The sequence below is a fragment of the Dendrobates tinctorius genome, unplaced genomic scaffold (genome assembly GCF_039654945.1).
Source record: "Dendrobates tinctorius isolate UK_male_01 unplaced genomic scaffold, ASM3965494v1 ptg000160l, whole genome shotgun sequence".
Classification (NCBI taxonomy): Eukaryota; Metazoa; Chordata; class Amphibia; order Anura; family Dendrobatidae; genus Dendrobates; species Dendrobates tinctorius.
This window is the reverse complement of record NW_027361827.1, coordinates 1903345-2191702: the sequence shown is the minus strand read 5'-3', so window position 1 is coordinate 2191702 and position 288358 is coordinate 1903345. Positions and strand designations below refer to the sequence as shown.

General features: G+C 44.1%; 1 protein-coding gene and 1 long non-coding RNA gene across 2 annotated transcripts; both read right to left on the bottom strand.

The window, feature by feature from the left end:
• Nucleotides 1-62345: 62345 nt before the first annotated feature.
• Nucleotides 62346-63784, bottom strand: LOC141052385 (uncharacterized). Its single transcript, XR_012220795.1, has 2 exons — nucleotides 63357-63784; nucleotides 62346-62573 (listed from the first exon to the last, which is right to left on the bottom strand). It is a non-coding gene; the product is annotated as an uncharacterized lncRNA (long non-coding RNA).
• Nucleotides 63785-123057: 59273 nt separating this feature from the next.
• Nucleotides 123058-279710, bottom strand: LOC141052411 (polycomb group RING finger protein 3). The gene is made up of 9 exons (XM_073549639.1): nucleotides 279340-279710; nucleotides 198761-198878; nucleotides 170972-171068; nucleotides 164321-164376; nucleotides 156655-156765; nucleotides 148333-148421; nucleotides 139901-140038; nucleotides 139025-139105; nucleotides 123058-125037 (listed from the first exon to the last, which is right to left on the bottom strand). The coding sequence occupies exons 2-9, from the start codon at nucleotides 198867-198869 to the stop codon at nucleotides 124990-124992; spliced, it is 729 nt and encodes a 242-aa protein (XP_073405740.1). The 5' UTR covers nucleotides 198870-198878; nucleotides 279340-279710; the 3' UTR covers nucleotides 123058-124989.
• Nucleotides 279711-288358: the final 8648 nt, after the last annotated feature.

The following is a 288358-nucleotide window of genomic DNA, read 5'->3' as shown; positions in this document are numbered from 1 at the left end:
TTTATATGCGTCTTTTTGATCGCGTGTTATTGCACTTTTTGTTCGGTGGTATGATAATAAATCATTATTTTTTACTTCGTTTTTTATTTTTATTTTTTAAGGGGTTCGCTAAAGGGGTTAACTAATGGGACAGTTTTATAGGGCGTGTCGCTACGGACGCGGCGATACCAAATATGTGTACTTATATTGTTTTTGTTTTTTTTTATTTTAAAAAAATGAATTTATTGGGGAATATTTTTTTTTTTACTAATTTATTTAGCGATTTTTTAAAAATTATTTTTACCCTTTTTTTTTACTTTATTACATAGTTCCAGGTGGGACATCACTGTCCTGTGACAGATCGCTGATCTGTCACATCACAGATCACTGTGACAGATCAGCAATCTGTCACAGACTTCCTCATGCCTGCGCTTTGCAGGCAGTGAGGAAGTCAGCTCCCTACAGGCCCCCGAAGGCCCCCGTCGCCATCTTGGATCCAGGGGCTGTAGGGAAAGAGTCCCCCGCAGCAGCGCTGCACATTGCGCTGCCATGGGGGCCTCAGGGAAGCACGGAGGGAGCCCCCTCCCTGCCGATGCTTCCCTTTAAATCCCGGTACACCGCGATCGTGTTTGATCGCGGTGTACAAGGGGTTAGCGTGTCGGGGGCGGCCCGTGACTGCCCCTGACACATTGTGCCGGGTGTCAGCTGTGATAATCAGCTGACACCCGGCCGCGATCAGCGGCGCTCACCACGTGGGCGCCGCTGATCGCATTAGACGTACTATCCCGTCCTTGGGGAATTAAGTCCCAGGGCACATGGACGTCTAATGGCAGAAAGGGGTTAAGGTGGCCACTTGCAAGTAGTTTTCCTATTTGATTCTCCTATGAAGAGTGGCATCATGGGCTCCTCAAAACAACTATTAGATGATCTGAAAACAAAGATTATTCAACACAGCTTTTCAGGGGAAGGATACAAAAAGTTGTCTCAGAGATTTAACCTGTCAGTTTCCACTGTGAGGAACATAGTAAGGAAATGGAAGAACACAGGTACAGTTCTTGTTAGCCCAGAAGTGACAGGCCAAGAAAAATATCAGAAAGGCAGAGAAGAAGAATGGTGAGAGCAGTCAAGGACAATCCACAGACCACCTCCAAAGACCTGCAGCATCATCTTGCTGCAGATGGTGTCACTGTGCATCGGTCAACAATACAGCACACTTTGCACAAGGAGAAGCTGTATGGGAGAGTGATGCGAAAGAAGCCGTTTCTGCAAGCACGCCACAAACAGAGTCGCCTGAGGTATGCAAAAGCACATTTGGACAAGCCAGTTACATTTTGGAAGAAGGTCCTGTGGACTGATGAAACAAAGATTGAGTTGTTTGGTCATACAAAAAGGCGTTATGCATGGAGGCTAAAAAACACAGCATTCCAAGAAAAACACTTGCTACCCACAGTAAAATTTGGTGGGGGTTCCATCATGCTTTGGGGGGCTGTGTGGTAAATGCCGGCACCGGGAATCTTGTTAAAGTTGAGGGTCGCATGGATTCAACTCAGTATTAGCAGATTCTTGACAATAATGTGCAAGAATCAGTGACGAAGTTGAAGTTACGCAGGGGATGGATATTTCAGCAAGACAATGATCCAAAACACCGCTCCAAATCTACTCAGGCATTCATGCAGAGGAACAATTACAATGTTCTGGAATGGCCATCCCAGTCCCCAGACCTGAATATCATTGAACATCTGTGGGATGTTTGAAGCGGGCTGTCCATGCTCGGCGACCATCAAACTTAACTGAACTGGAATTGTTTTGTAAACAGGAGTGGTCACAAATACCTTCATCCAGGATCCAGGAACTCATTAATAGCTACAGGAAGTGACTAGAGGCTGTTATTTTTGCAAAAGGAGGATCTACGAAATATTGATGTCACTTTTATGTTGAGGTGCCCATACTTTTGCACCGGTCAAATTTTGTTAAAATGCAGATTGCACATTTTCTGTTAGTACAATAAACCTCATTTGAATCCAGAAATATAACTGAGTCCATCAGTTATTAGATATATGAAACTGAAATAGCTGTTGCAAAAAACAAAATTGTTATAAAGAAAAAAGGTTAACATTAATAGGGGTGCCCAAACTTTTACATATGACTGTATATAGGCACATCAATTACATGAAGAATCGTTAACAATACGCCAAAATCTAAAGATATAAAGTGATTTGTGTGTTACATATAATCTAATGTTGGAATAATTAATGTTCCCTTATCACAGAATCATGGATCAAACATTTACCAATATGGCGCTGGTCGCTTCAGTGCGGCCATACACATGCATGGTGTTTCTTACTGGGAGCGATGATTTCACGGACATGCGCAGCAAAGTTTGTTAGACGCCGGCGGCGGTGATATATGAATGTAACATGCATTACCGATGGGGTGAGTCTGGATTGTGATTAGTTCTAAATGTGTCTTATTTTGAGTAATTATTAGTGATGAGCAAGCATACGCACTGAGGCTATGTGCCCACGTTAGCGTTTTTAAACGCTCAGGAAACTGATCCCCTTCCCAGAAAACGCACGTCTTTTTTCCGCACGTTTCTTGCACGTTTTTTGCACAAAATATGCGCGTTTTTGACGCGTTTCTGATGCGCGTTTTCTGGGAACGTTGGGGAAGGCTAAAAACGCTCAGCAACGCGGAAATTAATGAGCATGCTGCGTTTTTAGCCGCTAAGCGATTCCTGAGCGTTTAAAAACGCATGCATTGGCACAAAAAGCTAAAGACGCATGCAAATTAATGTGAAGCTTCTTTTAAGCATTTCTGCAGCGTCTGAGCAGGCACAAACGCTGCGAAAAAAAAGCGCAATGTGGGCACACAGCCTAATACTCGCAGTAATTCTGCAGCCATTTTGGTTGTGGTATTACAGTGATTGGCTGGCTGCACAGCGTCATCAGGTCTATAAGTGACCTGGCACCGCCCTGCTCGTCACACTCAGCTCCGAAATCAGCCAGTGTAGGGAGAGCTGCTGCCGAGATAGGGTCAGATTTGTGGGTTTATAAGTTAGTGTGGGTATACTATAATACAATACACAAACCCAGCAAAATCAACAGTCCTTTTAAGGACTAATTACAGGGTATATAGATTGCAGTGCTAGGTAGGCAGGGAGTGTATGTGGGTATATAGGCATTTGGACATTTTATTAATAGCAGATTCTGGTATAGGAAGGGTTAATACAACTATTTACTGCAAGCCTACTGCCGGTAATACCATACTCAGGGCAGATAGATGTCATCCTAAGCATACAATTATGGTGATCCTATATGGTGAAATGGTGAGAGCAAAGCGTATCTGTACTACTAATGAGCAGTGTGATGTAATACAGTGTATAATAAAACAGAGAGGCTATCAAGATTCACTGTTGTAAAATAAAATTGGACCCAATTACATATAAAATATGCATACCTCATATATTATAAAGTGACCATTTTTCAAAAAGGGTTATATAATATATAAAAAGAGCAAATACATAAAATTAATTATAATTATGACAAAATAAATCACAATCATAAAAAGTGCAGTGTGCGATGTGCAAAATATAGTTGTGTGGATCAGGGGTCTGCAATCCACTTAGTTACTGTCATGGACACATGACCCTGGATACACCGCCTCCAGCAGGGCGAATTTAAATAATAGAATGTGCAGCCGGATACACCGCCTCCAGCAGGCAAATTTCAGTAGTACACGTATGTCTGGATACACCGCCTCCAGCAGGGCGAATTTCAGAATAAAGGGGAAAACCAGGAAAACAATTACAATGGTGGCCCTGCGATAGGGAACGGGGACGGGCAGACCTCCTGCACTCCCCTGAGTCAGTGTCTCTACACTCCTAACGATCCCTAGGCCGGTTCCTGCATCGGGCGCCGATCAGGATACCTGAAATCCCTAGCTCGCCCTGAACCATTCCCTTACTAGTGAAGTGGACGGTGCAGAAACTAATCCCACCACTGCACTAAAACACACATTGAGGAAAGTGACAAACAGGGAAACACCACTTAGCTTTGCAATGTTGCTAATGCCCCAAGTAACAGAGTCTGACACCTGAGTGCATTTTTCCTCCAACCGGATCCAACACCTGAGTGCAGCTTTCCAGCAACAGAGTCCCGCATCCGAGTGCAGCTTTCCAGCAACAGAATCTAGCATCTGAGTGCAGCTTTCCAGCAACAGAGTCCAGCATCTGAGTGCAGCTCTCTTCCAGCAACAGAGTCCAGCATCTGAGTGCAGCTTTCACCAAAGCTGCCACTCCACCAAGCTTTGCAAGAACTCCTCGCAGACACCATAGCTGCCACTCAACCAAGCTTTGCAAGAACTCCTCGCTGACACCATAGCTGCCACTCCACCATGCTTTACAAGAACTCCTCACTGACACCATAGCTGGCACTCCTCCCAGCTTTGCCAGAACTCCTCGCTGACACCATAGCTGCCACTCCAGGATTCTGACTGCGCTGCCAGGAACTCTCTCTAGCTCCTTCCTTCACCAAGGATGGTTGGAAAGCACCAATATCACCAACAGTGAGTGAGAACACCTGACACACCTTTATAGTTAGGAGCCAGAGTCTCACACCTGTTAGAGATTCCCGTGCAATAATGCTCACCACCACCGGGAGCAAACTAGAACAAAAGACACCACTGTGTAATAACCCTAATGGCCACCGGGGACAAAACCAACTCTAAGCAACCAGCTCAAAGGAAAAAAAAAGGTTACTTATTCAAAACATGTCATATCCAGCCTGGATCATTACAGTACTCTCCCTCAATGAGGGGCCTCTGGACCCTCAAGACCGCACCTCATCAGGGAACACCTACAGAGGGGACGCCCAGATCCAGAGTTCACCTCTGCAACTACCTGTACTTCCGGTTAAAGACAAATGGGCACCGCTGGTATTGGCAATGTATGTTCTGGTGGTGTTGCACATCCCCAGAGCACCGTCCTGGGGAGAGAGTTGTGTATGGGCATGTTTGGAGGTAAAACAAGCAGACAAGACCCCGCACACACTTCCACTGGATGATATTTGGTGGACACCCATACAAGCTCGTTCACACACTGGTCCGGACCAGAACGTTTATTGCCACTCATTACTTTGTCAAATACTGTGAACTTTTACTGGAACTGACAACAGAGCGTCCCCCTGTGTCACCACACTCACACCCCCGCTATTCACCAAGGGAAACACCACCCTGCAACCCCTCCTACTAAAAGGCCTGCGCCTCTCTGGGTTGGCTGTTATGATTGAGTCACCGTAGGAGGCAAAAACAGAAATGCTAGCTAAGTCCAGAAAACCAGAGAAGTTGGCAGCTATCGGATTGCAGACCCCTGAACCTATCAACACAACTAGCAGTAGCCGTGGGGGGTTCCTACGATGCCCTAGACCCCTCGATCACAGCCGGAGAATTAAATAGGCCTAAAGAAAGAAAGGCGAAATCTAAACTGCCCCAGAGCAGACCCCAAAGCAATAGGCAGCCCCCAACATATAATGACGGTGAAGCAAGATGAAAACAGTAACAGAGACAGAAAGATAGACTGAGCAAAGACGGGGCCCCAGCTAACTAGATAGAAAAGGACAGGAAGGTTGCTGTCTGCAATCCGTGAAAAACCCTATGAAAATAAGAGCCAACAGACTGACAGTGAAAAAGGCCCTTAAGACGCTAGGCTTCAGAAAGCTATGTCAGTACTCAGGAATATTCTGAAGACAGAGCAACAGGCAAAAGGAGATTCAGCTCACCCCAGCAGGGAATGGCAGAATCCAGGAAAGCAAGGAAAACAAAAACAAAACAGAAATGCAACAGGCAAAGCAAAAATCTTAGCTTTAGAGGAGCAGGAATCAGACTGGTGTCCTAGAAGTCCACAGAGAAATCACCCGCAGGGCAGAAGGGCGTCGGCAGCCTTATATCCAGTCCGTGACTCCACTCAGCCAGTCATCCTCATTAGACTCAGGTGCCTGATAATCAGGCTCATTACCTTCCTTTACCAGAATAGGGAGTTCACCAGACCTCAGTGACGAAGGGGAAAATGAACTCACAACAGTTGGCTAATGGCGAGGGTTGAGAATTGCCCCTACTCCCTGGCAGCACCCCTGAAGCCACAACTGGAGGAGAAGGGGACGGGAACATGGAGGAAGTATACACTCCCTGGTCGCCTTCCTCCACACGACCAGGAGGGGGCGGCTTCTTCGGTGGTATGGAAGGTTTGGCGTGAGCCCCGCAGACTATAACACAAATCCGCCCACCACAGGGACGTACCCCTTCACCTCGAGGAATACTAGGCAGCACCATGGGGACACCCACTCCTCCCACCAGCCTGGGTGTGTCCGCGTGCATGAGCAAGTCCCGCTCACAAGCAGGGACTCTTGAGGCTTCTTTGCCAGACCCGCAATTTGATTTTCTGGTAGAGCCAGAGGGAAGGCCCCAGACCCTGATAACTGCCACTGGAACTGCTTCAACACACCATGCAGCTCCTCACTCACCTCAGTGAGGCCCAGCAAAAATTACTCACCGGCCTGAACTTGGCCAAAGGCCTACCAGAAAAAAAATGTAGGGTTGGTGATAATGTCATGGTCACGTGTGACTGGACACACCGCCTCCAGCAGGGCGAATTTATATGACACGCGTGACCCTGGATACACCGCCTCCAGCAGGGCGAATTTAAATAATAGAATGTGCAGTCGGATACACTGCCTCCAGCAGGCGAATTTCAGTAGTACACGTATGTCTGGATTCACCGCCTCCAGCAGGGCGAATTTCAGAATAAAGGGGAAAACCAGGAAAACAATTACAATGGTGGCCCTGCGATAGGGAACGGGGACGTGGAGACCTTCTGCACTCTCCTGAGTCAGTGTCTCTACACTCCTAACGATCCCTAGGCTGGTTCCGCACCTGGCGCCGATCAGGATACCTGAAATCCCTAGCTCGCCCTGAACCAATCCTGTTATGAATGGGTCGCCGAGGAGGAAAAATCCTAAACAAGCTAAGCCCCAGAAAAACCAGAGAGGTTGGTAACTATGCAGATTGCAGATCCCTGATCCTAACCACACAACTAGCAGCAGCTGTGGAGCGTACCTACGATGAACCTAGACGCCTCGTCACGGCTGGAGGACTAAATAAGCCTAAAGCAAGAAAAGGGGAAAACTAACTGCCCCAGAGCAGACCCCAAAGGAATAGACAGCCCCCACACATGTATTGACGGTGAAACAAGATGAAAACACAAACACAGCTGTTATGATTGAGTCACCGTAGGAGGCAAAAACAGAAATGCTAGCTAAGTCCAGAAAACCAGAGAGGTTGGCAGCTATCGGATTGCAGACCCCTGATCCTATCCACAACAACTAACAGTAGCCGTGGGGGGTTCCTACGATGCCCTAGACCCCTCGATCACAGCCGGAGAATTAAATAGGCCTAAAGAAAGAAAGGCGAAATCTAAACTGCCCCAGAGCAGACCCCAAAGCAATAGGCAGCCCCCAACATATAATGACGGTGAAGCAAGATGAAAACACTAACACAGACAGAAAGATAGACTGAGCAAAGACGGGGCCCAAGCTAACTAGATAGGAAAGGACAGGAAGGCTGCTGTCTGCAATCCGTGAAAAACCCTATGAAAATAAGAGCCAACAGACTGACAGTGAAAAAGGCCCTGAAGACGCTAGGCTTCAAAAAAGCTATGTCAGTACTCAGGAATATTCTGAATACAGAGCAACTGGCAAAAGGAGATTCAGCTCACCCCAGCAGGGAATGGCAGAATCCAGAAAAGCAAGGAAAACCAAAACAAAACACAAATGCTAACAGGCAAAGCAGAAAACAGCTTTAGAGGAGCAGGAATCAGACTGGTGTCCTAGAAGTCCACAGAGAAATCACCCGCAGGGCAGGAGGGTGTCGGCAGCCCTATATCCAGTCCGTGACTCCACTCAGCCAGTCATCCTCATTAGGCTCAGGTGCCTGATAATCAGGCTCATTACCTTCGTTTACCAAAATAGGGAGTTCACCAGACCTCAGTGATGAAGGGGAAAATGAACTCACAACAGTACCTCCCCCTTGAGGAGGGGTCACCGAACCCTCAACCACGCCACCAGGGCGATCAGGGTGAGCCCGATGAAAGGCACGCACCAATCTTTTGGCATGAATATCAGAGGCAGAGACCCAGGAATTATCCTCCTGACCATAACCCTTCCACTTAACCAAATACTGGAGTCTCCGTCTAGCCAGACGGGAATCCAGTATTTTCTCTACCTCATATTCCATGTTACCTTCAACCAATACAGGGTCTGGAGGTGCCACCCCAGGAACAACTGGTTCAACAAACCTCTTCAACAAGGACTTATGGAACACATTATGCATTTTAAATGTGACAGGAAGAGCCAAACGAAAAGAGACCGGATTAATAATCTCCAAAATCTTGTAAGGTCCAATAAATCTAGGCTTAAACTTAGGAGAAGCCACCTTCATAGCAATATTTTTTGATGATAACCACACCATATCACCAATCTTAAACTGGGGACCAATGGTCCTATGTCGATTGGAAAACCGCTGGGCCTTTTCCTGGGAGAGAGATAACTTATCCACCACTTGGTCCCAGATCTGGTGCATTCTCTCCACCACAGTTTCAACACCTGGGCAGGCAGAAAGCTCCACCTGCCCTGAAGAAAATCGAGGATGAAACCCAAAGTTACAAAAAAAAAGGTGACATCAAAGTGGCAGAACTAGCTCTATTATTTAAAGCAAATTCGGCCAAGGGCAAAAATGAAACCCAATCATCCTGATCAGCGGAAATAAAACATCTCAAATACGACTCCAAGGTCTGGTTTGTTCTCTCTGTCTGCCCATTGGTCTGAGGGTAAAAAGCAGAGGAGAAGGACAACTGAATTCCCAGCTTGGAACAGAAAGTCCTCCAAAATCTAGACACAAACTGAACTCCTCTGTCAGATACAATGTTCTCAGGAATCCCGTGTAAGCGAACCACCTGTTGCAAAAACAGGGGCACCAACTCAGAGGAAGATGGCAACTTAGGGAGTGGTACAAGATGAACCATCTTAGAGAACCTATCACAAATCACCGAAATAACAGTCATTCTTTGAGAGACCGGCATATCAGAGATGAAATCCATTGAAATATGGGTCCATGGCCTCCTGGGGACCGGCAAAGGCATCAACAACCCACTAGAGCGAGAACAAGATTTAGACCGGGAGCAAGTACCACAGGACTGCACAAAATTCCTGACATCATGAGACAAGGTAGGCCACCAAAAAGAGCGACTCACCAGATCTCTAGTACCAAAAATACCTGGATGACCAGCCAAAGCAGAGCAATGAACTTCAGACATCACTCTCTTCTTCCACTGGTCAGGAACATACAACTTTCCACTGACACAACGCTCAGGTTTGTCCTCCTGGAACTCTTGCAGAGCAAGTCTCAAATCGGGCGAGATGGCAGAAAGAACTACCCCTTCGCCTAAGATGGTAGCAGGCTTGGTCACCACAGGAGAATCAGCAAAGAAACTCCTAGAGAGAGCGTCTGCCTTGACATTCTTAGTTCCAGGAAGAAAAGAGACCACAAAATCAAAACGTGTAAAAAACAAGGCCCACCTAGCCTGTCTAGGGTTCAAGCGTTTAGCCGACTCTAGGTAAATCAAATTCTTGTGGTCAGTGAGGACCACAACTTGATGTTTAACTCCCTCCAACCAATGTCTCCACTCCTCAAATGCCCATTTCATGGCCAACAGTTCCCAATTCCCCACATCATAGTTACGTTCAGATGGAGAGAACTTTCGGGAAAAGAAAGCACAGGGATTCATTTTAGATGTTACAGGATCCTTTTGGGACAAAACAGCTCCTGCACCAATCTCAGAAGCATCCACCTCTACCTGGAACGGGAGTGAGATATCAGGTTGCCGCAAAATCGGGGCAGAGGTAAATCTTCGCTTCAGCTCCTGAAAGGAAGCAACAGCCTCCGGAGACCAATTCAACACATCCGCACCCTTCTTAGTCAGATCAGTCAATGGCTTGGCAATACTAGAAAATTTTGCTATAAATTTCCGATAAAAATTAGCAAAACCCAAAAACTTCTGGAGGGCCTTCAAAGAAGTGGGCTGAACCCAATCATAAATGGCCTGTACCTTGGCCGGGTCCATTTCAATAGTTGACGGAGACAAAATAAATCCCAAAAATGAAATCCTCTGTACTCCAAAAAGGCATTTCGATCCTTTGACATACAGAGAATTGTCCCTCAAGATCCGGAACACAGTCCGAATATGTTCCACATGAGAATCCCAATCCTTGGAGAAGATCAAAATATCATCCAGATAGATAATCAAAAATTTATCGACAAAGTCTCGGAAAATATCGTTCATGAAGCACTGGAAGACAGAAGGGGCATTAGTGAGCCCAAAAAGCATCACCAGGTACTCAAAATGTCCCTCCGGAGTATTTAACGCCGTCTTCCATTCATCCCCCTGCTTAATGCGGATAAGATTATACGCCCCCCTGACGTCAAGCTTGGTAAACCAGCAAGCACCTCTAACTCTAGAGAATAGATCCGAAATCAGGGGTAACGGATACTGATATTTAATAGTAATTTTATTGAGGGCACGATAATCAATACAAGACCTTAAAGAACAATCCTTTTTGGCCACAAAAAAAAATCGGCGCCTAAGGGTGAAGAGGATGGTCTAATATGACTCTTCTCCAACGCCTCCTGTTATGAATGAGTCACCGTAGGAGGCAAAAGCAGAAATACTAGCTAAGTCCAGAAAACCAGAGAAGTTGGCAACTATCAGATTGCAGACCCCTGAACCTATCAACACAACTAGCAGTAGCCGTGGGGGGTTCCTACGATGCCCTAGACCCCTCGATCATGGCCGGAGAAATAAATAGGCCTAAAGAAAGAAAGGGGAAATCTAAACTGCCCCAGAGCAGACCCCAAAGCAATAGGCAGCCTCCAACATATAATGACGGTGAAGCAAGATGAAAACACTAACACAGACAGAAAGATAGACTGAGCAAAGACGGGGCCCAAAACTACCTAGATAGGAAAGGACAGGAAGGCTGCTGTCTGCAATCTGCCAAAACACTATCAAAGACGTAAGCCAACAAGCTGATATGAAAAAGGCCCTGAAGCAGCTAGGCTTCAAAAACTAAATCAGCACTCAGGTATTTTCAGAAGACAGAGCTAAAGGAATTCAGCACACCCCAGCAGGGAATGGCAGAAATCCAGAAAAACAAAGCAAAACAAAGTCAAGCACCAATGCAAAAGGCCGAGCAGCAAACTTAGCTTTAGAGGAGCAGGAATTCAGACTGGTCTCCAAGGATCCCACAGACAAATCACCCGCAGGGCAGAAGGGCGTCGGCAGCCTTATATCCAGTCAGTAACTCCACTCAGCCAGTCATCATCATCAGCCTCAGGTGTTTGATAATCAGGCTCACTACCTTTCTTTACCAGAAGAGGGAGTTCCTCGGGCCTCAGTAATGAAGGGGAAAATGAACTCACAACAGCCTCCTTAATATAGGACCGCATAGCCTCGTGCTCGGGTACAGATAAATTGAAGAGCCGACCCTTGGGAAATTTACACCCCGGACTTAGTTCAATTGCACAGTCATAACTCCCATGAGGAGGCAAGGACGCAGACTCATTCTCACTAAATACATCATAAAAGTCCGCCAAATAGTCAGGAACATCATGCGACTGAGGAGAGGTGGAAAAAACCGGAGCCTCACTAAAGGCACACCGACAACCCCAACTCACCACAGACACAGATTTCCAATCCAAAACTGGATTATGAATTTGCAACCAGGGAAACCCCAGAACAACGGCATCATGCAGACCATGCAACACCAAAAATCTGCAATTTTCTTGATGGTCTGGGGCGACCCGCATGACCACCTGGGTCCAAAACTGAGGTTTATTTTTAGCCAAAGGAGTAGCATCAATCCCCCTCAAAGGGATAGGCGTCTGCAGAGGTGTCATCGGAAATCCACAACGTTTAGCAAAATCCTAGTCCATTAGGTTTAGCGCTGCTCCCGAATCCACAAAAGCCTTGGCGGAAAATGTGGACAGGGAGCAGATCAGAGTAATTGCCAGAAGAAACTTAGGTTGAACACCACCAACAGAAAACGTGTGTGCAAAGCGTTTCTCTCGTTTAGGACAAACAGAAATAATATGCGAGGCATCTCCACAGAAAAAACACAGCTTATTACGCCTTCTGAACTCCTGACGTTGCGCCTTAGACAAAACTCTATCACATTGCATAGGTTCAGACTTCTGTTCAACCGGTGGCAACACCTCTCGTGCAATCCTGCGTTCACATAAACGCCGATCAACCTGAATGACTAATGACATAGAATCGTCCAGACCAGAGGGAACAGGAAATCCCACCATAATATCTTTTAAGGCTTCTGACAAACCCTTCCGAAAGAAAGCAGCCAAGACATTATCATTCCATGTAGTAAGGACCGCCCACTTTCGGAACTTTTGACAGTACAACTCTGCAGAATCTCGACCCTGGTTCAATGCCAACAGGGTCTTTTCAGCCTGATCAATAGCATTAGGTTCGTCATACAACAACCCCAAAGCTTGAAAGAATGCGTTCACATTAGTCAGAATAGGATCATCTGGTTTCAAAGAAAACGCCCAATCCTGGGGATCGCCACGCAGCAAAGAGATGACAATTTTAACCTGCTGCGCGGAGCTCCCTGACGAATTAGGCTTCAAAGCAAAAAATAATTTACAATTATTTTTGAAACTCAAAAATTTAGATCGATCCCCAAAAAATACATCAGGTGTAGGGATCTTTGGTTCAACAGCATGCGAACGAGGAAGGTAGGCGGAAATTCCCCGCACTTCCGCAGCGAGCTGCTCCACACGATCAGACAATTGCTTTATCTCCATTGAGAGAGAAAAAAAATCCCCCTACGGCCTCAGAGATATAGAGGAAAGAATATACACACTCTTTTTTTTTTTTTTTTTTTTTTTTTAAACACAATTCTTTCCTGCTATTGAGTACCCTAGGATCTGCGGTATGGCGGGTGATTCTGTTATGATTGAGTCACCGTAGGAGGAAAAAACAGAAATGCTATCTAAGTCCAGAAAACCAGAGAGGTTGGCAGCTATCGGATTGCAGACCCCTGATCCTATCCACAACAACTAACAGTAGCCGTGGGGGGTTCCTACGATGCCCTAGACCCCTCGATCACAGCCGGAGAATTAAATAGGCCTAAAGAAAGAAAGGGGAAATCTAAACTGCCCCAGAGCAGACCCCAAAGCAATAGGCAGCCCCCAACATATAATGACGGTGAAGCAAGATGAAAACACTAACACAGACAGAAAGATAGACTGAGCAAAGATGGGGCCCAAGCTAACTAGATAGGAAAGGACAGGAAGGCTGCTGTCTGCAATCCGTGAAAAACCCTATGAAAATAAGAGCCAACAGACTGACAGTGAAAAAGGCCCTGAAGACGCTAGGCTTCAAAAAAGCTATGTCAGTACTCAGGAATATTCTGAAGACAGAGCAACCGGCAAAAGGAGATTCAGCTCACCCCAGCAGGGAATGGCAGAATCCAGAAAAGCAAGGAAAACAAAAACAAAACACAAATGCTAACAGGCAAAGCAGAAAACTTAGCTTTAGAGGAGCAGGAATCAGACTGGTGTCCTAGAAGTCCACAGAGAAATCACCCGCAGGGCAGGAGGGCGTCGGCAGCCCTATATCCAGTCCGTGACTCCACTCAGCCAGTCATCCTCATTAGGCTCAGGTGCCTGATAATCAGGCTCATTACCTTCCTTTACCAGAATAGGGAGTTCACCAGACCTCAGTGACGAAGGGGAAAATGAACTCACAACACACAGCCAGGAAAATAGGCTGAGCAAACGATGGGGCCCAAACTAACTAGAAAGGAGAGGAAAGGAAAGACACTGTCTGCAATCTGCCCAAAACCCTACAAAATAATGTCCAACACTTCTGATAACAAAATTAACCCTGAAGTCACTAGACTTCTCCCACTATATCAGCACTCTGAAATATTCTGAGACAGAGCAAAAAGAGGCCAATCTAATAAGGGACAAAAAGCAAATTGGCAAATACAGATAAATAAGAGTGGAAATTCAGCCCCGCCCCAGCCGGGGCTGGCTGACCACACAAAAAACTCAATAGAGCAACAAAATCAGGTGTGAACATTAGCAGAAAAACTTAGCTTGAGCTGACTGGAACAGAGCTGAGAACCAAGACCTGACAAGCAGAAGGAATCACCAGCACCAGAGTAGGGTGTCGGCTGTCTTAAATCCAATCTGAGATTCCTGAGGTCCAATCGTCATCCTCATTATCAGGTGGCAGATCTCTACTGATTAAATCAGCCTCACTACCTCCTGTTACCACCAGAGGGAGCCTGGAAGGAGAACTCACAACTGGTAGACCAGAAAATGAACTCACAACACAATCCCTTACTAGTGAAGTGGACAGTGCAGTAACTAATCCCACAACTGCTCTAAAACACACATTGAGGAAAGTGACAAACAGGGAAACACCACTTAGCTTTGCACTGTTGCTCATGCTCCAAGCAACAGAGTCCGACACCTGAGTGCATCTTTTTCTCCAACCGGATCCAACACCTGAGTGCAGCTTTCCAGCAACAGAGTCCACCATCCGAGTGCAGCTTTCCAGCAACAGAGTCCAGCATCTGAGTGCAGCTTTCCAGCAACAGAGTCCAGCATCTGAGTGCAGCTCTCTTCCAGCAACAGAGTCCAGCATCTGAGTGCAGCTTTCACCATAGCTGCCACTCCACCAAGCTTTGCAAGAACTCCTCGCTAACACCATAGCTGCCACTCCACCAAGCTTTGCAAGAACTCCTCACTGACACCATAGCTGCCACTCCACCATGCTTTACAAGAACTCCTCGCTGACACCATAGCTGCCACTCCAGGATTCTGACTGAGCTGCCAGGAATTCTCTCTAGCTCCTTCCTTCACCAAGGTTGGTTGGAAAACACCAATATCACCAACAGTGAGTGAGAACACCTGACACACCTTTAGGCTGTGTGCACACGCTGCGGAAAAGGTGCGGATTCATCCGCGCGGATTTTGTACAATCCGCAGGTGAAACCGCAGGTCAAAAGACCTGCGGTTTTACCTGCGGATTGCTCTGCGGTTTTGCCCTGCGGTTTTTCATCTCCTCAATGGAGGAGATGGCAAACCGCAGGAGAATTCGCAGAAAGAATTGACATGTCAATTCTTTCTGCGGATTGAAAACCGCAGATAATCCGCGCGGAAAATTCCGCACCGTCTGCACTGCGGTTTTTGATTCCCATAGGGAATCATTGTACTGTACACCGCAGCAGAAACTGCTGCGGGTCCGCAGCGGCCAAAACCGCTGCGGAACCGCAGCAAAATCCGCAGCGTGTGCACACAGCCTTATAGTTAGGAGCCAGAGTCTCACACCTGTTAGAGATTCCCGTGCAATAACACTCACCACCACCTGGGGCAAACTAGAACAAAAGACACCACTGTGTAATAACCCTAATGGCCACCGGGGGCAAAACCAACTCTAAGCAACCAGCTCAAAGGAAAAAAAAAGGTTAGGTATTCAAAACCTGTCATATCCAACCTGGATCATGACAGTTACCAACCTCTCTGGTTTTCTGTGGCTTAGCTTGCTCCTCGATGACCCAATCGTAACAACGGACGATTCCTTCCATCGTGCTCCAGAAAGAATGCCCTGATGGAGCAGCTTAGCCCACGCGTCAATAAACTTTGCTACCCAGGTGGAGACAAAGGCAGGGCACAATGTAGCGGTGGACACTTCAAAGGTTGATGTCGCCAAGGAATCTATTAGTCCACCATTGGTATCATTAAGGGATGCTAACTCTGGGAGATGAAGGGCTGTATTGAAGGAAAATCTCGAAAACGGAGGGTCTATAGATGGAGAAGTGGTCCAGTTCGCAGTGAACCCAGGAGAGAAGAGATATAGGATACCGAGATGCTTCTCTCTTTGGAAGCGGCTGGAATAAGGATTCCAAGAAAATAAGGCCCCCGGGGAGCAACCGCAATTGGAGCCCAGTGCCTGCCCGAAGAAAAAAAATTGCAACCATCCGGTGCCTGACACCAGCGTGTCTGACCTACCTGAAAGTGGACTGGCCACTTATACTGACACTGAGATCCACCCTGTGATACTTAGATCCACCATGTGGTACGTGGTAGATTTTCTGATTAGCTGTTAATAGACCACAGATGTTATTGACCATGAAACATGCGGCAGAATGTGCGCCTCTGACTCGCTTGAAAGCAGACTGTAACCGCTGCGGCAGCCAACCAGAAGTGATGAATACCAGGCACTTCTCACTGAGTGGTGAGTAGAAGGGAACCTGGGCAGAAGCTGCAAAAGACCCTGAAGTACGTGATAGAGGGCGCTTCTGACTTACCGACTCTGGGACAGAAGAGCAGGACCGATGCAGCAATCGACATCTGAACTACTGGAAAGACGGAAGGTATCAACTAAAATGTGTCTGGTAGATGACACATCTAAATTCTGGATAGCGGATAGAGTACTGCTGCAATCGAACGTGAGAAACGTAAAGGAGAGTGCGTCTGACTCACCTGAGTACAGTACAGTACAGAACACCAGTACCACTGCAGCCGTCCATCCAAGACGTCTGATCCACTGACAATATGGCAGTTTCAAAATACCTTACTGTACCTGGTAGGTGGTTCGTCTGAAACCTGGATAGCGGATAGAGTACTGCTGCAATCGGCTCTCAGTATCCTGCTACTAAATTGGCGAGGAGAGTACCCTGGAGAAGGGTATAGGAGAGAGCCAAATCTGTGTTGTAGTCTAGGTCTGATACCTGATGGCATTAGGCAGATTAACAGTCTCATGTGTAGTAACCCGCCCCACGAAGTCTGTCCTGACCAGTCATTTCTCCTGAAGGTAGAACAGTAGGCTTGGAATCAGAGAGAGACTAAGCTCTACTCCCTGTTGTGCACCTGGGTACAGACCCTTGGGCCTGTGATCTGTGGTCAGCTTTGTCCACTGAGCCACAGCAGACCTTGCAGGAAAATACAGACTTTACCCTGCTGGAAGTTGGTCCTAGCACTGCAGAAGTGAAGGGGAAGTTGCAGCTCCGCTCTCTGCTTAGTGCAGAGTAATGCTAATAACAGGAGAAGGGCTGCAGAGAGATGTAGGGGGTGCCTGTGAGCAGGAGATATATACGCGTATGATATGCCAGAGCTCTAGAATCTGTATGTTTAGAGTAATGGCCGAGCCTTGCTCTGCTGAAATCAAGGCACAGATATTCAGCGGTGTGATGTAACAGAATCTAAGTGGAAACGTGTAAGTGAAGAATCCTACAGAGCAAAAGAGTGTACGGCAGGTTTTATAATGACCCATCTCCCAGTGGAGGGCGCAGAGTGGGCAGTGGTGCAGATGACGGCAGCGTGGGGTGTACTGCAATACCCATTGCTGTTGACTGCACTGCTCCAGAGCACATAATACACCAATGACTGCGCTGCTCTAGACCATAAATTACACCAGTGACTGCACGGCTCTAGAGCATTTATTACACTGGTGACTGACTGCTCTAGAGCATTTATTACACTGGTCACTCCACTGCTCTTGAGCATTTATTACACCAGTCACTGCACGGCTCTAGAGCAGATATTACGCCAGCACCATTGTGAATTATGGTTTCGCCAATCATTGAGCCTGCAGGTACTGCTGCCCCTCTGAGCTTTATTTTGCTGTGCGTGGCTTGTGCAGTAAACAGGTGCCAGAAGGCTAGGGGACAGGAGGAGATACAGAGGGTCTGCAGCACAGCTACTCACAGTAGTCGTCATGTTGTCAGTTTCCAGGCTGCAGGACTTCTCAAAAGAAGAAGGTCCCGCAGGAAAAGGTACTATTTGGCCCCAGGAGGCAGAAAAATGGCAGCCGTCAGAGGATGCCTTGGCTCCGGAGGTTAAAAAGCGTGTGCTGCAAGGACGTATGCTGAAAAACCCCGCTCTGAACCCGGGCGGTGCAGCAGCTCCTTCTGCTAATATAACACGCTTTCTCCGCAGTGCGGGAAAGCAGGCTTCTGGACTGACACCGGCCAAGATGGCGACCGCAGGCTGCGTGGGGACCGGCCCTGGCGCACACATGAGAGAGGGGACGGAGAGGCCAGCGGAGACTGTGTCAGAACAACTGCAGGGAGCACAGAGGCCCGATCAAAACCTAATTGAGACGGCAGCAGGTACCAACCCTATCCCAAACGCCACTCAGAGGGATGATACAGCACCTCTGCAGGGGGTTACTGCCTCCCAGATAGCTCCGGGTGTAAAGGAGAACGGAGGAAGCCGGAGAGAGCATGGAGGGAAGGAAGATAAGGCAGCACAGCAGGGAGGGGAATCCCTATCAGGAGAGGACATTGAAACTGAAACCAGGAGTGCAGGAACTAATTACAGAGAGAGATCACCACAAGCTGAGTGGTATATACATAAGCCTGACACTTCTGGGCCCCCTTGTCCAGCGCCTTTGATCAATAACCAGCCATTAAATGCATATGCAAATTCTTGGACACCCCGTGAGGGAGATGAGGGGTGTGAGGCACATACACTCCCCATGTCTATCAACGTTATGCAGCCTGCTGTTAGTATCCCTTTATCTGTAAGAAGACATGCGCAAGCTCCCTCACAGAAATATATCCATACCCAACAAGTTCACTCTGGTACAGCAGATAGGGGTGGGCAACCTGAAGGAGTATGGGATGACTTCAAGGCCCGTATTGCCGCTATCCCTTCAAGGGAAGAATTTGAAAGTTTTATTAGTCGGCTGGAAGCCTCCTTTAAAGCTGAGACGGCAGCTATCAGAATTGAGGTCCGCCACCTTAATGACAGGGTTACTGAATCTGAATCTGTCACTGACAACATTTCAAGGCATATAGCCGCAGTGGAAAAGCATGTTGCAGACCAGGCGTCTCATGTTGAACTTGCACTAGATCTCATGGAGGATTTGGAGAATAGAGATCGCAGAAATAATTTAAGAATCAGGGGGTTACCAGAGTCAATTCGGTCAGGAGACCTAGATACGACATTAAGGGGCTTTTTGAACTCCATCCGTAATATGGAAGATGATACTCCTCTTGAGTTTGACCTAGCGCACAGATCCCTGGGCCCTCCACCGCCAGAGGGAGCGAGACCGCGGGATGTTACTTGTCGGATCCACCATTATAAAACAAAAGACGAAATCTTCTCAAAAGCCAGACTGTGTGAGCCTCTGTCATTCCTGGGACATCCCATACAAATATTGGCAGACCTTTCTCGACGCACACTCCTGAAACGAAGAGCCCTAAGACCTGTCCTCGATACCCTGCGAGCTCACGAACTCTCCTACTCCTGGGGGTAACCCTTTCGTCTGCAGGTGAAGAAGGAGGGCCGACTCTTTGTGCTGTCTCATCCCAGAGACATCCCTGACTTTCTTGGCCAACTGGGCATCTCGTCTTCGGGGATCGCCGTCTCGGACTGGCCAAACACCCCAGGAGGCCCTGAGGGAGGATTGCCACCACGGGACCCGAACCGACGGAGGAGACAAAGAAGGGGCCCCCCCGGAGATGTGACCCAGAGAGATATGCTAAGGGGTCGTCTGCATTAGAGGGGTCTCTTCCTGTTCTCACAAGGTTTTATATGTGGGATATTAATATTGAAATTGGTTAATACTGTTTCAGAAAATCTTTCCCTTCTTTTTGGAATATCTTGCTGGAATTAATCACAAAGTTGTGTTGTGTTTCTCACTATATATGCTAAGCGGTTATATATGCTGTGCTTACATCTAATGATATAGGATGGTACTAGTTACCAATATTCTAATTATAGAATCACAGTTGTTATATGTTAATAATTAGCAGGCCTCGGGGTCTGGGGTGGCTCTCTGTTGTTTAGAAAGGACACACTCCACTGGGGCATCCGCACGCTGAAGGCAGGTGTGGAAATTAACATAGCCCACCTAAACTTAGAACTGCTTGCGTTCTAATTATTTTGGTTGCATCGGTACAATACATATTTCTACTTTTGCAACCTCTTTCCTCTAATATCTTTGCTCTCTCTTTGACTTCCTCTCTTTATCTTACTAATCTCTTTTCTCTTTACCCTTCTTTCCCACCCCTACCTACCCCATCCGCACCACAGCACCATTGAAAGTATACAGCTTTACAAGAGTGACCTGAGAACCGTCTAATACTCAACTGTATAACAATGAGCTCATTAACAATTTGTACCATGAATGTAAAAGTGTTTAATTTACCCCAAAAGAGATCTCAGATCCTATATGGATTACATAAACATAAGGGCCCACATTGCCTTAATTCAGGAGACACATTTCAAAACGGGCTCAGTTCCTACTTTGGTGAATAGGTATAATCCAACATGGATTCACAGCACCAACCACGACTCTAGATCAAAAGGGGTATCTATAGGGATCCACAAGAACTTATCTCATGTAACCTTGGATTCCAAGGTCGACCCAGGTGGTAGATACATCTTTTTGAAAGTAAAAATTGGGGCCACAGTCTTAACAATTGTTAATTGGTATCTCCCAAATAGAAACCAGTCTGCCGTTTGCCGAACTCTCCTGCTTCAACTTGCCGATTTTGCAGAAGGAACGGTCATTATAGGTGGCGACTTTAACTTTGTCCTAGACCCCTCTGTGGATTCCTCCTCTGGAAAAGGTACTGTCTCATGTAAAAAATTGCGCTCGTTGGGAAGCTCCTCCACACTCTCCAGTTTGGGGACGTATGGCGAATATTGCATCCACAGGATAGAGACTACACGTATTTTTCTTCGGTTCATAACTCCTATAGTCGAATTGACTTTTTTTTAGTCAGTCATACGGCATTGGAATGGAGTCCCAGCACTAAAATTGGCGACATTTTCCTGTCAGACCATGCTCCCGTATTTCTTTCTTTAGAGGTACCGGATCTGGCACGCAAAACATGGTCATGGAGGCTTAATGACCATTTGTTAAGGGATACCTTCTGTCTCATGGAGTTAAAGAGGGATATTGATGATTTTGTGCATACCCACTCAGGCGACACTACACCACAACCAGTTAAATGGGAGGCGTTAAAATGTATATTAAGAGGCACCCTGATAAAGCATGGGTCTCGTATTAAAAAAGATAGGCAAGAACAAATACGGGATCTATATACCCAGATCCATAAATTAGAGACGACACATAAACAGACGCTGTCACAGGTGGTTAAAACGGACCTTGTACAGAAATGAATGGAGCTCAAAAAACTGCTGGACCAAAAATATGCACAACAATTAGAGAAATCTAAGAATTATTTTTATAAATTCGCCAACAAATGTGGACGCCCTCTGGCTCGCATGCTCCACCCCAGAACAAACTGTACCCATATCCCTAAAATTAGAACGGGGAAGGATCAGATGACTCATAAGCCCTCCGAGATACTTGAAGTATTTAGGAATTATTACCATAACTTGTACAATATTAGAGGCAAATTTGTAGACATGAAACCAGATGAATTGATTAAGAAAGTTAGGGATTATGTATGGTCCACTGCACTTCCTACTTTATCAGAAGATATGATTATGACCTTAGAGGCGGACTTCACTGAGGAGGAACTAGTGGAGGCTATTAAAACAACGCCACTTTCAAAGTGTCCGGGGCCAGATGGCTTTACGCCAGCCTTTTATAAAACCCTACGGGAGGAACTAACGCCTCACATGCTTTGCACGTTCAATTCTATAGAGGAAGGTGTGGACTTGACACCCCAGTCCCTAGAAGCTCACAGCATAATTCCCAAACCGGGAAAAGATCCAACCATGGCCCCCAATTATCGACCTATTTCCTTATTGAACATGGACGTGAAGATTTACTCAAAAGTTTTAGCGAACCGGTTGTCGCAGTTCCTTCCTTCTATCATCAATCTTGATCAAGTGGGCTTTGTTAAAAATAGATCAAACCCTTATTCGGAATAACACCAAAAAGGTACCCGAAAATTAAGAGATCCAGCAATATTACAAAGACACAACAAAGCACTGCTATCGCCACTCTAATCTATTTCATATAAATATACTAATTTATGCAAGATAGAAGTTTTATAACGTATATAAATATAATTATTAGAGAACAATGTCTGTAAAAAACTTCATTCATATGCCACATGTTCCCCAATGTAAGAGGATAAATATATCACTACCAAGGCGATACCCATTGTAATAAAAAAGCAATCACTATACCCATAGCAATATATAACGAAAAATCACGGCCATGAAGTTGAAAAGCGCTTGTAAAAATAGCCTGGGTAATTCCAATGTAAGTATTAGACATGGGACAATTGTGAAATTACCTTAAAGTAGGTGGAACATTGGTGGCGCAGTGTGGCGTGTCCTCCCTCACCCCTACGCGCGTTTCGCACGGGCTTCTTCCGGGGGCGTGTCCAGGCAGTGGGCAGTGAATGTTAAATACCCCATAGCACCAATCAGGATCATACACGTCACGAGGGTGTCTGACTCATCGCATGTTAATCCTTAGATCAGGCAGTGAATGCGCAGATCTGGGCAACTGGATGGAAAAATACTTCTTGTGATGCGCTCACATTGAATCGCAAGCCGAGGCTAAACGATACAATATAAGAGCGCTCACCAAAGTTAACAGTGCTACCAGTCTCCACACAGGCGCATAATCTAGAAATAACAGGTGGCCAATATTGTGCAAGTAATCCCTAAAATTAGAACGGGGAAGGATCAGATGACTCATAAGCCCTCCGAGATACTTGAAGTATTTAGGAATTATTACCATAACTTGTACAATATTAGAGGCAAATTTGTAGACATGAAACCAGATGAATTGATTAAGAAAGTTAGGGATTATGTATGGTCCACTGCACTTCCTACTTTATCAGAAGATATGATTATGACCTTAGAGGCGGACTTCACTGAGGAGGAACTAGTGGAGGCTATTAAAACAACGCCACTTTCAAAGTGTCCGGGGCCAGATGGCTTTACGCCAGCCTTTTATAAAACCCTACGGGAGGAACTAACGCCTCACATGCTTTGCACGTTCAATTCTATAGAGGAAGGTGTGGACTTGACACCCCAGTCCCTAGAAGCTCACAGCATAATTCCCAAACCGGGAAAAGATCCAACCATGGCCCCCAATTATCGACCTATTTCCTTATTGAACATGGACGTGAAGATTTACTCAAAAGTTTTAGCGAACCGGTTGTCGCAGTTCCTTCCTTCTATCATCAATCTTGATCAAGTGGGCTTTGTTAAAAATAGATCAAACCCTTATTCGGAATAACACCAAAAAGGTACCCGAAAATTAAGAGATCCAGCAATATTACAAAGACACAACAAAGCACTGCTATCGCCACTCTAATCTATTTCATATAAATATACTAATTTATGCAAGATAGAAGTTTTATAATGTATATAAATATAATTATTAGAGAACAATGTCTGTAAAAAACTTCATTCATATGCCACATGTTCCCCAATGTAAGAGGATAAATATATCACTACCAAGGCGATACCCATTGTAATAAAAAAGCAATCACTATACCCATAGCAATATATAACGAAAAATCACGGCCATGAAGTTGAAAAGCGCTTGTAAAAATAGCCTGGGTAATTCCAATGTAAGTATTAGACATGGGACAATTGTGAAATTACCTTAAAGTAGGTGGAACATTGGTGGCGCAGTGTGGCGTGTCCTCCCTCACCCCTACGCGCGTTTCGCACGGGCTTCTTCCGGGGGCGTGTCCAGGCAGTGGGCAGTGAATGTTAAATACCCCATAGCACCAATCAGGATCATACACGTCACGAGGGTGTCTGACTCATCGCATGTTAATCCTTAGATCAGGCAGTGAATGCGCAGATCTGGGCAACTGGATGGAAAAATACTTCTTGTGATGCGCTCACATTGAATCGCAAGCCGAGGCTAAACGATACAATATAAGAGCGCTCACCGAAGTTAACAGTGCTACCAGTCTCCACACAGGCGCATAATCTAGAAATAACAGGTGGCCAATATTGTGCAAGTAATCCCTAAAATTAGAACGGGGAAGGATCAGATGACTCATAAGCCCTCCGAGATACTTGAAGTATTTAGGAATTATTACCATAACTTGTACAATATTAGAGGCAAATTTGTAGACATGAAACCAGATGAATTGATTAAGAAAGTTAGGGATTATGTATGGTCCACTGCACTTCCTACTTTATCAGAAGATATGATTATGACCTTAGAGGCGGACTTCACTGAGGAGGAACTAGTGGAGGCTATTAAAACAACGCCACTTTCAAAGTGTCCGGGGCCAGATGGCTTTACGCCAGCCTTTTATAAAACCCTACGGGAGGAACTAACGCCTCACATGCTTTGCACGTTCAATTCTATAGAGGAAGGTGTGGACTTGACACCCCAGTCCCTAGAAGCTCACATTAGCATAATTCCCAAACCGGGAAAAGATCCAACCATGGCCCCCAATTATCGACCTATTTCCTTATTGAACATGGACGTGAAGATTTGCTCAAAAGTTTTAGCGAACCGGTTGTCGCAGTTCCTTCCTTCTATCATCAATCTTGATCAAGTGGGCTTTGTTAAAAATAGGCCAGAGACAATACAATCAAAACATTACTTCTGATGCATAAAGCCAAAAACAGGAAATTACCGGTCTGCCTGTTGTCAGTCGATGCCGAAAAGGCATTTGACAGAGTTCATTGGGGCTTTATGAGGGAGGCGCTGCAACAGATCGGAATGGGTCCGCGATTCAGGTCTAAAGTCTTTACTTTGTATTCAAACCATTCTGCAAGGGTCAGGGTCAATGGGTGTTATCAGACTCCTTCAGTATTGGTAACGGGACAAGGCAGGGGTGTCCACTATCCCCGCTCTTATATGTCATCGTAATGGAGCATCTAGCAGTGGCCATACGGAATAACAGTGATATACATGGTATTCAAATAGGCAAAACGCAACATAAAACGGATGACTTATTAATGTATGTGTCCAGACCCCACACTTCCTTTCCAAGTATTTTGAGGGAATTTGAGAAATTTAGTGCCTTAAGCAATTTTAAAGTCAATTATTCAAAGTCAGAGGCCATGAACATATCTCAGGAAAGGTACACCAGCTTAAAGCTAACTTCCCTTTTCGGTGGAAGGAGGATTTCATTAAATATCTAGGGATTTGTATCCCAACTGATTTGGCGAAGCTTAGCTCCTACAACCACTTTGCGCTACTTTCACAGGTAGAGGAGCAGTTGGCTTCCTATAAGTCATTAAAATTGTCATGGTGGGGGAGAATCAATGTAGTACGTATGGATATCCTTCCACGGTTCCTATACGTATTCCAAACAGCCCCTGTTCATCTTCCTGGGAGCTTCTTTACGAAACTTAACGCAGTTATAACTAGGTTTGTGTGGGGTGGACTGAGACCAAGAATAAAATTGAAGATTTTGATGGCACCAAGGAGAAATGGAGGTGCGGGTTTGCCTGATTTTAAGACCTACTTCCGGGCTACAGCGTTTGTCCGACTGCTTGATTGGCAGTTCAGATCAAATGTTAAAAAATGGGTGGGGGTCGAGCAGGAGGGCTTGGGGATACCTTTGCATCACCTTCCCTGGATTGATCTAATAACTACTGGAAAGCCGGGACCAGAAGCGGAGATCACTTTAGCTACCTTAAGGACTAGGCATACGTTCAGACGCACTTGCATACCTAAGGGCACTCTTAGCCCATTAGCGCCTCTTTTTTGTAATCCTGACTTTCCACCGGGCATGAACAGGCTGGCGTTCCTGGGCTGGACGAGTGTGGAGGGGATCCGATTGGGACAGATACTATCAGATGGGAATATCCCTACCCTTACCGAGCTTCGTCAGAGGGCACCTTTCTTACAGGTGAATTGGCTTGAGTTTGCACAACTTAGATCGTTTCTTTCATCGGCAACTTATCCATGCAGAGTTCGCTCTACTCCTTGCTCGCTTTAAAGGTTGTTCCTTGCTAGCTCGCCGCCGACACACGCAATATCCGTGCTCTATCAGAATATGATTTTAGAAACAAAAAAGGAAAAATTTTCTTACCAACTAGCTTGGGAGAGAGAGTTGGGTAGAGAATATACAGAGGAGGACTGGAAGGAGAGCTTCTTTTGTACTCACTTCATGTCATTCCCATGTGTAGCGCAGGAAAGAAATTATAAAGTCCTAACAAGGTGGTATTATTGTCCAAGCCAGCTTAGCAAAATTTCCTCTTCATATTCTGATAAGTGTTGGCACTGCGACGCAGAGACAGGAACCATGCTACATATCTGGTGGGATTGCGAGAAGATACGCGGTTTCTGGGATAAAGTTTTCAGAAATTATACGTTGATTACAGGTATAACTATTGTGGGGACCCCTGAAGTGGCGCTACTGTCTATGCTCCCAGGTTCTCCGAACCACATTAAAAAAGACATCTTAAGGTTTTGCGTAGCCGCGGCTCGTGCAATTATCCCGAGGCTCTGGAAAACGACAGAACAACCATCTATACGAGATTGGAATGAGGAACTATCTATGATCTTTCGTATGGAAGAGCTGGCAGCTGAATGCTTTAACACACAAGATAAATTCAATGTGACTTGGTGTGAATGGATTGTATTCCGTAATTCCCCTAACTTCCAGAGGTTGTTCATTTGAAGCCACACAGGTTAAAGGGTGGTGTGGGATTTCCCCTTGCCCCCCATCCCATCTCCACCCCCCATCCACTCTCTCTTTTCGTCCCCCCTTTCTCTTCCCCCTTCCCTTATTCCTCCAATTTTCTCTTCTTCTTTCGTCAATTCTAACTTTTCTTATACCAACCTTTTTTCTTCTTTTTCCTTCCTTTCTTATACAGTCATGGCCAAAAGTTTTGAGAATGACACAAATATTAATTTTTTACAAAGTCTACTGCTTCATTTTTTTCTAATGGCAATTTGCATATACTCCAGAATGTTATAAAGAGTGATCAGCTTAACAGCAATTACTTGCAAAGTCAATATTTGCCTAGAAAATGAACTTTATCCCCCAAAACACATTTCAACATCATTGCAGCCCTGCCATAAAAGGACCAGCTAACATCGTTTCAGTGATTGATCCATTAACACAGGTGTGGGTGTTGATGAGGACAGTGCTGGAGATCAATCTGTCATGATTAAGTAAGAATGACACCACTGGACACTTTAAAAGGAGGCTGGTGCTTGGCATCATTGTTTCTCTTCTGTTAACCATGGTTATCTCTAAAGAAACACGTGCTGTCATCATTGCACTGCACAAAAATGGCCTAACAGGGAAGAGTATCGCAGCTAGAAAGATTGCACCTCAGTCAACAATCTATCGCATCATCAAGAACTTCAAGGAGAGAGGTTCCCTTGTTGCCAAAAAGGCTCCAGGGCACCCAAGAAAGACCAGCAAGAGCCAGGACTGTCTCTTAAAAGTGTTTCAGCTGCGGGATCGGGCTACCAGCAGTGCAGAGCTTGCTTAGGAATGGCAGCAGGCAGGTGTGAGTGCATCTGCACGAACTGTGAGGCGAAGACTCTTGGAGCAAGGCCTGGTCTCAAGGAGGGCAGCAAAGAAGCCACTTCTCTCCAGGAAAAACATCATGGACAGACTGATATTCTGCAAGAGGTACAGGGAGTGGACTGCTGAGGACTGGGGTAAAGTCATTTTCTCTGATGAATCCCCTTTTCGATTGTTTGGGACATCTGGAAAACGGCTTATTCGGAGAAGACCAGGTGAGCGCTACCACCAGTCTTGTCTCATGCCAACTGTCAAGCATCCTGAAACCATTCATGTGTGGGGTTGCTTCTCAGCCAAGGGAATGGGCTCTCTCTCAGTCTTGCCTAAAAACACAGCCATGAATAAAGAATGGTACCAGAATGTCCTCCAAGAGCAACTTCTCCCAACCGTCCAAGAGCAGTTTGGCGATCAACAATGCCTTTTTCAACATGATGGAGCACCTTGCCATAAAGCAAAGGTGATAACTAAATGGCTCAGGGAACAAAACATAGAGATTTTGGGACAATGGCCTGGAAACTCCCCAGATCTTAATCCCATTGAGAACTTGTGGTCAATCATCAAGAGACGGGTGGACAAACAAAAACCTTCAAATTCAGACAAAATAAAAGCATTGATTTTTCAAGAATGGACTGCTATCAGTCAGGATTTGATCCAGAAGTTGATTGAGAGCATGCCATGGAGAATTGCTGAGGTCCTGAAGAAGAAGGGTCAACACTGCAAATATTGACTTGCTGCATTAACACATTCTAACTGTCAATATAACCTTTTGCTACTCATAATATGATTGCAATTATATTTCTGTATGTGATAAAAACATCTGACAAACACACATAAAAACCAGAAGCCAGCAGATCATGTGAAAATATAATATTTGTGTCATTCTCAAAACTTTTGGCCATGACTGTATATATTGTTTCTATACTATCAAATATAGGTAAGATAGGTATTTCTGGACCCGCTCGTCTAGATTACACGAGAAGTTCAATACTTATTCTATTCTATAAGCTTACTAATAGCAAATATACTAGATATGCTTATCCATTTATGTGGTTCACAAAAACAAATATATGGATACTAGTATTAATATTAATAGAAACACAGAAGGGTCATGTCAATATGAAAAAGAGGATCTTGAAGTGGTACGATGTAATGTAATGCGTCTTCTTTATACTTTTACTAGTTGTATATCATATTTCTTTAAATATGAACATTTAATGTTTGGCTTGTCTATACCCTTAAAGGTACTTATAGTGCTAACTGTACTTATTGTAAGTGATTATTGTACCTTCTGTAATTTAAAATACAAAACTCAATAAATAAGAGATTTAACAAAACTTGCTGTGGGACGTCCACGTCTCCTCAGACTGACAGGCTTTGGTGGATGAGTGGGTAAGGGACGAAGGCAGGACCGGGTCCGGATCACCTGACCACGGTTCTGTGTTAGGGGTTGGGGTCCTGCCGGCCAGACTTATGAGGATACGAGGTGGCAGTACACGCCATACAAAGAGTCTCTGCGTGGGCGTACAGTAGTGACTGTTCACACTGTATCCCTCCGTGTACCTGAAAAGAAACGACGCACACTGAGGTAGATATGGGTCTAGTGAAAGACCCGGGTCCACCTCCTACTGACACTAAGCTAAACTGCATATCCTAGTTCCGGGTGGTGGGGTGTACACTGCGGAGGAGGAGCTAACTTCTACATAGTGTCAGCCTCCTAGTGGAAGTAGCATACACCCCATGGTGCCTGTGTCCCCCAATGAAGCGATAGAGAAAGATGGTATAACCAATTAATAGGCCTAGATATCTGGCACTTCCAATCAACAAAATCCTACAAATAATGGAAGCATATGCCAAATGATTAGAAAAAAACATGAATATATTTTATTAAACATTTAAGATACAATACATTTAAAAATGATGGGGACACAGATAAAAAAAAAAACGCGGCAAGCACAGGGTATTGCACTAAAATTCAAGATTAGTATAATGGTTGAGCTCTATGTAGAGAAATAGTAGATCCCAAAAAAATAAAAATTAATGCTCAGGGTAATGCAATAGGGAATTAATCAGCAAGTTGCCATCATCAAAATAATTAAACGCATTGAAAACCCTGGACTAATCTAAAGCCAACCTGTTATTAAATCATGTAGTTCAAAAATTAGCACTAAACTGCTCCATTGAGCTAACTGGTACAAAGTGCAAGAAGAAAAAAACCTTTGTGCAAGGAGGAACAGGAGGAGCACTGCCAGAGCCCTGCAAAATGACCTCCAGCAGGCTACAAATGTGCATGTGTCTGCACAAACAGTTAGAAACCGACTCCATGAGGATGGTCTGAGTGCCCGACGTCCACAAATGGGGGTTATGCTCACAACCCAACATCATGCTGGACGATTGGCATTTGTCAGTGAACACAGTATTTGGCAAATTTGAAATGGACGCCCTATGCTCTTCACAGATAAGAGCACGTTCACACTGAGCACTTGTGATAGACATGACAAAGTCTGGAGACACCGCGGAGAATGTTCTGCTGTCTGCAAAATCCTCCAGCATGACTGGTTTGAAGGTGGGTCAGTAATGGTGTGAGGAGGCATTTCTTTGAAGGGCACCACAGCCCTCCATGCGCTAGCCAGAGATACCCTGGCTGCATTAGGTACCAGGATGAGATCCTCAGACCCATTTTTGAATCCACATGCAGGTGCACTGGGCTCTGGGTTCCTTCTGATGCATGACAATGCTAAACATCATGTGGCTGAAGTGTGTCAGCAGTTCCTGCATGATGAAGGCATTGATGCTATGGACTGGCCTGCCCTTTCCCCAGACCTGAATCCAATCAAGCACATCATGACTCGTTCCATCCACCAATGCCACTGTGCACCACAGACTGTCCAGGAGTTGTCTGTTGCTTTAATCCAGGTCTGGGAGGTGATCCCTCAGGAGAACATCCGCTGCCTCATCAGGACCATGCCCAGGCATTGAAAGGAGGTTGTACAGGCATGTGGAGGGCACACACACTACTGAGCTTCATTTCCTTATCTTGAGGCATTTCCACTGAAGTTGGATCAGCCTGTAATTTGATTTTCCACTTTGATTTTGAGCATCCTTCCAAATCCAGACCTCCAAGGAATATTAAGGAATATTAATTTTGATTTACATTGATAATTTTTGCTTTATCATTCTCAATGCATTCCACTATGTAATGAATAAAGATTTATAACTGGAATATTTCATTCAGTGACATCTAGGATGTGGTATTTTAGTGTTCGCTTTACTTTTTTGAGCAGTGTGTATATATTTTTATATATGTGTGTACACTCACTGGCCACTTTATTAGGTACACCTGTCCAACTGTGTGTTAAGACTTAATTTCTAATCAGCCAATCACATGGCGGCAACTCAGTGCATTTAGGCATGTAGACATGGTCAAGACAATCTCCTGCAGTTCAAACCGAGCATCAGTATGGGGAAGAAAGGTGATTTGAGTGCATTTGAACGTGGCATGATTGTTGGTGCCAGAAGGGCTGGTCTGAGAATTTCAGAAACTGCTGATCTACTGGGATTTTCACGCACAACCATCTCTAGGGTTTACAGAGAATGGTCCGAAAAAGAAAAAAAATCCAGTGAGCGGCAGTTCTGTGGCCGGAAATGCCATGTTGATGCCAGAGGTCAGAGGAGAATGGGCAGACTGGTTCGAGCTGATAGAAAGGCAACAGTGACTCAAATTGCCACCCGTTACAACCAAGGTAGGCAGAAGAGCATCTCTGAACGCACAGTGCGTCGAACTTTGAGGCAGATGGGCTACAGCAGCAGAAGACCACACTGGGTACCACTCCTCTCAGCTAAGAACAGGAAACTGAGGCTAAAATTTGCACAAGCTCATCGAAATTGGACAGTAGAAGATTGGAAAAACGTTGCCTGGTCTGATGAGTCTCGATTTCTGCTGCGACATTCGGATGGTAGGGTCAGAATTTGGCGTAAACAACATGAAAGCATGGATCCATCCTGCCTTGTATCAACGGTTCAGGCTGGTGGTGGTGGTGTCATGGTGTGGGGAATTTTTTCTGGGCACTCTTTGGGCCCCTTGGTACCAATTGAGCATCGTTGCAACGCCACAGCCTACCTGAGTATTGTTGCTGACCATGTCCATCCCTTTATGACCACAATGTACCCAACATCTGATGGCTACTTTCAGCAGGATAATGCGCCATGTCATAAAGCTCGAATCATCTCAGATTGGTTTCTTGAACATGACAATGAGTTTACTGTACTCAAATGGCCTCCTCAGTCACCAGATCTCAATCCAATAGAGCATCTTTGGGATGTGGTGGAACGGGAGATTCGCATCAGGGATGTGCAGCCGACAAATCTGCGCCAACTGTGTGATGCCATCATGTCAATATGGTCCAAAATCTATGAGGAATGCTTCCAGCACCTTGTTGAATCTCTGCCACGAAGAATTGAGGCAGTTCTGAAGGCAAAAGGGGGTCCAACCCCTTACTAGCATGGTGTACCTAATAAAGTGGCCAGTGAGTGTATATATATATATATATATATATATATATATATATATATATATATACTGCAGTGTCTCAAGGACCAATATAAACTTGCTTAGTAAGGAATAATAAAGTGCCAGGTGCTGAATGGTAGATTAGAACTAGAAACAAATAATTTTGAGCAGTTCAAAGTAAACAGATCGTGCAAACGGGACTGGAGGCTTAATGGGGTAGGCAATACATGACCTATGGTTGTTGCACGAAGCCCCAATGCGCGTTTCATATAAGCTTCTTCTTGGGGGGATTATTCGTGTGAAGGGGGATTGATTCTAGGGCATGTATGCGGCACTTCCATTGTCTTGAACCGGATGTGAAGTCTCCAGAGACCGGCGTCTCGTGTCACCAGTCCACCGCCCCCCTCCGACTCTGGAATCGCATACCGCTAGTAAGAGGCGGAAGTGAGTAACCTGGCTGTGTATTCAATGATGAACAGTGTATTGCATGAAAACGTTTGCTGCTCATCAGTGTGATGATTAAATATAAGTGCCAAAAGTGCTAATGATGAATGCTGTAAAGTGTATTGTGTGGACTTAAAAAGGGATAAATAAAGTGTATAAATAAACAGAATATACAGAAAAAAGAAAGGAATAGTGATTGTCTGTGGCTATGACAATAAAATAAAAAAATAATAAATAATGTAATTAAAAAATAATAAAAATGAATAATAAATCAATAAATAATGATAAAAGGTAAATAAATTAAGAAAAAATAAAAAAATTAATCTGAAAATAAAAAATAGAAATAAAATAGACCAGAACACATAATGAAAAGGAGTAGAAACATGAATTAATAACCCATAGGGATAGGTGACCCCAAACCGGGGACTGGAATGAAAGTCAAAATTAATATTGATAAAAATGAAAGGTGAAAACATAGCGTCCAAAAAGCTTTAATAAATACAAGTGTCAATAAATAAACTAAGTATATTACTCAAAAAATATACATGAATAAATATAAAGTGCTGTGCATTAATTTTCATTAATCTTTCTTTCAGCAATATGATGCATTCATGACTTGACACGAATTCCACAACAAGCGACATCCTCCATAATCCGAGCCATCCACACCAGGTAGGTATATATGGATATGTATAGAATATTACTAAACTGAAAAAGATGTAGAGATAATTAGGACAAGTAAATAAAAACAAGGACAAACGAACTACCTACAATAAATACATTAAAACAATTACAAATATAAAAATTAATTTATAATGATCGGCGCATATCCTTCTAATCCTCAAGAATTGGCCCGTTGGTATGGGGTCATGTATAAGGCTCTGACATACCATTTATCCGCATATCTATATGGCTCGTCGCCTGTTCCTTCTATAAGGATGGGCCGCCACAAGAGCTCTCAGCCTTTGGAGAATAATTCTTCTTTGTTCCATGGCACTGTATGGTATAGCGGCCCTCTCTTGTGCCTGGATTTGCCCTAGCAGAATGTTAGTGCCTATAGAAAATAAATATTAAAATTATTACTTATGGAGGAAGATACGGAATATACACAGAGAAATCAGGGTGTCAATTTTTTAAATTTGAGATATTTTGGGAATGATTACAGTTTAAGGAGTAGGTTTCTAAATTATAGTACCCAATCCCAGTATGCTGCAACTAAAGCTAAAGAATTATTGGCTTGTATTAGATCTTTAATCATCTGCAAATGTATTTTTTATTTGTATTTATTTTACTCATGTATATAGCATCAATGATTCCACAGCGCTTTAAAGACCTCATCATCATCATCACTGTCCCCATTGGAGCTCACAATCTAAATTCCCTATCAGTATGTCTTTGGAGTTTGGAAGAAAATGGAGAACTCGCAGGAAACCCATGCAAACACGGGGAGAACATTCAAACTCTTTGCAGATGTTGTCCTTGGTGGGATTTGAACTCTTATTAGTGATGAGTGAAGGTGTTCGAATAAGGTGTTATCTGAGCATGCTCTGGTGCTAACCGAGAATCTTCGGCGTGCTCTAAAAATATGTTTAAGTCTCCGCGGCTGCATGTCTCGCAGCTGTTCGACAGCCACAACACATGCAGGGGCTAACAAACAGACATTCCCGGCAAGTGTTCCGGGTGTCCAACAGCCGTGAGACCTGCAGGCGCGGGGACTCGAACATATTATTTGAGCACGCTGTTAACACGCGAGCATGCTCAGATAACACCTTATCTGAGGGCGTTCACTTATCTCTAACCCTTATCTATCTATATTAATGGGTCATTTCTAGTCACTTTTTAGGAGATAATGATGGAAAATGTGGATGAATAGTTAAACCTAGCTCTATGGACATGCAGCTGAATGTATTTGTTTCTTTTTTTTTGTAAAATTATAGCTGTAAATAAGAGAGGGAGGCCGTAAGAAACTGCATTGGCCATTTTGGGGCAATAAAAATTGGTCATACTTGTTTGTTTTTTTTAGTTTCATAAATGTCATGGAAGAGCCCAACGACCATTGGTTGCCTCCTTATGTCAGACATCTATGACCAAATACATGTTACCTGGTAGCTATATATCATGGCTTTACCTGCCTTTAAAATACTTTTAAAGAAGACATTTGCCACCATTATGCCTTGTTTTACCGGATAGAAATGCCGCTCTTCTCCTGAATCCAGTGTTCTTTTTGTTTCTTCCTGCTCCTCCCTGTTCCTGAAATTTGACCCCCTCTTCTTAATCTAGTCTTGTTAGCCAACTGGGCATGATTCTCAAGAACACGCCCACAGACAAGAGTTGGGGATCACGCCTACTTGGCTAAAAATGACTGGATTTAAATACAGAGACAAGTGGGCATATCTCAGAAGCCAAGAGACGCAGGAGCAAAATAAAGAGAGAGCAAGATTAAGGAGACAGGTGCCATTTACACTAGGTAAAGGAAACCAAGTATGACATATAAAGGGACAGGTCCTATTCAGTATTCATGCTATATGCTGTAAGTAGTGACAGTGATAGATTATGTTACTAGCCGTATGGTCTGACCTGACATGATGACTTTCTGTCCTGCTGGAAAACCTCAACTCAATAAATGAGGATGTGTCCTATATAATCTCAACTCAATAAATGAGGAGAAATGTTCTTCTAGAAAATCTCAACTCAATAAATGAGGAGAAAAAGAGAAATAAATACCAAAAAGCGTAAAAGATATGAGAAACCGCAACAAGAGATGCTGTCTCTCCAACCGCCTTCACTCCATCAACAGTTTGTTTCCACGACGACGATTACAAGGTCCCTTCTCGAACATTCTAAAGGGGAGGGACTTCCAGCAGCCAATAGGATTCAGGTATTAGTAAACATTCTAGATAGATTAGTCATTTGCTAAAACGGCCACCTGATAACTTGACTTATTTAAAATGTAAATGGTCAAGTATCAAAAAAATAAAAGCGATAAATATGCTACAGCTGCCATTAGTTCTATGCATGAATAAAGCCGCCATAAGTGTTTTTAATCTATGATATTTTACAATCTGCCAATCTAACACCTTTTTGGGGGAATATAGAGGCCGCCTTTATGGCTCCTACAGGGCCATTTGGAAAATTTGGGTCTTGTTGGTCTTTCTCCTCTCTATAGAGGGGCGGCATTTTAACAAACAAGGCTTTGGGTACTTTTTAAAAAGTTACATTTTTATACAAATGTTTTCCCGTCCATTCCTGAAACTTTCTACAAATTCTACACCATTGTAGAGGAACGTGTGACATTTTGTGTTAAAAAGTTGCCAAAACTTTAAAGACGAAAACAAAGAACATTTTTGATTATGTGTAAAATCCATGAACTGTGTGCCCCATTTTGAAGAATATGATGCAAAATCATCAATAAATACCACAGGGCAAAAAAAATTAAAAGTGACTTAAAAATATTGCAAATGATGAATAGCGCCCCTTATGTTTCATTGATTTGGAAGCTTTAACATAGGATGGATCTTTTTTTTTTTTTAAATCCAGTTAATTTCTGATTAACTTTACCCCTCCCCAAACTTCAAAGTTTATTACTTCACTTATCATGTGTGGGTGCAAAGCTTCCCAGGCAAACCCAATCCTATAGATATGTATAAAAAAGGAATAGCAGCACTCCAATTCCAAAACAATGATGGTGTTTATTCTCCCAACATGGCAAAGTTTTGGTTCATGTGTGAACCTTTCTCAAGCAAAGTATAAGTGTATATCATCAGATATATAGGCACATCAATTACATGAAGAATCGTTAACAATACGCCAAAATCTAAAGATATAAAGTGATTTGTGTGTTACATATAATCTAATGTTGGAATAATTAATGTTCCCTTACCACAGTGCGGCCATACACATGCATGGTGTTTCTTACTGGGAGCGATGATTTCACGGACATGCGCAGCAAAGTTTGTTAGACGCCGGCGGCGGTGATATATGAATGTAACATGCATTACCGATGGGGTGAGTCTGGATTGTGATTAATTCTACATGTGTCTTATTTTGAGTAATTATTAGTGATGAGCAAGCATACGCACTGAGGCTATGTGCCCACGTTAGCGTTTTTAAACGCTCAAGAAACTGATCCCCTTCCCAGAAAACGCGTGTCTTTTTTCCGCGCATTTCTTGCGCGTTTTTTGCACAAGAGACGTGCGTTTTTGACGGATTTTTTGACGCGCGTTTTCTGAGAACGTTGGGGAAGGCTAAAAACGCTCAGCAATGTAGAAATTAATGAGCATGCTGCGTTTTCAGCCGCTAAGCGATTCCTGAGCGTTTAAAAACGCATGCATTGGCACAAAAAGCCAAAGACACATGCAAATTAATTTTAAGCTTCTTTTAAGCGTTTCTGCAGCGTCTGAGCCGGCATAAGCGCTGCGTAAACGCTTAAAAAAAGCAACGTGGGCACACAGCCTAATACTCGCAGTAATTCCGCAGCCATTTTGGTTGTGGTATTACAGTGATTGGCTGGATGCACAGCGTCATCAGGTCTATAAGTGACCTGGCGCCGTCCTGCTCGTCACACTCAGCTCCGGAATCAGCTAGTGTAGGGAGAGCTGCTGCCGAGATAGGGTCAGATTTGTGGGTTTATAAGTTAGTGTGGGTATACAATAATACAATACACAAACCCAGCAAAATCAACAGTCCTTTTAAGGACTAATTACAGGGTATATAGATTGCAGTACTAGGTAGGCAGGAAGTGTATGTGGGTATATAGGCATTTGGACATTTTATTAATAGCAGATTCTGGTATCGGAAGGGTTAATACAACTATTTACTGCAAACCTACTGCCGGGAATACCATACTCAGGGCAGATAGATGTCATCCCAAGCATACAATTATGGTGATCCTATATGGTGAAATGGTGAGAGCAAAGCGTATCTGTACTACTAATGAGCAGTGTGATGTAATACAGTGTATAATAAAACAGAGGCTATCAAGATTCACTGTTAAAAAATGCAAAGTCCAGAATAGAAATATCAACATTAGAAAGTTCTTAAAGTACCATATGGTTCAAAACAGAAAATCAAAACATGTGGACTAGAACAATGACCATTGTCCAGAACACACAGCAAGAACCATTAAAACAATTGGTTTCGTGTAAAAATAATTTTTTATTAATCAATATTAAAAAATGAACCAATTAGTGAGAAAGTCATGTACAAGGTGCCTCAATATAATAAGGGGAATATAGCCACCACAATAGAGTAAATTAATGGACACATCCAGTATAAATTTTTTTCAAAGTAATAAAATTGCAATAGAAGTGTGTATAACATATAAATTGATGGTATAAATTTTACTGGATATCTATAGGGACCTTTCACAATTAAAGCAAGATTAAATAGTGGGAACAAGTATAAATACCTTTACAAATGAATTTTCCCATGAACACACCTGCTAAACAGATCTAAATTGATGGTACAAACTATCCTGGATCTCTATAAGAACCCCTAGCAAGTATAGCATTGATCCTATTGAAAATCAGTGCAAGTGCCTGCTAACCAATTTTGCCATAGAATTACCTGCCAAGCAGGTCTATGTAAAGAGACCACAAAGTATAATTACCTATATGAAATAACAGGTCCATGTGGGTCCAGAAAGAGTGCTGAGTGCTAGTGGCGTTTCCCCCACCCCAACGCACGTTTCGTTACTTCTTCCTCAGGGGGCGTGTATGAAAGTCCAGAATAGACATGGAGTTGCTAGGTCTGATCTATTGTTGAACAAGGGAACTACAAAACTTAAAAGAAATGGCAAAGCTGATTGCATCTCCAAACTCAGTGCAAATAAAAGAAAGAAATCTTCTATTGGGATAATGGTCAGTAAACAATTAGTTTTGTTACAGCTTACAGTAAACTGTTCAACGAAATTAAACATATAGTGTCTAACTATTTACCTGTTCTAAACCAAGATGAAACGTTTGCATCCATTTTAAAATCTGGATGCAACTTTATAGCCAAGAAAGGTAGATCTCTGGGTGAGTTTTTTATCCCCAAGCTTATTGGATGAAAATGCTAAAAAAATACAAAAAAACCTGGCTGTCGGTAACAGGATTTTTGAAATGTAGATTAAATTAGTGTTCGGTAGGTCAATATGTGTTTAACACACAAAATTTGGAAATGGACAGAATTCTGATGTTTATTCTATTGTGGTATGTGCGCACGTTGCAGATTAGTCTGCGGAATTTTCTGCACAAAATCCGCATCTCTTGGCAGAAAACGCAGCTGAAAATGCTTGCGGATTTCATGCAGAAGTGATGCATGACTTAAAATACGGACGAGTAATTTTACGTATAAAAAAATCGCCTAGCACTCGTCCCAATATTACTCTATGGAGCAGCTCGCATCACCCGTTTTTTTCTCGCACGTTTTATACGAGAGAAATCACAGCATGCTGCGATTGTTCGCGTATCTCGGCCGAGACTCGCCAATGCAAGTCTATGGTTGCGATAAACAAATGGATTACACACGGACCATGCGTTTGACTTGCGAGAAATACGCAGGCATTGACCAGGTGACAGGAAATTGCCTCAGTCATTATTAAGGAAGCTTTGGCATGCTAATTAGCCTGGGAAGTTCTAGAACAAGCCACCATCACGCCTCCACGGAGTACAGCAAGATGGCCAGGCCAATTAATGTCGACCTTCTGATCGTTCTGGTGCAGGAGAGGCCAGAACTTTGGGATTTACGTGATGCGCATTATGCTGACCGTGCTCGCAAAGATGCCTCAAAGAAAAGAAAGTACACCTGAGGTTCAGCATGAAATGAGTAAGTACTATCCTAAACATAAAAACAAATGCTTTGTTTAAAATAAAGAGAAAACTTTGCCTAACATCATCATATGTGATGTTATGCTTGGTATCATGCCTGTTTGCCAGTTTACACTTGTCATGTAGCATGCCACATTAGACTGTAACCTACATTTTCATTTGCTTACACTGTGATGCTAATGTCAAACATTTGTTGGGTTACTTTGCAGTGTGTGATGTCACTAGACGGTGGTGGAGCTGCCGTGACCAGTCAGATCGTCAGAATCGGGCCAGTAGTGGGGTAGAGGGCAACAAACAGCGCAAATATATTTACTACGACCGCTTAAATATTCTCGCTCCAGTTCTGGATCTCCGTTCGTAAGTGCATGATTCAACACACCACACATTTTCCACGTGGCCTTAAGGTATGATAGTAATTTTTTAAAAAAAATTTGCTAAAATACAGAACCAAATCTATCATAACTGAGCGGGAGACAGGCTCGGACTCGGAGGTCCATGTCGACCCGGTTGGTGAAGGGGAAGAAGAGGCTGGACCATCTTCCCAACAAGTCACCAACTACCACCACGGCCTTCTGCATGGCAGGAGGCTACTGAAGAAGAGGTGGACCGTGGGCAGAGTAGCAGCCCAACACTCCTGCTTGATACCTCACCACAGCCTGCAGTAGTCTCACGGCGTGTCTGCTGCAGGAAGAAGCTTGCCACCACTGTGACCAAACGGCAAGTAGATACTGGGATATCGAACTACCTGTCCCACACTGCAAATGATGATGGGGAAGAGGCCTACGTATGCCCGGGGTCTGGCTCGCTATCTCTGCACAGTCCCCTGAGAAGTGAGGCTGCGGGCCAGAGGTGCTCTCCAAATAGTCATTGATGCATGCACCCCACCCAATAACCCCAGTCCAATCTTGGCTTACCTAGAAAGATGGCAACTTTCACGCCAAAACCGTCTCCAAATGCCAGGACTAATAGAGGATAACCCTAGATCTGAAAGTGATCCCCCACCCACACGTAGTCCGTCACCCCTAATAACTGAAGGCCTAATCCCACTCCGGCAACAACGTGGCCATTTTATGGCTCCTACTGCACCTCACCATTATGGCCACTAGACCATACCCAGTGTAGGAGAGTGGGCACAACATGGGTTTGGTTGACATGGGCATTCTGGGGGGAATCCACAAATGGGCCCTGGCAATACCCTTGATTATGTCCCTCCATACCAAAGTGTTCAGTACCACCATGGCCCACACCAAGTACCTTTCATACTCCATCATACAGCCTCAGCCACCACTCAGCCTCATGGTCAATTAGGCCAACAAAGTAGCCAAATCACTCAGGCTGCTGGTCTGCCATCGCCTTCACCTACATACATTAATTTATGATATTTCTTTATTTTTATTTTTGTGATTATTTCTTATTTTATGTTTTATTATTAATATTTTTTATGTCCAACTTGTTTTTGGGCTGAGAATACTAGCCAAAAATGCTAAATGACGTAAATATGGTTTGTTTGTTAAACTCCATTTTGTAAGTAAACTGATTTCATTCAGTGTGTTTGTTTGTTTTTACTATGTAGATCATGTTTTTAGGTTAATTTAGTATACTTAAAGGGAATCTGTCACCCTTTTTTCGTCTATGAGCGGCCGGCACCGACATCAAGGGCTTATCTACAGAGTCAAATTCTACATATGAGCTCTGACTCAGTAAGAGACAGCCAGAACGTATAAACTGCAATTGGTAAATCATTTTATGATAGGAGTAACGCACTGGATAGTGTATATGGCCTGAGAACAGTACTGCAAGCTGACCTACTGGACAGTTAGTGGTAGGCCCAAATAGTCAGATGGTGTGGAAAGGCCCCCTGGGAGCAACCGCAATCGGAGCCCAGTGCCTGCCCGAAGAAAAAAAATTGCAACCATCTGGTGCCTGACACCAGCGTGTCTGACCTACCTGAAAGTGGACTGGCCACTTATACTGCCGCTGAGATGCACCCTGTGATACTTAGATCCACCATGTGGTACGTGGCAGATTATCTGATTAGCTGCTAATAGACCACAGATGTTATTGACCATGAAACATGCGGCAGAAGGTGCGCCTCTGACTCACTTGAAAGCAGACTGTAACCGCTGCGGCAGCCAACCAGAAGTGATGAATACCGGGCACTTCTCACTGAGTGGTGAGTAGAAGGGAACCTGGGCAGAAGCTGCAAAAGACCCTGAAGTACGTGATAGAGGGCGCTTCTGACTTACCGACTCTGGGACAGAAGAGCAGGACCGATGCAGCAATCGACGTCTGAACTACTGGAAAGACGGAAGGTATCAACTAAAATGTGTCTGGTAGATGACACATCTAAATTCTGGATAGCGGATAGAGTACTGCTGCAATCGAACGTGAGAAACGTAAAGGAGAGTGCGTCTGACTCACCTGAGTACAGTACAGTACAGAACACCAGTACCACTGCAGCCGTCCATCCAAGACGTCTGATCCACTGACAATATGGCAGTTTCAAAATACCTTACTGTACCTGGTAGGTGGTGCGCCTGAAACCTGGATAGCGGAGAGAGTACTGCTGCAATCGGCTCTCAGTATCCTGCTACTAAATTGGTGAGGAGAGTACCCTGGAGAAGGGTATAGGAGAGAGCCAAATCTGTGTTCTGGTCTAGGTCTGGATGCCTGATGGCATTAGGCAGATTAACAGTCTCATCTGTAGTAAGCCGCCCCACGAAGTCTGTCCTGACCAGTCATTTCTCCTGAAGGTAGAACAGTAGGCTTGGAATCAGAGAGAGACTAAACTCTACTCCCTGTTGTGCACCTGGGTACAGACCCTTGGGCCTGTGATCTATGGTCACCTTTGTCCACTGAGCCACAGCAGAGCTTGCAGGAAAATACAGACTTTACCCAGCTGGAAGTTGGTCCTAGCACTGCAGAAGTGAAGGGGAAGTTGCAGCTCCGCTCTCTGCTTAGCGCAGAGTAATGCTAACAACAGGAGAGGGGCTGCAGAGAGATGTAGGGGGTGCCTGTGAGCAGGAGATATATACGCGTATGATATGCCAGAGCTCTAGAATCTGTATGTTTAGAGTAATGGCCGAGCCTTGCTCTGCTGAGATCACGGCACAGATATTCAGCGGTGTGATGTAACGGAATCTGAGTGGAAACGTGTAAGTGAAGAATCCTACAGAGCAAAAGAGTGTACGGCAGGTTTTATAACGACCCATCTCCCAGTGGAGGGCGCAGAGTGGGCATTGGTGCAGATGACGGCAGCGTGGGGTGTACTGCAATACCCATTGCTGTTGACTGCACTGCTCCAGAGCACATAATACACCAATGACTGCGCTGCTCTAGACCATAAATTACACCAGTGACCGCACGGCTCTAGAGCATTTATTACACTGGTCACTGACTGCTCTAGAGTATTTATTACACTGGTCACTGCACGGCTCTAGAGCATTTATTACACCAGTCACTGCACTGCTCTAGAGCAGGTATTACACCAGTCACTGCACGGCTCTAGAGCATTTATTACATCGGTCACTGCTCTAGAGCATGTATTACACCGGTCACTGACTGCACTAGAGCATTTATTACATCGGTCACTGCACTGCTCTAGAGCATTTATTACACCGGTCACTGCACTGCTCTAGAGCATTTATTACACCGGTCACTAACTGCACTAGAGCATTTATTACACCGGTCACTGCACGGCTCTAGATCATTTATTACACCGGTCACTGCACGGCACTAGAGCATTTATTACACCAGTCACTGAACGGCTCTAGAGCATTTATTACACCAGTCACTGCACTGCTCTAGTGCATTTATTACACCGGTCACTGCACGGCTCTAGAGCATTTATTACACCGGTCACTGCACTGCTCTATAGTATTTATTACACTGATCACTGCATAATAATAATAATAATAAATTTTATTTTTATAGCGCCGACATATTCCGCAGCACTTTACATTTCAGAGGGGATTTGTACAGACAATAGACATTACAGCATAACAATAATCACATACAGTAGATTATAAGAAATACCAAGAGGAATGAGGGCCCTGCTCGCAAGCTTACAGTCTATGAGGAAAGAGGTAGACACGAAAGGTGGGTGGTAACAGTTGCCCTGATTGTATGGACCAGCCATAATGTTAAGTGTGTAACAGTACAGACACAAAGGGCTAATGGATGCATAAAGCATGTGGGAACATGATGCTGGGAACCTGGTTATGGTAAAACTTTTGGCTCTGCCACACAGGGACTGCACTGCTCTAGAGCATTTATTACATCGGTCACTGACTGCTCTAGAGCATTTATTACACCAGTCACTGCACTGCTCTAGAGCATTTATTACACCAGTGACTGCACGGCTCTAGAGCATTTATTACACCCGTCACTGCACTGCTCTAGAGCATTTATTACACCGATCACTGCACGGCTCTAGAGCATTTATTACACCGGTCACTGCACTGTTTTAGAGCATTTATTACACCGGTCACTGCACTGCTCTAGAGCATTTATTACACCGGTCACTGCGTGGCTCTTGAGCATTTTTTACACCGGTCACTGCACTGCTCTAGAGCATTTATTACACCGATCACTGCGCGGCTTTAGAGCATTTATTACACCGGTCACTGCACGGCTCTAGAGTATTTATTACACCGGTCACTGCACGGCTCTAGAGCATATATTACGCCGGTCACTGCACGGCTCTAGAGCATTTATTACACCGGTCACTGCACTGCTCTAGAGCATTTATTACACCGGTCACTGCACGGCTCTAGAGCATTTATTACACCGGTCACTGCGCTGCTCTAGAGCATTTATTACACCGGTCACTGTGCGGCTCTAGAGCATTTATTACACCGGTCACTGCGCGGTTCTAGAGCATTTATTACACCGGTCACTGCGCGGTTCTAGAGCATTTATTACACCGGTCACTGCGCGGCTCTAGAGCATTTATTACACCGGTCACTGCGCGGCTTTAGAGCATTTATTACACCGGTCACTGCACGGCTCTAGAGCATTTATTACACCGGTCACTGCACGGCTCTAGAGCATTTATTACACCGGTCACTGCACGGCTCTAGAGCATTTATTACACCGGTCACTGCACGGCTCTAGAGCATTTATTACACCGGTCACTGCGCGGCTCTAGAGCATTTATTACACCGGTCACTGCGCGGCTCTAGAGCATTTATTACACCGGTCACTGTGCAGCTCTAGAGCATTTATTACACCGATCACTGCGCGGCTTTAGAGAATTTATTACACCGGTCACTGCACGGCTCTAGAGCATTTATTACACCGGTCACTGCACGGCTCTAGAGCATTTATTACACCGGTCACTGCACGGCTCTAGAGCATTTATTACACCAGTCACTGCACTGCTCTAGAGCAGGTATTACACCAGTCACTGCACGGCTCTAGAGCATTTATTACATCGGTCACTGCTCTAGAGCATGTATTACACCGGTCACTGACTGCACTAGAGCATTTATTACATCGGTCACTGCACTGCTCTAGAGCATTTATTACACTGGTCACTAACTGCACTAGAGCATTTATTACACCGGTCACTGCACGGCTCTAGATCATTTATTACACCGGTCACTGCACGGCACTAGAGCATTTATTACACCAGTCACTGAACGGCTCTAGAGCATTTATTACACCAGTCACTGCACTGCTCTAGTGCATTTATTACACCGGTCACTGCACGGCTCTAGAGCATTTATTACACCCGTCACTGCACTGCTCTAGAGCATTTATTACACCGATCACTGCACGGCTCTAGAGCATTTATTACACCGGTCACTGCACTGTTTTATAGCATTTATTACACCGGTCACTGCACTGCTCTAGAGCATTTATTACGCCGGTCACTGCGCGGCTCTAGAGCATTTTTTACACCGGTCACTGCACTGCTCTAGAGCATTTATTACGCCGGTCACTGCACGGCTCTAGAGCATTTATTACACCGGTCACTGCGCGGCTCTGGAGCATTTATTACACCGGTCACTGCGCGGCTCTAGAGCATTTATTACACCGGTCACTTCGCGGCTCTAGAGCATTTATTACACCGGTCACTGCGCGGCTCTAGAGCATTTATTACACCGGTCACTGCGCGGCTCTAGAGCATTTATTACACCGGTCACTGCGCGGCTCTAGAGCATTTATTACACCGATCACTGCGCGGCTCTAGAGCATTTATTACACCGGTCACTGCGCGGCTCTAGAGCGTTTATTACACCGGTCACTGCGCGGCTCTAGAGCATTTATTACACCGGTCACTGCGCGGCTCTAGAGCATTTATTACACAGGTCACTGACTGCTCTAGAGCAATTATTACACCGGTCACTGCACGGCTCTAGAGCATTTATTACACCGGTCACTGCACGGCTCTAGAGCATTTATTACACCGGTCACTGCACGGCACTAGAGCATTTATTACACCAGTCACTGAACGGCTCTAGAGCATTTATTACACCAGTCACTGCACTGCTCTAGTGCATTTATTACACCGGACACTGCACGGCTCTAGAGCATTTATTACACCGTTCACTGCACTGCTCTATAGTATTTATTACACTGGTCACTGCATAATAATAATAATAATAAATTTTATTTTTATAGCGCCGACATATTCCGCAGCACTTTACATTTCAGAGGGGATTTGTACAGACAATAGACATTACAGCATAACAATAATCACATACAGTAGATTATAACAAATACCAAGAGGAATGAGGGCCCTGCTCGCAAGCTTACAGTCTATGAGGAAAGAGGTAGACACGAAAGGTGGGTGGTAACAGTTGCCCTGATTGTATGGACCAGCCATAATGTTAAGTGTGTAACAGTACAGACACAAAGGGCTAATGGATGCATAAAGCATGTGGGAACATGATGCTGGGAACCTGGTTATGGTAAAACTTTTGGCTCTGCCACACAGGGACTGCACTGCTCTAGAGCATTTATTACATCGGTCACTGACTGCTCTAGAGCATTTATTACACCAGTCACTGCACTGCTCTAGAGCATTTATTACACCAGTGACTGCACGGCTCTAGAGCATTTATTACACCCGTCACTGCACTGCTCTAGAGCATTTATTACACCGATCACTGCACGGCTCTAGAGCATTTATTACACCGGTCACTGCACTGTTTTAGAGCATTTATTACACCGGTCACTGCACTGCTCTAGAGCATTTACACCGGTCACTGCGCGGCTCTTGAGCATTTTTTACACCGGTCACTGCACTGCTCTAGAGCATTTATTACACCGATCACTGCGCGGCTTTAGAGCATTTATTACACCGGTCACTGCACGGCTCTAGAGTATTTATTACACCGGTCACTGCACGGCTCTAGAGCATATATTACGCCGGTCACTGCACTGCTCTAGAGCATTTATTACGCCGGTCACTGCACTGCTCTAGAGCATTTATTACACCGGTCACTGCACGGCTCTAGAGCATTTATTACACCGGTCACTGCGCGGCTCTAGAGCATTTATTACACCGGTCACTGCGCTGCTCTAGAGCATTTATTACACCGGTCACTGTGCGGCTCTAGAGCATTTATTACACCGGTCACTGCGCGGTTCTAGAGCATTTATTACACCGGTCACTGCGCGGCTCTAGAGCATTTATTACACCGGTCACTGCGCGGCTTTAGAGCATTTATTACACCGGTCACTGCACGGCTCTAGAGCATTTATTACACCGGTCACTGCACGGCTCTAGAGCATTTATTACACCGGTCACTGCACGGCTCTAGAGCATTTATTACACCGGTCACTGCGCGGCTCTAGAGCATTTCTAACACCGGTCACTGCGCGGCTCTAGAGCATTTATTACACCGGTCACTGCGCGGCTCTAGAGCATTTATTACACCGGTCACTGTGCAGCTCTAGAGCATTTATTACACCGATCACTGCGCGGCTTTAGAGAATTTATTACACCGGTCACTGCACGGCTCTAGAGCATTTATTACACCGGTCACTGCACGGCTCTAGAGCATTTATTACACCGGTCACTGCACGGCTCTAGAGCATTTATTACACTAGTCACTGACTGCTCTAGAGTATTTATTACACTGGTCACTGCACGGCTCTAGAGCATTTATTACACCAGTCACTGCACTGCTCTAGAGCAGGTATTACACCAGTCACTGCACGGCTCTAGAGCATTTATTACATCGGTCACTGCTCTAGAGCATGTATTACACCGGTCACTGACTGCACTAGAGCATTTATTACATCGGTCACTGCACTGCTCTAGAGCATTTATTACACTGGTCACTAACTGCACTAGAGCATTTATTACACCGGTCACTGCACGGCTCTAGATCATTTATTACACCGGTCACTGCACGGCACTAGAGCATTTATTACACCAGTCACTGAACGGCTCTAGAGCATTTATTACACCAGTCACTGCACTGCTCTAGTGCATTTATTACACCGGTCACTGCACGGCTCTAGAGCATTTATTACATCGGTCACTGACTGCTCTAGAGCATTTATTACACCAGTCACTGCACTGCTCTAGAGCATTTATTACACCAGTGACTGCACGTCTCTAGAGCATTTATTACACCCGTCACTGCACTGCTCTAGAGCATTTATTACACCGATCACTGCACGGCTCTAGAGCATTTATTACACCGGTCACTGCACTGTTTTATAGCATTTATTACACCGGTCACTGCACTGCTCTAGAGCATTTATTACGCCGGTCACTGCACGGCTCTAGAACATTTATTACACCGGTCACTGCGCGGCTCTAGAGCATTTATTACACCGGTCACTGCGCGGCTCTAGAGCATTTATTACACCGGTCACTGCGCGGCTATAGAGCATTTATTACACCGGTCACTGCGCGGCTCTAATGCATTTATTACACCGGTCACTGCGCGGCTCTAGAGCATTTATTACATCGGTCACTGACTGCTCTAGAGCAATTATTACACCGGTCACTGCACGGCTCTAGAGCATTTATTACACCGGTCACTGCACGGCTCTAGAGCATTTATTACACCGGTCACTGCACGGCACTAGAGCATTTATTACACCAGTCACTGAACGGCTCTAGAGCATTTATTACACCAGTCACTGCACTGCTCTAGTGCATTTATTACACCGGTCACTGCACGGCTCTAGAGCATTTATTACACCGTTCACTGCACTGCTCTATAGTATTTATTACACTGGTCACTGCATAATAATAATAATAATAATAAATTTTATTTTTATAGCGCCGACATATTCCGCAGCACTTTACATTTCAGAGGGGATTTGTACAGACAATAGACATTACAGCATAACAATAATCACATACAGTAGATTATAAGAAATACCAAGAGGAATGAGGGCCCTGCTCGCAAGCTTACAGTCTATGAGGAAAGAGGTAGACACGAAAGGTGGGTGGTAACAGTTGCCCTGATTGTATGGACCAGCCATAATGTTAAGTGTGTAACAGTACAGACACAAAGGGCTAATGGATGCATAAAGCATGTGGGAACATGATGCTGGGAACCTGGTTATGGTAAAACTTTTGGCTCTGCCACACAGGGACTGCACTGCTCTAGAGCATTTATTACATCGGTCACTGACTGCTCTAGAGCATTTATTACACCAGTCACTGCACTGCTCTAGAGCATTTATTACACCAGTGACTGCACGGCTCTAGAGCATTTATTACACCCGTCACTGCACTGCTCTAGAGCATTTATTACACCGATCACTGCACGGCTCTAGAGCATTTATTACACCGGTCACTGCACTGTTTTAGAGCATTTATTACACCGGTCACTGCACTGCTCTAGAGCATTTATTACACCGGTCACTGCGCGGCTCTTGAGCATTTTTTACACCGGTCACTGCACTGCTCTAGAGCATTTATTACACCGATCACTGCGCGGCTTTAGAGCATTTATTACACCGGTCACTGCACGGCTCTAGAGTATTTATTACACCGGTCACTGCACGGCTCTAGAGCATATATTACGCCGGTCACTGCACTGCTCTAGAGCATTTATTACGCCGGTCACTGCACTGCTCTAGAGCATTTATTACACCGGTCACTGTGCGGCTCTAGAGCATTTATTACACCGGTCACTGCGCGGTTCTAGAGCATTTATTACACCGGTCACTGCGCGGCTCTAGAGCATTTATTACACCGGTCACTGCGCGGCTTTAGAGCATTTATTACACCGGTCACTGCACGGCTCTAGAGCATTTATTACACCGGTCACTGCACGGCTCTAGAGCATTTATTACACCGGTCACTGCACGGCTCTAGAGCATTTATTACACCGGTCACTGCGCGGCTCTAGAGCATTTCTAACACCGGTCACTGCGCGGCTCTAGAGCATTTATTACACCGGTCACTGCGCGGCTCTAGAGCATTTATTACACCGGTCACTGTGCAGCTCTAGAGCATTTATTACACCGATCACTGCGCGGCTTTAGAGAATTTATTACACCGGTCACTGCACGGCTCTAGAGCATTTATTACACTGGTCACTGACTGCTCTAGAGTATTTATTACACTGGTCACTGCACGGCTCTAGAGCATTTATTACACCAGTCACTGCACTGCTCTAGAGCAGGTATTACACCAGTCACTGCACGGCTCTAGAGCATGTATTACACCGGTCACTGACTGCACTAGAGCATTTATTACATCGGTCACTGCACTGCTCTAGAGCATTTATTACACTGGTCACTAACTGCACTAGAGCATTTATTACACCGGTCACTGCACGGCTCTAGATCATTTATTACACCGGTCACTGCACGGCACTAGAGCATTTATTACATCGGTCACTGAACGGCTCTAGAGCATTTATTACACCAGTCACTGCACTGCTCTAGTGCATTTATTACACCGGTCACTGCACGGCTCTAGAGCATTTATTACATCGGTCACTGACTGCTCTAGAGCATTTATTACACCAGTCACTGCACTGCTCTAGAGCATTTATTACACCAGTGACTGCACGGCTCTAGAGCATTTATTACACCCGTCACTGCACTGCTCTAGAGCATTTATTACACCGATCACTGCACGGCTCTAGAGCATTTATTACACCGGTCACTGCACTGTTTTATAGCATTTATTACACCGGTCACTGCACTGCTCTAGAGCATTTATTACACCGGTCACTGCGCGGCTCTAGAGCATTTTTTACACCGGTCACTGCACTGCTCTAGAGCATTTATTACGCCGGTCACTGCACGGCTCTAGAGCATTTATTACACCGGTCACTGCGCGGCTCTAGAGCATTTATTACACCGGTCACTGCGCGGCTCTAGAGCATTTATTACACCGGTCACTGCGCGGCTCTAGAGCATTTATTACACCGGTCACTGCGCGGCTCTAGAGCATTTATTACACCGGTCACTGCGCGGCTCTAGAGCATTTATTACACCGGTCACTGCGCGGCTCTAGAGCATTTATTACACCGGTCACTGCGCGGCTATAGAGCATTTATTACACCGGTCAATGCGCGGCTCTAGAGCATTTATTACACCGGTCACTGCGCGGCTCTAGAGCATTTATTACACCGGTCACTGCGCGGCTCTAGAGCATTTATTACGCAGGTCACTGCGCGGCTCTAGAGCATTTATTACACAGGTCACTGCACGGCTCTAGAGCATTTATTACACCGGTCACTGACTGCTCTAGAGCATTTATTACACCGGTCACTGTGCGGCTCTAGAGCATTTATTACGCCGTCACTGCGCGGCTCTAGAGCATTTATTACACCGGTCACTGCACTGCTCTAGAGCATTTATTACACCGGTCACTGACTGCTCTAGAGCAATTATTACACCGGTCACTGCACGGCTCTAGAGCATTTATTACACCGGTCACTGCACGGCTCTAGAGCATTTATTACACCGGTCACTGCGCGGCTCTAGAGCATTTATTACACCGGTCACTGCGCTGCTCTAGAGCATTTATTACACCGGTCACTGACTGCTCTAGAGCATTTATTACACCGGTCACTGACTGCTCTAGAGCATTTATTACACCGGTCACTGCACGGCTCTAGAGCATTTATTACACCGGTCACTGCACGGCTCTAGAGCATTTATTACACCGGTCACTGCGCGGCTCTAGAGCATTTATTACACCGGTCACTGCGCTGCTCTAGAGCATTTATTACACCGGTCACTGACTGCTCTAGAGCATTTATTACACCGGTCACTGACTGCTCTAGAGCATTTATTACACCGGTCACTGCACTGCTCTAGAGCATTTATTACACCGGTCACTGACTGCTCTAGAGCATTTATTACATCGGTCACTGACTGCTCTAGAGCATTTAATACACCGTTCACTGACTGCTCTAGAGCATTTATTACACCGGTCACTGCACGGTTCTAGAGCATTTATTACACCGGTCACTGCGCGGCTCTAGAGCAGATATTACGCCGGTCACTGCGCGGCTCTAGAGCATTTATTACACCGGTCACTGCACTGCTCTAGAGCATTTATTACACCGGTCACTGACTGCTCTAGAGCATTTATTACACCGGTCACTGCGCGGCTCGAGCATTTATTACTCCGGTCACTGCACTGCTCTAGAGCATTTATTACACGGTCACTGACTGCTCTAGAGCATTTATTACACCGGTCACTGCACGGCTCTAGAGCATTTATTACACCGGTCACTGCACGGCTCTAGAGCATTTATTACACCGGTCACTGCACGGCTCTAGAGCATTTATTACACCGGTCACTGCACGGCTCTAGAGCATTTATTACACCGGTCACTGCACGGCTCTAGAGCATTTATTACACAGGTCACTGCACGGCTCTAGAGCATTTATTACACCGGTCACTGACTGCTCTAGAGCATTTATTACACCGGTCACTGCGCGGCTCGAGCATTTATTACTCCGGTCACTGCACTGCTCTAGAGCATTTATTACACGGTCACTGACTGCTCTAGAGCATTTATTACACCGGTCACTGCACGGCTCTAGAGCATTTATTACACCGGTCACTGCACGGCTCTAGAGCATTTATTACACCGGTCACTGCACGGCTCTAGAGCATTTATTACACCGGTCACTGCACGGCTCTAGAGCATTTATTACACCGGTCACTGCACGGCTCTAGAGCATTTATTACACAGGTCACTGCACGGCTCTAGAGCATTTATTACACAGGTCACTGCACGGCTCTAGAGCATTTATTACACAGGTCACTGCACGGCTCTAGAGCATTTATTACACAGGTCACTGCACGGCTCTAGAGCATTTATTACACAGGTCACTGCACGGCTCTAGAGCATTTATTACACCGGTCACTGCACGGCTCTAGAGCATTTATTACACAGGTCACTGCACGGCTCTAGAGCATTTATTACACAGGTCACTGCACCGCTCTAGAGCATTTATTACACCGGTCACTGACTGCTCTAGAGCATTTATTACACCGGTCACTGTGCGGCTCTAGAGCATTTATTACGCCGTCACTGCGCGGCTCTAGAGCATTTATTACACCGGTCACTGCACTGCTCTAGAGCATTTATTACACCGGTCACTGACTGCTCTAGAGCAATTATTACACCGGTCACTGCACGGCTCTAGAGCATTTATTACACCGGTCACTGCACGGCTCTAGAGCATTTATTACACCGGTCACTGCGCGGCTCTAGAGCATTTATTACACCGGTCACTGCACTGCTCTAGAGCATTTATTACACCGGTCACTGACTGCTCTAGAGCATTTATTACACCGGTCACTGCGCGGCTCGAGCATTTATTACACCGGTCACTGCACTGCTCTAGAGCATTTATTACACCGGTCACTGACTGCTCTAGAGCATTTATTACACCGGTCACTGACTGCTCTAGAGCATTTATTACACCGGTCACTGCACGGCTCTAGAGCATTTATTACACCGGTCACTGCGCGGCTCTAGAGCAGATATTACGCCGGTCACTGCGCGGCTCTAGAGCATTTATTACGCCGGTCACTGCACTGCTCTAGAGCATTTATTACGCCGGTCACTGACTGCTCTAGAGCATTTATTACACCGGTCACTGCGCGGCTCGAGCATTTATTACACCGGTCACTGCACTGCTCTAGAGCATTTATTACACCGGTCACTGACTGCTCTAGAGCATTTATTACACCGGTCACTGACTGCTCTAGAGCATTTATTACACCGGTCACTGCACGGCTCTAGAGCATTTATTACACCGGTCACTGCACGGCTCTAGAGCATTTATTACACCGGTCACTGACTGCTCTAGAGCATTTATTACACCGGTCACTGCACGGCTCTAGAGCATTTATTACACCGGTCACTGCACTGCTCTAGAGCATTTATTACACCGGTCACTGACTGCTCTAGAGCATTTATTACACTGGTCACTGACTGCTCTAGAGCATTTATTACACTGGTCACTGACTGCTCTATAGAGCATTTATTACATCGGTCACTGACTGCTCTAGAGCATTTATTACACCGGTCACTGCACGGCTCTAGAGCATTTATTACACCGGTCACTGCACGGCTCTAGAGCATTTATTACACCGGTCACTGCACGGCTCTAGAGCATTTATTACACCGGTCACTGACTGCTCTAGAGCATTTATTACACCGGTCACTGCACGGCTCTAGAGCATTTATTACACCGGTCACTGCGCGGCTCTAGAGCATTTATTACGCCGGTCACTGCACTGCTCTAGAGCATTTATTACACCGGTCACTGACTGCTCTAGAGCATTTATTACACTGGTCACTGACTGCTCTAGAGCATTTATTACACCGGTCACTGCACGGCTCTAGAGCATTTATTACACCGGTCACTGCGCGGCTCTAGAGCATTTATTACGCCGGTCACTGCACTGCTCTAGAGCATTTATTACGCCGGTCACTGACTGCTCTAGAGCATTTATTACACCGGTCACTGACTGCTCTAGAGCATTTATTACACCGGTCACTGACTGCTCTAGAGCATTTATTACACCGGTCACTGCACGGCTCTAGAGCATTTATTACACCGGTCACTGCGCGGCTCTAGAGCATTTATTACACCGGTCACTGCGCGGCTCTAGAGCATTTATTACACCGGTCACTGCGCGGCTCTAGAGCATTTATTACACCGGTCACTGCGCGGCTCTAGAGCATTTATTACACCGGTCACTGCGCGGCTCTAGAGCATTTATTACGCCGGTCACTGCACTGCTCTAGAGCATTTATTACACTGGTCACTGACTGCTCTAGAGCATTTATTACACTGGTCACTGACTGCTCTAGAGCATTTATTACACTGGTCACTGACTGCTCTAGAGCATTTATTACACCGGTCACTGCACGGCTCTAGAGCATTTATTACACCGGTCACTGCACGGCTCTAGAGCATTTATTACACCGGTCACTGCGCGGCTCTAGAGCAGATATTACGCCAGCACCACTGGGAATGATGGATCACCAATCATTGAGCCTGCAGGTACTGCTGCCCCTCTGAGCCTTATTTTGCTGTGCGTGGCTTGTGCAGTAAACAGGTGCCAGAAGGCTAGGGGACAGGAGATACAGAGGGTCTGCAGCACAGCTCCTCACAGTAGTCGTCATGGTGTCAGTTTCCAGGCTGCAGGACTTCTCAGAAGAGGAAGGTCCCGCAGGAAAAGGTACTATTCGGCCCCAGGAGGCAGAAAAATGGCAGCCGTCAGAGGACGCCTTGGCTCCGGAGGTTAAAAAGCGTGTGCTGCAAGGACGTATGCTGAAAAACCCCGCTCTCCGCTAGGAGGCTGACAGGCTGGAAGGGGGCGGAGCCTAGCGCCGGGTGCAGGAGGCTAAAGATGGTGCCCGGGTCAGGGGAAGAGAGAGATTAAGCCAAGGGGCGGAGCTATATCGGGGCGGGGCCATAACAGACCGGGGCGGGGCTACCCAGGGCAGAGGTGGAGCTACCCAGGGAGGGAGGAGCTAAGTGACCGGAGAGAAAAAGCCCGCTTGAAGTGCAGGAAGAAGGGGGCGGAGCTATATCAGGCCAGGGGCGGGGCTACCCAGGGTGGAGGTGGAGCTACCCAGGGAGGGAGGAGCTAAGTGACCGGAGGGAAAAAGCCCGCTCAAAGTGCAGAAAGAAGGGGGCGGAGCTATATCAGGCTAGGGGCGGGGTTACCCAGGGCGGAGGTGGAGCTACCCAGGGAGGGAGGAGCTAAGTGACCGGAGGGAAAAAGCCCGCTTGAAGTGCAGGAAGAAGGGGCGGAGCCAGCCATGAAACTAGGCCCGGGAGAATCCGGGAGCTAGAGTAAATGTAACCGCTGGAGCATGGGGGAGAGGTGCGTAAGGCCTAAAAATGCAGCAGAATGTAGGTCCAGTGCCCCCGATCCAATGGACATAAAGGAGAAAGGCCCGCAATGATCCTAGGACTAATGCAGCGAAGCTGTAAAGTAAGAAGGAGATTTTTTCCCTCCATCTCTCTCCCCTGGTTCTTCCCTCTTCTTCCCTATATTCTTCCTTCGGGTCTTCTCCATGTCGCTTCTCGCACCTAGGGGAGAGGACAGAAATTTACCTCCCCATCCAGGAACGATCGGACGCCATTAAACACTTGCTGTGGGACGTCCACGTCTCCTCAGACTGACAGGCTTTGGTGGATGAGTGGATAGGGGACGGAGGCAGGACCGGGTCCGGATCACCTGACCACGCTTCTGTGTTAGGGGTTGGGGTCCTGCCGGCCAGACTTATGAGGATACGAGGTGGCAGTACACGCCATACAAAGAGTCTCTGCGTGGGCGTACAGTAGTGACTGTTCACACTGTATCCCTCCGTGTACCTGAAAAGAAACGACGCACACTGAGGTAGCTATGGGTCTAGGGAAAGACCCGGGTCCACCGCCTACTGACACCAAGCTAAACTGCATATCCTAGTTCCGGGCGGTGGGGTGTACACTGCGGAGGAGGAGCTAACTTCTACATAGTGTCAGCCTCCTAGTGGCAGCAGCATGCACCCCATGGTGCCTGTGTCCCCCAATGAAGCGATAGAGAAAGATGGTATAACCAATTAATAGGCCTAGATATCTGGCACTTCCAATCAACAAAATCCTACAAATAATGGAAGCATATGCCAAATGATTAGAAAAAAACTTGAATATATTTTATTAAACATTTAAGATACAATACATTTAAAAATGATGGGGACACAGATAAAAAAAACGCTGCAGGCACAGGGTATTGCACTAAAATTCAAGATTAGTATAATGGTTGAACTCTATGTAGAGAAATAGTAGATAACAATAAAATTAAAATTAATGCTCAGGGTAATGCAACAGGGAATTAATCAGCAAGTTGCCATCATCAAAATAATTAAACCCATTGAAAACCCGAGAGGGACGGCTCAGAACAGACTGGAGTAGGAGCACGAGACTGTAGAAGGTAGGACCAGAGTAAGATTGCAGGGCCGGACCACGGACAGCAGGACAGAGCAGGAACACAGGAGTCAGGACTGGAGTAGGACTGCGGGACTGGAGCATAGACAGCATGACAGAGCAGGAACACAGGAGGCAGGACTGGAGTAGGACTGCGGGACTGGAGCATAGACAGCAGGACAGAGCAGGAACACAGGAGGCAGGACTGGAGTAGGACTGCGGGACTGGAGCATAGACAGCATGACAGAGCAGGAACACAGGAGGCAGGACTGGAGTAGGACTGCGGGACTGAAGCATACAGAGCAGGAACACAGGAGGCAGGACTGGAGTAGGACTGTGGGACTGGAGCATACACAGCAGAACAGAGCAGGAACACAGGAGGCAGGACTGGAGTAGGACTGCGGGACTGAAGCATACAGAGCAGGAACACAGGAGGCAGGACTGGAGTAGGACTGCGGGACTGGAGCATAGACATGAGGACGGAGCAGGAACACGGGAGGCAGGACTGGAGTAGGACTGCGGGACTGGAGCATACACAGCAGGACAGAGCTGGAACACAGGAGGCAGGACTGGAGTAGGACTGCGGGACTGGAGCATAGACAGCAGGACAGAGCAGGAACACAGGAGGCAAGACAGGAGTAGGACTGCGGGACTGGAGCATAGACAGCAGGACTGAGCAGGAACACAGGAGGCAGGACTGCAGGACTGGAGCATAGACAGCAAGACGGAGCAGGAAGACAGGAGGCAGGTCTGGAGTAGGACTGCGGGACTGGAGCATAGACAGCAGGACTGAGCAGGAACACGGGAGGCAGGACAGGAGTAGGACTGCGGGACTGGAGCATAGACAGCAGGAACACAGGAGGCAGGACAGGAGTAGGACTGCGGGACTGGAGCATACACAGCAGGACGGAGCAGGAACACAGGAGACAGGACTGCAGTAGGACTGCGGGCCTGGGACATGGACAGCTGGAACCACGGAATACAGGACTGCGAGACTGCAGCAGGAACCACGGAATACCGGACTGCGGGAGACCAGTGAGTACACGAGGAAGCAGGGCCCAGTGTGCTAGCAAACACGACGATCAGGCGCCTCCCTCAAAGGGGAACGGCCTGATATACCCCTGTCTGGTCTGCCATTGGTCCAACAGTGCTTTCAGATCAGGGCATTGCTGGAGCAAAAGTGACAGGAGGGAGGCGCGGCCGCGGCCTACAGCACATGCGCATTGCATGCGGAGACGCCGTCGGCCGTGGACCTGTCAGAAGGGACCGCCGCGGCTGTCGGGCGGGGGGCTCTGGCGTAGTAGCAGAGGCTTGGTGAGTATACAGTGGCGGCATGACACCAACCTGTTATAAAATCATGTAGTTCAAAAATTAAAACAAAACTGCTCCATTGAGCTAACTGGTACAAACTGCAAGAAGAAAAAAGTGCCAAAGTGCATACAGTGGATCCACACCAATAAGAAAAAGAATAATGCAGCAGATGCAACTGTTAGGAATAAACTAATCCATTTTCTCAAATTAAAGTGCAAAATTCAATAACAAAGGTAAGAAAAGTTGCAACGTACTGGAGATAATAATCAAAATGTATAGGCACTAAAGCTAAATAAAGCCACAGAAAATTACAAATCCTACTGTTCCAAACGGAGTTTGCAAGTAATGCTGCGTTTTGGTTAAATGTCACAATATGGAAAAAAAAATATATATATATATATAAACACTGCTGAAAAAAAATAAAGGGAACACTTAAACAACAGAATATAACTCCAAGTAAATCAAACTTCTGTGAAATCAAACTTCACTTAGGAAGCAACACTGATTAACAATCAATTTCACATGCTGTTGTGCAAATGGAACAGACAACAGATGGAAATTATTGGCAATTATCAAGACACGCTCAATAAAGGAGTGGTTCTGCAGGTGGGGACCACAGACCACATCTCAGTACCAATGCTTTCTGGCTGATGTTTTGGTCGCTTTTGAATGTTGAATGTGCTTTCACACTCGTGGTATCCTGAGACGGACTCTACAACCCACACAAGTAGCTCGGGTAGTGCAACTCATCCAGGATAGCACATCAATGCGAGCTGTGGCAAGAAGGTTTGCTGTGTCTGTCAGCGTAGTGTCCAGAGGCTGGAGGCGCTACCAGGAGACAGGCCAGTACACCAGGAGACGTGGAGGGGGCCGTAGGAGGGAAACAACCCAGCAGCAGGACCGCTACCTCAGCCTTTGTGCAAGGAGGAACAGGTGGAGCCCTGCAAAATGACCTCCATAAGGCCACAAATATGCATGTGTCTGCACAAATGGTTAGAAACCGATTCCATGAGGATGGTCTGAGTGCCCAACGTCCACAAATGGGGGTTGTGCTCACAGCCCAACATCGTGCTGGATGATTGGCGTTTGTCAGAGAACACAGTGTTTGATAGATTTGAAATTGACGCCCTGTTCTCTTCACAGATAAGAGCAGGTTCACACTGAACACTTGTGATAGACATGACAAAGTCCAGAGACACTGCGGAGAATGTTCTGCTGCCTGCAACTTCCTCCAGCATGACTGGTTTGGCAGTGGGTCAGTAATGGTGTGAGGAGGCATATCTTTGAAGGGCACCACAGCCCTCCATGCCCTAGCCAGAGGTACCCTGGCTGCATTAGGTACCAGGATAAGATTCTCAGACCCATTTTGAAACCACATGCAGGTGCACTGGGCTCTGGGTTCCTTCTGATGCATGACAATGCTAACCATCATGTGGATGAAGTGTGTCAGCAGTTCCTGCATGATGAAGGCAATGATGCTATGGACTGGCCTGCCCTTTCCCCAGACCTGAATCCAATCGAGCACATCATGACTCGTTCCATCCACTAACGCCGCTGTGCACCACAGACTGTCCAGGAGTTGTTGCTTTAATCCAGGTCTGGGAGGAGATCCCTCAGGAGAACATCCGCTGCCTCATCAGGACCATGCCCAGGCATTGAAAGGAGGTCGTACAGGCATGTGGAGGCCACACACACTACTGAGCTTCATTTATTTGTCTTGAGGCATTTCCACTGAAGTTGGATCAGCCTGTAATTTGATTTTCCACTTTGATTTTGAGTATCATTCCAAATCCAGACCTCCAAGGAATATTAATTTTGATTTACATTGATCATTTTTATGTTTTATCATTCTCAATGCATTCCACTATGTAATGAATAAAGATTTATAACTGGAATATTTCATTCAGTGACATCTAGGATGTGGTATTTGAGTGTTCCCCTTACTTTTTTGAGCAGTGTATATACACTGCTCAAAAAAATAAAGGGAACACTCAAATAACACATCCTAAATCTAAATGAATGAAATATTCTCATTTGTTCTGTACAAAGTTGAATGTGCTGTCAACATAATCACACAAAAATCATCAATGGAAATCAAATTTTTGAACCAATGGAGGCCTGGATTTGGAGAGACCCACAAAATGAAACTAGAAACAAGTCAAAATAAAAATCAAAACAAGACAAAATTAAAGTGGAAAGAAGTCAAAATGATACTCAGTATTGTGCGTGGCCTCCACGTGCCTGTATGAACTCCCTACAATGCCTGGGCATGCTCCTGATGAGGTTGCGGATGTTCTCCTGAGGAGTCTCCTCCCAAACCTGGACTAAAGCATCCGTCAGTTCCTGGACAGTCTGTGGTGCAACGTGACGTTGATGGATGGAGCGAGACATGCTGTCCCAGATGTGCTCAATCGGATTCAGGTCTGGGGAATGGGCAGACCAGGCCCTAGCTTCAATGCCTTCATCTTGCAGGAACTGCTGACACTCTCCAGCCACATGAGGTTTGGCATTGTCCTGCATTAGGAGGAACCCAGGGCCAATCACACAAGCATATGGTCTCACAAGGGGTCTGAGGATCACATCTCGGTACCTAATGGCAGTCAGGCTACCTCTGGCGAGCATATGGAGGGTTGTGTGGCCCTCCAAAGAAATGCCACCCCACACCATTACTGACCCACTGCCAAACCGGTCATGCTGAATGATGTTGCAGGCAGCAGATCGCTCTCCACGGCGTCTCCAGACTCTGTCACGTCTGTCACATGTGCTAAGTGTGAACCTGCTGCCTGCAACATCCTTCAGCATGACAGGTTTGGCAGTGGGTCAGTAATGGTGTAGGGTGGCATTTCTTTGGAGGGCCACACAGCCCTCCATGTGCTCGCCAGAGGTAGCCTGAGAGGCTCTATAAATACCCCCATATGCTGCTGCACAAGAGTTAATGCTGCCCCATAAGATGCTCCATAAATACCCCCATAATATGCTGCTGCACAAGGGTTAATGCTGCCCCATAAGATGCTCCATAAATACCCCCCATATGCTGCTGCACAAGGGTTAATGTTGCCCCATAAGATGCTCCATAAATACCCCATGCTGCTGCACAAGGGTTAATACTGCTCCAAAAGATGCTCCATAAATAGCCCCCATAATATGCGCTGCACAAGGGTTAATGCAGCCCCATAAGATGCCCCATAAATACCCCCCATAATATGCTGCTGCACAAGGGTTAATGCTGCCCCATAAGATGCTCCATAAATACCCACCATATGCTGCTGCACAAGGGTTAATGCCCCGTAAGATGCTCCATAAATACCCCCCATATGCTGCTGCACAATGGTTAATGCTGCCCCATAAGATGCTCCATAAGTACCCCCCATATGCTGCTGCACAAGGTTTAATGCTGCCCCATAAGATGCTCCATAAATACCCCTTATTTGCTGCTGCCGCTGCTGCTACAATTAAACAAAAAATTACATACTCACCTCTCCGTCGCTGGGGTCCAGGTGCCAGTGTCATGAGCCCCTGGCACCAGCGATATTTACCGATCCCTGTTCCATCGCCATCCACCGCTGAGTCTCCCGGGTCTCTGCAGTGGCGTTCAGCAGAGGGCTCGTACTGACTACGTCATCGCGCCCTCTGACCTGAATGTCACAGCAGGACCCGGAGACACAGCGGTGTATAGCGATGGAACGGGGACAGGTGAATATTGCTCTTCCCCCTCATACTCACCCCCCTCCTGGTGCACGGTCTTCTCTGCAGCCCGTGCTTCTCCATCAGTTGTCTGCTTCCTGCGGTCACATGGTACCGCTCATTAAACTCATAAATATGCGCAAATTTATGAGTTTAATGAGCGGTACCACGTGATCGCTGAACGCAGAAAGCAGATGACCGAGGGAGAAGCAGGGGCTGCAGAGACGTGCCAGGAGGGGTGAGTATGGTCTCTGACACCCCCGCTCCCCCTTCTCCGCCCATCTCCGGTATATGACTCGCGTATAAGCCGAGAGGGGGAACTTTCAGCCCAAAAAATGGGCTGAAAATCTCGGCTTATACACGAGTATATACGGTAATATTGAGTTAAGAGGTTACTTATGTTAAAAAAGGAAAATGTATTAATCTGCTTTTTACATTACATTTTGTATCTGTCTGGAGTTTGTGTCAGACTGTATCACAATATGTTATCTGTTGTAATAAAAAATATTTGATTAAAAAATAAATAAATAAATCTGAAAATAAAAAATAGAAATAAAATAGACCAATACACATAATGAAAAGGAGTAGAAACGTGAATTAATAACCCACAGGGATAGGTGACCCCAAACCGGGGACTGGAATGAAAGTCAAAATTAATATTGATAAAAATGAAAGGTGAAAATATAGCGTCCAAAAAGCTTTAATAAATACAAGTGTCAATAAATAAACTAAATATATAAATATACATGAATAACTATAAAGTGCTGTGCATTAATTTTCATTAATCTTCTTTCTTTCAGCAATATGACGCATTCATGACTTGACACGAATTCCACAACAAGCGACATCCTCCATAATCCGAGCCATCCACACCAGGTAGGTATATATGGATATGTATAGAATATTACTAAACTGAAAAAGATGTAGAGATAATTAGGACAAGTAAATAAAAACAAGGACAAACGAACTACCTACAATAAATACATTAAAACAATTCCAAATATAAAAATTAATTTAAAATTATTATCGTAGCATATCCTTCTAATCCTCAAGAATTGGCCCGTTGGTATGCCAATTGCCTAGGGTTTGACGATGAGGCATGCAACAATGAGTTAACGGCTGTATCTCTCCGATATACGTTAGTTTCAATACGAGCATTAGCTCCTTGTGTGACGGGGGCGGTGGACTGGTGACGTGAGACACCGGTCTGTGGAGACGTCACATCCGGTTGAAGACAACGGAAGCGCCGCATACATGCTGCTGCCACCACCTCAGAAATCGGCTTGAGAAAGGTCCGTGCTGTTAGGACCGAAACGTGGCCATCATGGGCTTAATAAATTAGCTCTCCTCTTCACAAGAAATGCTGTGCTGTCCCTGATCTTTGGTGTGCTGTATCCAAGGTTTGGTATTTGCCTTTAGGAGCGTCTTTTTGCACCCAGACTCTCTATTTCTTTGTCTCTTGTGCTGCTCTAAGTTTATTCTTACTAGATGATAGATAGCGCTGTGCTTTGTTGGCATAATACTTCATATAAATAGATAGACATGTGTCAGTAGCACATAACTGAGGCAGGGAATAGTGGATCTACTTGCTTTCTAGCTATGAGGTTAAGCATTCCCTCTCTCTGATCAGAATATTAGGTGCTTGGAGTCACATAGACGTGTACAGGGTCATGTGTATATAAGGCTCTGACATACCAATTATCCGCATATCTATATGGCTCGTCGCCTGTTCCTTCTATAAGGATGGGCCGCCACAAGAGCTCTCAGCCTTTGGAGAATAATTCTTCTTTGTTCCATGGCACTGTATGGTATAGCGGCCCTCTCTTGTGCCTGGATTTGCCCTAGCAGAATGTTAATGCCTATAGAAAATAAATATTAAAATTATTACTTATGGAGGAAGATACGGAATATACACAGAGAAATCAGGGTGTCAATTTTTTACATTTGAGATATTTTGGGAATGATTACAGTTTAAGGAGTAGGTTTCTAAGTTATAGTACCCAATCCCAGTCTGCTGCAACTAAAGCTAAAGAATTATTGGCTTGTATTAGATCTTTAATCATCTGCAAATATATATAGCATGAATGATTCCACAGCGCTTTAAAGACCTCATCATCATCATCACTGTCCCCATTGGAGCTCACAATCTAAATTCCCTATCAGTGTCTTTGGAGTTTGGAAAAAATGGAGAACTCGGAGGAAACCCATGCAAACACGGGGAGAACATACAAACTCTTTGCAGATGTTGTCCTTGGTGGGATTTGAACTCTAATTAGTGATGAGTGAACGTGATCGAATAAGGTGTTATCTGTGCATGCTCTGGTGCTAACCGAGTGTCTTCGGCGTGCTCTAAAAATAAGTTCAAGTCTCCGCGGCTGCATTTCTCGCAGCTGTTCGACAGCCACAACACATGCAGGGGCTAACAAACAGACATTCCCGGCAAGTGTTCCGGGTGTCCAACAGCCATGAGAGCTGCAAGCGCAGGGACTCGAACATATTATTTGAGCACGCCGAACACACTCTGTTAGCACGCGAGCATGCTCAGATAACGCCTTATCTGAGCGCGTTCACTTATCTCTAACCCTTATCCATCTATATTAATGGGTCATTTCTAGTCACTTTTTAGGAGATAATGATGGAAAATGTGGATGAATAGTTAAACCTAGCTCTATGGACATGCAGCTGAATGTATTTGTTTCTTTTTTTTGTAAAATTATAGCTGCAAATAAGAGAGGGAGGCCGTAAGAAACTGCATTGGCCATTTTGGGGTACTAAAAATTGGTCATACTTGTTTGTTTTTTTAGTTTCATAAATGTCATGGAAGAGCCCAACGACCATTGGTTGCCTCCTTATGTCAGACATCTATGACCAAATACATGTTACCTGGTAGCTATATATCATGGCTTTACCTGCCTTTAAAATACTTTTAAAGAAGACATTTGCCACCATCATGCCTTGTTTTACCGGATAGAAATGCCGCTCTTCTCCTGAATCCAGCGTTCTTTTTGTTTCTTCCTGCTACTCCCTGTTCCCGAAATATGACCCCCTCTTCTTAATCTAGTCTTGTTAGCCAACTGGGCATGATTCTCAAGAACACGCCCACAGACAAGAGTTGGGGATCACGCCTACTTGGCTAAAAATGACTGGATTTATATACAGAGACAAGTGGGCATATCTCAGAAGTCAAGAGACGCAGGAGCAAAATAAAGAGAGAGCAAGATTAAGGAGACAGGTGCCATTTACACTAGGTAAAGGAAACCAAATGAAGTATGACATATAAAGGGACAGGTCCTATTCAGTATTCATGCTATATGCTGTTAGTAGTGACAGTGATAGATTATGTTACTAGCCGTATGGTCTGACCTGACATGATGACTTTCTGTCCTGCTGGAAAACCTCAACTCAATAAATGAGGATAAGTGTCCTAAATAATCTCAACTCAATAAATGAGGAGAAATGATCTTCTAGAAAATCTCAACTCAATAAATGAGGAGAAAAAGAGAAATAAATACCAAAAAGCGTAAAAGATATGAGAAACCGCAACAAGAGATGCTGTCTCTCCAACCGCCTTCACTCCATCAACAGTTTGTTTCCACGACGACGATTACAAGGTCCCCTACTCGAACATTCTAAAGGGGAGGGACTTCCAGCAGCCAATAGGATTCAGGTATTAGTAAACATTCTAGATAGATTAGTCATTTGCTAAAACGGCCACCTGATAACTTGACTTATTTAAAATGTAAATGGTCAAGTATCAAAAAAAATAAAAGCGATAAATATGCTACAGCTGCCATTAGTTCTATGCATGAATAAAGCCGCCATAAGTGTTTTTAATCTATGATATTTTACAATCTGCCAATCTAACACCTTTTTGGGGGAATATAGAGGCCGCCTTTATGGCTCCTACAGGGCCATTTGGAAAATTTGGGTCTTGTTGGTCTTTCTCCTCTGTATAGAGGGGCGGCATTTTAACAAACAAGGCTTTGGGTACTTTTTAAAAAGTTACATTTTTATACAAATGTTTTCCCGTCCAATCCTGAAACTTTGTACAAATTCTACACCATTGTAGAGGAACGTGTGACATTTTGTGCTAAAAAGTTGCCAAAACTTTAAAGACGAAAACAAAGAACATTTTTGATTATGTGTAAAATCCATGAACCGTGTGCCCCATTTTGAAGAATATGATGCAAAATCATCAATAAATACCACAGGACAAAAAAATAAAAAGTGACTTAAAAATATTGCAAATGATGAATAGCGCCCCTTATGTTTCATTGATTTGGAAGCTTTAACATAGGATGGATCTTTTTGTTTTTTTAAATCCAGTTAATTTCTGATTAACTTTACCCCTCCCCAAACTTCAAAGTTTATTACTTCACTTTTCATGTGTGGGTGCAAAGCTTCCCAGGCAAACCCAATCCTATAGATATGTATAAAAAAGGAATAGCAGCACTCCAATTCCAAAACAATGATGGTGTTTATTTGCCCAACATGGCAAAGTTTTGGTTCATGTGTGAACCTTTCTCAAGCAAAGTATACGTGTATATCATCAGATATATAGGCACATCAATTACATGAAGAATCGTTAACAATACGCCAAAATCTAAAGATATAAAGTGATTTGTGTGTTACATATAATCTAATGTTGGAATAATTAATGTTCCCTTACCACAGAATAATGGATCAAACATTTACCAATATGGCGCTGGTCGCTTCAGTGCGGCCATACACATGCATGGTGTTTCTTACTGGGAGCGATGATTTCACGGACATGCGCAGCAAAGTTTGTTAGACGCCGGCGGCGGTGATATATGAATGTAACATGCATTACCGATGGGGTGAGTCTGGATTGTGATTAATTCTACATGTGTCTTATTTTGAGTAATTATTAGTGATGGTTGAGCATACTCACTAATACTCGCTGTAATTCCGCAGCCATCTTGGTTGTGGCATTACAGTGATTGGCTGGCCGCACAGTGTCATCAGGTCTATAAGTGACCTGCTGCCATGCCCGTCACATTCAGCTCCGGAAACAGTTGGTATAGGGAGAGCTGCTGCCGAGATAGGGTCAGATTTGGTGGTTTATAAGTTAGTGTGGGTAAACCATAATAGAATACACAAATCCAGGTAAATCAACCATCCTTCTAAGGACTAATTACAGGGTATATAGATTGCAGTGCTAGGTAGTCAGAGAGTGTATGCAGGTATATAGATATTTGGACATTTTATTAATAGCAGATTCTGGTACAGGAAGGGTTAATACAACGATTTACCGCAAGCCTACTGCCAGTAATACCATACTCAGGGCAGATAGCTGCCTGTTGTGAACTCTCTTAATCCGACTTTTGAGGCAAGGCTCTCTCTAGTGGATTCTGCTGGTAGTGGAGCTGGTCAACAAGATGTAAACCCAACAGCTGCAGAAGATAATTGGAGTAGTGGGGGTAGTGAGTGGGACTACATAAGCGAGCAGACTTCTCTCAGTGGCTGCCGATGATACTCCTTTCTTTGCTTATTGAGGATGTCTGTTTCCTGCCTGATCCTGCATTTTTCAGCTAAGTGTCGTTTGCTAAACCCTTTGCATCTGATTTTGCCTTGCTGTCAGGGGTCAGCTTGCTCCCCCAGGGGCTGCTGGCTCCTGCCCTGTATTTTTGTATCTTGTGTTTGTTTGCTCAGTCCCCTGCTGTAGTAGCCTGTTGCTAGCCGCCAGTTCACACCTGAGTGCTGATATAGTGGGGGCGAGGTTTGTGCAAACCTCAGTATTTTTTGTACATCAGTCGTGTTGGAATTGTTAGGGTTTTTGCATGATTGCAGACAGTGCCTTTTCTGTCCTGTCCTATCTAGTCAGTGTGGGCCCCATCATTTGCTCAGTCTATTTTCTGTCTGTGTTTGTGCTTCATCTTGTCTCACCAACAATATATGTTTGTGGGCTATCTATTCCTTTGGGGATCTGCTCTGGGGCAGTTTAGATTTCACCTTTCTGTCTTTAGGCTTAGTTAGTCCTCCGGCTGTGACGAAGCATCTAGGGCAACGTAGGAACGCTCCACGGCTACTGCTAGTTGTGTTGTTAAGATCAGGGGTCTGCAATCCGCTGAGCGACCAACCTCTCTGGTGTTCTGGTGGCATAGCCTAATGCCCTCTCCTCCTCAGTGACCCATTCATAACAGCTGCCATCCACAGCATACAATTATGGCGATCCCATATGGTGAAATGGTGAGAGCAAAGCGTATCTGTACTAATAATGAGCTAGTGTGATTTAATACAGTATAAAATAAAACAGGCTATCAAGATTCAATGTTAAAAATGCAAAATTCAGAATAGATGGAGTCAGTAGCGTAGCTACTAGGGGGCAGAAGGGGCCATTGCCTTGGGCCCCCGTAAGATGCAGGGATCCATTGGGAGACAGGGCCACTTATGTCATGAGGCCATGTCTGAGGTGCAGGGAGAGAGCAGCACAATGCCGGCTCCCCTGTCTGACAGACTGCACAGTGGCTGGTTGCAGAGCCAGAGTCTCAGTCCCTGCAGTGTGCTGCTATCTCACGGGAGCTCCTTCCTGGTGGCAGCAGCTGCAGTTACTTTCTCTCTGTGCAAACTCTGATTGGCTCTGGCACGCTGGGTCCTAGTGCCCCCTCACATTAAACTGTACACTTCCGGGTCCTGCCTCATTGTGCTGCAAACTTCATCAGTAAGTGGGGATGGAATTGATTAGATTCATTTACGTTGGGCATGTCATGATCACTGTGGGTTGAATGAGGGTTTGGGGGTATTGTCGGGGGCTAGGGCACTCGGGTGAATGTGAGAGGATGGGGTATTATGGGGGTTGAAGTGGGGGACAGGGCACTGGGGGGTTAATGTGAGAGGATGGGGGTATAATGGGGATTGGAAACAGGGCACTGGGGGTGAATGTGAGAGGATGGGGTATTATGGGGGTTGAAGTGGGGGACAGGGCACTGGGGGGTTAATGTGAGGATGGGGGTATTATGGGGAGAGTAAACAGGGCACTGGGGGTGAATGTGAGGGGATGGGGTATTATGGGGAGAGGAAACAGGGCACTGGGGGTGAATGTGAGAGGATGGGGTATTATGGGGCTGAAGTGGGGGACAGGGCACTGGGGGGTTAATGTGAGAGGATGGGGGTATTGTGGGGACTAGGGCACTGGAGGGGTTAATGTGAGAGAATGGGGTATTGTGGGTGCTAGAGCACTGGTGGTGAATGTGTGAAGATAGGGGAGAGGAGACATGGTGCTGTAGTGTGAATGTGAGTGGATGGGAGTATTGTGGGTGTTGGAGTGGTGGAGATGAGATAGGGCACTGGGGAGTGAATGTGAGAGGATAGAGGGTATTGTGGGGGAGGGGAACAGGGCACTGGGGCTGATTATTATACTGTTTTGATATGAAATTATATGCACTCCCATCACATGTCATAGTTGCTATCTTGGGGGGCTGGAGATAGGGGGCTTTTTATACTTGCGAGTCTTTTATTAGTATGATAAGTATAACAATATAGGTTAATAGCAATAATATGTTAATAAAGGGTTAATATCTAAGTATTAGTATAACCATGATAAGTATAAGGCCGGGGTCAGACTTGCGAGTATGATGCGAGAAACTCGTGCAAATCTCTCGCATCAACACCCGGCACTGCCGCCGGCACTCTTGTGTGGCTGCATAGAAACACATGCTGCCACACACTCCGGTCCCGAGTGCGAGCGGCAGTGATGGGTATTGAGGTGCGAGACTCGTGCGAGTTTCTCACAAGTGTGACCCCAGCATTAGCATAAGGGTGCAGGCAGAAGGCCGTATAACTCATGCGAGGATTGCTTCGCAATCCTCGGACTGGCCGCTGCCGCTCCTGACATGAGTGTGACAGTGTGATGGATTACTATGCAGCTGTTACACTCAGGTGTGGAGAGCCAACTGTCAGTCCGAGGATTGCGATACGATCCTCACACGAGAAATAAGTTGTCTGTCTGCCCCCTGACAAGTATAACAATACATTAACCACGAACTGCATTCTATTTAATAATTTCATAATTAATTTATTATTATAAAGATATTAAAGGCACGGGATAAATGTCTGCAGTCACTCTGAGACTACAGACGGCCAAATCATGATATGGTGCACCTGCTGTCATGAGATCCCAGAAGAAGCATTATTATTTATACGGGTACCAGTAGGGTAGTTACTGGATGGCAGACAGTGCTGAGGTGGCTGTCAGTCAGTGCCGTGGTGCTTACAGCCGCCACTTTCTATACACAGAGCGGTGACTGAAACCGTGCCAGCACAACCACTATGACTGGAAGAGCAAGGCTGCCGGGAGTTATAAAGTTAATTTCCTCCCTGCAGAGGAGCTCTCAGTGCAGGCACCACACATTGTCAACACTATTAACAATTTTACTGTGTATTGGAAGAGCATTCTATATAAAGGGGAACTCTGGGGGACATTATACTGTATGTACGGGAGCTGTGGGATCATCATATGGTGTATAGGGGAACTGTGGGCCCTTCATACTGTATATAGGGGAGTTGTACATGGGAAACTTAGGAGACATAATTAAATGTTAAGTGGGCACTTAAACATTATTGTTATAGGGGCACTCAGTATTGTGACCATCAAAGTTGCACATGGAGTATTATTACTTTCTAGGGACAAAATGTGGAGGGCACATGCACATGAAATTAATATTTTCTTGGAGGCAATTATACCATCTAGAGATCACAAAGGAGGCATTATTACGATGTAAGGGGCACAGTTGTGGCATTACATTATGGGGCAGTAAAAGGAGCTCTGTATTTGTACCACACAGCAGGTGCAGTAATAGGGAATCATATGGCAGTAGCGGCTCAGTATTGGGGTATCGGCAGGATGAGGAGTTTGTGCAGATTGGGAATACATTTGCACATGGAAACACAAGAAGCAATGGGATGAAACTGAAAGGGAGAAGATACAGATTAGATATTGGGAAAAACTTTTTGACAGTGAGGGTGATCAATGGGTGGAGCAGGCTGCCACAAGGGTTGGTGAGTTCTCCTTCAATGGAGGTCTTCAAATAGACGCTGAACAGACATCTGTCTGAGATGGTTTAGTGAATCCAGCATTGAGCATGGGGCTGGACACGAGGATTATGATTCTACATATGAACGATGCTGGAAATGTGAGAAGTCAGATGTGTCTTTGTTGTAATCTCTGCAGATGAGTCCTGGCTGGAGAAGTATGTAGACATGTCTGTCTGGGTCACACGGACAATAGACGGGAAAAGTGAATGACTCCACCTGAAAGAACGTCAGCTCAAAGTCACCATCTATAACTGTACTGTAATCTCTTATATGTTCTGTATGACTGGTATCTACCATTATGTGTCACCATATGGCAGTAATATCAGTGCCGGTCTTTGTATAGAGATTTATTTTCAATAACAGTGTGGTCATCTCCTGAGGTTCACCTATACCACCATAGCTATAATCATGATTACCTGGATAGGGGTCTCGAGACACAGAAAGGGCCCTTGTGCAAGAACAATATATGGGCCCTTTGCAGCCCAAGAGCTCCTTCTTTGGAGGAAGATATGGGCCTCCTTACCTCTTGCGCCCATGTTTTGCCCCCCCCTCGAGCTGAACCCCTAGCTACGCCTCTGTGTTATATAAATTTTACAGGTTAGCATCCTTTGAGTGCTGCCTTGCCAAAGCCTGCAGAGTATTATTCAAAATGGCTGCTGATAAAGTAAAATATATCAGACCTGTTTGAAAAACACTGCAAATGGTACAACGGTTTATCATTTGAAGAAGGCAGATGAACAGGTTTAGTCATATGTTCCTCCATCAATTGCCATTTTGAGAACAAGAGTGCTGAATGAGAACCTGTAATGCTTACAAATCAGTAAGTGTCACAAAATAATGTCCCAACACACATTTTGTCAAAATATACATAAAGTGGATAACCCCTTTAAAGAGAACTTGTCACCAGGTCTAAAGTGACACGTTTGATCTAATTTTAATCCAGCTGCTTCTTTGAGTATTCATTTTTTTTTTCTTTTTTAAATCTGCCATACATTGCCAGACATATGCCCAAATGGGCATCAATAGTAGAATTATGCAGAGCATATCATCCCTTTGATAGAGATGATAAAAATTTGCACACTAGTCGCACTACGAAAAGGCCCATATTGCTAGAACCATATGGAGGATTTAAATACAATGCTGAATGGAATACTCAGAGCAGCTGGAATAATATATTTGCAAAAATTGGCCATATTTGACCTGGTGACAAGTCCTCTTTAAGTCAGCTGATTTAATATAATACAGTTGTGGCACCCCAGAGTCTGGGTGCCACGGTGACATTGTCTCCCTCTTAGGGGTGATGTCATTCCTGGAGGCAGGGCGGGTCTCCATGCTAGGTAAAACACAGCATGCATCGTAATTCCTGCTCCAAGCCAGAGGGGGGGAGCTCTAGACCTGACTTCAGGGTAGCTGTTCTCTCTGGATAAGAGGAGTCATTTAAGTCTGTTTGGCAGTTGGTCGGTGGAGAGGGAAGGGACAGGAGCGGAGTCAAGGGTTCTGGGGAATTGAAGCTGCGTGGAGCTGACCCCGGAGCGGAGCGCTGACAAAAAAGGACGCCAGAGTCCTTGGCTGTGCAAGTGCTGTACGCCCCGACAGCCGAATCTGGAGGGCAGGGGACTTCAAGCTCCCTGGCCACACAGAACACACGCAGACCAAGAGCCCAGGGTTGACAGTGAAAAGGCAGTGCCTGTGATTGGCAGACAGAGTGAGCCTTACAGGTTAAAACCAGCATGCAGGAGAGGGCCGCAGCTTAGCTACAGGCAGCAGGGACCCGAAAAGAGAGCGCATCAGGAAGGATCCCAACCCCACCTGGCAGGGTGGACCCCCTGAATGCCTCCAGGCTAGCCAGACTCCTGTCATCTGTAACTGATTCCCCGGATTGCATTTCATCTACCAAGAAGTTAAAGGTAAAGAAAACTGCACTTTTCTGTGTCCCTTACTTATTCTCTGCACCGCAACGTTCACCACCACATGAACAGCCAAAAATATTTGCCATGGGGCGCCGCTCTACCAATGAGGAGCTGTACCATCTTTTCTGCGTTGCCATCAGCCCCAGTGGATCTGAACCGCAGCGTCGGCCACCCATTGCCGAACACCATGGGTGGCGTTACGACTCAATACCATATAGCTATCCCCCATTTTATGACGCGGCCAGGGCCACGGAAACGGATCTCAGCCCCGAGACCTCCCCCAAAGAACTGTTCTGCCCGATTCCGAGTACCCCCCGGCCCTGGGGGGGGTGTCACAGTGGGTATGGAAAGTATTCAGACCCCTTTAAATTTTTCATTCTTTGTTTCAAAAACAAGGCCATTTGGTAAATTTAAAAAAGTTCATTTTTTTCTCATTAATGTACACTCTGCACCCCATCTTGACTGAAAAAAACAGAAATGTAGAAATTTTTGCAAATTTATTAAAAAAGAGAAACTGAAATATCACATGGTCATAACTATTCAGACCCATTGCTCTGTACTGAGTCGAAGGACCCTTTTGAACTAGTACAGCCATGAGTAGTGTTGAGCATTCCGATACCGCAAGTATCGGGTATCGGCCGATACTTGCTGTATCGGAATTCCGATACCGACTTCCGATATTTTTTCAATATCGGAATTCGGCATCGGAATCGGAAGTTCAGTTGATTGACAGCCTGACGTCATCATGATGCGCGGTGTGTGCGCATCATGATGCGCCGTCATTTCGGGCCTTCCGGGGGTCTCTGCCGGCCTGCCGGGGGGCTGTGCCGGCCTGCCGGGGGGCTGTGTGGACTGCCCGGGGTCTGTACCGGCCTGCCGGGGGGCTGTGCCAGTCTGCCGGTGGTCTGTGCACCCTGTGGGGGTCTGTACCGGCCTGCCGGGGGGCTGTGCCGGCCTGCCGGTGGTCTGTGCACCCTGTGGGGGTCTGTACCGGCCTGCCGGGGGGCTGTGCCGGCCTGCCGGTGGTCTGTGCACCCTGTGGGGGTCTGTACCGGCCTGCCGGGGGGCTGTGCCGGCCTGCCGGGGGGCTGTGCTGATGTCCGGGGGTCTGTGCAAGCATCGTCCGATGGGACTACAAGTCCCATCTGGCGATGCCTGCTACCATGACAGTGATTGACACATTAGCCAATGATGGGACAGTAGTAGTCCCATCATCCGGCTAATGTGTTAAATGTTAAAAAAAAAAAATACTACATACATACTACATGCTACATACATACTACATGCTACATACATACTACATATATACTACATACATACTACATACATGCTACATACATGCTGCATGCTACATACATACTACATACATACTACATGCATGCTACATACATACTACATGCATGCTACATACATACTACATGCATGCTACATACATACTACATGCATGCTACATACATACTACATGCATGCTACATACATACTACATGCTACATACATACCACATACATACTACATACTACATATATACTACATGCATGCTACATACATACTACATGCTACATACATACCACATACATGCTACATACATACTACATATATACTACATACATACTACATACATACTACATACATACTACATGCATACTACATGCATGCTACATACATACTACATGCATGCTACATACATACTACATGCTACATACATACCACATACATACTACATACATACTACATACTACATATATACTACATGCATGCTACATACATACTACATGCTACATACATACTACATGCTACATACATACCACATACATACTACATATATACTACATACATACTACATACATACTACATGCATGCTACATACATACTACATGCTACATACATACCACATACATACTACATACATACTACATACATACTACATGCTACATACATACTACATATATACTACATGCATGCTACATACATACTACATGCTACATACATTCCCACACAGCAATGGCATAAAGTGAGACTAGGGACTTTTTTTTTAAGTGGCGGAGGAATACAGTGCGGAAGGATACCTACCTTCCGTCATTGGATTCCTGCAGCCCGTAGAGAACGGCAGCATCATCTGATGCTGCAGTTCTCTACCCAAGATCGTCGTGGGACACACTCGTGGACTGCTTCGGATCGTGGGTGAGTATTTTTGTGGTTTGTTATGTTAATATTTATTCCGGAAAAGACAATGGCTTCGGGGAACAATGTGACAAGTATTGGTAAGTATGTTACTCTATGTTATATGTACTGTATGTCTATGTATGTATTGTATGAATGTATTGTATGTATGTAGTATATATGTGGTATGTATGTAGCATGTAGTATGTATGTAGTATGTATGTAGCATGCATGTAGCATGCAGTATGTATGTAGCATGCATGTAGTATATATGTAGTATGTATGTAGCATGCATGTAGTATATATGTATGAATGTATGTAGCATGTAGTATGTATGTAGTATGTATGTGGTATGTATGTAGCATGTAGTATGTATGTAGTATGCATGTAGTATGTATGTAGTATGTATGTAGTATATATGTAGTATGTAGCATGTAGTATGTATGTAGCATGCATGTAGTATATATGTAGTATATATGTAGCATGTAGCATGTATGTAGTATGTATGTGGTATGTATGTAGCATGTAGTATGTATGTAGCATGCATGTAGTATATATGTAGTATGTATGTAGCATGTAGTATGTATGTAGTATGTATGTAGTATATATGTAGTATGTATGTAGCATGTAGTATGTATGTAGCATGCATGTAGTATATATGTAGTATATATGTAGCATGTAGCATGTATGTAGTATGTATGTGGTATGTATGTAGCATGTAGTATGTATGTAGCATGCATGTAGTATATACGTAGTATGTATGTAGCATGTAGTATGTATGTAGCATGCATGTAGTATATATGTAGTATGTATGTAGCATGTAGTATGTATGTAGCATGCATGTAGTATATATGTAGTATGTATGTAGCATGTAGTATGTATGTAGCATGCATGTAGTATATATGTAGTATGTAGCATGTAGTATGTATGTAGCATGCATGTAGTATATATGTAGTATGTAGCATGTAGTATGTATGTAGCATGCATGTAGCATGTACTATGTATGTAGCATGCATGTAGTATATGTGTGTTATGTATGTAGCATGTAGCATGCATGTAGCATGCATGTAGTATGTATGTAGTATGTATGTAGTATATATGTGGTATGTATGTAGCATGTAGTATGTATGTAGCATGTAGTATGTATGTAGCATGCAGTATGTATGTAGCATGCATGTAGTATATATGTAGTATGTATGTAGTATATATGTAGTATGTATGTTGCATGTAGTATTTATGTAGTATGAATGTAGCATGTATGTAGCATGTATGTAGTATGTAGTATGAATGTAGCATGTATGTAGTATGCATGTTGTATGTATGTAGCATGTAATTTTTTTTTTTTTTTTTTTTACATTCAACACATTAGCCGGATGATGGGACTACTACTGTCCCATCATTGGCTAATGTGTCAATCACTGTCATGGTAGCAGGCATCGCCCGATGGGACTTGTAGTCTCATCGGACGATGCCTGCACAGACCACCGGCAGGCCGGCACAGCCCACCGGCAGGCCGGCACAGCCCCCCGGCAGGCCGGCACAGCCCCTCGGAGCCTGCACAGACCACCGGCAGGCCGGCACAGCCCCCCGGAGCCTGCACAGCCCCCCGGCAGGCCGGCACAGCCCCCCGGCAGGCCGGCACAGCCCACCGGAGCCTGCACAGACCACCGGCAGGCCGGCACAGCCCCCCGGCAGGCCGGCACAGACCACCGGAGCCTGCACAGACCCCCTGGCAGGCCGGCACAGCCCCCCGAAAGGCCCGTACAGACCCCAGAGAGGCTGTACAAGGGCAGGAAAGGGTTTTTCTTATTCCGATACCGGAAGTCCCATAGACTTGAATGGGACTTCCGGTATCGGAATCGGCGATACCGATACTTTTTTTAAAGATCGGCCGATACCATCCGATACGATACTTTGAAGTATCGGACGGTATCGCTCAACTCTAGCCATGAGTCTTCTTGGGAATGATGGAACATGTTTTTCACACCTTTATTTGGGGATCCTCTGCCATTCTTCCTTGCAGATCCTCTCCAGTTCCATCAGGTTGGATGGTGAACGTTGGTGGACAGCCATTTTCAGGTCTCTCCAGAGATGCTCAATTGGGTTTAGGTCAGGGCTCTGGCTCGGCCAGTCAAGAATGGTCACAGAGTTGTTCTGAAGCCATTCCTTTGTTATTTTAGCTGTGCTTAGGGTCATTGTCTTGTTGGAAGGTGAACCTTCAGCCAACTCTGAGGTCCAGAGCACTCTGGAAGAAGTTTTCTTCCAGGATATCTCTGAACTTGGCCGCATTCATGTTTCCTTCAATTGCAACCAGTCGTCCTGTCCCTGCAGCTGAAACACACTCCATAGCATGATGCTGCCACCACCATGTTTCACTGTTGGGATTGTATTAGGCAGGTGATAAGCAGTGCCTGGTTTTCTCCACACATACCGCTTAGAATTATCACTGAAAAGTTCTATCTTCGTCTCATCAGACCAGAGAATTTCATTTCTCATAGTCTAGGAGTCCTTCATGTGTTTTTTAGCAAACTATATGCGAGCTTTCATATATCTGGCACTGAGGAGAGGCTTCCGTAGGGCCACTCTGCCATAAAAGCCCAACTGGTGGAGGGCTGCAGTGATAGTTGACTTTGTGCAACTTTCTCCATTCTCCCAACTGCATCTGTGGAGCTCAGCCACAGTGATCTTAGGGTTCTTCTTTACCTCTCTCACCAAGGCTCTTCTCCCACAATTGCTCAGTTTGGCTGGACAGTCAGGACTAGGAAGACTTCTGGTGGTCCCAAACTTCTTCCATTTAAGGATTATGGAGGCCACTGTGCTCCTAGGAACCTTGAGTACTGCAGAAATTCTTTTGTAACCTTGGCCAGATCTGTGCCTTGCCACAATTCTGTCTCTGAGCTCCATGGCCAGTTCCTCTGACCTCATGATTCTCATTTAGTCTGACATGCACTGTGAGCTGTGAAGTCTTATATAGACAAGTGAGTGCCTTTCCAAATCAAGTCCTATCAGTTTAATTAAACACAGCTGGACTCCAATGAAGGAGTAGAACCATCTCAAGGAGGATCACAAGGAAATGGACAGCATGTGACTTAAATATGAGTGTCTGAGCAAAGGGTCTGAATACTTATGACCATGTGATATTTCTGTTTTTCTTTTTTAATAAATTTTCAAAAATTTCTACATTTCTGCTTTTTTCAGTCAAGATGGGGTGCAGAGTGTACATTAATGAGAAAAAAATGAACTTTTTTGAATTTACCAAATGAATGCAATGAAACAAAGAGTGAAAAATTTAAAGGGGTCTGAATACTTTCCGTTCCCATTGTATTTGTTCAAAACGTCTCAGACAATTATTGCTGTTATAATGAATCAGAATTCTATGAAATTATCTTACTTAACAATTCTTTACTGTCTCTGAGAATCAGTATGAGTTACAAATTGTCCAGATTTAAATTTCAAATGGTCAAAGCTTACTCCTCCCACCTTTGGGCTTTACGTTCTTTGTTATGAAATATGGTAAAAAATGATACCAAATAGAACATCGCTTTTCATGTATTTGCAGTCACCTATATGTTTCTCAAAACAGATCCAAAAAGAACATGAAAATAGCAGTTACCACTCAACAGTAATGTGTAATAATTGGATGCCATGCTTGAAACCTAAAGAATCCATATCAAATGTATCACACATAAAATAAAGGTGATGTAAACAGTGAAAGGCCTTTCATAGAATTTTCATTTTTGACTTGGTATTCCTTCATTACAGTAATAAAATCTTTTTTCCTTTTTTTTTTTCAAAGTATTGCCAAGGGTATCCAGTGAATGTCCTGACTAAATGCGTTGAATGATATGAAAAAGATTAGGAAGTGTTATATCAAATGTTCAAGAATGGATAATTATTGTGAAACACTGGCTGAGTCATGAGAGAATTAAAGATAATGAATGACTTTGTAACCAGTCCCCTAAGAATTTGCAATATAGACAGCATGTGTTTAATTGTCCAAAATGCAGTATAATTGATTACACTTCTGTTCTCATATTTTAGCTTTCAGATGCATCCCAAGAGGTGAAGTTATTTTATTACCTTAGAAGATTTAAACATTACTTTCCCACAAAGTGCAATTGTAAAATGCCAATAAGCCAATTCCCTTCTAGAGACAGAAAGAACTAGAAATACCAAGTTATGACTACACTGAATCATATAATTTCTTGGACGCTAAATGTCAACAGAGTAAAAAATGAGCAAAAGGGAGTCCATTGCAAAACATATTATGTGATAAGCCTTAAGTTTCATAGCGTAACTTTAATGAAGAAAATGAGAACTGTCAGAAACCTATAGTATTAGTTCTGTGCATATACAGTCAGGGCCTGAAATATTTGGACAGTGACACAAGTTTTGACATTTTAGCTGTTTACGAAAACTTATACAATACACAGTTATATAATCAATATGGGATTAACCCCTTCATGACCCAGCCTATTTTGACCTTAATGACCTGGCCATTTTTTGCAATTCTGACCAGTGGCCCTTTATGAGGTAATAACTCTGGAACGCTTCAACGCATCCTAGCGATTCTGAGGTTGTTTTTTCGTGACATATTGGGCTTCATGTTAGTGGTAAATTTAGGTCGATAATTTTTGTGTTTATTTGTGAAAAAATCAGAAATTTGGCGAAAATTTTGAAAATTTCGCAATTTTCAAATTTTGAATTTTTATTCTGTTAAACTAGAGAGTTATGTGACACAAAATAGTCTACTTTACATCAGCACAATTTTGGAATCAAAATATTTTTTTGTTAGGAAGTTATAAGGGTTAAAAGTTGATCAGTGATTTCTCATTTTTACAACAAAATTTACAAAACCATTTTTTTTAGGGACCACCTCACATTTGAAGTCACTTTGAGGGGTCTATATGGCAGAAAATACCCAAAAGTGACACCATTCTAAAAACTGAACCCCTCAAGCTACTCAAAACCACATTCAAGAAGATTATTAACCCTTTAAGTGCTTCACAGGAACTAAAGCAATGTGGAAGGAAAAAATGGACATTTTAATTTTTCCAACACAAATTTTCTTTCAGCATCAATTTTTTCATTTTCACATGGGCAACAGGATAAAATGGATCCTAAAATTTGTTGGGCAATTTCCCCTGAGTACACCGATACCTCATATGTGGTCATAAACCACTGTTTGGGCGCATGGCAGGGCTCAGAAGCGAAGTAGCGCCATTTGACTTCTTGAATGGAAAATATGCTGGAATATTTAGCGCTTGCCATGTCACGTTTGGAGAGTCGCTGTGTGCCTAAACACTGGAGCTCCCCCACAAGTGACCCCATTTTGGAAACTAGACCCCCCAAGGAACTTATCTAGATGCATAGTGATCACTTTGAACCCCCAGGTGCTTCTCAAATTGATCCGTAAAAAAAAAAAAAAGTACTTTTTTTCACAAAAATTATCTTTTAGCTTCAGTTTTTTCATTTTCACATGGGCAACAGGATAAAATGGATCCTAAAATTTGTTGGGCAATTTCTCCTAAGTACACCGATACCTCATATGTGGTCATAAACCACTGTTTGGGTGCACGGCATGGCCCGGAAGGGAAGGAGCGCCATTTGACTTTTTGAATGGAAAATTAGCTCCTATCGTTATCGGACACCATGTCGCGTTTGGAGAGCCCCTGTGTGCCTAAACATTGGAGCTCCCCCACAAGTGACACCATTTTGGAAACTAGACCCCTTAAGGAACTTATCTAGATGTGTAGTGAGCACCTTGATTCCCCAAGTGCTTCACAAAAGTTTATAACATAGAGCAATGAAAATAAAAAATCATTTTTTTCCCTCAAAAATGATTTTTTAGCACGCTATTTATTTTCACAAGGGTAACAGGAGAAATTGGACCACAAAAGTTGTTGTCCAGATTGTCCTGAGTATGCTGGTGCCCCATATGTGGGGGGGGCACTGTTTGGCTGCACGGCAGGGCGCAGAAGGGAATGAGCGCCGTTTGACTTTTTGAAATGAAAATTAGCTCCAATCGTTAGCGGACACCATGTCGTGTTTGGAGAGCCCCTGTGTGCCTAAACTTTGGAGCTCCCTCACAAATGACCCCATTTTGCAAATTAGACCCCCTAAGGAACTTATCTAGAAGCATAGTGAGCACTTTGAACCCCCAGGTGATTCACAGAAGTTTATAATGCAGAGCAGTGAAAATAAAAAATCTTTTTTTTCCTAAAAAAAATTTTTTTAGTCGGCAATTTTTTATTTTCACAAGGGTACTAGGATAAATTGGACCCCAAAAGTTGTTGTCCAGTTTGTCCTGAGTACGCTGGTACCCCATATGTGGGGGGGAACCACTGTTTGGGCACACGTTGGGGCTCAGCAGGGAAGTAATGACATTTTGAAATGCTGACTTTGATGGAATGGTCTGCGGGCGTCATATTACATTTGCTGAGCCCCTGTGTGCCTAAACAGTAGAAACCCCCAAGTGACCCCATTTTGGAAACTAGACCCCCCAAGGAACTTATCTAGATGTGTGGTGAGCACCTTGAACCCCCAAGTGCTTCACAGAAGTTTATAACGCAGAGCCGTGAAAATAAAAAATCATTTTTTTCCCTCAAAAAAATTATTTTTAGCACGCAATTTTTTTTTTCACAAGGGTAACAGGATAAATTGGACCCCAAAAGTTGTCCAGTTTGTCCTGAGTACGCTGATACCCCATATGTGGGGGATGACCACTGTATGGGCACACGTCAGGGCTCGGAAGGGAAGTAGTGACGTTTTGATATGCAGACTTTGATGGAATGGCCTGCGGGCATCATGTTACATTTGCAGAGCCCTTGATGTACCTAAACTGTGGAAACCCCCCACAAGTGACCCCATTTTGGAAACTAGACCCCATAAGGAACTTGCCTAGATGTGTGGTGAGCACCTTGAACCCCGAAGTGCTTCACAGAAGATTGTAACGCAGAGCCATGAAAATAAAATATCTTTTTTTTCCTCAAAATATGAATTTTTAGCTCGCAATTTTTTATTTTCACAAGGGTAACAGGAGAAATTGGACCCCAAAAGTTGTTGTCCAGTTTGTCCTGAGTACGCTGATACCCCAAATGTGGGGAGGGACCACTGTTTGGGCACACATCAGGGCTCGGAAGGGAAGTAGTGACGTTTTGAAATACCGACTTGATCGAATGGTCTGCGGGCATCATGTTACGTTTGCAGAGCCTCTGATGTGCCTAAACAGTGGAAACCCCCTTCAAGTGACCCCATTTTGGAAACTAGACCACCCAAGGAACTTATCTAGATGTGTGGTGAGCAGCACTTTGAACCCCCAAGTGCTTCACAGAAGTTTATAACGCAGAACCGTGAAAATAAAAAATCTTTTTTTTCCTCAAAAAATGATTTTTTAGCCCGCAATTTTTTATTTTCACAATGGTAACAGGAGAAATTGGACCCCAAAAGTTGTTGTCCAGTTTGTCCTGAGTACGCTGGTACCCAATATGTGGGGAGAGACCATTGTCTGGGCACACGTCAGGGCTCGGAATGGAAGTAGTGACGTTTTGAAATGCAGACTTTGATGGAATAGTCTGCGGTCGTCATTACGTTTGCAGAGCCCCTGATGTGCCTAAACAGTGGAAACCCCCCACAAGTTACCGCATTTTGGAAACTAGACCTTCCAAGGAACTTATGTAGATGTATGGTGAGCACCTTCAACCCCCAAGTGCTTCACAGAAGTTTATAATGCAGAGACGTGAAAATGAAAAAAACATTTTTTTTCCACAAAAATAATTTTTTAGCCCCCAATTTTTTTATTTTCCCAAGGGTAACAGGAGAAATTAGTCCCCAAAAGTTGTTGTGCAATTTTTCCTCAGTACGCTGATACCCCATATGTGGGGGTAAACCACTGTTTGGGCACACGTCGGGGCTTGGAAGGGAGGGAGCACTGTTTGACTTTTTGAACGCAAAATTGGCTGGAATCAATGGTTGCACCATATCGCGTTTGGAGACCCCCTGATGTGCCTAAACAGTGGAAACCCCTCAATTCTAACTCCAACCCTAACCCCAACACATCCCTAACCCTAATCCCAACCCTATCCATAACCCTAACCCCAACACTAACCATAACACTAACCCTAATTCTAACCCTAATTCCAACCCTAACCCTTATTCTAACCCTAATTCCAACCCTAACCCTAATTCCAACCCTAACCCTCCTTCCAACCCTAACCCTCTTTCCAACCCTAACCCTAATGGAAAAATAAAAATATTTTCTTTATTTTATTAGTTATGCCTACCTATGGGGGTGATAATCGGGGGGTTCATTTACTTTTTATTTCATTTTGATCACTGTGAGAGTGATCAAAATGAAATAATGGAATCTGCAGCCGGCAGATTCGGGTGGGCGCATTGCGCATGCGCCCGACATTTTCCAAGATGGCGGCGCCCATGAACTGGACCCGCCGGACAGCGGGAGCGATGGGGGGACTTAGAAGGTGCCGGGGGGCGGTGAGAGTGGGTCAGGGGGTTATCGGAAGCTGGCAGGGAGCAGAGGGAATGGGAGGGGGGGCAGATGATGACAGCGGCGGCAGATCGCCGCTGTCATTCAGTGGTGGGGGGGATCGCCGGTGGGGGGGGTTTGAATCGGTGTCTCCAGCCATGTCCGATGCTACTGCAGCATCGGCCATGGCTGGATTGTAATATTTCATCAATTTTCATTGATGAAATATTACTATCACTCTGATTGGCTGTTTCACTTTTAACAGCCAATCAGAGCGATCGTAGCCACGTGGGGGCGAAGCGACGCCCCCTGTGGTGAATTACAAAGCCCCCTGTGTCTGCGGGTCAGGTGACCTTTCATTGACCCCGGTCACCGGACCCGCAGGGGGGCTTTGAATTCATGACACAGGGTATGCGTCATAGGTCGGATTGGCACCGACTTTCATGACGCATACGCTGTGTCACAGGTCGGGAACCGGTTAAAGTGCAGACAGGTTTAATTTGAGGGTAGTCACATCTTAATTGGAGCAGTCCAGTCAAGATACGGTTTGACCCGAAACAAATTCCAAGAAAGCGTTTTATGATTTTTTTTATTACTATTATGTGTGGGAAACAACATATTAAAAGTTTTCCAAAAATTGATCACCACAAAGGTCCTAACTATGACGTCATAAGACGATGACAGCCACCGCACTAAAAATAACGAATATTTCCCTATTTAAAAGCTGTAGCTTTAGGTTACTATGTATTTTCATATAACAATTTTTATACAAAGTTTTATACTAACTACATGGACAGGCGAGGTCATGACCTCATTAATGACGTCATGACATACTGTATATGTACATTTCTAGAAATTATAGAATTAATACACAGTGCATTTTAAGACCTACTTCATCACTGAATAAGCATCATCAGACACTGCTTCCTCACTCATATTGTCACAATGCCCTTCTTGACATGGTCCGCATACCCGTGAACAGGTAAGTCCTTGTCTTTTGCAAGTGCACCGAAGTGTACTACAACCACGAGAACAATTGCAGTGAATTATTTTCAGAAGTGTTTCTGGCGCGGGTGAAGTATCCATCATCACTGGAACTAGACTGTTGTTCTGCAATTCCCATCCCCATTCAGTAGTGTCCATGGCCTCGCCATTGTCCATCCAAAGCATCACTTGGAGGTAACTCCGAAGGGCATGATACTTTGTTGCAGAGGAGGTTGGTGACAGTCATTCAGGTGTAACAAAGATTTTGGCTGAACCAACTTTTTTGCAGAGAGTAGAATACCTCATTGCAGACAGATTGTCTCCAGGTTTGCCCCCGAACAATGCCACCATCGCTTTACACCCAGCTTCTTCAATCTCAGCTGTTTTTGTTAGGTGTGGAAAAGATTTTAGCACAGCTATTTAAGACCGAGTCTCCCTTCAAAACCTTGTGTAGACCGAGTTTTTTTCCGATTCCAAAAACCGCGGAAGTGGTATCGCAACCCGTGAATGCATGAAGAAACAGAAGACTGCTGCAGACATGGCTTCCCAGTAACTTCTTCATAACCTTAATGTCGTATACTGTTGCAGGACTCCCTTTATCAGAGTAGAAATAAAGCTTGTTGCCATCGCTGGTTGATGCGTGATGAATTAACAACACCAAAAGGTCTGTATCTTTGCCAATGAGACTAGTACTTTTGTTGGATGACATTGACACTGCTGCCTTAACAATCTCCACATCTGCATCCCCCTCTGATTGTATTACGTGGCAACTTCTGTCATTCATGCGCTGTGAAACGAGATTGATAAGAGACTGTTTGTTCTCCACATTCGAAAGGAAGTCCTCCTTTTTCCCGACAAATTTCGTTCCTTCAGCAATGTTCACTTTGTTACTTGTTCGTTTTTTGCGCCGTCGCTGATGGGTAATGTCCTTAGTGTTTGGTCCTCCAATGTAACCATCAAATACTATTGTAGCCTTACCATAGTGCTTTAGTGTGAAAGATGCATAATCTTCAGTGATTGAACAATATGTCTTTCCTTCTGACCACTTCAGTCGATGGAGAAGAGAACCTCGGTCAAGAACATAATGTTCCACTTCTGGTACATCCTTGAGTACTGCGTCATCTGAACTCTGTTCTTTTATAGGAGCCATAATTGTGCTTTGTTTGGTTTGTGTAAGAGATGTTTTGCCTCAAAGAGGGATGGTGGGTATGGTGAAAGTTCATAAGCCATCACCTCATCAAGGGAAAGATCAGCAGTTTGAGACACCACAAGAAACCTTTGGAACAAAAGACCGGGGTCTATTGTTTTGTCATTAGCAACGTCAGTAGCCTCACTGGATGCCAGGGTCTTGGCTTTCACTGACCGCTTGTACTTAACTGAAAACAGTGATTGACCCTCCATTGTTGACACTATTTCTCTGCCAATGGTGAACAGGTATGGACATTCACATCCTTATTTGCATTGACACCGGTGATAATGTTGCGAAGAGACACTTCATCAGAGAAAGGTGAAAAGGTCTCGAGTTTATCTGCAATTTTCTCCAGGTCTTCACGATCTCTTCTTGTCCTTGACGTTCTTGCCTCCTTGTGTTGTTCACTGGTGACAAAGCTCTGGTGAGTGAAACACTGCATTGCATCACTGTAGGAAGAGGACACTGGCACAGACAGAGTCCACAAGGCCCTCTGATGTTCGGACATTCCACTTCCTCTGGTGAGTCCTCCTGCAGTTTTTAGGGAGCGCATCAGAGCTTGCTCGATGACTAGGTCACAACCCAGGCCTGCCCAGTACTGATCAATCTGCCTTACAACATGCAAGTCATTCATAAATCTATGGAAGACTGATGGCATATCATCTTCCAGAGTGGTTATAGACTGGAGGTAAAGGTAGGTGGCCTTCACATAGTTCCCATGCCCAGCAGCTGCAAGAATGGGCAAACATTCGGCTACAGCATGAAGGTGCATCAGCCAGGATCCTGCACGATCGGCCTCGATAAGCTCCCTTGCAATTCCAACCATCTGTTTGTAATTCAGCCATAGTTTACTGGTGCAAGAGTGAACGGATAATCCGTTTCTTTTGGTGGACAAGAGGTGGACAATTTCACTAAGGCAGGTAGAAGTGATGACCGAATTCAAGTCACTCCCCTGTAAGTGTCCGAGCATACAACTGCTCAAGTTCTTGCAGCAGGTCTGCAAAACCGGGATGGTCGCAAAGTACTTTGTCTGCAACTTGCTGAGTAAGACACTGATCAAGGAGGAGATGGCCACGAACTGCACGCTGAACTGCCTTTCCAGTCATGATGTGTTGCACAGCATTGTCACCGTAAATTGTTCCCAAGATCTCTTTGATTCCACTCCCATCCATCAACGTTCCTATGTCACCCATAGGATTCATCAATGTGTGGAAGCTCCCGAGCATCAGGACATCTTGATCCGGGCTGTCTTCAGGCACCTCGTGTTTGATTGATCTCTGATGCTTTCCAGTAGAGTGGCTGATCGAATGTAACAACTGCAGCGGATCGGTGTTTATCAGCAAGGTTGCACAGATACTCAAGAGTAGAGAAGATGCATGACTTGTCTCTGGAATACATGTCAATGATGGGCAGGAAGATTACCAAAGATGACCCCGGATGATCACAGTCTTTATGTAGCATGTGCATCATTCCATTCCAGCTCGGTGCAGGCTGTTTGAAGCGTAAAGACATCTCCCACAATACATCAACACGATGGTCAATGGCGTCGAGAAATGGCAAGGGCTTGAATTTTCTGTTTCAGCTAGTGTGTTTTGCGAAACGGTATTCCCTTACATCAACTCTGCTTTGTTCAACTATCTCCAAGTCCGCAGTCTTCCGTCTGAGAACAGTGCGACTGACCTTCCTTCCTGGAGTCACAGTAGCTACCATCCCCATGCCGTGGAAAGTCCCCTTCCCATCTAATGTGATGATATTATGATCGCCGTTGTCCGCAGCGAACAGCAGTGCCGTATCCAGTCTGTCTATGGTACCACCGAGTACATCCTGGCCAACAGAAGCGGCAGCGTTTTCCTCGAATCGCTGAACTTCCGAATATGATGAACAATATCCCATGGCTGAGAGACTGTCTACAAGAAATCGAGCCCTGAAATGATGATGGAGCTGGACTGCTAACCCAAGCTGCAATGGAGCTACTACAGCCCTGGGACGTACAGCCTGAACAACTGATTGTCCAATGCTTGCGACCTTCCTGTGAATGTCCTTTCCAACGAAGAGGGTTTCAAGCAAGCAAAGCAAACTCAGGGGGAGATAATCTAAAGGGGGTTTTACACATAGCGATATCGCTAGCAATATCGCTATAACGTCACTGATTTTGTGACGTTATAGCGATATTGCTAGTGATATCGCTGTGTGTGATACTTACCTCCGACCGGCTCCCCCGCTGTCCATCGCTGATTGCGCGAGATTGTCCGGCTCCATTTCTCGTCGGGCACTTCCTGCTGGGGCTTCCTGCTGTGACGACAAGCGACACGTGGAGGCGGGCGGGAGGACGTCAGGATCGCTGTGTGTGAAAGGTGAGTATCGTGCGCTGCGTCGCTGCTGCATCGCTGTGAGATCTTCCTGTGTGGAAGCTCACTAGCGATCATTTAGCGATGCACCAGCGATCCTGACCGGGTCGGATCGCTGGTCGGATCGCTGGTGCATCGCTAAATGTAAAGGGGCCTTAAGGCAGACTGACATTCAAGCAATGGAGTCTTCGGATATTCATCGGTTGAAGATGGGATCTTAGACTTGATATCGCTCTTGATTAGTTTGGCCGCAGTCTCTATGATGGCTCTCTTCTGGGCTTCTTCATCCATTTCCTTACTACAGAAATAGTCCCTCAGGATTATTCTGGTCTTTTAACGGAACATTACAATGTTAGGCAACCCTTCACACTCTGCTATGAATAGCGAATCACTATACCTCTCCTCCAGCCTATACCTCAGCCATTTATTACTATAGGCAGCACTGTCTCCTTCTACAAGATACTCCGTCATTTTCTTTGCAAGATCTGTGACAGTCAGTTGCTCTTCATCATTGTCCTCGAGAAATGCACACATTCTCAAGAACGCTTGCTCTTGGTCCATGTTCATCGGCCGCCCTACCTTCCGCGGTTTCTTTGTAGTAGATCCACCACCATGATGCATAGGAATTCCGCAATTTGTCCGAAAGTTAATGTCACATGAACGATGATACAGACAGTCTGCAGCATGTAAGTCCTTCCCAAAGTACGCGATTCTCCCTTCAATCGGGATTGCCTAGTCATCATTACGCTGTTTGCAATGTGACAAGATGGACCTTACAAATCCATCCGTTTTAACAAAGCTATAGTCATCGAAATCACTACTAGATCTTGTCTTCACCACTTCATGTCCACAGAACAAACACTGCGTCGTGCTACCATAGGATCCAGTAGACACCCGTGTACCTCTCTTGGCAGGTGAACGATGAACGGAAGTAGCTTTCTTATGCAAGTCTATTTGCTTCTTGTTTATGTAGTTCATACGACATCTCTTGTACACCACTGCTCCAGCAGCTACCACAGTGCTAACGCCCCTCAATACTGGCTTTATTGATCCCTTCAGCTCCTTTCGCACCAATCACCACTCTTTCTCCGTCATCTTCTACTTCATGGCTGCATAAGGGGCAAGTTTCTTGACTTTCCATCATTCTCAGCTCTGTAAAAGAAGATAAATCGCTAAATAATAAATATAATAATAGTAGTAATTGTAAAAGAAATATGATAGACACTGAAAGGCGAGTCGCATTTAACATTTTACAGCTTTGGCGCCCATATTCTTTGAAGTCACCTTTGTGGTAACCCTATCTTGGTAAACTTTCAGTATGCTTTTCCCTACATGTAATACTACCAATAAAAACAATAAAACGCTTTCTTGGAATTTGTTCAGGGTAAAGGATTTTTTTTTCGTATTTTGACTGGACTATAGGGGTTTAGGAATGTAGTTGACACTTTTTAAAGAGACCAAAAGAAATTGGGCAATTATTGCAAAACCTATTCAATGGGCTGCATAGGCTATCACCTTGTTAATACATTATCAATTAAGCAAGTAAAAAAATTGGAGCTGATTCCAGGTGTGGCATTTGCATTTGGAAGCTGTTGCTGTGAACCTACAACATGTGGTCAAAGGAGCTCTCAATAGAAGAGAAACAGACCATAATTAGCATGAAAAAAAAAGAAATCCAATAGAAAAATAGTTAGGAGTGGTCAAATCAACAATTTTGGTCCATTCTGCAAAAAAAAAAAAAGAGTGCTCTAATTGGCTTGGGAGCTGAAGTTAGCAGTGGTGGATGATCACAGAATCCATCCCATGATGAATAAAAACCCTTCGCAACAGCCACCTAAGTGAAGAATACTTCCCATGAAGTAGGTGTTTAAGTATCTAAATTTACCATAAAGATAAGACATCATGAGCGCAAATACAGAGGGTATGGGTATGGAACAGGCTTGGAATGGCTCATGATCCAAAGCACACCACATCCTCTGTAAAACACGGTGGAGGCAGTGTGATGGCATTGGCATGCATGGCGTCCAATGGTACTGGGTCACTAGTGTATATTGATGATATGACTGCAGACAGAAGCAGTCAGATGAATTCTGAAGTGTACAGGGAGATAATTTCTGCTCAGATTAAGCCAAATACAGCAGGTTGATTGGACAGCGCTTCACAGTAGACAATAACCCAAAACAAACTAATAGCAATTCAGGAGATTTTTATTCAAAGAATTAGAATATTCTGAAATGGCTAAGGGTATGTTTCCACGTACCATAATGTCTGCGCTCTGGACAGAGCGGAAACCCCACTCCGCCCAAAGCGCCGCCCCCTTCTGTATGCGCGGTGATTCCGGATGTGCTCATTGAACACATCCGGAATTGCCGCAGCGTATCCATAGTGTAGGCTGTTTACCTTGCAGAGACTAGTCATTGCTTGCGTTGAGAAACGTGATGGTGTCTCCGCGGCTTGTGTTTTGCATATTTTACATATTTCCCATAAGGGATGGGGGCTTTGCTCTAGAATCACTGCATTGAGAAACATGTGATGGTGTCTCCGCAGTGTTGGATGTTGATCTCCATGAGTTCATTCATTCTCATTTTTCACAGTCTTCTACTAGGCATTGCTCCTACTGGCCAGTTTCCTACTCCACACTGATGAGGAGCAATACCCCGAAACAGCTGTCTGTGGATGGATACAATGTTTTGGCATAGGTGGTTTCCTTCATTGGAGACTGCCCTTCCCGTGGTTGTTCGTTCCCGGGGAAGGACCTGGCTGGTCATTGCTTGCGTTGAGAAACATTTTATGGTGTCTCCGCGGCTTGTGTTTTGCTTATTTTACATATTTCCCATAAGGGATGGAGGCTTTGCTCTAGAATCACTGCGTTGAGAAACATGTGATGGGGTCTCCGCAGTGTTGGATGTTGATCTCCATGAGTTCATTCATCCTCATTTTCCAATACCTTGCAGAGACTGAACGTTTCCGCAAGGTAAACAGACATGCTGCAGTCTAAAAAGACGCGCCGCATGTCCGGTTTAGCGGGTGTGTCACCCGCGTATTCGGATGCATAGTGGAGACGGGATTTCATAAAATCCCCTCCACTATGCAGGACTCCACTGTGGCAGGACGCAGTGTTCAATCCGCAGCAAATACTGAATGTTTCTGCTATGTGGAAACATGCCCTAAGTCAGCCCTCAGGTCTCAACTCCATCGACCATGCATTTCACATGCTTAACCCCTTCCTGATGTGGCTATTTTCCATTTTTCCTCCCCTTCTTCCCAGCAATAACTTTTTTTTATTTTTCCATCAGTTTGGCCAAGTGAGAACTTGGTTATTGTGGGATGAGTTGTTCATTTGACAGACATCATTTGTTTTACCATATAATGTAGTGGAAAACGGGAAAAAAAATCAAAGTGAGGTGAAATTGCAAAAAAAGTGCAATTCAACAATTGTTTTTCAGAGGGTTTTTTTACCATGCTTACTACATGCTAAAAATTACTTACCATTATGATTCTCCAGGTCACTATGAGTTCATAGATGACAAACATATATAGGTAATTTTTTTAATTAAGTGGTGAAAAATAAATAAAAAAATAAAAGTGGCCATTTTTCGAGACCCATAGCGTCTCCATTTTTCGTGATCTAGAAACGAGTGAGGGCTTATTTTTTGCATGACATGCTGAGTTCATACCATTTTGCTGTAGATAAAATCTATGGATCACCCGTTATTGCATTTTAATGCAATGTTGCTGAGACCAAAAAATATAATTCTAGTTTTTTGATTTTTTTTTCTCGTTACGCCATTTACGGATCAGTTTAATGCTCTTTATACATTGATAAATCAGGGCAACTCTGAACGCGGCAATACCAAATATGTGTATTTTTATTTTTTGTAATTCTTTTATTTTGAATGGGAGGAATGGGGGGTGCTTTAAACTTTAATTTTTTTAATTTTTTAAATATTTTTAAAAACTTTTTTTTTACTTTTTTACTAGCTTCAATAGTCTCCATGTAGCTAAAACTTTCACTTGCTATGAGTGCCGGCCACAGGGTGGCACTCATAGCTATCCAGCAATGACAACCACAGGGATCTACTGCAAACCCCAGGTTGTTATGCTAACCTATCTGAGACCCGCGGTCTTGTGACACTGGTGCCCGATGGGTTTGTGACACACTTCCAGCGCGATCATGTTAAATGCCACTGTCAGAGATTGACAGTGGCATTTAACAAAGTAACAGCCGTGGGTGGATTGCGATTCAACATGCGGCTGTTAGAGGTACATGTCAGCTGATGAAATCAGCTGAAAAGTGCCGGAAAAGTTGCGGGCTCAGCTCTGGAGCCTCCAGCAAACAGGGGAGAAGACCTTGGACATACCTATACATCCAAGGTCATGAAAGGGTTAATATATTTTATATTTTGAAAAATCAGACTTTTATGAACATAGTGATACTAAATATTTGTATTTAACTTTTTTATTGTTTTATTTTTTATGACGCAAAAGGGGTGATTTAAACTTTTGTATTTTTGCATTCTTTCATACTTTTAAAAACTCTATTTCACAATAAAACATTTTTTTCACTTCTTACTCTATTTATTACTACTTTTAGGGGACTTGAAACTGCGATCATCCAACCACTTGTACTATACATAGCAGTGCACCACTACGGCTATGCATTGTAAAAATCACAATATTCTATGAACGCAAGCTAAACGTTGGCTTTCACAAAAAATGCAACCAAGTATGTGACAAACCTGAGTTTGTTCAAAAGATGAGATAACAGCAGCAGGGCAAGATTGACAGGATTATCTTTCAATGAGACTGGTTATACAATGTCTGTTTAGCCCCATCAATCCCTATATAAGGGAAGAATGTAATGTGCCACGTGGCATGGTGGACCATAACAGGCTCCTGCCCACCAAGGTAGGAGCACAAAAGTGCACTCAACAACCAATGCCCTACAGAATTCTAAAAGTATTGTCTAGTACAGGAGGTTCAACAAGAACCATACAGTAAAGCCCATAGTGTATAAGCCCATAGAGTATAACTATGGAATAGCATCATTATTAGAGATCTTCCAATTAAATGATCATGCTCAACATAAATAATATATAAGTAATATAAATGGAAACAAAAATTTTGTGAATTACAAAATCAAACTAAGACAAACTAAGTCAAGCTAAGATAAATGGTCCAAAATGTGCGTTATGAAGTCCTGGAATTAATTGTCAGATTACCTGACTTTTCAAAAACATTTGTAAGGTCCACATTCTGGAGTATACAGACATGGGCATCTGGCCGAGAATAGTTTTGTATGTTAGTGATCAAGTCCTGAATCATCAGATTACCTGATTTTTCAAAAAGATTTCGGGGGTTCACATTCAGGTTTGAGCATGTGGACAATAATTTGTCTGAATAATAGTTTGCAATGTGATTGATCAAATCCTGGAATTGTCATATTTGTGGGTTTGACGACACAACATTTCTTCATAATTATGCCAGACATATCATTTTAGTAAGCCCAGGGACATAAGCTATTGTTCATATGAGTCTGAAAGTTGACTATTGTTGTAGATTGAATTGATGTTTGTTGAGTTGTAGAATTGCTGCTGTTGTCATATTGTATCAGTCCTTGCACTTTATCTGCTATCCTTGGAACACAAAGGCACAGAATAATTGAACAATTGATGTTTGTTAATATATTGATTACCTATTGAATTTGTCCATGCAGCTTGTTGCTCTGCAGATATTGAAGGACAAACTAGCAGGTTATTTGACCGCTCGAACAATGAGAGATGACACCCTCCCATCTTACCCCAATCCTGTGGAAAAATGTCTGAATAAGAGCTGTGAACTATAAAAGAAGGATTTGATTCTGTTTCCACACACGCTATAGGATGCCAGCTTAAGGGACCATGGCTGCAACTGTAGGAATACAGATTGGCTCCATTGACCATCACTGAACCCTTAAAAACATTTCATAATTCCAGGTTTGGACAATCAGGTCACCTGGCCTCATACAGCATTGTACTCAGTCCGCTTCCTAAGCTTGCTGCTACCTCCTCTCAATGGGTTCCCACCAAAAGCAGGGTGCTACTGGTTGGGGTAGTATGCCCTGGATGCCCTGAAGTCACAGCTGCTCTAATTCAGTCAAGCCAGTGGAGGGGTGAGACTGTCATTTGCAGCATCTTATGTACTTGCTGGAACTGTACTATATGTGATTGTCAGTTGGTGGTTCAATAATGTATTGCCACACTGTGTTACCCTCACCCTTACTCTGTCCATGGGAAACGAGTACAGGCATTTAGTGGGGTGGGCCCTGGTTCATGCGGTCTTTCTAAAGACAGGCAGGCCAGCGAAAGAGAGCACACACTGACCCTCATGTCTTCACAGTGGGGTTCACATTTTTGATACTACAGATGTGGGAATGTGGAAGAGAATTTGTCTGAATAATATTTTAGTAAGTGATGATTGAGGCCTGGAATGAATTGTGAAATGGGGTAAAATGTGTTTTACTGATGAAATAACATAGAAATTATTTGAAACAAATGACCCTACCACACAATTTGGTGAAATTCATAGCAATTTAACCCCTTTCTGACATGAGGCATAATAGTATGCCGATGTTGGACTCCCTTCCTTTGATGTGGGCTCCAGCACTGAGCCCACATCTTTTCTGGTACATGTCATTTGTTTTGAACAGCTGACAAGTGCCTCTAACAGCCGTGGGAGGAATCGCGATCCACCCGCGGCTGTTAACTATTTAAATGCCACTGTAAAACTCTGCCAAAAGTTAAAATAAATTTGTAAAAATATTAAAAAATAAAAAAATATAAACATTCAAATCACGCCCCTTTCACCCCATTCAAAGTAAAATAATTAAAAAAACAAACATACACATATTTGGTATCACCGCATTCAGAATCGCCTAAACTATCAATATAAAAAATAATTAACCCGATCGCTAAACGGCATAATGAGAAAAAAAGTCATAACGCCAGAATTACATTTTTTGGGTAGCCTCAACACAGGCGATCACAAGATCGTATCTGCACAACAATTGTATCATTAAAAACTTCAGCTCGGCATTAACAAAATAAGCCATCAGCCAACCTGAGATCACAAAAATTGGAGACTCTACAGGTATTGAAAAATTGATGTGTTTTTTTTAACAAACTTTGAAATTTTTTTTCACCACTTAGATAAAATAGAACCTAGATATGTTTAGTGAATGTCTATGAACTCGTAATGACCTGGAGAATCATAATGGTAGGTAAGTTTTAGCATTTAGTGAATATGGTAAAAAAAAAAAAAACAACTGTGGAATTGCACTTTTTTTTGCAATTTCACCACACTTGGAATTTTTTTCCCATTTTCCAGTGCATGATATGTTAAAACCAATGGTGTCTTTCAAAAGTACAACTCGACCCTACCTTTTTAAATTAGAAAGGTGCATGTGCATGTGTACCCTAATGTGCTCTCACACATTTTGTATAATTTGACAACGTATTTGGCTTGCTTGGAGGGGATATATTGAGGAAATGAAAGACAGCCCTTGAAACTCATGAGGGACTTGTCAAATGCAACATTTCGGTCAGGGGTATAGGAATTTAAAAATTAATGCTTTAGGAGAGAAATTAGGGGTCTAAATTTACTAAAGCAATCATACTTGGGGTCATTTTGGGGGGAGCTTGGGTATTGTCACTAAAATTAAAAAATCTCATTAGGGTTTCATAATGGGCTTGGGTCATAATAACAACTGCAAATACAAGGGTGCTGTGGACAGATTTTGTTGCTGTAGGAACAGAGAGTATTTTTTCTACTAAACCCATATTGAGGGTAATACCCTAAAAAAAATTATTTCAGGGACATTTGAGGAGATTCATGAATGGGAATGAAAGGATGTGTGTTTTGGGGAAATGTATTGTCTGGCATATAAATTTGTTTGGTGGGAAATCAGTTGTAGGACTTTTGGGGTAACAAAAATTTGGAATAATTCAAAGGGAGTAACATTTGTGACACCTAATTTTATTCCAGCGGTTGCTAGAAGCAGGAACATTTGAGAGGAAAATACATTGTTGGGACACCACAGTGGAGTGTGGACTGCGGAACGTGGCCCTTCGCTGGACCTTTCAACAGTGATGAGTGATTCTGCTACCATCATGGTGTGGGATCCCGTGGAGGAAGAGAAGTTGTCACTGGCTGAAAACATTACTGCTTTAGAGCATATTCCGTCTCACTTCCAGAACTGCTGGAGCAAAGCAGGGTGTACGCTTGCTCCAAGGTGAACATTCTGAGCGCCATTAGTTTATTTTATATGAATTCCTAACAAAAAAAAACAAACAAACCTAACCTAAAACTAGTAAACCTAAACCTAACATAACAGTCAAAACAATTTTATTTTATTTTTTACATACACTTTTTTTTACTTTTGAAAAAACCCTAAGCCTAACCCAAACCTTAAATCCTAAGCCTTAGTCTACCTAGAGACAAATAAAGAATGACATTTTAATTATAAATGAAAAAATAGAAATAAAATTTAATCTGACTAGGTAAATGACACATGGGAAGATGATCAGGGGGTGAAGAGCAAATTGGGAAAGAATTTATTGAAACCGATCTAGAAATTTGATTCATTTTTATCTAACAGGCAGCACTTGAGCATAGTGTATCTCTTTTCTCTCCCAGAACAACTACAAGAGGGAAAAGAGAGAAGCATAGCCCAAGTCATGCCATATTTACCAAATATTGGGAGTTTAATCACTGTGTTAGGGTCTACTGTGGGGGTCTAGGGACACTTTTTCTCTCTCATCTGACATATTAAATCATATCAGAGGAGAGAGAAATGGTTTTTAAATGGGACTTTAATTTATTGTGATGTGATTTTAATGTGATCTCATTTTTCATTGAATAATGGCAATCACGTGATTGGAGACAATAAAAACCATACTTGATCATGTTCTCCAGGGTCTCAGCTACCTCCACTATTACATTATTTATCAGCGCTGTTAAAATGGGATGCTGAGAAATAAGGCCTCTTAACAGCCTCTGTTAATAGGTGTATCAGTGGTCATTAAGGGGTGGGTTACAAAGTATGACGTGTTTCCCTAACCCCTTTCAAGTACGTCCCGGATACTGTATCTTGTCTTATGTTATATTTGACTATTGTACATCTTAATGCTGCTTTGATATACAGTATGAATATAATGTCTAGTGTAATGTTGTGTTTGTGCCGTGTTTACTGTGATCGAAATGCTGGAAACTACGTGGATGTGCTGTGTCCTGAAGTTGATAAATTTGTTCAGCTGAGAGTTGCCCTGGACCGTGCTTCTCTCCATTGGGATGCAGGGTCCGTTTCAAGCCAGCGCAGCAAAGAAGACGCTGACAGTACCGTGAGTACTGATTGTACCATGCAAGAGAAGGTGTACCGTTTTCCTGTAGAGGGAGGCCAGGGTATGAAATGCCTGAGATACTCTGCCACGACTACTGCCCTGGCAGGGGGGTTAGGGAAATATGTCATACTTTGTAATGCCTTACAATTTATGGGTTGAAATAAGCTCTACATGCAGAGTTATCTTCCAGGCAACATCCCCCAGAGCCTGGAAGAGGTCATTTGCATAAAGTAATAAAAGATTATTTATCAACAAGACATTTGATATGAGACACACAAGTAGGACTTTTTTCAGCAGTCTATAACCTGTATGCCCATATTAATAGTTTAGATAGGTCAAATGTGGTGACAGTTTCCCACAAAGTGGCCCACCATATCATGGCAGTGGGCTTTGTACAGTCTGATGAGAATATTAACTAAGCGATAACCCAGTTTTATATATTTTATTTTTAAATAAGTGTAAGGGAATGGAAAATGTTATTGGTCTATCTTTTATCTCTTTCTCATATTTTACAGGAACTGCTACACGTTCATGTGTATTACCATTATCTGTGTGTCACATAGGTACTGCTACACTATTCTGTGTATTACCTTAAGGGATAAAAGTGTAATGTATATTTATGTTAATGCTATGTATAACTACTGTTATAGTTGTAGGGAAAGGGTAGTACCCCAGTTAGGCCACTAGATGGGGTGGAGCGCATACTCAGTCTGTAAATAGTTAAAGAAGGAGGAGTTAATGGCTGTTAAGCTGAGGAACAGCTGAGATATGAATCAGTTGGGCAGGAGTACCCTGACAGGGCAGTCAGCCCTGTAACGTTAAAGACACGGGCTCAGCTGTTCAGGGACTGATGGCAACAGATGACAACACTGCAGACCACAGCAGTGCAGATCACAGCAGCGCAGAACATAGCAGTGCAGATGACTACACTACAGATGTTAGTGAGACAGTTGGGAGCGGTACGGCAGTACAGATCGCTAATTATGAGGCAGCTTGCTACGTGGGCAGATGCTTTTTTGTCTGTGGCAAAACTCCCAAAAATGGTGAAGCAGGATAGAGGATGCTATGATGCTGAACAGGATGAGATATGCTGAAGAAAGACAGTGAGAGCATAGGGAAAGTGACAGAATTGTGCACTGTGGAATCTGAGGTAACCACTGTAAAGAAAATGGATGCGCTGTGTACAAAAATGAGTAAAGCTGCTATTGTTAAAGTTGAACGGGACTGTGACTCTGTTTGTTCCATGTCGTCTGAGGAGAATGTGCAGCACACTACAGAAAGCCCTGAGAAGAATGGAGCTGCAGGTATGCTGACAGGAAGCTGCCATGTCTATGTGAGGGAAGGCCAGGACACCATTGCCCCGGAGTCCTCGGCCACGACTACTGTCCTCGCCGACCCTTACATAACCATGAAAAACATGTTATCTTACCTAAAAGGCAATTTATGAATTGTTAAGAAATAGCAACAAAACCCTTACATGTACAAATATACAGTATCTTGAAACGATTCTGGCTCATTACAGAAAAGTGTAAACATTATATAATCGTCTGGTGAACTGCTACAACGCACTTTTAGGTGGTAAAAAAAAAGATCAGCAGAATTCCAAATTTAGCTTTTGTTGTAAAAAGCGAGGAAATTATGTAAAATGTTCCTCAAGTACAAGTTTTTTATGCTTAGTTATTTGCATTATTTATAAAACAATTTCACTTATTTCAAACAAAAAATAAATTTTAACTTTTATCGTTACTAAACCCGTTCATAGTGACCTGTCTAAAGTTAAGCAAATAATCTTTTTTTGTGCAATTCCTTTCAATCAAGACTATTACTAGGTCTGTTAAGCCATAAACCTAATACATATTTACTGATGTCACATACAATTTTTCACCATTGTGTTTACCATCAAGTGTTATTAATATTCTTGACAAATGCAATTAAGTATGTTCCTCGAAAAGACTAGAATAAATAGCATCTGCATCAGTTTGATATTTTCGTACACAAACTGTCATGTTTTCTCTCGACAGAATTACTGACATGCTTTTGGCGCTAATACTTATATAAATAATGAGTTTAGTTAGATTTAGGATGACATTTATAATTGTATGAACATTGAAATCCCATATGTATAGCAATACCAGAGCTGAATTCCAAGCGGCCTGAAGCTTGGAAAACAATGATACCCAATCTGTTTTTTTGTTTATGACAGTGTTAGTTCGTTGAACCTTCCAATTGCCTATTGTTTAGAAAAAAAAAACTTCTAAATTCATATTATTAATGTTAATCAAAGCATAAAAAGTGCACGGTTTTCAGATAAAGGATTTCTTTCCCAAAAGTACTGAGAAGATTAAAAAAAAATCTATTTCCTTAAGAAATTCAACATTTTTAAAAGAATTCAATTTAGTCACCCAAAGGAAAAATAAAAAAAATAATTCCACCATTGACTTACATTTGCATCAGTAAGCAAGCAGATCAATTCTGGACATCAATTTTATTTTTCTGTTCTTTGAATAGAATAGCGAACATCTGAACATGACAATTGTTGATTTATAAAAAAATATATATATATTTAAAAAAAAATGGTCTGGTTTACCACACAGTGTAGATGGTATAGAATAAAGATTTTATTCATTGCATCCCACAGAAAGTAAATAAATAATAATAATAATAAATAAAAAAAAGCACAAAATGTTGAGTGGAATGGTTACAAAATGTCGCTCTGGTCGAGGATTATCTTTTTCAGTTTTGTTCTTAAGGGGTTAAAAAAAAAACACCAGAAGACATCTCCAATAAATAACTCCATGGGGAAACAAGATTTAGATTTACCGTATATTATTTTTTTTATTAGTGACAGGCGCAATGACACACTCATTTCGCAAAGTTGTTCTAAATGAAAAAACAACCAAAGTCCAGTCATAAAAACTATTACACACCTAGACATATTGCTAATTTGTCAGTTTACCTATTAATATTATTACTATAGTGAAAAAAAAATATTTGTCTGACAAGTTTCAAACATAGGCATGAATAAGAATTTTCGCAGTAAAGGACTATACTATATATTTGTGATGTAATGTTACATTTTCCGGGTAGGTTTTAACTTCCTCGCAGAATTATTCCAGCATTTTTCTTATTGACAAGTTTTAATTAAAAGCATAAAGCTTTTTTCCCCCTTAATTTCTATTCCTATAATACACTGTGCTGAATAGAGAAATGTTCAGAGATTTCCTGTCAGTGGACCCTACTGGAACATCAGAAGGAAGTAATTGAATTAAGGAAATATGAATAAGCTCTTTGTTGCTAATGTTTTCCAGAGAGGCCGGTTCCACTGTATGATCTCAATGTAGGAAGTAAGAAATCCTACTCTTATCTTATGTCAAACACTATGTATTTATGAGGAAAATATCATCTTGTATTGCTGAGGCGAATCTAGGTTTCCCATAACCAAAGGCAAAAAATCATTTTGGTGCCCCGTCCTATACACAGTACTGTAGTAATTCTGTCAGCCCCTGCATCAAACACAAACAGAGCACACCGAATGACAACTGTGCAGAAATATCCTGCAGTAAAACACATAACAGTAGTCAGCAAGTGCTGATGAAAAGATAATAAATACAGGGTATTTAGTCAATACTTTTTTTTGCAAAAAAATGTATATCAAGCTGCTTCACCACGTCAAGGTAACCCTATTGAAGCATCATTGAGTGAAGCAATAAGAGAAGCTCGTCATCATGTAATTGTAGATATGAAAATATACTAGTGGTAATCTGGAGACTGCTTGACTCTACAAGAAGTGCCAAATTCTACAAAGAGCAAATCACCCACTGCTAACATTTGTAATGCTATTGTGATTAATTTTATAATTAATGTTCCTAACAAAAATACAGATGTAGTAACCTTTAGCTTGTCAGACAACACAATATTCTATTAACATAGCCCTGTATCCTGGTATCTGAGAAGTTATGGATTGCTACATGTGAACAGGATTAGTACCAATAACAGTATATGAATTCAGCACCAGAACCACGATGAGTACATGAATATAGAACCGACAGTGCAGAAATACAGCATTGCAACCACCAGCAGTATAGTAATACAGCATCACAATCACCATTAGTACATGAATACATCACCAGAAGTATCATGATTACAGGATTGCAATCACCAGAAGCACCATCAGTACATGAATACGTTGCCAAGCTTATGACAGTAATCAATAGCAATGTCAGGTCAGCCAAATATAAAATTGTACAACATGAACCTACAACTCCCATTATGTCCATAACAATGGTAAGGAGATACTGGGAGTTGATAACATCTATCATAAGAATGTGTACCATAAAAGAACGACAGTACTGATGAGACAGTCACAAAAAAGCATTTATACTCAGGTACCTGATAGGTCACATCTTCTGTGATTGGAATAATTCTCTTTCTTCTCCATCTTTTCCAGATGCACTAAAGACTTTTCATGTCCATAACTTAACTTCCATCTTCTCTGGTCTTCTATGGCACATCCTTAGACGGTGCACTTAAAAATAAGTGTCTTTTATAATGCTCCTGTCCTGTGCCCCTGATTAATGATTGCAATTCACGCTACTCACTGCATAAAATGACCCTCACACTCTCCCTCTTATGGTACATTGCATCACACAGTCTTGTCTTCTTCTATAAAATATTACCTACTGTAGACAAGCAGCTGGCAGAATGCTGGATAGGAGGCATTGAGAGGGTGAATAGGTCCAATTTATAGGTCCAGATTTGCTAGGAAAGATGAGATGGGCGGAACTAGTCATTCCCACAATCTAATCCAAGAGGTGCAGCTGGTTTTAAAGGGCAGCTGAGCTGTTCATTCCTTGTATGGGTGTAGAGGTACAAACACCTCTGGTATTTGGGTCTATTTATGCAAGGTGGAGGACCTGTGTAAGTTGCTTAGACTCTGCAAGAGGCTGCGTGTTGGACTTTAAATATTGAGCAGCTGATCAGCTCTGTTTCTCATACTGCTGTATGGACTCTTTGTTTTATTACTTTCTGCTGGAAGTTTATGGCGTTAATAAACTCCTGTTTGGAGAAGAAACAGCATGCCTGTGTGAACACTGCCAACTACCAACAAGCTAAATCCCTACACTACACACTATCAGTCCCTTTTAACTATAACCGCCACACTATCTAGTCATACTTGCTATTACCACACTGTCTGCTCGCATTAGCTATAAACATCACATGGCAATTATCTAAAACCACCACACTGTTTACTCTTATTAGCTACAACTGCCACAATGTCTGCTCTGACAACAATAACCTCCACACTTTATGCCCTGTTTAGCCATGATGGCCACAATGTCCACCCTAATTAGCTATAACAGCTCTATTTTAATTGTACCACACCATGCTGCCTCCTTTCTACACTGGATTCCCTCTTCAAACTCTCCCCTTACTCTGTGTCCTCCCTATACTACCCAGTTCCTATACTGTGCCCCTCCTCACATTCCCTCCTCTGCATATTGTGCCCTACTATGCTATACATGTGTCTGACTTATGCCCTATTGCAAGCTTCATCTATGTGCAATTCTAATACTAGTCATTCACCATTTCCATGGCTGAGAGTGGTTGTTTCATCAATATTTTGTACTTGTGTTACCTCTTTTAGTAAGAGGGTCTGTGCTTTTTCCTTTGTGAACTTGGTTGGTAAATACAATTTCCTTTTTTGCTATCCCTCCATACTGTCCTCTCACACTGGTCCCAACACTGTCACCTTAACCCCCCCCACCAAACTGCACCCTTACACTGTTTAACTCTTCGGCTCCATTGAAGCGGTCACGTAATCACTGTTTTCTTCCAGCAGTGCATTTACTTAGTAGTAAATGCAAATAGTAATATCAGCAGCATAATCAGATAAATTTACGTTCTCCAAAATGGCTGCCAATTTAAAAAGGAGCTTAGAGAATGGACAATTCACAGTTCCAGAAGGAGGCGGCTGGCTAGCACCCCCTGCTGGCTGTGCCTCTGGCAAATGCCACTTGCCTTCCCCCAATTTCACCCTTCCATATAGCAAAAATCCTGATTACACTTTTCTAATAGAAATACAAATGCAGAAAAAATAAGATGTTTGCTTAAAGGGAACCTGTCAGCAGGATTGTGCAGCACAGTAACCTACAGACAGCGTCAGGTCGGTGCTGTTATACTGATTAAAATGATATCTTGGTTGATTAAATCCGTCTTGTGGTTGTGTAATCTCTATTTTCAGTTTTTAGTTAATGATATGCTTGTCTGTTATGATTGGGTCACTGAGGAGGAAAGCAAGACCAAGCTAAGCCACAGAAAACCAGAGAGGTTGGTAACTAAGCGGATTGCAGACCCCTGATCCTATCCACACAACTAGCAGTAGCTGTGGAGCGTACCTACGATGATCCTAGATGCCTCGACACAGCCGGAGAACTAAATAAGCCTAAAGCAAGAAAGGGGAAATCTAAACTGTCCCAGAGTAGTCCCCAAAGGAATAGATAGCCCCCAAACATATTGTTGGTGAAACAAGATGAAAACACAAACGCAGGTAGGAAAATAGACTGAGCAAACGATGGGGCCCACACTAACTAGACAGGACAGGAAAGGAAAGACTCTGCAATCATGCAAAAAAACCCTGAAAAAAATGCCCAACACGTTGTGAGAATCATGTGGGAATAGTGGATGAGGGCAGGTATATCTCGCCCAGATTCCTTTCCTATGTTGCCTAGTCTGGTCAGTATCGCACCTGCTTGCTAATGAATAATGGGAGGTGGATATAAAAGGATGCCAGGTGGTTGTGTGAGTGTCTCAGCCTGGGAACACAGAGAGCCTGTCTGTGTGAGAGACACACGTGAGTGAAAGCAGTGCCCACTGCAACTGTGGTTTGGCTGGATGGGAGAAGCCCGCCAGTTGGTAGTTAGGTTGTCCATTGTTTAGTTAGTGCCAGACAGGCAAGGATTTGTTTTATGTTTTATTTCCTTTTTGCATTGCTTTCACCGTTAATAAACCTGACCCAGGGTCAGTTACACCCGAATCCCAGCTCTGCGCCTGAGTTTCATGCTGAACGCACGTGACCTTTGACCCCAGCAAAGCCGATCCCGGAGTGTTTTATCACATTGTGGTGGAGAATGCGGGCATCACGTTGCAAGCATGAGCATGGAGGACGTGGTGAAAGCGCTGGTACAGTCCACCTCCGTCCAGCAAGAAGCTAATCGGGTGATGATGGCCCAGCTGAAGGAGTTGGTGGACATGACAGCTACCGATCGTTCGCTTCTCCAGCAGGTGGCGCAGCGCCTGGCAAGCTTACCTGAGGTTAACCTGGAAACAGAGTCGAGAGTGATTCACGTGAGTCGGTACTGGCAGAAGATGACGACCGAAGATGACGTCGAGGCATACCTGACCACGTTTGAATGGACGGCGGTGCGAGAAAAATGGCCGAAGGCACGATGGGCCGGCCTGATTGCCCCGTTTCTTTCCGGTGAGGCCCAAAAGGCGTATTATGACTTGGAACCTGAAGCTGCGCAGGACTTTGACAAATTGAAAGCCGAGATCTTGGCCCGGCTGGGAGTGACGACCGCTGTCCGTGCACAGAGAGTGCATCAATGGACTTATCAGCCGGATAAACCACCGCGGTCACAGATGTTCGACCTGATCCACGTGACGAAGAAGTGGCTACAACCCGAGGTGTTGACAGCGCCAGAGATAATCCAGAGAGTCGTCATGGACAAGTACCTGAGAGCTCTACCGCCAGCCCTGAGGAAGTGGGTAAGCCATGGAAATCCTACGACGGCAGATCAACTGGTGGATCTGGTTGAACGTTACTCCGTGGCGGAAGGACTCCGAGACGACGCTACCCCACCTCGTTCTTCATCATCTCCACGTGGAACCGGTAAGACTGTTCCAAGGAGTAGGGGAGATGGAAAAATCCCTAAGACAGTGGGGGAGGAAAACGGGACTGCCCGCACTGCGAGGCCAAGAGTAACGAACTATGGTCTAAGCAAGGGGCCCTGTTATGAGTTCATTTTTCCCTTCACCATTGAGGTCTGATGAACTCCCTCCTCTGGTGAAGGAAGGTAGTGAGACTGATTACCAAACACCTGGGCAGCTAGATGATAACTGGTTGGCTGGAATTGAGGACTGGATATAAGGCTGCCGACACCCTTCTTCTTGCCTGGTGATTTTCCTGCTGGATTCTTGGTGACCAGTCTGATTCCTGCGTCTCAAAGCTAAGTTTTTTCTGCTCTGCTTTGTACTCTTCAGTTTTGTTTTTGTTTGCCTTGTTTTTTGGGAGTTCTGCCATCCCCGGCCGGGGGTGAGCTGAATTCCATTTTTGTCTCTGATCTGTTGATCTTTTGCTCTGTCTTCAGAATATACCTGAGTGCTGATATAGTCTTTTGAAGCCTAGCGACTTCAGGGCCTGTTTTTCCTATCAGTCGGTTGGCTCATTTTGATAGGGTTTTTGCAGATGGCAGACCGCAGCTTTCCTATCCTGTCCTATGTAGTTAGCTTGGGCCCCATCATTTGCTCAACCTATCTTTCTATCTGTGTTAGTGTTTTCATCTTGCTTCACCGTCATTATATGTTGGGGGCTGCCTATTGCTTTGGGATCTGCTCTGGGGCAGTTTAGTTTTTCCCCTTTCTGTCTTTAGGCTATGTAGCTCTCCGGCTGTGATCGAGGGGTCTAGGGCACCGTAGGAACCCCCTACGGCTACTGCTAGTTGTGGATAGGTTCAGGGGTCTGCAATCCGTTAGCTGCCAACCTCTCTGGTTTTTCTGGACTTAGCTGGTATTTTGTTTTTTCCTCCTTCGGTGACTCATCATAACAGGGCCCGTTAGGTGTTTCCGCTGCCAAGAGATGGGACATATTGCTGCGAACTGTCCGGTCACTACTGAACCCAATGCAGTGCGACGTCACAGACTCTAAAAACCGCATGTCTATGGTTGCACGGGTAGTGAGTGTGAATGCCGGTCAAAAGGATGTGGAAAAACAATTGTGTGATTTAACTGTTGATGGCAAAAATGTGGTGGCATTGTTAGACTCGGGAAGTGTGGTGACTCTGGTGAAGGCCAGTCTGGTGTCAGCCCCGACTGGACCATCAGACAAATTTTCTGTAACGTGTGTGCATGGAGACACCTGTTCGTACCTCAACATGGTCATATGCATTACTACTTCCTATGGGTCTGTGCAACATAAAGTGGGACTCGTCCCGGCGTTATTGCATGATGTTATCCTGGACCGGGATTTTCCCCACTTCTGGCAATTGTGGGAGAATCAGTTGATGCCCTCGGGTAATAGTGTACATGATTCTTCTCCCAGGGCGCGTGTGGGTCCCGAACCCCTGGAAGAGGTCTCCCCGGAAGACTCGGGGAAGAGTCTGCGGGAAATGACCTGCAGTTCCCGTTTTCAGTCATGGCGGGTGATACAGAGGAGACCGTGGAAGAGGAGGAGGCCGACAGCCGTCCACCTCCCCGTTTGCCGGATTTAGAAGTTCAGAAAGATGACTTCCAAAGTGAGCAAATAAAGGATCCTACCCTTTCTCAGGCTAGGACAAATGTAAAAGTGATAAATGGGGTACCCGTAGAACCTGGCTCTAGGCTGGCATATCCTTACATGGTTCTGGAGAATGATTTACTCTATCAGATAGAGAAAAAGGGGGAAGATACGGTGCAACTATTAGTCGTGCCAAAACCCTACCAGCGGCAGGTGCTGGACCTGGCCCACGGACATGTGATGGGAGGTCACCTGGGAGTCCAGAAAACCACCGAAAGGATATTACACTGTTTTGTTTGGCCAGGCATGCATCACGATATTCGTGTATATTGTGAGTCTTGTCCTGACTGCCAAGCCTCTGCACCTAAGCCCCGGTTCTGTAGCCCTTTGGTACCCCACCTATTATTGAAGTCCCATTTGAGAGGATTGGGATGGATTTAGTTGGGCCCCTTCAACGGTCTGCACGTGGACACCAACATATCCTGGTCATCTTGGATTATGCCACTGGTGCATGTGTTTAGTCGGGTCGGTATACCAAAATAGATACTGACCGACCAGGGGACCCACTCTATGTCCAGGGTAATGAAGGAGCTCTGCCGATTGTTACAAATCGAACCATTACGCACATCCGTGTATCACCCTCAAACAGACAGGTTGGTCGAACGGTTCAATAAAACTCTGAAACAGATGCTGAGAAAGGTGATAGACAAGGATGGGAAGAACTGGGACTATTTACTTCCGTATTTGCTTTTTGCCATCAGAGAAGTACCCCAGTCTTCCACAGGATTCTCGCCTTTCGAGTTATTGTACGCCCGACGTCCTCGCGGACTGTTAGACGTTGCAAAAGAAACCTGGGAGGGTCAGGTCACTCCGTTTAAAACAGTGATAGATCACGTCACACAAATGCAGGACCGTATTGCGGCTGTTATGCCTATCGTCAAAGAACACATGATACAGGCTCAAGGAGCCCAAAAAAGAATCTATGATAGGGGCGCCAAGATCCGTACGTTTGCACCCGGAGATAGGGTGTTGATCCTGGTCCCCACGGTGGACAGTAAATTCCTGGCAAAGTGGCAGGGCCCCTTTGAGATTAAGGAAAGAGTTGGTGAAGTAAATTACAAAGTATACCAGGCAGGTAAATGGAAACCTGAACAGATTTATCATGTAAATCTGATAAAACCCTGGAAAGATCGGTCTGCCTTGTCAGCGGAGCTGGCCCGTCCCGTCTGCTCGCGTACCGTACCGGAGGTACGGGTTGCAGAGACTCTCTCGGAGCAGCAAAAGACTGAGGTCAGGCAGTTTCTACTTCACAACCAAAAGTTTTTCTCAGAAAAACCCGGGCAGACTACGCTAATGAAACATGACATCGTAACGGAACCTGGTGTCACAGTTCACATAAAGCCCTACCGAATCCCGAAAGCGCGGCATGAAGCCGTTTCCCGAGAAGTGAAGGCAATATTAGAGTTAGGTGTCATTGAGGAATCGCACAGTGCTTGGTCCAGCCCGATTGTGCTAATTCCTAAACCGGACGGCACCATCCGGTTCTGCAATGACTTCAGGAAACTGAATGCGGTCTCAAAATTTGATGCCTACCCTATGCCCCGGGTCGACAAGTTAATAGATCGGTTAGGAAAAGCCCGGTATATTACGACCCTAGACCTAACAAAGGGGTATTGGCAGATCCCTCTGGCGGAGGCTGCCAGAGAAAAGACGGCATTTGCTACCCCAGAAGGTCTATTTCAGTATGTGTATATGCCGTTTGGACTGCACGGAGCACCGGCGACCTTCCAGAGACTGATGGATCGAGTCCTGAGGCCACATAGGCAGTACGCTTCGGCCTATTTGGACGACATTGTCATTTACAGCTTGGACTGGGAGACTCATCTCCAGAAAGTACAAGCTGTGATTGACGACCTGTGGGAGGCAGGTCTAACCGCGAACCCCAAGAAATGTCACATCGGGCTAGAAGCCCGGTGTTTGGGGTATGTAATTGGGAGGGGTGTTGTTAAACCCCAGGTTGATAAGATTCAGGCGGTTCAGGACTGGCCACAACCTGTCAACAAGAAGCAGGTGCAAGCCTTCCTGGTGATTACCGGCTTTTATCGCCGGTCCATACCCAATTTTGCAGCCATCGCTACCCCCCTGAAGGATCTTACAAAAGGGAAAGACTCCGTCATGATTAAATGGAGTTTAGCGGCTGAAGAAGCCTTCCATAGCCTAAAACGGGCACTTTGCTCTCAACCAGTACTAGTGACTCCGGACTTCCGCAGCGAGTTTGTGGTACAAACGGATGCCTCCGATACCGGTATCGGGGCCGTACTGTCACAAGTGAGGGATGGAGTGGAACACCCAGTCCTCTATCTCAGCAGGAAGCTGAATAAACACGAGCAAAGGTATGCAGTCGTAGAAAAAGAGTGCCTTGCCATTAAGTGGGCTCTAGAGGCCCTCAAATATTACCTGGTGGGCCGAAAGTTCAGGCTGATCACTGACCATGCCCCTCTCAAGTGGATGCACTTGAACAAGGAACGGAATAGCCGGGTGACCCGGTGGTTCCTTGCCCTGCAGGCCTACACGTTTACGGTGGAGCACCGCCCAGGGGTACAGATGGGAAATGCAGATGCCCTGTCCCGAGTGCACTGTTTGGCGGGTGTCATTGCTCGACCGGAGTGGTCTGAGCAGAGGGAAGGGATATGTGAGAATCATGTGGGAATAGTGGATGAGGGCAGGTATATCTCGCCCAGATTCCTTTCCTATGTGGCCTAGTCTGGTCAGTATCGCACCTGCTTGCTAATGAATAATGGGAGGTGGATATAAAAGGATGCCAGGTGGTTGTGTGTCTCAGCCTGGGAACACAGAGAGCCTGTCTGTGTGAGAGACACACGTGAGTGAAAGCAGTGCCCACTGCAACTGGTTTGGCTGGACGGGAGAAGCCCGCCAGTTGGTAGTTAGGTTGTCCATTGTTTAGTTAGTGCCAGACAGGCAAGGATTTGTTTTATGTTTTATTTCCTTTTTGCATTGCTTTCACCGTTAATAAACCTGACCCAGGGTCAGTTACACCCGAATCCCAGCTCTGCGCCTGAGTTTCATGCTGAACGCACGTGACCTTTGACCCCAGCAAAGCCGATCCTGGAGTGTTTTATCACAACGTCTAATAGGAAACTACTGAAGTCACTAGACTTTGCCCACTATATCAGCACTCTGGTATATTCTGAAAGCAGAGCAAAAAGAGGCCAATCTAATAAGGGACAAAAATAAACTGGCACAAACAGTAACATAAGGATGGAAATTCAGCACAGCCCCAGCTGGGGCTGGCTAACCACACAAAACTGAAATGGATAAGACCAAATCAAATGTGAACAATAACTAAAGAACACTTAGCTTGAGCATGCAGGGACTGAGCTGCAAACTAAGACCTCAGGAGGCAGGAAATATCGCCAGCAGGGATAGAGGGAGTCGGCTGTCTTAAATCCAGTCAAACTCCAGATCTCCAGTCATCCTTCTCATTATCAGGTGGCAGGCCTCTGTTAATTAGATCAGCTCCATTACCTCCAGTAACCACCAGAGGGAGCCCGGGAAGAGAACTCGCGACCCCTCTATCAATATAACCAGCTCCACTACCTTCACCAGTAACCAGAGGTAGGCCAGAAAGCGAATTCACAACAGTACCCCAACTTGAGGAGGGGTCACCGAACCCTCATCCACGCCACCAGGACGATCAGGATGGGCCCAGTGAAAAGCACGAACCAATCTATCGGCATGAATGTCAGAAGCGGAGACCCAAGAATTATCCTCCTGGCCATAACCCTTCCATTTGACCAAGTACTGGAGTCTCCGTTTAGCCAAATGAGAATCCAATATTTTCTCTACCTCAATTCCACATTGCCTTTAACCAATACAGGGTCAGGAGGTGCCACCATAGGAACTACTGACTCCACAAACCTCTTCAACAGAGATTTATGAAACACATTATGGATCTTAAACGTAACTGGAAGAGCCAATCGAAAAGAAACAGGATTAAGAATCTCCAAAATCTTATAAGGTCCAATGAATCTTGGCTTGAACTTTGGAGACGCAACCTTCATAGGAATATTCTTTGACAACAACCAAACCATATCACCCACTTTAAACCGGGGACCAATGGTCCTATGCCGGTTGGAAAACCGTTGGGCTTTTTCCAGAGAGGGACAACTTATCCACCACTTGGTCCCAAATCTGCTGCATTCTAACTACCACAGAATCCACACTTGGGCAGGTCGAAGATTCCACTTGCCCTGAAGAAAATCGAGGATGAAACCCAAAGTTACAAAAAAAAGGGCGACATCAAAGTGGCAGAACTAGCTCTATTTAGTGCGAATTCGGCCAAGGGCAAAAATGAGACCCAGTCATCCTGTTCAGCAGATATAAAACATCTCAAATAGGACTCCAAAGTCTGGTTTGTTCTCTCAGTCTGCCCATTGGTCTGAGGATGAAACGCAGAGGAAAAAGATAACTGAATTCCCAGTTTGGAACAAAAAGTTCTCCAAAATCTGGAAACAAACTGGACTCCTCTGTCTGACACAATGTTCTCAGGAATCCAATGCAACCGAACCACCTGTTGTAAAAACAAGGGCACCAACTCTGAAGAAGATGGCAACTTTGGGAGTGGTACAAGATGGATCATCTTAGAAAATCTATCACAAATCACCCAGATAAGTCATTCTCTGAGAGACAGGAAGATCAGAAATAAAATCCATTGAGATATAGGTCCATGGCCTCTTGGGCACCGGCAGGGGCATCAATAACCCGCTAGAACGAGAACAGGGTTTAGACCGAGAACAAGTCCCACAAAATTCCTGACATCACGAGATAAGGCAGGCCACCAAAAAGACCGACTCACCAAATCTCTGGTACCAAAAATACCTGGATGACCAGCCAACGTGGAGCAATGAATTTCACACATTACTCTCTTCCTCCACTGGTCAGGAACATACAATTTTCCCATAGGGCAACGTTCAGGTTTGTCCTCCTGAAATTCCTCCAGGGCACGTCTGAAATCAGGTGAGATGGCGGAAAGAACTACCCCCTCATTTAGAATGGTAGTAGACTCGGTCACAATAAGAGAATCCGCAAAGAAACTCCTAGAAAGGGCATCCGCCTTAACATTCTTAGTGCCCGGAAGAAAAGAGACCACAAAATTAAAACGCGTGAAAAACAAGGCCCACCTAGCCTGTCTAGGATTCAAGCGTTTGGCTGATTCAATATAAATCAAATTCTTGTGGTCTGTGAGAACCACAACTTGATGTCTAGCTCCCTCCAACCAATGTCTCCACTCTTTAAATGCCAATTTCATGGCCAACAATTCCCGATTCCTCACGTCATAGTTACGTTCAGATGGGGAGAATTTTCGAGAAAAGAAGGCACAGGGATTCATTTTAGAAGTCACCCGATCTTTTTGGGACAAAACGGCTCCTGCACCAATCTCAGAAGCATCTACCTTCACCTGAAATGGAAGTGAGAGATCAGGTTGCCGTGGAACCGGAGCAGAAGTGAATCTCCGCTTAAGCTCCTGAAATGACGAGACTGCCTCTGGAAACCAATTCACCACATTAGCGCCCTTTTTGGTCAGATCATTCAGTGGTTTGACAATACCAGAAAAATTACATATAAATTTATGATAGAAATTAGCAAAACCCAAAAACTTTTGGAGAGCCTTCAAAGAAGAGGGCTGAACCCAATCATAAATGGCCTGTACCTTGGCCAGGTCCATTTCAATAGGCAACGAATACAAAATAAATCCCAAAAATGAAATCCTCTGTACACCAAAGAGGCATTTCGATCCCTTAACATGCAGGGAATTTTCCCTCAAAATCTGGAACACAGTCCGGACATGTTCCACATGAGAACCCCAATCACTGGAAAAGATCAAAATATCATCCAGATAAATGATCAAAAACGTATCCACAAAGTCCCGGAAAATATCGTTCATAAAAGATTGGAAGACAGAAGGGGCATTAGTGAGCCCAAAAGGCATCACCACGTACTCAAAATGCCCCTGCGGAGTATTAAACGCCGTCTTCCATTCATCCCCGTGCTTGATGTGAATAAGATTATACGCCCCCCTGAGATCAAGCTTGGTAAACCAGCAGGCACTTTTAACTCTGGAAAATAAATCAGAAATCAGGGATAATGGGTACTGATATTTAACAGTGATATTGTTAAGGGAACGATAGTCAATACAAGGCCTTAATGAACCATCTTTCTTGGCCATAAAAAAACAGCACCTAAGGGTGAAGAGGATGGTCTAATATGACCCTTCTCCAATGACTCCTTGATATAAGATCGCATAGCATCATGTTCGGGTACCGATAAGTTGAAAAGCCGACCCTTGGGAAATTTACACCCGGGCATTAACTCAATTACACAGTCATAACTCCTATGAGGAGGCAAAGACGCAGACTTACTCTCACTAAATACATCAGAAAAATCAGCCAAATAATCAGGAATATCAGGTGGAGAAAACAGGTGTGTCACTAAGAACACACTGACAACCCCAACTCACCACAGACACAGATTTCCAATCCAAAACAGGATTATGAGTTTGCAACCAGGGAAAACTCAAACAATAGTATCATGCAAATTGTGCAGCACCAAAAATTTACAAATCTTCTTGGTGGTCCGGGGCGACCCGCATTATCACCTGGGTCCAAAACTGGGGTTTATTCTCCACCAAAGGAGTAGCATCAATATCCCCCAAAGGGATAGGAGTCCACAGGGGTATCATAGGAAAACCTCAATGTTTAGCAAAGTCTAAATCCATCAGATTCAAAGCTGCTCCTGAATCTACAAAAGCCTTAGCGGAAAATGTAGACAAGGAGCAGATCAGAGTAATTGCCAAAAGGAACTTAGGTTGTACACTGCCCACAGCAAATGTGTGCGCAAAATGTTTTTCTCGTTTAGGGAAGACAGAAATAGTATGAGAGGCGTCTCCACAGAAAAAACACAGCTTATTACGCCTTCTAAACTCCTGACATTGTGCCCTAGACAAAACCCTATCACATTGCATGGGTTCAGACGTTTGTTCAAAAGGCTGCAACGCCTCTCGTGTAGTTTTACGTTCACGTAAACGCCGATCAACTTGAATGGCTAATGACATAGAATCATCAAGACCAGAGGGAACAGGAAATCCCACCATAACATCTTTTACGGTTTCTGCCAAACCCTTCCGAAAGAGCGCTGCTAAGACACAGTCATTCCATGTAGTAAGGACCGCCCACTTTTGGAATTTTTGACAGTATAACTCTGCAGAATCCTGACCCTGGTTCAATGCCAGTAGGGTTTTCTCAGTTTGATCAATAGCATTAGGTTCATCATACAACAACCCCAAGGCTTGAAAAAAATGCATTCACATTAGTCAGGATAGGATCTCCAGGTGTCAGAGAAAAAGCCCAATCTTGGGGATCGCCGCGCAGCAAGGAGATGACAATTTTAACCTGCTGCACAGAGCTCCCCGATGAGTTAGGCTTCAAGGCAAAAAATAGTTTACAATTAATCTTAAAATTCAAAAATTTAGACCGATCCCCAGAAAACACATCAGGTGTAGGGATTTTTGATTCAACAGCAGATGATTGGGCGAGATAGGCAGAAATTCCCCGCACTTCAGCAGCGAGCTGCTCAACACGATCAGACAATTGCTTAATCTCCGTTTAAAAAAAAAATCCTTCTACGGCCCCAGAGAAAAAGAGTAAAATATAAACAGTGGTTTCCCCCCACATATGGGACATCAGCGTACTCAGGGCAAATTGCAAAACAACTTTGGGGGTCTAATTTCTCCTGTTAGCCTTGGGAAAATAAAAAATTGGGGGCTAAAAAATCATTTTTGTGGAAAAAAATGATTTATTTTCACGGCTCTGATTTAAAAATTCCAGCCAATTCTGCATTGAAAAAGTCAAACAGGGCTCCTTCCCTTCTGAGCTCTGCCGTGCGCCCAAACAGTTGTTTACCCCCATATATTGGGTATTGGCATACTAAGGACAAATTGCAGAACAACTTTTGTGGTCTATTTTCTCCTGTTACCCTTGCTAAAATAAAAAATTGGGGGCGAAAAGATCATTTTTGTGGAAAACACATGAATTTTTTATTTTCATGATTCTACATTATAAACTTCTGTGAAGCACTTGGGGGTTGAAAGTGCTCACCATACATATAGATAAGTTCCTTAAGGGGTCTAGCTTCCAAAATGGTGTCACTTGTGGGGGTTTACACTGTTTAGGCACATCAGGGGCTCTCCAAACGCAACATGGCGTCTGATCTCAATTCCAGTCAATTCTGCATTGAAAAAGTCAAAAGGGGCTTCTTCCCTTACGAGCTCTGCCATGCACCAAAACAGTGGTTTACCCCCACAAATGTGGTATCAGCGTATTCAGGAGAAATTGCACAATAAATTTTGTGGCTCATTTTCTCTTTTAACACTTGTGAAAATAAAAAATTGGTTCTTAAGTAAATTGTTTGTAAAAAAGTTAATTAATTTTTTCCTTCTACATTGCTTCAGTTCCTGTGAAGCACGTAAAAGGGTTAACATCTTGAATGTTGTTTTGAGCACAATAAGGGGTCCAGTTTTTAGGATGGTGTCACTTTTGGGTATTTTCTGTCATAAACACCCCTCAAAGTGACTTTAAATGTGATGTGGTCCCTGAAAAAAATTGGTTTTGTAAATTTTGTTGTAAAAATGAGAAATCGCTGTTCAACTTTTAACCCTTATAACTTCCTAACAAAAAAATTTTGCTTCCAAAAATGTCATGAAAAAAACAATCTCAGAATCAGCGGGATCCGTTAAAAGCATTCCAGAGTTATAGCCTCATAAAGTGACAGTGGTCAGAATTGTAAAAATTGGCCTGGTCATTAAGTAGCAAATTGGCTTTCACTAAGGAGTTAATAACCAGCAGAGGGAAAGCCGACGGCTGAGGGCAGATGTTAATATTCTGGGAAGGAGCCAATAGCCATAAAGGTTACCAGGATATTAATAAAAGCTCACAGTTGTTTGCTTTTGGCCTTTACTGGCTAGTTTACAGGGGAACCCCAGAAAAAATTGACATGGGGTTCCACTGTAAAATCGAACCAACAAAGGCTTGGCAGACAGCTGCGGGCCAATATTAATAGCCTGGGAAGGGGCCACCAGTTCACCAGCTCCAGTGCTGTTACTTACGGCACCTCTGTGTGAGAATTTTCTCACGCAGTGGTGCCGCAAGTGAGAGCACCGGAGCTGATCAGCTGATAAACTCCGGAGAACTCTCGCGGCAACTCAGTGATATACTGCAGGAGCGATTACCTCCTGTCAGTGTATCACCGGTGGCCGGGGAGAGTAGTCACATCTCCCGATGTGAATGTTCTACACGTGAGATCGTGGTGGGACACTCATTATTATATTAAATGGACTACGGTGGAAAGGACTACTATCCCATCATCGACTTATGATGTCACTGTTATGTGTGACAGCAGACATAGCCGGATGGGAGTAGTATTCCCATCAGACGACGCCTGGGTACACAGCCACCCGCAGACAGATGCACACAGACACCCACACACACCCGCAGACAGATGCAGACACCCACACACAGACAAGCACAAATTCTCCACTCACACACACTTCCTCCTTCTGACATTTCCTTTCTGCAGCATTTTAGGTATGGAAATCTGCAGCAAATCCGCAAACCTTTTTACACCTGTGGTTTGGCTGTGGATTTGACTGAATCAATGTTAGTCAATGGGTGCAGAAACACTGCAGATCCACAAAAAGATTTGACATGCTGCGGAAAATTAAATGCTGCGAATCAAGAATTTTCCGCAGAATGTGCACACCAATTCTGGATTTCCACCAACATGGCTTGAGCAGTCCTTTATGGATTTGGTGCAGAAAAAATGCTGCAGTTCTGCAATGCGTGCGCATAGCCTTAAGGGCATATGAATTTGAAGTTTAAAAATGGGAAGTGCTCCTAAATTTGAGAATAGTCAAAAAACACACCAGCGCTTACTTCACAGTAGATGGGGTTAAGTTCTGAGCTGCTGAGGTCAAGTGAGGGTAGGTGTCAACCCAGACTGTGATAAAATGACAAAAAAGTAGATATGACCCATGCTCAAGGACACCCCAAAGTGCTAAAACAATCACCCCTTTTTCTAGCTTCGGCCATTGTTCCTAAATTTGTCAGATTTTAAATATTTTCATAAACAAAGCATTTTAGGTTCACGTAAATTTACCAGTAACTTAGTACAATGGGTCAAGAAAAATATGCTTCTTAACCAAGACTCTTCCATCAAAACTGGTATACATAACATCACAATTGTTGAGTCAAACCAAAATGTAGTGTTCGTGTTTGGTCTGTGAAAATAAGCAATTTTTTTTTTAAATTTCTTGCAAATTTCATTCAAAAGCTGCTTATGCCTTAAACTCAACTACAAAAGAAAAAAAGGGAAAATACATTTCTTTAGCCTTTTTATAGTTTTTGTATTAGCTTTTATTACAAGCATATAATATTAATTGGCAAAACACAGAATACAAGCTTCACTGTAGGAAATCAAAACATTAAGCAATATAGCCTTATCAAAAGGCATTATGGACAAAACCTCTATATTTGATACATCTTTTTGCACAGTAACACAACCTAAAAAAAAGTAAACTTTTAGGAAAAAAAAGCAAAACATTTGCATCAAATTAACCTTTTTTAAGTTTATTTAAGTACATGAAATTCTTCAGGCTTTTAAATGTTTTTGAAAGCAATAGTATTTTTCTTCTTAATACACTTCTAATACTGGAATCAAATCAGTGATGTCTTCAGTGTAGTGTCAATGACACCAAAACATACATAGTGGACAGAAATTGAAACTCACAATGAGTAGACTTAGGCCGGAGTCACACACAACATATAAAAAAAATCGTTTTTTCACGGACGAGAATCGCACAAATGTTTCATGGACAGTGGTCCGTATGTCCTCCGTGTGCAATGCGAGGATGTGATTTCCTTGCATCTAAGTGTCCGTGTGACATCCGTATGGCGAGATTTTCTCCCCGGCGTGTAAAATGGACATATAATGGATCCCAATAACAGGTTAAAATAGAAAAGAAAGAATAATATATATATATATATATATATATATATATATATATATATATAGCCTTGCAAAAGTATTCAGCCCCCTGGAGCTTTTCAACCTTTTCCCACATATCATGCTTCAAACATAAAGATACCAAATGTAAATTTTTGGTGAAGAATCAACAACAAGTGGGACACAATTGTGAAGTTGAACGAAATTTATTGGGTTATTTTAAATTTTTGTGGAAATTCAAAAACTGAAAAGTGGGGTGTGCAATATTATTCGGCCCCTTTAACTTAATACTTTGTTGCACCACCTTTTGCTATGATTACAGCTGCAAGTCGCTTGGGGTATGTCTCTATCAGTTTAGTATCTTTGAGAAATGGCTTTCTTCTTGCCACTCTTCCATAAAGGCCAGATATGTGCAGTGTACGACTGATTGTTGTCCTATGGACAGACTGTCCCACCTCAGCTGTAGAGCTCTGCAGTACATCCAGAGTGATCATGGGCCTCTTGGCTGCATCTCTGATCAGTCTTCTCCTTGTTTGAGATGAAAGTTTAGAGGGACAGTCGGGTCTTGGTAGATTTGCAGTGGTATGATACTCCTTCCATTTCAATATGATCGCTTGCACAGTGCTCCTTGGGACGTTTAAAGTTTTGGAAATCATTTTGTATCCAAATCTGGCTTTAAACTTCTCCACAACAGTATCACGGACCTGCCTGTTGTGTTCCTTGGTCTTCATGATGCTCTCTGTGCTCCAAACAGAACCCTGAGACTATCACAGAGCAGGTGCATTTATACGGAGACTTGATTATACACCGGTGGATTATATTTATCATCATTAGTCATTTAGGACAACATTGGATCATTCATAGATCCACAATGAACTTCTGGAGTGAGTTTGCTGCACTGAAAGTAAAGGGGCCGAATAATATTGCACGCCCCACTTTTCAGTTTTTGAATTTCCACAAAAATTTAAAATAGCCAATACATTTCGTCCAACTTCACAATTGTGTCCCACTTGTTGTTGATTATTCACCAAAAATTTACATTTGGTATCTTTATGTTTGAAGCATGATATGCGGGAAAAGGTAGGAAAGTTCCAGGGGGCCGAATACTTTCGCAAGGCACTGCGTATATATATATATATATATATATCTCTCTATCTATCTCTATTATATATATCTAATATATAAAGCTCAATGTGGGTGTGTATGCATGTGTGTGTGTGTGTGTGTGTGTGTGTGTGTGTGTGTGTGTATGTCCGGGATTCATCCGCACCGTCGCAGCTACAGCCACAGCCACAAAATTTGGCGCAGTCACACGTCTAGACCCCGAGAGCGTCATAGGCTATGTTGTGAGGCGAAATTTTAAACGCGCGCGTTCCAATTCACCAAACAATTTTGCCCCTATCTACATAATGGGGAAAAAGTGTGTGTGTATCATGCCCTGCCCCTCATTATGTCATAATGGTTGCCATGGCGATGCTGATGTCATCATAGGTTGCAAGCCCCGCCCCTCATTATGTCATAATAGTTGCCATGGCGACGCTAATGTCAATAGGTTGCAATGGCGAAGATGCTGTCACAATTGGTTGTCATGGTGACGATGTCTTAATAGGTTGCAATGGTGACGGTTATGTCATAACGGTTGCCATGGTGATGATGATGTCATAATGGGTATATGGGCACTGGACTATGGGATGGAGGATATGTATGATGGGGCATGGGACTATGAGATGAAGGATGTGTGATGGGTATATGGGCACTCGACTACGGGATGGCGAATATGTATGATGGGTATATGGGCATGGGACTATGGGATGGAGAATATGTATGATGGGCATAGGACTATGGGATGGAGGATGTGTGATGGGTATATGGGCACTCGACTATGGGATGGAGGATATGTATGATGGGCATATGGGATGGTGGATATGTATGATGGGTATATGGGCATGGGACTATGGGATGGAGGATAATTATAATTTGCTATAACTAACCAGTTAGTTACCATGCCCGGGCAGCGCCGGGCTCTTCCGCTGGTGTGTGTATATATATATATATATATATATATATATATATATATATATATATATATATATATATATATATATATAAAAGAGAGAGACACACACACACATATACACATATATATATATATATATATATATATATATATATATATATATATATATATATATATATATACACACACATCATTGAGACACCCACATATATATATATATATATATATATATTATATATAGATTTCATAGACAGATAGATGGCACAATAGCCGATATTTCAATTGACGGCTTCTGTAAAAACCGTTACAGAACCCGACATGAAATGACTCATGGTTTACATACAGGAAACAATTTCATTTAATTTAGATATATATATATGTCTTTGACTAATAATTAGATTAGTGTATGTGTGTAAAATTTGGGACATGTAGGTGCTAAATTAACGGGTATATTCCTGGAAAAAAAATTGCATGGGCTCCCGCGCAATTTTTTCCACCAGTGAGGGAAAGCTAGTGACTAAGGGCAGATATTAATAGCCTGGTGGGGCAATAACCATGGTCCCTCCCTAGGCTATTAATATCTGCCCTCAATCACTGGCTCTCCCTCTCTGGAGGAGAAAATTGCGCGGGAGCCCATGCAATTTTTTTCAACAAATGTACCCGTTAATTTAACACCTACATGTCCCAAATATTACACACATGCACTAATCTAATTATTATTAGTCAAATACATATATAAATCCAAATGAAATTAAATTGTTTATGTCGGGTTCTGCAATGATTTTACAGAAGCCGGCAATTGAATTTTAACTGATTCCACTATATACATCTCTGTACATCTATACACACACACACACACACCTATACTGTGTGTATACATGTATTCTATCTATTCTTTATTAACCTGTCAGTGTGATTTTACAGTATAGGGACCTAAATTGCTGGCTTTTCTAAAGGACACCGCTGCGTATTTCTCGCAAGTCACACAAATGGTCTGTGTGTAATCTGTTTTTTCTCGCACCCATAGACTTGCATTGGCGAGTCTCGGCCGAGAAACACTAACAATCGCAGAATTTTTTCTCGCATAGCACTCATCCGTATTTCTCGCTAGTGTGACTCCGGCCTTAGGTAGAAATACAACCCCTCAGATACTATACGTACAAATGAGAAGAAAATCAACAATACAGCCATTGAAAAAACCTCAAGTACGGCATTACATTTGAGGGCCATGTACAATACCTGAAACCTGAAAAGTGTACCTGATCTATTTTTCGCCTTCAGGGAGACAGGAACATGTCTCTACTTAACAGTCAGACATTATTCATGCACAGATAGATGGCAAAGCAAACTGTGAACTAATCACCCATCCTAGAGTATAAAAACTGAGGTGTATTACAAAGCCTATTCTCACTCATGTGAATTAATTCCATAAATATGATGTAGGGGAATAAACCTTAGAATTACACAAAAAGGTGTAATGCAATGGAAAGGAAACATGGGGTGTAATATTTTTAATAGCACCATACTAAGTTTAACATGACATTATAGTAGTCTTAATACAAAAAAAGGATATCAAATTATTTAATACTATTTAACTGTGATAGTTTAGCCCTATGCTAAATGACTAGACTACAACAAAAATCTTAAAAAAGCCCAAAACAACATATTTTAAAGCAAATCTGATGTGTCTGTTTTAGTAAATATATGAAATAACTTCTGGAGCATATATTTTCCCAAAACTCTGTGGAACAACATTAGATTGTGCTACTTTGCCTGGAATTGTATAAATTAATTGATAAAAAGGGAGTTACCATTCCTCTTGTCCATGAGGTGCGTACCTGCAAGGTCTGTCACTATCCAGTTTGTAATGACAGTGCCAGACTCTGTAGGGATATACACTACTGAAGAGAAGAGCGGCAACATCCAGTACTTCACTTATGTATACGTTTACCGGACGAATAACAGCAGCGACACTCCACCGTTATTTCAAGACAAGAGTATTTACTGGAACAGATAAATCAGGAGAGTCTCTCTTAGAATATATTTTCATGAGGGACAATGAAAACTGAAGAAAATTTCTTTACTATTGCTTAAAGGGGTTGTCCATGACTAAGCTATTGATGGCCTATCCATTAGTATGACATCAGTTGGGCTCTGACTACTGACACCCCCCACTGATCAGCTGACAGTCTCCAGCAGCAGTCTAATGAAAGCAATGTGGTGGGTGGAATGTCGCTGCCTTGTGCTACAGTTTGTCTCTCATTCAAATGAATGGAAAAACAGCAGTACTCTGCTTACATCAGACAGATGCTGGAGAAGAAATCAGCTGATCAGTGGGGTGCCAATTGTTGAGGCCTCACCAATCTCACAATGACCTATCCGAAGTATAGGTCATCAGTAGATTAGTCCCTGAAAACCCTTTTAAAAAAGCCTGTCACCCTCAAAATGTATTTAAAATGGTCTATACAGTGTTAAAGACAACTTAGCGCCTACAAAAATCATACTGGCACTGTACCTGTTACTGGCACAGAGCCTGAGAAAATAATTTATGTGCAAATAAGGGGGCGATGATGCACCCTTTGCCAAGGCCAAGAGTTGGTGCACTATTACTGCACCTTATATACATATTAGGGGCTTTCCCCCATCTCTCATTGTCAGTGCTTGCTTCCCTGAGCGAGCTCTGCCTGGACGTTACCGGGTGTGTGCGCATGCGCACTGCATGTACCCAGCCGGGCGTTTTCCCCTACCCGTCTTCTGTCTGCATGTGCCACTCACTGTACTAATACATCTGGAAGTGTATCGAGCGGCTTTATAGAACTCTCTGAACCTGCTCGCCAAAAATCTGGCTGTATTAGTGTGGCAAATGGCATCAACAGAAAGACGACGGAGAGGAGAATGCGCCTGACCACTATGTGCATACATGGCCTGGTACAGTCAATATTCATGTGCACATGCTGGCAACATCCAGTCACTCAGGGAGGCGAGTACTGTCCATCAGAAGCAGGGAAAGGGCCCCAAAATTCAAATGAGAAGGCATAAGGGTGCAATGTTGCTCCCTCATTTGCATATGAATTAAAAAAAAGTTATTTTCTCAGGCACAACCAATACAGTGATAGTATGATTTTAATATAGACCAAATCCCTTACAACACTGTATAGCCAATTTACAGTGTATTTTGGGGGGTGTCAGACACCCTTTATATCAAAAGAGGAAAGGGAAAGAAATCCTACTTCATAGCGCTGAAGACAAACATTTACTTAAAACTAGGCATTTTGCAAGTCTATTGCACATTTGCATTCCTGATGCTTTGACTCACTGCTATGGTTTGATGAGTAAAAAAAAAATGAAGCTTGTTAAACATTTCACAATTTTATATGCCCGTAAATAAAGCTGGCCACTTAAACCTTTTCAATGGTAAAATAATATAGAAAGCTTAAAATAGAATAAATAATTTTATAAACTTACTTTTTTTCAACCCCACCAATCCTTATTAAATTTTCTCATATATTCTGTCAGAATTTACTATTTTCCATATGAACTATATTAAACAAAAACGTATGTATACCTGGCTACCTTTCGTCTCACTGTTGCAGGGTACAGTTAAGACATATAAATATTATTTTTGCAGACACAGTGCAGTGAAAAGAAGTTGTTAAACCCCTTTCACTGATAAACAATTCCCCACCTTCAAAAAAAAAAAAAAGTTCCGGTACAATAGGCCAAGTGTGGCTTGTGAGAACAGCACAGATGTATCAAACTAAATCTGACAAAAAAGTGCTTCTTCGCCCATTCTTAGATGTAACTTTTACTTAGAAGTTCTAGGAGCAACAGTACAATGCACCTCACAGAGGCTTTCAGTAATCCAATATATCTCCTTCATGTGTCCCCATCTGCAGAATGTCGGCTCGATCAGTGCAAAACTAGCCTATTTCATTTTTTGCTTTCGACTTATTAAAAAAAGGGACCAGACAATGGCGGATGGAGAGGGGGTAGTAGACTTTGTGGCATGGCGTTCGACAAAAAAAAAAAAGCATGGAATTTTACGGCTGAGGTCGTTAGGTTAACACATACACATAGCTATACAGTGTTGAGTTTGATCACTTTAGTTGGGAACACTAAGCAGACAGTGCCGCCAATGGGGAGCTACCGGCCCATACAGCTAAGGTCATTCATTTCAGCAACAGAGGGATCTTTGTAGCACCATATCAGATTCAAGTGATCCAATAGATAGTAGCAAATATTGTGGATTGTGTCTTGAATATATGCATTCAGTTTTCATGTAATACATTCTTTTACAGTTACATGGTTCACTTCCAAAGGGGAACCATGAAACACCAGCAGGCACATGTCAGCCAGTGTCCTTGTGTTATTCACTGACTAGATGTACTGTACCATGTCAATATATTATAAAGTTAGCACCAAGGTCTCAAATCGGAACCGATCATCGTGATATCGAATGATGCTGTCCGAGACCAAAACAGGCCTGTACTAACGTGATGAGCGGTAACGGGTGTACAACCATGTGGCGCAAGAAGAGGGATCTTCTAATAATATTGCAGCAAAAGGCCAAAAGTGCACTGTGGCAACAAATCACAAATATAAGCACCAGTCAGTATGCATAATCCAATCACTAATCTCTGCAAGAAATTCTGGAGACGGCACAGTCACAACCCCGGATTGGTTTGACAAATATGTTGGCTCAAATGTCTGCACTGGGCTACCAGCCTAAACATTTTTTTTAAAGTATCTACAAAGTAAACTTAATAAGAGGGTTTTAATTGCAAATGATTTATAAAATCTTTTCACAATTAAAAAGCAACCTAAGGTAATTTGGTGTCAATCTTTTTATCTGTTACATATATATATATATATAGATATATATATTTATTAATATATACGACGATCAATACATCTCAAAAACAAACCTGGATGTAGTCTGCAGCAAAGACATGAATTATCTATGAAAAGTGTTCAATTATTTGTAAACGCCATGCTGGTAGTGTCTTGAGTTGTGAAAAATTATCTCTTTTTGTACAAAAAGTATAAATATTTTTTCCTGTCCAGAATTCTGGTATTGTGTTGCGCAAGAGAAACATGTTGAAGTGAAGAGGTTCTCCTGTGGTTCCGCTACAATCTTCTGGCTTGAATCCGCTGGTACAGGTCACATGTCACGAGTCATGTAGTGCACTGTGGTGGTGCCCATGATAGTCTCTGCAAAAACTGGACAATTAAGTTCTTTCACAGCAAGTCCATTTTCGGTCTGTAATGTAGCAGTAGAGGTGATTTCTGAAATAGCAAAATTTTGAGGTTGTAAATGTCAGAACAGGCATAACCCAACTTAGCTAAAAAATAAATAAATAAGTAAATAAGAAGGATATACTTGGAAGTATTGGGAATTTATAGTATAATTGTGTGTCTCATTTAAAAGCATTCAAGTACAGGTGGTTCCCAACTTCCGAAAGTCAAACGTAGAAAAAAAACAAAACCCTAATATACAGTACTACACCTCAGCGATGACCTCTATAACCGCAGTCCGGTGCTCTTCTTTCCACCATAGCATCTCCAAGACTTCCGGATATGTCCAGGCCCCAGAGGTCATTGTGCATCATAAGGTTGTGGTGCGGACGTTGCGACCTTTTCACACACAGTAAACTCAGGCCTGGACATGGCCATAAATCCTGACCTACAGCGAAGAGACCTGAGATGCGACGGCCGATGACGAAAAGATGATGACCGGACGGTGAGCAATGAGGCAACAGGTGAGGGGAGAATTAGTTAAAAACAAACAAAAAAAACATCTCCAGCAGGTCTTTCTGATGCTGTGTGCCACATCTCTAAGACTTCCAGGCATGCCAAGCCTCAGAGGTAACTGCATTTGATAAGTTTGAAATGTTGAGGTAGCAACTTTAAAATGTGCAGTAACCTCTGAGAACTGGACGCGGCAGTAAGTCCTGGCCCAAAAGAGGACTAGAGTTCAGGCGGAAAACAGCGAAGTGGCTGAAGGGGTCAGGAGAGTATTATTTTTTTTCTACCTACTATTCCAAGTTACATACCATATATTTTGGATTATAAGACGCACTTTTTTCCCCAAAAATTTTTTGGGGAAAATGGGAGTGCATCTCATAATGCGGATATACCTTACCAGCCGCAGTAGAGCAGAGTCGCTGCTGGAGGAGGCAAGAGTGGAGCAGTGCTGCAGGCTGGAATGAGGGGGTGTTCCGATATGCGCCTCTGTGGGTGTTCAGTGATGCGGGGGGGGGGCTCTGTCGACATTTTGTGAAAGCCCAGGGACCTCGCACTTACAGCCCACAGTGCGGTGGACTCCTGGAAAATGGCTGCAGGAGCATGCACAGATGGAGATCTCGGCACCAAGATCTCGGGAGATGAGATCTCAGCGCTGAGATCTCCATCTGCGCATGCCCCGGCAGCCGTTTTCCCGGAGTCCACAGCACAGCAAACCATTTAAGTGCGAGGGCTTTGGGCTTCCACAAAATGACGGCAGAGCCCCCACACCACCGAACACCCGCAGCGGCGCACATCGGAACACCCCCTCACATCCCTGCCTGCGGCCTGCAGCAACGCTCCACTCTTGCCTCCTCCAGCAGCGACCCTGGGACCCCGCTTCACCGCAGCCACCATCCCCGGTAAGCAATAAGACGCATGGAATGTAAGAAGCACCACCATTTTATTAAAACAAGTTTTTTTTTTTTCATTTTTCTCCTCAAAATTTGGGGTGTGTCTTATAATTTGCAAAATACGGTACATATCCGGTTTACAAACAAAGCTACAGAATGTATCTAGTTCGTATTGAAAAACACCTACACCAATTTTTCACTTTGCATAGTGCAGATCAAGTGGCTGAAAACATGCTTGTTCTATTTTGCAGTCTATTCACCAGTTTATGCTAGATATTGAGGCACGTCCATCCATCTGTTCAGGTAACTAGTCCTATAGCACCATTACCTTGAAAAACAGAATTTAACTAAGAAACAGCCAATATTAAGATTTAGCACTATGGTCTGCATTTAGGTCAGGGGTTGGGAATCTTTTTTTCTGCCAAGGGCCATTTAGATAGTTATACCATGCTTTGGGGGCCATACAATATTGAGCTCTGACTCTGCCCATCCTGCCAATAACATTGGTATCAGGACGCAATCATTCATTGCAGATGCCAAGGCATTCATTAGTGAGTAAGAAGAAATTAAAGGGCTGCAGTCCCCTGGAATCTGCCCAGAGGCCAGATACATGGTGATCAAGGGATAAATCTGCCTGTGGGCCTGAGGATCCACACCCCTGATTTAGGTCAATGAAAGATATTGCATATAGGCTCCCCCCAAAAAACAAACAAAAAAAACCACAACAGCAGTGTTTGATGGTTAACAGGGTGCACAACATCACGAGTTTGGTCACACTTCTTGATACAGATAGGAAACAAACTAGGGTTAGCTTAAAAGAAACCAGTCATGTGAAAAAAAAGCTATTTACCTGCAGATATGGGGTCAATCTACAGGTTATTAGTCAGAAGGAAATTACCTTTATTCCTCCAGGCAGCAGTCAGATGTTAGTCATGTGGGAGGCGCCAATACGGGTTCAGTCATCACTGTGTGTACAGAGAGCGGTGGCTGTAACCGCATACCCGGCAGTGACCGACAGGCGACTCAGTAGTCAGTGGCGGGTCGAGGTTGGCCGTCCACAGGCACCATTCTATATAAACAGAGTGATGAATGAACCTATGCTGCAGATTAACCCCATATTTGCAGGTTAACTTTTTTTTTTCCACGTTGCATGCAGATGTTGACCACATTTCTGCCAAGATAAATATTTTTTAAACATTTTCAAATTGTTTATTCAGTTTCAGAAAACGGACAGAATACATTACACATGTCAAAAGATTTGTTAAGTGAGGCCAAACAAAGCGACAAAGCACTCAGTTAAACTCTGTGCCCCTTCATTTGGGTTCCTCTTAGCCCGGCTGACATTTAAAGAGAGTGTACACTGCCATAGAAAATATAACACTTTGTTTGGTTCTCCGAAGAAAGCCAAAAACAGATGATGAAAGTGCAAAAGTGCTCAGTTAGGTGCTATGCTTCATCTCAGCAATCGGATGGGGACAAGGCCCGAACATTCTCCTCAATCAATACTTCTGACATGTAACTACAACAAGGGTACAAGCTCAAGGCTCAAATAGTCCAAATGGAGATCATAGAAAAACTTTCAAGCAGTCTATGGTCTGAGTGTGGTGCACAAAGTGACCGGCATACACCACACCAAACCGGCTCCCAGATCAAACTGCTTCAAAGAGTCCGTAACTAGGACAGTCTCCAGCACCAGAGGGGAAAAAAGGGGAAAACACATATATAAAAATTGCTATCCATTGGCTTATGCGTTTCAGGCTAAGAGTCCTTACTCATAGTTATGTACTCATCCAAATGGATGGCTTTTCTCCTTTTTTTAAACTACGTACATATTCTGAACATTCTTTTTAATCCTATGCTAGTATTAAGAAATATGTTTTCACCTTTCTTTCTGTGGTGCTGGAGACTGCCCTTCTATGGACTCTTTAAAATTGCAACAGGAGCGCCCACTGTATCCCTGATAATTTCTAATACTTATCCAGCCACTGATAGGAATCTTTTCTAATCAAGCTTATGTTGTAGATCATTCTAATGACCTAAACCAGAAAACAAGTCTTGTCGTATGCTGGAGTCATGCCTTTTCATCCGGGCAATGTAAACTCCGCATGTCCTTGAATCACGTCTTACAGTCAAATCCTCCCTGCTACCAATAGGACATAACAAGAACATGAAATCTTCAGGATTTGGCATAATAGATGCTTTTAATATCCTGGGATCACAATTTCTATCTCCTTGAACTGGTCACCATTACATATTTACGAACCAAGGCTAAAATCTGCTCTCAACTTCCTGCTTGTAGGGCCCCCTCATAGCCTAATGATAATTTTTTTTTTAATATAAAATTTTATAGGACCTTTATCAGCAACCTTACCATTTTCACACTGGTCACTGGGGTTTTTTTAGACTTATACTTCCTGTCCTTTTAGGAAGCGTTTTCAGCAAAACTTCTTATCGTCCGAGGCAGGATGGGTTAACACAGAATCCATCAATCACAAAAGATTAGGTCTTAGCTGACCCTGCTCCCCTCCCATCACACAGACAATAGATGCTTCAATAGAAACAATATAGTGGTCAAACTCTGCTCACCTTGGCTATGTACATGTATTGTATCTGGCTGTAACAGGAAGATAGAGTCTAAAAAGCCACCATGGCCAGTGTGAAAATTCAAAGATTTAATTTTTTTTTTTTTATATTCAGGCATAAATCTGGCAGACACAACTTCTACAGATACACGAAAACCTGATTTAACCCCTTTCTGACATCGGGCGTAATAGCACGCCGATATCTGACTTCCCCCTCCCCCACCGCCGGAGCCAGCACCTTTGCGGGCACATGACAGCTAATCTATACAGCTGACATATGCCCACAACAAATGCGGGAGGAATAGTGATCCACCCGTGGCTGTTAACTAGTTAAATGCATCAATCTCTGACAGCGGCATTTAACTTGCGCTTACTGGAAGCGCGTTGTTAATGATGCCCATTGCCGGTCACCGATGGGTCGGCATGATGACCAGAGGTCTGAAGAAGATCTCTATGGTTGCCATTGCCGAATTGCTATGAGCACCGCCCTGCGCATGTCGCTTCTCTCCCTTTGATGTGGGCTCCAGCGGTGAGCCCACTTCTTTCCCAGCACTTGTCAGCTGTTTTGAACAGCTGACATGTGCTCGGAACAGCCGTGGGTGGAATCGCGATCCACCCGCGGCTATTAACCCAATAAATGCCGCTGTCAAACTCTGACAGAGGCTTTTAACGTGCGCTTCTGTCCATTGGGCCGGAATTCCCCTCATTGGTGTGACCTCCTTGATCGCGGGACACCGTTGGCATAGTCTCTGGTCAGCATGCATAGCAAGTGAGGCATTCTGCTACATATAGGCGATCTGATCATTGCCTGTATGTAACAGTCGACTGGGTTATGGCAGCGTTTAGTTTCCCATGGAGACTATTGAAGCATGCCAAAAGTAAAAAGAATGCTTGCAAAAATATAAAAAAATAGTATAAAAATTTTAATCACCCCCCCTTTCAAAATAAAACAGTAAAAAAAAAAAATCAAACATACACCTATTTGGTATCGCCTCGTTCAGAATCGCCCGATCTATCAATAAAAAAAAGGATTAACCTGATCCCTAAAAGGTGTAGCGAGAAACAAAGTAAAACACCAAAATTATGTTTTTTGGTCGCCACGACATTGCATTAAAATGCAATAACAGGCGATCAAAAGAATGTATCTGCACCAATATATCATCACTAGAAATGTCAGCTTGGCACGCAAAAAATAAGCCCTCACCCAACCCAAGATCACGAAAAATTGAGATGCTATGGGTCTCGGAAAATGGCACAAATTTTTTTTTAAACAAACTTTGGATTTTTTTTTCAACCCTTAGGCTACGTTTCCACGTTAAGGAAATGCTGCGGAGAGGACACAGCTCCGCTAAAAAAGACCTGCCCTCTTTTGTATGCGCGGTGATTCCGTATGTGTTTATTGAACACATGCAGAATCACCGCTTCCTATACATAGACAGTGTTATTTATCTTGCGGAGATGGAGAACTGCCTTATCAATTTTACCACGAACGGTATAAATGTCATCCCCAGAATAAATTCATGAATTGCTGTTTTTTGCTCATTCTGTCTCCCAAAAATCGGAATAGAAAGCAATCAAAAAATGCCATGTGCCCCAAAATGGTACCAATAAAATATAAATGTTTGTGATACAGCAAAATCCCTTTCTCTGAGACGCTCATTGGGGGACACAGGACTGTGGTGTATGCTACTGCCGCCAGGAGGCTGACACTAAGGGAGTTAAAAAAAAAAAAAAAATATGTTAGCTCCTCCTCCGCAGCATACACCCTCACCTCGATTGCAGGCGAAACCATTTCGGTGCAAAAGCAGTAGGAGATCACAAAAAGACAAAATCAACCTCAATGCAGGTAACATGTCTAGAAAAAACCCCACCTGGTATCATAAATACCTATTAACCAAAAAGAGCCAATTGGCTAACAGGGTGGGTGCTGTGTCCCCCAATGAGCGTCTCGGAGAAAAGGATTTAACGGTGAGAATCACAAAAATCCATGTTTCTCCTTCGCCTCATTGGGGGACACAGGACTGTGGGACGTCCTAAAGCAGTCCCTGGGTGGGAAGTCGACTCACCGGTCCAAGCTACATGCACCTCCTGTCTAAAGGTGCGCCACCGCTGCTTGGAGAATCCTACCCAGGCTTGCATCTGCTGAAGCCTGGACATTGTAATGTTTGGAGAATGTGTGCAGGCTGGCCCAGGTTGCCGCCTTGCATACCTGCTCTGCTGATGACTGGTGCCAAAGAGCCCAAGAGGGGCCCACTGCTCGAGTTGAGTGCGCTCTGATCCCTTCTGGAACAGCTGCGCCTCTGATGCGGTAGGATTCCTGAATCGTCAGACGAATCCACCTGGCTATGGTCGATCTTGAGGCAGCAAGTACCTTCCTGCAACACTCGGGGAGCACGAACAGCGTGTCTGTCTGACGAAAGGATGCTGTCCGTGACACGTACCTCCTGAGAGCTCTCACCAGATCCAACGTATAAAGAGCCTTTTCCACATGGAGTACCAGTGCCGGGCAAAAGGAGGGCAAGATAATGTCCTCACTAATGTGAAATGAGGAAAGGACCTTCGGCAGAAAAGGGGGAGCTGGCCTGAGAACCAACTTATCCTTGTGAAATATCAGGATCGGAGCTCAGCAAGATAGAGCTGCCAGCTCCGAGACCCACCTGATTGATGTTATCGCCACGAGGAACACCACCTTCCAGGAAAGGTATGTCAAAGAGACATCCTGTAGTGGTTCGAATGGAGCTTCCTGGCGAACACCTAGGACCAGGTTAAGGTCCCAGGCGTCCAGAGGGGACCTATAGGGGGGTACCAAGTATGAGACCCCCTGTATGAAGGTCTTTACCTGCAGACTGGTAGCAATCCTGCGCTGGAAAAGGACGGATAAGGCCGATATCTGTCTCCTGAGGGAACTTGGAGCTAAACCTGAGTCAAAGCCAGACTGGAGAAAAGCCAAGATGCTGGGAATAGAGAAACTCAGTGGAGAACAACCGTGGTCCTGACACCATGTGAAGAAAACCTTCCAGGTGTGGTGGCAAATACGTGCCGAGGCGGGCTACCGGGTGCTAACCATTCTAGCAACCACACTGTGTCTGAACCCAGCCTGGGTCAGAATCCAGGATTCAACGGCCAAGTCGTCAAACACAGGGCCCCCGAGTTCGGGTGGTAGATCAAGCCCTGGGAAAGTAGGTCTGGGCGCCCTGGCAGTCGCCAGGGAACGTCGCCGAGTAGCTGCACCAGGTCAGCGTACCACACCCGACAAGGCCATTCTGGGGCCAGCAGAATCACTGAATCCCCTTCTGCCTTGATCTTCTTGATGACCCTCGGAAGTAGTGGCAGCGGGGGAAATAGGTATGGGAGGCGAAACTGGTTCCATGCCAGAACCAACGCATCCATGGCAATTGCCTGTGGTTCCCAGGACCAAGCGACAAATGCAGGCACCTTGGCGTTCACCCTGGAGGCCATCAGGTCCACATCTGGCATTCCCCAACGTTGGCACATTTGCCGGAAGACATCGGGATGTAGTGACCATTCCCTGGACGCAAGACCCTGCTGGCTGAGGAAGTCTGCCGCCCAGTTCTCTATGCCCAGGATGTGGACTGCTGATAACACCGAGTGGTTCCTCGCGGTCCAGTGAAGGACGTGCCCCACCTCGTGCATGGCTGCCCTGCTGCGGGTGCCCCCCTGATGATTTATGTAAGCCACGGCCGTGGCATTGTCTGATTGAATCCAGACGGGGCGGCCTGCTAGAAGATTATGAAAATGTTGCAGAGCCAGCCGAATCGCTCGTATCTCTAACAAGTTGATCGTGAGGCGTGCCTCCTGCGGCGACCACCGTCTCTGGGTCGTGTGATGGCGAAAAACCATTCCTCAGCCGAGGAGACTGGCGACGGTTGTGACCACCAACCAATGGTCGGGAGGAAAAGGTTTCCCCTGAAGAAAGGAGGAACTGACTGTCCACCACTAAGTGCCTGTCTGACCTGTACGGACAAACGGCACCGGTGGTCGAGTGTAAATGGGTTCTTGAGCCCACGATGCCAAGAGGGCGTGCTGCAGTGGGCAAAGATGGAATTGCTTCCATTGCTGCCACCATCTTCCCCAAGACCCTCATGCAAAAACGAATGGTATGAGGGACTAGTTGGCGAAGTACCTGGACTCCCTGCCGAAGAGCTAGGGCCTTGTCCCGAGGGAGAATTACCAACCCTCGGGAGGTGACGATCATCCCTAAAAAGGAAATCCTTTGAGCTGGAACAGGGGATGATTTCTTCAGGTTGACCAAGAGTATCTAGCATGATGTTGGCGCTGTCCTCGCATGCTCGATATGAAGGGCCTTTGATCAAGAGGTTGTCTATATAAGGCAAGACGACTATGCCCTGGGAGTGCAGGATGGCCATGACGACCGCCATGACTATTGTGAACACTCTGGGGGCGGTAGCTAGCCCGAAGGGGATGGCTGCGAGCTGAAAGTGTAGGCCGTTGATAGCGAAGCATAAAAATTTCAGATGTGGAGGGAAAATGGGGATGTGCAAGTACGTGTCTTGGATGTCGATAGAGGCCAAATATTCTCCTTGTCCTATGGCAGCTATGACCGAGCGGAGCGGAGAGACTCCATCCGGAAATGCCTGACTGACAAATCTGTTCAGAAGCTTTAGGTCCAGAATGAGCCTGACAGTCCCGTCCTTTTTGGGGACCGTGAACAGGTTGGAATAGAAACCCTGAAATCTTACGTTTTCCGGTACGGGAATAACACCGTTTTGGCGGAGCAATTCGATTACCTTGAACAAGGCCTGTGCACAGGTATCCATCTTGGGATGATGAGAAAGAAAAAAAATCGCCTTGAGGAGTACTTGACAAAGTCTAACTTGTACCCCGAGGACACCAGTTCCCTTATGTGTCGTGTACGACGGAGAGCTAGACATGGCGAAACCGGAGTAGGCTACCGTCTACTCTGCTGGTGTCGCCAGGAACTTGCCTCGAGTCATTTGGCTGAAGATCTTTGGGACCTAGGTCCCCTTGATCTGGGCTGTTGGGATCGCATTCTCCCCAATGGGTTGGCTCTATGAGACTTGACGATCTCTGTCCTGGTTGGGTACGACCTAAAACGGCAGGGTTGGTTGCTGCAGCCCACCCGGGGTTGCGAAAGGACCGAAACCGTGTCTGAAGCTGGTGATAAAAAAGCTGTTTAACCCTTTGCTGAGGGAGAAAACTGCTCTTGCCCCCTGTGGAGTCAGAGATAAGCTGGTCCAACTTCTCACCGAATAGGTGGCCGCTCTGATAAGATAAAGAAGCTAAGGACTTTTTGGAGGTTGAATCTGCACGCCAAGTCCTCAACCACAAAGCCCTCCTAATAGAAATTGCATTTGCGGCAGCGAGTGCTGCGCAGCAAGCCGCATCCAAAGATGCATTAATCAAATAGTCTGTGGCCAACGCAATCTGATTAGCAATCCCTGCTACCTCTGCAAGCAGGTCCATACCCTGCAAGGCTCTGCTTAATGATTCAGACCAAGAAACCATGGCCTTGGCTACCCAAGTGCTGCGAACGAGGGAGAGAGTGCTGAACCTGAGGCCTCAAATACTGAGCGAGCCAGGCTCTCTATAAGATGGTCAGTGGGATCCTTGATAGAGGAACCATTAGGTATGGACAACAGGGTCTTAGAGGCCAAGAGTGACACGGGTGGATCTACCGTCGGGGATTCCACCCACTTTTTACGAAGATCAAGGGCAAACAGGTATCTTGCCTCGAGCGCTTTCTGGCCTGAGAAACGCTTGTCTGGCCATTCCCTTTGTCGTTGTACTATGTCGTCAAACTCTGGGTGAGTGACAAATACTCTATGAGGCCGCTTGACCCACTTAAATGACACCTTGTGCCCTGAGGCCAGGGTGGATTCATTGTCAATCCCCAGGGTCTGGTTGACGGCCTCGATAAGGCTGTCCATTGTTTCCTGGTAACCAGTAGTAACTAAGTCAAGGGGCTCGTCTGAGTCGTAATCTGAGCTTTGCTCGTTATCGACTGCTGGCGAGGGCGAGCGAGAGGCAGAGCTCACGAAAACCGAGGCACCGGACGGACCGGGAGACGCTGTGTGGATTCATTTCCCCTGCATCTGCCTAGTGTGAGAGCGGCCCCTACAGGCCGGAGGCTCCTGTGAGGTGGAGGACCCCTCTAAGACAGGCGAGCCGCTATCCCTGCACCTATCTGGGGCTCGAAGGGACTTGATTGCTCTCGTAAGCGATGCCATGGACTGCGACAGAGACAGAGCCCATTCAGGGGGACTAGGTACACTGGGCTCGGTCGCAGGGGAGGGCTCCTGGGCACGTTCGGAATCGCAGGCTTCACAGATTTGCCTACTTTGTGCAGGTGGGAAGGTGGACCGACAGGAGGTGCACGCAGTATACAGAAACGTGTGCGTCTTAGCCTTCCTGGACTTGGTGGCCCTGCTAGGTGATATGCCTGTAGGGGGGGTGCCAAAAAACATTTAGCCTCTGGTCAAAACAGAGGGTGGCCTTCCTCCTTCTGGGGTAGCACTTACCCACAGTCCTGTGTCCCCAGTCCTGGATCCCCTTAGGTGTCCAGCCTACCGAACAGCTGCTCCCTTTCTCAAAAAGTGAATGGCGTGTGGGCGGGCCCGCCGGAAGAAGAGGCACCGCCGGTGACGTCATGTGGGTGGAGCGTCTGCCCGCAGCCTAGCGCCTGAAGCCAGGGACTAAATTTTCGGCGCCCGCCCGAGGCTCCGGAGGCGGGTCCGCCGGAAGTAGACGCATCGTGAGGGCGGGACTTCCGCTCGCGGCCTTGTGCCGGCAGAAGCAGGGGACTAAATTTTCGGCGCCCGCCCAGACACGGGACCGCCAGAAGCAGGGGCCTGGTCAGGAAATGGCTCTGCTAACCACTACACCTGTGGGGACACATGCTGGTGCCCGTACTCGTGCTGCAGCCCGGGGATGCCAGAAAAAATGGGGCCACCAACTATGCCGACCCTGGGGGTCAACAGGAGCCCTCCCAGCCCACCTTCTTCCGCGCCTCACCCCTGGAGCTCCAGCTGATCCTCAGGTTAGGGGGGGAGGGGGGGGCTGTATTGAAAAACCAAGGACGGTGCAGGCACCCTAACTCCATCCTCCCTCCAAGGGACGAGGAGAGGGACCGTCCGCCTCCTTCCACCACCGCAGTGTTTGCATTGGTGGTGCAGTGGGGGCCGCATGGACTGTACCTGTGCCTCTGTACAGCCTAGGGTTTCAATACCTTAGGGTGGTCAGGCCGAGTCCGGCATCATGTCCCACGTTGCAGGAGAGGATACGTGGACGCAACACTCGCACATGCTTGCCCGTTGTTGGTTTGGGGAGATCGGACCCTTTCAATACGGTCCGTCGCCCCTGTCTCATCTCCATGGAAAAACAGAAAAAAAATGAAAAGTCTGGGAAAAGACCAGACATGTGTGCCTCCTAGGACACTCAGCATTAACTGGTTTCGCCTGCAATCGAGGCGAGGGTGTATACTGTGGAGGAGGAGTCACTTAGTGTCACCCTCTTGGCGGCAGTAGCATACACCACAGTCCTGTGTCCCCCAATGAGGCGAAGGAGAAAACATCAACTCGTCCCACAAAAAACAAGACCTGAAATGACTCTGTGGGCCAAAATATGGAAAAATTATAGCTCTCAAAACGTGGTGATGCAAAAACTATTTTTGCAATAAAAAGCGTCTTTTAGCGTGTGACAGCTGCCAAACATAAAAACCCGCTATAAGGCCTCTTTCACATGACCTGATATTTCCGGTACCAGATATGTGAGTGTCCATGTGTGTAATACGTGTGGCAACCGTGTGCCGCATCAGTACCGCAAGGACGGGCACCAGGGAAGAAAATTTGCAGTAAGCACTGTTCTCCGATGCTTGGTGCTGAACACGGCGCTAGCAGGGAAGAATGATGAGATTTACAGTGATAAAAGAGACTGATGGAACTATTACTCCCATCAGTCTACCCCTGCTGCTGCTAATAACAATGACAACAGGAGCGGCTGATGGGGGTATTTATCAGCCGCCGTCTGCGCTATAAATAATTAAATGGATACAAAATGGCGTGAGATCCCCTGTATTTTCTATAACAAGCCAGGCAAAACTCACAGCTGGGGGCTGCAATCCTCAGCTGTAAGCAAGGTTGGTTATCCGGAATAGAGGGGTTCCCATGCTGTTTTTTTAAAAACCGGCGTGGGGTCCCCCCTATTTTTTGACAACCAGCCTTGCTAAAGCTCACAGCTGGGGGCTGGTATTCTCAGGCTGGTAAAGGGACATTGATATAGGCCCCCACCGCCTAAAAATAGCAGCCCGCAGCTGCCCAGAAAAGGCACACCTATTAGAAACAAACAGTAGTTTTCTCCCACATATGGGGTTATCAGTGTACTCAGGACAAATTGGACAACAACTTTTGTGGTCCAATTTCTCATGTTACCCTTGGGAAAATTAAAAATTGGGGACTAAAAGATAATTTCTGTGGGAAAAAAATATGATTTTTTATTTTCACGGCCGGGCGTTATAAACTTTAGTGAAACACCTGGGGGTTCAAAGTGCTCACCACACATCTAGATAAGTTCCTTGGGGGGGTCTAGTTTCCAAAATTGGGTCACTTGTGGGGGGTTTCCACTGTTTAGGTACATCAGGGGCTCTCCAAATGTGACATGGTGTCCGATCTTAATTAATTCCAGCCAATTTTGCATTGAAGAAGTAAAACGGCGCTCCTTCCCTTCTGAGCTCTGCCATGCGCAAAAACAGTGGTTTACCCCCACATATGGAGTATCAGCATACTCAGGACAAATTGTGTAACAACTCTTGGGGTCCAATTTCTCCTGTTACCCTTGGGAAAATAAAAATTTGGGTGCGAAAAGATCATTTTTGTGAAAAAAAATATGATTTTTTATTTTTACGGCTCTACGTTATAAACTTATGTGAAGCACTTGGAGGTTCAAAATGCTCACCACACATACAGATAAGTTTGTTAGGGGGTCTACTTTCCAAAATGGTGTCACTTGTGGGGGGTTTCTACTGTTTAGGCACATCAGGGGCTCTCCAAACGCGACATGGTCCGATCTTAATTCCAGCCAATTTTGCATTGAAAAGTCAAACGGCGCTCCTTTCCTTCCAAGCTCTGCCATGCGCCAAAACAGTGGTTTACCTGCATATATGGGGTATCAGCGTACTCACGACAAATTGCACAACAAATTTTGGGGTCCAATTTCTCCTGTTACCCTTGGTAAAATAAAAAAAAAATTGGATCTGAAGTAAATATTTTGTGAAAAGTTAAATGTTCATTTTTTTTTTTAAACATTCCAAAAATTAATGTGAAGCACCTGAAGGGTTAATAAACTTTTTGAATGTAGTTTTGACTACCTTGAGGGGTACAGTTTTTAGAATGGGGTCATTTTGGGTATTTTCTATCATATAGACCTCTCAAAGTGACTTCAAATGTGACGTGGTCCCTAAAAAAAAAATGGTGTTTTAAAAAATGAGAAATCGCTGTTTAAATTTTAACCCTTATAACTTCCTAACAAAAAATTTTGGTTCCAAAATAGCACTGATGTAAAGTAAACATGTGGGAAATGTTATTTATTACGTATTTTGTGTGACATATCGCTGTGACTTAAGGGCATGAAAATTCAAAGTTGGAAAATTGCAACATTTTCTAAATTTTCGCCAAATTTCCGCTTTTTTCACAAATAAACGCAAGTCATATCAAAAACATTTTACCACTATCATGAAGTACAATATGTCATGAGAAAACAATGTCAGAATCACCGGGATCCGTGGAAGCGTTCCAGAGTTATTATCTCATAAATGAATAAGTGGTCAGAATTGTAAAAATTGGCCCGGTCGTTAATATGCAAACCACCCTTGGGGTGAAGTTGTTAACTTTCATAAAATGTTGATCTGTTAATGAGGGTATTCAATATTCCCACCCACCATATGTCTTCTTGGTTAAAACTTTACATGAATGTAAATCTATAAAAAATAATCAAAGTTAAAGCCAAAAGGTAGAAATGGGAACATTTCCTACATAATTAATAAGAGGTACAAAATATTACCTTAAACCTCCATCTTGTGACAACAACAAATTTAAGTGTGTGATCTTTGCCCAGGATTTCTTCATTGCATAATATATCCAACTGAAATACAGGATTAAAAATATCTTACATGAAACGACAGGTGAACCATCTGCAAACATTTGACCTGATTCTAAATATTTAATCAAGAAAAAAATGTAAAAGAACACAAATGTCATTTTTGGAAGTCTTCTCCACCAACTAAAAATATAGTTTAGCTAGTGACCGACCAAAATAAGCAAATAAAAGTGCTGATTAAAATCAACGGATTCCACATCAAGATCTGTTCAGTTCTACGACGCCAATAAATCCTCATAAGACAAAAGGAGGGAGGCGGTCCCGTCTTTTTACATAAGATTTAGGATTTGTAGCCAATGAAAAGGGAGGATAGAATATGAGCTATTTAACCACAATTTGTCCTTAGGATAAGTCATCAGTATATAATCAGTGGGGTGTGACATCCGGCACCCCTGCCGACCAGCTGTTCCTGGCACCAGCAGTGCAGAGTTCTGTCAACTGCAAAGTGGCCTTGGCCAGGTACTGCACATCCACCTCCTAATAATTTGAATAAATGGTAGATTTGCAGTACTCACTATTGCGTTGACTGAGCTGTGCCATGGAGCTCCACAGCTCAGCACATCCGGCTGCTGCTGGCATCTGGAATAGCTGATCGGCGGAGTGCCAGGTGTCGCACCTTTACTAATCAAATACTGATGACGTATACTAAGAAAAGTCCCTTAAAACCCCTTTAACAAATTGCTTTTTTTTTTGTTTGTGCTTTTTAACGAACACTCCTGTTCAATTACAAACAAAATGGTATCTTCTTACGAAAGTAAAAGGTTCACTGCTAGGTCTTACCTCGTTAAAAGATGATAGATTGAGTTTCTTGGCAATGAACTTCTTAAGATGTAAAACTGTTGCTTGGGCTGAGCACCGTATCCATTTTCGCTTGAGTCCGCGCAATTTGCTGCTATTGCATTCTAAGCATATACTGACCTATGGAAAGGGAGAGCGAAAGCACAGAAGACACACAACTTAATAATTTACACTGCCATCCCAGACTTAATGCAGTGTCACTTAAGAAAGGGGAGAAGTAAACCAAACCTGACAGTCGCACACCTACTGTTCTGCTTCCTAACAGATGAAAATAACCCTTCAAGCATCTGTAAGCGTGAGAACAGTGGTTACTTAGTACATTACGCTGAAGCTCAGGACTTGTCCAGGCCTAAATTGGGAGTCAACGTCTTAGATTCAGTGACAGCGCAACACTTTCCTTTGTATATTTTACCAATTTCAAGCTACAACACAGAAACACTGCGTAAGCAAAAAAAACTGGCCAAACCATGCACATTCGCCTTTTGTGCCAAAATCAATGTCTTTAATGAAATCCATCTTTACATCCCTCAAAGCATCAGCTATATATAGAAAGCTGCTGACTGAAAGCGGTCAGCATGAACAAATACATAGGTCACACAAATGTCATCCTGCATTGTGTCTCCCAAGAGCTCATTATACACATGCCCCATCTTTCAATCCTTTTAGCCAGCATTAGATTAGTTATGTCAGTCTGCATTGAATACATGGGTCAAAAGATAAGGAAGAGAAGCTGGACGGATCCTTAGATCAGCTTAACAATTAGAAAAAAAAAAAACATTATTGCCATTTTGGGGTTAGAACAAAGATATCTTTTTTTTCTACCATTTATACATGGATAGATTATTTGCAATTTCTCAGTTGTCCATAAAAAGCCATTATAGCTGATCCGCAGAAGGAAAAAATATGGCCTACAATTGCCAAACGTTGAACTGGATTGACTCACAAAGACTTCTAGCTGTAACCACCCATTTGCGAGAGTACAATAACACTGTTACCAAGGTTTTGTCCCTCGCACAATTTTCAGTGTTCCTGATAGATTTTTTCATGCCGATTTCAGAAATGACTTCAGATTTTTCCTATCACGTAAGGTTTTTGAGAAATGATATGAAACATTATAATATTCTGTTATAATGCTAAAAACTCATATGAACTTTTTCTGAAACCGTATATTCTGAATTTTCCACTGAAATAACAAATCGCTGAGCTACACATATGCAAGCACTTATTATGCGAATTCAGCTAAGGCGCAGTGAATCATTCGGCTGACTATGTACGGAGCATACCACATATCTCCTGGGCAGGGGAGGAATCAAAAGACAATACTGACATACTTAGAGCATAGCTGAATGGATCACGACCTTCAATGCCGTTCGCTGTCCCAATGATATGGAGAGAGCAGAGAGATCATGTAACAGATTGCTACTTCTGCCTTACAAATGTAACAGGATATTCAGCAAAGAACAAAAAAAAAAAATCAATAGAATATCCTAATCTTTCTTCAGCCATAAGACCAGTGCCACACGATGAAAGTCTTCGTGTTCCAAAGCCGCCCAAAGTATGGACAACGAAGATGAACTAACAATGTCAGTGGAAAATGAAACTGCTGCAGACCCAGACTTTGAACCTTCTACATTTAATCCACATGTGTTCAGTCAAGCTGAGCTGAGTGACTTAGTCAGAGATTTGAAATTGTCAAAGAGGCAGGCAGAATTATTGGGAGCAAGGCTACAAGAATGGAATCTCTTATTACCAGGAACAAGAGTTTCTGTTTTTCGCAGTCATCAAGAAGACCTTAATTTTTCAACCATGTCAACAGTTTATCTTTTTGCAATGACGCCTTGGGGTTGTTTGGTGCTCTTGGATGCGAACATGACCCGAAGGAATGGTGACTGTTCATTGAGTCATCAGTTTTAAGTCTGAAGGCTACACAACGGAAATATTTATCCTTCTCGATGATCCAGAAAATAGAACTACACTTACCGGTAGTTGGGTTTCTAAGACCCTCCACGACAGCACACAGGAGGTTGCCTCCCCATCCTAATTAGGGACAGGAAACAAGCGGTTAAATAGCCTTCCCCTTCCTCTAATCTCCAGTGTTTTCCAAGGACCACATAGAGTGAATGCTTGAAATATTATTTTTTCATATAAGTCACATGAACAAAATTTGTTAGGGGGGAAATTACACGTGCTGTCGTGGAATAATGGTTTAGGGAGGGTCCATGGCTTGCAGGACTTTCCTGCCAAATGCTAGATCTCGTACTGACATAAGATCTAATCTATAATGCCTAGTGAAGGTATGGACTGAAAACCAGGTCGCAGCCTTGCAGATCTGCTCAATGGATGCATCAGCCTTTTTTACCCAGGAGACGGAGACAACTCTAGTGGAGTGGGCTTTCAGGGATACCGGAGGAGGTAGATCCTGATTTTTATAAGCGGCTGTGATTGCTTTCTTGATCCAGTTAGCTAAGGAGCTTTTGGACGCTTTCTTCCATTTGTTCGGTCCGCCATACTGAACAAAAAGATTTTGATCTTTCCTACAGAGTTTTGTCTCTTCCAAATAGACCAGGACTGCTCGCCGGACATCCAGAGAATGGAATCTCACTTCCCTCTCATCATTCGGGTTATCGCAGAAGGAGGGCAGTATTATTTCCTGGGACCTGTGGAAATCGAAAGACATTTTTGGCACAAAGGAAGGGTCTAGCCGGAAAATTATTCTATCGTCCAGAATTCTTAGATAGGGCTCTTTGATGGACAGAGCCTGAATTTGGCCCACTCTTCTTGCCATTGTAAGGGCTACAAGTAGTGCTGTTTTCCAGGATAGTTTATCTATCTGGGTCTGGTCGATAGGTTCAAATGGAGGGTTCGTTAGACCCTTTATTACCATATTCAAATCCCATGCTGGGACCATGCTGGATTTTTTTGGACGGATTCTGGAAGCTGCTGACATAAATCTCTTGATCCATCGATGCTCTGCTAGGTTTTGGTCGAAGTAAGAACTCAGGGATGATACTTGGACCCTCAAGGTACTTGGTTTTAGATCCTTGGATAAGCCGTCTTGTAGGAAATCTAGGATCTCTGCCAAGTCTGGGTGGAAGGGATCTATGGGAGTGGATCCATACCATGCTGAGAAAGTCTTCCATATTTTGGAATATATGGCGTTTGTGATTGGTTTCCTACTTTTTTGTAAGGTGGATATCACCGCATCTGAGAGGCCTCTGGCTTTCAGGATTGTGGTTTCAGAAGCCAGGCTGCCAAGCTTAAGCTGTGGGGAGCCAGGTGAAGGATGGGACCTTGATGTAGAAGGTCAAGGTCCAAGGGTAGGATCAGGGGACCCTCTGAGTTCATTAGTTTTAGGGCTCCGAACCAGCTCCTTTTCAGCCATGTCCTGACCTTTTGCAGAGTTTTCGGTATTAGGGGAATTGGTGGAAAGGCGTATGCCAGTGCGAAGTTCCACAGGTGAGCAAAGGCGTCCACCCTTGAGTGTTTCTCGTTTGGACCTATGGAGAAGTAATGCTTTGTTTTGGCGTTCTCCCGGTTCGCAAATAGATCTACCTCTGGGAGACCCCATTTTTTGGTTATGGTATGGAATACTGTGACATTGAGGCTACATCCTCCTGGATCTAAGTCTGTCCTGCTTAGGAAGTCTGCCTCGATGTTGTCGGATCCTTTCAGGTGGAGAGCTGAAAGGGACTGGAGATGATGTTCTCCCCAGCCGAATATCTGTGCTGAAACGTTTTGCAGACTTCCGTATTTTGTGCTGACCTGATGACGTAGATGGGCCACGGTGGTTATATTGTCGGAGTAGATCCGGACATGGGTTCCCTGGACTGATATTTCCGCTGCCTTTAGGGCTTCTTCTACTGCTCTCAGTTCTCTGTAATTGGAAGATTGTTTTCCCATGTCTTTGGGCCAGAGTCCCTGGAAGACTCCCTGAGGCGATATTGCTCCCCAACCGCGTTTGCTGGCATCTGTTGTGATTGACATCATGGGATATTGTAGCCAGGGTGTTCCTTTTGCTAGGTTTCCCTGGTTGAGCCACCAGTTGAGAGATAGCTTTACGTGCTGGGGTAGGGAGATTCTCGTATTGAGGGTCTCCAGGTCTTTGTTCCAGCGGGATAGGATATATCTGTGGAGTATCCTTGAGTGGGCCTGGGCCCAGGGGACCGCTTGGATGCAAAAAGTCATTGACCCTAATGTTGACATGGCAAACCTTATGGTCACTGTTTTCTGACTTTTGATCTCACGCCCACCTGCTTGGTGGATGGAAGAAAGAATATTTGGTTCTGGGAATCTAGGAGGATCCCTAGAAAGACCTTCCAGGTGGAGGGATTCAGGTCTGATTTTTCCCAGTTTATTATCCAGCCTAGGGATGCCAGGGTCTGCAGGACTGATTGCAGGTGTTGTTTTAGAGTGGTGTTGGAGGGAGCCATGACCAGGAGGTCGTCCAGGTAAGGGACGACACATATGTCCTTCCCTCTGAAGAATGCTACCACTTCTGCCATTATTTTTGTAGATGTTCGGGGTGCCGAAGATATGCCGAAGGGCAGGACTCTGACCTGGAAGTGGTGCACTTCTTCATCTAGAGTGACTGCGAACCTTAGATATTGCCAATGAGATGGATGGAAGGGTATGTGGTAATAGGCCTCTTGGAGATCTATAGTGGCCATGGCAAAGTCTTCTCTGATCAATGGTATTGTGGTCTTTATCGATTCCATCTTGAAGTGTTAGTACCAGACATGTTGGTTCAGCTTCTTTAGGTTGATGATGACCCGGTATTTCCCACTTGGCTTTTTTTACTAAGAACAGCCGGGAGTAGTGGCCCTGACCCTGCTCCAATTCTGGAACTGGTGAGATCACCGCCGATGACAGCATCTTTTGGAGTTCTGAATGCAGAACTTTTTGAAGTCTTGCCGAAGGAAGATGTGTTACTTCCAGGTTTTGAGGAGGGCTTGAGGAGAATTCTATTTTTACTCCCCATCTGACAGAGTCCAGGATTCTTTGATCGGTGGTTATCTTCTGCCAACTCGGGAAGTAGTCTTAATAGTAGTATTCTGCCCCCTACATGCTTGGCATCATTTCTTATCTCTGTCTGAGCGGGAGTCGTGAAAAATATTGCTGCCTCTTCCGCCTTTTGGGTAGCTCCATCGCCCTGTTTTCCCTTTACCCCTGTATTGAGGGATTTGAGCTTGGGGTGGGTGATAAGGCTTTTTCTTGGGCGGTTTCGACTCGGGAAGATTTTTCTTCTTGTCGGTCACCTTCTCTAATAGTTTGTCCAATGCCGGACCAAATACGTATTCTCCCTTGAATGGAAGAGCATAATTTAGATTTTGATAGGATAGCTCCACATTTTCAGCTGTAAGGCCCGTCGGGTGGTGTTGGAAAGCACAGATGTTCTTGCTGCAATACGGACCGATTCTGCCGAGGAGTCCGCTAAAAAGGCTGCTGCCTTCTGTAGAAGCGGTAGAGAAGTTAGAAGATCTTCCCTCGGAGTTCCTCTTTTTATATGGTCTTCTAACTACTGGAGAAGGGTTCTTAGTTACACAGGCCAATGCCGCGTTTATTTTTAAGGAAGCTGCTGAGGCTTCCCAGGACTTCCTCAGTAGACTATCCATCTTTCGGTCAAGCGGGTCCTTGAGCTGCAAGGAGTTCTCAAAGGGTAGCGTAGTTTTTTTAGCTACTCTGGCTACCTGGATATCTACTTTTGGAATCTCAGTCCAAGGTTTCGCGGCTTCTTCGTTCAGGGGAAACCGATCCTTCATTTTGCCTGGGATACTTAGCGTCTTTTCCGGGAGTTCCCATTCTTACAAGATTAGACTCTGGATATTATCATGGATAGGAAAAACCATTTTCTTCCTGGACTTCAGGCCACCAAATAGACCACCCCGCTCAGTGCAGGATGATCTATCTTCTTCTACTCCCATTGTGTTCCTGACACTGCTGAGAGTAGTTCCTCCATATCGTCTGAGGAAAAGAACCATTTCTTATCATCCTCTGTCTGGGTTGGGGTTAATTCACCCTCTTCCCTCCAATCCGCTGAAAACCGATGACTCGGGTTCGGAATCTGAGATGTCCTCAGGGGCATATTTCCTCTACCTTGAGGTTGAGGGCCCCCCCCCCCCCGAATGACTGGGAGAAGGTAGCCAGGGACGACTGGATTTCCTGTCGCATCATCCCTCTTACTTCCTCTATCCAGGATGGTTGTTCCTCCCGGACGATTTTTGCCGTGCATTGCTGGCACAAGGTCTTTTTATAATCGGAGGGTTTTTTTCCTACAGATGGCGCATCTGCAACCGCAGAGTGACATCAAGTGACCTACAAGAGGAATGGCAAATGGCAGCTGGGGTGAAGTGCACGGCAAGAACAGTTCGTTACAGGTTCCTAGAGGCAGGGCTGAAGCTTGCCAAAGACCATAAGGATTGGACCATAGAGAACTGGAGTAAGGTAATCTTCTCTGTGAGTCTAATTTTCATCTTTACCCAACACCTGGTGGTCTAATGGTTAGATGGACACCTGGAGAGTTAGGCCGGTTTCACATTAGCGCTTTTTAAGCGCACGCACGGCCGGGGGTAGCTCCGCCCCCGAGCCGGCTCTCTGCCCGGCGTGCCCGCCCCTTGCTTGTAGCGCCGCCTACTAGCGGACAGCGGCGCCTGCGATCGGCGCACCCTATCTTTAGCATAGGGTGCGCAGATCGTGCGCAGGCCGTGCGCTAGTTGCGCTTTGACCTGCGCTGCGCACTTTTGACGGTGCGCCGTGCGCGCCAAAATCAAACTTTTCGGATTTTGGCGCGCACGGCGCACCGTCAAAAGTGCGCAGCGCAGGTCAAAGCGCAACTAGCGCACGGCCTGCGCACGATCTGCGCACCCTATGCTAAAGATAGGGTGCGCCGATCGCAGGCGCCGCTGTCCGCTAGTAGGCGGCGCTACAAGCAAGGGGCGGGCACGCCGGGCAGAGAGCCGGCTCGGGGGCGGAGCTACCCCGGCCGTGCGTGCGCTTAAAAAGTGCTAATGTGAAACCGGCCTTACAAGGTACACCCACTGTGAAATTTGTTGGCGGATCGGTGATGATCTGGGGACGCTTCAGCAAGGCTGGAATTGGACAGCTTAATCTTTGCGAAGGACTTATGAATAAAGCCGCATACAAGGTTATCCTGGAAAAATATTTGATTTCTTCTGCTCAGGCAATGTTCGCCAACTCTGAAGACTGGTCATTCCAGCAGGACAATGCGCCATGCCACACAGCTAGGTCAATCAATGTGTGGATGAAGGACCACCACATCAAATCCCTGTCATGGCCAGCCTAATCTCCAGACCTGATCCACATTGAAAACCTCTGGAATGTAATGAAGAGGAAGATGGATAGTCACAAGCCATCAAAGAAGAACGGTTTAAATTTTTGTACCAGGAATGGCATAAGGTCACCCAAAAGCAGTGTGAAAGAATGGTGGAAAGCATGCCAAGACACATGAAAGAGTTGATTTCTGAACTCTTCCTGAGTTAAAATATTGTTAATATATTGTTGTTTATAAATGATTATGAACTTGCTTTCTTAGCATTATTTGAGGTCTGGAACCACTACATTTTTTTGTTCTTTTGACCATTTTTCATTTTCTGAAAATAATTACAAAATTTAGTGCTTGGAAAATCGAAGACATGTTGTCAGTAGTTTATAGAATAAAACAGCAATTTACATTTTACTCAAAAATATACCTATAAAGAGAAAAATCAGACAAACTGAAAATTTTGCAGTGGTCTCTTAATTTTTTCCAGAGCTGCATACATACACACAGTGAAGGAAATAAGTATTTCATCTCTTGCTGATTTTGTGAGTTTGTCCACTGACAAAGACATGAACAGTCTATAATTTTATGGGTAGGTTAATTTTAACGTTGACAGATAGAATATCAAAAATAAAATCTAAAATCCAGAAAATCACATTGTATAAATTATATAACATTGGTTGAGTGCAGTCCGATTTTAATCGGATTGCACTCGTCTGTTTTACTCGCAGATGAGTAGGGTAAAAATGTGAATGAGATTTCTGAAATCTGCTTATTTGTTCCTTGCAGATTTGAACCTTCAGGGAGTTTTCTCAAATCTGCAGCATGCCAATTCTTTCAGCGCTTTTTGCAGCATTTTTCACCATTGCAAAAGAATAAGAAAAATGCAAGTAAACACACATGAAAAAAATGCATATTTTAAGCAGCTTTTTTCTTGCCAACACTCAGATTTGCAGCAAATTTGTCTCCACCAAAAACCAATGTGTGCACAGAGTTTAACAAATTGTGAAAATCATGTACAAACTGCAACCACTGCGTTTTCACCTTTATCCCCAAGGGACCAGGCATCCCGAATGTGTTCGGACAAACAGATTTGAAGTGAAATCGCTAAGAACATGAAACATAATGCGGTGTATACCTGTTCATCACTTCTATGGTAGTCATGGTCTTCTTCTTGTTTTTCTTCTGTTGCATCTTTAGTTGTGTTTTCTTCAGGTTTTGCCTCACCTAGAATATAAGAGAGAGTAACACAGAAGGGTAACTAAACTGAACATTATTGTAAAATTGTGATGCAGGAAAAAAAAAAAACTCTTCTATACATGTTATAGCGGATTAATCCCTTGAAGACTACAATTGAGGTTTTTTTGTACTTTTGTTTTTTCTTTCTGAGAGCTATAACTTTTTATTTTTCCATCGACAAAACCAAATGATATAAGGCCTTGTTTTTTTTTTCGTGGGACAAGTTGTAGTTTTGAATGACACCAATCATTTTCCACAAAATAAGGGGAGGAAAAAACTCCAAGTTTGATGAACTGGTGAAAAAGAAATTTCATTATTCCACTGCATTTTGCGATTTGTCTTTTCACCATTCACTAGGGGTGAACAAATATGGTAATAACAAATTATATATGCCGTATATATATATATATATATATATATATATATATATATATTTATTTTTTTTTTTAATTATTATTTCAGTGGTTTAAAAAAAATATGCCACTAAATAAGAGAAATATACTCCAGTGCTTCATTGGCAAATTTTATATGCCAAGGTGCATGGCAGCTGAAAGATGTGCAAAATTTATTAAGAGGCAAAATTTTCCAATTTACTTTTGTTATAATTAAAGAAAGGGAAAAAAACTTTAAGGGTTCTACTTCTGTAATTCTTGCTTTGGGGTGTTCTAATCACCCCATCTGTCTATGCAGTGGTCTGTCTGGTGGCGAGAGAAATTATATGATCACTATGAGAGTTGTACCTACACAAAGAAACTTGGAAATAAAATCGTAAGGCAACTGACTACACTAAATGCGCCACAGAGTGCAAAGCAAGTGAACAATAATGTATTCTAAAACATCAGCTTCTTTCTCGGCTGAATCAAGAACCTTCAACCCCGTAACAACTGCCAATACGCCTGTTCACTGTGGTCATTAAGGGGCCTTAATCATCAGCACCTCTTTTACCTCTATTTCACAACATTGACGATTATGTGTATGACAACCCCAATGGACACAAAATCCAGCTGTACATGATGGATAGCACCATACAGAATCGTCCACGACGGGTTTTGGAAGCGATAGGGGTAGATTATCCCCGTAAAATACTGCCGTCAATCACAACAGAGACATCCAAGTGGTTAAAATATAGTTAAAAGACTTCCTTTGACACCATGCCGGTGCTGATTGTTGCCATGGTACAGGGGCCTGTTAGATCCTCCTATAAGCAAAGTCAAACAGGCTCTGTCAGTGAGACACTGACAGGTCTTAGGCACTGTTTCAACACTAAAACGCAGCCTTTGTCTTAAGACAAAAAACAAAACGTACACAATTTGTAATCGTTGTGTTTAGTACGACTGTGAACAGGACAAAAGAAAAATATATATACATAACTATTTGATAACTAAATTGCTGTTTTTGTTCATTCTGCGTCTGAAAAATCTTAATAAGAACCGATAAGAAAGTTAAGTATCCCAAAATAATACCAAAAAAATCTGCAATTTGTTGCGCAAAAAATAAGTCCTTATACAGCTCTGTTGCAGCTTTCAGAATCGGACGACAGCAAAACTATTTTTTACGAAATAGCATTTTTAGTGTACGATTGTAGCAATCCATTAACACAGGCACGATATAAATCTGGTATTGCTGTAATTGCAGCAACCCAAAGAATAAAGCAGTCTAATCACTAATACTGCACAGTGGACTGCACAAAAATACAAATAAGAACTATTCTTGCACTGCGGTCAATTTGTTCATTCTACCTCCCAAAAATTAGAATAAGGTTCAGCTCACATTTATCCTGCGCTGTCTGCTGAGCTCTTACGTCAGGGTTTCTGTGTAAATCCCAAAAATCACAATTCAGACAAAACCCTGATGGAACTACTCACTATTATAAGGCAGATGGAGTCACTCTGGACTCTGTCTGGTCTCTGTTCTAGTGGTTACATTATTTTAGGTTTTTTTAGCACACAAGTGTGGTCAATCAAAATAATTAAGGGGTGTAGTCTCCAAAATGGGGTCACTTGTGGGGGGGGGGGGTTCTGCTGTTTAATCCCCTTAAAGGTCCTGCAAATGAGACAGGGTGCATGCAATATAACTAATTCAAGAAGATTTGTGTTCCAAATAACGTCATGTAAATTCGGAGCCCTACTGTCAGGGCTGTGGAGTCAGAGTCCATTTTGGTTTAGTCAGAGTTGGAGTCTGTATAAAATGGGCCGACTCCTATAAATATATATTAAATTGGTAACCTGTAATCAGGCCAGCACTCACAACAAAAACAATCAATAGATGGGTGCAACAATGCAAAAAAGTAAAGGTTCAGTGCAAGAATAATTAGAAATCATACAAAGAAAAAAGCACCAAAAGAACCAAGATAATAAAATATATAATACTTTATTGAAAAAGAAAATACTAAAAAACATGTGAACAAATGTAATAAGAGAAGTGACAGTGGAAAACCAAGGGGTGGAACCACAATAAGAGTCAAGTAAACATGCAGGCTAGTAATAGAAGCAATATATACCGCTCTAAAGTGCAAATGCTAGTGCAATATACATAAAACCAACAATGTGGTCCATATAGATAAATACATACAGCAAAAGGTCCAAGAAGGCTGTATACCAAGACAAGGACGTAAAGTGAAGAGCGAAAAATAATTCAAAAAGTGTATAAAAGACCAGAAATGTTACCTGATACTCTGTGGTGACACCCGCCTCTACGCGCGTTTCGGCGCCATGCCTTCTTCCAATATATTTTATCTTTGGTTCTTTTGGTGCTTTTTTTTCTTTGTATAATATAATAATTTGGGTACAGTAGTACAATGCAGGATGTGCTGTAAAAGTTTTCATAAGGATTTGGGAAACTTATGAAATGTCCTATAAATGTCTGTTCTGGTCATGATCTAAAGCAGTGTTTCTCAACTCCAGGCCTCAAGACCCACCAACAGGTCAAGTTTTCAGAATTTCCTTAGGCTATCTGCCCACGTAGCGTTTTACACCGGACACTCAAAACCGGACTCCTTCCCAGAAAACGCGCGTTTTTTCCCTGCGCGATTTTACCGCAATTTTCACGTGCGAAATTCAAGCACTTTCCAAGCGATTTGAAGCATCGCTTGAAAAGTGATTGACAGGTTGGTCACACTCGTTAAACATAGTGTTTGACAAGCATGACCAGCTTTTTACTATTGAGGCTGCCTATGCGGCATCAGTAGTAAAAGATAGAATGTTAAAAATGATTAAAAAAAATAAAAAATTCGGGGTATATTTACCTTCCGATGTCCCGCGCAGTCTCAGCGACGCTCCCGTTCCCAGCGATGCCTTGCGAGACCTGAGATGACGTTGGTCTCGCGCTGCTATAGTGATCTCACGAGGCCGCTAGAGTAACGCGAGACTACGTCATCACAGGTCCTTGCCGCAAGACATTACTGGGAACGCTGAGGCCCGGGAAGGCTGCGCGTGACACCGGAGGGTAAATATACCCCGATTTTTTATTTTTTATTCTTTTTTTTTTTACAGGGGTATGGTACCCAGGGCCTGAAGGACAGTCTCCTCTCCTCCACACCGTGGGTACCAACCGCACATGACACGCTTAACTTTGCGCATGGTGGGCATAGCCACATGCGGGAAGTAAGCGGTTCTCATGCATTCCTATGGGTGCGGAATCGCGGCAATTCTTTGCGATTCTGCAAAAAGAATGAGCATGCTGCGTTTTTTTCCGCGATGTGATTCCACTGCGGAAAAAAGCGCAGCATTAGTACAGCATGTGCGGAATGCCATAGGAATGCATGGGGTGCGTTCTGTACGAGTTTTTTAAATGTTTTCGCAGCGTTTTGCGCCAAAAATCGCAGCAAAAACGCTTAAAAATCGCATCGTGGGCACATAGCCTTAGTATTGCACAGGTGATAATTTCATCACCTGCTCAAGGATTAACAGCATCACCTGTGCAATACTATGGAAATCCTGAAAACATGACCTGTTGGTGAGTCTTGAGGACTGGAGTTGAGAAACACTGATCTAAAGGGTCTCGGCATCTTCTCTACACTTTATGCACATGCTCAGTAGTGAGCCAGTGCTGTGGAGTCTGAGTCAGAGTAGGGAGTCAGGGAAATTGAATAGTCAGAGGTTTGGCTTACCGACTGCACAGCCTTGCCTGCCTTATGCCCAAACAGAGGTTTCTGACCACATGTGCAGTATCAAAAAGCTCAGAATTAACTGGGTAACAAATTTTGGGGTCCATTTTCCCGTTCTAATCCTTATAAAAGTGAAGCATGGGGGCTAGAGCAACATTTTATAGAGGAAAAATTAAAATTTTTATTTTTTCATTCCACTCAGCATTAACCCCTTTAACATGGAGGGCAGTTTGCACGTTAATGACCTGGCCAATTTTTACAATTCTGACCACTGTGCTTTTATGAGTTAATAACTCTGTAACGCTTCAATCGATCCCAGTGATTCTGAGATTTTTTTTTGTGACATATTGTACTTCATGATAGTGGTAAAATTTCTTTGATATGATTTCCATTTATTTGTGAAAAAAAATGGAAATTTGGTGAAAATTTTGCAATTTTCCAATTTTGAATTTTCATGCCCTAAAATCACAGAGATGTGTCACACAAAATAGTTAATAAGTAACATTTCCCACAGGTCTACTTTACATCAGCACAATTTTGAAACCAAAATTTTTTTGTTAGGAGGTTATAAGGGTTAAAAGTTGACCAACGATTTCTCATTTTTACACCACCATTTTTTCCCTGAGGGGTCTATATGATAAAGGATACCCAAAAGTGACACCATTCTAAAAACTGTAGCCCTCAAGGTGCTCAAAACCATATTCAAGAAGTTTATTAACCCTTTAGGTGCTTCATAAGAATGTGGAAAAAAATTCACATTTAACTTTTTTCACAAAAAATTTACTTCAGATCCAATTTTTTTTTTTTATTTTGACAAGGGTTACAAGAAAAAATGGACCACAAAGTTTGTTGTGTAATTTCTCCTGAGCATGAGATTACAGCAGAGCTTGGAAGGGAAGGCACGCCATTTGAATTTTTGAATGCAATAATTGGTGGACGCCATATCTCGTTTTGAGAGCCTCTGATGTGCCTAAACAGTGAAAATGGAACTGATCTAGATGTGTTGTAAGCACGTTTATAATGCTGAGCCGTAAAAATAAAAAAATCAAAGCTTTCCCCCAAATATATTTTTGGCACAAAATATTGCATTTTCTTTATGGTAACAGGAGAAATTGCACAATAGAATTTGTTGTGCAATTTCTCTTGAGTACGCCGATACACCATATGTAGAGGAATACTACTTTTGAGGCACAGTGCAAGGCTCAGAAGGGAAGAGGCACCATATTGGAGTTCAGATTATGCTGGAATGGTTTCAGGGTGCCATATCACATTGGTAGAGCCTCTGAGGTGCCATAACAACAGAAACCCCCTATATGTGAATTCATTTTACAAACTACACTCCCCAATGAATTCATCTAGGGGTGCAGTGAGCATATTGACACCACATGTGCCTCACAGAGTTTTATACCACTGAGCGGTGAAGAAAGAATAAATTACCATATTGTTCAGACTATAAGACACACATTTTTCCTCCCAAAATGTGGACTGCGTCTTATAGTCCCGATGTACCGGCTCTGGCTTTGGTGGGGAGGTGGGGGAGCGGTTTTGGTGGAGCAGCGGGTCACAGTGGCAGGAGTTGGCAGCTCCGGCTAACTCCTGTTCCCGTTGCTAAAAAGAAATGAATATTCACTGCATTCCACCCCCATGGGTGTGGAGGGCAATGAATATTCATTTCTTTTTGGCATTCTGGTAATGATTAACCCCATCCTTATTCTGCTATGATTGGCCCCATCCCATTCCTTGTACGATTGGTCCCATTCTTATTCTGTTATGATAGGCCCCATCCCAGTCCTGGTATGACTGGTCCCATCCTTATTCTGGTAGGACAGGCCTCATCCTGGTCCTGGTGTGATTGGCCCCATCAGAAAAGAGTTAAAGAAAAACATTACACTTAACTTCCTCCGCCTCCCTCGCAGTGTCCTGCACTGTTGCCAGCAGCTGATTAATGCTTGTAAGCAGCGCATGGCAGGGACGTCATGCGCTGCGCTCACAAGCAGAGCACAGCAGCCAGAATATTCACTGGGACTGTTCATTGCAGAGAGCATTCATTGCTCATCAGTAGCACACAGTGTCAACCGGAGCCTTCCTGCTGCACTGCTGCTGCCGGTGGTCACGAGTGCCGATACATAAGAGAATTAAATATTCAGACTATATATGCATACCAGGATAGGGATGAGGGGCCATGTGTATCAGGATGGGGATGAGGGGACCATAATTACAAGGATAGGGGATATGGAGTACTGAACTAACCACATTTTTTGCTTCAGTTTTTTTTTTTCCTAATTTCCTCCTTTAAAACCTAGGTGCATCTTATGGTCCGAAAAATTACGGTACATTTTACCACTAAAATGTTGTTTTAGCCCCAAGTCTTTAATTTTTCCAAGGGCTAATAGGAATTTTTTTTTTTTTTACAACAAACTGAGGTCCATTTTTTCCTGAGTGTGCCAATACCCTACATTGTAATATTTTTAAAGCACAGTGCAAAGCTCAGAAGGCAAGGCAAAAACATTAAAAAATAACATTTTCCTCATCTCTGATTTACATCAGCACCATTTGTAAAATGTTGTTTTATTTTGTGATAATTTAAAAGGTTTAAAAATGTAGGAGTATTTTTTCATTTTTTCAAAGAAATTTACAGAACTTTCTTTTTCAGGGACCTATTAAGTTTTGAGGCGACTTTGGGGTTCTTATATATTGGAAACCCCTAAAAGTGATATCATTTTAAAAACAGAGCCTCTCAATACATCCAAAACTACATTCAGGTACCGTAGTTTATTAACCATTCAGGTGCTTTTCAGGAATTGTTGCAAAACAGGAATGAAGGAGTTTATTTTTACCATTTAAATGTTAACTTCTGAGAAGGCCGCTGTAGCTGGAAGACTAAAGGTACTGTCACACTTAGCGATGTACCAGCGATCCCGACCAGCGATATGACGCAGTCAGGATCGCTGGTACATCGCTAAGTGGTCGCTAGTGAGCTGCCACACAGGCAGATCTCACCAGCGATATCGCTGGGGTCGGGGATCGCTACTTACCTGTCACACTTACCTGTCACACACGATCCTGCGTCCTCCCGCCCACGTTCGTCTCTCCACAGGAAGCGCCGCAGGAAGCTGACGACGAGAAACAGTCCTGGACGTTCTCGCGCGATCAGCGATAACCAGTGGGGGAGCGGGTTGTAGGTAAGTATCACACACAGCGATGTCGCTAGCAATATCGCTATAACGTCACAAGTTATAGTGATATTGCTAGCGATATCGCTTAGTGTGACAGGCCCTTAAGGCCGTTATTTGGCCATGAATTGCCATGGCAAACATCAGGCCCACATAATCAAGATCTTAGGGTACCCAATGGGGTTAAAGAGAGAGCCCCTAAACTCTGTTAATCATCTGGATGCCTTAGCCATTATTGACAACAATATTTAAGGTGTTAAACGACTATAGTCGACACCAACACTGATCGTGGCTGATGCGGCAAGTTGTCCGCTAATAAAGTACAGCCGGCAGCTGCTGGATTCTCACCTGTGGAGGGAGTCTAGTCTCTCATATCGCAGGTCAGTAAAAAGACGTAAGGGGTTAAGGATATAAGAATTGAAAGATAACAATATTGAAAATTTTGAAACATTTTCATCAAAATGCCGACATTTTCACAAATAAACACAACGACCTAACTTTACCAATAACAAAGTACAATATGTCACGAAAAAAAAATGTCAGAATCACTGGAATATGTTGAAGCGTTCCAGGCATTACTGCACATAAAGTGACACTAGTCAGATTTAAAAAATTGTCCTATAAGTGTTAGAGAAAAAGAAAAAAGTTCCAGGATCCTGGAATGAGTGAAATAACTTTTGGGGTTTGTAGAAAATTTTTTAATTTCCACGCCACCCAAATAAAATAGAGTTGCTCCAAGTTGTGATACCAGGTACAGCCACTAATAAAAGTAAGGTGTAAACAATTATTGGAGCATCTTGGCTCTTTCAATCTGTGGATTGTTCCATACTGATCTGCATGAATGCCCACCCTAAGAATAGGCCCCTATTTGCCGTCCTGAAGAACAGCATTATTACATGAGATGGAAAACATTGATAATACCATTAATAAAAGAGAATCCTACCATTTCGTACAGTTTCTACATGCTGCTTAGCTGCGCAAGGTTCCGCTTTGATGTCACCAGGCACTTCCATTCCAAGTTTGTGATAGAACTCTCTCTGTTTACGGATTTCAGCTACAAGGAAAAGATAGGTCCAAAATAAAATAATTACAGTTGAAATTCACGGAGAGAAAAAACGGTGACGAAAAGAGCTACGTAGCACAAGACAACAAGCAGCAGAGTCATAGAATCATAGAGTCGGTGATACATCGCTGGAAAGAGTCTGCGTCCCTACATTAGGCTGCTCACAGTTTGAATCGCAAAAACCTGCTGACAGTTCCCTTTAAGTGTTGAAATAAATATGTCAGTATAAGATGGTGAATGCAAAACTAGATTTTACATAAATAATTAAATTATAGTAAGGATTTTAAAAGTTGTTCATAATCTTTAGTAGAAAATTGCCTGAAATTAATTTTGACTTTCAAAATGTCTCAATTTTGCAGATAATCATGATGGATATTGATGGCCCATGAAGAAGTCTGCAGTCAGGTTGGGTTATTTTAGCTGGTTATTGATAGAAGCTAGATGTGTAAGGCTATAGCTCTATGTTCACACGTAGCGTTTTTGTTGCATTATTTTCTGCAGCAAAACCTGCCTTCTTGGCAGTAAAGAAGCTGAAAACTTTGCTTTTTTTTCCTGCGTTTTTTTCTTATTCAAAATTTTTATTGTTTAATAATACACAACAAAAACAAACATATCAACTGGTTCAAACGAACACACCATATGGAATAGTAACTACTGAAAAAGAGAATGGTGTAGTAACATGAAAACAAACAACTCCATAAAGTATCAACAGTAGTTTGCAAAAGACAACTGACAACCTGTTAAACTAAATAACAAGAAGGAGAAAAGAGAAGAAATGTTTATAGGGACCATGAGGACAAATCACTAAGGCAGATGGAGTATGAACTATGATACAGGCATATTAAATATCGTAAAAGGATAAGGTAGCAATTATCTTAGCATATTTTGGTACATCGTTGAGGGTAAGAAAGATTCCCAATGAAACCATTTTGCAGCCACTTTGTTAGCTGCCTCTTGTGTATGGGCTATCAAGGATTCCATCCGGTGAACTCTAGCCACCTCCCCAAACCATTCCTCTAGTGAAGGCAGGTCTACGGACTTCCAGTGTTATGGAATTACCACCTTAGTGGCCTGAAGAATGTGCTTCAATAACGATTTCTTAAAGGCATTCTTAGGCATGGGAAACAAATTGTAGGATTGTTTCCGGGCTTTTAGGGAGTGACACTCCCATCATTTCTTTAATCGCTTCAAGAACACCCTCCCAGAAGGCAGCCAAGACCGGGCACGCCCACCATATATGCGACATCGAACCCACATGGGTCTCACATCGCCAGCACAAGTTGGATACTCCTGGTAACCATTTATGCAAGACCGTAGGAACACGATACCATCTAGATACTTTTATAACTAGTTTCCTGAGCTTTAGTGGCTATATTAGATTTATGAGAGAGATGGAAACATTTATACCATTGTGCTCTTGTAAAGGTTTGATGGCGCTCACTTTCTCAATTTTTAGCTGGGCTGAGGGGGAGTGGTAGATGGCTAAGATTTTTTACATAAATACAAGACCCAAACCAATGCGGCTCAGGATTTGAGAGAAGAAGACCATGATATCCTATCAAAAGCCTTTTCGGCATCAAGCGATAGGATCAAAGTGTTATCTCGTGCCTCTGCTCCAGAAACAAAACCCACCTGGCCTGGGTGTATTAAGTGAGGGAGGTGGGATTTAAGTCTATTGGCCAAAAGCTTGGTATATAATTTGAAATCTACATTTAATAAAGACATAGGTATATAGCTACTACATGAGTTGGGGTCTTTCCCTGGTTTGGGGAAGACTACAACAAGTGCTGTTGTGGAATGGGTAGGAAAGAAAGTAGACTCTGATATGGAATTAAACGATTGTAATATTAACGGGAGACAATTGTTAAAAAAAAATACAATATAGAATTCAGTTGTGAAACCATCAGGCCCTGGACTTTTATTGCTAGGGAGATCTCGAACAGAGGCTTCTAGTTCTTGATGTGAAAAAGGATTTCCCGGGAATTTTACTCTGTCATCCTCCAATTTTTTGGAGAGGTCCTTGCTATGACTAAGGACCCTGTGTGGTCTGAAACGGCGTAAGCAAGATGTTTTGATGAAATTACAATAAAGGATAAAGGTTTTTTTTAATATCATGGCCTAATTTTCAAAATATGACATTTTGCTGGTGACTGGATTTACTCCTTTTTTGTAGATGTTAAAACTGCTGTTTAAACTCCTCCACCACCTGAGAGGTCAGGGCTGCAATGTCACTTTAGTTGAGATTGTCTGGAGAAGAGCCTTGAGATATGCTATGGGTGCAGGTCTGTCATCATCACCATATTTGTATTTGAGGGGTATTGGCCTTTCAGGCTTGCACAAGGCTGATGTCCCACCCACTGTAGCCATATTCACAGAGGGCTGAGAGTGTTGCTGAACTGGTAAAATGTCCACAGCATTTAAAGGAATAGCGTCCATATTGTTTAAAGTATTCAGGACCACCTCAGATCTTTCCGAGCCCATGGACCATCTTGATGGGGAAGCAAGTCCAATTTCATCTAGGATCTGCATCCACTGCTGCACTCCCCTTTCTCCTGAAGTGAGCAAGATTAATCGCTCAGTGGATATATAAGGGGAAGCTGTGGGGATGGGAGGATGAGGAGACTCCTGGTGTAGGGTGTTTTGGGCATAGCTAGATGTTTCACCCAGCATAGAAGTGGGGGTCCGCAACGACTGTATGCTGCTGATATTGCTGGCCCAGAGTTATATGATTAAGGGAATCAATCCTCTGCTTACCCCACATCCCAGTTTGCTCCATGTGCTCCTCATTGTGTGATGGAGCGTCCTCATCAAGCGTGTCAGAGTCAGTCAGTAGCTCTGACTCATCAGCATCTCCTGCCTGCTGTGTGTGATACCCATTGTAATGGTACCATGTCCATCTGGGCTATGCTCAGCGGTGACTTCCAGGACCTCCCTTCCGCTTACAGGATCTCGCCGGGAACCCTTCTCTCTCCTTCCAGTTACCTGGTGGTCTGAAGACTTGTCCCCGGGCTCCGATGCCAAAACTGCACCCTGCATGAGAGGACCTCCTGTGTGCCTCTATTCCAGGAGGGATGGTGGAGACGGAGCCTGGTCTGGTCTCTGTGCCCTGCTGAGGAAAGGCTCAATATCACCCTGGGGGGATGCAGAACGGGTGGACCCGGTCTTGTCTTTTTAGCCCCTGATTTGCCAATGCTGAGTTATTTGAACTGATTGCTAGGTGGATAGTGGTTAGGAGCAGCAGAAAGCAAGTTTTCACCAGCCACGCCCGCTTCTTGTGCGTTTTTGTCATGATACATGTGTATTTTGTGTATGCTGACAAAGTGTAGTGAGAAAAAAAAAATATTCTAATTCATCCATTACTTTCGGTGAAAAACACTGAAAAAAGGCTGAAAGTAGTGACATTCTCTATTCTGCAAAAACCAAGCAAAGCACAAAATAAAGCTGTTTGCATGAGACTTTTGATTTCTCAGACTTTGCAGGTACTGTAAAACGCAGCTTAAGATTTACAATAAAAAAAAAGCATTTAAAAAACGCAGCAAAAACGCCACGTGTTAACATACCCAAAGATTGTGTTTATCTTTGCAATAACTGCTGGACACCAAATGATTACAGGGAACCTGTCACCAGGTATTTCCCATATAACCTATGGCTACCACCTTTCAATCCCATGCGACTGCATTTTAAAATGCTGTATACAGTTGTGGCCAAAGTATTGACACCTCTGCAATTCTGTCAGATAATACTCAGTTTCTTCCTGAAAATGATTGCAAACACAAATTCTTTGGTATTATTATCTTCATTTAATTTGTCTTAAATGAAAAAACACAAAAAGAATTGTCCTAAAGCCAAATTGGATATAATTCCACACCAAACATAAAAAAGAGGGTGGACAAAAGTATTGGCACTGTTCGAAAAATCATGTGATGCCTCTCTAATTTGTGTAATTAACAGCACCTGTAACTTACCTGTGGCACCTAACAGGTGTTGGCAATAACTAAATCACACTTGCAGCCAGTTGACATGGATTAAAGTTGACTCAACCTCTGTCCTGTGTCCTTGTGTGTACCACATTGAGCATGGAGAAAAGAAAGAAGACCAAAGAACTGTCTGAGGACTTGAGAAACCAAATTGTGAGGAAGCATGAGCAATCTCAAGACTACAAGTCCATCTCCAAAGACCTGAATGTTCCTGTGTCTATTGTGCGCAGTGTCATCAAGAAGTTTAAAGCCCATGGCACTGTGGCTAACCTCCCTAGATGTGGACGGAAAGAAAAATTGACAAGAGATTTCAACACAAGATTGTGCGGATGTTGGATAAAGAACCTCGACTAACATCCAAACAAGTTCAAGCTGCCCTGCAGTCTGAGGGTACAACAGTGTCAACCCGTACTATCCGTCGGCGTCTGAATGAAAAGGGACTGTATGGTAGGAGACCCAGGAAGACCCCACTTCTTACCCTGAGACATAAAAAAGCCAGGCTGGAGTTTGCCAAAACTTACCTGAAAAAGCCTAAAACGTTTTGGAAGAATGTTCTCTGGTCAGATGAGACAAAAGTAGAGCTTTTTGGGCAAAGGCATCAACATAGAGTTTACAGGAGAAAAAAAAGGCATTCAAAGAAAAAAACACGGTCCCTACAGTCAAACATGGCGGAGGTTCCCTGATGTTTTGGGGTTGCTTTGCTGCCTCTGGCACTGGACTGCTTGACCGTGTGCATGGCATTATGAAGTCTGAAGATTACCAACAAATTTTGCAGCATAATGTAGGGCCCAGTGTGAGAAAGCTGGGTCTCCCTCAGAGGTCATGGGTCTTCCAGCAGGACAATGACCCAAAGCACACTTCAAAAAGCACTAGAAAATGGTTTGAGAGAAAGCACTGGAGACTTCTAAGGTGACCAGCAATGAGTCCAGACCTGAATCCCGTAGAACACCTGTGGAGAGATCTAAAAATGGCAGTTTGGAGAAGGCACCCTTCAAATATCAGGGACCTGGAGCTGTTTGCCAAAGAAGAATGGTCTAAAATTCCAGCAGAGCATTGTAAGAAACTCATTGATGGTTACCAGAAGCGGATGGTCGCAGTTATTTTGGCTAAAGGTTGTGCAACCAAGTATTAGGCTGAGGGTGCCAATACTTTTGTCTGGCCCATTTTTGGAGTTTTGTGTGAAATGATCAATGTTTTGCTTTTGGCTTCATTCTCTTTTGTGTTTTTTCATTTAAGACAAATTAAATGAAGATAATAATACCAAAGAATTTGTGATTGCAATAATTTTCAGGAAGAAACTGAGTATTATCTGACAGAATTGCAGGGGTGTCAATACTTTTGGCCACAACGGTAACTCCAATTTGCACTGTAGAGGAAAAAAAAAAAAAAAAAAAGATCTTTTATTACACTCACCTACAGAACAGTCTGGTCCGATGGGTGTCGCTGGTCTTGGGCCGGTGCCTTTTCTCTTCATGAGATGCCGTCCTCTTTCTCTGCTTTGTGTGGCTAACGCGTCCTACATCATCCACACTCCTGCACAGGTGCACTTCTCTCTGCCCTGCCGAGGGCAAAGCTAAGTACTGTTTCACACATGCGCGGAGTAAAGCGAAAGAGCGCCAGCACAATTCGGTAATTTGCTATGCCCTCTGCAGGGCAGAGAGAAGTGCACCTGTGCAGGAGCGCGAGGGGGAACACTGTGTGGATGACATAGGATACGTCATCCACACGAAGCAAAGAACAAGGATGACATTGCAAGATGAGACATCCATCGGACTGGACTGCCCTGTAGGTGAGTATAATAAAAGGTGTTTTTTTGTTTACTTACAGGGTGAATTGGAGTCATATATACAACATTTTAGAATGCAGTCACATGGTGCGGAAAGGTGGTGGCCGTAGGTTATATGGGAAAAACCTGATGACTGATTCCTTTTAAAGAGTACCTATCAACAATCTGGGGGTTCCCTTTTTATTTGGAGTGGGCAACCCCAGACTGATCATTTTACTAAATATGTGCACTTCTTACAATATTTTATAAAAGCATCTAATGCCCCCAAAATGGTCCAAGAAATGTCAGGCCAAACTTCCAGGTTGTGAAATTTTTACATGCAAAAAGGCATCCCACAACTATCATGGACCTTTTCACAGTGAAGGAGCGAGATCTCACTCTCTGGACTCTTCTAGCACTGCGGCGTAATTTACCAAGTTGTTACAAAATGGTAACCGCAGTAATGATGTTACGTAACAGCTTAATGAAGCCTATGGCAGCGTTGGTTAATGCAAAGATCATGATCTCACAAGATCTTACCCTTTCACTGCTAGAGTGGCAGCAGAGGGCTGTGGAATCCTGAATTCTGGAGGTCGGGGTTGTCATGCTAGAAAGTCGGGCAGTTTCGGGGGGCATTAGTCTTACTTTTTAGTATTTATTACAACAACTTATATATACACTAAAATCATCAGCTTAGGGCTGCCCAATATTTTATTAGGGTATGTTTCCACGGTCAGTACTGGCAGCGCTTTGGACGCAGCAAATGTCCGCTCCGTTAAAAGCGCTGCCGGCTTTTGTACGAGTGGTGATTCTGCATGTGTTTATTGAACCATGCGGAATCACCGCGTCCTATACATTGGACGGTGATATTTATCTTCCGGAGACTAAAGGCCCCGTTACACATAATGTCCCAGCTATCCCACCAACGATCTGACATGATGGGATCGCTGGGACATCGTTAGGCTGATTCCTGGATACCCGATGTTTACCTTGGAAACCAGCATGTACGCCGGTTTCCAAGGTAAACAGCGGGTATCCAGGAGTCGCGCTGCTCCTGGATACCCGACGTTTACATTAGAAACCAGCATCCAGCGTCGCTGAAGGCTGGCCTCTCGCTGCCACACGCAGCGATGCATGCTGGCCAGCGGGGGACCAGTGATCGAAAAATGGCCCAGGCCGATCGAGTACGATCAGCGATAACCGGCAGGGGGGCCAGTCGCTGATCCCCGTCACACACAGCAATCTCGCTAGCGAGATCGCTGTGTTTGACGGGGCCTTTAGAGTCTCAGCAATAGACATGCTGCAGTCTAGAAAGACAAGCTGCATGTCCGGTTACACAGGGAAGTTGGAGGCGTTCCTGCACGCATAGTGGACATGGGATTTCATAAAATCCCCTCCACTATGCTGTAACATCTGGCCGCTGCGGTTATATGCAGCGTCCAATCTGCAGCCTTTACTGACCGTGGAAACATACCCTTAAAGAGCATAGTTTTACTTTTATAGACACTAAACTTTTAAATCTGCCACTTCTTCCCCAAGCTTTGAAATGTCATCGTTATATTGTAATAGAATACTACTACAGAAAGTAGAGGACATCTGCAAATATGGAAACAAACAGAGAGAAGTGAAACCATCCCTTGCAGACTCGTAAACTGAATGCTACAATTTTATACTTCTACTATTGTACAAACCATTTCAACACAATGACTCACAAAAAAACAAATGAAATGCAGATATCTAGTGCATTATTATAGGCTTTTCAACATTTACTTAACCCCATGTCATCTGCAAAGATATTGCCTACCTTCTTGGAGTCCTGGCACCAGTTTGTAAACGATATCTTGCATTGTTCGATCATGACTGTAAAAAAAAAAAAAAAAAAAGTATTCTATAAATAACAGCAAAAACAATAGTGTTTGGGTATCTAGATGAACATGTTATTCAGTAGATTTTTTTTTTTTACTAATACAATCATTAGCAGCCCCTAGCCTTGTTTTCATTAACACATGACTGGCACATAGTACTACATGAATACATGAAGTCAGGGTGCTCAACTAAGACATTGCTTTTCTGAGTGCCATGGTGGGGCTGCTTACTGACAATGATAGCAGGCCTAAAATTTTGTGCTTTCTTTCTCCTGGCTGGAAACAAGTCTGACTCACTGAGCTCAAAAGAAGACTAAAAAAAGAATGAAAGTTGGTGCAATTTGATTAGTTTAGATTCAGGAGCCAACCCAATACCTTTAGAGTTCCTCTGACACTTGCTAGCTGGAAGTTGCAGACAATCAGGAAATCCTCCAGGTATGGAATTATTAGTGTCCTTCTCCCAAAGATGTGCTGTCATTTCCACTACAATTTTCATGAAAACCCTTGGGGCCATGAACAGGTCAAAGGGCTAGGCTCAGAACTGAAAATGCCTGACCTGCTTGCTTATGGATAGGACCACCCTTCATAATTTCAGGTCTTTTTCATGAATTAGAACATGTTGGTTTTCATTTTTCAGGTCTATCGGGAACAAAGTTTTAGAGCAAATTTTTTTTACTCCATTTTGAAAGGTCAATACATCAGGAATTTGTTCAGATTGTTCAAACTGATGATGGTCCTGAAGGTGACATCTATGTTCTCTATCAAGGGGGGTGTGGAATAGAATCCCTTTTTTTCCCTCCTCGACTGGTACTTCAATGAGAACTTGTTTCTGAACCAGATCTGTAACTTCTGCTTCCAGGGCTAACTCTTTCTTACAAGACCTCTTTTGTCTTCCCATTTATCTTGATCAGGTTTTTCTTGGCAGTACCTTCTCCTCCAAAAGGACTTTTTATTCTCCAGGATGGACAAAATGTGAAATCCCTTCTTTCAAATCACCAGCGTTGACAAGAATGTCATCCAGAACCTGACTAAACAAATGTTCTCCATCACACAGGGTGGAGCACATTTGGTTTTAGACTGGACATCCTAAGGCTAGCATGTGAACCATAGCGCCATATGAGCAGCATTAGAAAGGCAAGTTGATCTGGCTGCCAACCTCACCAAGTGTGCCGAGGTATATGTAAGAAAGGCTACTGCTCTTCTCCTTGAATTAGTGGTAAAAAAAGGCATGTTGTCCTTGGTTTTTCTCTGCGGTGTTGCTAGATTTGTCTCTTGTGCATGCTGATAAAGTTTAGTGTTGAAAAAAAGGTCCTATTCTATAGAATCAGGTTTTGGCACAAAAAACACAGCAAAACAGGATACCTGTGTTTTTGATGCATTTTCTCCACCCATCCATTTCAATGGGTGAAAAACGCTGTAAAAAAATGCTGAAAGAAGCTCCATTGTGTAAAAAACCATGCAAAGCACAAAATCGTGATGACAAAAAAACAAGCTGTATCAGATTTCTGAAATCTCAGACTTTGCTGGTACTGTAAAATGCAGCTGAAAATTTGCATAAAAAAGCTGCAAAAATGCCTAGCGTGAACTTAGCCTTCGGTATCATCAGCCTTCATAACTAAAGGATCTCTTAGGACAGTTTTCCTCAACTCCAGTCCTCAAGGCCCACCAACAGGTCATGTTTTCAGGATTTCCTTTGTATTGCACAAGTGAAGCAATTATCACCTAAGCAATACTAAGGAAATCCTGAAAACATGATCTGTTGGTGGGCCTTGAGGACTGGAGTTGGGGAACCCTGTTTTAGGATACCCATGTCTTCAAAGGGTAGATTTGCTGGATGATTTGGGCACTGTAACATCTACAGTTGTGGCCAAAAGTATTGACACCCCTGCAATTTTGTCAGATAATACTCAGTTTCTTCCTGAAAATGATTGCAAACACAAATTATTTGGTATTATTATCTTCATTTAATTTGTCTTAAATTAAAAAACACAAAACACCCCCCAATCCTGGTATGCATGTTCCCCTCACCCCCCAATCCTGGTATGCATGTTCCCCTCACCCCCCAATCCTGGTATGCATGGTCCCCTCACCCCCCAATCCTGGTATGCATGGTCCCCTCACTCCCCAATGCTGGTATGCATGGTCCCCTCAACTCCCAATCCTGGTATGCATGGTCCCCTCACCCCCCTTTCCGTGTAGCCGCGACAAATCAGCGTCGCGGCCCTCTGTCCGTGACCAATCAGCAACGCGGCCCTGTACAAAAATATTAAAAAATAAAAAAAAGTTATTCTCACCTTCCGACGGCCTCCTGTCTTCTTTCCACGCGCCCGGCCTCGCGTTCCCAGTAATGCTTTGCGGCTTAGACCGCTGATAACGTCGGTCTTCTTTCTCGCTCTCGCGACTTCATCAGCGGTCTAAGCCGCAAAGCATTACTGGGAACGCGAGGCCGGGCGCGTGGAAAGAAGACAGCAGGCCGTCGGAAGGTGAGAATAACTTTTTTTTATTTTAACTCTCTTTTTTACAGATTAAGGCCTGCGCCTGCCGCTGATTGGTCACGGCCGCCATGCGCAGCTTACAGTTACAAACAGCTGCGCCTGTTGCTGATTGGTTGCGGCCTGACGGCCGCGACCGGTCAACGGCCCGCGATTTCGGTTACAGACAGACACGATAAGGCGTATATATATATATATATATATATATATATATATATATATATATGTATATATATATATATATATGAGGAATTGAGGACTTTATTAATATATAGGGCCACAACAGGTGACAATAATGACCTCATACATGATTATTATTTTTTTTGGCTACAATTTGGGACATTCCAACTATATTGAGGGGACATTAATAATGGCCCCCTTGTGGCCGCATGCATTATAATTACCGTAATTTCTGTGGCCACAATTTGGGACAACTGTATGGAGGTATTAAAGGTGCACATTTACTGTGTGTAAACAGTATAATGCATGTTACTAGGTATGGGTGCCACTGGGGAGGGAGCATTACTGCTGTATTTGAGCAGAAAAAGAAAAATTTTCCTTTGTGCCCCGCTATAGTATTGTCTATGAATGGAGGCCACTAAAGGTGACTAATACATTAATACTATATGCAACAGAGGAGAATATTTCTAACATGTGCCACCCTGTTTTTAAAGGGAAAGACAAACTGATTGGTCGTCGTTTCATACTACAGATGGACAATGACCCAAAACAAAGCCAAAGCAACCCAGGGGTTTATTAAAGCAAAGAAGTGGAATATTCTTGTATGGCCAAGTCAGTCACCTGATCTCAACCCAGTTGAGCATGCATTTCACTTGTTGAAGACTAAACTTCAGACAGAAAAGCCCACAAACAAACAGCAACTGAAAACCACCGCAGTGAATGCCTGGCAGAGCATCAAAAAGGAGGAAACACAGCGTCTGGTGATGTCCATGAGTTCAAGACTTCAGGCAGTCATTGCCAACAAAGGGATTTCAACCAAGTACTAGAAATTAACATTTTATTTAATCTGTCCAATTACTTTTGGTCCCTTTAAAAACAGGGTGGCAACATGTTAAGGAGCTGAAAACTCCTAAACCCTTCATCCAATTTTAATGTGGATACCCTCAAATGAAAGCTGAAAGTCTGAACTTCCACTGCATCTGAATTGTATTGTTTAAAATTCATTGTAGTAATGTCTAGAACCAAAATTAGAAAAATGTTGTCTCTGTCCAAATATATATGGACCTAACTGTATCTGTGACTTTCCTTCTACAGATAGGAATCTTGGCTGGAGGAAGTCATCACGGTCAACAACAGATTAAGAGGAAAAGTATAAATAAATTAGTTGAAATGGAGAGGCCACTGGCGATCAATGGATTTACCTGTATACTATGCACCATATACGATCTTCAGATCTCATCTGTATATTGTCACATGTGATCACTAGATTTACCGGTACACTGTGCACTATATATGATCTACAGAGCTCCTGTGCAGAATGTCACTGGTGATAACTAGATTTACCTGTGCACTTTATACGATCTACAGAGCTCATATTTATAAGGTCACTGGTGATCACTGGATTTAACTGTACACTGACACTATATACAGAGTTCCTGTGTATATCATCACCGGTGATCACAAGATTTACCTGTACACTGTGCACTATGTACGATCTACAGAGCTCCTGTGTATAATGTCACCGATGATCATTAGATTTACCTGTACACTATACATAATCTACAGCGCTCCTGTGTATAATGTCACCAATGATCATTAGATTTACCTGTACACTATACATAATCTACAGCGCTCCTGTGTATAATGTCACCGGTGATCACTGGATTTACCTGCACACTACTGTGCACTATATACGATTTACAGAGCTCCTGTGTATAATGTCACCGATGATCACTAGATTTACCTGTACACTGTATATGTTCTACAGAGCTCCTGTGTATGTCACCGGTGATCACTAAATTTACCTGTACACTATGCACCATATATGATCTACAGAGCTCCTGTGTAGAACGTTACCTGTGATCACTAGATTTACCTGTACACTTTATACTATCTACAGAGCTCCTATGTATAAGGTCACTGGTGCTCACTGAAGTTACGATCAACAAGATTTACTTGTACACTATGGGCTATTTACAGTGGGTACGGAAAGTATTCAGACCCCTATAAATTTTTCACTCTTTGTTTCATTGCAGCCATTTGGTAAATTCAAAAAAGTGCATTTCTCATTAATGTACATACACTCTACACCCCATCTTGACTGAAAAAAACAAATGTAGAAATTTTTGCAAATTTACTAAAAAAAGAAAAACTGAAATATCACGTGGTCATAAGTATTCAGACCCTTTGCTCACTATTGAGTAGAAGCACCCTTTTGAGCTAGTACAACCATGAGTCTTCTTGGGAATGATGCAACCAGTTTTTCACACCTGGATTTTGGGATCCTCTGCCATTCTTCCTTACAGATCCTCTCCAGGTTGAATGGTGAACGTTGGTGGACAGCCATCTTCAGGTCTCTCCAGAGATGCTCAATTGTATTTAGGTTAGGGTTCTGGCTGTGCCAGTCACAAATAGTAACAGAGCTAGTAGCGCAATAATCTTACAAGGAAGGGAGTGCTATGCCAGGTTTAAATAAGGTGTTCAATTGGGGTGGAGCCAATCAGGAACTCAGGGTGGAGACATTCAGACACAACACAGGTATAAGTATCTGGGTTAGCACAGAACTGTCCAGTGAGTTGAATAGCTCAGAGGGAAGAGCTGCTGCCGGGTGCACAATAGCTCTTGGGTTCTAGTTCTGACAGCACCATATATGATTCACAGAGCTCCTGTGTATAATGTCACCGGTGATCATTAGATTTACCTGTACACTATGCAATATATACAATCTACAGCACTCCTGTGTATAATGTCACTGGTAATGTTAGTGTTAATACTGTGGTACTTTGTTGCAGACTTACAGCTTTATCTTCATTACAGTGCAGAGGGGAAAAAGCTATCAGAGTTATTGTGGAAGGGAGGATGCTAGAATAATACTCATCAATACAGAGAAGACCATGTGTTTTATGGTACGGTTACTGACAGTATATGACTTATTCCTTCAAAACATGTTTCAAAAGTACCAGGGGGCACGCATTACGGGTGGAGAAAAAGTGATTCCGGCAGTTAAATTGGAAAGAGTTCTTTACAGATAGAGAGGTCATAATGTGGAATGCCCTACCACAAAAGGTAGTAAAGGCAGAAAATACAACCACTTTGGGCTTGATGCCCTGCTTGCAACAAATGGCATTGTAGGATATACACAATCAAGCAATAGAGAATGAATAACTGGTGAAGAAAAGTTGAACTTGATGGGACGGTGTCTGTTTTCAACCTTTATAACTATGCCAATGGTATGTATGGCAAAATTATAATAGCTAGATTCGACTGTATTCTGACCACTTGTTCTCTCTGACAGTAAATAATACGGAGAAGATTCTTTATTTCTATTAGAGATTAAATATTTGAAAGGTTAACCTTTCCCTGTCCTGTGACATTATTACATAATAGCAGTGATGCACTTAAGGTTGTCCACGGCTTTTTCATTGATGACCCATCCTTAGGATATGTTATCAATGTCTGATTGGTCGGGGCCCGACACTTGGCATCCCCACCGATCATCTGTTCTCGGCAGTGGTGGCTGCTGGCTGGAGCTGCTCGATCTTCAGGTACTGGCCATGGCAAGGTACTGGAAATCTGCTTCCTATTGATTCGAATACCAGGTGGATATGCAGTACCATGCCACGGCCACTGCCACAAGACTGAGCAGCTCCATAAGCGAGCCGTTCTGGCCGGCGGCAACTGCCATAGGTACTGAGCACAGCTGATCAGCGGAGATGCCAGGTGTCGGCCCTATCCTCTAGGAGGAGAATGATAACAGGCATTACCATACCATACAGCTGTAATGTGGGCCCCTACAATTAATTCTACTGGTGAGCGCTAGGCACCCCAGTTGGATATTTTGTTACAAGCTATAGGAGGTAATTAACATGTAATCAAGAACAGACAAGCTAGAAGATGATCTACAGAACGCTCACTTACCCTATATACTGTAGAGGGTGGCTTTGATGGATGACAATTCTACATGTTGGACATGTGTTATTTTCTTCCAAATATTTCACCAAGCAACTTCTACAAACTGTGAAAGATAAATTAAAGAAACCTATAAATTTCTTTCAGAAGTCTTTTAAACAAGTCACATGAAATGCCAATTGCTGCCTTCTTTTTAGCATACTTCATTAAAGCCTTGATGCATTTTTTTCCAGTGTGTTTCTCAATTCCACTTTTCTGACTGCAAAAGCCTAATTAACAAGCTATTCTAATTAGAATTGCTCCTTTTCTTGCTCCACCATCTGTACATTTTACCAAAGGAACTGTAACATTGCAGGTTCTCACATTTCCAATCCAACGGAGACATCTGCTGGTCACATATAACATAGATTATAAAAACGAGCCTGCATTGTGTAGCTCGCACATCACATACATCTGACGAGACAATCAAGCCTGCGCAATACAAAAAAAAAATACAAATTAGGCTTCCTTATATTCCATATATTTCCATCCTGATTAATAAGATTGCTTGGTCTCAAAAAAAAAAAAAAAAAAGTCTGCAGTCACTCCTTATGACTGCAGAGTGCCAAATCGTGACTGTGCTCAATGCACATTGTCATGATTACTTGGCATTCCGTGTGTGGGCGGTCACATGACTGCATGCTTGCGCTTTACCGCCAACCCACATGTGGCATATCGCACACTGCCATGATTTGGCAGTCTACACTCACAGACTTTTCTTCTGAGAACAGACAACCCCTTTAATGTACACTATGTTAAAATTACACTTGCACATATAGTATCCATATCTGCAATCAAAGGTGAATGTATATATCTGGAAACAAATCCAGGAGCTGGTTGCCAAGACTAAGTTTGGCGTGTGAAAGCTTCTGAAAATTAGGTTTATTGGGAAACACTTTTCTAAAATGGTTATTTAATATTTTTATTTTGAATACATTTCAGGCTACTTTCATAGTAGCGTTTTTTAGCGCTGCGCTTCGTCCGCAATACAAACGCATGCAAAAAAACGCATCATGCTTTTTGCATGCACTTGCGTTTTTTAGGCGCATGCGTTTTAACCAGTTTCTAGCCATTTTAACTGTTAAAACGCATGCAATTTTAAGCGCAGGCATGTGCATGTCCATGCGCACGCCTGCATTCCCATAGACTGTAATGCATTTTGTCGCATTCCGTGCGCATGCGTTTTCTTTTTACGCAGCTGGACGGACCCAAAAATGCAACAGGTTGTGTCGGGCACGCCTAGGCGCACACTACAGAAAGACGCATGCGCACGAAAACGCATACGAACGCGTGCAAACGCTAGACCATGCGTCCGTCATGTTAAACATAGGGGCGCATGGCAGCGCACGATGTGCTGCGCTAAAAAACGCTAATGTGAAACCAGCCGAAGCCAAATTCCACCACTCCCTTACTATATTTAAAATAACCATGTGTTTCTAATGTAGCCACTACTCTTAAAGTCTTTTGTTCTGGTGATGGCTGCCTGTTTCAGATAGGTGTCGAGTCAGTTGTAAATACACAGGGAGCACTGCCTCTCCTGCTAAGGGACGGCCATAGCAGCATTACTGGTGTTGGTCCGTCCCACATCAATGGAAGGGCAGAGTGGGCTTTCCACAGAGCCCTCATACCTCCAAAGTGGTTTGCGGTTATCTATTTATATAATTGCCTTGTAATGTTTTCATTTCCTGATCTGTCCAGATGTCACCGTATCCCAGAATTCCAAGCGGAGGAAGTTCACCGACCGCCATATTGGGACACCCAAATGATGGGTGTCTCAATATGGAAACTGCTGCTGGTACCAACCTATTGCGCGGTACCACCAGCGGAACATCGTCGCACAACACACACACTCTATACGAACACATTCAGACTCACACACTCACGTATCCTCTTGCACAGTATCACCAGCGGAACACCATCGCACTGTGCCTGCGCGAATTTCGCGCAGGCGCAGTGAATCACTCGGCTGATCCCGGCGGCACATGCGCGACATGTCTACAGGCAGAGGAAGCCGGTCACATCAAAGGGGTTTTCCCACAAGCAAAAGTTCATTTTAAAAATTATCTGTGTCTGACCGTGTACGGAGAATACCACATCTCCTGAGCAGGGGAGGAAGCAAAAGACAATACTGACATTACAGCAGGGGATCACAGTGGATTCATTTTGTGAGGTAAAATATTTCACTGACTGTTTTTAAACTATATTTTATGTCACAAAATGGATCCTCTATGGTCTCCTGCTGTAATGTCAATATTGTCTTTTGCTTCCTCCCCTGCCCAGGAGCTGTGGTATGTTCTGTACAAGGTCAGACACAAGGGTGAGAGAGACAGAGCACAGGGGGGAGACAGCTCAAACGGGACAGCACATGAAGGAGAAATACAGCAGACAAGGGGGATAGCACATGGGGTAGACAGGTCAAAGAAGAGAACACAGATGGGAGAAGTCAGCACATGGGGAAAGAGAGAGTGGATTGGTGGGTGAGCACATGGGGGGAGAAATTCTCAATACTGCAAAGCCTGCCCCCATCGTGACATTATCACCCTCCCGATGCAATAGCATCGAGCCTCCATCTAGTTAAAATAATAACCAGCAACCTTGCAATGTTACCTCTAATTATAAATCGGTTTCATACTCAAGAACAGAGGAATTTTTAATTTCATAGTTTACCGCTAATTGCCAAGGTTACTTGACATGTGTGCAGTTTATCAAAAGGTGTTCAGTTTCCAAGGCAAGGAGAGAATTCACCAAGACATTAGAGGAGAAGTCTCATGTTAGAAAATGATAGCATATTACTAGAATATGCCATAACTTTATGACCAGAAGGGATGTAACCTGTGAGACCCCGACAGATCCGGAGAATGAATAGTGTATCTAAGCTGTGAGTTTTCCCTTCACAGTTAAATTGTGTGCAACTGATTTACAGGAAACTGAATCATAGTCATCAAGTGAATAGGACCAGCTGCAGCTCGCTGCACCTACTAGGAAAAATGAAAGCAGCACTGCAGACCCTACATTTTCAAGATCACTAAATGATTAGAAAGTCCTTCAATCCCTATAACCTTGGTGCAAAAATAAGAATAGGGCAGGAATGTCAATTCTCTATTAACACCTTAAGGACCAGAGGTATTTCCGTTTTTGCATTTCCATTTTAAGCTCTCCTTCTTCCCACGGTCATAACTTTTTTATTTTTCTGCCAATATGGCCATGTGAGGGCTTGTTTTTTGCAGGACGAGTTGTACTTTTGACTAGCACCATTGATTTTACCATCACAAAAAAAAAATCCAAATGCGATGAAATTGCAAAAAGTGCAATTCCACAACTGTTTTTTGTTTTTCTATATTTTACCATGTTCACCAAATGCTAAAACTGACCTGCCATTATGATTCTCCAGGTCATTACGAGTTCATAGATACCAAACATGTTTAGGTTCTTTTTTATTTAAGTGGTGAATTAAAATTCCAAAAGTTTGTAAAAAATAAATAAATAAATAAAAAATGTTGCCATTTTCCAAGACCCATAGCGACTCCGTTTTTCAGGATCTGGGTGACAGCTTAGTTTTTGCACGCTGAGCTTACGTTTTTAATGATACCATTTTGGTGGGTATACGATCTTTTGATTGCCTGTTATTGCATTTTATTGCAATGTTGCAGCAACCAAAAAAAAAGTAATTCTCGCTTTTAGATTTTTTTCCTCGCTATACCATTTACCGATTGGATTAATTCTTTTTCTTGTGAACTAGCTTGGCCCGTGCAAAATTTTCGCACATTGGTCGTCGGGGGCGCAGGCAATTTCAGAAAAAGCATGCTGGTCAAATGTAAATGTATTTCATGAGCTGATGAACACAAACAGGTATTTATATATGTAGATTGGCAATACAATAAAGTGTTTTGATAAGAGGCCAATAAATGTTTTCCGGTTGAAGTGCCACCTGCAGGTCATTGTGTCTTTCTGCAGGTTTATGAAAATGAATGTTTAAACTGTATTTAGTGATAAAATAATGAATGTGTGGTTTGTTTGGCTGTTTTCTTGCTGAAGGTAGCAAGTTTACCTTTCAAATGGTGCATCGTGTGTGTGTGTGTGGGGCGAAGTAATCAGCGAAAACCAGTGCATGTTTAGAAATGTGTTGGTAGTGTGCTTTAGGGTACTGCGATGCCACCTGCAGGTCAGTTTTCCTTACTACAGGTTTATGAAAATTAATGTTTAAACTGTATTTTGTGATCAAATCATGGATGTGTGGTTTGTTTGGCTATTTTCTTGCTGAAGGGGGCAAGTTTACCTTTCAAATGGTGTATCATTTGTGTGTGTGGGTGCAGTATGAACGGAGATACAAAGGAATCACCAAAAAACACTGTTTAGAAATAATAGAATACGGTAGATTGATTGGGCAATACTGAACGTGGCGATACCAAATATATGTGTATATGAGATATTTTTTATTTTTAATGGGGCGCAATTGGGTGATCTGAACTTTTTTTAAATTTTTTTAAATATTTTTAAAACATTTTTTTTTTACTTATTTCAATAGTCTCCAAGGGAGACTAGAAGCTGCGATCATCCGATCGCTTGTGCTACTTAGAGAAGGGCTGCATACTATCACAACCAGAGGGGTCTCCTGCTGACCCCAGGTTGTGATGCCAACCCACCAGCGACCCGCGGTTATGTGACACGAGCGCCGATAGGAGGAGGTAATGACGCGCTTCCTGCGCGTGCATGTTAAATGCCGCTGCCAGAGTTTGACAGCAGCATTTAACATATCAGCCGCCGGTAGATCACGATTCCACCTGCAGTTGTTAGGGGATCAAATCAGCTGTCATGTGCAGGAAAAAGTGCAGGCCCGCACCAAACAGGGGGAAACGTCCAATAACATTAAGGGGCTAACAATTCAAGTGCTACACTTGAAGTCAAATTCGCCAGTGTTGACTTCTACTCTGGTCTGCGAAAAAATTAAATAATAATAAAATCATTTTTGGTATTAACCATGTGAAGGATCGGGGGATTTAATGGCTGCTTACAATCCTCCTGAAAACATGTGCAGCTGTAAGAGGCTCCCTGGCTCAGCAGGGGGACAAGCCTTCTGAGCTTTAAAGTAGAAATTCACACCCCCACCAGCTTAGCTCATATCCAAACCATGTAGTGTAACTGCTTTGTTCAGACAGCTAGGATTTCATAAAGAGAATATGGACTTATTGTACGTACTAGCCACACACCGGTTACATTTTCGAAATTTCTGGAACAGGCCGAACACCTTCCAGGGTCTCAATCCGCTCTAGCACTCCAGAGTGGGGAGATATGTAGAATGGCTAACAGGAGCCCGATAGCAAAGTCGTGCTTGGTCTCAATGAGTAGCAGAGACGCAGCCAATTCAGATGGCACCAAAACCGCCTCCCTAGGACCGTCCCATTAAGAAGTTATGAGCCATCTTAGGTTTTGGAGTCTTTAGCTGCTAGATGCAAGGGGAGGGGAATTATGTTCGACCCAGGGGCAGGAGGAGAGCGACTCAAAGGGGTTATATGCTTGTGTAAAGCATGATCCATTGCCTTTTCTCTGGGGAGGTTGCAACAACACTGTGTGGGGAGAGGGCAAGCAACAGAGGGGACCAACAGCCCCCCATGTGGCAGACCCTGCCCCCGCAAGCCAGGCCTTTAATCTGATTGGTAACTGACTATTACTTCCTGCATAGTTTGTCCTACCACTATTTTATTTTCATATCTGACCACAGTTTATGTATAACCATTTTATATATTATATGTTTTGTATCGTGTGCCCTTAAGGCAATTAAATATATAAAAGGATGCTCTTTTTTTTTTTTTCATCTCGATCCACAAATCCACATGTCCGTGATCTTGGCTTAACTTTCAATGCTACCAGGGCTGGTTTCAGGCCCGATATAATCCCGTTAACGGACCGGGCTTATATCTACCGAGGAACTGGCGGCAGTCCTACCGGGCTGATTAGGGGTTGTTTCACTGGTGCTAGTGCCTGTCCGGGTTGTGAGCAAGACTACTGCCACGTCCTTGACTACATGGGCCACATTCTCTCACTCCCATTGTCTTCCTGGGCCTGTGTGGTCAGGGGGTGAGTAAAACTGTGCCAAGCCAACCTTGCGTATCCCCAGGGGGTGCGGAACGTCACATTTGTGAAAGTGAGGAGAGCATACCACGTGATCCCTCTGACATAATAGTAGAATCATAGAATGGTAGAGTTGGAAGGGACCTCCTGGGTCATTTGGTCCAACTCCCTGCTCAAAGCAAGATTCACTAAATCATCCCAGACAGACATCTGTCCAGCCTCTGTTTGAATACTTCCATTGAAGGAGAAACCACCACCTCTCGTGGCAGCCTGTTCCACTCATTGATCACCCTTCACTGTCAAAAAGTTTTTTGTAATATCTAATCTGTCTCCTCCCATTCAGTTTCATCCCATTGCTTCTAGTCTTTCCTTGTGCAAATGAGAATAAAGATGATCCTTCTACAATGTGACAGCCCTTCAGATAATTTGTAGACAGCTATTAAGTCTCCTCTCAGTCTTCTTTTATGCAAGCTAAACATTCCCAAATCTTGAAACTATTCCTCATAGGACATGGTTTGCAGACCGGTCACCATTCTGGTCGCTCTTCTCTGAGCTTGCTCCAGTTTGTTGATGTCTTTTTTAAAATGTGATGCCCAAAACTGGACACAGTATTCCAGATGATGTCTGACCAAAGAGGAGTAGAGGGGGATAATGACTTCACGTGATCAAGACTGTATGCTTCTGTTAATACATTCCAGAATTGTATTTGCCTTTTTTGCTGTTGCATCATACTGTTGACTCATGTTTAGTTGATGATCTCTTAGTAAACCCAAGTCTTTTTCACATGTGCTGTTGCTTAGCCCTATTCATCCCAATCTATACATGCTTTTTTCATTTTCATTGCCCAGATGTATTACTTTGCATTTTTCCCTGTTAAAAACCCATTGTTAGTTGCTGCCCACTGCTTTAGTTTATTTATATCTATTTGAATCCTCTCTCTTCTCTAGTATTAGCTATCCCTCCTAACTTTGTGTCATCAGCAAATTTAATCAGTGTACCCTCAATTCCTTTATCTAAATCATTGATAAAGATGTTGAACAATACAGGTCTCAGAACAGAGCCCTGTGGTACCCCACTTGAGACATTCTTCCAACTGGATGTCCAGCCATTTACAACCACTCTTTGGGTCCGATCACTAAGCCAGTTATGAATCCACCTAACAGTTGCCTTGTCCATTCCATACTTAGTCATTTTTTCAATAAGGATGGTGTGAGATACTTTGTCAAATGCCTTTCTGAAGTCAAGATATACTGTATCTACAGCATTTCCCTGATCCACCCAGTCAGTGATTCTGCCATAGAAGGAAATTAAGTTAGTCTGACTGACATGACTTATTAGTTACAAACCCATGCTGACTCTAGTTAATCACTTCATTCTTATCCAGGTACGTATATACGTAATTTGTTCAAAGATCTTTCCTGGTATAGAACTCAGACTCATCAGCCTATAGTTGGCTGGGTCCACCTTCTTCCCCTTTTTGAAGATAGGAACATTTGCTCTTCTCCAGTCTTCCTGGACTTCTCCTGATCTCCAAGAATTTTCAAAGATTACGGAGAGTGGTTCAAATATTTCTTGTGCTATCTCCTTCAGTACTCGGGTGTAATTCATCTGGACCTGGATACTTGAATTCATTTATGTTAGCTAAGTATTCCCTCTCTAGCTTTCTGTTTATAGATAGCCTGGATTCTTCTATTTGGACAGTGAAGATCAGTTGATGTTATATTTCCTTTCTGGAAGAAAATAGATGCAAAATAGGAATTTAAAAGTTCAGCCTTCTCAACATCTTTTCTTACCACTTCATCATTTTCATCTTGTAAAAATTCTACAGCATTTTTTTACTTTTCTTTTACTTTTGACATATCCCCAGAATCCTTTTTTATTGCTTTTAACGTCTCTTGCAAGCCTTAATTCATTGTCAGCTTCAGATAATCTGATTCGTGCCCTGCAGGTTCTGCAGACCACATTATATTCTTCTTTAGATATGCCTCCCTCTTTCCATTTGATAAACACATTTTAAAAAGGAAGAGAGAAATGTTTAAGTTCTGTGTTCATCCATCCTGGCTTCCTTAAATGCTTCCTATTCTTCCCTCTTTCCGGAATAGTTAACGATTGCGCTTTGAGAATCTCATTTTTCAAAATTTCTCATCCTTCCTGGACATTTTTGTCCTTAAGGATATCTAACCATTGGATCCCTCCAATTCTCTTTCTGAGTCCCTTAAAATCTGCCTTTCTGAAATCTAACCTTGAAGTTTGAGTCTTCACAGGTCTTCCTCCTCTAGTTATCCAAAATTCTAAAATAGCATGGTCGGCTACCTCCTAGGGTCCCAACCACTCTTACCTCCTCAACCATTTCCTCCCTGTTTATAAGATTTTTCCACTACCTTTTGGAAGACAAAGTTGTCAGCAAGAGAGGATAACATTTTGCCTAACCTATTAGTTTTGCCCGAGAGAGAATCCCAACAAATGTCTGGATAGTTGAACTCTCCCATGAGCATCATGTCATATTTTTTGGAGAATTTGGCCGTTTGATGCATTAAGAGTTCATCCATATCTTCAGCTTGCACACGCGGCCTGTAGTAAATGTCTACAATGGTGTCCTTTCCGTTGTTTTCTCCTTGTATTCTTACCTCCTCCTCGTTTATCAAGTCTGTTTCTCGCAAATAAGTGGTATCCTTCTAGCCTTGTATTCCAATCATATGTATGATCCCACCAATTTCTGTGATTCCAATCACATCATATTTATTTTCCTGCGTTAGAAGTTCCAGTTCTCCTTGTTTGTTGCCCATGCTTTGTGCATTTGTATAAAAACATTTTAGTTTGTGATTGGTTTCTCTTTCTCCAATATTTTTATTATTTAGATTTTTTTTGTCTTTGTTCTTCCTTTCCACTTCTATTAGCAGAGTTCTCAATAGTATTTGTCAGGTGTATGGTTTTTCCTGGCCTTTTGCTTCCCTCATTGTTCTAGTTTAAAGCTCTACTGATGAGTGTAGCAAGGTCACTTCCAAATACATGTTTTCCAGTCTTCGTAAGGTGCACCCCATCTCCAGCAAGTAGTCCATCATATAGGCAATTCACTCCGTGTTCCAGAAATCCAAATCCTTGCTGACGGCACCATCGACGTAGCCAGTTGTTCACCTGCAGAATCTTATTCCACCTCCTTGTTCCATGGCCATCCAATGGGAGGATGGATGAGAAGACCACCTGCGCTCCCAGTTCTCTCACTTTCTTACCTAAGTTTTCAATGTCACTGCAGATTGTTTCCAGGTAATTACTTGCGATGTCATTTGTCCCCACATGTATTAGCAGGAATGGGTAGTCATCTGTAGGTCTGAAGAGTCCTGATATCCTGTCAGACACCGCTTTAATTTTTGAATCTGGAAGACAGCACACTTCTCTTGAGGTTATATCCGTCTGCAGTGACATATTTTCCTCTCAACAGGGAATCTCCCATAACCACAACTCTCCGTTTCTTCTTCACATTTATCTTTCTCCATCCAGGAGGACTCTGAGGGCATACTAGGTTGTTCTTTTTGGGCAAAGTATTTTCTTGATGTATTTCTTCATCAGGTGGGATGGCGAAGTGCGGGTTCTTCACATGTGGTGGCAGCGGTGGAATTCTACATGATTTCTCTGGTGACCTCCTTCACAAACCATAAAATATTTCACATTTCAAGAGTACATCTTTAGAAAAGTATGTCGTCCAATGAAAGCTACGAGAAAGATTTTACGGTCAGTACAAAAAAATCTTTTTTTCCCTCAGTCACTTATTTGTGGGATGCAGAAACCATGGGATGTTCAAGCTGTCCCTGGGGAGGGAAAACTAACTGCAGTACTGCAGAATGAAGAATACCAAAACGGAAGGTTTCTACCCATGCAACTACTACTTTTAATACCCTTTAGCTAAGACTTGCATCCTTAGATGCAAAGGTAAGAGCTCCACTGACATGTGGACAGTAGACTAAGTGGCGGCCCTATGTAACACAAGAACAGATGCCTGGAATCGTTAGAAACAGGAGGCTTCTACACCCATGGAGGATAAGAACCTTGGCGTGACTTTCCAAATTGGCAGACTGAAATCATAGATCAATACTAGCCCTAGCCATGACATATGCCAGAGAGACCGGGTGTCCCACAAGACAACAGAATGTCCAAACTCCACTGTGATAGGTAAAGCTGCACAACTCTGATTGTGTAAGGCTATGTGCACACATTGACTATTTGATTGCAGAAATTTCTGCAACGTATATGCATTTATACAAATTTGTTGGCAGCAAAAACTCAATGGAAAAAACGTGCATTTTTACATGTGTTTTTTGTTTCGCTTTTTATTTGTTTTTGAACAGTAGTGAATACTTTTTGGAGCCAAATAAAGATATTTTGAAAAAAGGGAAAAAAAAAAATTTGTAGTGTCCTTGTTCAACACCTTTTTTATTCCTATTTGCCTAGTCCCAGACTAAAAATACCAGCGCTCAGCTGCCCCAGAAATGGAACTTCATATCTGCAGCACCAGTTCTGGTTTTGCTTCTTCGTTTTTTCGCTCCCCTTCTTCCCAGAGCCATAACTCTTTTATTTTTCCATGAACATGGCCATATGAGGGCTTATTTTTTATGGGACGAGTTGTACTTTTGAACGACATCTTTGGATTTAGCATGTTGTGTACTTAAATGAGAAAAAAATTCCAAGTGCGGTGAAATTGCAAAAAAAAAGTGCAATCCCACAGTGGTTTTTTGTTTGGCTTTTTTGCTAGGTTCACTAAATGCTAAAACTGACCTGCCATTATGATTCTCCAGGTCATTACAAGTTCATAGACACTAAACATGTCTAGGTTCCTTTTTCTCTAAGTGGTGAAAAAAAATTCCAAAGCTTGCCAAAAAAAAAAAATTGGCGCCATATTCCGATACCCGTAGTGTCTCCATCTTTCGTGATCTGGGGTTAGGTGAGGGCTTATTTTCTGCGCGCTGGGCTGACGTTTTCAATGTCACGGCAACCAAAATACTGTAATTCTGGAGTTTCTATTTTTTTTCCAGCTACGCCGTTTAGCAATCGTGTTAGGCCTCTTTCACACATCAGTTTTTTGCCGTCAGGCGCGATCCGGCTTTTTTTTGTAAAACCGGATCCGGCAAAATGCAATGCCGGATCCAGTTTTTCCCCATTGACTTGCATTAGCGCCGGATCGCGCCGGATGACATTGCGTTTCATCCGTTTTTTGCCGGATCCGGCTACTTGTCTCATTCCGGCGTCTGGAAAAAACGGCTACTGTAACATTTTTTGTCTCCGGCGAAAAAGCCGGAAGCTCCGGATCCGGCGCTTCCAGCTTTTTGCTACAATGAAAGTCTATGGGCGCCGGAATGCGCCGGATCCAGAAAAAGACGGATCCAGCCACCGGATCCGTTTTTTTAAGTCTGCGCATGCTCAGATCCAATCGGCCAGCCCCCAGGAAACAGATATAACCTGCTAGACGGATCCAGCAAAAAAACGGATCCGTTTCTACAGTTCTCCAAAATTTATGCCGGATCCGATTTTTCTAAAAATAGCCGGATCCTGCCTGACGGCAAAAAACTGATGTGTGAAAGTAGCCTTAATCCTTTTTTTGATAGATCGGGCGATTCGGAATGTGGCGATACCTAATGTGTGATTTTTTTATTGTTTTATTTTGAATGGGGCGATTTAAACTTTTATGTTTTTTTCATATTTTTTAAAACTTTTTTATTTTAGCATGCTTCAATAGCCTCCATGGGAGGCTAGAAGCTGCCACAACTCGATCACCTCTGCTACATATAGGCGATGAGCAGATCGCCTATATGTAGCAGAATTACAGCATTGCTATGAGAGCCGACCATCGGGTGGCGCTCATAGCAATGCCTCTACAACAACCATAGAGGTCTCGAGGAGATCTTTGGTTGTGACGGCAATGCATCACTGACCCCCGATCACGTGAACCATAGTCTAGCCCAGTCTACGGGATGACTAGCTGGCGAAGAATACCTCTTATTGAGGGTCAGTTTTTTATGGGCATTTTTTTAGACAATGTTTTCACCAAGTTTAGTGAGCTATACTATAGTTCACACTGCTTCAATTTAGGAGCAGGTGCTCTTTTCCTTAAAGACATATAAACTCTACTGGCTATTCAGCTGTTTTTTTTGTGCGTTTGTGGTTGGGTGGTGATAGGTTGGTTTTGTTTTTTGGAATATACTATTAATTTATGTTGTCTTTGTAGCCCTCTATTGCAATAGGACTACTTTTATATATTTTTGTCAAATAAAAATATTGTTTTTATTGGTATTCAATAGGGCTTATATTTGATATTCCCCTCTTTTTCTGAGATTATCTGTATCGTTTTTTAAAAGCCCACCTTGTTCTAGGTGCTGTCAGTTATATTTGTCTTTATATATTCACTCTATTGTATCAAAAAAAAAAAATTTAGAAAAAAAAAATGCCTTGGGTTTTCTTTATGGTGGTTCAACTGAGTATACCCATATATTAGCAAATGCTTTAGGTCTCCCACCTGGACTTAGGGGGGCTTAGCCATATGCCGCACAGATGTTCCAGTATACAATTCCCGTTACTTGGTTGTGGCGTTCAGTATACGCTGTTTCTGCTTGCATTTTGTATCCTGACACTATGTGTTGGACTTTTTTTTTTGAGGTTTCTTTGCATAGTCTGCACCTTGGGTCTTGTGTGGTAGATTCCTGCTTCTATAGATCTTGTACTTAGTGCTTGCTCTTGTGCCACTATGATTAGTGCCTCTGTGCTGTCTCGGAGTCCAGATTTCTCCAGCCTTTGGTAGGATTTCTCCATGTCAGTCACTTCCATTATCTGTCGGTGGTATATATAGCAGTGCTTGTGTAGCTTAGTGTACATGCATTATAACTAAATTATTTCTTAGAAAAAAGAAATGGTGTGGGTTCCCCTGAAATTTTATTAACCAACAGAGGGAAAGTGGACAGCTGGGGGCAGGTGTTTATAGAATGAAAAAAAGGGTAATACCCATGGAGCTTCTCAGGCTATTAATATCAGCTTACAGCTGTAAACTTAGCCTTTTCTGGTTATTAAAATTGTGGGAAAAAAAAAAAAAATGATGTAGGGTCCCTTATAATTAATGACCAGTAAAGGCTAGCCAGACAGCTGCGGGCTGATATTAATAGCCTAGGAAGGGGCCATGGATATTGCCGCCCCCAGCCTAAAAACGTCAGCATTCAGCAGCCCCAGAAATGGTGCATCCATAAGATGCACCAAACCTGGCACTTAGCCTCGCTCTTCCCACTTGCCCTGGTGCAGTGGCAAGTGAGGCGATAGTTTTGGGGTTGGGGGTTGATGCTACCTTTGTATTGTCAGGTGACATCAAGCCCAAAGGTTAGCAATGCCCCAAGAAGATCCTGACGGCATCGCCGCCTGCCTCCTGAAAGGTGTTTTTTTTTCTTGTTTTCAATATATAGAATATTTATAATGTAAAATAGGTCACAGGTCAGTGAGGAATCAGTGACCTGTAAGAAGCCATACAAATGAATAGCTAAGCAGAGCACCACATGAAGATCCAACCACAGGCTGACTCGGAGCACAAGCAAATCATTAACTCAAAACTGATAATAAAGATTAAACAACCACAAGATGGTGTGACATAGTCATTGGCATAGTATGTGACAGTATGAGATATGTGTCACTGCGCATACTGGGGTCAGTGATGTAAAACCAGAGTGTTTTTGCCTCCAGCACGCTAAGTGCTGAGAGGGTTATTAGTAACTTATGTTATGAGCTGGTTTTAGTGGACCACCAAAAAGCGGGTGAGTGGAGGTACACCGTATCTCCACATGACAGGACCTGTGTGAGGTAAAGGTCATGTGACCATCATTTGGGTGTTAAACCTGCCAATGAGAGTCAATGTGTTGTGTATTGGGAGAGCAGGAACTCCCACATAGCTTATGGAGTAGCTAAAGGACTGTGCAGGATAACTGCAGGCGAAACCTGCAGGGCATGGACTCTTATGGACTGTGTTTTGTTTCACCGCTATGCCAGCAAGGCTCTGTTTATTTTGCTGAATCCTGCCAAGGTTTATGTTATCCAAAAAACCAGCAGGTGAGTCTCTACCAGAACGGTTCCTGTGTCTACTTGAGGACGCAGCCAAGTGTGTCAACCCCTCACAACGGATTTCTCTGAAATGTAAAGTGCTGTGGAATATGTTGGCGCTATAGAAATAAAATGTATTATTATTATTTCATCAACCAAGGCATCATTTTAATCAGTACAACGGTGCCGACCTGACATTGTCTGTAGGATACTTGGCACAATCCTGCTGACAGATTCCCTTTAACAAGCACTATGCAGTGAACAGAAGCATCAGCAGTGCCAATATTTCTGTAGGACCTGGTGATCACATGATAGCAGGGTGGCTACTCGGAATAGCAGCATTGCTGGGTCCTTAGAGACGTCGAATTAGCTCTGCCAGTGACTTCTGGTTCTGCAAGGTGTTGTTTCTCTACGTAAGAGAAAATCTTATGGATGCCCCAGTTACCACGGAAAGAATTAAAGGGGTTGTCCACCATTTGGACAACCCAGTCTCAATCAACAGGTTTGCGTTAGTAAAACCACACTTATACTTAACTCCGCTGTTGGCGCCATTAACGCTACTGGGGCTCATGCGAGATTATGTCAGGTGAGTCCTGCACCCAATCAGTGCTGGCATCACTTACACCGCCTTTGGAAGAATGAGACATCAAGAGAAAATCAGAGCTGCGGTTGACCGCTCACTTCCTCTTGATATCTGATACATCCAAAGGTGGGAGAGTGAAGCCAGTGTTGATTGGGTACAGGGCTCACGTGACAATCTTACACGAACCTTGGAACAGCAAGTGCCGACACTGCTAGAACGGCCCAGGCACCAGAGGAAAGTATAAGGCTACCTTCCCACGACAAGGTTTTGGTTAGTTTTTAAGCTGCAAAACTTTATTGACATACTTAGGTATGGATTACATGCGTTTTTGACGTGTTTCCACAGCAGAAATGACTTAAAACGCACGTGCCGTTTCTACCCACAAATTTTCCGCATTAAGTGCAAGTCTATGAGGAAAATCCACCCCAAAAAAACTGCGTATCCACAAGACAAGTGGACATGCTGCAGATCTGAAACACACAACACAGTCTACAATGGGTATGTGATTTCTATAAATCCCACCCACTTTGCTGCAACTGTAAGATGCTACATTTTCGCCACAGCAAAAATATGCAACGTAAAAAAAAAATGCACCAAAAGCTCATCGTGGGAACATAGCCTACCAGTTTTTTGTTTTTTTGAGAATGGAGATATCAGTAGTGGACAACCTATAATATGAAGAGAAATAAAGGGGGGGGGGGACAAATATGTTCCCCAAAGGTGTTTTTTAACCCCTGGGGAACAAATTAAGCAAAGTAAATAAAAAGCATATATAAAAAAATAATCTCATCACAGAAAATAAAGATGAAAACACAGGAAAATGAACATAGTGCATATAGGATAGCCGAATAAAGCCAATTATCCATAAGGAAGATTGAGCAAACTGATCAGATCACACTAAACACTTCCTTATGATCAACAATATGTTATGACTTTCTTCACAGGGTCATAATTCAGTATACAGTACTGTGCAACTGTTTTAGACCGGAGTGGAAAAAATGCTGTAAAGTAAGAATGCTTACTAAAACAGACATGTTAATAGTTACGGTAAGTTAATAAAATAAAAGACAAAGTGAATGAACAAAAGATAAAATCGAATAAAATCAATATATTTGTTGCAACCACCTTTTGCCGTCAGAACAGCATCAATTCCTCAAGGCACACTTGCACAAGGTTTTTAAAAGATCTTGATGGAGAGGTTTTTCCAAACATCTTTGAGAATGAACCACAGACTTCTGTGGAGTAGGCTCGTGCCAATACTTCTGTCTTTTCACTTAGTCCCACACAGACTCGAAGATGAGATGATGAGATCAGGGTTCGTGCGCTCCACATCGGTTTCAGGACTTCTTGTTCTTCTTTACGGTGAAGAGTAACTTATGTAACAAAATGCTATTAACTTGCATACAAATAAAGTTACTTAAATCTATGCTGTAGAGTATGTATACCAGGATGGTGATGAGGGGGCAATGTATACCTGGATGGGGATCATATACACTGTGTTCCAAATTATTATGCAAAAAATATTTCCTCATATTTTCTCTAAATTACCTATATGAATTGCAGTCATTGTTATTTTCCAGTCATCTACTATTCTAGTATAATTGCAATGTTTTTGAACAAACTGCCTATGAAAACACTCAAAATGCATGTTCCACATTATTATGCACAGCAGAGTTTTCAACCTTTTTATTTTGAACAAAAAAATGGTCAATTGTGGAATTATAAGCATTATCAGCATATTACAAAATGAAATCAAACAGTTTTCAAGTCAAAACTTTCTTCTAGGTGATGTTACCTTTGCACATAGGACCCTTGTTGGAAAGAAGCTTCTGAACTCTCTCGTCCATTGAATTTGTCAGTTTTTGGATGGTTTGTGCTTCAATTGTTTTGCATGTGGACAGAATACCCTCCCAGAGCTGTTGCTTAGATGTGAACTGCCTCCCGCCATCATAGACACTCCTTTTGATGATGCTCCAGAGGTTCTCAATGGGGATGAGGTCAGGGGAAGATGGTGGCCACACCATAAGTTTGTCCTCTTTTATGCCCATAGCAGCCAGAGATGCAGATGTGTTATTTGCAGCATGAAACGGTGCATTATCATGCATGAAAATGATCTTGCTGCGGAAAGCACGGTTCTTCCTCTTGAACCATGGCAGGAAGTGCTGTTTTAGAAACTCCACATAGATTATGGAGTTCATCTTTACCCCTTCAGGGATCCTAAAGGGGCCGACAATCTCTCTCCCCATGATTCCAGCCCAAAACATTACTCCACCTCCTCCTTGTTGGCACCTTAGCCGTGTTTTCATGGGGTGTCCATCAACCAGCCATCCTCCACTCCATCTGGACCATCGAGCGTTGCACGGCACTCATCGGTGAACAAAACAGTTTGGAAGTCAGTCTTCATGTATCGTTTGGCCCACTGGAGCCGTTTCTGCTTGTGTGCAGTGGATAGAGGTGGTTGACAGGATGGCTTACGCACAGCTGCAAACCTCTGAAGGACCCTGCATCTTGTTGTTCGGGGGACGTCGGAGGCACCAGCAGCTTCAAAAACCTGTCTGCTGCTATGACAAGGCATTTTTGCAGCTGCTCTTTTAACCTGACGCAATTGCCTGTTGGAAAGAGTCCTCAATTTTTCCTTATCAGCATGCACACGTGTGTGCTGGGAATCAGCTACATACTTCTTGATTGTGCGATGATCACGATGAAGTGTCTTGGCAATGTTGATTGTAGTCATGCCTTGACCTAAATACTCCACAATTTGCTGCTTCTCAGCAGCCGACACATCCTTTTTCTTTCCCATTTTGGCAAAAATTTTAGGCTGCTTAATAATGTGGAACAGCCTTCTTAAGTAGTCTTGCCTTTATTTGGACACACCTGCCAAACTAATTTGCACAGGTATCTGCAATTGCTTTCAGTGATATAAAGAGCCCTGACACACATCACCATCAATGAGTTTAAATGACAAACAAAAAAATTCTAACCTTATCACTCCGAAACTCTTTTTGCATAATAATTTGGAACACAGTATATATCAAGATGGAGTGACCATGTATACCTGGATTGGGGACATACATACCAGGTTGGGGGATATTAGTACAGAATTGGGGGCATTACCCCTCTAACAGTGTCAGCAGCAGACCCCCCCCCCATCTACCCACATAACAGTGCCTCATGACCACATTTTTTTCTATTTTCCTCCTCCAAAACCTAGGTGCGTCTCATAGTCCGAAAAATACAGTAATTTTCTCCTGGTAGTCAGGCTTTCAGTGTGCTGGTCACATGGCTTTAGAGCACTATTTACCCTATTAGACAATACAAAATTTGGTGGGAATGATTCTTTCAGAAATTAAAGTCCAAATTAGCAGGTAGATCAAAGCAATCTTCAAGTTTTCAGACCTTGCCAAAACAGGACATACAGACGGCTTGTACAAACTGTATTTTGCTGTACAAATTGAAATAATTCTCTGCTCGCTTCCAGTGCAGAAATAAAGAAAAGATACTGATCTCTAAAAATGTATCCAGCGCCTGCTTGTTTCTGGGGTTTTACACTGTCTCATCTGCACAACAGTGGTAGTGACAGTCATCTACCAAGGGACTGTCACTCCATGGTAGCAAACGGAAGGTGAATAAAAAAGTGACTTGTTTTGCCACTCTGTAATGGATAGGTGCTTGATGAATCCTTGTGAGGGAAAGGGATGTAAACGTGTGCACCTTGTAATCCCATTATAGTTGCATTTCTTATGCCCACAAACCTAATAAATTCACAGTGGAGGCACAGAACAAAATTAATTTTGTCACAGCTCTGCTAGTATGTTAAATCTTTATAAAAGGAAAACAGACATTGCTTTCTTGCAAGAAACACATTACTGTCAAAATAAACGTTACAAGATTACTAATTATAGGTTTCCTACGGTTTACCACAGTGCTCCCCCTGACTCCAAGTCCAGAGGTTCCTGCACACTCCTTTTCCCACTCAGTACTGTGGCGTTCACAGAATCCAGTACAGATGGAGAAGGCAGTCTTCTAATGGACAAAGTTCTCATAGGTTCTAATAAGGTTGTGTTCGCATCCCTGCATTTACCCAACTCTCGACAAGGCACTTACTGCATATCTAGATCAAGTGGCCATTTTTGCAGAATATGGATAGCTTCAATATAGCCTCTGACCCTTCTATAGACAACTCCATGGGGTAAATCCCCCCTCTTTCGCCCCACACGACGCTGTATATTGAAAAGCCTGCCGGACATCAATGGATTGACTCCTGGCGACCTCTCCAACTGGCAGACAGACTTCTCTTCCTATTCTAACTCTCATGAGTTCTATACAACAATTGACTATTCCTTGTAAGACATCAGGACATTTCCTTGCTTCTTAGAGCCAATATAGATAATATTTTCTCAGATCACACACTTGTTAGTGTCCCTTCCTGCCTTTAAAGCCAAACAATGCCATTGGTGCCTGAACTCAACACGCCTCAATAATCCAGTCGCGAGGACAGATTTACAAAATTCTCTTGACACTTATTTCATGGTAAACTCGGTTGAGGATACGGACTCTTGCATTGTATGCGAGGCACACAAGTGTGTGATTAGAGGTATCCTCATTTAGCATGGGGCCTGTAAAAAAAAGGGAATGTGCTGTGGGAGAGATTGAAAAACTAGAGCCAATTCTTTGGAATGCACTTCCCAGGTCAATACGATTAGTCCCCAGTCCCCACAATTTTAAGCGTGTCCTGAAAACGCATTTATTCAGACTGGCCTATCGCCTCAACACATTAACCTAACCTATCCCTGTGTGGCACAGCCAAAAATTTTACCATAACCAGGTTCCCAGCATCATGTTCCCACATGCTTTATGCATCCATTAGCCCTCTGTGTCTGTACTGTTACACACTTAACATTATGGCTGGTCCATACAATCAGGGCAACTGTTACCACCCACCTTTCGTGTCTACCTCTTTCCTCATAGACTGTAAGCTTGCGAGCAGGGCCCTCACTTCTCTTGGTATTTGTTATAATCTACTGTATGTGATTATTGTTATGCTGTAATGTCTATTGTCTGTACAAATCCCCTCTGAAATGTAAAGTGCTGCGGAATATGTCGGCGCTATAAAAATAAAATTTATTATTATTATTATTATTATTAGAGCCATCACAAACATTCTACGTCTGATGACATAAGGTCTTTGATAGTAAAATGTGAATCTCTGCATTCATTACTCCTACACAAAGCAAAAGCTGACCTCACTAAATGCCATCGTCATTATGAACACCGCAATAACAGTGGAAAGTCTCTGGTCAGAGTCTTAGGGTATGTGCACACGCTGCGGATTGGGGTGCGGATTCATCCGCGCAGATTTTGTAAAATCCGCAGGTCAAAAGACCTGCGGTTTTACCTGCGGATTGCTCTGCGGTTTTGCCCTGCGGTTTTTCATCTCCTCAATGGAGGAGATGGCAAACCGCAGCAGAATCTGCAGAAAGAATTGACATGTCAATTCTTTCTGCGGATTGAAAACCGCAGATAATCCGCGCGGAAAATTCCGCACCGTCTGCACTGCGGTTTTTGATTCCCATAGGGAATCATGGTACTGTACACCGCAGCAAAATCCGCAGCGTGTGCACACAGCCTTAAGAATACAGAGAGCCAACACATATATCTTTGCAATCATGGATCAAACGCAAAGATGCAAACACCTTCTTTCCAACATGGCGGATACTTTTAAAAACTTCTTCTCATTATACTCCGTAGACTAAACTAATCCTACACAAAGTGCCGACTGTAAATCACACATTCAAACATGCATCAAGGAGTCTGATTTTCCTTGTTTGATGTTGCAACAGATTCCCTCAAACTACCATTTACTATAGAACTACAAATAGATATTAACCCAAAATTCAGTGCCATGTCTGCCCATCTTGACTAATTTAACTTATTCTGACATACCTGTCCCCAGCATTTTCCTTCACCTGTCTATGTCCTTCCAAGCATATGTATCTTTTATATCAAGTTTATTATACGTTTTGTTGCATAATATGTATCACTGAGCACCTATATAATTTACCATGACTCGGTGTTTCTTATCCTATATAACACCTTTTTACGGTATATCCACCCATTGCTTGTTCCTCCGTTGTTTTCATGACATAAAGTTTGGTATTTGATATTTTAATGTATTTTTTCTAATAAAGTTCTTATTTTACGTCACTTCCATGATTTATGGTTACTCCATTTTTTCTGTCAACTACAAATAGCTGTAAAGGAAGCCAAAACGGGGAAGGCCCCTGGCCCAGATGGGTTTTCTTTACCATATTATAAGTTGTTTTTGGAATCTTTCTCCCCACCTTACCTCTAGCCTCAATGCTTCTTCAAGGAATCTTCTCTCCCGGGAGAGTCTCTGAGAGCTCATCTATCAGTTAACCATAAGGAAGGGAAAGACCCATCGCAATTCAAAAGTTACAGACCTATTTCCATAATTAGTATGGACATTAAGCTGTTCACGAAAATGATTGCATCCAGACCATCTCCACTGTTATCGAATATTATCCATGTAGATCAGACGGGATTTATGAGAGGTAGAGAGGCAACGGACAATACAACTAAGGCTTGGAACCTAATATATAGAAGAACAAGACTTAAATCTCAGCCCCTTATGATTTAGTCTACCATCGCAGAAAAGGCATTCGACAGAGTGAACTGGATAAATTATGAATGAAACACTGTCTTGACTGGTCTGAAAAACAATATGTCGCGCTGGATTTCTACCTTGTATTCAAAGGCAACCGATAGTGTTGGAATCCTTTCTTAGGTGAATTCGACCTAACAATAACACAGTGGGTCCCCGCTTTTGCGGCTTTCCTTATAAGATTGCGGCCTATGAGAACGATATGCTTTTCTTCATCAATAAAAAGACTATTTGTTCACCTATTTTGATGACAGAATTTAGTGTATATAATAGCCTATCAAATTTTAAAATTTTCCAAATCAGAAGCCTTGGGCTAAGTTCACACTAGGCGTTTTTGGTGCATTTTTTATTGATTTTTTTTTATTTTCAGTTGCGTTTTACAGTACCAGAAAAGCCTTTGAGATTTCAGAAATCTCATGCACACACACTTTTTTAGTCATCAGTATTTTGTGCCTTGCATATTTTTTTGGACATAGAGAATTTCCCTTCTTTCAGCGTTATTTACCCATTGACTTGAATGGGTGGTGAAAACATGCACAGGACAAGACAGGTAATATGTTTTGCAGCGTTTTTTGTGCCAAAACTTGATTCTATGGAATAGGACTTTTATTTCCAACATTACACTTTATCAGCATGCACACGAGAAAAAAATAGCATGCCAAAACCGCAGCAAACAAGGCATAAAAATGCCGCGAAAAACACAAGGAAACATGCCTTTTTTTCTGCAGCTGCTTTCATGCCAAGAGATCAGGTATTGCTGCAGAAAAAAAAACACCTAGCATGAACTTACCCTTAAACATCAATATTCCCCATTCAGTCCTGGCGCCCATGAAAACAGCATTTAGCATTAAATGGGCTAAGTCAGCTATAAAATATTTGTTACCAAATGACATTAAACTGACATACTATCTCAATTTTCTCAGATTACTTAAATCAATGGAGGAGAACTGCTTGAGATGGAAGAGGAATGCCTTTACTTGGATTGACAGAAGCGCAATCTTTAAAATGAACATTCTCCTTAATATCTTATAAGTCATTCAGGTGCCCATGAATGGCATTCCCTCTTCCTTCTTTTGAAGTCTTGCTATGGCCCCAACTAAAATTTATGTGGTCGGGTAATACTCCACGTATCGGTAGGGCCACATTCTATCGTCCAAAGTCCTCAAGGGGAATAGTGCTACCTGATTTCAAGTCATATTACATTGCCTCTCGCTTCTGTAGAGTTTTGCATTGGTGTAGGAATGGGTCTGGGAAAGCAAGGGTTAGGATTGAACAAAGTTTTACAAACATCCCTCTAACAACTACTCCTTGGCTAGATCTATCTAAGGTGTCTACTCAAACCCATCCTTTGATTGTGGCCACCTTTGCTTGAGCAATAATCCCTCTGTTCGTTCATCAATTCTGCTACTGTATTCCGCTATGTACCTTATCTTGGGTAATCCACATCCCCCTGTAATAGAGGATTACATTTTTCACTCCCGGTTTAACAATGACTATTTTAAAGTAACACATTTCGGACAAGGAAACATATGGGCTTGAAAGGAAACCCTTCAGGGCCTTGTAACTCCTTTGCCATTAGGACACTGGAGAATTGGTCAAATATCTCACTATCTTCACTCTTTCCCACCTACAGCCTTCTATAAATACGAAAAAACAATTTTTGAGGTGGAATGTTCGAACACCGGCCCCTTTAAGACATACTTTATCATACTCCTATTCCCTCCTGATTGAACCCCTGGACCAGTCAAAAACACACTTCCAGACAGAAGGGGCGAGAGATCTGGGTTGCAACTTGATGAAGGATCAGTGAGAGCGTATCTTCACCCTGATACATAAATCATCCATCAGTTTCCAGGAGGCAGGCTATAAACTACTACTATCTCTGAGGTATCAGGTCCCAACTTACTTGCACTCTATACTTCCAGATGCTAGTCCCATGTGTTGGAGATGTGGAGAGGAAGAGGGTGACCTACAGCTCTGGCAAAAATTATGAGACTACTGCAAAATTTTCAGTTTGTCTGATTTTTGTTTATAGGTGTATTTTTGAGTAAAATGTACTATTGACAACAGGTCTTCAAATTTCCAAGCACTAAATGTTGTATTTATTTTCAGAAAATGAGAAATGGTCAAAAGAACAAAAAATGCAGTGCTTGTAGACCTCAAATAATACTAAGAAAACAAGTTCATAATCATTTAGAAACAAAAATAATGTTTTAACTCAGGAAGAGTTCAAAAATCTATATTTTGTGGAATAACCATGATTTTTAATCACATCTTTCATGTGTCTTGGCATGCTTTCCACCAGTCTTTCACACTGCTTTTGGGTGACCTTATGCCACTCCTGGTACAAACATTTAAGCAGTTCTTCTTTGTTTGATGGCTTGTGACTAACCATCATCCTCTTGATTACATTCCAGAGGTTTTCAATGGTGTTCAGGTCTGGAGATTGGGTTGGCCATGACAGGGATTTGATGTGGTGGTCCTTCATCCACACATTGATTGACCTAGCTGTGTGGCATGGCGCATTGTCCTGCTGGAAAAACCAGTCCTCAGAGTTGGGGAACATTGCCTGAGCAGAAGGAATCAACTGCTTTTCCAGAATAACCTTGCATGCAGCTTGATTCATACGGCCTTAAAGATTAACCAGCCTAGTTCCAGTCTTGCTGAAGCATCCCCAGATCATCAGCGATCCTCCACCAAATTTCACAGTGGGTGCAAGACACTGTGGCTTATACGTCTCTCCAGGTCTCCGTCTAACCATTAGACGACCAGGTGTTGGGCAAAGCTGAAAATTAGACTGATCCGAGAAGATTACCTTATTCCAGTCCTATGGTCCAATCCTCATGGTCTTTGGCAAAACTTCAGCCTGGCTCTCTTTTGCTTCTCATTGATGAAAGGCTTTTTACTAGCTTTATATGACTTGAGCCCTGCCTCTAGGAGCCTGTTACAAACTGTTCTTGCCGTGCACTTCACCCCAGCTGCCATTTACCATTCGTTTTGTAGGTTACTTGATGTCATCATGTGGTTGCTGAGTGACATTCGAATAAGATGACGGTCAACCTGGTCAGTGGAGAGTCGTTTTAGCCCTCTGCAAGTGTGTATCTTTGTTGTCCCCAATGTCTGCTGCTTGACCTTGTTGTAATGGACTGCCGTCATAGAAATTTTAAGAATGGAGGTAACATGACGCTCACTGTATCCCTCTACTAGTAAAGCCAGAATTGAGCCCTTCTTTTCCTCACTCAAGACTTCAACTCCTTGGCATGGTTAAAAGTTATTTTTTCATTCCTTTTACTTTTGGGATATTACTAGCACTTGTTTTGCCATCCAGCTTGTCCTATTGCAAGAGGATTGTCAACACCACAGCAGGGTTTTTTATATTTTCCTTCGTTAACCCCTTAGTGACAGAGCTAGTTTGCAGCTTAATGACCAGGCCATTTTTTACAATTCTGACCACTGTCACTTTATGAGGTTATAACTCTGGAACGCTTTAATGGATCCCTCTGATTCTGAGATTGATTTTTCGTGACATATTTTACTTCATGTCAGTGGTAAAATTTCTTTGATAAGTCTTGTGTTTATTTATGAAAAAAACAGATATATGGCGAAAATTTTAAAACTTTAAATTTTTATGCCCTTAAATCAGAGAGATGTGTCACACAAATTTCTTAATAAATAACATTTCCCACATGTCTACTTTACATCAGCACAATTTTGGATGCAAAATTTTTTTTAGTTAGGAAGTTATAAGGGTTAAAAGTTGACCAGTGATTTCTCATTTTTACAACAAAATTTACAAAACCATTTTTTTAGGGACCACATCATATTTAATGTCATTTTGAGGGGTGTACATGACAGAAAATATCCAAAAGTGACACCGTTCTAAAAAATAGACCCCTCAAGGTGCTCAAAACCCACATTCAAGAAGTTTATTAATCCTTTACGTGCTTCCCAGGAACTAAAGCAATATGGAAGGAAAAAATTAACATTTAACTTTTTTTGCAAAAAATTTACTTCAGAACCAATTTTTTTTTATTTCCACAAGTGTTAAAAGAGAAAATGAACCACAAAATTTGTTGTGCACTTTCTCCTGAATACGCCGATACCCCATATGTAGGGGTAAACCACTTGTTCAGCGCACGGCAGCGCTCGCAAGGGAAGGAGCCCGTTTGACTTTTTCAACGCAGAATTGGCTGGAATTGAGATCGGATGCCATGTCGCGTTTGGAGAGCCCCTGATGTTCCTAAACAGTGGAAACCCCCAACAAGTGACCCCATTTTGGAAACTAGACCCCTTAAAGAACTTATCTAGATGTGTGGTGAGCATTTTGAACCTTCAAGTGCTTCACAGAAGTTTATAACGTAGAGCCATGAAAATTAAAAATAATTTTTTTTTACTCTAAAATGATTTTTTAGCCCGCTATTTTTTATTTTCACAAGGCTAACAGGAGAAATTGGACCACAAAAGGTTTTGTGAAATTTCTCCTGAGTACACCTGTCCCCCATATGTGAGGGGGAACCACTGTTTGGGTGCATGGGAGAGCTTGGAAGGGAAGGAGTGCCATTTTGGAATGCAGACTTTGATTGAATGGTCTGCGGGCGTCATGTTGCGTTTGCAGAGCCCCTGATGTGACTAAACAGTATAAACCCCCCACAAGTGATCCCATTTTGGAAACTAGACCCCCGAAGGAGCTTATCTAGATATGTGGTGAGCACTTTGAACCCCCAAGTGCTTTGGAGAAGTTTATAAACGTAGAGCCGTGAAAATTAAACATCTTTTTCTTTTCCCTCAAAAATGATTTTTTAGCCCTCTATTTTTTATTTTCACAAGGCTAACAGGAGAAATTGGACCACAAAAGTTGTTGTGCAATTTGTCCTGAGTACGCCGATACCCCATATGTGGGGGGGAACCACTGTTTGGGCGCATGGGAGAGCTCGGAAGGGAAGGAGTGCCATTTTGGAATGCAGACTATGATGGAATGGTCTGCGGGCATCATGTTGCGTTTGCAGAGCCCCTGATGTACCTAAACAGTGGAAACCCCCCACAAGTGACCCTATTTTGGAAACTAGACCCCCCAAGGAGCTTATCTAGATGTGTGGTGAGCACTTTGAACCCCCAAGTGCTTCACAGAAGTTTATAACCCAGAGCCGTGAAAATAAAAAGTCTTTTTTATTTCCACAAAAGTGATTTTTTTTTAGATCCCAATTTTTAGACCCCCAAAATTGGTAAATCGTGGAAACCCCTCAATTATTGCTACAACCCTAACCCCAACTCACCCCTAACCCTAATCCCAACCTTAACCCTAATCCCAACCCTAATCCCTAATCCTAATTCGCCCTAACCCTACTGTAATTCTAGCCCTAACCCTAGCCCTAACGGAAAAATGAAAAAAAAAAATATTTTCTTTATTTCATTTTCACTAATTTTTTATAGATTATCATAGTGATCAAAATGAATGAATGAAATCTGCCAGCTGGAGCCGGCAATTCCCGGCGGGCGCACTGCGCATGCGCCCGCCATTTTCCCCCGGATCCAAGATAGCGGCGGCCACCGGAGGACGTCGGCGGGACGCAGGAACACCGGGAGGGGACCGAGGTTTATTTTCTTCTCTTGTATTTTATTTTCTTTCTTATCTTACTTTGTTCATCTTCATTTTCTGGAATCTATCAGTAGTGTGAAGTATCCACAATCAATGATGGTTTTGGGAGCCATCTACTGGTGTAGGTCCACTGTGTTTTATCAAGACCAAAGTCAGCGCAGTCGTCTACCAGGAAATTTTAGAGCACTTCATGCTTCCCTCTGCCGATAAGCTTTTTGGAGATGGAAATTTCATTCTCTAGCAGGACTTGGTACCTGTCCAGACTGCCAAAAGTACCAATACCTAGTTTACAAACAACAGTATCACTGTGCTTGATTGGCCAGCAAACTCGCCTGACCTTAACCCCATAGAGAATCTATGGGGTATTGTCAAGAAGATGAGTGACACCAGACCCAACAATGCAGACGAGCTGAAGGCTGCTATCAAAGCAACCTGGGCTTCCATAACACCTCAGCAGTGCCACAGGCTGATCACCTCCATGCCACGCCACATTGATGCAGTAAATGATGCAAAAGGAGCCCCGACCAAGTATTTAGTGCATTTGCTGAACATATATTTCAGTAGGCTTATATGTCAGGGGAAGAGCCCAGGAAGCCCCATACACACTAGACTGTTGTTTGAGGACCTTTAGCATGCTGCTCATGGTAAACATCTTGCGCTGTTTTACACAAAGCGGAAAATTCTTTTTGCACCATTTAAAATCTTGTCAAAAATATGATATAAAAAATAAACTAAAATGCGGAAAGCAGGCTGTGTAATACATACAGGTATGTAAGCACTCCGTCACAGTAGTAGCATCGATGAGATAGCCATTGCACAAGCGACATGTAATATGAGCGTTGATGTCCCAGAGTTTTATCTTCCGAGTCAACATCTTTGGTGTCTGCAAAAAAAAAAAAAAAGTTTGAAAAAGGTTAGCTATCTTTTTTCTTTAATCTTCTGTAAGACTCCTAAAGAAAATATTCCATTAATTGAACCTTTTTATTATTGCCAACCCTGAGAGGGTCCAAAAGAAGAGATTCACTATTTTCATCATCAATAGTAAACTATAACACAATGTGAGATCCATGGCACAAAAACCACCAATGATGGCCATTTTTTACAGGAAAGGCAGTGCTGTATTGCCAGAAAATATGACTATTTACACCCAAAGTATGGAGTAGGACTTTTTATTTTTTACTTCTTTTGTAGGTTGCAGTAACTACAATTGACAACAGCGCCATAACCACTGGTTGGGGAACACAGCTATAGGGCAATATAATTATTGCGGAGGACTAACTACTAATAATAAGGCAGTGGATGTAGAAGAGCAAAATGTTTTGGTGCCTAGCAAGCGGAGCCCTGCAGCCAACATATGTGATGCATGGCAGCTTCTTCTGAATATGGAGACATAGGAGGCTCTGAAGCACGCCTGCGCATTACACCAACTCACGGAAGCCCCACCATGCATTTCACTACGTACGCTGCATCATTAAAAACTAAACAAAACTACTTCATGAACCAAGCATATGTCCACTAATGCATGATATATATACACACACACACAGAAATATAATATACATATATTATAGAACATCTGCAGATCTAACTAGATGCATCACTGACAATGAAGGTGGAGAAAAAAGATAAAACACATTAAACACTAAGCACCAAATTCTAAAGAAAAAGTCTCCAGCAGTTCACAGCTCTAACCACTAGATGGTAGTAAAAGACAACAAAGTTTTGCATATCTACTTTTGACAGCTAAACTTTAACCCTTTCGTGACAGAGAATATTTTCACCTTTGTGACCGGGACCATTTTTTTTTTCAATTCTGACCAGTGTCATTTTATGAGGTAGTAACTTTGGAATGATTCAACGGATCCCAGTAATTCTGAGACGGCTTTCTTGTGACATATTGTACGTCATCAGAGTGGTAAAACTAGTTCGATATAACTTGGGTTTATTTCTGAAAATATCGGAAATTTGGTGAGAAACTTTTACATTTATATGCCACACAAAATAATTACCGTAATAAATAACATTTCCCACTTGTCTACTTTACATCAGCACAATTTTTTAAACATTTTTTTTTTGTTACGAAATTATAAGGGTTAAAAGTGAACCAGTGATTTCTCATTTTTCCATAAAATTAACAAAACCATTTATTTATTTTGGGACCTTTTCATATTTGAAGTGGCTTGGAGGGGTCTATATGACAGAAAACACCCAAAGGTGACACCATTCTATAAACTGCACCCCTCAAGGTGCTCAAAACCACATTCAAGAAGTTCCTTACAAGTTACCCCTTAGGGTGATTCACAGGAATTAATGGAATGTGGAAGGAAAAAATTAATATTTAACTCTTTAGCCCCATAACTTTCATTTGCACAAAGTTAACATGATAAAATGCACCCCAAAAGTTGTGCAGTTTCTCCTGAGCATGCCAATACCTCATATGTGGTGGAAAACTACTGTTTGGGTGCACGGCAGACGGGTTGGGGTGATTTTCAGGCCTCCCAGACCTGACAAAGGTGCCTGGGGGATTAAGACACTACAGGGGGGTCATCAAGAGACATAGATACAGTCAGGCTATAGACACACAAGGCAACAAGAAAAACACTATGAAAATCAGTGAAATAGAAATATACCCAAAATGATATCCACATAGCATATCATGCCATTACAAACTCTAACACGTTTTGAGAGCCCCTGATGTGCCTAAACAGTGGAAACCCCCCACAAGTGACCCTATTTTGGAACTATACCTATCAAGGAATTTATCTAGATGTGTGTTGAGCACTTTGAACCCTCAGGGGTTTCACAGAATTTTATAATGTTGAGCCGCGAAAATTAAAAAACACATTATTCCCACAAAAATGTTATTTTAGTCCCAATTTTTTTTTATTTTCACAAAGGTAGCAAAAAAAAAAATGAACCCGATAATTTGCTGTCCAATTTCTCCTGAGTACGCCAATACCATATACGTGGAGGAAAACTACAGTTTGGGTACACGCCAGAACACCAGAACGGAAGAAACGTCATTTGACTTTTGGAATACAAAATTGTCTGGAATCGATTGCCGACGACATGTCGCCTATGGAGGGCCCTTGAGATGCCTAAACAGTGGAAGCGACCAACAAATGACGCCATTTTGGAAACTACACCCCTAAAGGAATTTATCTAGATGTGTGGAGAGCACTTTGAACCTTCAGGGACTTCACAAAATTTTATAATGTGAAGCCATAAAAATAAATTAAAAAAACCAAACACTTTTTATCCAACAAAAATGCTGTTTTAGTCCCAATTTGTTTATTTTTCACAAGGGTAACAGGAGAAAATGGATGCCAACATTTGTTGTGCAGTTTTTCCCGAGTACGCCGATACTCCATAATTGTTGGAAAACAACTGCACGGCAGGGCTGGAAAGGGAATGAGTGCTATTTTGGCTGGAATAGGCTGCAGACTATCATGTCACATTTGATAGGATAAAATGGCCCATACAATTTGTTGCGCAATTTCCTCCGAATATGCAGATATCCCATGTGGTGGAAAACAACCGTTTGGACGAACGGCAGTGCTCGTAAGGGAAGGAGCGCCAACTGAATTCTAGAGCGCAATTTTGGCTGGAATAGGTTGCGGATGACATGACAGATTTGACATGCCAAAACAGCAGAAACCCCCACAAGTGATCCCATTTTGTAACCTGCACCTCTCAAGAAACTCATGTAGGGAACTAGTGAGCATTTTTAACCCTTAGGAGATTCACAAACTTGTATAAAATTGGGCTGAGTAAATTAAATATTACTATTTTTTTTCCACTAAAATGTTGCTTAGACCCCAAGTTTGCAATTTTCCAAAGAGGTGATAGGAGAAAACGAACAGTACAATTGGTTACATAATTTCTCCGAGTGCGGCAATACCCTATAAGTGGTCGAAAACTACTTTTGAGGCACAGTGCAAAGCTCAGAAGGGATGATGCACCATATTATAGTGCAGATTTGGCTGCAATGGTTTGAGGGTGCCATGTCACATTGGAAGAGCCCGAGGTTCCAGAACAGCAGAACCCCCCTCATAAGTGACCACATTTTACAAACTACACCTTTCAATGAATTCATCTAGGTGTACAGTGATCATATTTGACACTACACATGTGACACATAACCACATAAAATTTGTTTTAGCCCCAGATCTTAAATTTTTACATGGAGAAATGGGTAAAAGTGGTGTCAAAATGTGTCCCTCAATTTCTGCTGAATATGGAAATGCCCCACATGTGGCTGTACAGTACTGCTTAGCCACCCGACGAGACTCGAGAGAGACATAGCACTACTTAACTGTTGGAGACTAAAATTATTGTAGAATAGTTTGCGGATTCAATTTAAAGAGCCCCTAAGTCCCAGAAGAGCAGAATCTCCCCCTCAAGTGACACTATTTTGGAAAGTACACCTCTCTGGGAATTTGTCTACTGATGTAGTGACAATTTTGACTCCATAAGTGTTTTCTAGCCCCTTTACCCCCAAGGGTGGATTACACTTTAATGACCATTAATGACATTAAACACTAAGCACCAAATTCTAAAGAAAGAAAAAGTCTCCAGCAGTTCACAGCTCTAACCATTAGATGGTAGTAAAAGACAACAAAGTTTTGCATATCTACTTTTGACAGCAGTAAACTTTAACCCTTTCGTGACAGAGCCTATTTTCACCTTTGTGACTGGGCCCATTTTTTTTTCCCAATTCTGACCAGTGTCATTTTATGAGGCCATAACTCTGGAACGCTTCCATGGATCCCGGTGATTCTGACAATGTTTTCTCGTGACATACTGTACTTTGTGTTAGTGGTAAAATTTCATTGATATAACTTTTTAGGGACCACATCGCATTTGAAGTCACTTTGATGGGTCTATATCAGGGGTCCCCAACCACCGGGCCGTTGCAGTGCCCTTGCCGGGCCGCGGACACAAGGGGAGCCGGCGGCGGTGCAGCAGCTTCATCCAGCGCTGAGCGGTCAAGTGTACCGCTCATTTAAGGTCATGAATATGGACGCCACTCATCTCCCATAGGCGTGGCGTCCATATTCATAGACCTTAATGAGCGGTAGCATGTGACCGCTCCGCACAGGAGCTGAAGCGCTGCGAGATGCAGGGAGGGAGGTTCAGCGACAGGAAGGAAGTTCTGCGATGTGAGGGTAAGTATGATGGCGGAGGATGAGGGAGCCAAGCGGAGCCATATATACAAGGGAGGGAGAGTGGGAGCGGAGCCATATATACAAAGGAGGGAGAGTGGGAGCGGAGCCATATATACAAGGGAGGGAGAGTGGGAGCGGAGCCATATATACAAGGGAGGGAGAGTGGGAGCGGAGCCATAAATACAAGGGAGGGAGAGTGGGAGCGGAGCCATATACACAAGGGAGGGAGAGTGGAAGCAGAGCCATATATACACAAGGGAGGGAGAGTGGGAGCGAAGCCATATATACACAAGGGAGGGAGAGTGGGAACAGAGCCATATATACAAGGGAGGGAGAGTGGGAGCGGAGCCATATATACAAGGGAGGGAGAGTGGGAGCGGAGCCATAAATACAAGGGAGGGAGAGTGGGAGCGGAGCCATAAATACAAGGGAGGGAGAGTGGGAGCGGAGCCATAAATACAAGGGAGGGAGAGTGGGAGCGGAGCCATATATACAAGGGAGGGAGAGTGGAAGCAGAGCCATATATACAAGGAAGGGAGAGTGGGAGCGGAGCCATATATACAAGGGAGGGAGAGTGGGAGCGGAGCCATATATACAAGGGAGGGATAGTGGGAGCGGAGCCATATATACAAGGGAGGGAGAGTGGGAGCGGAGCCATAAATACAAGGGAGGGAGAGTGGAAGCGGAGCCATATATACAAGGGAGGGAGAGTGGAAGCAGAGCCATACATACAAGGGAGGGAGAGTGGGAGCGGAGCCATATATACAAGGGAGGGAGAGTGGGAGCAGAGCCATATATACAGGGGAGGGAGAGTGGGAGCAGAACCATATATACAAGGGAGGGAGAGTGGGAGCGGAGCCATATATACAAGGGAGGGAGAGTGGGAGCAGAGCCATATATACAAGGAGTGGGAGTGGAGCCATATATACAAGGGAGGGACAGTGGGAGCAGAGCCATATATACAAGGAAGGGAGAGTGGGAGCGGAACCATATATACAAGGGAGGGAGAGAGGGAGCAGAGCCATATATACAAGGGAGGGAGAGTGGGAGCAGAGCCATATATACAACGGAAGGAGGGTGGGAGCGAAGCCATGCATACAGGATGGGACAGGGGAGCCATGCATACAGGATGGGAGGGTGGGAGCAGAGCCATGTATACAGGATAGGAGAGTGGGAGAAGAGCCATGTATACAAGGATGGAGGATGGGAGCAGAGCCATGTAAACAAGGATGGGACAGGGAAGCCATGCATACAACAGGGGGAGCCACACAGAGCTGGACAGGACGGGGGGAACCACACATAAATTTTCTGATGATTAGAAAATAATCAGCATGTACAGAACTCCAGTACAATTTTTCTTAAGTGCTCAGAGCTCCATTTCCTTGTAGGTTCCAATCATCATTAGCAGTGACGGTCATCAGTAGAAGTAGCCCAGTGCTCCAACTGAAACAGAGAAACAAGCAAGCCAGGTGCTCCCACTCATTCAAAACCTATGGTGTTATGATTGAGTCACCGTAGGAGGCAAAAATAGAAATGCTAGCTAAGTCCAGAAAACCAGAGAAGTTGGCAGCTATCGGATTGCAGACCCCTGAACCTATCAACACAACTAGCAGTAGCCGCGGGGGGCTCCTACGATGCCCTAGGCCCCTCGATCACAGCCGGAGGACTACATAGCCTAAAGACAGAAAGGGAAATCTAAACTGCCCCAGAGCAGACCCCAAAGCAAAAGGCAGCCCCCCACATATAATGACGGTGAAGCAAGAAGAAAGAACAAAACACAGACAGAAAGATAGACTGAGCAAAGATGGGGCCCACGCTAGCTTAGATAGGAAAGGACAGGAAGGCTGCTGTCTGCAATCCGTGAAAAACCCTATGAAAATAAGAGCCAACCAACTGACAGTAAAAAAGGCCCTGAAGACGCTAGGCTTCAAAAAAGCTATGTCAGTACTCAGGAATATTCTGAAGACAGAGCAACAGGCAAAAGGAGATTCAGCTCACCCCAGCAGGGAATGGCAGAATCCAGAAAAGAAAGGAAAACAAAACACTAATGCAAAAAGGCAAAGCAGAAATCTTAGCTTTAGATGAGCAGGAATCAGACTGGTTTCCTAGAAGTCCACAGAGAAATCACCCGCAAGCCAGAAGGGCGTCGGCAGCCTTATATCCAGTCATTAACTCCACTCAGCCAGTCATCATCATCAGCCCCAGGTGTTTGACAATCAGGCTCACTACCTTTCTTCACCAGAAGAGGGAGTTCCTCGGGCCTCAGTAGTGAAGGGGAAAATGAACTCACAACAGTACCTCCCCCTTGAGGAGGGGTCACCGAACCCTCAACCACGCCACCAGGGCGATCAGGGTGAGCCCGATGAAAGGCACGCACCAATCTTTTGGCATGAATATCAGAGGCAGAGACCCAGGAATTATCCTCCTGACCATAACCCTTCCACTTAACTAAATACTGGAGTCTCCGTCTAGCCAGAAGGGAATCCAGTACTTTCTCTACCTCATATTCCATGTTACCTTCAACCAATACAGGGTCTGGAGGTGCAATCCCCGGAACAACAGGTTCAACAAACCTCTTCAACAAAGATTTATGGAACACATTATGGATTTTAAATGTGACAGGAAGAGCCAAACGAAAAGAGACCGGATTAATAATCTCCAAAATCCTGTAAGGTCCAATAAATCTAGGCTTAAACTTAGGAGAAGCCACCTTCATAGCAATATTTTTTGATGATAACCACACCATATAACCAACCTTAAATTGGGGACCAATGGTCCTATGCCGGTTGGAAAACCGCTGGGCCTTTTCCTGGGAGAGAGATAACTTATCCACCACTTGGTCCCAGATCTGGTGCATTCTCTCCACCACAGTGTCAACCCCTGGGCAGGCAGAGGGCTCCACCTGCCCTGAATAAAATCGAGGATGAAACCCAAAGTTACAAAAAAAAGGAGACATCAAAGTGGCAGAACTAGCTCTATTATTTAAAGCAAATTCGGCCAAGGGCAAAAATGAAACCCAATCATCCTGATCAGCAGAAAAAAACATCTCAAATATGACTCCAAGGTCTGGTTTGTTCTCTCTGTCTGCCCATTGGTCTGAGGGTGAAAAGCAGAGGAGAAGGACAACTGAATTCCCAGCTTGGAACAGAAAGTTCTCCAAAATTTAGACACAAACTGGACTCCTCTGTCAGATACAATGTTCTCAGGAATCCCGTGCAAGCGAACCACCTGTTGTAAAAACAGGGGCACCAATTCAGAGGAAGACGGCAACTTAGGGAGTGGTACAAGATGAACCATCTTAGAGAACCTATCACAAATCACCCAAATAACAGTCATCCTTTGAGAGACAGGCATATCAGAGATGAAATCCATTGAAATATGGGTCCATGGCCTCTTGGGGACAGGCAAAGGCATCAACAACCCACTAGAGCGAGAACGCGATTTAGGCCGGGAGCACGTCCCACAGGACTGCACAAAATTCCTGACATCACGAGACAAGGAGGGGCACCAAAAAGACAGACTCACCAGATCTCTAGTACCAAAAATACCTGGATGACCAGCCAAAGCAGAGCAATGAACTTCAGACATCACTCTCTTCTTCCACTGGTCAGGAACATACAACTTTCCACTGGGACAACGCTCAGGTTTGTCCTCCTGGAACTCTTCCAGAGCACGTCTCAAATCGGGCGAGATGGCAGAAAGAACTACCCCTTCGCCTAAGATGGTAGCAGGCTTGGTCACCACAGGAGAATCAGCAAAGAAGCTCCTAGAGAGGGCGTCAGCCTTGACATTCTTAGTTCCAGGAAGAAAAGAAACCACAAAATCAAAACGTGTAAAAAAACAAGGCCCACCTAGCCTGTCTAGCAGGGCTGTGGAGTCGGTAAGCCAAACCTGCGACTCCGACTCCTCAATTTCCCTTACACCGACTCCAACTCCGACTCCGACTCCACGACTCCGACTCCCACACATATTGCTTATATTTAAGTGAAAAATTTATTGTAGTACAATGTGAACCTCAGACATTTAATCATTTCTATGATACAATAATCAAGACATTTAGATAGAACAGAATATATATTGGTGTACTACCCGGTTTTCATTCTTTTTGGTACAGATACGATATGGATAGACAGATATGGATAAATGGATAGATAGAGCAGATTTCTAATCTGCTTTTGCTATTGAAAACATTATCTATGAGCTCAAAAACCTTTCAGGTGATGCAGTTTTTTAAAAAGATGATCAGCTTTTGCAGCTGAAAAACGTATCCTCAAAAAACACAGGAAAAACGCTGTGTGTGAATGTAGCCTTAGATCAGGAATAGAACAGCCATTTATAGGACATTTCATAACTTTCCCAAACTCCTATGAAAAAATATTCAGCACATCCTGCATTGAATTACTGTACCCAATTTATTATATATTTTAGGAGTCGGTCCATTTTACACCGACTCCAACTCCGACTAGTGTTGAGCATTCCGATACCGCAAGTATCGGGTATCGGCCGATACTTGCTGTATCGGAATTCCGATACCGACTTCCGATATTTTTTCAATATCGGAAGTCGGCATCGGAATCGGAAGTTCAAAGTTGATTGACAGCCTGACGTCATCATGATGCGCGGTGTGTGCGCATCATGATGCGCCGTCATTTCGGGCCTTCCGGGGGTCTCTGCCGGCCTGCCGGGGGGCTGTGCCGGCCTGCCGGGGGGCTGTGCCGGCCTGCCGGTGGTCTGTGCACCCTGTGGGGGTCTGTACCGGCCTGCCGGGGGGCTGTGCCGGCCTGCCGGTGGTCTGTGCACCCTGTGGGGGTCTGTACCGGCCTGCCGGGGGGCTGTGCTGGCCTGCCGGGGGGCTGTGCTGATGTCCGGGGGGCTGTGCAAGCATCGTCCGATGGGACTACAAGTCCCATCTGGCGATGCCTGCTACCATGACAGTGATTGACACATTAGCCAATGATGGGACAGTAGTAGTCCCATCATCCGGCTAATGTGTTAAATGTTAAAAAAAAAAAAAAAAAATACTACATACATACTACATGCATGCTACATACATACTACATATATACTACATGCATGCTACATACATACTACATATATACTACATACATACTACATACATACTACATGCATGCTACATACATACTACATGCTACATATATACTACATGCATGCTACATACATACTACATGCTACATGCATGCTACATACATACTACATACATACTACATGCTACATACATACCACATATATACTACATACATACTACATACAATACATTCATACAATACATACATAGACATACAGTACATATAACAGAGTAACATACTTACCAATACTTGTCACATTGTTCCCCGAAGCCATGGTCTTTTACGGAATAAATATTAACATAACAAACCACAAAAATACTCACCCACGATCCGAAGCAGTCCACGAGTGTGTCCCACGACGATCTTGGGTAGAGAACTGCAGCATCAGCTGTTGCTGCCGTTCTCTACGGGCTGCAGGAATCCAATGACGGAAGGTAGGTATCCTGCCGCACTGTATTCCTCCGCCACTTAAAAAAAAAAAAGTCCCTAGTCTCACTTTATGCCATTGCTGTGTGGGAAATTCCCACGCAGCAATGGCATAAAGTGAGACTAGGGACTTTTTTTTTTTTTTTTTTTAAGTGGCGGAGGAATACAGTGCGGAAGGATACCTACCTTCCGTCATTGGATTCCTGCAGCCCGTAGAGAACGGCAGCAACAGCTGATGCTGCAGTTCTCTACCCAAGATCGTCGTGGGACACACTCGTGGACTGCTTCGGATCGTGGGTGAGTATTTTTGTGGTTTGTTATGTTAATATTTATTCCGTAAAAGACAATGGCTTCGGGGAACAATGTGACAAGTATTGGTAAGTATGTTACTCTATGTTATATGTACTGTATGTCTATGTATGTATTGTATGAATGTATTGTATGTATGTAGTATATATGTGGTATGTATGTAGCATGTAGTATGTATGTAGTATGTATGTAGCATGCATGTAGCATGCAGTATGTATGTAGCATGCAGTATATATGTAGTATGTATGTGGTATGTATGTAGCATGTAGTATGTATGTAGCATGCATGTAGTATGTATGTAGTATGTATGTAGCATGCATGTAGTATATATGTAGTATGTATGTAGCATGTAGTATGTACGTAGCATGCATGTAGTATATATGTAGCATGTAGTATGTATGTAGCATGCATGTAGTATATATGTAGCATGTAGTATGTATGTAGCATGCATGTAGTATGTATGTAGTATGTATGTAGTATATATGTAGTATGTATGTAGCATGTATGTAGCATGCATGTAGTATATATGTAGTATGTATGTAGTATGTAGTATGTATGTAGCATGCATGTAGTATGTATGTAGTATGTATGTAGCATATATGTAGTATGTATGTAGCATGTAGTATATATGTAGTATGCATGTTGCATGCATGTAGTATATATGTAGTATGCATGTTGCATGCATGTAGTATGTATGTAGTATGTATGTTGCATGTAGTATATATGTAGTATGAATGTAGCATGTATGTAGTATGAATGTAGCATGTATGTAGTATGCATGTTGTATGTATGTAGCATGTAATTTTTTTTTTTTATTTTTTTTACATTCAACACATTAGCCGGATGATGGGACTACTACTGTCCCATCATTGGCTAATGTGTCAATCACTGTCATGGTAGCAGGCATCGCCCGATGGGACTTGTAGTCCCATCGGACGATGCCTGCACAGACCCCCGAAGCCTGCACAGCCCCCCGGCAGGCCTGCACAGCCCCCCGGAGCCTGCACAGCCCCCCAGCAGGCCGGCACAGCCCCCCGGCAGGCCGGCACAGCCCCCCTGGCAGGCCGGCACAGCCCCCCGGCAGGCCGGCACAGACCACCGGAGCCTGCAAAGACCCCTTGGCAGGCCGGCACAGCCCCCCGAAAGGCCCGTACAGACCCCAGAGAGGCTGTACAAGGGAAAAACAGGATTTTTCTTATTCCGATACCGGAAGTCCCATAGACTTGAATGGGACTTCCGGTATCGGAATCGGCGATACCGATACTTTTTTTTTTTTTTTTAAGATCGGCCGATCCATTCCGATACGATACTTTGAAGTATCGGACGGTATCGCTCAACTCAGACTCCACCAAAATGAGCTCCGACTCCACGACTCCGACTCCACAGCCCTGCTGTCTAGGGTTCAAGCGCTTAGCCGACTCTAGGTAAATCAAATTCTTGTGGTCAGTGAGGACCACGACTTGATGCTTAGCTCCCTCCAACCAATGTCTCCACTCCTCAAATGCCCATTTCATGGCTAACAGTTCCCGATTCCCCACATCATAGTTACGTTCAGATGGAGAGAACTTTCGGGAAAAGAAAGCACAGGGATTCATTTTAGATGTTACAGGATCCTTTTGGGACAAAACAGCTCCTGCACCAATCTCAGAAGCATCCACCTCTACCTGGAACGGAAGTGAGACATCAGGTTGCCGCAAAACCGTGGCGGAGGTGAATCTTCGCTTCAGCTCCTGAAAGGAAGAAACAGCCTCCGGAGACCAATTTAACACATCAGCACCCTTCTTAGTCAAATCAGTCAATGGCTTGGCAATACTAGAAAATTTTGCTATAAATTTCCGATAAAAATTAGCAAAACCCAAAAACTTCTGGAGGGCCTTCAAAGAAGTGGGCTGAACCCAATCGTAAATGGCCTGTACCTTGGCCGGGTCCATTTCAATAGTTGACGGGGACAAAATAAATCTCAAAAAAGAAATCCTCTGTACTCCAAAAACGCATTTAGATCCTTTGACATACAGGGAATGCTCCCTCAAGATCCGGAACACAGTCCGAATATGTTACACATGAGAATCCCAATCCTTGGAGAAGATCAAAATATCATCCAGATAGATAATCAAAAATTTATCGACAAAATCTCGGAAAATATCGTTCATGAAGCACTGGAAGACAGAAGGAGCATTAGTGAGCCCAAAAGGCATCACCAGGTACTCAAAATGTCCCTCCGGAGTATTAAACGCCGTCTTCCATTCATCCCCATGCTTAATGCGAATAAGATTATACGCCCCCCTGAGGTCAAGCCTGGTAAACCAGCAAGCACCTTTAACTCTGGAGAATAGATCAGAAATCAGGGGTAACGGATACTGATATTTAACAGTAATTTTGTTGAGATCACGATAATCAATACAAGGTCTTAATGATCCATCCTTTTTGGCTACAAAAAAAAAAAACGGCACCTAAGGGTGACGAGGATGGTCTAATATGACCCTTCTCCAACGCCTCCTTAATATAGGATCGCATAGCCTCGTGCTCGGGTACAGATAAATTGAAGAGCCGACCCTTGGGAAATTTACACCCCGGGTTCAGTTCAATAGCACAGTCATAACTCCTATGAGGAGGCAGAGACGCAGACTCATTCTCACTAAATACATCATAAAAATCCGCCAAATAGTCAGGAACATCATGCGACTGAGGAGAGGTGGAAAACACCGGAGCCTCACTAAAGGCACACCGACAACCCCAACTCACCACAGACACAGATTTCCAATCCAAAACTGGATTATGAATTTGTAACCAGGGAAACCCCAGAACAATAGTATCATGCAGATTATGTAACACCAAAAACCTGCAATTTTCTTGATGGTCTGGGGCGACCCGCATTACCACCTGGGTCCAAAAGTGAGGTTTATTTTTAGCCAAAGGAGTAGCATCAATCCCCCTCAAAGGGATAGGCGTCTGCAGAGGTGTCATCGGAAATCCACAACGTTTAGCAAAATCCAAGTCCATTAGGTTTAGAGCTGCTCCCGAATCCACAAAAGTCTTGGCGGAAAATGTGGACAGGGAGCAGATCAGAGTAATAGCCAAAAGAAACTTAGGTTGAACACCACCAACAGAAAACGTGTGTGCAAAGCGTTTCTCTCGTTTAGGACAGACAGAAATAACATGCGAAGCATCTCCACAGAAAAAACACAACTTATTACGCCTTCTGAACTCCTGACGCTGCTCTCTTGAAAAAACTATCACATTGCATAGGTTCAGACATCTGTTCAACAGGTGGCAACACCTCTCGTGCAGTCCTGCGTTCGCGTAAACGCCAATAAACCTGAATGGCTAAAGACATAGAATCGTCAAGACCAGAGGGAACAGGAAATCCCACCATAGTATCCTTTATGGCTTCTGACAACCCCTTCCGAAAGAGAGCAGCCATGGCATTATCATTCCAGGTAGTAAGTACTGCCCACTTTCGGAATTTTTGACAGTACAATTCTGCAGAATCACGACCTTGGTTCAATGCCAGCAGGGTCTTTTCAGCCTGATCAATGGCATTAGGTTCGTCATACAACAACCCCAAGGCCTGAAAAAATGCGTTCACATTAGTCAGAATAGGATCATCTGGTTTCAAAGAAAACGCCCAATCCTGGGGATCGCCACGCAGCAAAGAGATGACAATTTTAACCTGCTGCGCGGAGCTCCCTGACGAGTTAGGCTTCAAGGCAAAAAATAATTTACAATTATTTTTGAAATTCAAAAATTTAGACCGATCCCCAAAAAATACATCATAGTAACATAGTAACATAGTTATTAAGGTTGAAGGGAGACTTTAAGTCCATCTAGTTCAACCCATATCCTATCCTAACTTGCCCTAACATGTTGATCCAGAGGAAGGCAAAAAAAAAAACCATGTGGCAACAAGTAAGCTTCACATTGGGGAAAAAAATTCCTTCCTGACTCCACATACGGCAATCAGACTTGCTCCCTGGATCAACGCAATATTAAGGAAACTAGTGTATATACCCTGTAATATTATACTTTTCAAGAAAGGCATCCAGTCCCTTCTTAAATTTTAGTAGGGAATCACTCATTACAACATCATATGGCAGAGAGTTCCATAGTCTCACTGCTCTTACAGTAAAGAATCCGCGTCTGTGAGTATGCTTAAACCTTCGTTCCTCCAGACGTAGAGGATGCCCCCTTGTGCCCATCACAGGTCTAAGAGTAAAAAGATCATTAGAAAGCTCTTGGTATTGTCCCCGCATATATTTATACATTGTAATAAGATCACCCCTAAGCCTTCGATTCTCCAAACTAAATAACCCCAAATGTAATAACCTGTCTTGGTATTGCAGACCCCCTAGTTCCCTAATAACCTTGGTCGCTCTTCTCTGCACCCGCTCCAGTTCAGCTATGTCTTTCTTATACACCGGAGACCAGAACTGTACACAGTATTCTAAGTGTGGTCGCACTAGTGACTTATATAGAGGTAAAATTATGTTCTCCTCATGAGCATCTATGCCTCTTTTAATGCATCCCATTATTTTATTTGCCTTTGCAGCAGCTGCCTGACACTGGCCGCTAAATGTGAGTTTGTCGTCCACCCATACACCCAGGTCTTTTTCAGTGACTGTTTTGCCCAGTGTTTTACAATTAAGCACATAATTATACATCTTGTTCGTTCTACCCAAGTGCATGACCTTACATTTATCCCCATTAAAGCTCATTTGCCATTTATCAGCCCAAGCTTCTAGTTTACATAAATCCTCCTGTAATATAAAATTGTCCTCCTCTGTATTGATTACCCTGCAGAGTTTAGTGTCATCTGCAAATATTGAAATTCTACTCTCTATGCCCCCTACAAGGTCATTAATAAATATGTTAAAAAAAAGCGGGCCCAAAACTGACCCCTGTGGTACCCCACTGCTAACCGTGACCCAGTCTGAGTGTGCTCCATTAATAACCACCCTTTGTTTCCTATCCCTGAGCCAGCTCTTAACCCACCTACACATATTTTCCCCTATCCCCATTGTTCTCATTTTATGTATCAACCTTTTGCGTGGCACCGTATCAAAAGCTTTTGAAAAGTCCATGTACACCACATCCACTGCATTCCCTTGGTCCAGTCCGGAACTTACCTCTTCATAAAAGCTTATCAGATTAGTCTGACAGGAACGGTCCCTTGTAAACCCATGTTGATATTGGGTCATGAGGTTATTCTTCTCCAGATACTCCAGTATAGTATCTCTTAGAAAACCCTCCAGGATTTTACCCACAGTTGAGGTTAAACTTACTGGCCTATAATTTCCAAGTTCAGTTTTTGTCCCCTTTTTGAATATTGGCACCACATTTGCTATACGCCAGTCCTGTGGTACAGACCCTGTTATTATGGAATCTTTAAAGATTAAAAATAATGGTCTATCTATGACTGTGCTTAATTCCTGCAGTACTCGGGGGTGTATCCCATCCGGGCCCGGGGATTTGTCAATTTTAGTGATTTTTAGACGCCGCCGTACTTCCTGCTGGGTTAAGCAGGTGACATTTAACAGAGAATTTTTTATCCCTGATCATGTTATCCGTCATGGGATTTTCTTGTGTAAACACTGTTGAAAAAAAGTCATTTAGCATATTGGCTTTTTCCTCATCCTCATCCACCATTTCACCCAGACTATTTTTAAGGGGGCCAACACTATCATTTTTTAGTTTCTTACTATTTATGTAGTTAAAGAATATTTTGGGATTATTTTTACTTTCTCTGGCAATGAGTCTCTCTGTCTCAATCTTTGCTGTCTTGATTTGCTTTTTACAGAATTTATTTAATCTTCTGTATTTAGTTAATGCCTCATCACTACCTATTTGCTTTAATTCGCTAAATGCTTTATTTTGTCCCTTATTGCGCCCCTTACAGCTCTATTTAGCCATAGTGGTTTCCTCCTATTTCTCGCATGTTTATTCCCATACGGTATATATTGTGTACAGGTCCTATTCAGGATGCTAATAAACGTCTCCCATTTTCTTTGTGTATTTTTATGTCTCAGGATATCGTCCCAGTTAATTCCACCAAGATCATCTCTCATCCGTTGGAAATTTGCTTTCCTGAAGTTTAGTGTCCTTGTAACCCCTCTACTACACATCTTATTAAAGGATACATGAAAACTTATTAATTTGTGATCACTGTTACCCAAGTGACCCCCAACCCTTACATTTGATATGCGGTCTGGCCTGTTGGTTAATATTAGGTCTAGCAGTGCCCCCCCTCTTGTTGGGTCCTGAACCAGTTGTGAAAGGTAATTGTCTCTCATAGTAGTCAAAAACCTATTACCTTTGCTGGAACTGCAGGTTTCTGTTCCCCAATGTATTTCAGGGTAGTTGAAGTCCCCCATAATAATGACTTCTCCTTGAGTCGCAGCTTCATCTATTTGCTTTATGAGGATATTCTCTGTTGCTTCCATTATTTTTGGAGACTTATAACAAACCCCTATCAGTAATTTATTATTTTTCCCCCCCTCCCCTTATCTCTACCCACAGGGACTCTACATTTTCATTAGATTCATATATATTATCATGAAGGATGGGTTTTAAGGATGATTTTACATATAAACACACGCCTCCCCCTCGCTTATTTGTTCGGTCATTTCTGAACAGACTATAGCCCTGTAAATTAACCGCCCAGTCGTGGCTCTCGTCCAGCCATGTCTCAGATATCCCCACCATGTCATAATTATGTTCCAACAACATTAACTCCAATTCCTCCATTTTGTTGGCGAGGCTTCTGGCATTAGTATACATGCACTTTATGTATCTCTCTGTACCTCTATTCTTTCTTAAATTATTAACTGTTCTAACCCCACCCCCCATGCCACCCCCACCCCCAATGTCATTATTTGTGCCCAGGTCTCTAGCTGCACTGTCTTCCCCTCCAATAAAAGGAATACCCTCCCCCCCGTCCCTAGTTTAAACACTCCTCCAACCTTCTAGCCATTTTCTCCCCAGCACAGCTGCACCCTCCCCATTGAGGTGCAGCCCGTCCCTAGCGTAGAACCTGTAGCCAACTGAGAAGTCGGCCCAGTTCTGCAGGAAACCAAACCCCTCCTTCCTACACCAATTCCTGAGCCACTTATTAACCTCCCTAATCTCCCATTGCCTCTCTGACGTGGCACGTGGTACAGGAAGTATTTCCGAAAATACCACCTTGGAGGTCCTTGCTTTAAGCTTACAGCCTAATTCCCTGAAATCATCTTTAAGGACCTTCCACCTACCTCTAACTTTGTCATTTGTGCCAATGTGCACCATGACCGCTGGATCCTCACCAGCCCCTCCCAGTAATCTGTCAACCCGATCAGCGATGTGTCGGACTCGAGCGCCAGGTAGGCAGCACACCGTTCGACGATCCCTGTCTTTGTGACAGATTGCCCTATCTGTTCCCCTAATAATTGAGTCTCCCACTACCAGAACCTGTCTGGCCTGCCCTGCTCACCTATTTCCCCCCTTACTGGAGCAGACACTCCTCCGGCTTTCAGAGGACATGCCTTGCTGCAGCAGTGCTACTCCTGCACTAACACTCCCCTCATCTGCCAACTTAGCAAACTTATTGGGGTGTGCCAGATCAGGACTAGCCTCCCTGGTGCTCTTCCCTCTACCCCGCCTTCTAACTGTCACCCAGCTAGCTGCTTCATTGTCCTGCAGCTCCAACCTAGCATCCCCCCCCTCATCTATCCCATTGAGCGTCTGCTCAGTGAGCAGAAGACTCCATTCCATATTGTCTATGGATCTCAGTGTTGCCAGCTGCACATTTAGATCCAGTATCTGGGCTTCCAAATGCACAACGTGCTCACATCTTGCACAGCAGTATGCACCCTCGACCGGCTGTTCAAGGATTTCATACATGCGGCAAGACGTGCACTGGATGGCATTGGCAATAGTGGAGCACATCCTAATGGGGATTGCACCAGACAATAAGATAAGCAAAAATATTTAAAAAAAAAAAAAAAAAAAAAAAAAAAAAAAAAAGAGTATTAATATAATATAACAGCAATTCAGTAAGACCTCCCTTGGAAACTCCCTGAATCCAAAGTCACAGAATCTCAAGTCACACACTTACCACAGTTCGCACTTACGCTCAGGTCACACTCAGCTCGTTCACACTCGCTCAGGCAGAAGATTTAAAAGAGTTTTTTTTTTTTTTTCCCCTTTCACTAGCACACCACCTTGCTGCTCAATCAGGTGTAGGAATCTTTGGTTCAGCAGCATGTGAATGAGCAAGGTAGGCGGAAATTCCCCGCACTTCCGCAGCGAGCTGCTCCACACGATCAGACAATTGCTTTATCTCCATTGAGAGAAAAAAAAATTCCCCCTACGGCCTCAGAGATATAGAGGAAAAAATATACACTTTTTTTTTTTTTTTTTTTTACAATTCTTTCCTGCTATTGAGTACCCTAGAATCTGCGGTATGGCGGGTGATTCTGTTATGATTGAGTCACCGTAGGAGGCAAAAATAGAAATGCTAGCTAAGTCCAGAAAACCAGAGAAGTTGGCAGCCATCGGATTGCAGACCCCTGAACCTATCAACACAACTAGCAGTAGCCGTGGGGGGCTCCTACGATGCCCTAGGCCCCTCGATCACAGCCGGAGGACTACATAGACTAAAGACAGAAAGGGAAATCTAAACTGCCCCAGAGCAGACCACAAAGCAAAAGGCAGCCCCCCACATATAATGACGGTGAAGCAAGAAAGAACAAAACACAGACAGAAAGATAGACTGAGCAAAGATGGGGCCCACGCTAGCTTAGATAGGAAAGGACAGGAAGGCTGCTGTCTGCAATCCGTGAAAAACCCTATGAAAATAAGAGCCAACCAACTGACAGTAAAAAAGGCCCTGAAGACGCTAGGCTTCAAAAAAGCTATGTCAGTACTCAGGAATATTCTGAAGACAGAGCAACAGGCAAAAGGAGATTCAGCTCACCCCAGCAGGGAATGGCAGAATCCAGAAAAGAAAGGAAAACAAAACACTAATGCAAAAAGGCAAAGCAGAAATCTTAGCTTTAGATGAGCAGGAATCAGACTGGTTTCCTAGAAGTCCACAGAGAAATCACCCGGAAGCCAGAAGGGCGTCGGCAGCCTTATATCCAGTCATTAACTCCTCTCAGCCAGTCATCATCATCAGCCCCAGGTGTTTGACAATCAGGCTCACTACCTTTCTTCACCAGAAGAGGGAGTTCCTCGGGCCTCAGTAGTGAAGGGGAAAATGAACTCACAACACTATGGTGAGTTGAGTCACATTATAAATGTTATAATTAAATGATAAGTATTCACTGCTAAACTACAACCGCGTCCATAGCCCCGCCCCCTTATGACCAAATCCCCGCCCCTATCACACCTCCATCCCAGCCCTGCCGGGCCATGGAAGAATGGTCTTGCTTGAAGCCGGTCCCAGGAGCAAAAAAGGTTGGGGACCACTGGTCTATATGATAGAAAATACCCAAAAGTGACACTACTCTAAAAACTGCACCCCTCAAGGTGCTCAAAACCACATTCAAGAAGTTTATTAACCCTTCAGGTGCTTCACAGGAATTTTTTGAATGTTTAAACAAAAAATTACTTCAGGTCCAATTTTACCAAGGGTAACAGGAGAAATTGGACTGCAAAAGTTATTGTGCAATTTGATATGTGGGGGGACCCACTGTTTCGGCGCACGGCAGAGCTCAGAAGGGAAGGAGCGCCGTTTGACTTTTTCAATGCAAAATTGGCTGGAATTCAGATCGGACGTCATGTCACGTTTGGAGAGCCCCTGATGTGCCTACACAGTGGAAACCCCCAACAAGTGACCCCATTTTGGAAACTAGACCCCCCAAGGAACTTATCTACATATGTGGTGAGAACTTTGAACCCACAAGGGCTTCACAGAAGTTTATAACGTACAGCCATACAATTAAAAAATCATATTTTCCACAAAAATGATCTTTTCACCCTCAATTTTTATTTTTCCAAGGGTAACAGGACCCCAAAAGTTATTGTGCAATTTGTCCTGAGTACGCTGATACCCCATATCTGGGGGTAAACCACGATTTGGGGGCATGGCAGCGCCATTTGACTTTTATGGCTGGAATTGAGATCGGAAGCCATGTCGCGTTTGGAAAGCCCCTGATGTGCCAAAACAGTGGAAACCCCCACAAATGACCCCATTTTGGAAACTAGACCCCCCAAGGAACTTATCTAGATGTGTGGTGAGAACTTTGAGCCTCCCATGGCTTCACAGAAGTTTATAACGTAGTCGTAAAATTTATAAAAAAAAAAAAAATTTCCACTAAAATGATCTTTTAGTCCCCAATTTTTTTATTTTCCCAAGGGTAACAGGAGAAATTAGAGCAGTTATTGTCCAATTTGTCCCGAGTACGCTGATACCCCATATGTGGGAGGAGACTACCGTATGGGCACACGTCGGGGCTCGGAAGGGAAGTAGTCATGTTTTGGAATGCAGACTTTGATGGAATGGTCTGCGGGTGTCATGTTGCCTTTGGAGAGCCCCTGATGTACCTACACAATGGAAACCCCCCCTCAAGCGACCCCATTTTGGAAATTAGACCCCCTAAGGAACTTATCTAGATGTGTGGTGAACACTTTGAACCCCCCCAGTGCTCCACAGAAGTTTATCACACCTGGGCGTGAAAATAAAAAAATCATTTTTTCCACAAACATGATCTTTTAGTCTCCAATTTTTTTATTTTCCCAAGGGTAACAGGAGAAATTGGACCCCAAAAGTTGTCCAATTTGTCCTGAGTAAGCCGATACCCCATATGTGGGGCTAAAACACAGTTTGGGCACATGGCAGAGCTTGGAAGGGAAGGAGCACTGTTTTACTTTTTCAACGCAGAATTGGCTGGAATTGAGATCAGATGCCATATTGCGTTTGGACAGCACCAGATGTGCCAAAACAGTGGATACCCCCCAATTCTAACTCCAACCCTAACCCCAACATATCCCTAACCCTAATCTCAGCCCTAGCCCTAACGGGAAAATGGAAATAAAAAAATTTTTATTTTATTATTTTTCCCTAACTAAGGGGGTGATAACGGGGGGTTTGATTTACTATTTATGGCGGTTTTTATGTTTGGCAGTTGTCATACGCTAAAAGACGCTTTTTATTGTAAAAATAGTTTTTGCATCACCACATTTTGAGAGCTATAATTTTTCCATATTTTGACCCAGCGAGTCATGTGAGGTCTTATTTTTTGCGGGACGAGTTGATGTTTTCATTGGTACCATTTTCGGGCACGTGACATTTTTGATCGCTTTTTATTCTGATTTTTGGGACGCAGAATGAACAAAAACCAGCATTTCAAGAATTTCTTTTGGGGGGTGCGTTTACACCATTCCGCGTGTGGTAAAATTGATAAGGCGGTTTTATTCTTTGGGTCAGTACGATTTACAGCGATACCTCATTTGTGTTTTTTTATGTTTTGGCGCTTTTATGCAATGAAAACAATTTTATATAAAAAATAATTATTTTTGCATCGCTTTATTCTGTGAGCTATTTTATTTTTTCACTGATGATGCTGTATGGCAGCTCATTTTTTGCGGGACAAGATGACGTTTTCAGCGGTACCATGGTTATTTATATCCATCTTTTTGATCGCGCGTTATTGCACTTTTTGTTTGGTGGTATGATAATAAATCATTATTTTTTGCTTTGCTCTTTATTTTTATTTTTTTAAGGGGTTCGCTAAAGGGGTTAACTAACTGGACAATTTTATAGGGCAGGTCGTTACGGACGCGGCGATACTAAATGTGTGCACTTTTATTGTTTTATTTCCAAAAAATAAATTAGGGAATTTTTTTTTTTTTATTTATTTAGCGATTTTTTATAAATTATTTTTACACTTTTTTTTAACTTTAATTATACTGTCATATGGGGGACATAACTGTCATGTGACAGATCGGTGATCTGACAGCACAGATCGCTGTGTTGATCAGCGATCTGTCACAGGCAGTGCTGGAGGCTTCCTCATGCTGGCGCTTTGCAGACATGAGGAAGCCGGCTCCCTGCAGGCCCCCCGAAGGTCCCCGCCGCCATATTGGAACTGGGGACCTGCAGGGAAGGAGGCCCCCGGAGCAGCGCTGCACATCGTGCTGCTGCGGGGGTCTCAGGGAAGCACGGAGTGAGCCCCCTCCCTGCCGATGCTTCACTAAACCCCCAATACACTGCGATCGTGTTTGATCGCAGTGTGCAAGGGGTTATCATGTCGGGGGCGGTCCGTGACCGCCCCTGACACATAGTGCCGAGTGTCAGCTGTGATAATCAGCTGACACCCGGCCGCGATCATCGCTGATCGCTATGACATACTATCCCGTCCATGGGCATAGGGGCCCGGGTCCCATGGATGGGATAGTACGTCAGATGGCAGAAAGGGGTCAACAGAAATAAACACTTAAAATAGATCACTCTTTGTAATGACTCTTCATATGAGTTTCACTTTTTGTATTGAAGAACTGAAATAAATTAACTTTTTGATTATATTCTCATTTTGTGAGACGCACCTGTATATATACACACACACACCTAAGAGCCCATAACTGACAAAATGCAACAGGTCAAGTAAAAGTATTGAAAAGCTCATTATGTCTATGTTTTAGGCCCCATTCAGCAAGCCTCCCAACTGTCCTGGATCCAGCGGGACAGTCCCGATTTTCACAGCCTGCCCCACTGTCCGGCCGGGAGTTTACCTTTCCCACACTGCACTGTAGACGCCATGCCCCCCCATGCACCAACCCCATCCATCCCTCGCCCTCCCACAGAGCCCACCGCAGCCCCTCACTGCTAATACCAGCAATGATTCCGCTAGGCTGCTCTGTGCGCACAGAACCTGTGATGAGGTCACAGGAGGGGAGGAGTCAGTAGTCAGGGGCCTCAGTGTATGCAGGACTCTGCTGTGCTGGTTGTCATGGTGCGGGATGAGGGGAAGTTTATGCGTGGGGTCAGGAGGGGTTTACAGGGTGGATGTAGCAGAGTTGTGTGTGTATAAGGTGTACGGAGCGGAGCCGTGTATGAGGTGTACAGAGCAGAGTCGTATGTGTTCTTTTTCTTTCTTAACTCTCTCTTTCTTTTCCTCAGTACCAGTCAGTGTGCCCACAGTATCAGCCACTGTGCCCATAATGCCAGCCACTGTGCCCTCAGTACCAGTCAGTGGGATCAGCAGTGCTAAATGGGTGCGGTTGGGGTGTAGACATGGGTGTGACTAGCTGTGAAATAGGTGTGGTTCGGGGCATGGCCTAAAATTTGCAGCGGGACGCGCCTTTGTCCTTCTTTCCCTTCTTCAAAAGTTGGGAGGTATGCATTCAGACAACCGTGATTTTTATCGTACATCAAAGTCTGTGTTTTTATTGGAGTCTCATCATTGTATGGACCTTGGGTCTGTTTATACTAACTGTGATTTTCATGTATGTAATATATTAGGAAAAGCATGCAGTTTATTTTTTTCAGTGTTAATCATGGACAGCACATGAATTACACACTAATGGTATTTGTATGCTGGCCATGATTTTCACAGACCCATAAGCTCCAATTCATTATCAAGACCAGCAATCTTCTCGAGAGTCTTGATGAGGGGGCGCGTAGTAGTCGGACGCTCCTGATTCATTAAGGGGCGCACACCATGAATAAGACCCATGTGACAAGTGGCATGCGCCTCAGTATGCCACGCAAGAAATCTTACTCCAGGCGTCCATCGTACTCCCAATCTAAGCCCACGCATTTTGGCAGAGCTGCAAGAAATTGGAGTAAAAACGCAAAAAAATGTTTCTAACTTCTCAAAGAAATTTATGCCAGAATTCTAGTGAAATATCCTTGATGAATCGGGGTCATAGACTTGTATGGTCCATGTCTCGGTGATGCTGCGGTGTCCCATATGCTATAATGGGTATGTTCTATGTAAACCACAGGTATAACACATACGTGACTGACAGAAACCTGAGTGAGGCCTAATGGATGCCTGTTACATGGTTACCAATGTAATAGCCCATGGATGATGGATATTATACGGTAGCATCCATTACCCATGCAGTGCATTTAGCAGGTACATCATGAAACGCTGAAGAGTCCATGATGTATCCGTTGAATGGATGCAGTTATAGCCTGTGGGTATCGGATGCGATCCATCACAGTCTCTATTTAACATCTGAGCTGAAATGGAGGCCAACAATGCAAAGTGAACACATTCTAAAGATGCAAATATTAATAAACGATCATCCCTAGCATCATATGTAACTATACATACAAGCAGGTGCAACACAATACTGATTGGCACTTTAGCTCAGCGTTTGACATTTACGGGAAATTGGTAACTAAAGGGCATTCCAACTATGGCCACAAGCTACATCTCCAGGATACTACGAAACGCAATGTTTCTCAAGAGGGGATTACTTAAACAATATGGACACCTTTGGGAGTGAATATATAGATATTATATACACACATACACGCTTTAACTTTAATGCACTGTTTAGATTTGATTAGCACTAAACAAAAAAAAAACAAAAAAAAAAAATCACCTTTGGCTTTTTATTTTTAGTCCAAAGCGCAAGCATTTATGTAAAATCACCCAGAGTGCCCATGTGCTTCAATGATCCTGTGTAACAGGCATGGGAAAGAGTAGTATAAACGCATCAACAATTTATCAACGATTAAGATGAAGGAATTGAGGGTAAACTGATTAAATTTGCTGATGACACAAAGCTAGGAGGGATAGCTAATACTAGAGAAGAGAGAGAGAAGATTCAAAGAGATATAAATTAACTGGAGCAGTGGGCAGCAACTAACAGAATGGTTTTTAACAGGGAAAAATGCAAAGTACTACATCTGGGCAATAAAAATGAAAAAAGCATATACAGAATGGGAGGAATAGGGCTAAGCAACAGCACATGTGAAAAAGACTTGGGTATACTAATAGATCACAGACTGAATATGAGTCAACAGTGTGATGCAGCAGCAAAAAAGGCAAATGCAATTCTAGGATGTATTAACAGAAGCATACAGTCTAGATCACGTAACAACCTCCACTGGCTCAACAATGGGGGCAGTTTTAGTGCAATTAAAGGAGTAGGACCACAATTCTGCAATACATTTGTTATCTCCTTCCCAGCATAGCAACTTTCCGCTTTCATTTTTTCCTCCCCTTCTTCCAAGAGCAATATCGCTCTTATTTTTCCATCACCATAGATGCATCAGTACGTGGTTTTTTGCAGTACAAGTTGTTCTTTTGAATGAAACCTTTCCTTTTTTTTAATATAAGACATTGGAAAGAGGGAAAACAAATTCTAAGTGTGGGGAAATAGTAGAAAATCCGATTTTATTTTTATTACAATGTTAATTATATGATAAAAATGACCTGGAAATAAGATTCTCCAGATCAGTAGGATCCAAACATTGGTGAAAAAAATCATTTTGCTTGTGTTTGCCATTTTCCAAGAGCCACAACATTTGTAATGGGGCTGTGTGAGGTCTTATTTTTTTTTGTGGGGTAAACTGATGTTTTTATTGCTCGAATTTGGGGCTAGATACAATGCTTTGCTCGGCTCATTGCATGTAGGGTGTTGCAGTGTCCAGAAGAACGACATTTTGACTTTTCTCGCTACACCATTTACCGATTGGATTAATTTCAGATTTTGACAGATCGAACTTTCATGAACATAGATATACCGTGTGTGTATGATTTATTGTTCACATTTTGAAATTTAAAAAAAAAAAAAAAAAAAATGTGCATCATAAATCAATAAAGTTAAGAGATGCAGGCAGAAAAGAAACCAAACATGAGAAAATAGCTGTACCAATTGTGGGATTGAAGAGGCTGGATTCTTTTATTTTTGAAAAAAATATTATTAAGAATGGACAATCTGTTCTTCAATCAATTCGAGATGAAGAAAAAAAATCGCTAGAGGGTTCTTACAGGGCAATGAAAATGAAAAAAAAAAAAAGAAAAACACAAAACACACACACCATGCTCCTTCCAGCAAAAGCATGTGCCGGTTTGTTTTCTGTAAATGATACAGGGTCCGCTTGTCACTCAGCCCGTCGTACACTGTAAAAGCTGCAGCACTGGATCAAAGGTGATGGGGGAAACTAGACGGACTCTGACTTCATGGGGTATAGGACCAATCTAGGGCTAGGGTCTTAGGAAAAAAAAACAACAAAAACAAGGCTCGGATAACACATGTAGGAAAAATTGTCATCTGTATGCAATCCCTTTTTTCAGCATCCGTTAATAATTTACAAGCTCATTTAGCTTCCTACGTTTAAGCACTGTAATGGATCAGTAAAGAAATGGATGCTCTACAGATGTTCAGCATGAGATCCATTTTCTTTTTCTGCACACTCCAAGATTGAATGGATGACTCGCATCTGAAACACAGAAGGAACTAGTGAACGCAGCAATTTTTTTTATTATTATTATTTTTTTTTTTTTTTGCAAGCATACTCTGTCCATTTAAAAAAAAACAAAAAAAAAAAAAAAAAAACACACACCACTCATCTGCACTGCCATTTAATGGACAACGGTCTGAGGGTTGTTCATTTTTTCACAGGCATCCCTCAGACTGAAAATTTGCTCAAGTGAACATGTCTGCCCTAGGGCTGGTTCCAAAAGGATGATTACCGGCGTGACAGGACAATTGTGTACAAGATAATTGTGTACGGACTATTGTGTACAGACAATTGTGTACAGGCCAATTGTGTACAATGACAATTGTGTACAAGGCAATTGTGTACAAGGCGATTGCCCTGTACACAATTGTCCTTGTACACAATTGTCCTTGGACACAATTGGCCTGTACACAATTTTCTGTACACAATTGTCCGTACACAATTATCTTGTACACAATTGTCATGGAACCGATTACCGGACATGTGAACCTGGTTTACGGCTCTCATACCTTGCACTGGCGATCAGACGTCAAGTTCACATGTAGCTTACTTCTGGAAAAAAGATGGATGCCACAACTGCATATAACAAAGCCCATTGGCAGTGGTATTTGTGGAGTAGAATTGATAGCCACTGTACAAAAGGTACACGGAAGGCCAGATTCAAAACCTTGCTGGATTCCAACACTTGTGCGTTGTGCTAGACGGAAACAAAGTTATTAGTAAACTAAGGCGGTGTGCACACAATGTGGTGCAGATTTTTGCGGTGTCGAAAAAAAAAAAACGCAGCATCTTACAGACCGAGCAAAGTGGCCGGGTTTTATAAAAAAAAAAAAAAAAAAAAAAAAAGTCTCATGCCCGCTGTATTTTTTTTTACTCCGCGTAAACTGACCTGCGGTGCACGTTTCAAATCCGCAACATGCCGATTTCCCTTGCGGGCAAGCTGAGTTTTATGCACAGATATTTCCTATTAGGTGCAGAAAGTATGCAGGTAGTAAGGACGCACACGCGTTTTCAATGAATTTCCACTGCGGAAACCCATCAAACACACATTTAATCCGCACAGGACTATCAACAAAGTTTTGCCAGGAAGCATCAAAAGCAAAGAAGCCTGATTTAAAACATGATACATAAAAAAAGAGACAAAAACCACAGCATCAAAAACACAAAAAACCCCACTAAGAAGGGCAATGAAAAAACATAAGTTAACTAATAGGTATGGAAAATCTGCAATATCAAAAAACAAGAGCTCATGAGGGTACCTGTCACCATGAAAATACAGTCCAACCTACAGACACTATGTTGTAGACCAGGGGGAGCCGAATAGACTTGCAGAGTTCTGAGAGAAAAGATTCATTATAACCTGTGTTTTATCACTTAATCTTCTGCGCTGGGATTTTGGGCCCAGTGGGTGGCCCTACCAATGACTGACAGCTTTGTATCCGTGTGCACACAGAAAGCTGTCAGTCACTAATAGGCTCGCCCACTGGATCTCTGCTTTTTCTGGGATTTCCAGTCGAAGGGGTGATGTTATCAGTGACTGATCGCTTTCTTTGCATAAACAGACATGCGGAATCTTTTCTATCAAAATCACAGAATCGTACATTTGGAAGGGACCTCCTGGGTCATCGTGTCCAACCCCCTGCTCAAAGCGGGATTCGCTAAATCATCCCAGACAGATGTCTGTCCAGCCTCTGTTTGAAGACTTCCATGGAAGGAGAACTCACCACCTCACATGGCAGCCTGTTCCACCCAGCTCTATAACATGGGGCCTGCAGATCAGATTGAATTTTCACGGTAACTGGTTTCCATCATATCCCAGGTTAAGTAGGTTAAGTTCCCAAGGTTAATTTTTTGTGAGTTTTTGAGGCTGCATATTTTCACTGTCAAAAACCGTTCCAGCAGTGTGGACGGGATTTATAGAAAGCTCATACCCTCTGTTTCTTTTTTCTTATAGTCAAACAGAGGTAAAATGCGTGGTTCAAATCCACAACATGTCAACTTCTCTTGCGTTTTGTATCCGGATTTTCCTAACAGAATTCCATTAGATGCTCAAAATCTAGAGGTTAAGAGTTGCATATTCTGCTGAAACAAAAAGAAATAAATCCCAAATGACTATCAATAATATGACATCAAAGCCAAATACCAGGAAGTATCAAAAACAAAGTGGCTTTATTTAAAATAAGACATACCAAAAAGGAGATAAAAAAAAAAATACAAAGAGTCAAAAACACAAAAAACGCAAGTAAAATAGCGCAAGTAACCAAAATTTACATAATAGGTACAGAAATACTGCAATATCAAAAACTCACCAAATAGCGTGGGAACGTAGCCTAAAAGTGTAATGACCACCGCAAAAAAACAGGAGAGTTGGGAATGAATTAATAGATCCAGCAATGTATATGATTGGAGAAAATAGTGGCAGCCCTTAGAAAATTGGAACGAAACAAAGAAAATAATATAAAAAAAAAAACTACTTTTTGTATGTTGCTTTGTCTACATCCATTCAATTTTATGCATAACCGATCCTTCCGCATTTCCCCGCTGAAATGAACAGAGTGAGACTGAACAAATCTTCCATTGACAGCTATATTAAAGGAATGATGGAGGCGGTGCACAAGATAAACTTAAAGGCAACCGGTCATCTGATGCTTGCCGCCTGCACCATGGACAGCATGAATAAGAGCCTTTATGCAAGACTGCAGTCAGGTATATTTGTCTCTGAAACACTGACATTTTAGAGAAAATATAACTTGAACGTCTGCTCAGTGACCATGGCCAGAGACAAGACTAGTCTGATGATGACGTTTCGCAAATAGGACAAATGGGCGAAAGTAAGATTCCAAGTGAAATTTAAAAAGGCTAAACTAGGGTGGCTTGACAACTGGGTCAGAGCATCTCCAAAACCACGGATCTTGTGGGGTGTGTTCCCAGAAGATAGCAGTCAGTACCTATCAAAAGTGGTCCAAGGGAACAATGGCTAGCCCTTCTCATCCAACCCCATAGGAAGGCATCTGTAGCACAAACTGATGAAAAAAACCTTAATGCAACCAGAAAGGTGTCAACATTCACAGTACACCGCACTCTTCCTAGCCACAGACTGGTCAAAGTGATGTTGCTGACCAACAACCACCACCAAAGGCATCATCAGATAGACCATGGAAAAAAGAAGGCGTCCTAGTTTGATCCATCACATTTTCTTTTTGATAATGTGAATAGCTAGGTGCTAAGATGTTGGTTTTTCAGAGAAGGCATGGCACCTGCATACAATATAGCAAAAGGGCAACCATACCTACAAATTGTTGTAGGCCAAGCTCATCTCTCAGGCCGGGGTCACACTGGCGAGGAATACGGCCGAGTGAGAGGCGCTAAAAGCACGCATTAGACACGGACCAATGATTCTCTATGGGGTCCCTCGCACCAGCCGTATATTTCTCATCCGTATTCTACGGTCCGTGCCAATCGCAGCATGTTGCGATTGTCAGCGTACTACGGCCGTAATACGCCAATGCAAGTCTATGGGTGCGCAAACAATACGGATTACACACGGCCCACACATGTGACTTGCGAGAAATACGCACCCGGTGTCTTTTAGCAAAGCCGGCAATTCAGTGCGCTATACAGAAAACTCACACTGACAGGTTTAATAAAGAAACAAAAGAATAGATATAGACACATAGAATACATATATATAATATATATGCATTCTATGTGTCTATATCTATTCTTTGGTTTCTGTTAGAAACCCTGTCATAGGGCTCCATTATATGTCCATTTTGCAAGTCTGAGAGAAAATCTCAGCATACGGATGCCATACGGATTACATACGGATGCTTACATGCGCAACATACGCGACCACACCTTGATTACGGATGACATACGGAGCACTATTTAGGGGTCATTCATCCGTATTACGCCTGTAAAATACTGACCATATTTTGCATCAGTTAGTGTGACCCTGGCCTCAAAGTGTTCACTTGGCCTCTAACTTTTCCAGATCTCAGTCCAATAAAGCATTTGTGCTGTAAAACAAGTCCCATCCAGGGACATTATGAAACTTACAGGAATTAATGTTAAGCCCCCGTTACACACTGCGATATCGCTAGCAATATCGCTGTAAAGTCACCGATTTTGTGACGTTGCAGCGATATTGCTACATGTGATACCTCCGACCGGCTCCCCCGCTGGTTATCGCTGATCGCGCGAGAAGCTGCTGGATCATTCCTCGTCGGCCACTTCCTGCTGTGACGACGAGCGACGCGTGGAGCCGGGCGGGAGGACGTCAGGATCGCCTCGTCTGACAGGTAAGTAGCGATCCCCGACCCCAGCTATGTCGCTGGTGAGATCTGCCTGTGTGGCAGCTCACTAGCGACCACCTAGCGATGCACCAGCGATCCTGAGCGCGTCATATCGCTGGTCGGGATCGCTGGTGCATCGCTAGGTGTAACGGTACCCTAAAGGGCATGTCACACTAAGAGATATCGCTAGCAATATCGCTATAACTAGTGACGTTATAGCGATATTGCTAGCGATATCGCTGTGTGTGATACTTACCTACAACCCGCTCCCCCGCTGGCTATCGCTGATCGCGCAAGAACGTCCAGGACCGCTTCTCGTCGTCAGCTTCCTGCGGCGCTTCCTGCTGTGAAGGCGAGCGACGCGTGGAGCCGGGCGGGAGGACGCAGGATCGCCGCGTCTGACAGGTAAGTAGCGATCCCCGACCCCTGCGATGTCGATGGTGAGATCTGCCTGTATGGCAGCTCACTAGCGACCACCTAGCGATGCACCAGCGATCCTGAGCGCGTCATATCGCTGGTCGGGATCGCTGGTGCATCGCTAGGTGTAACGGTACCCTAAAGGGCCTGTCACAGTAAGAGATATCGCTAGCAATATCGCTATAACTAGTGACGTTATAGCGATATTGCTAGCGATATCGCTGTGTGTGATACTTACCTACAACCCGCTCCCCCGCTGGTTATCGCTGATCGCGTGAGAACGTCCAGGACCACTTCTCGTCGTCAGCTTCCTGCTGTGAAGGCGAGCGACGCGTGGAGCCGGGCAGGAGGACGCAGGATCGCCTCGTCTGACAGGTAAGTAGCGACCCCCGACCCCTGCTATGTCGCTGGTGAGATCTGCCTGTTTGGCAGCTCACTAGCGACCACTTAGCGATGTACCAGTGATCCTGACCACGTCATATCGCTGGTACATCGCTTAGTGTGACAGTACCTTTAGGCTACGATCACATGTCTAGTAATCAGATGAATAACAGATCTGCATGGGTTCAGCTCCTGAACGGGTGAGAGCAGTTGCCGGAGCCCAACTGATCTACACAGCTGGGTTCCTGCTAGGACCTGTGATCTCAGTAGTTACAAGTGACAGCAGCACATGAGCAGTTTTGCTCTATGCCATGAGTAAGAACCAGTATGAAACTCGTAGGTCAATATTCATTACCAATAATAACAGGACATCCTTGAAAAACTAAAGTACTGGATATTTCTTCCCTTTGTTTTTCTGGACTCTTTCTATCCTTTTCCATCTGCGACACTTTCTATGTGCACTTCTCATGGATCACTCATTTACGGGAGGTGAGCTGAACATATTGCTCCATTTTCTGGCTACGTAATTAGTATAGTGTATTACCAATGCATTAATAAGATCACATGTTCAACTCCCATTTTTGAACAAAGCTATTAAAAAAAAAAAAAAAAAATTATTATAATCTGATCCAGAAGCAACACACTAAGGCGTGGGAGCGCCACGTGAGTGGAGCCATTACTGCACAGCACCTTTCCATAGTGTTTTTGGCCCATTTCCTCGCGGAAAAACCGCATAAAAAAATGCACGGTGTGCACATAGCCTTAGTGCCCTTAACTGGTCAGAACTCTATTACATGTAGGAGAGGGAGCCTACAGAATTTTAGGTGATTTTAGCGTATGACTAGTGCAAACAAGAGCCATGTCTGGAGGGGAATATACAGTACCGCCACGTCTTGCTCTAAACAAGCACTTACATAGATATACCGTACAGGGTGAAAAAAAAAAAAAGACATGGGACCATCACGTTTAACCTTTCTCCACTAGTTATTCATTCTCTATCGGTAGCTTATGTATATCCCATAATGCCATTTGTTGTCAGAAAAGCATCAAAATCGCCTTCCGAATGAATCCACCTGAAGAATGAACAAGGTTTAATCTCTTCACAATTTCTGAACCTTCAGATGGCATCCAAGTGCTGTCCAATTTTTACCCCATGGACCCACATATTTGCACTGCTGATCCTTTTCTGACACAAATCAATACTAGGGGGGGAAAAAAAAAAAAAAAAAAAAATCAGACCTGTGAACATCCCCAAAGACTATAATAGGTACAAATTGTGTCTAACAACACAGATAGCGCAATACACCAAATGAGAAAAAACGACACTCAAATGAGGCCTTGGAAAATACTGTATTACTTACATTGATTAGGTTCTTTAGAAGGACGTAGATCTGGGGATTTACTCTGATGGAATACAGGCTGAACTGGAAGGACAAATGTCTTTTTGGCCTTGCTAGCTATGTTACTATGTAAAACGAATGTTTGTATAGCTATGTAGACAAGTAACCTCTGAGGGCCAGAACAATCTTTCCCGAGCAGAAAATTTCTGCTCAAAAACCTGACTCCCTGCCCAGAAACTGCGCCTTTTTTGACTTTGCGTTTTCCGCACATTTTCATCACAGTTTTTGCACGTTTTTTGAGCGGTTTTGATGCGTTTTTTTTCCGGCGCATTTTCAAAACACATTGAACTAGCCAGAAACGCGGAAAAATCCACGAAATTAATGAGCATGCTGCGTTTTTTTACCGCGATGCTTTTTTTTTCGCGGTAAAAAACGCATCAATATGCACAAAAAGTGCAAAATGCATAGAAATTAATGGGAAGCTTATTTTTAGCGGTTTTATAGGCAAAACCGCTAAAAAAACGCTGTGTGTGAACACAGCCTTATGCGGACATGAGCAGTACATCTACTCGGGGAAACAGGATCTGTGGTTGGCAATGCAATCCACATGAGAGAAGCAAAGACAAGAGACTACACAAACGGATTTATTTCACTCACTTATACACTCACGCCATTCATTCCACAGGGCGTTACCTACATTATCATCACTGTCCCCATTGGGGCTCCCAATCTGCATTCCCCGTCAGTATGTGTTTGGAGTGCGGGAGGAAATCCACACAAACAGGAGAACATACAAACTCCTTGCAGATGTTGTCCTTGGTGGGATCTGATCCCAGGACCCCAGTGCAGCAAGGCTGCTGTGCTAACCACTGAGCTTAGTTTCACTGTAACAGAAAAAAACACAAAAAAAAACATGATCTTGCAAGACAAAGCGACTTGTTAGATCGGCAAAAGGTGCTTTAGTTTTTACGGCCAATTCACAGTCCGAAAAAAAGAAGCCCTACATATTTCCATAAGAACAAACAAATCCTGCATAGACTGACTGTTCTTCAGGCACCCTACTTCTGATGACTACTCAGACAAATACTACCAGGAATCTTCGCTCCGGATCATTGTCCGGGGAAACCATCCCTTTCCATCAGCTGACCAAGTAACAGGCAGAGAATCTACTGATTTAAAAGGACCTGCAGAAGCCTGCTAGCATAAAATAAGGGACAGTTTGATGAATCGGCCACCAAGTCTTTATTCATACTCATTCATCTAATATATAAAGCTGAATGTGTGTGTACTGTATGTACGTCCGGGACTGGCATCCGCACCGTCGCAGCTACAGCCGCAGAATTTGGCACAGTCACACGTCTGGACCCCGAGAGCGTCATAGGGTATGTTGTGAGGCAAAATTTTAACCCCGCACGTTCCAATTCACCAAACAATTTTTCCCCTATCTACATAATGGGGAAAAAGTGAAAGGAAAAGGGTTGGAGGCAAATTGACAGCTGCCAGATGTGAACAAGGGGGACTTAAAGAATGAGAGCGATGGCGCCAAACAGTATATCCCGTACAGTTGCAAAGGTGGGGCCCTGACATGGGATACTCACCACACATGAGGATATGAACACACTTACAGAATGCGCCACACACTACCACGTGCTTCAACACATATACCACCCTCAGCACACATTTCACCACACATACACCAACCTCGCCACATAAAAGTCCAAACACAAAAGTCGCCACTCAAAACTCGCCACGCTGTCCCAGAGCTGTAAAATGAGCTGTGATTGGTTGCTATCAGCAACAGTTTTCTTTGTAGACAGTTGTGGTAACTGAGGCCTATTATTCTTATCATTTCTATGGTGTTATCGTCCTTCTGTAAAGCTGGAAATAACACAATTAATTACCGTGCCAACACAGACCACCCTCTGACACAGACTGCAGGGGGAGCCCAGTATCACACAGGATAGGATTAAATACATGGCTCAGCAGTCAGTATCACACAGGATAGGATTAGATACACAGCTCAGCAGTCAGTATCACACAGGATAGGATTAGATACACAGCTCAGCAGTCAGTATCACACAGGATAGGATTAGATACACAGCTCAGCAGTCAGTATCACACAGGATAGGATTAGATACACAGCTCAGCAGTCAGTATCACACAGGATAGGATTAGATACACAGCTCAGCAGTCAGTATCACACAGGATAGGATTAGATACACGGCTCAGCAGTCAGTATCTCACAGGATAGGATTAGATACACGGCTCAGCAGTCAGTATCTCACAGGATAGGATTAGATACACAGCTCAGCAGTCAGTATCACACAGAATAGTATTAGATACACGCTCAGCAGTCAGTATCACACAGGATAGGATTAAATACATGGCTCAGCAGTCAGTATCACACAGGATAGGATTAGATACACAGCTCAGCAGTCAGTATCACACAGGATAGGATTAGATACACAGCTCAGCAGTCAGTATCACACAGGATAGGATTAGATACACGGCTCAGCAGTCAGTATCTCACAGGATAGGATTAGATACACAGCTCAGCAGTCAGTATCACACAGAATAGTATTAGATACACGCTCAGCAGTCAGTATCACACAGGATAGGATTAGATACACAGCTCAGCAGTCAGTATCACACAGGAGAGGATTAGGTACACGGCTCAGTAGACAGTATCACACAGAATAGGATTAGACACACGGCTCAGCAGTCAGTAACACACGATAGGATTAGATACACAGCTCAGCAGAAAGTATCACACAGGAGGGGATTAGGTACACAGCTCAGCAGACATTATCACACAGGATAGGGTTAGATACACAGCTCAGAAACAGGATTTGCCAAAGGAGAGGACATTTTCATTCCAAGAATTCCACTCATTCCATCTGATTTGTTTTTTGATTTTAAACGCCTCCAGTTTCCAGTTCAACTGCTATTTGCAATGTCCATTAACAATGCTCAGGGACAGTCCTTGAAAGTAGTAGGGATCGATTTGCAATCTCCATGCTTTTCTCATGGTCAACTTTACGTGATCTGTTCAAGAGTTGGAACTGCCAAAAATCTGTTCATCTTTGCACCGAAAGGAAAAACCAAAAATGTTGTTTATCAAAAGGTTCTTGAATGAGTTGAAAATAAAATACTATCAATACTTGGGTAATCGTTTAGTTAATTTGTGTTGCAAATCTGTAGTGTTGAATATATGATGTGAAATGTTTTTAAGTGCAATATAATCATTATAATTTGTTATAACTAACCACAGTTGGTTACTGTGCCCAGGCAACGCCGGGCTCTTCAGCTAGTTATCCATATTTCTGGTGTAAAACACTTTCAAATTGTTGTGCAAAAATGTTGAGACTTTTAAGACTTTTGCTGTTTTCACGAGACACAGTCCAACCGCAAAATTCATCAAAAGTTACGTCATAACTTACGCCAGTAAGGTTACTCTAGTCCATGACTGGAGTAGCATTTCTGGAGAGGCGCAAGCTACAGAAAAGATGTGCAGAATTAATTATAACGCCGCATGCACCACTTAATGAATTTCACACATCAAACTCCACCACGCCCTTTCATTATGATTGGTATGTATAACGCCACTCTTTATGAATCACCTCGGTGTCTACAATTTTAGATCACTGTTGTTCACTTTTTTTATTTTTTTACAGTATATTCATTTGGATCATCCTGAACCATTGTGACCTGATTAATAACAGTAATACCTCTAGGGGAGAATATCACAGTACAAATTGTACTAGTAGGTGATGCTTGTTTTCTGTCATATTGATATGGAATTAAAGAGAAAAAAACAGTATGAAACTGCAAGCATACAGAGGTACAGTAGAAGCCTTTTGCATCATTATGCTTTACAATATAGCCACATGCTTAAGGCTACTGGTGCTTCTCACAAAATTAGATCATCAAAAAGTTAATTTATTTCAGTTCTTAATACAAAAAGTGAAACTCATATAGAGGAAGTTGAGAGACACCAGACCCAACAATGCAGATGAGCTGTAGTTTGCTATCAAAGCAACCTGAGCTTCCATAACCCCTCAGCAGGGCCATAGGCTGATCACCTCCATGCCACGCCGCAATGATGCAGTAATTGATGCTAATGGAGCCCTGACCAAGTATTGAGTACATTTACTGAACATACATTTCAGTAGGCCTGCATTTCAGATTTTCAAATCATTTTTCAAGCTGGTGTTATAAAGTATTCTAATTTACTGATATAATGACTTTTGGTTTTCATTGGCTGTAAGCCATAATCATCAACACTAACAGAAATAAACACGTGAAATACATCACTCTGTTTGTAATGACTATATATGCGTTTCACTTTTTGTATTGAAGAACTGAAATAAATTAACTTTTTGATGATATTCTATTTTTGTGAGAAGCACCTGCATTTTCCACAACCCTATTCACACACCAAGTAAAACCTTCATATACATTTGTGGCGGCACAGCAAAAAAAATAAATGCAAATGAAATATGTAGCATGGAAATGCTGAAGATCAGTCCCATTGAATGACAAAGGTGTCAGAAATTTCAAGGGTCAGATTCAGATTTTTTGCACCAGATATACATGTCAGGATTCTGTTCCTGGGGGCATATGCTACAATGTGTAAATTGCAGGCCACCCATACTGAAGGGGTAAAATCCCTTTTATCCAAATTAGCTTTGTAAAGCGTCAAGGACACTCGGGCATATCTAAAGATAAAAATGGGAAAATAGACAAAAGTCAGTCAGCCACATTTTCACAATGTTTCTTGACGTTCAGTATTGGTGCTGCCTGCTACAAATAGAAGAAGCATTCCAAATTTCAGATGGTTGTTCATGTAGTTTGACAGACGAATAAAGGCTTGAGGCCTCCAGGGAGTAACTATACAGTTCCTGAGTAATGTATGGCTTGCCAGCATTTCACTCTGGCGTTTAAGAGTATGTGCACATGATAAGTATTTGTTGGAAAAATGTCTGCACCATTTCTGCATCTCTTGGTAGGAAAAACGGGCGTTTTTGGTGCCAATTTTTCCCCACTCATTCGTATGGGTGAAATTTTCAGCAAAAACTGTGAAAGGCTATGTGCACACGATGCATATTCGCGTCTTTTTCCGCATGGAAATGGTCCTAAAACGCAATGGAATCCTTTTGCAAGGGAATTCAATGACAATCCTGAAGTGTTGTGCACATGCTCAATAAATTTCCGCGAGTATCTGCAATGCGCTTTTTTCTGCAGCATGTCAATTCTTCTTGCGTTTCTGCAGCGTTTACGCATCCATTGACTTCAATTCAGTCAAATTCACAGCAAAACCGTAGGTATAAAAATGTTTGCGGATTTGCCGAGTTTTTGATTTACGTTTTACCGGCTTCCTATGGCGTTTCCCATGCTGTCATCTGTGTGACAGCGTGGGAAACACCATCATTGTAGTCTTATCGGCGGTAACGCTACGCCGGTAAGACTGTCAGTCAGAGCACTGCGGGATCATGCTGGCAGATGTCAGCGTGACCTTGCAGTTGTGACAGTCACCCGCAGTAACTCTACCACCAGTACCTGTCGGTCACAGGGCTGCGGGATCATGCTGTCCAATGACAGCCTGATCCCACAGCTGACTGTGACCTGCAGCGGTGCTGCAACGGTGACCTGCGGTAAAAAGCTGCCGTGGGCCGATGAGACTACTGCTCCCATCAGGATATGTCTGCTGTCACTAATAACATTGATAGTAGGAGCTGCTGATGGGTGACAAAGTATCATTTGCGGGTTCCCTGTGCTCACAGTTTAAAAAAAAAAAGTTAAATTACATACATATATTCACAAAAAATTTAAAAAAAAAAAAACACTCACCTAACCCTAATCCCCGATGTCCTCGTCTCCAAGAAATAATGTAAAATAATAACCCAACATACACTCACCTGTCCACCATAGTCCAGGCAATCTGTGTCCCACAGGGATCTCATGTATAGAACAGTCACATCAGGAGATGTGACCACTCTACTCGGCCGCCAGCGATACACTGACAGGAGACAATCACTCCCACAGTGTATCCCTGAACCGCCATGAGAGTTCACCAAAGTTCATCAGCTCCGGCGCTCTCACTTACGGCACTGCTGCATGAGATCTTTGCCACACAGCAGTGGTGGCGAAAGTGAGAGCACCAGAGTTGATCAGCTGATGAACTCCGGTGACCTCTCTCACGGCAGCTCAGTAATATACTGCGGGAGCGATTACTTCCTGTCAGTGTATCGCTGGCGGCCGAGTAGAGCGGTCACATCTCCTGATGTGACTGTTCTATGCACGAGATCCCTGTGGGACACTGTCTTTGAGAGCAGTCACATCTCACTGATGTGACTGCTCTCAAAGTGATCAGGATCGTGGGACATTATGGATTACCTTCTCGGTGGACAGGTGAGGAATATTTGTGGTTTATTATTTTATTTTTGTTGCAGGAGTCGTTGGCTTTGGTGGATTAGGCGTTCGGTCAATATGGCTTAATTAAGATTAAATGAGTGTCATTATTTCAAATAAAGGACTTTATTCTGGATGTGTGTGCTTTTATATACTTTAATTAAAGGGTTTCTAATGGATGGGTATCTTATAAACGTCTCTCCATTACTAACCTTTGTGCTTGATGACATCTGACAATACAAAAGTGACATCAACCCCACAAATATGAACCCCACATGCCACCGCTACAGGGTAAGCAAGAAGAGCGAGGCTAAGTGCCAGAATTGGCGCATCATAGAGATGAACCTTCTCTGGGGTGGCTGAAAGCTGATGTTTTCAGCCTGGGGGGTCCAGTATCCATGGCCCCTTCCTAGGCTAATTAATATCAGCCCGCAGCTGACTGCCTAGTCTTTGCCGCCGGCGGACAGGTAGAGCAGTCACATCTCCCAATGTGACTGTTCTACACGTGAGATTGCTGTGGGACACTCTGGATTACCTGGACTACGGCGGAAAGGCGAGTATATGTTGGCTTATTCTTTTACATTATTTCTAGGAGACAAGGACATGAACAGCTGACATGTGCCCTTAACAGCGGCAGGTGAAATCGCGATCCACTAGCAGCTGTTAGCCTGTTAACCTGTTAAATGCCTCCATCAATCTCTGACAGTGTCATTTAATGTGATCTCGCCGAAAACGTGTTACTAATCCCACCCATCGGCAGCCGTGTCACATGACTGCGGGTCGACATGACAACCCGGGGTCTGCAGCAGACCCCTGTGGTTGTCATTGCCGAATAGCTATGAACACCGCCCAGCAGTCGACGCTCATAGCAAGTGAGTATTTCTGCTACACACAGGTGATCTGATCGTCTGAGTGTAACAGAAGAGATCGGATTATAGCAACTTCTAGTCTCCCATGGAGACTATTGAAGCAAGTGAAAAGTAAAAAAAAAATTTTTTTTTAAAATATACGGTAAATATAAAAAAGTTCAAATCACCACCCATTTGCCCCATTCAAAATAAAATAATTTTTAAAAAAATAAAAAATACAATATTTGGTATCGCCGCATTCAGAATCATCCAATCAAGATATAAAAAGAATCAATCCGATCGGTAAACAGCGTAGTGAACAAAAAAAGTAAAAATGCCAGAATTAAGTTCTTTTGGTAGTCACAACAGTGCATTAAAATGCAATAACGGGCGATCAAAAGAATGTATCAACATCAAAATGGTATAATTAAAAACGTCAGCTTGACACGCAAAAATAAAAAGTTCTCACGCTGCCACAGATCACAAGAAATGAAGATGCTACAGGTATTTTTTTTTAACAAAATTTAGATTTTTTTTTCACTATTTAAATAAAAAAAGAACCTATACATGATTGGCATCTACGAACTCATAACCTGGAGAATCAAAATGGCAGGTCAGGTTTAGTATTTAGTGAACATGGTTAAAAAAAAAAAAAAAAATCCAACAAACAGTTGTGGGATTGCACTTTTTTTGCATTTCAGCGCACTTGGAATTTTTTTCCCGTTTTCCAGTTCATGATATGGTAAAACCAATGATGTCATTCACAGCTTGTCCCGCAAAAAAAGAAGCCCTCACATGGCCATAATGATGGAAAAATACACAAGTTATGGCTCCGGGAAGAAGGGGAGCGAAAAATAAACGCAAAAGTGAAAAAGGGCTGCAAGGTGAAGGGGTTAAGAGAAGTGTGCACATAGGATTGATGAATTAAAAAACATGTTGAGACTGCTTTAGTAAAATCATTAGTTTACACTAGTTGTATAAGTTTTACTCTGCTTATGGAAAAACCTTCAGATTTTTTTTCCTCTGCACTACGGCTTATGCAATGGCCCTGAGGAGCCAGTAAAGAGAACCACAATGCGCATGCAAATGGTTTTCTAAAGCATGTTGCAAATCGTACAATTTCAACTGTGTGAATGAAAACACAAGGCCACACATACTGCAAAACATTCTCAGGGGAAGGGAGTAGCTCATTATTAGATTACATTCTCAATGACACCAAACAATTCAGCTCTATTTGGAAAAACACCTATCAAAATCCAACAGGAGCATTTACCAATGCAAGATCACAGAAAAGAGGTCTAGATAGAGAAAAGCGGCCAATTCAATCTGTGTATATGTCAGTGTGTTTCCATGGACTATGTCCATGGCCAAAATACGCCGACACGTCTGTTTTTTTAACAGCAGCACGGCCCACAAAATGTCCAGCACACAGATGACATCCGTGTGTCATCAGTGTGACATGTACCAGCACCTGGGAAGCAGTTGTACGGTTCACACTGTTCCCTGGTGCCGGGTGTTGAAGACAGCTCTCATCATTCTCCCCTGCACTGCTGGTGATAAGCGTGAGCAGGGGAGAATGTTGAGAGTTATAGTCAACTGGTAACAGCAAAAGCAGGCGGCAGCTAATGGGACTATTACTCCCGTCATCCTACACATGCTGCCACTAATAACAGTGTCAGCAGGAACGGCTGATGGGAGTATTAATCAGCCACTGCCTGTGCTATAAATACGGTAATAAATATAATTATAAATCAATAAATAAAATAAACGGCACGGGTTCCCCTGTATTTTCTATAACCAGCCAGGCAAATCTGACAGCTTGGGGCTGCAATCCTCAGTTGTCAGCATTCGCAAGGCTGGCTAAGAATAGAGCGGTCCTGACGCAGTTTTCGTTTTAAATTATTTAATCATGTGCCTTTTCTGGGTGGCTACATGTTGCCATTTTTAAGCTGGGGGGGGCAATATCCATAGCCCCTTACCAGCCTGAGAATACCGGCCTCAGCTGTCAGTTTTACCTGGATGGTTATCAAAAATACAGGAGAACCCATGCAGTTTTTTTTATTTATTTATAGGGCAGGCAGCAGATGATTAATACTCCCACCAGCCGCTGCCTGCTCTCGCTGTTATCCACTGAATATAACTCATCATTCTACCCTGCTCGCACTGATCACCGGCAGAGCAAGGGAGCATTATGAGTAAAGTTGAGCGAACTCTTCAGTTCCCCACTTATTCGGCAAGATATAGCGCTTGCCGAATAAGCTACAGCGGGAACCCGGCTTCCTGGATCGCTGATCGGCGTTGCAGCTGTGTCACTGTCACAGCACATGCATGGAGAGCCCAACACACAGGCTCTAGATGCGTGTGCTGTGACACAGCGGCAACACATGCAGCTGCGGCAGAGATCAGCTGTTCAGCCGGAGCGATGCAGGAAGCTGGGTTCTGTAGCTTATTCGACAAGCGCTATATCTTGCTGAATAAGCGAGAAACCGAAGATATTCGCTCAACTCTAATCATGAGAGCCATCTTAAGCACCCGGCGCCAGGAAACAGCGCTAACTGTACCACTGCTTCCCAGGCGCTGTACTGATGCGGCACACAGTTGCCACGTGTGCCACACACGGACACTGATATCGCCAGTACGTTTTTTTCCGGCACCGGAAATATCAGGACGTGTGAAACTGACCTTAAAAAGAATAAAGGAACATTGGCCAAGTTGTTTTATGCAGATATATTCACTAAACACAAGAAAATTAATGTATTGTACACAGGATAGCTGAAAAAAGCCAATTCCACATTAAGAAGATGAAGCAAACAGATAACATCACATTATTCCTTATGGCCATGATAAGACTTTCTTCTCAGGGTCAGAATCCAATACACAGTTATATGCAGAAGCTTTACACCGCTGTGTAAAAATTGTTGCAGAGTGAGAATGCTTACTAAAATGTGTTAATAGTTGATTTTAATTATGCGTAATTAACACAAGAGAAATACAAAGAGGAGAAGGGAAGGGGAGGCCACATTGGCAAGACCCAAGTCACAGCTCAAGAAAAAAAGGATGCTGTCAGAATCTTAACATTTTTCCCATGGGTGCCATATCTGAAAAAAATTTCCAAAAATTATCAAGGATTTAACAACTGAAAATCTAAAAAGCAACTCTTAGGAAAATGATGGCTGCATCACAAATTAAATAATAAAAGTACATAGAAAAAAATATAAATAACATTCTAAAGTGAGAGACAATAAGTAAATTGCCTTCACCATGTGTGTCCATAACATGAAAGATCCATGGTGGTTGTCCCATGGACAAAGCAAGTAGATTCAAGCAGTCTGGTATATGGCATTGCTTTTAACCCCTTCACCCCAGGGCCTATTTTCATCTTCTTGACCAGGCCAATTTTTTCAATTCTGACCACTGTCACATTATGAGGAAACAATTCTAGAACGCTTCACTGGATCCCATTGATTCGGAGACAATTTTTTTGTGACACATTGAACTTTTTGTGAAAACATCGGCATTTTGGCGAGAATCTGGAAGATTTAGCAATTTTCAAATTTTTACATCCTGAAACCAGTCATGCTGTACAAATGTCTACTTTACACCTGCATCATTTCTTAAAACACATTTTTATTAGGAAGATAGAAGGGTTAAAAGTTGATAAGCAATTTCTCATTTTTCTAACAAAATTTACAAAACTTTATTTTTTTTATTTTTTATGGACCATATCACATTTGAAATGACTTTGAGGGGCCTATATGACAGAAAATACCCAAAAGTGGCACCATTTTAAAAACTGCTCCCCTCAAAGTGTTCAAAACCTCATTCAAAAACATTTTAATTTTTCTCCTGAATATGTAGATACTTCGTGCATGGAAAACAACCATTTGGGCGCACAGCAGGTCTCGTAAGTAAAGGAGCGCCAACTGAATTCTGGAGCGCAATTTTGACTGGAATAGGTTGTGGATGACATGACAGATTTGACAAGCCCCTGACATGCCAAAACAGCAGAAACCCCCACCAGTGACACAATTTTGGAAACAACACTTCTTGAGGAATTCATCCATCAGTGTAGTTTGGATTTTCAACCCTCAAATGATGCACAGAATTGTATAACATTGGACTGAGTCAATGGAAAAATCCCATTTTTCCCATATAAATGTTACTTTGGCCTCAAGTTTGCAATTTTGAAAAGGGATAATAGGAGACATTGTGTAACATTTTGTGGTCCATTTTCTCCCGAGTGTGCCAATACCTCATATGTGGTCAAAAACTACTTTTGAGGCACAGTGTAAGGCTATGTGCCCACATTAGCGTTTTTAAACGCTTAGAAAACCAGACTCCTTCCCAGAAACCACGCGTTTTATTTACGCGCGATTTTTGCACAAAAAACACACGGTTTTTATGCGTTTTTTCCGCGCGGTTTCTGGGAACATTGGAAATGGCTAAAAACGCGGACCTATGCGGAAAATAATGAGCATGCTGCGTTTTTAGCCGCTAAGCGTTTAAAAACGCATGCATTGGCACAAAAAAACAAAAATGCATTAAATTTAATGGGAAGCTTCTTTTAAGCGTTTCTGCAGCGTCTGATCCGGCACAAACGCTGCGGAAACGCTTAAAAAAACGCAACGTGGGCACACAGCCTAAAGCTCAGAAGGAAAGGAGCTCCATATTATTGTGCACATTTTGATGGAATGGTTTGAGGGTGCAAAGTTACATTGGTCGAGCCCGTGAGGTGCCAGAACCACCCATAAGTGACCTTATATTACACACTACACCACAATAAATTCTCTTAGGAGTGCAGTGATCATATTGACACCACAGGTGTGTCACAGAACCTTATACCATTGGGTGGTAAAGAAAAAAATTACATTTTTGCCACAAAAAATGTGTTTTAGCCTCAAATTTTATATTGTCACTCGGGGACATGGGTAAAAATGACACAAATATTTGCCACACAATTTCTGCTGAACAAAGCAATACACCACACGTGGCTGCACTGTACCGCTTAGCCATACGGCTTGGCTTGGTAGGGAAGGAGCGCTATTTGACTCTTAGAGAGCAAATGATCCTAGATTAGTTTGCGGGCTCCATATACAGAGCCCCTAAGTGACAGAAGAGCAGAAATCCCCCTCAAGGGACACAATTTTGGAAATTACACCCCTCTGGGAATTTATCTACAGGTGTAGTGATCATTTAGATTCCATGGGCATTGCCAGAAAAAAAAGCAGTGAATGTTGCGGAGTAAAAATTGCAAATCTGCCAGTGTAGTGTCCGTATGTTGTAGTGCCCATACATTGTAGTGCCCAGTACATAGTAGTACCCATACATTGTGCCCAGCTCCTGCTTCTGGAGACATGCACTTGAAAATTAAGAGGGGTCACACTACTATAGAAATGCCAAATTTGTGATGGTAACTGCGGTTTAGGCACACCGTGGGGCTCAAAAGGGAAGGGAGCATTTGAATTTGCTGGATTTCTTTTTGGAGGCAAGGAGCCATAGTGCTTTTCCAGGGCCGTTGAACTACCAGTAATGTGGAAGCTCCCCATATTTCCACTGACAGATGACAGACCCGAGTGTGGACTTCCGTTTTTGTGGATTAAGTTGAAGATTTTATTGAGAACATTTTACATAAAATTTTGGACCACATTTATCCAACGCTCTATGCTGAGCACTTCGATTAGGGTTTCCACATACCGGTAAATCTCCAAATGACGCAATTAAGATAAAACCTCTGAGGGTCAAAATTAAAAGCTTGGACAAAGTAGGACAACCTTGATACTTGTTAAAAAAAAAGTCTACAATTAAGGAAGTTTTTGCTTATCAAATAAAAAAGATAAACTTTTGGAATTATATTGGAATAATATACTGTTCAAAAAAGTAAAAGGGAATACTTAAACAACACAATGTAACTCCAAGTAAGGCTATGTGCACATGCTGCGGATCTGCAGTGGATTTGGCCTCTGCGGATCCGCAGCAGTTCCGCAGACAGTGTACAGTACCATGTAAGTCTATGGGATTTACAATCTGCAGGGCACGTGCTGCGGTTTTTTCACTGCGAAAAAGCTGCGGTTTTAAATCCGCAGAAAGAATTGACATGTCAATTCCTTCTGCGGATTCCACTGCGGTTTGCCACCTATTCCACTGTCCAGGTGTCAAACCGCAAAGGAAAACCGCTGGCCAATCCGCAGGTAAGACCGCAGGTCAATTTACCTGCGGTTTTACCTGCAGATCAGCACGGAAAAATCAGCTGGTGAATCCGCAGCGTGTGCACATAGCCTTAATCACACTTGTGTTGCTCATCCAGGATGGAACACTACCTTGATGGGACATCAACTTTCCCTTCCCTGATCGCTGATGTAATACTCTGCAATGCTCTTGCATTGCAGGGCATTAGATCAGTGCATCGCAGACAGGGAGGAGTCATGAAACGTACAGTCCACCATCCCTACGTGACCATCTTCCGGCCTAAGGTCACCATGGAGACCATCGTCAAAATGCAATCACATTCAAGTTGTGCTGATAAGAGCAGAGAGGGCGCTCCCTCCCTCTGTGATGCTGATCGATGTTGCTGTCACTATTGACTGCGGCATCAGACGGGTTAAACGCCAGCGATCGGCACTAGCACCAATCTTGGGCGTTGCTGCAGTGTGGCAGCTCTACTATATAGAAGACACCCGTATTTGATTGCGCCAACGCTCAATGTGAGCTTCCGCGATCGTCATGCCATACATTTACAGCGGTTAGTGGGAACTTGGGGTGCTAGTGTATTCACAATATAATTATAGATCTCAGTGCATTCACATTATAATGGGAATACAGCAGAGCATGTGTACATTACACAGGGTGTACAGCAGTGTGTATATGCATATACACACTGCTGTATACAAATAGATAGTAGAGAGTAGGGTCTGCGGGGAAAGCTGGCAGCATTCACAGAAACGGCAAGCTCTCCTTAATGCATTCCAGCCCACCCAATCAGTTTCCAGAGACTCTTGCCTCAAATCACAGGAAGCCAGGAGATTCTCAGCCAGAGATCATGTGACCAGAAGAGCAGCCCCCGGCTACAGAAGGATTTGACAAAGCAAGGTATTTAGTAAAATGCATCTATATGGCATTTACCCTAGTTCATATGAAAGAGACATGTAAAGTAGTGGCTATCCCCTTTATCTGAAACAAAAAAAACAACTGTGTAGGAGGATTAAAATTTGGTTTGGAAAAGTCAAACTTTTATACACAACTATGTATAAAATTGAAAATAACGATTAAACAACCACAAGACGGATTTCATCAACCAAGGTATCATTGGAATCAATATAACGGCGCCGACCTGACACTGTCTGTAGGATATTGCGCACAACCCTAGTACAAAAGAAATGGATAACAATGAGTGGTCAGACAGAGAAACTTAGTGCAGCAGATGAAAACATCCTGTTTACATCCCTTTAAAATAGAAAGATGACCAGCAGTGGCAACAGATCAGAGCTGGCAGAAAGCAGTGGGACTCAGCTATACTCCTCTATTGTTTGGAGAAGACTGCCCAAAAGCAGTCTCCATGGAAGAATTGCACCCAAAAAGCTACACCTGACTTAAGTGAGGCCTTGCATCTCTCCTGGGAATGTAACCAGGAGAAAGCATATTGCATAATTGCTGTCACATGACCACCCGATCTCCCCTCCAGCAACAGAGAATGCTCACAGCGAGCACTTTGTCTGAACATTCCCTTACTTAGCAGCGTTTTGTCCACAGTTGCCTAAACCTTTTGCACAGTACTGTGTGTAAACACAAGAGCTCGTCTCAGATGATCGTTTGATCACCATACTGTTGGAACAGTGACTGGCATATTCTAAAATCCACCATGACTTGTGCCAAGTAGTTCACTCATCCCCGTCCAGCATGTCACACATCAGCTTATGCAATTCCTTTAGGTTTTTGTACATTTCAATCTCAAGGTTCAATGCTGGCCCATAGAGGTTTCCATTTGGGAATGCGCATCAATTATATATTTCATCATGCAGCAATCGAGGAAAGAAGACTACATTATAACATCTGTATATGAAATTTGAATACTTACACACTACTAGTTTTGAACCTTATTATTTTATCTGGGAATCAAATGTCAAAGTTGCAGCTAAGCCACACTTTATTTAAATAGGACCTGTGAAAGGCAGTTTTTGCTCTTAGGATGTTCCCATTGCCCCACTGGAACCATAAGGTGGATTTTTTCCATTAAAAAACAAACCTGAGTATTTAGAGAGCAGTGTGAATGGAGTGGTGGTGAATCATGTGGCCCTCGGCTCCACTCTGCATTTCTGTGAGGATATTGCTTTTTATTACCAGGCTACTGAATCCATCACACTTTTTCTTGGGTTGGTCCAACTGGATGTATGAGGCCTCATTCATGTGTTTTTGTAACATATGAAAAAAAGTGCCCATTTTTTTTTTTTTAATCAGACTTCAGTCCGATTGTCATCCTTTTTTCTCTTACATGGAGGAAAAAAAAAAAAGTTTCTACACCTTCTCCTATGTGGCAATCCATGAAAATCATACGGCACTCTGATGTCTTCGGAGTGCAGTCAGTTTTTTCACGGGCCCATAGACTTGCATTGCTGTTTCTGATCAGATGAAAATCAGACACGTCTATGCAATTTTCCTCAGACAACGCAGTCCTCAAAAATCACAGACAAGTGAATGGCGGCATAGACCATCACAGGTACGAATGCTATCTGTGGAAACCACGCACTCTTACACAAAAATCGGATGTCTGAATGAGGCCTTGATGTAAATTTGTGTAGTCCTGATTTAAAAAAAAAAAAAAAAAGTTGTAGGGTGTAATAGGTTGTTTTAAGCTAGCCAATAATCGTCACCTGTAAGCATGTCGACAATCACCTGACAAACAAGAAAAATACTTAGCAGGTAATTTAATTTTTACGTCCGCATAAAAATCATAGTTATCCCCAGCACATCACCCCAGGGAAAGTACGGATAACATGCATCATATATGAGGAGATCCCCATCCTTTGTCGGCCTGTGTAAAAAGACCAGTAAAGGAACATTGAACCTGAATATAGTTGATTATTGCTCGTTAATGTGTAAATTGGCCAGATGATGTGGACCTTACGAGTAGCTCTAAACAGCATAGTTAAAAAAGTTTGCTGCCTACAAGAAATAATGCATTGGAGAAATGCCCCTGAAGAAAGTGTGACTGCTCATTTACACTGGGCAAATTCAATTTGAATCTTCCTTTGGCTGATTTCCAGCACGTTCACATGGATAAGGCTAGTTTCACATTAGCGTTTACGGCCGCAGCGTCGGGCTGCGCACGGCCGCCGCTAAGCCCCGCCCCCTACCGCGCCTCCGCCGGTAGCTCCGCCTACGGACGCATGACGCTGCATGCGTCCCCTATCTTTAGCACTGGGGATGCAGGCCGTGCGCAGAATGCATTTGGCGGCGCATGCGTCCTATTGACGCTGCGCCGAGCACACCAAATTGCAACCTGTTGCGTTTGGCGCTGGTCGGTGCAGCGTCAAAAGGACGCATTCGCCGCCAAACACATACTGCGCACGGCCTGCGTCCCCAGTGCTAAAGATAGGGGACGCAGGACGCATGCAGCATCATGCGCCCGTAGGCGGAGCTACCGGTGGAGGCGCGGCAGGGGGCGGGGTTTAGCGGCGGCCGTGCGCAGCCCGACACTGCGGCCGAAAACGCTAATGTGAAACTAGCCTAAGTCATGGGGATCAAGCATTCCTACACTGTTATTTTGGCAATAATCGGCTGCTCAACCAAAAGTGCCCTAAAATGGGTTGTCAGGTCTTAGAAGGAATCTGTCACCACGTTTTTTTCCTACTTCATCTGAAAACAGCATAACTTAGGAAAAGAAACCCCAATTCCAACGATGTATCACTTAGTTTACTGGGTGCAGCAGTTACGACACTATTTACGTTCCCACAAATTGCTTTTGATATTGCAGATTTTCTGCACCCATCAAGTAAAATAGGTTACTTGTATATTTTTAGATTTATTTATTTATTAAATACGGAGCATAAAATACTTAACAAAAACAAATCATGGGGTCCAAGGCTGTGGAGCAGGAGTAGGACTCTGTATCCATTTTGGAGGAGCCGGAGTTGAGTCCGCAATGTAAAATGGACCGAATAAGTACAATGCAGGATGTGCTGTAAATGTTTCCAAAAGAATTTGGGAAAGTTATGAAGTGTCCTATTAATGTGTGTTCTGTTCCTGATGTAAGGATCTAGGCTTTTAGTTGTGATGAATCTGTGCTGCACATTATGTACATGCTCAGTAGTGACCAGTGCTGTGGAGTCGTAGATGAGATGAATCTGTGCTGCACTTTATGTACATGCTCAGTAGTGACCAGTGCTGTGGAGATGTAGATGAGATGAATCTGTGCTGCCCTTTATGTACATGCTCAGTAGTGACCAGTGCTGTGGAGTCATAGCAGAGATAATCTGTGCTGCACTTTATGTACATGCTCAGTAGTGACCAGTGCTGTGGAGTCATAGCAGAGATAATCTGTGCTGCACTTTATGTACATGCTCAGTAGTGACCAGGGCTGTGGAGTCGTAGTGGAGATGAATCTGTGCTGCACTGTATGTACATGCTCAGTAGTGACCAGTGCTGTGGGATCGTAGATGAGATGAATCTGTGCTGCACTTTATGTACATGCTCAGTAGTGACTAGTGCTGTGGAGTCGTAGATGAGATGAATCTGTGCTGCACTTTATGTACATGCTCAGTAGTGACTAGTGCTGTGGAGTCGTAGATGAGATGAATCTGTGCTGCACTTTATGTACATGCTCAGTAGTGACCAGGGCTGTGGAGTCGTAGTGGAGATGAATCTGTGCTGCACTGTATGTACATGCTCAGTAGTGACCAGTGCTGTGGGATCGTAGATGAGATGAATCTGTGCTGCACTTTATGTACATGCTCAGTAGTGACCAGTGCTGTGGAGTCGTAGATGAGATGAATCTGTGCTGCACTTTATGTACATGCTCAGTAGTGACTAGTGCTGTGGAGTCGTAGATGAGATGAATCTGTGCTGCACTTTATGTACATGCTCAGTAGTGACCAGTGCTGTGGAGATGTAGATGAGATGAATCTGTGCTGCACTGTATGTTCATGCTCAGTAGTGACCAGTGCTGTGGAGTCGTAGATGAGATGAATCTGTGCTGCACTTTATGTACATGCTCAGTAGTGACCAGGGCTGTGGAGTCGTAGTGGAGATGAATCTGTGCTGCACTTTATGCACATGCTCAGTAGTGACCAGTGCTGTGGGATCGTAGATGAGATGAATCTGTGCTGCACTTTATGCACATGCTCAGTAGTGACCAGTGCTGTGTGATCGTAGATGAGATGAATCTGTGCTGCACTTTATGTACATGCTCAGTAGTGACCAGTGCTGTGGAGTCGTAGATGAGATGAATCTGTGCTGCCCTTTATGTACATGCTCAGTAGTGACCAGTGCTGTGGAGAAGTAGATTAATGAATCTGTGCTGCACTTTATGTACATGCTCAGTAGAGACCAGTGCTGTGGAGTCGTAGATGAGATGAATCTGTGCTGCACTTTATGTACATGCTCAGTAGTGACCTGTGCTGTGGAGAAGTAGATGAATGAATCTGTGCTGCACTTTATGTACATGCTCAGTAGTGACCAGTGCTGTGGAGTCGTAGATGAGATGAATCTGTGCTGCACTTTATGTACATGCTCAGTAGTGACCAGTGCTGTGGGGTCGTAGATGAGATGAATCTGTGCTGCACTTTATGTACATGCTCAGTAGTGACCAGTGCTGTGGGATCGTAGATGAGATGAATCTGTGCTGCCCTTTATGTACATGCTCAGTAGTGACCAGTGCTGTGGAGAAGTAGATGAATGAATCTGTGCTGCACTTTATGTACATGCTCAGTAGTGACCAGTGCTGTGGAGATGTAGATGAGATGAATCTGTGCTGCTCTTTATGTACATGCTCAGTAGTGACCAGTGCTGTGGAGAAGTAGATGAATGAATCTGTGCTGCACTTTATGTACATGCTCAGTAGTGACCAGTGCTGTGGAGATGTAGATGAGATGAATCTGTGCTGCCCTTTATGTACATGCTCAGTAGTGACCAGTGCTGTGGAGATGTAGATGAGATGAATCTGTGCTGCCCTTTATGTACATGCTCAGTAGTGACCAGTGCTGTGGAGTCATAGCAGAGATAATCTGTGCTGCACTTTATGTACATGCTCAGTAGTGACCAGGGCTGTGAAGTCGTAGTGGAGATGAATCTGTGCTGCACTGTATGTACATGCTCAGTAGTGACCAGTGCTGTGGGATCGTAGATGAGATGAATCTGTGCTGCACTTTATGTACATGCTCAGTAGTGACCAGTGCTGTGGAGTCGTAGATGAGATGAATCTGTGCTGCACTTTATGTACATGCTCAGTAGTGACTAGTGCTGTGGAGTCGTAGATGAGATGAATCTGTGCTGCACTTTATGTACATGCTCAGTAGTGACCAGTGCTGTGGAGATGTAGATGAGATGAATCTGTGCTGCACTTTATGTTCATGCTCAGTAGTGACCAGTGCTGTGGAGTCGTAGATGAGATGAATCTGTGCTGCACTTTATGTACATGCTTAGTAGTGACCAGTGCTGTGGGGTCGTAGATGAGATGAATCTGTGCTGCACTTTATGTACATGCTCAGTAGTGACCAGTGCTGTGGGGTCATAGCAGAGATAATCTGTGCTGCACTTTATGTACATGCTCAGTAGTGACCAGGGCTGTGGAGTCGTAGTGGAGATGAATCTGTGCTGCACTTTATGTACATGCTCAGTAGTGACCAGTGCTGTGGAGTCGTAGATGAGATGAATCTGTGCTGCACTTTATGTACATGCTCAGTAGTGACTAGTGCTGTGGAGTCGTAGATGAGATGAATCTGTGCTGCACTTTATGTACATGCTCAGTAGTGACCAGTGCTGTGGAGATGTAGATGAGATGAATCTGTGCTGCACTTTATGTTCATGCTCAGTAGTGACCAGTGCTGTGGAGTCGTAGATGAGATGAATCTGTGCTGCACTTTATGTACATGCTTAGTAGTGACCAGTGCTGTGGGGTCGTAGATGAGATGAATCTGTGCTGCACTTTATGTACATGCTCAGTAGTGACCAGTGCTGTGGGGTCATAGCAGAGATAATCTGTGCTGCACTTTATGTACATGCTCAGTAGTGACCAGGGCTGTGGAGTCGTAGTGGAGATGAATCTGTGCTGCACTTTATGCACATGCTCAGTAGTGACCAGTGCTGTGTGATCGTAGATGAGATGAATCTGTGCTGCACTTTATGTACATGCTCAGTAGTGACCAGGGCTGTGGAGTCGTAGTGGAGATGAATCTGTGCTGCACTTTATGCACATGCTCAGTAGTGACCAGTGCTGTGGGATCGTAGATGAGATGAATCTGTGCTGCACTTTATGTACATGCTCAGTAGTGACCAGGGCTGTGGAGTCGTAGTGGAGATGAATCTGTGCTGCACTTTATGCACATGCTCAGTAGTGACCAGTGCTGTGGGATCGTAGATGAGATGAATCTGTGCTGCACTTTATGCACATGCTCAGTAGTGACCAGTGCTGTGTGATCGTAGATGAGATGAATCTGTGCTGCACTTTATGTACATGCTCAGTAGTGACCAGTGCTGTGGAGTCGTAGATGAGATGAATCTGTGCTGCCCTTTATGTACATGCTCAGTAGTGACCAGTGCTGTGGAGAAGTAGATTAATGAATCTGTGCTGCACTTTATGTACATGCTCAGTAGAGACCAGTGCTGTGGAGTCGTAGATGAGATGAATCTGTGCTGCACTTTATGTACATGCTCAGTAGTGACCTGTGCTGTGGAGAAGTAGATGAATGAATCTGTGCTGCACTTTATGTACATGCTCAGTAGTGACCAGTGCTGTGGAGTCGTAGATGAGATGAATCTGTGCTGCACTTTATGTACATGCTCAGTAGTGACCAGTGCTGTGGGGTCGTAGATGAGATGAATCTGTGCTGCACTTTATGTACATGCTCAGTAGTGACCAGTGCTGTGGGATCGTAGATGAGATGAATCTGTGCTGCCCTTTATGTACATGCTCAGTAGTGACCAGTGCTGTGGAGAAGTAGATGAATGAATCTGTGCTGCACTTTATGTACATGCTCAGTAGTGACCAGTGCTGTGGAGAAGTAGATTAATGAATCTGTGCTGCACTTTATGTACATGCTCAGTAGAGACCAGTGCTGTGGAGTCGTAGATGAGATGAATCTGTGCTGCACTTTATGTACATGCTCAGTAGTGACCTGTGCTGTGGAGAAGTAGATGAATGAATCTGTGCTGCACTTTATGTACATGCTCAGTAGTGACCAGTGCTGTGGAGTCGTAGATGAGATGAATCTGTGCTGCACTTTATGTACATGCTCAGTAGTGACCAGTGCTGTGGGGTCGTAGATGAGATGAATCTGTGCTGCACTTTATGTACATGCTCAGTAGTGACCAGTGCTGTGGGGTCATAGCAGAGATAATCTGTGCTGCACTTTATGTACATGCTCAGTAGTGACCAGGGCTGTGGAGTCGTAGTGGAGATGAATCTGTGCTGCACTTTATGTACATGCTCAGTAGTGACCAGTGCTGTGGAGTCGTAGATGAGATGAATCTGTGCTGCACTTTATGTACATGCTCAGTAGTGACTAGTGCTGTGGAGTCGTAGATGAGATGAATCTGTGCTGCACTTTATGTACATGCTCAGTAGTGACCAGTGCTGTGGAGATGTAGATGAGATGAATCTGTGCTGCACTTTATGTTCATGCTCAGTAGTGACCAGTGCTGTGGAGTCGTAGATGAGATGAATCTGTGCTGCACTTTATGTACATGCTTAGTAGTGACCAGTGCTGTGGGGTCGTAGATGAGATGAATCTGTGCTGCACTTTATGTACATGCTCAGTAGTGACCAGTGCTGTGGGGTCATAGCAGAGATAATCTGTGCTGCACTTTATGTACATGCTCAGTAGTGACCAGGGCTGTGGAGTCGTAGTGGAGATGAATCTGTGCTGCACTTTATGCACATGCTCAGTAGTGACCAGTGCTGTGTGATCGTAGATGAGATGAATCTGTGCTGCACTTTATGTACATGCTCAGTAGTGACCAGGGCTGTGGAGTCGTAGTGGAGATGAATCTGTGCTGCACTTTATGCACATGCTCAGTAGTGACCAGTGCTGTGGGATCGTAGATGAGATGAATCTGTGCTGCACTTTATGTACATGCTCAGTAGTGACCAGGGCTGTGGAGTCGTAGTGGAGATGAATCTGTGCTGCACTTTATGCACATGCTCAGTAGTGACCAGTGCTGTGGGATCGTAGATGAGATGAATCTGTGCTGCACTTTATGCACATGCTCAGTAGTGACCAGTGCTGTGTGATCGTAGATGAGATGAATCTGTGCTGCACTTTATGTACATGCTCAGTAGTGACCAGTGCTGTGGAGTCGTAGATGAGATGAATCTGTGCTGCCCTTTATGTACATGCTCAGTAGTGACCAGTGCTGTGGAGAAGTAGATTAATGAATCTGTGCTGCACTTTATGTACATGCTCAGTAGAGACCAGTGCTGTGGAGTCGTAGATGAGATGAATCTGTGCTGCACTTTATGTACATGCTCAGTAGTGACCTGTGCTGTGGAGAAGTAGATGAATGAATCTGTGCTGCACTTTATGTACATGCTCAGTAGTGACCAGTGCTGTGGAGTCGTAGATGAGATGAATCTGTGCTGCACTTTATGTACATGCTCAGTAGTGACCAGTGCTGTGGGGTCGTAGATGAGATGAATCTGTGCTGCACTTTATGTACATGCTCAGTAGTGACCAGTGCTGTGGGATCGTAGATGAGATGAATCTGTGCTGCCCTTTATGTACATGCTCAGTAGTGACCAGTGCTGTGGAGAAGTAGATGAATGAATCTGTGCTGCACTTTATGTACATGCTCAGTAGTGACCAGTGCTGTGGAGAAGTAGATTAATGAATCTGTGCTGCACTTTATGTACATGCTCAGTAGAGACCAGTGCTGTGGAGTCGTAGATGAGATGAATCTGTGCTGCACTTTATGTACATGCTCAGTAGTGACCTGTGCTGTGGAGAAGTAGATGAATGAATCTGTGCTGCACTTTATGTACATGCTCAGTAGTGACCAGTGCTGTGGAGTCGTAGATGAGATGAATCTGTGCTGCACTTTATGTACATGCTCAGTAGTGACCAGTGCTGTGGGGTCGTAGATGAGATGAATCTGTGCTGCACTTTATGTACATGCTCAGTAGTGACCAGTGCTGTGGGATCGTAGATGAGATGAATCTGTGCTGCCCTTTATGTACATGCTCAGTAGTGACCAGTGCTGTGGAGAAGTAGATGAATGAATCTGTGCTGCACTTTATGTACATGCTCAGTAGTGACCAGTGCTGTGGAGATGTAGATGAGATGAATCTGTGCTGCTCTTTATGTACATGCTCAGTAGTGACCAGTGCTGTGGAGAAGTAGATGAATGAATCTGTGCTGCACTTTATGTACATGCTCAGTAGTGACCAGTGCTGTGGAGATGTAGATGAGATGAATCTGTGCTGCCCTTTATGTACATGCTCAGTAGTGACCAGTGCTGTGGAGATGTAGATGAGATGAATCTGTGCTGCACTTTATGTACATGCTCAGTAGTGACCAGTGCTGTGGAGATGTAGATGAGATGAATCTGTGCTGCTCTTTATGTACATGCTCAGTAGTGACCAGTGCTGTGGAGATGTAGATGAGATGAATCTGTGCTGCTCTTTATGTACATGCTCAGTAGTGACCAGTGCTGTGGGGTCGGGAGTCAGGGAAATATATATATATATCTCAAAATCTGTAGCAGTCCGCTCTATACAAATCCACAGTTCTCGCCCAATTTTGGTGAAATTTGGCACGCCCCCCCCTCCACCCACAGGAGCAGAATACTGCACACATTACATCTCGCTAGCATCCCCCTATCATGAGATTGGATCTCCCGAATATAGGCCCTATACATAAAATGGAGAAATGTTAAGGTGAAAATAAGAGTGCTAAGGGGAAAACAACAGTTGTGACTGACCGGGACGGATGATAGCGACGGCGCCAAAGGGGCCACACTACCACACACAAACATTTCATAAACACCATACAAACATCACACAAACAGCACACATACACCAACCCACAAGCACAACGCACCACACAAACACCAGACCACTCTAGACACACACACCACCTCACAAATACCACAACACCACCCCATAAATACCACATGCACACCACATACATACACGCAAACACGCAAGGACCGCACGCATGCAAACACACTCAGATGGATGTACCCTACGCACACGGATGAACATTACTGAGCAGCAATATTGGTCAGGTGAAAAATGAGTCATAGTAAGATTGTCATTATTGCTTATATACAGGGAGCTTTTATCACTGAAGCTGCTGAGGTAAAGTGAAAGCAGAGCTCTGATTGGTTGCTATGGGCAACTAGACAAGTCTGCCTGTGAGGCGGTTTTCATTACTGAGTTGTGAGCTCCTTCAGGTCATAGTAATACTGTGTGAGGGCTGCTCTGTATTTACCATTCATCCTATTACGTCTCTTATGTACTGTCTCTTATGTACTGTAAAATGCTGAGTGACAACCTCCTTCCTTCCACCAGGAGATTAAAAATGTGTCATGGCTGGGTTTTCCAGCAAGACAATGACCCAAAACATAGAGCCAAGGCAACAAAAAGCAGCACTTGCATGCGTGCGTGGTGTGCACTTGGTATTTATGGGATGGTGTTGTGGTATTTGTGCTGTGTGTGTCCAGAGTGGTCTGGTGTTTGTGTGATGTGTTGTCTGTGTCATGTTTGTATGGTGTTTGTGAAATGTTTGTGTGTTGTGTGTGGTGGTGCGGCCCCTGTAGCAGCGACTCTTTGGCGCCGTCGCTATCATCCGTCCCTGTCAGTCACAACTGTTTTCCCCTTACTTTCAACTTCACATTTCTCCATTATATGTACAGGGCCTAAATTCGGGGGCCCCATTCTCATGACGGAGGGACGCTAGCGAGGTTTAACGTGCGCAGTATTCTCCTGTGGGTGGAGAGGGGGCGTGCTAAATTTCACCAAAATCGGGCGTGAACTGTTAATTTGTATAGAGAGCGGGCTACTACAGATTACACATTTCCCCATTATATGTATAAGGCCTAACTTTGGGGGCCCCAATCTCATGATGGGGGGATGCTAGCGAGATGTAATGTGCGCAGTAATCTGCTCCTCTGAGTGGAGATGGGGACGTAACAAATTTCACCCAAATCAGGGGAGAACTGTGGATTTGTATAGAGCAGGCTACTGCAGATTTTGAATATATAAAATTAACCTATCCTTAAAATTATAGAGAATGTTCATGTCTTTGAAAGTGGGCAAACTTACAAAATCAGCAAGGGATCAAATAATTATTTCCTTCACTGTATACATAGAGGTGATAACCTTGATCCAGCAGTGAATGCACCAAATCCCACACAATTCTCCAACTCTCTTCCAGAAAAGGGAGTTCAATTCGTGTGTTCATCCCTTCATAAACTGTAAGCCTGTGGGTGTACTCTGAGGTACTCTCTCACAGTTTGTAGAACTTAAATACATAACTGTCCCTCTTCCTGGGCAGGTAGTGCTGGAATTCGAGCCTCCCCTTGAAATGCATTAGGGACTCATCCACGCAGATGTCCCTTTGGGGAACATACACCTTAGCAAACTTGTTGCTGAAGTGCTCAATGACCGGCTAAACTTTGAAAAGTTGGCCAAAGTTGGGGTCATCTCGGGGAGGACATTGTTCATTATCCCTGCAGTACAAACATTTTTTGGTATGCCTGAAAATAGTTAACGAGTCATATCCATGCGAAACAGTGAAGTATTATATAAAACATCAATACTCCAATGTTACCGAAGATCTGGCTTCTTCACTAACCCCATGTGAAGGACAAGGCCCCAAAACGGCACCATTTCTACTGCGTCTACAGGGATCCAGTTAGAAAATGATGAAGGGTGGTTTTGTCCCAAAATTTTCTGGGCGCACAAATTTGTCTGGGCTACCCGGAACTTTACAATATCCTCAGAGAAAAAGACTTTGAAAAAGTCTACCGTATTTTGCCAATTATAAGACGCACCCCAAATTTTGAGGGAAAAATAGGGAAAAAAAACAAACTTTTTTTTTAATAAAATGGTGGTGCCTCTGAAAATCCATGCGCCTTATTGCTTACCGGGGTGGTGACTGCAGTGAAGAGAGGCCCTGGGGTCACTGCTGAAGGAGGCAAGAGTGGCGTGTTGCTGCAGGCCGCAGGCTGGGATGAGGGAGTGTTCCGATGTGTGCTGCTGCAGGTGAAAATGGCTGCGGTGCTCTGTGGTGTGGGGGGCTCCCCCAGCATTTTGTGAAAGCCCGGAGGCCCCCGCATATCCATTACTGCAATGCGGTGGCCTCCGTGAAACTGGCTTCCGGGGCGGCGCATGCTCAGATTGAGATCTCGGGAAGAGATCTCGTTGCCGAGTTCTCAATCTGTGCATGCGCCGCCCGGCAGCCATTTTCACCCGCAGCGGTGCACATTGGAACACCCCCTCATCCCATCCTGCGGCCTGCAGCAATGCGCCTTTCCTCCTCCTGAAGCGACCCTGCTCCACCGTGTCCTGTAAGGTATATCCGCATTATAAAACGCACCCCCATTTCCCCCAAATTTGGGGGGAAAAAGTGCGTCTTATAATCCGAAAAATACGGTATTTCTGGGAGGCCAGTGATGACAAATTTTTTTCCTGATTGCACTACAAAGTCAGGGATCAGTGGCTCATAACTGTTGGCGCTGGTTCAATTTCTGCGTGGCAGTTCAGTATAATCTGAGAAAGAGGAGGAGGATGAAAAATAAAGAAAGGCGGCATCGTCTCCCTCACCGTTAGTTTTTGAGGCAAAGAAGGAATATGCCTCCTGCATGGAATACTGGGTTTGGGACAAGCAGGACATTTTTGTACATTTTTTTGTGTTGTAAACTTTTAATTTAACAGAGGGAAAAAAAAAAAAAAAAACAATCTAGAAAAAAAATTAAAATAGAAATAAACATTTGTTAAAATATAAAAACAGAAACTTACTAAACGGCCGTCGGTAAAAAATCTTTTATTTTATTAAGTAAAAAAAGAAAATACTGTAGTAAAAGCCGATTACTACAGTACTTGGAGGCCAACCAGTGATTTGTGTCACTGACCAGAGATCGATGGCTGTAGGACGCACGCATGGATGTCATTTCCAAAAAGCGAGCATGGGTGACAATCAGTAATGTACGTCTGATCGGCAGCTGTAGGATGCACACACGAAAGTGGTGCAAAAGAGAGGGATGGGGGAGGAAAGAGATAGGGACAAAAAAAAAAAAAAAGGAAAACAACGAACACGGATCATGTTGACCAGTGATTTATGTCACTGATTCACGCTAAAGCAGCTACAGGACAGACGATCAAAGAAATAAGTAAAAACAAAAAAATCAAGTGATCAAGTACTGATCAGCGCTCCACAGCAGGGGTGGGATTAGGAAAGACAACAAATAGATCAGGGAAGGATCAGGAATGTCTTTTTTTCAACAGCAACAGGAAAAGTGATGGCACAGGTTTGAAGAAGTCTGTGGCACCTCAAGGCCCAAAACAGCATGACAGAACGACAGTATGGCCGTCCTGCACACGTCCGAAGCTAGGATAAGGAAGTGCCGGCCAGTCACACAGAGGCCACATTGTGCAAGGTGATTGGTGCGAACGGCGTTATCGTCTGATTGCACCAATCAAAGCTAAACCTGGTCCTGGTAGGTAACAGTCGTACAGCACTGATCATGGGCTGGACAACAGTGTTTCAAGCAATTTAATTGCCTGAATGGCCAAAAACGCTGTGATTGGCTGTTCATAACTAAACAGCCAATCACAGCAATTGTAGTTGTGGGGTAACAGTGCCAATCTCCAGGATGACGACTCCCTGTGCCCTGCTGCAAGATTCAGCAGGTACCTTAATGCGACCAATGCGGTGCTGCATTAAGGATATGACGTATCCATACGTCCAAGGTCAGTACTCACCAACCTGGACATGTGGATACATCAAAAGGCAAAAGGTAGAGAAATCCGTTAGCAAAATAAAGTAGAAGCCCTCTGCTCTGGCTAATAGAAGGACCTCTGACTTTCCACCATATCCTTATGCCCGAATAGGGTATATGGACCAAGGATGTCTTGCCGGGAAAAGCCTTTTTTGCAGCAATAATGCCAAGCATCAATTTTCTGTCATTTAGTAAAGAGATCTTCCCAAAAGTGAAAGTTATCCCCTGTCTTATGGATAAGGGATACTGGCTGAAGGATGAGGGTCCGACTGCTGTGTCCTACACCAATCCCAAGATGGGGTCTCTGCAGAATCCCATCTGAATGGAGCCAAGATTAAGCATGCGAACCTCTGCTCAGTTTATTGACTAAGAGACTGTTGGAAATAGCTGAGCACTATACTCCGATAGCCTCAGACAATGAATGAAGGGAAGGTACATATGCTTGACCACTTCATTCAGAGAGGGCACTGCAGAGACCAAATATTGAGAAATGTGGTCTAACTCCAGTAATCAGTAAATAATAGACTATACGCAATTTTAAATGGTGAGGAAGACTAAAATGACTTGAATCTAGAGCCAGGCATACATTAGGGGATTAGTCACTTGCTGTTCTAATGGGTGATAAGTACTGTCTGATAATATAGCAAAGGACTGGCTTGCTGAAAATCAAAATTTGCAGTATGGAAAAGAGGGGGTATGTGAGGTGGGGGAGAATGCATAGACATTAGACTAGCCATGCACAATAAATATCTGCTGGCAAATGCCTTGATGGCTGCCAGCCATCTCTCCTGGTCTCTGCATACACTAACATACTCGGCTGTCAGCAAGAAGAGAGGAGTAAGCTGTAAATCCAATTACCCAATTCTTAAGGCCCCGTTACATTTAGCGATGCAACGCTAAATGGTCGCTAGTGAGCTGCCAAACAGGCAGATACACCAGCGACATAGCAGCGGTCGTTACTGACTGTCTTCCGCCTGCGTCCATGGCTCGCTCGTCGACGACGACGACGAGAAATGGACCAGGCCAATCTCGCGCGATCAGCGATAGCCAGCGGGGAAGCCGGTCGGAGGTGAATATCACATGTAGCGAGATCGCTAGCGATATCGCTGTTGCGTCACAAAATCAGTGACGCTTTAGCGATATCGCTATGTGTAAAGGGCCCTTTAGCCCCTTAGGGGGTATATTTGCATGGGCCTAATGGCAGCACAGTTTGACCGCCAATTGGTAAACCTTTAGGCTGAGTTCACACGTAGCGTTTTTTTCGCGTTTCCGCAGCGGTTTTAACCGCGCGATTTTGCCGCGAAAACGCGAAAAATAAGCATCCCATGCATTCCTATGGGATTCCACAATGCTGTGCTAATGCTGCGGTTTTTACCGCGGCGGAATCGCTTCGCGGTAAAAACCGCAGCATGCTCATTAATTTGCGGAATCGCGGCGATCCCGCACCCATAGGAATGCATTGTTCCGCTTATTTCCCACATGTGGCTGTGCACACCATGCGGAAAGTAAGCAGAACATTTGCGGATGGTACCCACGGTCCGGAGGAGAGGAGACTGTCCTCCAGGCTTTGGGTACCATATCCCTGTAAAAAATAGAATTTAAAAATAAAAAATATTGTTATTCTCACCCTCCGACGTCCCGCGCAGTCTTCCCGCTTCTCTTCACGCTTTCGTTCCCAGTAATCCTTTGCGAAAATGCCCGCGATGGCGTCCGTTCTCGCGGGATCACGAAGTCTCGCGGTCATTCACGCGACGTCATCGCGAATTACCGCGAGACGTCGCGATCCCGCGAGAACGGACGTCATCGCGGGCATTTTCGCAAAGGATTAATGCGAACGGCTGAGCGGGACGTCGGAAGGTAAGAATAACACCGTTTTTTATTTTTTTTTTTACATACTATCTTTTACTACTGATGCTGCATAGGCGGCCTCAGTAGTAAAAAGTTGGTCACACTTGTCAAACACTATGTTTGGCGAGTGTGACCAATCTGTCAATCAGTTCTCCCAGCGATGCTACAGATCGCTTGGAAAACGCTAGCATTTTGCAAGCTAAATACGCTTGCAAAATGCTAGTTTTTCCGCGGGAAAATCGCGGGAATTTAAAATGCGATTTTCCCGCGGACTGGAATTCCGGAATTCTCGCGGCAATTTCCGCGAGAGTTCCGGTACGTGTGCACTTAGCCTTACTGACTGGTGATTGTTTAACCCCTTAGCCATTTTGCAGCTTAATGACAAGGCCAGTTTTTACAATTCTGACCACTGTCACTTTATGAGGTTATAACTCTGGAACGCTTTAACGGATCCCGCTGATTCTGAGATCATTTTTTCTTGACATAGTTTACTTCATGTTAGTGGTAAAATTTCTTCTATATGACCTGTGTTTATTTATGAAAAAAACGGAAGTATGGCGAAAATTTTGCAATTTTCAAACTTTAAATTATTATGTCCTTAAATCAGAGAGTTATGTGACACAAAATAGTTAATAAATAACATTTCCCACATGTTTACTTTATACTTTACATCAGCACAATTTTGGAAACAATTTTTTTTTTGTTAGGAAGTTATAAGGGTTAAAAGAAAGTTGACCAGCGATTTCTCATTTTTACAACAAATTTTTTTTTTTTTTTTTTTTTTTTTTTTTTTAGGGACCACATCATATTTAAAGTCATTTTGAGGGGTGAACATGACAGAAAATACCCAAAAGTGACACCATTCTAAAAACTGGACCCCTCAAGGTACTCAAAACCACATTCAAGAAGTGTATTAACCCCTTACGTACTTCACAGGAACTAAAGCAATGTGGAAGGAAAAAATTTACATTTAACTTTTTTTGCAAAAAATTCACTTCAGAACCAATTTTTTTATTTTCACAAGCGTTAAAACAGAAAATGAACCAAAAATTTGTTGTGCAACTTCTCCTGAATACGCCGATACCTCATATGTGGGGGTAAACTACTTTTTGGGCGCACGGCAGAGCTCGCAAGGGAAGGAGCGTCTGACTTTTTCAAAGCAGAATTGGCTATAATTGAGATCGGACGCCATGTTGCGTTTGGAGAGCCCCTGATGTGCCTAAACAGTGGAAACCCCCAACAAGTGACCCCATTTTGGAAACTAGACCCCTTAAGGAACTTATCTAGATGTATTGTGAGCACTTTGAACCTCCAAGTGCTTCACAGAAGTTTATAACGTAGAGCCGTGAAAATAAAAAATCTTTTTTTTTTTTCACAAAAATGATCTTTTCGCCCCCAAATTTTTATTTTTACCAGGGTAACAAGAGAAATTAGACCCCCAAAGCTGTGCAATTTGTCCTGAGTACACCGATACCCCATATGTGGGGGGAAACTACTGTTTGGGCGCATGGGAGAGCTCGGAAGGGAAGGAGCGCCATTTTGGAATGCAGACTTTGATGGAATGCTCTGCGGGCGTCGTGTTGCATTTGCAGAGCCCCTGATGTGCCTAAACAAAAGAAGATTCCCACAAGTGACCCCATTTTGGAAACTAGACCCCCCAAACAGCTTATCTAGATGTGTTGTGAGCACTTTGAACCCCCATGTGATTCACAGAAGTTTATAACGCAGAGCAGTGAAAATAAAAAAAATTTTTTTTTCCACAAAAGTGATTTTTTTTAGCCCCCAACATTTTTATTTTCCCAAGGGTAACAGGAGAAATTATACCCCCAAAGTTGGTGTGCAATTTGTCCCGAGTACGCTGATGCCCCATATGTTGGGGTAAACCACTGTTTAGGCTCGGAAGGGAGGGAGCACCATTTGACTTTTTGAACTCAAAATTGGCTGGAATCAATGGTGGCGCCATGTCACATTTGGAGACCCCCTGATGTGCCTAAACAGTGGAAACCCCTCAATTCTAGCTCCAACCCTAACCCCAACACACCCCTAAACCCTAATCCCAACCCTAACCTTAATCCCAATCCTAACCCTAATTCCAACCCTAACCCTAATGGAAAAATGAAAAATATATTTTCTTTATTTCACTATATTTCCCTAACTAAAGGGGGGGCTCATTTACTATTATTGTTTATTTTGATCACTGTGATAGAGTTTATCACAGTGATCAAAATGTACATTGAAAGAATGAATGGAATCTGGCAGCCGGCAGATTTGGTGGGCGCACTGCGCATGTGCCCACCATTTTCTTCCCAGACCAAGATGGCGGCGCCCACCGGAGGAGGCAGGAGGACCACCGGGAGGTACCGGGGGGGGGAGGGGGGAATCGGGGACCCCTGCTTCTCTCTCCTCTTATGTGCGATCACATCAGAGGAGAGAGAAAGTGAAAGCAAAAATCGCAGCTTTTTTTGCTCTTGCCGTTATACAGTTAATAACAGCGATCGCAAAAGCGGGGTCGGTAAAAACTGACCCGAATCATGTTCTCTTGGGTCTCGGAGCTATACACTTTTTCCACAGCGCCGTTAATTATAGTGTGCATGCCCGGAGGAATGATGTCAGGCGGAAATTTAACCGTGAAATAATTTCTGGCGGACAGAAAAAATTGTCTCTCTCTCTCTCAGGCAGCGGTTCCTTTAAAATTCTTCATTCGGCGGATCCGGTGGCATCCGTTCACATCAGTTAGGAACGGATCCGCTTTCCGCCTTTTTGGCGGATTTTAACTGACACAAAAAACTGAAGTGTGAAACAGGCCATAGGGGTTAATAGCTTGTTTACATAGGCAAACCAAAGTAAATGATGCGCACTAAGCAATCTGTAATAGAGCGCTCAGAGCAATTAGGCTGACATTCTTATCAGCGCAACAGTGCTTTCACTCTCAGGCACTGGTGGTTCTGTCAGGGCTTACGTCCGAACCCTCTGTAAAACGGCATTCGGGAGTATTGGCCGACAGGGCCATAGACTAAGGATGCAGACAGAGCGAACATGCAGCATTTTCGGCGTACGGACACCCAGACACGCGCTCAAAAATTATGCACGTCAGAGCACACGTTCTCTCAGAGTCATTATAGTCTATATGTCCCTGTCGACACATATGCCCAAATCCCATTTTGCGGGGAGTACGGACTTAAGCCTCAATGGAGCCACTGAACAGGTGCCTGAACGCAGTATTAAAGCACCTCAAGTCCCATTTACACAGCACGATGCACTGTCGAGATTATTTCATTTCATGGGGTGACCAGCAGCCTGTTTACACTGCAAGATAATCGTGAAACAAGCGTTTTTAATGTTTGTTACGATTATCTGTCAGAGTAAGGCTGGGTTCACATGTAGCTTTTTTTGCGCTTTCGCAGCGATTTTAAACGCGCGATTTTGCCGTGAAAACTCAAAAAAACAGCATCCCATGTGACCGCGACGTCATCGCATGCATTTTAAAAATGTTTGCTGTCAATGTATAGAAAATCCGCAGCATTAGCACAGCATTGCGGAATCCCTTAGGATTGCTGTGCTAATGCTGCGGATTTTCTATACATTGACAGCAAACATTTTTAAAATACATGCGATGACGTCGCGGTCTTGCGGAAGCGTGACGTCTCGCAGTCATTCGCGATGACGTCGAGGGAGCGCGACGTCTCACGGTCATTCGCGCAAAGGATTACAGGGACCGGAAGATGCCGGAAGCGTGGAGAGAGGCAGGAAGGCTGCGTGGGATGCCGGAAGGTGAGAATAACAGTATTTTTTCTTTTTTTTATTATTTTTTACATCCTATCTTTTACTACTGATGCTGCATAGGCAGCATTAGTATAAAGTTGGTCACACTAGTCAAACACTATGTTTGACGAGTGTGACCAACCTATCAGTTCTCCAAGTGATGCTACAGATCGCTTGGAAAACGCTAGCAAGCTAATTACGCTTGCAAATCGCTAGTTTTTCCGCTGGAAAATCGCGGGAATTTAAAATGCGATTTTCCCGCTGAATGGAATTCCGGAATTCTCGCGGTAACTTCCGCGGGAATTCCGCTACGTGTGAACTTAGCCTAAATGTAGCTAAAACATCTTCTATAAGGAGAGAGTGTGGAGGATCCCACATGAGACAGCTAGGGTCCTGCCAAAATCAAGCGGGTTAGGCTGACGAATCTAATGTGTATGGCCTGCTATACATTGACATTATAGGAGTATAGACATAAGTGTAACCACAAGGTGCAGTTATAGAAATTCAGAATGCATAACTTATAGTTTTCTGGAACTTGAGCTGTATTTACACTTGACGATTATCATGAAAAAAAGTGTTCCCAGGAACATTAGTTTCGATATAATCGGGCTGTGCAAGAAGGCCGCCAATCACCCAATGGACGTGCAAACAGGCCATGTGCCGCAGAGAACATAACCAGTCTGTGTGCTCAGAAGAAGCAATAAACTGATCGTTCTGCATGAATAGGAAACATAGTCGGCCCGTCTAAACTACTGCTGATCAGAAAACTAGTAGCTGATTGATGTTTCAGAGAAAATATAGTATAAATATCAGGCCCGAGACCACAGTCGGAAACCAGACCAGCCCAGCGAACACCATAGCAGGTTATTCCCAGGGCTGTTTGATGTGATTGACAGGTCCTTCCCTATGTACACAAGAGGAGAAGACTTGTCAATCCGGCTGGGAAGAGACAGCCAAGGGTAGCACCGGACTGGTCTGCGGCTTTAATGCCTGGACGGATAGTTACAGTTTTAATATTTCTGAAAAGCAAGACCATTTCAGAGAAAAAATATATATATACCCGACTAATGGTGCAGCCAGGCTCTGATTCATGCTGCCTGTGGTTTGGGGAGCATAGATCAAAGGACCGCTTCCCTTCAAAACACTATGGTTCCTCAAATGGGAAAGTGTGTCCTAAAGGCCCAAAATGGGCAAATAGTTAAGGGGTTAAATTGTTCTAGTTTATATATTTTACAAATACATTTGCAGAGGGAGTTCAATCATTTCAATCATTTTGATTGCATCTGTACACAGGACAGGAGCACTGTATATATTTTTGGGATCTGTCCTTTTGCAAACGATTATTTTGATGAAGAGAGCACCTTTAATTATTTACTATTTTAAAAATGTTTGCTGTCAATGTATAGAATAATCCTTGTCTATGTAAAATAAAAATAATATCAAATATTGCTACTGCATATACTCCCAATGTTTGCATTGTCATGTTAGGCAATGATTTCATGTGTTGCGGCTGTCATACATCCGTGATAGCGCGGGGACTAGAACATAGCACCCTTATCCCAGCACGCTCATTCATCACTAATCAGTAGCAAATTATTCTCCTATACCTGGAAAGAGTCTGAATATTTCAGCATGGAATATTGGCTCACAGAGGATTCCCAAGTTCTTCTGAAAAGTCCCAAAACAGAGAACGGAACAATTTTCCCCTGCCATTACACAGTAAATGATTCATGGCTCCAAAATATCTCCTATATACTGTAGAACTTGACAATGCACAAACGTTGGGGTCACCTGTGAGACAACATATATTAAAAGGGATGTCAGCAAATATGCCTCCTCCGATAGCTGCTATTGTGCAGGCTCGGCGGCGCCATCTTGGAGGAGGAAATATTATTCTCTTCTCTAGCAAGATGGCACTGCTGGCATCTGCACAATAGCAGCCATCGTTGATCTCCAATAGCTATAGCACAGGCGCCATTATCTTGGCAGAGGAAAATGTTTCTTTTTCTAGCAAGATGGCGCCACAGGCTTCTGTGCAATGCAGCTATCGGATCACCAATAGCTGCTACTGCGCAGGCGGCGCCATTTTCAAATGTTTTTTGTTTTTAGGAGTATTAGGAGAACAGTAAAGAAATCATAAACACTGTGTACTGCAATTATCCTGCAGCCCAGGTGCTGAAGTCAGGGCCTGCTTGCAGAAGGAATTTTTTTCCCCCAAGATATATATAATATTCATTATGCAAACTAGGGGGCAGGTCAGCAAGGGATCAGGGACCTGTCAGGAGCCATACTGATGAATACCTAAACAGAGCACCACATGACCACCCCCCCCACAAGGCCGCCCCAGCATATAACCATATCATTAACTCAAAACTGAAAATAAAGATTACACAACAACCACAAGACGGATTTCATCAACTAAGATATCATTGTAATCAGTATAACGGCGCCGACCTGACACTGTCTGTAGGTTACTGTGCACAATCCTGCTGACAGGTTCCCTTTAATGCACCCATTATGTAAAACAGGTTACTTGCAGGATTTCGAAAAGCAGCATTTAAAAAAAAAAAAAACCCTCACCAAAAACTCATCGTGGTAATGTAGCTTAAGGCCGGGATCACACTTGCGAGAAACTCGGATAAGTTACGCATGTTAATACCTGGCACTGCCGCCAGCACTTGGATCGGATGTTCAGCTCCATATGTTTCTATGCAGCTGCACACTCCACTCCCGAGTGCCGGTGGCAGTGCCGGGTATTAACATGGGAGACTCGTCCGAGTTTCTCGCAAGTGTGATCCTGGCCTAAGGCTATGTCTACACATTGAGGTTTTGCAGCACTTTTTTGCTTTTTTATGCAAATTTTAAACTACGTTTTACACTACCAGCAAAATCTATGAGATTTCAGAAATCTCATGCACACACATTGGTTTTTCTTTCTGACTGCAGAATGTCACTTCTTTCTTCGTAATTCTTTCACCCATAAGAAATGATGGGTAGGTGCTAAAATGCTGCAAAAGACGCAGGTATCAGTTTTTTGCTGCACAAACCTAAGAAAGTTAAATCATGCTTTTTTTATTTTGGGAGGGTCGCACTAAACGAGAAACAACAGCATGCACACGAAACAACAAAAACGCAGCAAAACCTGCTTCTTGTCTACTGCCAAGCTCCTCTGTTTGCTGTATGAGGATAAAGGGATGTCAACTAAAAAATTTGTAGGTCTGCATAAAAGATGTGACCAGCCAACAGATTAGGCGTTTTGGCCACTGATTGCTCTCGTGTTTACACAGGGAAGTGATCAGGAACACAGCCATGAATGCAAGTTGAACGCTGGCATGAAGGTTTGTCAATCACTGGTAGGTGCTGAAGGATCTTAAGGCAATTGCTCTACAAGAATCAAATAGCACTTCTTCCCTCCAGTGCCTCGCTGTGTGGCCAAACTGTAATGTACAGTCAATTATGGGGTATTGCCCCATTCAGTACAAACTGTGTGACAAATTATGTTGTCATTTTTACCTATTTCTCTTTCCGCAACGTGTGCACTTACCCGTATATGGCACTTCTTCCCTTCTGAGCTTTCCATTGTGCCTAAAAAAAGTTTTTGACCACATATCAAGCACTACCGTACTCAGGAGACACCACACAACAGATTTTGGGGTCCATTTTCTCCAGTTACCTTTGTGAAAGTGAAAATGTGGGGCTGAAAACATTTTGGCAAAAAGACCATTTTTAATTTTCACGGTCCAATGTTTTAAAATTCCGCAAAGCACCTGTGAGTTCAAAATGCTAACCACACATCTAGATAAATTTACTTAAGGGGGTGTAATTTTCAAATTGGTTTCCACTGTTTAGGCACATTGGGGTTCTGCAAAGGCTACATGGCGACTGCGATCTTTTCCAAATCAATTTTGCACTCCAAAAGTCAAAAAGGTGATCCTTCCCTTCAGAGCCCTGCCGTGCACCCAAACAGTAGTTTTCTACCACATTTGGGCCATCGGCGTAGTTAGTATAAATTGCACAACTAATTGTATGGTCAATTTTCTCCTGTTACCTATGTGAAAATGAAAAAATTGGGGACAAAACAACATTTTTGTGGGAATAATGTGATCTTTCATTTTCACGGCTCAACAATATAGAATTCTGTGAAGCACCTTGAGGCTCAAGGTGCTCACAACACATCTATATAAAATTCCTTGAGGGGTCTAGATTCCAAAATGGGGTTACTTGTGGGAGGGGTTTCTACTGTTTAGGCACATCAGGGGCTCTGCAAATGCTACATAGAGTCCGTACTCTGTTCCAGCCAATTTTGCCCCTAAAAAGGCAAACTATGCTCTTTCCCTTCCGAGCATTGCTGTGCGCCAAACAGTAGTTTTCCTTTCCATATAATGTATTGGCATACTAAGGAGAAATTGCACACATTGCAAGGCCCATTTTCTCTGATTACCCTTTTGAAAATAAAAAAATTGCGGACTAAAGTAACCGCTTTGTGATAAAAAGGAAAAATTCATTTTTCTCTTTCACATTACCTTAATACCTGAAAAAAATGAATGTTTAATAAAATTCTTGAAAGTGGTTTTGAGCATTTTGAGGGGTGCAGTTTTAAGAATGGTGTCTCGTTTGGGTATGCTCTGTAAAAAAATAAAAAAATAAAATCTCAACGTCACTTCAATTGTGATGTGGTCCTTTAAACAAACACAATGGTTTTGCAAATTTTGTTGGAAAATAAGAAATTGATCATCAACTTTTGAACCCTTCTAACTTCCAAACAAAAAAGTGTTTAAAAAATTATGCAAATGTAAAGGAGACATATGGGAAATGTTAATTATTAACTAACTTGTGTGGTATAATTATCTGATATCAGTACATAAAAATGTAAAAATTGCAAACTGGTCATTAACATGCAAAGTGGCTCAGTCCTTAAGGGGTCAATTACCGTAATTAAAGAAGAGAAATGGCATCCAAAGACATCCGATTGCCACTGCAACCCTATAGTTACGCCCCTGGAAATGCTCTGCATAGTGAGGGACAAACCCTTAAAAAAAGAAAAAAAAATACAAGCTTGCCAATGAATAAATTATTTCAAGCAACAACGTATCATACTGGCTGATCATAGTGTGGCTATAGCCAAGAGGCAGGACCTCTACATTCAACTCATTTTCAGGGGTGAGATTTAAAAAAAAAAAAATGGGGTTGCCCCAACCAGACTTAAGGTATGAAGAAGAAAAGTAAACTCATGAAGTAGAAAATATAAGTTATCATTGATCCTTGCCATGGGCCAGTCGATCATTCCTACAAAGTCTCGTTCCCTAGCCTTGGCTTGTGCAACTGCATAGTGTACGCTGCATAAATATCAAATACTGTTGTCAGCAGCACATGTCCCTAGGTAAGGGCTCTTTCACACGTCCTGATGTTTCCGGTATCTGAAAAAACAATTCCGGAGATATCAGTGTCCATGTGTATGTAACTTGTGGCATACGTGTGGCAACCATGTGTCACATTAGTACCAAACATACTGGCGCCAGGGAAGCGTGCTGCTATCAGCCCTAACAGGGGAGAACGTTGAGAGTTGTACTGAACTGATAACAGCCAAGGGAGAGCAGGCGGCAGCTAATGAGAGTAATCATCATCCGCCACCTGCGCAAAAAAATAAGTTAATAAATACGGCATGGGTTCCCCTGTATTTTTGGTAACCTCGATGACGTCACCGCTAGTCACTGAGACTGCGCTCGCAGCAGCTCAATCTCCCAGTGGTTCTCAGCCTGGACGGTCACATCTTGGCACCGTACAGGTTGAAAACTATTTATCCCCAGACATGGATTACGTCATGGGTCAGAACGTCAGCAGACAGGTGAGGGATATGGGATATTGTTGTTTTTTATTTGTGTCTTATTACAGGACACTAGAGCTTCAATAGAATGGGCATTCAGTGAGTATAACTGTGTTTGTTATTATTAAATAAAAAGGGAAAAGTGTGTTTTGTTTTTATTTCAAACAAAAGACTTTATTCTGGCTGTGTGTTTATTTACCATACAACTATAGAATTAGTAATGGATCGGCTTCTTATAGACGCCTCTCCATTACTAAACTGTGGGCTTGATGTCACCTGACAATACAAAGGTGACATCAACCCCACAAATATGAACCCTAAGACTGCTACTTTCAGGCTGGGAGTGGAGGGGGGGGCAATATCCATTGCCCCTTACCATCCTGAGATTACCAGTACCCTACTATCTGCTTTAGCAAGGCTGGTTGTCAAAAATGGCGGGGACCTCACGTGTTTTTTTTTAATTATATAATTTAAAAAAAAAACCTTGGTACCCCTATATTTTTGATAAACAGGCATGCTGAAGCTGACAGCTGAGGGTTGCAGCGGCAGCAGGTGTAGGCTGATGGTAGTCCATTAGCTGCCGCCTGCTCTCGCTCTTAGCAGCTGAATACAACCCTCAACATTCTCCCTTGTTCATGCTGGCAGAGCAGGAGAGAACTTAAGAACTGTCTTGTGCACCCGGCACCGGGGAACAGTGCTAACAGTATCGCTGCTTCCCAGGCGCCGGTACATGTCACACTGATGACATCGGTGTGCAGGACGTCATAACTCTAGAACGCTTCAATGGATACCACTGATATTGAGAATGTTTTCTTGTGACATATTTTACTTCATGATTGTGGTAAAATTTCTTTGATATAACTTGCGTTTAATTGTGAAAAAAATGGAAATTTGGTGAAAATTATGAAAATTTCACAATTTTCAAACTTGCTGGAATAATTAGCAGATGCCATGTTGCTTTGGAGAGCCCTGGTGTGCCTCAACAGTGGAAATCCCCCACATGTGATACCACTTTGGAAACTAGACCCCTTAGGGAACGTAACTAGATGTTGAATATTTTGAATCCACACGTGCTTCACAGAAGTTTATAACATTAAGCCATGAAATTAAAAAAAAAACAAATGCATATTTTCCGCAAAAATCTTTTTTAGCGCCAAATGTTGTATTTTCACAAGGGTAACAGGAGAAAATGGACCCCAAAATTTGTTGTGCAATTTCTCATGAGTTCACCGATAGCCCATATGACGTCAAAAAATACTTTTGAGGCACAGTGCAAAACTCAGAAGGAAAGAAACGTCATATAAGGCTATGTACCCACATATGCAGAAAAAATGGACTTCTTCCTAAGAAAAACGCATGTTTTTATGCGATTTTTTGCGCGATTTTTGCATTTTTTACAGGAGCATCCTCCTGCTCATAGAATATGCGCCGGTGAACTATGTCCCAGAACACATAGAAATACTTCCGAGACATAGTTCACCGGCTCATGCGCACTAATGCTTTTCGGCTTTGCCCGCAGTTGGGCAAAGCATACTGCGCGCGCAAGTCAAGATTACAATGCGCACGCGCGTAATATGGAGGACAACTATGGAAATTCCCAGAAATATTGCGGACAGCGGCCAAAGAGGGGTGGAGGAAAGGACCCAAAACACTGCCCATCGGACCGGGCCGAAATCATTTACATAGACCGCCAATATGAGGGGACAGATTCCCTTGAAGTTTGCCAAAGACCATAAGGATTGGACCATAGAGGACTGGAATAAGGTAATCTTCTCTGATGAGTCTAAATTTCAGCTTTGCCCAACACCTCGTCGTCTAATGGTTAGACGGAGACCTGTAGAGGTGTACAAGCCACTGCGAAATTTGATGGAGGATGGGTGATGATCTGGGAATGCTTCAGCAAGGCTGGAATTGGGCAGGTTAATCTTTGCGAAGGACTTATGAATCAAGCTGCATACAAGGCTATCCTGGAAAAACAGTTGATTCCTCTTCTGCTCAGGCAATGTTCCCCAACTCCGAGGACTGGTTTTTCCAGCAGGACAATGTGCCATGCCACAGCTAGGTCAATCAATGTGTGGATGAAGGACCACCACATCAAATCCCTGTCATGGCCAGCCCAATCTCTGTATAATATATATATATATATATATATATATACACAGTGCCTACAAGTAGTATTCAACCCCCTGCAGATTTAGCAGGTTTGATAAGATGCAAATAAGTTAGAGCCTTCAAACTTCACACAAGAGCAGGATTTATTAACAGATGCATAAATCTTACAAACCAAAAAGTTATGTTGCTCAGTTAAATTTTAATACATTTTAAACGGTGACAGGACAATTGTGTACAAGATAATTGTGTACGGACTATTGTGTACAGACAATTGTGTACAGGCCAATTGTGTACAATGACAATTGTGTACAAGGCAATTGTGTACAAGGCGATTGCCCTGTACACAATTGTCCTTGGACACAATTGGCCTTGGACACAATTGGCCTTGGACACAATTGGCCTTGGACACAATTGTCCGTACACAATTATCTTGTACACAATTGTCATGGAACCATTTTAAACATAAAAGTGTGGGTCAATTATTATTCAACCCCTAGGTTTAATATTTTGTGGAATAACCCTTGTTTGCAATTACAGCTAATAATCGTCTTTTATAAGACCTGATCAGGCCGGCACAGGTCTCTGGAGTTATCTTGGCCCACTCCTCCATGCAGATCTTCTCCAAGTTATCTAGGTTCTTTGGGTGTCTCATGTGGACTTTAATCTTGAGCTCCTTCCACAAGTTTTCAATTGGGTTAAGGTCAGGAGACTGACTAGGCCACTCCAACACCTTGATTTTTTGCCTCTTGAACCAGGCCTTGGTTTTCTTGGCTGTGTGCTTTGGGTCGTTGTCTTGTTGGAAGATGAAATGACGACCCATCTTAAGATCCTTGATGGAGGAGCGGAGGTTCTTGGCCAAAATCTACAGGTAGGCCGTGCTATCCATCTTCCCATGGATGCTGGCCAGATGGCCAGGCCCCTTGGCTGAGAAACAGCCCCACAGCATGATGCTGCCACCACCATGCTTGACTGTAGGGATGGTATTCTCGGGGTCGTATGCAGTGCCATCCAGTCTCCAAACGTCACGTGTGTGATTGGCACCAAAGATCTCGATCTTGGTCTCATCAGACCAGAGAACCTTGAACCAGTCTGTCTCAGAGTCCTCCAAGTGATCATGAGCAAACTGTAGACGAGACTTGACATGACGCTTTGAAAGCAAAGGTACCTTACGGGCTCGTCTGGAACGGAGACCATTGCGGTGGAGTACGTTACTTATGGTATTGACTGAAACCAATGTCCCCACTGCCATGAGATCTTCCCGGAGCTCCTTCCTTGTTGTCCTTGGGTTAGCCTTGACTCTTCGGACAAGCCTGGCCTCGCCACGGGAGGAAACTTTCAAAGGCTGTCCAGGCCGTGGAAGGCTAACAGTAGTTCCATAAGCCTTCCACTTCCGGATGATGCTCCCAATAGTGGAGACAGGTAGGCCCAACTCCTTGGAAAGGGTTTTGTACCCCTTGCCAGCCTTGTGACCCTCCACGATTTTGTCTCTGATGGCCTTGGAATGCTCCTTTGTCTTTCCCATGTTGACCATGTATGAGTGCTGTTCACAAGTTTGGGGAGGGTCTTTAATAGTCAGAAAAGGCTGGAAAAAGAGATAATTAATCCAAACATGTGAAGCTCATTGTTCTTTGTGACTGAAATACTTCTTAATACTTTAGGGAAACCAAACAGAATTCTGGTGGTTTGAGGGGTTGAATAATAAATGACCCTCTGAATAAACTTTTCACAATTTACAAAAAAATTAAACAAAGAAATAACATTCTTTTTTGCTGCAGTGCATTTCACACTTCCAGGCTGATCTACAGTCCAAATGTCACAATGCCAAGTTAATTCCGAATGTGTAAACCTGCTAAATCTGCAGGGGGTTGAATACTACTTGTAGGCACTGTATATATATATATATATATATATATATATATATATATATATATATATATATATATATCTCTATCTCAAATAAATAAAGGGAACACTAAAATACCACATCCTATGTTATAGTGTTCCCTTTATTTTTTTTGAGCAGTATATATTTTATACACACAAATCTATTCTATGTGTACATATCCATTCTATTCTAGCCTATCACTCTGTGATTACACTGTACGCGGCAGATCATTTGCCAGCTTTTCTTGTATCTATCTATGCAATATAAATGCATATATATACATAGATGTCAGTAACAAACGTGTGTGTGTATATATATATCGCTCTCTATCTATTCTATGCTAACCTGTCAGTGTGATTTTAGTGTACACCGCACATGAATTGCCGACTTTTCAAAGGACACCGGTGCGTAAACATCGGACAGCACTCGCCTGGTGCGCGAGGTGTTTGATGTTTTCTCGCACCCATGGGCTTGAATTGGCGAGACTCTGCGATATATATACACGTACAATTGCAGCATGCTACGATTTTACATGCAGGTAGAATACACCCGAGAAAAAAAATACAGTGATGTGAGCTGCCCCATAGATTAACACTGATGTTTTCTTGCATAGCACTCGTCTGTATTCTACGGTAGTGTGACGCCGGCCTAAGGCTCAGTGTTGCCTTGATCACACAACATGATGGTCCCTATACAAAGCGAATCCAATATAGTACATTAGTGACATTCATATTGCATTAATAAGGAATACAAAGGACAATTTCTAGATTGTTTCAAATATGTCATGAAAGCCAATGACAAATACTGTTGTAAAAAGATTGTACAATAGCCTCAATAAACAAGTGATTCTGTTTGTCCAGCAACCAACTGGAGACGAAGAATAACTCCACTTCAGTAACAATACTTACAGTTACAATCTCCATGCCAATCTCAAGAAACAGTAAGAGTGTTAACACAGCATCAAACTCAATACAACCATTATAGTATTTAGAAACAGATGGGTGGTGGGTGCAGATCACTCATTATTCGGCAAATCTAATCAAATGAAAAGATGGTGCCTCCAACTAGAAACTGACCAGCAAAGCAACAGACCGTTCTCACGTCACTTTATGATTTCCAAGTACATCCCGTAGCAGTGATAGGAATGCTGTGCCAGGCTTAGACTGGGCATAAAAGTAACAGGTGGTCGTGTGTATGACTTAAAGCCGGGTCCTACCCAGACCTGAAAATACAGGTTTTTCTACAAATTATTGCAATCAACCATCTGACTCAGACACAACTCAGAGAAGGTCACAAGTTTGCTGTCAAAAGTTCATGAGCCGGGTCCTCCTCCCTTTATAAGTCATAATTGCAGGGATCTGATGCTAGGATAGAATATCTTTGTGCAGAGTTAGTCCATAAGACAGAAAAGTGAGAGTGTTCAGTAGCTGCTATCGTTTAGAGAGGATGACAAATAGCAAGCTTTCGAGACTGACCACGACTCATCATCAGGCTTGCACGGTGCTGCCCGGATGGACCTTCCTACTGGAGAACTTGACTAACACCTGGACCTTTAGAAATCATGTTCAGGAACACAGTGTCCTGTGCACACCATGTCAACTATATAAACATAGTAGAAGTGTAAAGACCCTATAAAACGGCACCATAAATCATAGATCCTCAACAAGGCTTTTAGGAGGCGGAAAAAGCCAACAAGTTTTTCAAGAGGAATCCACTTCAGAAAAGCCTCTTTAGATGGTGCGCTCACAATGTCTTTTTCACCTGAAAAAAATGAACATAAACATTTCTATATAAAAAGGACTTGCTGAGCTTGGGTTTGGGCTTTTGAACGTCTTTTAACCACTTTTCTAAAAATGTCAAAAAGCGCCCTGACCATTCTTCTGGCATTTTCTACTCAGAAGACACTCTGTACTTACCTATACAAAGTCACTTGGAAAGCTCAAAAGATACTAGGAAAACTATGTTAAAAAAAGAAAACATTGTAATTCCCCCAAAAAACGTCAGCAGCCAAAACTGTCAGAAAACGACTAAAATTCAGAGGGGAAAAAAAAAAGTTTCCTAAAGTGTCTTCTGCTTGAAAAACTTGTCATGTTCGCCTAAGTTTAAAGGCGTAGTGTGCACATAGCTTTATTTTGGTTTTTGGAGGAGTCTTTCTTACCCTGAAGCATTTCTGAAGGAGCTTTAAACTAGTTTTGAATGTCCCCCCACATGACATTGTTTTGGAGCTTTTTGACTTTGCACCACCAAGTGACATTTCACTTTTTTTTTTTTGTTGGAGGGCTTGCAACACCTCATTGGAAATAGAGAACTTGCCATACAACAGCAAAGTGGATTTTCATACTAAGCATAGAGTATTTTAAGCATTTCTTGAGGTGTAGATTTGGGAGAAGCTACGCTTTAAAACACCCCTCGAAAAAAATCTGTGTGAACCTAGCCTTAGTAACCTAGACCTCTGCAAGAATGACTTAAGAGGGAAATGGAGTTCATGCTCAGGACACCTAAATCTTAGAGTTTTCCAGTGGCGCTCCCATCAAGAGGTTAGATCCACTGATGAGCTTGCCATAGTACGTACCGGCCAGGACACCATGCATGATCAGCAGGTATGGAGCACCTGACGCCCGTGTCCTGGCAGCTAAGCACAGAAGAGTCATCAGTGCCACTCACCTACCATTGCAGAAGTGATTTTAGTAGATTTTAATGGAGTAAGCCATGAGTAACAACCATGGGAAAGTGAAAACAGAAAAAAAATCTAGAAATGAATGACAAAAAGGGGAAGGTAAAGGCAAGAGAAGATGGGAGACACTAGAAGCAGAAATAGTGACAAGTAGAAAAAGTACCAGGGCACTGTGCCATTAGAGATGGGGAAGGGTTCTCATGGTGGGCAGAAAGTATGAATAGTCAGCAGGAACTTAGAGAACAATGCAAAGACAAAATAATGGAAAATTCACAAACAAAACACTGGTCATAACAGGTAAACTTGCATTGGGGTCCAACACCAGGAAACATTAGTGGCCACATACTAAGGTGGTGGCAGGTGGCTGGTCATCAGCAGGACAGGTCTAAGGAGGTAGGAGAAGCTCCAACAAGGTCTGCAGATGCCAGATGAAGACAATGCAGGACATGTCATTGTGCTGGATCAGTAAGGCAGAAGTGGACTAAAGTAGTAAGGACGTAAAATGCGTCAGGAGCACGTAGGCTTGCAAAATTATGCCACCAAGAGTAACCTAGGATGCCTGAGCAAGTTATATGGCAACCCAAGATGCAGACCAAATCTGTGGTGTCAGTGGAAGAAAAAAAAAAGTGACAGCGAGATGGCAAGGGTTAAAATTAAGTAAGGTAGCGATAATGGGTTAAATTGGCTCAAGATACCAGAGCCTAAAAGTGAAAAGTGGGGATGGCACCTAGACCATGATGGCAGCTGTGTGCATGGGGCATGGAGAACTTCTAGGAATGGCAGGTGGGTGAAGGGTAAAAGGGCAATGCCATGGCTAGAGGATGCCCCCTGAGGACCATGAGCCAGGGGGGCTCTGGAAAGGACAGAAAGTAGGGAGGGGAGCAGTGGGATAAAGGCCAGGGCTGAGGAGCCATGAGGGCTGCAGGCATGGCACACTCGCAGGGGGCATCATGTCATGGGGGGCTCACAGCCCAGCTGCTCTCCCACTTTGCAGGGTGGATGTCAGACACTGACCTGCTGCAATTCCCACGGTGGACTTGCTGTGTCTCCGGAGATGAAGCTGCTGCTTGCTGGAGGGGCTTTCACCACCGGGCACAGCACAGACACACAGGGCAATAGGCAAAGCCTGGCTGTGGGGGCAGGGGGGCTCCCGTGCTGCCAATGAGTCCCCCCTTAGTTAAAATAAGAACACAGAAAAATGAGGAGGAAAAAAATTCCGGTTGGAGTTTAAAACAAAGAGGCGGAAATAGCCGAATCGTGCCGAGGAGAGCCGAGTGTGTGAGCTGCGCCTGCGCCTGGCGGAGGGGGGAGGGGACTGGCCTCCTAATGCAGGAGAGGGAGGAGGAGAGGAGCATGGCAGAGGCCGGCACATGGCTGCTGCCACTGCACGCCGCAGCTCGCCCTCTGATGTCACCCCAGGGTGATGGGGCAGCCTGTGTGGTGGAGGCAATGGCGGAAGAAGGGGACAACTGTCTGTGGACCTTCTCATTAACACCATCAAGTTTCCAATATAATGCTTCACAGGTTCTGCTGGAAACGGAGATGGAGCAGGCTGAAGTGGGGCCACTTTTACTGGTGCTGTGGGGCGGATTTGGCACACGGTGGGGCGGGATTGGCGCAGTGTTGGGTGGGATTGGCGCAGTGTTGGGTGGGATTGGCGCTCTGTGGGACGGATTTGGCACACGGTGGGGCGGGATTGGCGCAGTGTTGGGCGGGATTGGCGCAGTGTTGGGTGGGATTGGCGCTCTGTGGGGCGGATTTGGCACACGGTGGGGCGGGATTGGCGCAGTGTTGGGCGGGATTGGCGCAGTGTTGGGTGGGATTGGCGCTCTGTGGGGCGGATTTGGCACACGGTGGGGCGGGATTGGCGCAGTGTTGGGCGGGATTGGCGCAGTGTTGGGTGGGATTGGCGCTCTGTGGGGCGGATTTGGCACACGGTGGGGTGGGATTGGCGCTCTGTGGGGTGGGATTGGCGATCTGTGGGGTGGATTTGGCACACGGTGGGGCGGGATTGGCACTCTGTGGGGTGGGATTGGCGCAGTGTTGGGTGGGATTGGCGCTCTGTGGGGCGGATTTGGCACACGGTGGGGCGGGATTGGCGCTCTGTGGGGTGGGATTGGCGCTCTGTGGGGCGGATTTGGCACACGGTGGGGCGGGATTGGCGCGCTGTGGGGCGGATTTGGCACACGGTGGGGTGGGATTGGCGCGCTATGGGGCGGGATTGGCGCAGTGTTGGGTGGGATTGGCGCTCTGTGGGGTGGGATTGGCGCGCTGTGGGGTGGGATTGGCGCGCTGTGGGGTGGGATTGGCGCAGTGTTGGGTGGGATTGGCGCAGTGTTGGGTGGGATTGGCGCAGTGTTGGGTGGGATTGGCGCTCTGTGGGGCGGATTTGGCACACGGTGGGGCGGGATTGGCGCAGTGTTGGGCGGGATTGGCGCAGTGTTGGGTGGGATTGGCGCTCTGTGGGGCGGATTTGGCACACGGTGGGGCGGGATTGGCGCAGTGTTGGGCGGGATTGGCGCAGTGTTGGGTGGGATTGGCGCTCTGTGGGGAGGATTTGGCACACGGTGGGGCGGGATTGGCGCAGTGTTGGGCGGGATTGGCGCAGTGTTGGGTGGGATTGGCGCTCTGTGGGGCGGATTTGGCACACGGTGGGGTGGGATTGGCGCTCTGTGGGGTGGGATTGGCGATCTGTGGGGCAGATTTGGCACACGGTGGGGCGGGATTGGCGCTCTGTGGGGTGGGATTGGCGCAGTGTTGGGTGGGATTGGCGCTCTGTGGGGCGGATTTGGCACACGGTGGGGCGGGATTGGCGCTCTGTGGGGTGGGATTGGCGCTCTGTGGGGCGGATTTGGCACACGGTGGGGCGGGATTGGCGCGCTGTGGGGCGGATTTGGCACACGGTGGGGTGGGATTGGCGCGCTATGGGGCGGGATTGGCGCAGTGTTGGGTGGGATTGGCGCAGTGTTGGGTGGGATTGGCGCAGTGTTGGGTGGGATTGGCGCTCTGTGGGACGGATTTGGCACACGGTGGGGCGGGATTGGCGCAGTGTTGGGCGGGATTGGCGCAGTGTTGGGTGGGATTGGCGCTCTGTGGGGCGGATTTGGCGCAGTGTTGGGGCGGGATTGGCGCAGTGTTGGGCGGGATTGGCGCAGTGTTGGGTGGGATTGGCGCTCTGTGGGGCGGATTTGGCACACGGTGGGGCGGGATTGGCGCAGTGTTGGGCGGGATTGGCGCAGTGTTGGGTGGGATTGGCGCTCTGTGGGGCGGATTTGGCACACGGTGGGGCGGGATTGGCGCAGTGTTGGGCGGGATTGGCGCAGTGTTGGGTGGGATTGGCGCTCTGTGGGGCGGATTTGGCACACGGTGGGGTGGGATTGGCGCTCTGTGGGGTGGGATTGGCGATCTGTGGGGTGGATTTGGCACACGGTGGGGCGGGATTGGCACTCTGTGGGGTGGGATTGGCGCAGTGTTGGGTGGGATTGGCGCTCTGTGGGGCGGATTTGGCACACGGTGGGGCGGGATTGGCGCTCTGTGGGGTGGGATTGGCGCTCTGTGGGGCGGATTTGGCACACGGTGGGGCGGGATTGGCGCGCTGTGGGGCGGATTTGGCACACGGTGGGGTGGGATTGGCGCGCTATGGGGCGGGATTGGCGCTCTGTGGGGTGGGATTGGCGCTCTGTGGGGTGGGATTGGCGCGCTGTGGGGTGGGATTGGCGCGCTGTGGGGTGGGATTGGCGCAGTGTTGGGTGGGATTGGCGCAGTGTTGGGTGGGATTGGCGCTCTGTGGGGCGGATTTGGCACACGGTGGGGCGGGATTGGCGCAGTGTTGGGCGGGATTGGCGCAGTGTTGGGTGGGATTGGCGCTCTGTGGGGCGGATTTGGCACACGGTGGGGCGGGATTGGCGCAGTGTTGGGCGGGATTGGCGCAGTGTTGGGTGGGATTGGCGCTCTGTGGGGAGGATTTGGCACACGGTGGGGCGGGATTGGCGCAGTGTTGGGCGGGATTGGCGCAGTGTTGGGTGGGATTGGCGCTCTGTGGGGCGGATTTGGCACACGGTGGGGTGGGATTGGCGCTCTGTGGGGTGGGATTGGCGATCTGTGGGGCAGATTTGGCACACGGTGGGGCGGGATTGGCGCTCTGTGGGGTGGGATTGGCGCAGTGTTGGGTGGGATTGGCGCTCTGTGGGGCGGATTTGGCACACGGTGGGGCGGGATTGGCGCTCTGTGGGGTGGGATTGGCGCTCTGTGGGGCGGATTTGGCACACGGTGGGGCGGGATTGGCGCGCTGTGGGGCGGATTTGGCACACGGTGGGGTGGGATTGGCGCGCTATGGGGCGGGATTGGCGCAGTGTTGGGTGGGATTGGCGCTCTGTGGGGTGGGATTGGCGCTCTGTGGGGTGGGATTGGCGCGCTGTGGGGTGGGATTGGCGCAGTGTTGGGTGGGATTGGCGCGCTGTGGGGTGGGATTGGCGCGCTGTGGGGTGGGATTGGCGCGCTGTGGGGTGGGATTGGCGCGCTGTGGGGCGGGATTGGCGCAGTGTTGGGTGGGATTGGTGCGCTGTGGGGCGGATTTGGCGCAGTGTTGGGCGGGATTGGCGCAGTGTTGGGTGGGATTGGCGCGCTGTGGGGCGGATTTGGCACACGGTGGGGCGGGATTGGCGCGCTGTGGGGCAGATTTGGCGCAGGGTGGGATTGGTGCTCTGTGGGGCGGATTTGGCGCAGTGTTGGGTGGGATTGGCGCTCTGTGGGGCGGATTTGGCACACTGGGGCGGGAGTGGCGCTCTGTGGGGTGGGATTGGTGCGCTGTGGGGTGGGATTGGCGCGCTGTGGGGCGGATTTGGCGCAGTGTTGGGTGGGATTGGCGCGCTGTGGGGCGGATTTGGCACACGGTGGGGCGGGATTGGCGCGCTGTGGGGCAGATTTGGCGCAGGGTGGGATTGGTGCTCTGTGGGGCGGATTTGGCGCAGTGTTGGGTGGGATTGGCGCTCTGTGGGGTGGGATTGGCGCTCTGTGGGGCGGATTTGGCACACGGTGGGGCGGGATTGGCGCGCTGTGGGGCGGATTTGGCACACGGTGGGGTGGGATTGGCGCGCTGTGGGGTGGGATTGGCGCGCTGTGGGGCGGGACTGGCGCAGTGTTGGGTGGGATTGGCGCACTGTGGGGTGGGATTGGCGCGCTGTGGGGTGGGATTGGCGCGCTGTGGGGCGGGATTGGCGCAGTGTTGGGTGGGATTGGCGCGCTGTGGGGCGGATTTGGCACACGGTGGGGCAGATTTGGCGCAGGGTGGGATTGGTGCTCTGTGGGGCGGATTTGGCGCAGTGTTGGGTGGGATTGGCGCTCTGTGGGGCGGATTTGGCACACTGGGGCGGGAGTGGCGCTCTGTGGGGTGGGATTGGTGCGCTGTGGGGTGGGATTGGCGCGCTGTGGGGCGGATTTGGCGCAGTGTTGGGTGGGATTGGCGCGCTGTGGGGCGGATTTGGCACACGGTGGGGCGGGATTGGCGCGCTGTGGGGCAGATTTGGCGCAGGGTGGGATTGGTGCTCTGTGGGGCGGATTTGGCGCAGTGTTGGGTGGGATTGGCGCTCTGTGGGGCGGATTTGGCACACTGGGGCGGGAGTGGCGCGCTGTGGGGTGGGATTGGCGCGCTGTGGGGCGGTTTTGGCGCAGTGTTGGGCGGGATTGGCGCGCTGTGGGGCGGATTTGGCGCAGGGTGGGATTGGTGCTCTGTGGGGCGGATTTGGCGCAGTGTTGGGTGGGATTGGCGCTCTGTGGGGCGGATTTGGCACACTGGGGCGGGAGTGGCGCGCTGTGGGGTGGGATTGGCGCGCTGTGGGGCGGATTTGGCGCAGTGTTGGGCGGGATTGGCGCGCTGTGGGGCGGATTTGGCACACGGTGGGGCGGGATTGGCGCGCTGTGGGGCAGATTTGGCGCAGGGTGGGATTGGTGCTCTGTGGGGCGGATTTGGCGCAGTGTTGGGCGGGATTGGCGCGCTGTGGGGTGAGATTGGCGCTCTGTGGGGTGGATTTGGCACACGGTGGGGCGGGATTGGCGCGCTGTGGGGCTGATTTGGCGCAGGGTGGGATTGGTGCTCTGTGGGGCGGATTTGGCGCAGTGTTGGGCGGGATTGGGGCGCTGTGGGGTGAGATTGGCACTCGGGTGAGATTGGCGCTCTGTGGGGTGGATTTGGCACACGGTGGGGCGGATTTGGCGCAGTGTTGGGCGGGATTGGCGCGCTGTGGGGCGGATTTGGCGCAGTGTTGGGCGGGATTGGCGCGCTGTGGAGTGAGATTGGCGCTCTGTGGGGCGGATTTGGCGCGCTGTGGGGTGGGATTGGCGCGCTGTGGGGCGGGATTGGCACAGTGTTGGGTGGGATTTGGCACGCTGTGGGGCGGATTTGGTGCAGTGTTGGGTGGGATTGGCGCTCTGTGGGGCGGATTTGGCACACGGTGGGGCGGGATTGGCGCTCTGTGGGGTGGGATTGGTTCTCTGTGGGGTGGATTTGGCGCAGTGTTGGGTGGGATTGGCGCAGTGTTGGGTGGGATTGGCGCGGTGTTGGGTGGGATTGGTGCGCTGTGGGGCGGATTTGGCGCAGTGTTGAGCGGGATTGGCGCAGTGTTGGGTGGGATTGGCGCGCTGTGGGGCGGATTTGGCACACGGTGGGGCGGGATTGGCGCGCTGTGCGGCAGATTTGGCGCAGGGTGGGATTGGTGCTCTGGGGCGGATTTGGCGCAGTGTTGGGTGGGATTGGCGCGCTGTGGGGTGAGATTGGCGCTCTGTGGGGTGGATTTGGCACACGGTGGGGCGGGATTGGCGCGCTGTGGGGCAGATTTGGCGCAGGGTGGGATTGGTGCTCTGTGGGGCGGATTTGGCGCAGTGTTGGGCGGGATTGGCACTCTGTGGGGTGAGATTGGCACTCTGTGGGGTGAGATTGGCGCTCTGTGGGGTGGATTTGGCACACGGTGGGGCGGATTTGGCGCAGTGTTGGGTGGGATTGGCGCGCTGTGGGGTGAGTTTGGCGCTCTGTGGGGCGGATTTGGCGCAGTGTTGGGCGGGATTGGCGCGCTGTGGGGTGAGTTTGGCGCGCTGTGGGGCGGATTTGGCGCAGTGTTGGGTGGGATTGGCGCGCTGTGGGGCGGATTTGGCACACGGTGGGGCGGGATTGGCGCGCTGTGGGGCAGATTTGGCGCAGGGTGGGATTGGTGCTCTGTGGGGCGGATTTGGCGCAGTGTTGGGTGGGATTGGCGCTCTGTGGGGCGGATTTGGCACACTGGGGCGGGAGTGGCGCGCTGTGGGGTGGGATTGGTGCGCTGTGGGGCGGATTTGGCGCAGTGTTGGGCAGGATTGGCGCGCTGTGGGGCGGATTTGGCACACGGTGGGGCGGGATTGGCGCGCTGTGGGGCAGATTTGGCGCAGGGTGGGATTGGTGCTCTGTGGGGCGGATTTGGCGCAGTGTTTGGTGGGATTGGCGCTCTGTGGGGCGGATTTGGCACACTGGGGCGGGAGTGGCGCGCTGTGGGGTGGGATTGGCGCGCTGTGGGGCGGATTTGGCGCAGTGTTGGGCGGGATTGGCGCGCTGTGGGGCGGATTTGGCACACGGTGGGGCGGGATTGGCGCGCTGTGGGGCAGATTTGGCGCAGGGTGGGATTGGTGCTCTGTGGGGCGGATTTGGCGCAGTGTTGGGCGGGATTGGCGCGCTGTGGGGTGAGATTGGCACTCTGGGGTGAGATTGGCGCTCTGTGGGGTGGATTTGGCACACGGTGGGGCGGGATTGGCGCGCTGTGGGGCTGATTTGGCGCAGGGTGGGATTGGTGCTCTGTGGGGCGGATTTGGCGCAGTGTTGGGCGGGATTGGGGCGCTGTGGGGTGAGATTGGCACTCTGGGGTGAGATTGGCGCTCTGTGGGGTGGATTTGGCACACGGTGGGGCGGATTTGGCGCAGTGTTGGGCGGGATTGGCGCGCTGTGGGGCGGATTTGGCGCAGTGTTGGGCGGGATTGGCGCGCTGTGGGGTGAGATTGGCGCTCTGTGGGGCGGATTTGGCACACGGTGGGGCGGATTTGGCGCGCTGTGGGGTGGGATTGGCGCGCTGTGGGGCGGGATTGGCACAGTGTTGGGTGGGATTTGGCGCGCTGTGGGGCGGATTTGGCGCAGTGTTGGGTGGGATTGGCGCTCTGTGGGGCGGATTTGGCACACGGTGGGGCGGGATTGGCGCTCTGTGGGGTGGGATTGGTTCTCTGGGGCGGATTTGGCGCAGTGTTGGGTGGGATTGGCGCAGTGTTGGGTGGGATTGGCGCGGTGTTGGGTGGGATTGGTGCGCTGTGGGGCGGATTTGGCGCAGTGTTGAGCGGGATTGGCGCAGTGTTGGGTGGGATTGGCGCGCTGTGGGGCGGATTTGGCACACGGTGGGGCGGGATTGGCGCGCTGTGCGGCAGATTTGGCGCAGGGTGGGATTGGTGCTCTGGGGCGGATTTGGCGCAGTGTTGGGTGGGATTGGCGCGCTGTGGGGTGAGATTGGCGCTCTGTGGGGTGGATTTGGCACACGGTGGGGCGGGATTGGCGCGCTGTGGGGCAGATTTGGCGCAGGGTGGGATTGGTGCTCTGTGGGGCGGATTTGGCGCAGTGTTGGGCGGGATTGGCACGCTGTGGGGTGAGATTGGCACTCTGTGGGGTGAGATTGGCGCTCTGTGGGGTGGATTTGGCACACGGTGGGGCGGATTTGGCGCAGTGTTGGGTGGGATTGGCGCGCTGTGGGGTGAGTTTGGCGCTCTGTGGGGCGGATTTGGCGCAGTGTTGGGCAGGATTGGCGCGCTGTGGGGTGAGATTGGCACTCTGTGGGGTGAGATTGGCGCTCTGTGGGGCGGATTTGACACACGGTGGGGCGGATTTGGCGCACTGTGGGGTGGGATTGGCGCGCTGTGGGGTGGGTTTGGCACATTTTGTTACAGGTTAGGCACGTTATTCCTAGGTTAGGACAAATGTCTGCAAAGTGTTCTTTTTTTGATCCAGTAAAAATAGAGGATTCTGTGTCCGTATGCAATCCATGTGTTTAGATTTTATATCCCCACACCATCCATGTCTTTTTTTACATCGCCATGCCATGTGCATGTCTTTTTTTACGACCTTATACCATCCATCTGCCCGTCTTTTACATCCATATGCCATTCATGTGACCAGTTTTTATGCCCTTAAACCATCCGTGTGTAGTGATGAACTGCTGTAATAAGAACTGGCAATAAGTTCACACGCTGCGAACAGTGACGTCAGTAAGTTACCGCAGTTCATCGGCTGACGTGACTGCAGTCGGGTTCTCGCGCTACTCTCGTTGTGTTCTGACTGCCATGGTGAACGGTCACATTGATGTCATCGCACATCACTGGCTCTGGAGGTAGCAGAGACGGGGATCGTCGTACAGTGGGGAAAAAAAGTATTTAGTCAGTCAGCAATAGTGCAAGTTCCACCACTTAAAAAGATGAGAGGCGTCTGTAATTTACATAATAGGTAGACCTCAACTATGGGAGACAAGCTGAGAAAAAAAAATCCAGAAAATCACATTCTGTTTTTTTTTTCATTTTATTTGCATATTATGGTGGAAAATAAGTATTTGGTCAGAAACAAGCAATCAAGATTTCTGGCTCTCACAGACCTGTAACTTCTTCTTTAAGAGTCTCCTCTTTCCTCCACTCATTACCTGTAGTAATGGCACCTGTTTAAACTTGTTATCAGTATAAAAAGACACCTGTGCACACCCTCAAACAGTCTGACTCCAAACTCCACTATGGTGAAGACCAAAGAGCTGTCAAAGGACACCAGAAACAAAATTGTAGCCCTGCACCAGGCTGGGAAGACTGAATCTGCAATAGCCAACCAGCTTGGAGTGAAGAAATCAACTGTGGGAGCAATAATTAGAAAATGGAAGACATACAAGACCACTGATAATCTCCCTCGATCTGGTGCTCCACGCAAAATCCCACCCCGTGGGGTCAGAATGATCACAAGAACAGTGAGCAAAAATCCCAGAACCACGCGGGGGGA

What these genes read in the sequence shown, in the direction of transcription:
- LOC141052411 (XM_073549639.1), bottom strand. Translation starts at nt 198,869, where the DNA reads ATGTTGACTCGGAAGATAAAACTCTGGGACATCAACGCTCATATTACA. An exon ending in GACGGAGTGCTTACATACCT is followed by an intron (nt 171,069 to 198,760) that starts GTATGTATTACA and finishes TATCTTTCACAG; the next exon opens with TTTGTAGAAGTTGCTTGGTG. An exon ending in GGTGCCAGGACTCCAAGAAG is followed by an intron (nt 156,766 to 164,320) that starts GTAGGCAATATC and finishes TTTTCCTTGTAG; the next exon opens with CTGAAATCCGTAAACAGAGA.